The following is a 237,583-nucleotide window of genomic DNA, read 5'->3' on the forward strand; positions in this document are numbered from 1 at the left end:
TTGTTTACTACATAAAAGAGAAACCACACTTTTCTTTTTTGAAGTTGTACTGTTAATTAAGTGGTTGCAAATGACACGTGGTTGCTGTAGCCTCTCTGGTGTAGCTGCTGCTGCCTGGTTAGTGCTTGAATGGATGTGGCTATGATAGCTGCTCAGGGTTTAGATATCTGAACTATACGTATGTCATAGTTTAGGGGCCTAATATTGAGTGGAAGAAATACTAAATGCATGTAGATTTTCCAGAGCCCCTGAGGAGCACTGCAAAATATAGTCTGGTGGTTGCAGGGCAGAGATGAGCCTCACCCACAGCCTGAGCTTAGTTCTTGTGAGGACATCAAAGAAGTCTAGTCTACAACTCATGTGCTGCAGTTTTGAAAATGTCCCTTGAGCGGAATGTTAACAAGGAAGTTCAGCGTGTCCCCTTTTACCCTTCAGCCTCATTTTTCTAATCTGAAAAGTTTTTAGTGGCATTATAAATCTAAATTTCTACCCTTTGGCATCGACCTTTTGCTTTGTCTGCTAACTTTATATAATTAGTCTGCTTTGTTGAACAGAAGCTCCTGCTTGGGTACCTCATCACCACCAAATCTGGAACTACCTCAAGCTACACTTAAATTACATTATGTCTTCAGCCCAAAAGGAATCTTTTATATATTTTTTTTTTCCCCAAGCGACATTTCCCTCCTCAACACAAGATTATTCACGAGAAACATAATTTAGAGGACAAGCGTAAGTAGACTTTCTTTAAAGCTATTTGGGATTTTGCTTGGTTATACAAAATGAGAATGGACTGGTATTAGGCATTGAGATAGAGATTAATTTTTGTATTTTTATAGAAATAAAGGCTAGATGTTCTCATTGTGAAGAGTGTACGAATTTGATTTTATACACTTCATATGTTATTTATAGTATATATATTTATACACACTAATATGTTTCATATATTTCTAGGGTAATTAAATATATTTCTTTAAATACAAAATGTGCAAATTCTTCCAGAAGGAAGCAAGTAGTATCTTAAAATTTTACTATTATTTCATAGCAACTATCAGATACACAGTCTTCCCAGATTTTCAAAAGGTATTTTGGCTGTTTAGAGTTGAGAATCTTTGAAAATCGAAAAGAATTATGCAGTGAGAGGGACTGTACAAAATTCTTTCGCTGAACTATTATATATTCGAAGCATTTTGATAATGATTTTCTAATTATCTTTAGAAGTATTTTGAGACAGAGAGCAAGAAGAAGTGATGATTTAGAAGTACCTCTTGGGTGTGAATGGTTGTTATTAAACAATGCTTTTGTCTTTCCTATTTGGTGAAACAAATGTCCAAACTTCTTGACAGCTGCAGAGAGGCTTAGAGATCATTATCCCCCTGTGCTGGATAGCACTGTTTTCATTGTAGGATGGTGGGGTGCTTTAGAGGTTTGTCCTAGTTCTGCTGGATTGCTAGAAGCGAGTCTATCTTCCAGAAACTTTCTGAAGGTACGTAGTCCCATTTAAAATCTGTGATAGAATGGCCCTCAGTATGTCAGTACTATGATTTCTTTAATCTTTGCAGATAGAGTATAGCCAAAATGTGCTGTTAAATACTGAATGCACATATTCGTTGTGAAAAGCTCATCTCCTCTGGTGACTTGTAACGTGACGTTATGGAATTGACTCTTAGTGATTCAGGTCCAAATCTGTCAGTGTGCAAGTACAAAAGATGTGGAGGTTCTGCTTTCTGTTAAGTACAAGTATTAGCAATAATACAAAAGCCCAAAAGTACCAGCTTCTGTTGCTTTGCCTGTTGAGTGCAGATATTTTTGTGTGTTAATGAGGCAGTTGGAAATGAGCTTAAGAGACAGAAAGCTTAACTTGATAAGTAAAGATTTATCATGTAACATCTAATAGGAAAATATTCAGTTCTATATTATGCGAGGCTCACACTGGTTTATATCTTCACAGAATGCTTTCTTCCATCTCCCTCCATCCTCCCCTTTTTTTTTACCTTTTAGTGGCTTCTGTCAGGATAGCCAGGTGATTGTAACAGCCTGCAGAGACCTGCAGAGTAAACGCCCGAATGTAAATGTTTTGTTAAAGTACTATTTGGATGAGAAGTGATAATATCTCTGCTTGAATGTATTTACTATGTTAATACAAACACTTGCATCAGGTAAAACTGAGCATCTCTTACCTGCACTCCCTCTGGATCCATACGTGCCACACTCCTGGCCCAACAGTGCCCCAGGTTTGAGAAGAGGAGACAATGTTCTGCTCCCACTGCAGCTCAGCAGCTCTCCTTGGAGGTTGCAGAAGCTTAATCTCTCTGTTTTCAGCAAGGTCTCTCTCTAACGGCCAGACTATGGTACATTTGGCAAATACTGTCTTTACTGGCTGTGTTTCCGAGTCAAGGCAAATGATAGGCTCTGAGTGTGCTCAGTAAATCGGGCAATGCAGGAATACCTAGTCTCCACCTGCCAACCCTCCATAGTCAGTGGGAAGGTGTCTCGGCAAAAATGAAGGCCGGTGGGGAGTATGTGATGGCACAGCCTTAGGCACTTAGAGAAAGTACTGCCTTAAAAATCAGCTGGTGGTGGATGTGGGATTTTTTCAGACTGTTGTCCTAAACTTTGGCACCTAAATTCCACATAAATGGAAATCTAAGCATTTTAATGCCTTCTAGGTTACAGATGTATTTACTCAAGTAATGCCTGTACGTGTTGCAAATGAATCCAGATCCCAGCTGGACAGTCTTTGGAACGCAACAGAAAAGTGTATAAGTTTAATGACTTTGCAAGTTTAGATTAAGGAGGGTTGCCCCTTCTCACATGTGACCATCACCTGTTTCAGCACTATGAGCTGAAGCGAAGCACTGGCCCCTGCGTACTACTGCACCCGTTCATGTACAGGGACTATTAAACCATACAGGGGTAGGGTTTTGTAGCGCTGTGACCAATGGATGTAAAATGAGGACCATCCTATGTGATGTGCCCCACAACTCAGACTGGCCAGACAACAGGTACTACATCTGTGCCTCTTTACATGTTCAGACAGCTGCAGGGAGGCTGAAAGAAGCCCTTCACATTTCTCGGCTGAGAGCTTTATTTTGTGGCTCAAAGTGGCACAGACAACTTTTAGTTGCTTTTTTAAAAGACAGTATGATTCAGTGCCTTGTGCGTAAAAGCAAATGTGATGAATTCAGTGATGGCAGCAATATAAACTTTATAACTTTAATCTACTAGGACAGATAATTCAGTGGTGAAGGTTTAAGAGAAATGACTTTGCTATTCTAAAATGGTCATTTTTTTGTTGTCTCCCCTCCACTGCTTAGTTTCCTAGCATATTAGCAGGAGTGCTAGAGAAAATTGTTTGGTACAGGAAGAAAAGTTATTTTTTTATTTGGTTAGATAAAATAAGTTGTCCTAAAATGTGTCTGATGGTAGTCTCCCTGGGGAGCTGCTAGTCAGTAGCTGGAGGAAACCTACTTTCCAGATCCTTCCGCTAGGCAAGACCTCAACTTTCTGGGCTCCCCTTCTTCCAAGATGACTACTTCTTTTTGGGAATCCTGCTTTTCTGCACTGTTTCTGCTTTACAGGACCCCAAGTGCTGCGCACTCTGTGTGCAGAAGCTCATTGTGTGATCAGCCTCCTGATTGGTGACTGTCTCGTTGCTTTCTATTACTGGAGTATTCAGGATGTGCCATTTTAGTTCAGTTCTAAGTTCTTTCACCTACAGCAGCTAGGAAGGATTACATTCTAGAATTTATCCCCCTCAGACTCTCTTTTCTATTTTTTCTTCATGAAGGAATACTCCAGAGAAGACACATTTCTGCATGTATCATTCTGGGCACAAGCCAATGGCTTGCAGGTCACGTGAAAATAACTCTGTGGCTCTGTGATTCTCCCTCGTTGGCAAACTGTGATGGTCTGAGGCCAGAGGACAACTGGGCTTTTGGCTTTTTTGCAACTGATCTGTGATTGAGGTGAGGATGGACCATTCGAGGTCTCTAATTTTGTTCTAGAATTGGAGCTAGACTCTCTCACTTTAATAATCTGTTCTCCTTGGAGGAGAGAGATTTCCATTTTCCGGAGTCCTTATATTTGTTCTTGGAGGTCTCATTTGTTGCTTCTGTCTGGTTATGAAGTTCCTGCTGGTACTAACTGCTCAGTTAAGCCTCTGACTCTTGGCAATGGTATCTGCACCAGCTTGGCCGCCAGCAGTTTGAATTGACATTACAGCTACTGAGGCTTTGAACAGTGGGACTGTAGTCCTCCCATGCTCCTTCTTCTTGCCCACTCTAAAAGATGACCTACATATTATGACCAGTCCCTGTCTTTAGGAGTTATAATGTCTATACTCAAGAAGATAATATAGGAAAGAAGGAGAAGGATGAAATACAAGGAAAGGTGCATAGCTACATAAAGACTTCTAGTTTGTGGTCCCAGTATCCCATGCACGGCTGGCTCTTCATGAGCCGCCTACACCTGTGTATCTCCTTCCTCTGGCAAGGACAGATTTGGAGGCATCTCATGCCCAGTCTCTCATTGTCAGAATTTCTCAGTCCAGTTCTCCTCTCCTAGTGGGCAGAGCTCAGAGGGTCTGATCCTAGTGTAAATAATGTGACTTGAAAACTTAGCATGGGTATGGTTCCCATCTGTTCAAAGGCTCAGGCCAGACCAGAAGTAAAATAGAATTAGTTGGCTGGTATTCCCATCACATAGCTTCCACTCATTTTGGATTTTCCAAAACTGAGATCTGAAAGGGAGTTGGAAATGCTTTTCTACTGTCTTGGCTTTTGTACTGTGTAGCCCATGTCGTACCATACCACTGGCTTAATTTGCTCCCCACTGGTAAACCTCTGAACTTGATTAGAAGGAAAGATGAGATGTCCAGCCTGACAAACCTATGCTTAAAAAGTTAAAGAAAAAAAGCAACAGAAATCTTTCTAGGTAATTGTATTGCTTTGTGGCTTCATTTCAGCCTCATTTGCTTCCTCCTGCATCCACCTGTTAACAAATATTTGATACAGCAGCAGAAGATACCTAGAAGGTAGATTATACAAAACATCTCTGTATTTGGCTTCTGGTTGGGATCCAGACCTGGTTAGTAATTATAGAATCAATGGAGTCCATGGAGTGACCTATGCAAGAAAAACTGTCATACTCCCTGTGATGGTTTTGGCTGGGATAGAGTTAGTTTTCTTCATGGCAGCTCGTATGTGGCTATGTTTTGGATCTCTGCTGAAAACAGACTTGATCGTACAGGGAAGTTTTTGTTACTGCTGAGCAGTACTTACACAGAGTCGAGGCCTTTTCTGCTTCTCACGCTGCCCCGCCAGTGAGAAGCTGAGGGTACAAGAGAAGCTGGGAGGAGATACAAGTGAGACAGCTGACTCCATCTGATCCAGGGGATATTATATACGATGTGTGGTCATGCTGAACATGAAGAACGTGAAGAAGAAGGAAGGGGGGACATTCAGAGCGATAGTGTTTGTCTTCCCACATATCTGTTACACACGACAGAACCCTGCTTTCCTGGGGACAGCAGAACACCTGTCTGATGATGGGAAGTAGTGAGTGAATTCCTTGTTTTGCTTTGCTTGCATGCATGGCTTTTGCTTTACCTATTCAACTGTCTTCATCTCTTCCCACGAGTTTTCATCCTTCTACCCTTCTGACTCTCTCCTCGAACCTGCTGGGGAGGAGTGAACGAGCGGCAGTGTGGTGCCCAGTTGCCAGGTAAACCACGACACATCCACAGCATTACATTCTTCTTATAGGAAGAAGTGGAGGAAGTGCAATGAAAAATGTTTTAAATGTTTCTTGTCAAACTTATTATAATTCCTAATGTGGGAGTGGCAAAGTGTTAGATTTAACTTCTTCTGCAATTAAGAAAGTTTATATCCTATTTTCCGGTCTAGTATTGAAGGTATTTGAAAATGAGCAAATAACTCTCCTGGAAAGAAAGGTTGCAGAAGTATTCAGGAAGATCTTGCACTGAAATCCCAGAAGAAAGGAACTGTCACACCTGGTAAGCTACGTGTATGGTTTGTCTAACTCTTTTGAATATGACAGCTCAAAATGAAGGCGTTTCTTTTTTCTGTAGCTGTTGATTGTTAAAATGTGCATAAAATACTGGTGTCTGAGCTACGTTTTATACCCCACCCCTGATTTTTATTGTCATTGACTATTATAAATCCCAAGAAAGCTATAATATCTTATATTGAACTTATACAATAAACGGTTAAACTTTTGGGAACAAAAGCCCTTCTTAAGGTCTGAAGTATTTTGCCTCTATATTTGATGAAGTGAAGTGCATGTACTTGAAAGTCTCTGTGTTTGTCAGAGTATAATAAAACATATTACTACTTGATGTCCCTGTAGCCTTGATGAGCAATGATTCATCTGCAATTTTAACTAACATTAGATATTACTGAAGATTGTAAATATCCAGGTTGGTCTTTGAAGTTCACTACAGTTTCATTTTCAAGTCTGAGGATGTCCAACAGTATTTGACAAATTGGTTCCTGTGATCAGCTTTTGATTAGCTGCCTCTCTGTTTTATGCAATACCTCCTAATTTCTTGTGTCACATGGCATAGAGAACAAAAACTCCCAGTCTAGTTTATTTGTGAGCTTATATGATTTTAGGGTAAATGATTCCACACATTTCAGTTACACTTTCTGGGGAGGTTTTTATGACCCTTGTAGCTCTCATGTGAAATCTCTGCCTTCCTAAACCTCTTAGTTTATGTAAAGTGTCCTGTAACCACTATAGGCTGGACTCAGAACTGAATTATAGCACATTTACATAATCTTAATTCATCCTATCAATAAGACCATAAGTGTAAATTTGCAGTAGATTGGTAGGAATTGTTATTTGATAACAAAGCAGCAGGAAGAAAAGCAAGATCAAAAGAAAGCAAAGCAAAGAACATGGTTTGTACAAAGATTTTTACTCAGTGATGCGACTCAAAGAGATGTTTCACAGAGAATCGCCGTTTTCTTCCATGTATTTTCAATCTTACAGAGAATATAGTTAATCTAACTATATTGCCCTACGCAGCTCGGGGAAAACATTTAAGTTATGTTTTAAGTGATACATCTAAGGAGTGGCAGGGCTGATAAAAGAAAATGACTCAAGTTTTACTTAACATTCCCATGCATCATTAACCATTTGAGTCAGTGCTGTGCAGATAACATGGCATTAAAAAATCTTCAGCTCATGTTTTTGCCTTGCCTGGAGGATTATAGCTATTTTCATATGCAGGGTTTAGTAGGAGAAAAAAAAAGTATTAGGCTGAGGAAGAAAATCAAATGATTTGAAGTGACAGAACGTGCTGTAGACAGTGTTATATGGGAGCCCCAGCCCTATATTTGTGGGTGTGTGAGTGGCAGTAGTGGCAGGAGCCATATGTGTATGGCAGGAGTGAAGAAGTGGGTCTGCATGCAAAGGCCAACTGCTGTTTTCCTTCCTGCAACTGAAATGTGGAAGCTTGTTATTTCAGTGTTAAAATTTGGAGGTGACTACAACAACAAAAGAATAACTGCAGCATCCTGCACTAGTAGGAGTAACTGAGTAGTTTTGTAACTGAATCAGTTTGTAATTTTTATATCCCTCTTAGGACAAATCTAATTCTATAGCTGGTGGCGTATAATGAGAGCAGACTTGTCATGCATCAACAGCCTTTGAGGTACAGCTGGCAGTCCAAGATCTGATGATTCTAGAAGTTCATTAAGCTTGGTTCTCCTCTTTCTCAACCTAAAGCATAATTCAGACTCCAAACAAGAAATTGAAATGTGAGGATTCAAGTCAAAATAATTCACTCAGGTGCATTTAAAGTAATTTGTATTTACCCAACTGATTGCCAAATTGATAGGAAATTCTACCAGCAATATTTCATTTCCCCTAGCTCTTTTCCTCCCCCATGAAAAAAATGCAAGTTAAAGACAAGACTGCAGGGTGTAATTTGAGAGAAGTATCATTACATCCTTTGTGTAAAGCAAACAAGCCCACATCAATATTAAAACTCTGCAGCTTGCGCTATATAAACAGGTCTGACGTCAAATTTAGTATTGTGTTCGTAAGATTTGCAGTGGTCAGCTCACCCAACTACATTAAATCTACCTTTGAAAATGTAGAGTTTTGAGAACTAGAGCAAAAATATGGTCAGCTTCTGGCTGCGAATTCTTTATTGAGAATGCAACTATTTACAATCAAAGCTGTATATCTTAGCCACAAATCAGTACTGGCTCTGGTTGGGATGGAGTTAATTTTTGTCACAGCAACCCTTATGGTCCTGTGCTTTAGCACTGTGAGCAGAACAGTGCTGATAGCACACCAGTGTTTTAGCTTTTGCTGAAGAGAGTTTGCTTAGCATCAAGCCTATCTCTGCTTCTCACTCTGCCCCGATGAATAGACTGGGCAGGTACAAGAGGCTGGGAGGGAAAGCAACCAGGCAAATAACCTGAACTAACCATGCTGCGTAATGTTATACTCAGCAATAAAACAGAGAGGAGCAATGTTAGGTAGGTTAATCATCTTTTGGTCAGGAAGATGGCTGGACATCAGTCTGCACAGGGGAGGTGGTGAGTGATTGCCTTTGCATCACTTGTTGTGTTTTTGATTCCTTCCATCATTTGCTTATTAAACTAAACTATTTTTATCTTGACACAGGAGTTTTCTCACTGTTACTCTTCCTTTTCTTTTTCCCCATCCCGCTGGGGAATAGTTTTCTTTCTCCTTCTAGATTGTCTTGTGACCTGTTAGTGTAAAATCATCCCAGTGTCTCATCCACTTCGGTGTAAGCTCACCAAAAGCAACACCACGTTCATGGAACTTATTATTTCACTCTGCTAGCCAGCATAACCTTTGTGCTGTGGGTGCTGTTAAATGCAAGAGAGGAATTACCCTAGCAGAGAGAAAGATGAAGTTCCTTTTAGAAAACTGAGAAAAAGTTACAATGAAAGGCAATTACAACATGTCTTTGCTGAAAAATAAATAAGAGAGCCAAGAGAAAACTGATTAGGCCTGGATTGGAGTTGCAATTGCAGCTGGGTGAGATGGTCTCAAGCCCAGGGAGCTCTGTCGTATCTGTGGGGCTTGCAGGACCCCTTCTGCCCCAATCCCTGGGCACAAGCAGCTGGAGCAGGGGCAGGCAGGGCACAGGGTTCTTAACATGAGATGCTGGAACTTCCCTGCCAGTTCTTAGGGGGCAATAATGGCCCCAACCACTTTCCTGCTTATACCACAGTGTATCTAACACTAACCGAGGGACCTGCCATACCTGGAAACTAGTCTTAGAAAGGGGGGAAACATTAGATAGTGAAGAGCTGATTACTGCATGGTGCCTTCTGTAGGTGGAAGATGAAGGTAGACTGATTTGAAGTATTTGTGTTTGGATGGATGATCTGATGAAATTCAAATTTTTGAATATGCCCCAAATTTATAGATGATGCAGACATTTGTCTGTTTGAGTATTACCTTCAATCATGCATTGAGAGATACTTATGTCAGTGGAAATACCATTACTGTTATAAAAAGAAATCTTTTCTCTTCTTTCTTCCAACTACTTGACTCATTACTCTATTAAGCTACATTTGTTCTTACTTAGAACCTATTTTTCAAATACCCATTTTCAATCCAAGCCTAAAGTTCTTTTCACAATTTTCTTTCTAATTCAGCCAAAAATGACACAAGCTGACAAAAACAGATGACTTTCTAGGTAATGTTGTCTTTCTACTTCCACTGGTCTCCTGATGATGCCCTTGTTGTTCCACTACCTGTTGGTCACAATGTAGCCTTTTTCTGGCCTGAACTTCTGAAAACTGGAAGGGTATGCAGGATGTCACCCTAAAGTTGAGATTTGCAAATGCTCCCGAGCACTGGTCGTTCTACACAAATGCTTGTTGCACCGACCTTGGTCCTGTGGCTGCTGTTTGGGGCAGCAAAGGACTGTCTGTGTTTTGGGGGATCAGTAAGTAGGGTTCTTCTCCCCTAATGTATCTTCAATGCAAATTAGTGGTATATCCATGGACTGTGAGTGTTGGCAATGCAGAGTCAGAAGCAGGAGGGAGGAGTGGGAGAGGGACAGAGTGTGGCTCTTAATTGAAGGACTTGCTGTTGCATTGACATTGAGAGAGGACTCACTTGCGGGTAAAGAAGAGTACGGAGGAAGAAAGAGGGGTATCTGTAGAGGATGTTTAGGTAACAGAAGTAAGAAACTAAAAAAGAAACTAATAAAGAAATAGTGCTTTTTTACTTTGAAGAGAAAAAAGTAAACTCTCCCTCTGTGCCATTGGCAAGGCAGTATGTTAACCGTTATCACAGCTATGTGTGAAAAGGAGGTGAAGTAGAAAGCTACAAGTGATGGAATTTGACTTCTTTTTTCCCCTTCCTCCTGGCTCCTCCTACACTAGAAGTTGATTTCTCTGTCTCATAACTATTGGGTTTGAGTCATGATCTGTACTGCGGTGCCAGCACCATGACAATTCCTGGAGACAGACAGGCTTTTCTTCAATTTGAATAAGTAGAGATCACAAAGACAACTGTGACATATCTCCAGCAGCCTAAGCAATGTTTTAGAAGGGCTTAGCTGCTTTGTCTAAAATTCATTTTGGGAAGTTAGATTTTGAACATTCCATCTCAGATAAAATAAAGCAATAAATCCAGCTCTGTTGATTGCTATGCTTTAGCCACCAGGCTACTGTATGTCAGGTGAGCAATAAAGAAAGGAAAGAGCTCAGTGAAGCTCTTTAAAACTTTCCCAGCAGATCTCAGAATCTGGACCCCAAGGGTTGAAAGCTCGTCTCTCCGTCTCACAGCCCTGAGTGGAGGCCTAAGCTCAGCTCCAAGATCTGGTGTTTGACACTAGCTCTCTACAGTGTGCTGGCAGCTTTAGCTTTTTGAGGAGTACTTGCACATTATGGAAACTGGACACCTGCCTGTGACTTTTTTCTCCAGCCTGGAGTACAGGCTGTGCCCCCTCACCTGACAGCACTGATGTCCTTCAGTGACCTTAGACCACAGTAGCTTGGATGTGACTCTCCTGCCTGGGTGCTCACTTCTGACTATCCTGGATATTTTATAGTCAGGTGCTGACTGTGAGGACTGTATTTCAATGACAGAGAGAGTTGGAGTTGTTCAGCCTGGAGAACAGAAGGCTCCAAGGAGACCTTATAGCGACCTTCCAGTACCTGAAGGGGTTACAGGAAAGCTGGAGAGGGGCTGTTTACAAAGGCTTGTACTGATTGGATGAGGGGGGATGGGTATAAACTGGAGAGGGGAAGATTTAGACTAGGTATAAGGAAGAATTTCTTCACTATGAGAGTGGTGAGACACTGGCACAGGTTGCCCAGGGAGGTTGTGGCTGCCCCATCCCTGGAGGTGTTCAAGGCCAGGTTGGATGGGGCCTTGGGCAGCCTGATCCAGTGATCCCCCATGACAGGGGGGTTGGAACTGGATGATCTTTAAGGTCCCTTCCAACTCAAACTATTCTACAATTCTATGAAGGCACTTTATAGAGAGTATTGGCAACACAATGTGAAGTTTTTGTGCTGTGTTTGAGATATTCGATCCTCAGAAGGAAGCAAACCATGGCTGAGAGGTGTAGGATATGCTGTTAAGGTGCAGTCAGCATCGCTTGGATAGAGCACAGAGGGTGAAAGGAACCTCCTTCCTTTATGCTCCCAAGTGCCCTTGGTCAAACCTCCTATGTTTTCTTGTAGGACAGGATGGGCGGTTGCAGACTGCTCTACTAAGGCTGGGGAAAACATAGGTCTGTGAATGCGGCAGTGGGGGCATGGATTCCAAATGTGGTACAAATGAAAGTTTATTGAGTGAAAGTACAGCTTATATACCCTTGTCTGCCCTGTTAACATCTACCCCAGTAACATTCCGCTACTGAAGTTTCCATGACTACAGTGATAAAGAGCAATGACTAATGCCAGAGAAGTACCCCTTCTCTTCTTATTTCTCTTTGCTACAAGCCCCCACATTCCCACAAGCACTGCTAATGATTCCAAGGTCTTTTAAGCTTGTTAGCAAACTTCAGAACAATGGCCGCTTGCTCTGCGTTTGCTACTGATATCATAGGCATGCCAAGACATAGGCCACCTGCATTGGCACATGCACGACAAAGGAATCGAATATGCTCGTGGTAATTCAGGAGCACAGTATCCTCTGATCGAGCTCAAATCCATACATGTTTTCTCCCATATGTGAACACCTTACCAGCTCCATAACAGGCAATCAGCTGGAAGGATGTAGCCCATCTATTCTGGGAGGATAGCAGGCCTCCTTTCTCCACCTTGTTTTGCAAAAGACCGCTTGGCTGTGTACAAATGAATGAGTTCCCATCTAAGGACTGTGGCAAAAGCTAAAAAAAGAGCTCACTGGATTCCTGTCTGTGCATGTTTTGTTGGTCTTCCCTCTTTCACAGAGTTTTGATGGTATTAGGGAAAAAAAAATCTATGTATCTATCTAGCTGTCATCACACCATTCATCCATTTGCTCTCGAGCTGTTCTCATTCATGCAAAATTTTCATTAGCTTTAATGAAGTACTGTGCAAATTCTCTGGCTGTGGCCTCTTATACACTGCTATGGCTCCAGCAGGAAAGAAATTCCCTCAGCTTGACTTTGCTTGCATGGACAGCCATCCTTAATCTGCAGTGAACAAACCTTCCTGAGATGCTTCCTCTCATTTAAAATGAAATAAAAATACATTAGTTCAAAATATCGTCAACTCATCAGCTTAAAGCTTGAACTTCTGCAATAGTAGTGCATTACTAATGACCTTTGGGAAAGAAATTATTTTTTAAAGCTACTCACTTTAAAAGACACGATGGTTCTTTGAAAGCTGCTGATGTATTTGAAATATTAGTAATGATCCCATTGGAAGACAGATTAATAAGAGAAGATGAAAATGTCCAGAGAGCAAATAAGCTATATTTGTTATGTAATTCTAGTTACAACTTTCCACCTGCATATTGTTTGCTCCTTTTAAGGCATTACAGATAACCTCCCTAAATTCTTCCACGTATTGTTTGTTTGAGCTTCTTGTGGTACAGACAGCACGCCTGCTGTATGCAGCTAAGCTGAATGCTGCCGTGTTTAATTTTTGTTCTGAAGCAGTGGTTGCTTCTGTCCAAAATGTGGCCACTTTTCTTTTTACTACACCCTAGCAGTATTGCAGCACCACTCTCCCAGACAGTGCAAACTGACTGACTGTTGATTTTTCCTTACAAAGATTTTGAAATTAAATTGCCAAATGTGCTGAGGAGTGTGATGAGTCCCTGCCATGGCCTTCAGAAATACATGAATGCAATAATTTCATTAAGAGTTTGAGCATACACTGAATCTCAGAAGCTACGGAAAATTTATTATCACAAGGCAGTGTCTTTAATTGGTGATAGGTTACTTAGAAATCTGTTTTCTCTGATCGTCTTTGCCAGGGTTTTAACTGGTTACTCTGTGTTGTTCTCAGCAAGGTGGGTGCCTGGCTGAGAGATGAATCATCTCCTTTTGCTTTTAGGCTTTTAATTTCTGCCCCACTGGAGATTCTCCGGAGGATGGGAACAGCTTTATTCTTGCAACCTGAATTGTGTACTTGTGAAATCCCCTGGCAACTTCTTTAATAATATCGTAGTTGCTTTAGTGGTTTGTTTCCTTGTACAGGTTCTCTAAGGGTCTTCAAGATTCCTCCTGGAGGTCTGCATGCTTTTTTTAGTAATTATATTCACCTCTCTGTTATTCTAGTTAAAAGCAAAGCGCCCATCAGGGTTTTTGAGATTTATGTCAGAACGATTTCTTTTCTTCTGGAAAGGTAAACGCAGTGTCAGTATTCTCTGTTTTACTCTGCATTGTGAATCTCACCGACCTGGTCTGTGCTTTGCAGCATCTGAGCTAAGCAGAGTGGCAGTTCAAGGTCTAGTGAAGAGCTCTTTCCACTCATGCTTGTCAAATTGGAACTCATTTTTAGAGTGCTGAACTTGGGAACTTTGGCATTTTCTTTCTCTCTTGTTTTTTTGCTGATTCAAAATGAGTCACCTCCTGCCACTTGACGATCATAAAGAATTAAGGCAGCCGTTTTCCTTTAGGGAGCTCTAGTACAATATGAAAAACATGGTGAGCTGAAGGTTTGCTCTCCTCTGCCTAAAAGTGCAGCACTGTGCTTGGATGAATGGCTTTGCCCTGTGTGCTGATGCCTGGGGCATTGGCTGTTACTTTGGAAGGTACATGGAAATGTTGCTGTCAAGTGGCTTTGCCTCATACAGGAATCTGTGTAGCCAGTGGAAACATTTAGGGGCCAGCAAATTGGAAAATATTGACAAATATGAACCTGGAAACCTTTTTTTTTCTGTTTTTCCTGCTCCATATTTGAAAAAAACCCATATGCAGCAAGTTTTGCATAACATTTTACTGAAATATAGTGATGATACATGCAAACATTTTCTCCAAAAAGTGGGGAAATTGAACCTGTTACCGAGATGCATGAACTCATAACAGTGCTCTTCAGTAAGAAGTAACAGAGAAATGAGAAACTGCTCAGGAACAATCTTTGGGTTGTCCCAACTCCCAGACTCTGCCTAGAAAGTTTTCTGGAGACTGACAGTCAGCATGGGCCAAAACTTAGCCAGGAACCTCTATAGCGATTTAACACTATAGACAACTGTCAGGTTAGATTGGCCTTTTGATTTCCAGGATCAGGATTAACCATCAGAGATCATAAGGAATACTATTAGTTTTCAGCCTATTGTTTTGAATCGGACTGTCACCTAGAGGGGTGCCATCCCTTTGTGCACCTCTGTTGCCAACTCTGGCCTCCTGATCCATATGGGATTTGCAAGGGGAGCATCTCTGAAAGTGGCACATGGCTATTTGCCCTGGAATGTGTGCATGGGGGCTGTGCAGCCACGAGGCTTCCCCATTACTGACCAGGAGCACGGGCGGCAGTGGCAGAGGGAGAAGCTCCCTTGGTCTGACCAGCAGCTATGCTGTGAAACCATATGGAGGAGCAGTCACTTTGCTGTGATGTATGGCAGGAGGTTTCTACTGCAGAGTGGGCAGCTAATATAAACATAATGTATTAGAATTTCAATCGAGACACAGATTTTGGCTCTGCAATAAGAGTGCAAATCACATTTATACATGTCCTGTGTGCACAGCTACATGAGTGTCAGGCTTTGGCTGAGAGCCTAATTTAGTGGCTAAAATCTTTACCAACAAGAGGGACAAGGCGATGGTGTGCTCTAGAGTTTAGATGTAGCTTGCAACACTGCTGGATTGGAAAGGGAGATAGACAGTAAGGGAGACATTTATCTCCTTTGCTAGTACAACAGATTCATATCCTCTCTGGAGTAATCGGAAAGACAGATTCCGATACACAACAAATTTTGCTTTGATTTATTATTGTAATATTGATCTTGGGCCAAACTGCACCATTCACCATCTTTTACATGGTTTTTGTTTTGAAGTATGTGGGGAATGTACTAACGTTGAATCCTAAAGGACAGGAGAGTGATTCCAGAAATGTCTTGTTCCACATTGTATAGTAATAGAGTACACTTTAGGAGTTGAATTCAAGCCTTTGTAAGTGAGAAATTGTGGAACTTAATGCACGTTGATTGCATGCTATAAAATGTCCTATGAACTGACAGAAAAATATGTTTTTCTCTGGCAATTTTACTATTACAATTAAATCAGTTGCAGATACCTGGCTGTTACATCTAAAGTCTCTTGGAAGTTGAAGGATGTCAGTTTATTCCAGGTGGTTCGGAGTCTGCATGTACATTTATCCAATGCACGCCTTATTTTTTAAAGAACCTCTAGCTCTGAAATTCTTGAACACTGTCTTTCCAGAAGTTTCGGACTACTGTTCAAGAGCGGGGTCCCAGGGTTGTGGTGCTGTGTGGATGTAAACATGAGGTAGGATTTAGGTTGACTTACTCCCAGGAATACCAGCAAAACAAGTAGCCCATGTCACTCCTGTCCTCTCAGATAAACTATTTACAAATAGTGCACCCAATCCTCTGCATCTAGAGCCCAAGACACAATCAACGGCTTAAAGCACTTGCAAGTAAGAAAGTTTTGCAATTGTTAAATTAATCTTCTGCAACAAAATTTTATCTTTTTTTCCTGGTCTTAGAATCTAACAATAGAGTAAAGATATGAGATTTTTTCAACTTTGAAGAGATTATTATGAAAACCTTACAAGTAATTTTCTATAGAGTTAGAAAAGGAAAGTAAATGGGGTCGATCAAACACAGTTTTATAGGGCTTGATCCCACAGATTTCAATTCTGTTAGCTAGATGTGCCCATATAGTTGAACATACTACACTCAAATATTTTACTTGTTTTATTCTTGCTTATTTATTAATGCCCACTGAAAATCACAGAGATAGTACAAAGTGGATTTTGCTAGCTGTGAAAACAATACTAATTACTCCATTGCCAAATTGTTTTAAAAGCACATTTTGTTAAATGTCATAAGTAGGAGTGATTTTTTTCTAAAAAGCACAAACCGTGCATTAAATAGTTTGATTGTCTGTGCTTGTAATAGCAATAATTGCCATTGCACTTTAGTGTCTGCCTTTGACAAAATCAACCGAAAGATCCAGGAAGAAAAAATTTGGAGTCTAGAGAAAGTCTCACTTATTTGAAGAAAACATCATGTGGAAAAATAATTTATATTTATACCATCTTTTCTGACTGGAAGGATCTGCAAACATTGTACAAATTAAATCAAGTGATTTTCAAGACATGAGACATGCTATTTGTACATTACCGTCAGAAGAAACCGTATACACAGATTGATCGTGTGCTATGAATAGCAGTAATAACATTTATATAGCATCTCTAGCCATGAAGCAAGCACTAATTAAAGTAAATTGCAAAGGGGTAAAATTAAGTAACGGACTTTTTTTTTTTGTCATAGCCTTTCACATTGTTAGTTAAGCTTAAAAATAGAACCTTGGTTAGCTGCCCCTAGAGTAGCATAAGGCGGTGCACTGAAGGTACAGTGTCTGGATTCTTCATGTGTGTAGTGTGAAATAGTAGAGAAATATTTATGAAAGGCAATTCTGATAATCTGCACTGCTGACAGTTTGTGACAGCTAAAATCTTTTGCTGTGCTCTGTGCAGCTCTTGTGCCTTCACCTCCATCCTCTGCTTACTCCTGTCTGGGAGCTGCCTGATCCTGCCTGGAGGCTGCCGGAGTATGGGAGGCTGGAGCTTGACATCTCACCCAGCTCATCCAGTAGTGGCTGTGCTGGAGCTGTCAGGTCACAGGGAAAGCGGGAAGGGCGTGAATTGGTGTGGTATAGAGCTCCTATAGATGTGCCCATATATTTGAACTTGGGGGCCTGTTCAAGCACAGCGATGGCTGTAGCTTACTTGAGATCTAGTGAGCAATAATCAGGTGGTCTGTGTTGTAGGTTTGGTCCTTTGATACAAAGATGCTTTTCAATGCAAGTCCCTGGAGAGGAGCTGTGCCTTTTCAGGTGTATGCTTACCTACACTTACTACACAATGAGTACCCACCTGCAAGGCAGAATTAAGAAAAAAAGTCTCCCTTTTGCCTAGTGTGGCTCATCTTCTTGGCTGCCCTATGGTCAAGGGACTGAAGGGCATCCCGAGATAGTCCGGGTAGCAGGTGGTAGGCAGGCAGCCCCGGGACTAAGGGCAGCCTTCGTGGATATCTCTCAGTGTCTCGGCAAGCCTGCAAGTCTTGTCCTCCTACGAGCATCCTTTATCATCAGAAAAGTTTCAATATTTCATATCTCATATTAACATAAAATTCACTTTTCTTCTTGGGATTGTGAAGAACCAGGATTTTATCACCATTGCAGTGACATAAGCCCAGGACCAATGTATGCGAATGTAAATAGGCACAATAGCAGTCAGAATCTCGCCAGAATCCAAAGGTTATTTTTACTTTAGGAAAATACTGATTTTTAGCTCGTTGATCTGAAATTTAATTATATGACAATGGAAACAAAGCCCTGCATCCAGCTCTGCTTACAGCTGGTACAATACTTTTGGTGGGGAATCACTTGAAAATCACTTGATTTAATTTGTACAATGTTTGCAGATCCTTCCAGTCAGAAAAGATGGTATAAATATAAACACTGTAGTGCTAGCATTCACTTACCACCATGGTGTCCAGGTAGTACTTATTTTTCTCAGTCTTCCTGCAAGCTCCACACATTTCTCAGCCATGAGAATATACCTGGCAAGAAGTGATTAAAGGTGTGACTCAAACAACCTTGTGTCTCACAAAATATAAAATGTCAAGATAGACCGGGAAAGAGTAATTTAGATAATTCATAGGTTCATTTCTCCCCCTCTCTGTCATGTCTTTCTATTTAAAATTAATTTGTGTAACCTGTAAAATAGGAAGGTGATCATTAGATTACTGAGCAGTCGGACAGGAATTTGTCTGAGGCAGATTTGATCTCTGCACGAACCTTGTTGAAAAAAGCTGGTACTTAGTTCACTTCCTTAAAGATCAGTTCAAATCATAACATTTTAAAATTATTTTTAATAATTTGAAAGAGAGAGATTTCAAATTATCTCTGCTTGCAGCACCGGGGCCAGACCTTTGCCCAGTGCTCGGGTGCTGACAGAAGAGTCCTTTTTCAAGAATGCTCATGGCCCAACTTGCCATACTCATTGCACATTAAAATCTAGGCACTTAAATTATTGCTTAGATACATTGCAAGGTCTCTTGAAAAACCTGTATTTTATCACTAGTATTTAAAAAAAGAAAAATCCAACAAATTAAGCACTGCCCGTCAGTAGTGTCGGTCTGTGAGCAGTGGGTGAAGTGAGCACAAGAAGTGTGTGTTCAACAGTGGGACTAGGGCTCTAGGTGGGAAGGAACAATTTTAAAGCTTGAAGGTCCGTCCCATCCCCAGGGTCACTGGTACTGAAGTGTGTTCAGGTTTTGGCTCTGAATGTCATTTCAATAACAATTGAGCATGTAGTAATATAACTTAGCTAGCTGTTTCTAGATCCTTTGGGCAGATTATTGTAGGATTTGCTTGGCAAAAAGTAGACTGTGGATTCCAAAGGTCTCTTCTCTCTCTGTGTGTTCGGGTGAGGTGTTATGCTCCAGTTAAGACTGAGAGCAGAACCATGCGTAGCCTCAAGCCGCTTCAGCCACAGAGCTGACTGTTTTGCACTTGGTTTTATCCTGCTGCTCAGAAACACTTTGATTTACTTTGGCTGTGATAGGCATGGCCAGATTCCCTGCCTCCTCTCAGCTTCATCTGACAATCTTTGTAAGAGAAAGAGTCATCAGATCCCCTTGTGCCTCCAAATGCCTTCTCTGGCCAGAGAAAGAGATCTCAATGATAAGCAGAGATGAGAGTAGCTCCTCAGGAGTCCCTCTGTTCTGCTCTCAGGGGAGGATGAATATGCAGATGTGTCCCTAGTTTTCCCAGCCTCCCTGCAGGCATATTTCACCATTTCCTCTCATGGTAAACCTCATACCAGCACAATTCCACTGCTGGTCATATGGTGTTAGCCTGCACCACAGTGATACCTGAGAGGCCAAGAGAGGTCATAGCTCACTCTGAATACAGACATTATAACTGCTACTAAACATACTGTTGAAAGGTGATCTTTAGAACATACATCACAGGGTCCCTCTCTCCCAAAAGATAGCTATTTAGGGTAAAATATTATGTCACTATCAGAAGTAGATAGTCACCTAGTCAAAGTTGATTAGCTCTGCTAATGAAAGGACTAATATTCTGCAACTTTGAAGCATATGCTTATTGTGGAACAGATGCTGGAATTTGTAGTTGAGCAGACTACATCTTCTGTTTATTTTCAGCATGTTGTTGCTTGAGTCCATATTATTGTGACTCATTTGGGAAAACTACAAGTGTGTCTATCAAGTTACTAGCACTCAACAAGGTGCCTTAGAAGTTCTCGGATGGTAGAGGTTGCCCCATCATTTAGCCACACTGCCTTGATGAGGAGTGCATTTACAGCAGCCATTGGTCACAGACTGGAGTCTCCCACCCCAGAATATCAACACAAATCACTTCTGTCACTAAAGTTGAACTAAGAATAAAATCATTCGGCAGCAATTTTTTTTTTTTTTTGCCACATGACTATAAAACACAGTGCAGTTGAGTGTTGTGGCTTTTCTATGTTGTAAGGTTCAGCTGTAATTACTAGAGACTTTCCAGATCAATACATTCAGCATTTCAAATTTTAGATGCTAATTAAAACGTTTTTCCTATTCCCATTGATTTTCTGTCTTTATCTTTTTCCATTACAGTCAAGAGGAACATTGTTAAAGCCTGTCTCTGTGAATAATATTCAGGTGACCGCAGCTAGCCATGTCTGAAGTAGGGTTAGCTAGAAGTGGTACAATCGGTATGGCTGTGGCTGCCGTTCCTCTGCTGCACTGTAAAACAATTTCAGGGTGAAATAAGTCCTGAGCAACTGAAAAAATTATCATCACTACAGCCTGCTCCTGCTGGAGACAGAAAGATATGGATTAACAGGAGAAAGGCTTTTCTGGGTGAAGTCATTAAAATATTTGACAATTATTTCTTGTATTCTCTCAGTTAAGGTAATTGTGCTGAAAGACTTTGATTAGAGTGTAGAAAAGGATAAGAGAATGAGAGATTAAAGGTTATTCCACATGGAGTTAGAAACATCTGTATCTGATCTGTGGCTTGAGTGTTTCCTGCTTTGCAGCTCACTCCCAGCCAGGGCTGTGGGGATTTGGGGCACTTCAGAGAATAAAAGGAAGTGTCATTACATTCCTGCTTTCTGTGTGATTTCTTGGTGTTCATAGTCTTGTTGTGATACTGGTGGCTTCATCCTGCCTTGTACCATATTGCTGGTGATTTAGTTATGAAGTTTGAACCTGTGAGCCCCAGAAGATGTTGCACAAGGCCATGGGACACCCATGGCAGTCACCTAGTGCCTCATCAGAGAGAGATTATTTGCATCTAAACCACCTTTGTGCAATTCATGCTTTAGCATAACCCAGAGAAAATCTTTCCTCAGGTCCCACAGCCATCTAATCTAGTGTCATGCTATTTTTACTGCTAGAAAAGATTTCAAAGTGCCATTGAACCCCACTAATTCTTGTTGCATCCAGCAACAGCACAGCTAATGCCCTCCCTTTCTGCAGCAGCCTCACATATATGAGTTTCTCGGTGTGGTGGTTTTCTTTATGCTAAGCCTTGGTTCTCTCATTCTTTCCTCAGAGGCTGATGTTGGTCGGTACCATAAAGCCTTGTTCTCAAAACCTTTGCGTCGGGTTTGTTTCATGCCAAACCGTTGTTTTGTGATTTGCTTCAACATTGAACTTACCTCATCATGAACCCCAGGTAGTGGCTCAGCTTGAAGTCTGAGTGAGTAAGTGTAAATCACAACTATCTTTCAGGACTCCAGTTCTGAATAACTTTCTGCACCAACAATGCGTGTGCTGACAGAGAAAACAATGCCGTAGATGGACAGTATGAGGAGAGGGCTGGAATCGTGTGAGGAGTGAAGGAGCCATGGGAACTGTGCTTAAAAGAAGATGCTGAATCTAAAGGAAATTGGGTTTTCAACAAGTTGGTGTCATTTTGGAAAGTACTTGACCAGTAAGCTGAATAATGTGGGGTTTTTTTGTCTCCATATCTTTAATGGTTCCCCTAAAAACATCCATCAGAAGCATCCATCCATTCTGACTTGTTCAGGCAGGTGTGAGCATTCACTGAGGTGCAGTAATGGTATTTGGCTGGTTCAAACACAGAGAACAGTTCCGTTTCATGTAAAAAAACAGCTTTGGAGGATGAAATTACAAATTGTTTTACTCTACCTAAGCCATCTAGTCATGTGTAAACTAAAGTTTAGCTGTCAAACTCCAAAGAGTCTGAACCTATGTTATCACAAACAATTCTTTTTTTCTATAAACATTGTGCTAGAGTATATAAAAAGAAGCAGGCATCAACAGATTAATATAACTCCCCGTTCTACTGCCAATACAAACTAAGCGATAAAGAAAGAACTTCACTATTGCAGCGTTAACAAGATCATAAAAAATTCATGAGGCGTTCAAGCTGGCAGTTCAGCTGTGTTAGAATTTCTGAATATGCTTTATATAGGACTAGACTGAAAATAACTCTTGAAAACTTATTTTCAGTGGCTTTTTAAGCTTCCCTAAGTTCAGCAAGAGTTATGATTTAAAACCTGTTATTATTTGGCCTTAGATCTGCACAAACGGCTTGCATGCAAGTACACTGGTAGTAATTACAAATTTTGCATCAATAACTGGGAATGAATGTAGAAAAATCCAAACCAGCAGTGAACTACAATCCCCTTTTGCTAGTCATGCGCAGCTGTATTTCTGTTTAAAGTACTAAAACTACTCCAGTATGATTTATAGATCTTTTCCTCTCTAATTAAAGAAAGCAAATCACAAAACTCCTGACAGGTACACAAATAATTTATTCTAAAAATCTGTGAACTGGTCTGGAGAAGTGCTTCATTTGTGCAATTTCATAAAGTCATATTTAATGCAACATGTGCAAGGAGATGAAATGTACTGGATTTTATGAATTACTGCTATTAGAATATGGAAATAGGGCACAAAGTTGTACATATATTTATATTTTTTTCTACTGCAGAATTAGTGTGTATATATATATATATATATAAAAATATATATTAGTATAAAGAACTCTATAAATGAAAATACACATATAATTTTAACCCTAGTGTGCACATGATTTCCATTATTCTGATAATGGATGTGGCAACTGAATGCAATTATTAAAATGACAGGCCATTTTTGTACACATTTTCTGTTTTGAATAAAGAGATCTTGTAATTTTGCAAATTAGTCACATAGCTGCACTGTTAACCCGACAGCTAAACTTTTCTTGAGTCTGAGGTGCATGTTTCTCTTTGCATAAGCATTATTTGAATATATTGTAGAAGAAACATCAGAAAATAGCAATCATCTGAAAATTATCTGAAAATAACTATTAAACCCTCAAAACACTTTCACTACCATCATACCGACAGAATGTATTTAAAATTCATGAGCGTTTTTCAGTCTCTACTGAATGTATTCAAGGAAAAACTGACTAATAGCCAGCTGTTTAATGAATGTTTTGCCTCCTGTGTTGCATTGGGATACATGTGATGCAGAGCTGTTAGTCACTACCATGGCAGAACTGCATTTGATCCACCAAACTGAAGTTCTAACCATAGTGGTGTAGGATGGCAGTGTCATTGTCAGTGGACTATTAGCCCTGAAGACAAGCAAACTTTTGACTCTTACACATAACTCTTTTTCACGTAGCGATTTTCCCTTGAGCTAGGAACGTTTGTAGGTGTTTAAGCTATGTGTTAAGTCTAATGTGCTAAGGATGCACCTTAGGTTAGAGGGTTAGCTAGCTGAGCCTGGCTGGTCAAAGCTTGGCATTTAGCTGCTGTTTCTACTTCTCACATCCTCTTCACAGTTTGGTTTTCAGCTAAGAAGCTGTTGGAAACATAAGCAAAATGCAATGCAGCTGCTCCTACTCCCAACGTGTGGTAGGGACTTTGCAGTCCCTCAAAGCTGTTCTGCGGGTGAGAGGTGAGCTGGCTCCTTCCAGGACAGAAGCAGCTGGAGGAAGAGGGACTCTTCTCACCTCAACAGCTTAGTGGACCTTTGTAACATTTGTTCTTGTGCCACTTTCTCGTTGTTCTCTTACAGCCCCCGGGTAAACCCAGCTGACAAAAATACTGGCTTTGAAAGGTGATGTGATGATGCTGTTTGGTGAGGTATTAAGTAAATACAATTCAAGGTTATATTTTTGTTTTATAATGCTCTTCCAGCTGTATTCATCTTAAAAAGAGGTGAGGGCTGGAGCTCTTTTGCTGTAACAGACACATGTACAAATGAAGATGGAAAAAGACAGAATGAAGCAACTCTGAAATTCATAAATATGAAGCACAAAGGTCATAGAGCAGCTTAATAATTTCTTGTGTATCTTCTCAGTAAGTTGGAAGGGTTTGTGCTGAAAGTAACTGTCAAAGGACTAAACCAAGCACTTCTGCTAGGCAGAGGGAGAGGGATCTCAGATCTGCTGCCAGCAGTGACAGTATGTAGGAACTTGGTCCAACTCAATCAGGGATAAGGATGGCACGTTGCGTGCTGGTTGATTTGTGTACGTAGGGCAGATGAAATATTACAGATAAATGCACAGGGAAATCTGTTCATTGTACTAATTCCTACGCAGAAGTTTCTCAAAGTACAAATTGTAGATGTGGTTTTAATTTTGGTAATAGTATTCTGGTTAGCTCCATAATCAATCTATAGGACCACTGATGTGTGAGATACCTGCTGTATGGGCTGCTTGAGGAGCAAGGAGCCAGTCCTGCAAATTTTTCACCTTCTTACTTTACCTCGTTTATGTTGGCAATCAACCACTTTAACATTGCTGCAAGCACTTAGATGAGCATCCAACGCTATGTAGAATTTTTGAGTGAAATCCTGACCTGCAATGGAAGGGAAGGGTAAAATGCCACTTGGCTGCCTTCAGGATAATGCCCACCTTACCTACCTCAGATCCCATCTACAACATTTAAGGTAAAACCTCTCGAGGAACCATAGCCTGGAATTCCAGAGTTGTATGGCTTTTATACTTGGCTATTTTGCTGTTATTGTTTTGAAGATGAAGTAGAACCAATTTAAAAGATGTCATCACGTTGAACTAGAAGGAATTTTCTACTATTGGTCTGGTGGAGCTATTCATGGTATAATTGATGAAAAGTGGCAAACAAATGGGCGTCCATGATATAATACTGCATACAGAAGAAAGTATTCTCAACATCTTTCATTTGAAAGAAAATGTCTTTGCTTTCAAAATCATATTTTTCAAGTAGTCTTGAGTAGCTTAATGACAGTGAAAGCATGTATGATGTGTTACAATTTTCTGTCATTTCTAAGCTTGAAAAAAAGATTGTCTTAGATCTGTGAACAATTTTGTGTTTCAGAGTGATCATCTCTTCAGCACCACATACATCTGATGTGCCAAAATCACCCACTGCATTTGGACTCCATTTATTTAACCTGTTAGTTTGGACTAACTAGTATAATTTTAGAAATATAGGTTGATAATAGCCTACTTATTAGGCTTTTAAGTTATAAATAATGGAAGACAGTTGTCCCAGTTCACAGAAAATACACAAGCTTGCCAGACATGCTCATTCTTCTCCTATTACTGAATTGTTTCCATTTTTAACTTTCTTACTAACACTCATTTCTAATGCTTATTAGCCAAGGCTGTGAGCAATCAGAAAAGGCTGAAATTGAGTTAATAAAATGTAGCAAAGATCTTAAGATAAAGAACGCTGTCTTGTATGGTGAAAATCTAGTTTTGTTATTTTGTTGGGGTTTTTTTTTTGAAACAATTGTAAGACTTAGAGTCTGATTTATTTATTGATTGGGTAGTGCTGGGATTTCCCTACTTTTATTGTATTCTGGGTTAGCCCACAGTGCTCACTACAGCCTACAAAAATGACTATCTAATGGCCCATTATGGGCTACTCAGCTCCTTAGAGAAATTTCTTGTCTCCTATTAGCTGTAGCTTTTCCCTTTACTCCTCTTGCCTTATTTAAATTTAAATGATATCATAAATTTAAATATCTAATCCTATAAAAATTCATTTGTTCTTACTTGTGCCAATGAATTCTGCAGTTTCAGTTATGCAATTTAAAATTTCTGTATTTATTTTAAATTTATTTTTAATTGCTCATTGAATAGGTCCTGAATCATGTACTATAAAAACAAGCCATCCACCTGTCTTGCACCGTTTCCTTCAGCCATCTTTCTTCCTAACTTTTTTAACTCTCATTTCACTCAGAAATCTTAAAATCATTATCATCTGCCTCCTCCTATGCTCCTTCTCAGAGAGTGGGGACCAAACTTGTGATAGTACCTTTTTCTTGTGATATCCATTGCTGTGGAATGGAAGCTTGGCCAGCAGATTGAGGGAGGTGAATTCGCCCCTCTGTTCCTCTCTTGTGAGACCCCCACCTGGATTATTGTGTCCAGTTCTGGAATCCTTGACATAAGAAGGATATGGAGCTGTTGGAACGGGTCCAGAGGAAGGCTACAAAGATGATCAGAGGGCTGAAGCACCTTCCATATCAGTACAGGCTGAGAGAGTTGGGGTTGTTCAGTCTGGAGAAGGGTCAGAGGAGACCTTATGGCGACCTTCCAGTAATGAAAGAGGCTACAGGAAAGCTGGGGAGGGACTTTTTACAAAGGCTTGTAGTGATAGGACTAGGGGCAATGGGTATAAACTGGAGAGGGGAAGATTTAGACTAGATAGAAGGAGGAATTTCTTCACCGTGAGAGCGGTGAGGCACTGGCACAGGTTGCCCAGGGAAGCTGTGGCTGCCCCATCCCTGGAGGTGTTCAAGGCCAGGCTGGATGGGGCCTTGGGCAGCCTGGTCTAGTGGGAGGTGTCCTGCCCATCGCAGGGAGGTTGGAATTAGATAATCTTTAAGGTCCCTTCTAACCCAAACTATTCTATAATTCTATGATTCCTTTGGCCCTTTGTTTTCTTTGATTACCATTGCGAAGCAAGCAGCGCTTTCATCATTAGCTCACAGTGATACTTGTGTTGCCTTCTTACATACTAATAGTATTAATACAGTATTATAGTAGTATTAATACTAGTTTTATACTAATAAATAAACTCCAGCAAAGTTGAAACCACTTGGATGACTTCTCAAACATGGATTTCCTCTGTCTGCAGCTGCTTGGTCACAAACTCTCATTTTCTTCCATCTTCCTCTGTTGCTGTGTTCTTGCCCTTTTTAAAAGTCTACAAAAAAGAGTTTAATAGTGAAGCCATCCTGTCTGCAGAGGGCCATGGGCTGCACAGCATCATGTTTTCATTCTGCTGAGAACTGTCCCCCCTTTCTGCGTCTTTATACTCTTTCAGTTCTCGGTGAAAATGTTGTTTATAATGACGTGCTGGTGCACCTCATCCTGGAGCACACCAGCACGAGAGGCAAGCACCTCCCCACAAAAAGGCTGAGAGCTTCTGGTATACAAAATACATCTGAATTTCACTAGATACTGGAAGAGTATATTTGGCTTAGCCCAGACTAAGCATTATGCTAACACATTCTGCTTCTTCAGGGTACTTCAATACAAATTTGATCTCTACTTGGATGAAGAGTTTTAATATTTTCCTTTGATGTCTCAAAAGAAAATCCAAAAAATACCACTAAGGATAACTCTTCTATTCATAAATTCCTTCTGAAGCCTCTTTGACAAAAGGAAATCAGTTCTCTTACTACATGTCTGCAATTATTTTAGCATCAATGTTTGGATCAGGAGATACCCTGAGAAGGATTTCTCCCAGCCTTGTGTCAATGTGATTCTTGTGCTGTGCAACAAGCACTTGAAAAGCTCTTGTTGACTATTAGTTATCCAGATGATCAGTCTACCATATCTCAGTGACTGTATTGATTATTATGATAAGGATTCAGCTAGTCTGTGACAGAATATAAATCATCTAAACTTGATTTATTGTGGTGTTGCATTAAAGCAATATATGATTTCTTATATTAGCTATTTACTTCACATTTGTTTAGCAAAATATAGTTCCATACAACTTAGAAAAACCCTATTCTTTTTCAATTAAAGAAAGTAAATTGTATATTTAAATAAAGGTAACGGTATCTATATATAGGAGTTACCTATTTTAATATAATACCTACAAACTTATAAATATATTGTATATATAAAATCTAAGTTTTCTATATTTATATCTATTAGCATAGCAGTCCCCACCAAGCATTTTAGAAAAGTGTAAAACATAAATATCTAGGGCTGGTCAAAAGGAGACAGCCTTGCTGGACAACTTTTCCAAACTTAAGATCATGCTTTAGCTAAGCTTGTTAATGCGAGCAGCTGAGCACCATCAGAGTCTAGTTCACAACTTGATATAATATGCAAATGGCCCAATTTCTTTTATGTATGAGAATTAAAGCAGTTGAATTTTTTCCATGGGTTAACATAGAAGTCTCTCTCTATGTACACATGCACATATATAATCGGTAGAGTTTAATTCAAAGGGACAAATCCGTGGAAGTCCATGGATAAATCCATTTTTTAAAATATCAGCCTCCAGTGGAAACTGTATTTATAATTTTTATAATCTTGGGCATGTTTGCTTTTCCTAACTATTGCTTTTCTGTTTTCAAATCTGAACTGTAAAAATATTTATATAAGTGAGTGGAACAAGCCAGAAACAAAAGGTAGAACATATGCAAAGACGTGAGCATTGCATTTGGCTTGACTGATTTTTTTAACCGAGAGAAACAAGAGAAAATGAAACAAAAATCAATGTCTCTGCATGACAGCTTATATAACAGCAGACAAATTATCTCCTACACTTACAAGATCATGCTCTTAATGTATTGTGTTTCAGGGGTCTGTCAGGGTTATAGTTTGCTTTTTACCTATGGGAATTATACTAAAACAAGGAGTAACTCCAGCAGTTTCGTGCTTGGTACTCTTCTCTAGCATGTGAACCAGACTACTACTGCTCCCATTTAAATAAAAAACCACCAGAAACCACCAGCCAATCAACCTACCACCCCCACCTCCAAACTCATAAGAAAAGCATCAGATCAGTGCTTTTTGCAGCATCTGAATAATTATATCGTTTTCCCAGATTGAGAAAACAAACCACTGGTTTATGACCTACAGAGGGTAAAAATGTGCAGGGTTTCCTAAGATTAGAACTCCTTCAAGCATACAACGGCTTTCTTCGGTGCATTTGTTCAGTTGAAGCAATTGAAGGAGACTTCTGTTGACTTCACCAATCACTGGATGGAAGTCTCCTGAAGGCTTTATTCTATACTTTTTAATAATTGAAATCTGATGTTTAAAAGAACTTGACTGTAGTGCAGTTTTAGCAGGAATATCTCAAGAAGGAACCTGACCATCCAGTGCCTGTGTTTTCCTTGGGACACAGGAAAAGCTTAGCTTGCAAGGAAGATGGCTTCAGTGACTCAGGCCATGCTGAAGTGGTAATAATTTGTGATGATTTGATTTGAGTCCAAGTACCAATCTTTTGCCATGAAATTTTCCTGATCATAGGGCTCACTCCCAAACAAGATAACTTGCAGAGAGAATTAAGTAAGAACCTAAATCTGATTTTTTTAACAGACTGAATATTTGCATTAACAAACTGGCTTCATAGTTTGTGTCTATATACAATCATAGAATCACTAGGTTGGAAAGGACCCACTGGATCATCGAGTCCAACCATGAACATATGGTTCAGCTCTTTCAATTTTATCTGAACTTTTTTCCCTGGAGTCAGTTTGAAAAGAAGACTGCAAGCATCTCCTAAGAATGCTTTACTCAGATTTGTTCTTCCTGCTGTGTGACGTGATGGGAGCTCTAATGGTTTATATGGTGATTTCTGTATGGAAAAGCACATAAAATTAGTCAAAAGGAGGAAAGCAAATTTCAGAGTTGAGTTTAGTGGTTTTGGGTTTTTTTCTACTTTATCTTACTCTGAAGATGAAAATTGTCCCATATGGCTGAACTACTCACATCTTCCCCCACTAGAAAGCAGATCCTTGTGGAATGAAAATTGGCTTCAGAATCTGAAGTACGAAATTCACTTTTTTATACATATTTCAGATCTCAGATTTTGCATATCTTTGCAGCAGAATCAGTCATTTGACTGAATTTCTCATCAAAAAGTAGAGCTTTAACAACTCAGTCATCCACAGCAAATGACAAATTTCCGCAAAATAGCCTCACCAGATTCAACATCTTATACACAGTTATTACTACTACTAGCCAGTTTTAACAACTTACCTTTCACTGATACTGTATTTTTATTTCTAAAGCCCAATAAACTTATGAAAGAAAGAAGGGTGGAACCTGATTTAAGAAGCAAATGTAAATAATGCACAAAAAATACAGAGTTTCAGGGATGACTTTCTTCCCCATAACTCCCAAACACTCAACTGTAGAGTCACCCAGACGTGGGACTGTACAGTCTTGTACTGGAACATAGAAAAAGCCAGGAATTGTACAATGAAACTAGTAAAGCCGTAAAGATTTACCTAGAACAAAATCAATCTGCATAATCTTAGTTTAATCTCAAATGTTTATTTTGCAGTCACTGTGCATGGATATAATTGATCACACACACAAAACCCACTTGCAGTACAAACACCATCCAGCACTATCTCACCCCAATGTCACAGACAGGGAAAGAGACTGCAGCACCACACCACACTCACTGACAAACACATGGGCTGTAGACAATTTCATATATTCAACAAGAAAAACCAAATTATAAATTGCTGTTATTTTCCATTTTGTCCTCTCATTGCCAGAGAAACTATAGCAGCGTAACAATGGAGAAAACCTCATAGAACAACTTGAAGAACAATACAGAACTCTTGGTAGGGTCAGAGATGAGAAAGTTAATGCAGTACCGGCACATCTGAAGTTTCCTCAGAAACTCTCACAATCCGAGGCAGAGGAGATTGCAGCTACCTTCCCTGCCATTAAGCAGGGAACCAGCACGCATACACGTTTGGAGACTGGAATTGCTTTTAATCTGTACCATGGTGCAAAACGCTGGCGAGACGTGCAGCTGCTGTCCCATGGAGCACTTGGTCTGAGGCAGCTCTCTTTGGAGCCTCAGGGAGCGTGTAGCTGGAGCGTGCCTGTCTCAGGCAGGGAAAGACATGGGTAAACGGTACTGCAGAAGAGAAAGACACAACCCCCTGTTGTTAAATCTGCACAAACCCCTGAGCTGCGACAGAAAATTCTATCGATCCATTTCTTTACCAACACATTCAGAGCTGGGCTCCAAATGCAACTGTAAGCAACTCTAAGATGATTTTATCTTGTTGCAGAAGTCCAATACAAGTGCCGTATGAGGCCAACATGATATTTGATTGAAGTTATCCAATAGCAACATTATCAACATGCCTGTAATGTACATTATTGAACAGCACTAAGTGCTAAATTCTCATAATAATAATAATGGATTGCAATTCTGCCACCTTGACTCAAATCAGATCACATCACAGCATATTAATAGCCCTACCTGCAAAGTAACATTAATTCTCCATCTGAATGAGGTGGTCTGAACTAGCCAGTCTCATCCTGAGGGCAGAATAGGAAGATTCTTTTCGTGAAATTGTCTGGAAGGGTGGCATTCAAGCTCATTTTTTTTGCAGTCATTCACTTATCAAGAATAGGCAACTAATGCCACTGAAAGATGACACGCTTCTTTGCTACATATATAATTTTACAAGTGGTTACTAGAAAACATTTTTCTTCAGTTCTCCATAGTATTTCACTAGCTACTTAATATGATTATCAGTTGGTATAATCCTGATTCACTCTGTTTCATAACAGTAGCACCAATATCATAAATCTGATTTTTTATTATTTCTCTTGCTCATATATTTTTTCGGTTTTCTACTTGCCACCGTACCTCTGTCCCAGTAAAATAGCATACATTCTGGCATAAAGGCTCAGATCAATTTTTCTTCTATTAGCCACCATTGAAATTGCCCTATTAGGTCAGCTTACAATGCACGCTCTAAATAGGCCACATATAAATAAATAAATCACAGTATAAAAACATATACATAATTTAGTAGTAATAGTTGAAGATTAGGAGCTCTGATTTTAATTTACAGTGTAATTTACAGTGTAATTTAAAGTGCAAAACAAAAAAATAAACAGTTTATCACTCGGGGAAATCTGAAAAAAACCCAAGTATTGGAAAGCAATTATCCATTGTGTATATATATGACTATACATAATCATATACATTTCTATATTTGGAATATATATATGAAAAAATATATATGAACATATATATTTTTTTCCCAAATAGCCCCAAATTTATTAACTTCTGGATTAGTAAATATAACTTGTGGAAGCAGCTGGCTCTTCCTAAATGCTTCAATTGCTTCTTATGCCTTACGCCTAACTGAAAGCAACTCTAAGACTTAGTAACTTTTCATATAAAACATCTAACTGTTTAATTTAAAAGTGCTTATTACACACCCCCAGCATTCAGGCACCTAGAAGAGTCAAGAAGAACCATTACTAAAATTACAAACTAGAAAGATGAGTTCATTACAAAAAATCCCGCATGGAAGGGAATGGATCACCTAACGCCCAACAGCCTGCTGAGTCTTCTATCACTAAGTTAAGCAGACTCTGAGGTCAGTTTTATGAAACATTAAATAGCTTAGGACTTATTAATGTGAACTAGCTCTGAAGCTTCAGAATCTAATGCCCAAATGAAAATTAGTGTTTAAGTAAGAAATAGGCACCCAAATTCCTTTGAGGTCTGAGTGTTAAGAAATGTAACTTATTGGATCTCAGGTAAAATTTGGCTACTAAGACTTGACTTAAAAGGAGCTTGAAAAGAAAAGCAAAAACACAACTGAAAAATCCCAACTCTTGGGAAATTTGGTGCTTGATTTTTTTTAATGCTACACCCTATACGTACCATCAGAATTTTCTCACTTCACCATGAGGTTTAGTTTCCTTTTCACATTACAGCTATTCTTAAAAAATCAAATTAAGAACACATATATCCACAGAAATGCAGCGCCAGCAAACCCAGAAACTAAAGGCAACTCTGTTACTAGTTGATCAGGATTTGGGAGAGACAAGGAAATCCATTAGGACCCAGAGCTCCCCATTTGTGAGAAGGTTCGAGATGTTCAGACAAAGCAACTGAAAGTCAAAATAGCTGGAAAAGGAATGGCAGGTTGAGGGAGTGTCACAAGTCTTTCAAGTCCTTAATTCTCATGTGCAACTTGAATGACATATTGGGAAATGTGGAGAACGTGAGCCAATACCATGTCAGGTTTGCTTGCATCAATTCTTAGCAGACCCCTGCTGGGATCTCTTCCCTTTCCCTCCTCCTCCTCCTCCACAGAGATGGTATGCACACCCAGCCCTGAGCACACAGGGGTTCTCAGCCAGCTGCTAAAGGCAACCTCTGCTCCCCACCACCGCTTTACTTCTCCGAGTCTATATTCCCTACCCTACATACTGCAGTACCTATTTCACAGGTGTCTAAAAATATTCCAGCTCTTATTTCTTTAATCAGTTACTGCTAGTCCTCCCTCTCATTTCCTCAACCATCATCCTAGATGCTAAGGAATTCACCTGTACTCACTTACAGTGTATTCAAGAGAGAAGCAGTTCATGCTGTCACATAAAAAATAAAAGTTGTGCATTGCTAGAAATGTACTGAATGAAAAAAAGCATGTTTTCCCCTGTCCCCTAAAAGAGCATCCTGGGTTTACACAATCTCTTTTTTGGTTTCCCCATTGTCCACTGAAGATGTGAAGTTTGATTCTTGTTCTGCACTTGATTTCCTCTCCTCCGGGTAGTGGTTCATTTCTTGCATTTCTAGAGATACTTTATTCCTCTTGGCGAATGCCTGGCTGATCTCATTAAATGTCTTATTTTTCGTTTCAGGCAGGACAAAAAACAGGTAGGTAGCTCCTGCAAAGCAGATGGCAGCAAACACTAGGAAGCAGTAGGTCTGTAAACCACTCTGCAAATAGAAAACAAAGGAGAAGGTCATTATAAAAGGAACTAAAGTCAGAAGAAAAGCAACATCAGGAATAGTTTGAAAGAAAAAACAAGTGGTATGGAGCAGTTTTTAACCAAGTACAGTAAGTGCTGGCATCCAGTGCAAGTCAGAATGCTTAGAAGTTCATAAAAATGCATGAATCGTTAGTTCATCCAACACTGCCTATGGCCCTTCGATGGAAAAGCAGGCTCCTGGCAGAGGCGCACAGATCTGCAATCTGGGCAACGCTGGGAGACACCAGAGCGATACAGGCACTGCGGGTGTGAGGAGAGCAGCTGGCAGCAGGGCTCCTGCTATGTGCACGGCTTACTGCGCCCTGCGCTGCCATGGTAGTTCTGGAAATGAGGGGGATGCTTGTCTGGGTTGTTCTGCAGACTACCTCGCAATTGCGAGGTACAGAAACTGAGGCGTGCCTTTGCAATACTGTGCACCTGTAAACAACACATGGGAAAGCCTACCAGAGCCAGGGGCATCCGCATCACCCGAGTTACAAGCTTCGAGATTTGCAAATAAACAGGAAAAAAACCCCAAATGGCAGATATTTGTATCATTTCTAAAATTCTGGGAGGTTACAGGAGGAAAAATTCCATAAAATGCACTTCTTTCATACTAGAGACTAGAGTAAAACTCTAGTAAGACTTAACTGAAAATGAAGTACAGGCCATATTTGAATGTTTTGGATTTTACTTCACTGCAAAAAAAAAAAGAGTATAGACACAAAGAAGTTATTTTATAAATTGATTATAGGAACTCCAAACAAGTATTAGGAGTTGCTTTTCACTGCAATGTAAATATTTCTTGTCTGATGATTTTTAGATCATTAAATAGCTTTCAGTTACGTTTCATTGGAACAGTTTTGAAAAACGTTTGACAGTTACAATATTGCCAGCTGCATTCTGTTGAACTAGGAAGAGATTTGGCATAATGGCCCCAGAGAAACCTCATCCTCTTCTCTATTGATTTACCTCACTCTGCATCCCAAAACAAAATCTCCAATGAATACGTATTTTTAACTTTATAAAGCCAAATTAAATCAGAAATGGTATCTCCAGCTCCAAAAATAAGGCAGCCTTTCTGTAGTGCCTTGTGAGGTCATGAACAGTGACTACAAGGAGAGCCAGATGCCTCACACAACCACCTCAGGAAGGCAGAAGTTACCCGAGGGAAAAGCTCTCAGGATGGAGAAAGCAGACATGGCTTCCTATTTGTACATACCTACAGTTGCCACTAAATGTAAGTATCTGAAACTATTAAGACAGCGCTAGATAATTATGTAACCCTGACTTTCCGCATTTTTCTGATACACTTCCACCATTGTTAGTTATCCCAGTCCTAAACTGCCGGCTCGTTAAATTCCCTGCTTTAGGGGCTCAGGGTATATGCAATTTCGGGGACCATCTTTACATTTAATTTGCTTATCATTCATTTATATCATCTATAGTGTGGAAGAACAACATGAATTTATGTGTGGAACAATAAAGAAAAGAAAAAACCCTTTCCTGCACCTGCATTTTAATACCATGGCTGATTGCCAGCCTGCCTAGTCACAATATTTTCCATGGATAATTTGTTACCTACTTCTGCCCTTCAACTCCTGCCTGTAATAGGAAAAGCTGGAAAGTGCATCCTCTGAGTTACTGACTATGGACTCTTGAGATGACCAATGTTTTTTTTGTTAATTTCTAGATGCATGAACTCGTGAGCAACCTGATAACTAGAAGCCAAAGAGCACAGGTGATGAGGAGGGAAAATATTCTGGCATGGGAACAGATATGACTTCCAAGCTTATACAGAGACAGAAGCGAATGGATTTAGTAGACAGGAAAATATAACTTCACAGCCTATCATAAATCATCCTGTCATGTTAAGAATTCAAATTTTGCATCTGGATCTTCTGCATTTAAAACTGCTCTTCAGCCAAATAGCAGAGCTCAAATCTGGAATCATGTTTTTCTCTTTTAAAAATCTTAACTGAACTAAATCTTGCTCATGATGAAAACAAATCATTAAGACCTTGTATGAATAAGCTGGGTAATCAGATGCCACAGGTTACCTATGTCTCTTGGTGGTGTGGCCACAACTTTGTCCCAGCTTTCTTATCTCTGTTTATTTCTTTGTTGTCCATGATCTAAATCAGTGTTTATTATTTAGTTAAACCTTTTCTAACTGAACACTTTCATGAGTGTGTATTTTGTTTGCAATTATTTTACATAATGTATTTACATTTATTGGTAATAAACCTAACCTCCTTAATAGCTGCAGATCCCTTTAGAAGTAGCCCTCAAGGACCTCAAACTGGCTAAAAATTAAATAGTGTTATAAATCCTACAAATGGGATTGTGGGAAGAGACCAAGACTTTGCACTCTTTGTGTTCATCAGAATTAATAAAACAGATTCCTAATTCCTGGACAGAAACACTGCTGGGTGATCACAACATGCCCTTTTCTCACCAGTTTGTCTTCAATCATAATATTTACTTAAAGACGGCTATTATTTTACACACACAGGAAAGACAAATACTCATATTCATAAGCCTTTCACAACCCATTCAGAGTACAACTCATATCACCCAAAACTGCATTTGGCACAGAAGAATGTCACATATGAAATGAATTACTTGTAACAAGCATGAAACGTTCTATCTGCACTACACACCAATAAAGGATGTAGGTGAGAAATACGGGGATAATGCTGTATCTCAAATCCTTACTCCCTTGAAAAATACAGCTCAGCCTAGATTTTTAAATTATTTTTCTCCATTTCTGATGTATTTTGAATTTCCTGGTGCTGGAGAGAAGATCTGAGGTGTTGAATGAGTAGTAGATTGGCCACAGCATATCTGATGTGCTCATCAAGGGGTCCAGAAGGTGGGATATTGTGCTGGGAAAAGGGTAAATGCTGAGTTATTGAATGGTGGTTACTACAGAAGAGGTAGACAGATCTGACAGGAAAATGGATCCATGTCTTTGTTCCTTGATATTACTGTACTTTCTTTGTATTGCATTGTATTGTATTGCATTGCATTGTGTTGTGTTGTATTGTATTGCATTGCATTGCATCGTATTGCATCATGTCCAGGAAGCTTGGATCTCTCATTTACTCTTTGACATCTGTAATCTCCAAATGCATAGTCTCTCTTTGTTGCTTTACTCCTTCTAACTTGCTAGAGACAAGACAGCCATAAAGCTTGTGCAGCTGCCACTCTAGAACTAAAATCTCAGAGTTTTGCTTATCTTGGGCTGGAGCGGTGTCATGGATGGAGACTGATTTAGCAGCAATTTAGAATTTATTGAGATAAACCAAAACTGAAATATATAATTTCTATTAACACTTAATCATCAGTTGATTAACAACATGATTCAATGTGACTCAATAAGATGTGCTCTAATAAAATCAGAGACACATTTACAGATTTGAAAATGGCAAAGTTCCCGCTATAATACAAGGTTAAACCAAATCACACACACACAGATATGCACATACCCATACAGAAGCTCACAGATCCAAAATTTCCCTGTTCTTGAATTAATGAATTACTCACTTTTGATGCACTGGGATTTGTCAGCTGAGGGTCTTTTAAGTCTTGAGAAATCTACCCTGAGAGGCATCTCAAGTCAGGTGGAGATGCTGGGCACCGCTCATCGCGGTCCCGGACTGCTCTGAAGGTCTCACTTAGGATGGCTATTTATAGGGTTGCAGATGACTGACTTTAGTCAGTATTTGTTGTCACAACTCATGTTAGGTAACCATGGTACTTCCTAAAACTGTACAATTCCAGCACTTTCCACATAGTTTAGTTTTGGTATTGCTGCTGTGATCCAAGAGGCAGGTGTAGTGATCGTAATGCTGTCAGGAGGTGAGTGATCATAAGTCCCTTTTCCAAACAGCGGGGACCCTTTCCCAAGCACAGCAATCTCAGATACATTAAGGGAGTGCCTTAACACTCCAACTCACTGCATTTTCACAACAGAAATCCTTTCCCTCAACATGCCTGACTTACCTTGCATCAGCAAGTGGCCCGAGGAGGAGGTCACAGGTGGAAGAAAAAATTGAGGAAGAATTTCAATTAAAGTCTTTGGTGGCAAAGTACAAGATACTATCCAGCTCTGTGTATTTGGCCCAATAGGTATTCTTTCAAGATCGTCAACTGACACGCGCGTTCTCAATGATATGAGAATAATGACAATGTATATGATAAAATCTCAAAAGGTATTTTTTTTTTTATACCTTGTGTTATTGTTTCACTAACTACACAGGATAGAAACCTCAGTGTTCAAAAACTGAATACTTGTACACACCTGAGGAGTCATTTAAGTCTTAATAAAAAACACCATATCCAAACAGCTGGAGGGGAAGGTTAAACAAGGAAGGGAAGGGTAAAGCAACAAGCAAAAGCAAGCCAATTCTGAATGGAAATTCCAGCTAAATACAGAATAAATTCAAGGAAAGCATGCAGTTGCTGTTACTTTTCAGTTTTCCCATGTAAGGACAGTTGGTGCAGCAGCAGCACCAACTTTGGCCACGCAGGAGGCACCGAACCAGACCCATCCAAATTCCCCTGCCACATCTGCTCAGGTAAGTCACCTTGGACTGCCTGCACACACTGCTCAGGTTCAGATAAAGATGCCACCTTCACCAAAGTGATTCTCCTTCTTCAACACCAGGCAGACTTGCCAGAGCTAGGAACACATTGTTTTAACAATAATCAAAGCCAGGTTTTTACGTACAAGTTTATAAACTAAAAGGTTAGAAGGAAGACAGAAGAAAGCACTACACTAGTCCATGCTTTGTAGCTGTTTCCCCCCAAGATTTTTTCAATACACCCTCCTGCATGAATGTCCAAGGTTCAAAGTTGCCCAAAGTTTCAGGTGGTTTCCTAAATAACAACTGCCCTATCTCTTGATAGGCTCACAGATACTCATTCAGAGTCAAGATCAGACACACAGGTCCTTGGAAGGCCAGGCTGGCTGCAGCCTACTCGCCGTCACCTGCCCTCCCAGGTGCACATGGGAGGGTAAGAGAACAGTCAACACACTTAATGATGCAATCTCCTGAGGAAAGCACCTTGGATACCTACAGCTTGTTCCTAGTCAGTCAACAAGATAATAAAACCTCTCCAAAGCAGGATTTTTACTGGATTGTTCAAGGCTGGTGAGGACTATTGCTACACATGATATTTAAAAGTTAAGTGTAAGCTTTTAAACTCATCACCTTCTATTTTCATACCAGCTTCCTACAGAGGCTATTTAAAACACAACATTTCTGGAAATGCCCTGCCAGCTGAATCTTGAATTGCTCATCTTTATGTTCCCTTCATTTTTATGTCCTCTTCATTTTTCTGCAGCTGATCAAGGCTTTGTATTTGTAAAAAAAAGGAAAACCGGAAATGATTCACTGAAGACACGCATGCAACTACCAAAAAAAAAAGAATAAAAGTCAAGGGACTCAGGTAATTCCCTCAAATCAGATCTCAGTCACAGCATGCAATCAAACCTGACTTTGATGATGAGATGTAGCTGCATCGGTGAGGTTTCTTAATTATGTATGTGCAGCCCAGCCACAAGCAAAGAGGTTAACAAACATATTATCAGCTCCTTTTAGGGCTGCTATAAGCATTAGGCAGAATGTATAGGGATTTCCTCCATCTCCCTTTAAATAAAATGGTAAGGAACACTTAACTCTTACCATTATGAAGAGATTTAAAGTGCACATAAAAATAGGCAAAAGAGCTCATTTTTTCAAGCTAAAAAGTAAACTGAAACCAATAGAAAACCTGGCATTGAAGCAATCAGATTTCTGCTCCTTAAAGAAAAAAAAAATTAACAGTTTGCCTCTTCTGAAGTCTGCTAGCTGAGAACAGTCTTCCTGCTAATAGCTTACATGCTGTGAACACCGCAGTCTGGAAAAAAAGAAAAGCATTTGAATAGAACATCATCATGTGCTATTTAACGACGGCTGCTCACTGACTTTCTGTAGCAAAGGGTGAATTCTAAGGAAGACTGTGATACTGAAAAGAGGTAAAAAGATATTCTAGGGCAGATAGAGCAAAATAAATGAGCAAAGAAACAAATTCTGAGTCAGATTTAGCAAGCTAACAAATCAATATATTTAAAACAGAACTTCTGGCTATTGCCAGCAAATGCCAAGATGTGATTTTAAATTCTCAGCTTGCAATGTCACAGCCCTTTAGGCTCTGGCAATGGGTGCTTGGATTTGGAAGTCCCTATGAACTTCCAAATCCAAGTTCATGAAGATTAAAGGCATGAGATGAGGGCCAAATGATTTTGAAGTGATGAGGTCAAATGATTATGGTTAGATGTCTTACTAAAATGATCAGCAGCAAAACAGTTATTTGTGTAGACATTTGACTTCATTTACTTTGCTTCAAATTAGTATAATTCACTGAAGCAAATGGATGAGAGACCTTATGTTCTTTACCCCTTGCCCTTCTTCAGTTTCAGACATAATATAAGGTTCTGCTGAAGGTACAGGACAATCAAGGACAGAGCACTAAAATATAATGTATGAAACATATTCCAAATATGAAATAGAAATATGAAATAGAGAAATAGACATGAAAAATAGACATGAACTGAAATTTCAACCCCAACCTGCACACATTCACTACCACCTCATAAAAAAGTTAACAGATCCTTGTATTTTATAGTAGAACTGGGTTGTTTCTAATTAAGAGCACTTCTCATATCTAAGCATTTGATAGCCTACATTTTATTTTCTCATCTTTGAAAGGAACTTTAGCCAGTCCTCTTAATACAGGTGCTCTGTAGTTACTTTAAACATCAGATGTATATGCAAAAGCTTAAAATAGCTTGGCCTCTATGGGAATCTATGTATAGGCTTCTGTGCACACCTCTGTTATTGAAATTCTTGTACCGCATAATAGAAAAAGTCAAGCGGTATGATTACATGGTAAGGAAATAATACGGAAAACCAAGAGGCAATCTTGAGGCGTAAATTAATCTTGATGCATGAGAAGGAAAATCTTGAATGTAAAAATAAGGAAGAAACAGAGCAGAAGTGCAGGAGAGCCTCCAGTAACAAGTATAATGAGTCAGAAGTATTACTTCACAGGCAGAAATAAATTAGTTTCTGAAATGGGAAAAATAAAGACACATAGGTCTTTGCATTGTACTAGTAGGCAATCTGAACTAAGGGTACAGGCCTTGTAGCACCTCTATCCCATGTGATACTGAGCTCCATCTGGATCACACATCTAAGCAGGCTATTTTTCCAAGACATTATAACTAGTCCAAAAAGAGAAGAAAATCAAAGTCCACCTAGTTTATAGCTAGTAACCATTTGTACCTTTCTTCTTTTAGATGTCTTCTACCTTAATGTAAGTAAAAGGTTTATATGAACAAGTCACATGAAAATTCAGAGTACTGTCTTTGAGTTCCTCACTATAAAAGTCAGCTAGTAAAAGCACTCATTATTTGGGGGACATGATGCATATCCAGACATTTCTTCACCCTTCTTGTCATCTCAGCATCTGCCTCTGCCTCTCAGAATCAGCATGCAGCAACTGAAGTGCCACCCTGACCTCTTACACCAGGGCACAAGAACTAGATCTCCACCCATGAGCTCAGAAACTGGGCACAAACTGACTATGATGGGCTGCAATGAGCTGCACATCTACAGCTACGCACTCATTTTATCACCCTTGTGCAGACAATCAGCACAAGGCAAACATCAGCACTCAATGTGAGGATTTCTTCAGTTAAGTGTCCATCTCTGGAATCTATAGCACAATATATATCTGCTTTATCAACACACCCCAATTTCCAATTACAGGAACACAATGCTAAAAAATAGATGATGGAGGATAGACGTAACTATTATGACTTCATAATATCAAAGTAGTTTTCTGTAACTGTACAAAACACTGAAACTGCAGCGACATTCATTATGCCCTGCAAAAATAGGGTGTTCTATGCTATTGCTGCCAGAAAGCTGTAAAATATCTTGCGTTTTACAACCATTATTGCCTCAATCTTGCCGCAAAAACATTACAAGAGAATTATGCCTTTGTATCTCACTTTGGGACAACACAAGTTTCTCCTGTGGCAGAAATAAAAGATGAGAAAAATCTATGCAGGCCTCGGGGATTGTACGTTGGCCTGTCAAGATGGAAGAGGTTCCTCACATTTCTAAATTAGCCTCATTTGAGTCCGTTCTTTTTCATAGGAAACCATAGCAGCAATTCAGTTATTTGTCATTTTGACAGGGATCTACATAATTTTCTAATGCAACCATGCAGAGAGATTCAAAGACCTCCATAGATCACCTCCCCAATGCTTCCAATGATTTCAAAACTCTGTTTCATTGCTGTAGATACGTAGCCTCACAGTGCCAAGGGTAAAAGTCAAACCTCACCCGGGAGTAAAATCAATTTTCCACTTAGCGGATCTGTAATCATAACTGAGTATTACTCTGCGATCCCTGGTTATTGGAAACATTTGGTTTAGAAGGAGAGTCCAAAGATATTGGAAAATTACTGGTGGGCTAGAGAGGGAGCCAGAGGAGCAGCTGGACTCTGTTGGGCAGAAAGGTGGAAAATGAGGGCTCTGGGTGGTCAGTTCTGGATGCTGAGGAGGAAGAGCCAGGCAGTGATATTCCCCCAGCTAAACCACATTCAACAGACCAACGCCACTTGGATGAGGACAGCATGGGGCTAGTGAAGAGGGTACAAAGAGGAGGCAAATAGCAGCTCAGCCAGCTGCTATCACTATAACCCAAGGAGAGTGGGGATGCACATGGGGCAATAGGGTGAGCAGCATGGGGATAGTGGGAAAAGGCTCATGTTGTGAGGACATGTTCGGCAGCTGAATGCTTCAATAACCCCTCTTCTTCCCTCTCCTTATCTTTATTCCTTAAAATATGCTTACTATGAAGCAGATGTATTACTTAACATGCTTAGAGAACATGAAAGAAACCCTAAGAATATTCATGATGGATAAAACCAAATGATTTCCTTTATTTCTTCTCTGGTTTACATCTGCTTCCAGTGTGTTACTGGGAATGGAAAGCACATTATTCTACAATGTACTTTAGTATATACACACCACAATTCCAATTTCAATAAAATACATAGCAATTTAAGTATTTCTTCAATATGCACTGAGTTTACAGCATGACAAAAACATCTCTGCACAGTCTTCTAGAAACAGAAATTATGACAGAAAACTTATGGAGAAATACGCTATGCTGTCCTGCAGTGTAATACTAATTTACCACATAGTCTTCAAGCACCTCAAAACAGTCTATGGCAACAAAGTGAAATATGAGTTAAGAATGCATCAGCATGTAATGAAAATAACAGCATGAAATGAATTGCTATATAAAAATGCTTAGTAATTTTTTGTTTTTACACAATGCACTACAAAAAATAAACACTATGTTTATTTCCAATTTAAGGTCCTGCTACACTATCAGCTTACAGAAGTTTGTCCCTGAAAATGTACTGTTACTGAAGAGGAAAAGCTTAACAAGTGCTTATCATATTGAACCAGGGGTTTTCAAGCCTTTTACACTGTGTTTTTCTGCTGCTGACATTTGTTGTCCATTCTGCTCACTTCATCTCACTGCACCTTTTCCCACAAATACATACACTCTGATTTACCAAGGGTCCCCGTTCTCCACCCTCCAGCACCTCCTCAGCACAATTTCTACCAGCTATCACTTACTCTTTAAGACAGATGTTTGAACTGCAAGCTCCAGCAATGTCAAGCAAGGCCTCAGATTTTGGTTCCAGCAACATAAAATAAAACAGAAAATCTAGGCAGGTGATGCCAAACAATATCCAGGAGTAACAATGTTGAGTCTGTCTAAATTAACAAGGGCGAGCTTGTATCCAGTTGTGTATGTACACATTACAAGATTTGGGGTTTGTTCATCTGAGTGCTTTGGAAAGAGTTTCTGTTTATACATGTGACTGTGAGAATGAGAAAGCAGGAGGCTTATAGACAACTGGCCTACTTATTATGGCTTATATATTATTTAGCTATTTGTTATTCTTCTATTTAAGAAATTCTTCATTAAATTAAGGACTGGAATAAATATCCTGTACATTGATGAACCTCATGATTTGCAGATGTCTTAAAGAAACTCTTATATTTGGAGTATCAGCCCCTCCAGGTCTGTTCTGTTCAACAGAAGATTAGACAAAGAAAAATTTGCAAGAAACAAAATATCTGATGGCTGAAAGAGGAAGCTAGTTACATTTAAAATGGAAATACATGTGATTTTGAATCCATCAATAATTTATTAAGAAGTATGAAATCCACTGGAAATCTTCACTGGTAAACAAGTATTGTACATGTGAGAGGGGCTCTAGAGCAATTAGGAAATACTAATGTAGAAGTAAGTGATATTTGATGGCCTGTACCATAAACAAGAATACATAGGTTCCTCTGGTCAGATCTGGGTTTCTATTTTGTAGTGAGTCACTACTGCCAAAGGGAAAATGATCTGTTTCCTTTCATTATCCACAAAAGAAGGAATATATGAAATAGTAATAAGCTTACAGAAGGATGACTAATATATAACCTTGAAGGCCTTCAGGTCAGAGATTCCTCAAATTTCTCTGGATGCTTGATTCTTACCCAAGCTATTCCGAAAATCACAAGGTCTTCTCTGATGTGTCAGAGAAGTTTAACACTTCCTGATCCTTTTGAAATGAAGAAAATAAGTGATCTTTTCTCCTTTCTCAGTTGTTCACAGTCAGCCTTTCCTTTCTCAATTTTTTTCAGCAGACAGAATATTTTTAGGTTTCCTTTCTTTCACTCCAAGTTCATCGTAATTTTTGGTGTTCCTTCCTCTGATTTCTTTCTGCATATTTCAAGATTATTTAGCCCAAAGCATCATTATAGTACTACCACTATGTTGTCATAATTTTCAAGGAAAGAAGTAATTGCAACTGTCTTCTATTTTTAACTTGGGGTATGGATTCTCCTGCCACTACAACCTGCAGCAGTTCTTGCAGTGACACTGATGTATCACAGTAACAAACAAAAAAAGCTTAAAGGAACCACATGCTGTGTGTACACTTAATGAGAGACACTGCCTGCTCTGAAGGCTTCAAAATGTCAATAAAATCATAGAAAACCAGGAACACAGATACCAGCCAGTCCATCCCCATTAGTAAAGCAGCCTCATTCTTCACAAACTTCTGCCTGCCTATTTTTTATAGATCTCCAGTAATGGACAAGCTACAATTTATCCACACATCATTACATAGTCACACTATTTTCATGATTAATATACAACCTAATATCCTTCTTGATACAGTTATCTGAAAATATAACCTGTGTTCTCTCTGCTTCATCACCCTTCTTGCCAGGGAAATCACTGAACAGAACGGGCCTGGACCCAAGATAAACAGAGAATGGGAAAGAACTAACTCCTTTGTGATACTCCGTTAGTGCAGAGGACCTTGTGTTGGACTTCGTCAAATGCGAACATCACATTCAACTGTAGCAATCGGTAAAAGAATAAATTCCTGCCAACAGAATTTGATAAAAAGGTTTTATTGTGCTTCAGGAGGGTTGCAGAAGCCTGAAAAGCAAGGCTCTGCTCATACCTGACAGGCAGCAAAAGCCACCTGAGTGGGGACAAGTGCAGCTGAGGAGCTGGAGCCTCTTAATTGTTACCACTATTCAGCTTTGAGCTTGCTACTATTCAAATGGGCAGGATGCTGGACATGTTGCAGACAGCAATAACATAGCATTCCTCTTTTAAAAATACACACTATGGTCTCTTAAGTGCTTTATACTTTCTATATAACCACAATTAAAAGGAGTATTCCACCACTATTGCCATCATCTGACTTTTTGAACATGTGGTCTCATCTACCATTGAGTACTTTGTGCTTGTTCTGGCAGATTAAGGCAAGATATCAACATCTGCCTTTGATTATACAAGTACGATTCCTAAGGACACACTATTAGATCAGAAAAAACCTGTGAAACTGAATGCAAGTGCCCTGTTGAAAGAGAAACACACTTAGATTTGCAAAGGTACAAATCTAAGTTTCTCACATTTCAAGATTCTCTTCTGAGAAGATGCTTAGGTGCAAATGGCTTGTAGTCTGCTTTGGGGTATAGATAAGTAGGGAGAGAAAAAGCATCATTGATGGAGATTGTACAGGGCTAATATGAAAAAGAAACTACAGGCATTAATATTGTTCCTAATATATCCCTGAAGAATCATAGAATGTCCTGAGTTGGAAGGGACCCACAAGTATCATTGAGTCCAACTCCTGTCCCTGCATAGGACAACCCCAAAACTCACAGCATGTGTCTGAGGGCATTGTTCAAACGCTTATCCATATTATCCAATGCAAATATTTATATTGTCAGGTTTGGCGTCATGACTACTTCCCAGGGAGCTGTTCCATTGTTCCACCATCCTCTGGGGGAAGAACCTTTTCCTAATATCCAACCTAAACATCCTCTGGCACATCTTTCTGCCATTCCCTTGGGTCTTATCGTTGGTCGCCAGAGACAAAGGATCTGCACCTTCTTCTCCTCCTCTGCTTGTGAGGAAGCTGTAGACTGTGATGAGGACTCCCCTCATTTCCTCTTTTCCAGGCTGAACAGACGAAGTGACTTTAGCCACTCCTCATACAATTTCCCTTCTAAACCCTTCACCCACTTTGTGAAGCCCTCTTCTGGACACATTCCAGTAGCTTTATATACTTTTTATACTACAGTATCCAAAACTGCACATGGTACTACTCAAGATGGGGCTGCATCAGTGCAGAATGGAGTGGGTCAATCACCTCCCCTGGACTGGCTACCAATGCTGCGCTTGATGCACCCCAGGACACGGTTGTTCCTCTTGGTTGCCAGGACACGCTCTTGGCTCATGTTCAACTTGCCATCGACCAGAACCCCCAGATCCTTATCCACAGGGCTTATTCTCCAGCCTCTTGATATTACATTTAGCAATCAAGAAGCTCTGTGCAGGAAAAACACTTTGCATATTTTCCAGAGTAACATTGTTCCCACTGATAGTGACAAGGATGCTCTTCAGTGACTTTGACTTCACGGAATACTTATTCTCATATCTGTAATAATGACATTCATGATTCCATAGCATGGAGTCACTTTTGAGCAAAGAAAGTTAAGATTTGACGTCTGACAGGCGCTAAATGTTGGAAAACCAGTCACCTAAGCCACATAATCTGCTAAATTAGGAAAAACAGAAGCCACATAACCACTGCTCTAATTAGTCTAATTAAAAAGTCTGCCAAGTGCAAGTCTAGATTAGAAGTGCACATTGCTGTGAAGAAAGAATACAAAACACGAAGTTCCCCTTATGCTACAAACATGCACGCTTTTGCTCCCTGCGTGAAAGGCTCACTTCTTTTTTTAAATCTCTGTGGATTTTAGTCAAAGACTAATTGATGTCATGCATTAAGCTTCTTAGCAACCTGAAGGGTTTACAAAATACCTACAATGTAACTATTGAAAAGAATGCTTCAGTCTAACCATGCAGATGAACATAGATACTGAAATACCTGGAATTGCTCACTAAAATTTACATAACTCACCAAAATAACAACAAAAAAATTAAAAAAACATATGTTCTTCTTCCCTCTATAAGTTCCATTGGCTAAAATAAATTACGGAACAAAGTAATATTATTCTGCTAGTGCTATCCATTCTAGTCAGTGGATTTAACCTGAAAATAGGACATATTCAGGTTTCTTATCCTGAGCTGTGATAAGTTATATATCACCATTAATGAGACTAGAACAGAGACAGAACTGAGGCATTTAAAGAGGAAGCCCCAGTGACAAGGAAGATATCTGTGTAAAGTACACCCAGTATTTGTTGTTCAATTCATGTCTGTTTTCTGTTTTGTTACATTTTTCATTGTTTCAGTATGTAGAGGGGAAAATAATAGCATTTTTCCTTGTGCCTACTAAATTTTTTCATTTTGCTAAGAGGTTTATAAACATTTTTTAAATAAAAAAGTTTATGTAAATGACTCAGATTTAAAAAAGAAAATAATTAAAAGAAAACAGGATGTGCTGTTGTGCCATGTCTTCCCCATAAATGAAAACTGCTACACTATCTGGCCAAAATTTTTAAAGATGGATAACTTTAAGTTCTTAATTCAAATTACAAAATTTATCTGATTTTCAGCTGTGTTGCTGAAATTTCAGCAGAAATGCTCCAAGTCAGCATTTCATAGAAAGCATTTAGTAACTAGCTGGGTGAAAATCTTTCAAAGGTATATGAATGCACATCAATAACTTTATGAATGCAAGCCGCCTTTAAATCAAATGCTGGAATTTAATGTTTGCCTAAGTATCTAAGAATGAGGACACAACATACCTATTCAGGAATGACAATATATTCAATAAGCTTTTTATCAACTCACACAAATTCTGAACCTTTCTAAACAGCTATTTTGATTAGCTTGGAAAAAATGGAGATTCAAATCCCATTACAATACATTAAAAGTATAAAGTATAGTATATAAGGTAAAGCGTTGAAGTTGTAATTATTTCAGATGAAGTATTTCAATTCCTTCAGGCTTACACAAGCATTACTATAACTTGAGGCACTTTTCCCTAAGCAAATTACTTTCTTACTATTACACAGTTGATTCAGTGAATGTAGTCACACCCTGTGGCTCCATTCTGAAGGGAACCTTCCTATGCCACAGTTAACATGGTTTCAAACAGGAGGCCGTTGATGGACAGCTGTTATCTTCTGGCATGCAGGCGCCAAGCAAAAACATGAGATATGCAAGTCAGAAGAGAAAGTAGAGGGCTGAAGTACCTTTCTGCTTAATCCAAATACTCATTGATGGATATTTTGCAGGAATGAAAATGTGCCATCCAAATAACAGAGCATTACAAACCAGTTCTAGCACCTGTAGGAATACTGAAATAGTTTGAAAGGAGGGACCACCGTGTCTTTATGAACTGTTTCAGGCATCTCTGGTATACTGACTTATCAAACCTGTCTTTGTCTCTTCAGCTCATTGTTCAGAAAAGCCTCATGCCTTCATTCTTAGCTGACAGCAACAGGAAAAAGATACTGCTGAGCATCACTCAAGTTGACATATTTGACATTTCACAAGATCAAGCACTATGTTAAGCACAAGTCTGAAATGCCTTCAGACATAAAATCAGATCTTTTATAATTCCTCTGTATGTTCCAAGATCCCATGCAGTAATGTTTCTTCAATGACTGTATTTTGGACAAAGAAAATATTTTGAAAAATCTAGATTTATCAGACATCTACGACTAATCACACAATATCAAATGTACTTGTGAATTCAGTATAGTACCTTTTGTCATTTTAACCTCAGTTCATCTCCTTTGCACAGATTTCTCAAATAGGCAGTGATGAGGGCAGGAACAGTAGCTACATTTTTTTTTTTTTTAATATTGTTTCTATAATTCATTTGCATACTAGCTGTTCAAGCACATCCATACATTTTAATGTATAACTCAAGCCACTGTTTTATTCTATCTACTGGGGAGGGGAAAAAAATATAGGCATTTAATCCAGTTGATTTTTTGAGTCACTAAATCTAAAGTTAATAGATTTGTTTCGCAAACATTTGGGATAATTTTGTAGAAGCACATCAATGATCAAAAAAGTGGCTCATATTTCTCAAGCACTCAGGCAGGTATTTAAATACATAGAAGGGATTAGGCATTTTAAAGTTTTTTTTCCTGTTTCGGACATAAAAAAAATGAGCTAAGAAGAGGTTATTGCTTTTCTGTAAAGAAACAGGTAAATTTTGAGAATAAGGGTGATTGAAATAGGAAAGAAATGAACGTAAAGGAGTGAAGAGATGTTATAGTTTGAGCTTGTGAAAAAGCCTTAAAAAATCTAAGTCTTTAAAAAATCACTGCTTTCAAGTACAAAATCTAAGATTTTTCTCTTTATTATTTTTTAAAGAAGAGAAAAAAATGCTGCAAGGTGGAAATCTAATTTACCTTCATTAAAGCTGAACTGTAATTTTGTAATCACACAATGGGAAATTTTTATGACACAAAATGATGAATTCCCCAAGGCTACTGCAAACTTCATATAGATGCATACTCAATCAGTCAAAAAACTCTAATATGCATACAAAAAGTTACAGAATGTAGTTTAACTTTTTATTTAAATTTACTGAGGATTTTTTAAACAGTTCTCACCAGGTGATCTGTCAGGTGGGATTAGCAGGACAAGAAAGGAGAGCCCTAAGTTGCATTAATTCATATACAACTGATGGCCAGAGCTCAGGTAACTTCCCAGTTGTGTGCAGGAGGTAAACGTCACAATTTTGGAGAAACATGGTTATTCCCTACATGTCTCTGGGTAATTTAAAAACATAAGAAATAAAAGCATTCTGATTATGTGCCTCTTGATTTGAGACTTCGTTCCAGTGGCCCAGCAGCCACAGAGGCAGGTGGTGGGATGGTTAATGCCTGGCCAGGCAGAGTGGAAGGCAATCCCCAATGCTGCTTAAACAGTCAGACCTGACAGACTAGTTTGGGTTGGAAGTGATCTTAAAGATCATCTAGTTCTGACCCCGCTGCCATAGGTAGCAACACCTTCCACCAGATCAGGTTGCTCCAAGGCCCGTCCAACCTGACCTTGAACACTTTCAAGGATGGGGCATCCACAACTTCTCTGGGCACAATCCTCTTGAAGGAATAGCTATTAGAGCACACAGAAACATCGGCTTGCTGGATGAGCTTGTGGCTGCCTCCCGGACCATACTGATGCCGATGACTAAGGTTAAGTTTTCAAAAACACAAGAGAATTGTCTAAAATTCTTTCTCTGCTGCATTTGGTAGATGTTCTAATGACCTTGGTGGGAAAAGAATTATCCCTCTACCTGCTTTTGAAAATCTCACCTTAAATGCCTAAGTTGACAAGTCGTTACTCTGCAATGTGAAACCGGTGAAAAACACTCATTGATTTCACTAAGCATTACAACAAGCTCCTAAGACTTACAGCTCTGAGCAGTCTAATTGAAGTTAATGTTGGTAGGAGCACAGAGTTCAGAAGGACAACAGCCTTTATAGTCATACAGACTTTTGAAGGTGATTCAAGTAATCAAAATTACTAGAGACTTTTTCCTCTTACAAGAAATTTAAAATAAGTGTCACAAGGGTCAGACTTTATATTACAGGCTTCTAAAGTTGTCCCATAAACTCATCTCATACAGGGGATTTTCAACCATAGTACTTAGTAAAAACAGTTTTACTTGTCACATGAAAATGAATATATGGTCTTACAACATGATAAAATTTTACCGTATCTGCAAATACTGTTATACAGTATTGCATATGATAAAGTATCATATAATATTCAGTTCTAAGAAGGCACAAACAGCACTATTACCTCCTTATCTGTTACTCAAAGCTCTTACTCTGAGATGATTTGAAGGGCAATCCAAAATCTCTTTCCTGGTTGTGAGGACCTGCAAGCAGACTGGAGGGCTTGCTCCCCCTCTGCACTTTCCTTGCCTCTAGTATTTCCTCTGGGCACTTAAAAAACCCAACAATTAGGAAAGGAGCAGAGGAGGAGAGGATCTATTACCCAGTGAGAGTAATAAGGACCCTCAAAGCCTAGGGTAAACCAGAAGATGACTAGCCTAAAGGCTGAAGTAAAAAGGAGTGACAATCACCATCAGTGACTGTGAACTCTTGACACAGACATCAAACCGCATTGCTAAAGCACCCTTGTGGGGAATTTGCTATCTAGGTTTGCCCATGTTTACGATAATTTGTCTTTGTGTGACAATTTTCTCCAAAACATTCAAACAAGGACATAATGTGGGTAGTACAATTGAACTGTATAAAAAACATGGTAGGAATTTCATCCACTTCAATAAAAAGACATTTATTATTAGCTGAAAATTACTATTCAAAGGTCGTGTGCTACACTACACCAGCTATATTACAGTATATAAAATATCAAAGCTGCTAAGTACCTGAATGAAAGGGAAGAGCAGTCCAACTGCGAAATTGGAGAGCCAGTTGACTGTCCCAGCTATCATGAAGGCGGCCGGCCTCTGAGACTGCTGGAAAAACTCTCCGGTGAGGACAAATGGAATCCCACCTGAAACAGAGTCCAACATGTCGGTGGTTTTAGTGAACTTCCTTTGCCAACAGCTGTTTCACTTACCAAGAAGAATGTGCTCCATATTATACATCTCAGTCACTAGCACGGCTCTACAGTTCTCTGGTTCAAGGTCTACACAGGAACTTCTGAGCCAGGAAAATGCCATTTGTCAAAACCATACTTTAGTGAAGTGTAACACTTCCCTCTTTCACACCATGGCATCTCCTGTTATACATTCTTTCAGTGATAGCAAAAGTGATTAACAAAGCAATGAATCTACACAACAGCTTCTTGAGTATAATGTGATGAGCTGTTTATTACAAATAAGAACAATTGTTTCTACTAAAATGCTTGAAACTCTGAAAACTCGGAAATACTTCAAAATAGACTTTCACAGCTGGAAAGATGGCTCCAAAGAGATCAAACAGTATTTTTAGATAATTACTGCCCACTTTATTTTAGCAATAAAAAAGGCAAAACATTTGCTTCTCTATAAGCATATTTTTCACTGATGCTTATTTAATACGTTCCTTTACTGAATATACTGTTGGGCAGTTCTGGCAAGGCCTATTAACCCCACCAGTCAAGGACTCCGACCGCTACAATAACAAGCTCACTTAAATATCACATTTGTCACTTGTGTTTCCTTCTACTTAGTCTGTGGACTACTTTGTACAGCACTGGTATATTGCTGTCCTGACAATACCCCCAGGGAATAGCTGTCTAGTAGATGAAAGTCTCCATTTATGGTCTTTGGCTTCCTTCATTCCAATATGGTATTTGGATAGAAATACTTCTATTTTTATAGAATTAAACATAGATTGCATTTGCTCACTGGCTACATATTTCAGTTAATGTTGCACACCAGACATGCATCTACTTGCAGAATTATTTCACCACAATTTGGAAAACAGTAAACCTAGTAACACCAGACAGATTTTCAGTATTCTGGTGCTACCAATTTTACCTCTAGGTCCTCATATCTGCCAGTATTATCTGCCTCACCACTTAGCTCTACAGGCAGGATCCATGTAAGTCCTTTCTTGGTTTTAAGCATTTTAACAAATCAGTCTGAACGATCAAAAACATATTAATAGCCACACTCCCTCTCAAAAACCTCTATAACAATTCTGACTTCCAAAATACATACACATTAAGATAAAAACAACACCAAAGACTTATCCATCCACTGGATCTTCTGCTTGCATGTTTTTCCTTGATCTATATGCTTATCTTTTGCACTATCCTTACTGTTGGACAGCTGTGACTACATCTGTAAGAGCTTTTTAGCAAAGTATTGTCATGTAGCCCCTTCTGTTGAATGTTTCTACACTTAAACACATGCACTAGAAGCTGTCCTGAGACCAATATGACACAGGAACCTGTAAATGCGTAACAAGGCTTGCAGATGACACACAGCATCAGATATTCCTTCACTCCAGATCTTTCATATACGTAGACTATGAATACATGCAAAAAAGACAAAGTGATGCAGCAAAATCCTATACACGTTAACAGACACCACTTCCCAACGTCAGCTAATGTGACTGTCTACAAGAACCTATCTGCAATGGCAGCAAAGGCTTCAACCGAACTTTCTGTTTCAACAACTGCCAGTACAAAATACACACAAAAAGGCATAGAGCAAATACATTTATTTACCTCTACTTTTTCCATAGGAATATGGGAATTTCAGGCAATGAAAGCCCTAGCTAAGTGACCCTCTATAAGCCGTAAGTAGTATTCAAATCCTGTGACTAAAAAATGTGCCCTCTCCCAGTAGCACTTTGAACATGTAGAATAAACAGCTGAACAGGCATAACTTAAAAAAATTAAAGCAACATGTGGTCTGTGAGTCCTCGGTGGCTTTTAGTGCTTATTTTATCGTACACTTGGAATTTGGGTTTAAATCCTAAGATCTGGCAGGAAAAACAACAATCACATATGTTCTCTCAGCATCTGTTTTAGGTCTTGAATGCCATATGAGGTAGTGGTTTGCCAAGGCACTTGACCCTTGGAGAGAGGAACTGAAGGACTTGAAACACAGAAATCATGTAAGATGATGTATTTATGATCATTTATTCTGTCATGCCTTTGCTGTAGGACAATCTACAGAGGTGTTGCTGTTCTTGTCAGTATAATGAAAAATGTTGTTTGAGATCCATTTGGGAAAATACACATTGTACAAGAGAGGAAAAAGCCAGAGGCAAAAAAAAGTATAAAAGGACAGAAACATATCACAAAGCATAAATGTTATGGGGAAAAAAAAATGCATGGGCACTATCATGGAAAAGGTTCCTTGAAATTCAAATGCAATTTCTAGATACATATTAATAATCACTAAAACTGATGATTAGTCACACTCGCACAAAAGCTCTTCAATCTAATTTGAAAAATAATCAATTAATCTAGTGATAGTAAAAACAGTATTTTGCCAAGTCTAAGAAATAAAATTAGCAGCTGCTCTGAGCTCTTTCAAATGTTCTGTGGAGGAATGGGAAAGGTGCTATAGACAGACCTCCAGTCTTTCTTGTGGCACAGAGAGACATCTCTATAGTGTCACAAAGCAGAGAAAGTCAGTTTCTGTATAGGGATAACTTAAGAGAAATCACATGGAAGAACCAAGGAGCCTGAAAAGCAATAGGTGAGTTATGTGAATGACAGGCTAGGTCTGGAAACATGAAAACATGAATGAAGCCAGGTCATTGCTGTACACTGTTATATACCTAGAAAAGCAGATTTGACCTTTCTAAGATCCAAAGCGGGGGATGTAAACACTTGCCAAGAGCCATACCCCTGCAAAGAACACACTCTACAACCAAGAGAAGTGAAAAGGAAATTTGGGCAAGCTGAAGGAAAAATCTAAAGCCTTAAGACACAAACAGCGAAGGCACTTGGGATCAGCTGAACCTATAGCCCCAGTAGTCCACTCTCAAACATTTTGAGGTGTTAGAGGTGTGCTCATGGACCCATTTTCTCCTAGAACTTGATTTCTTTGAGAGAGAAATCTGGGTGCATGGGGCTGAAGGAAGATGCCTTGACTAGGTCAATTGTATCTGGGCTGCAGAGATCACAACGTTATGGCATCTCACTAACTATTCTTTACAGAGACAATCTCCCTTCAAGGTCTCCTATATAATCACTATGCTAGATGGCTCCATATTGGACTGTGCTCAAACAAAAATGCTTGGAAACAACTAAAAGCAATCCAAGCAAACCACTGTATTTTCTTAAACAGTCTTCAAACATTTTTCATGGGGTTTTGCAACTTCAATATGTGTTTGAACGTGGGTGAAATCATTCACCAAAATGCTAGCTTATGTTCCATCTCACGGGGAATGAACCTGGCATTAGCATTTGCCCTGGAAGGCTTTTCACACAATTTTCAGTGAAATAGCTTTATTTTAGCTTTGATCATAATACCAAAATGTATATTAGGATTTCCTGTAGGAGTTTTTCAGCAAGGTAGCTTCTGAACAGGAATTTAAAGAGGTAATGCATTGATCACAATAATTACAGTGATTCATTTCTAATACTTCGTTCTTTTCAGCACTGCAGTGAACATAATGGAAGAAGCTCTTAACATACTGCAGTGCCATTAAAGAAAGATTGTTATGCCTGTTAGCATGCTACCTCTATTGGAAACTACAGATCTCTTATTACAGGACTTGTATATCAACGTGCTGTTTAACAAAACAACATTAAGCCTGCATAACACAATTAGACACGCAACAATACTTCTATATCTGTGCATTTTACTAACTTCCCTCTGTAATTAGTCCAGTTACACTTCGAATCAATGTCATGTGCTGGTAAACATTCAGAATCTCAGCCCAGTAGTCTTCTATGCATGAAACTAGAATGCTATAAGAGAAGTAATATTCTTGGTATATATACTACAGATTTTCAAATATATAGCTAAATTTGCACAAGTATCAACGTTTTCTTATGAAAAATTACCTACACTTATTTACTGTTTTGTTCAGTGAGCAGTTACAAATAAATACTGCTTAGCAGAAGTTAATTGATTCAGTGCAAAAATCTGAATACAGAAAACATGAAAAAAGAAGGATAATAAAGAGATAGAATCATAGAATCATTAAGGTTGGAAAAGACCTTTAAGATCAAATCCAACCACCAGCCCAACACCACCAAGCCTACTAAACCATGTCCTGAAGTGCCACATCTACTCATCTTGTGCAGACCTCCAGGGACGGTGACTCCACTACTTCCCTGGGCAGTCTGTTCCAATGCTTCACCACACTTTCAGTGAAGAAACTTTTTCTAATATCCAATCTAAACCTTTCCTGATGCAACTTGAGGCCATTTCCTCCCTTCCTATCACTTGGGAGAAGAGCCCAACGTCCATCTTACCACAACATCCTTTCAAGTAGTTGCAGACAGGGACAAGGTCTCCTCTCAGCCTCCTCTTCTCCAGATTAAACAACCCCAGTTCCCTCAACTGCTCCTCCTAAAACTTGTTCCTCAGACCTTTCACCATCTTTGTTGCCCTCCCCTGGATGCACTCTAGCACCTCAACATCTTTCTGGTGCTGAGGGGGCCAAAACTGAGCACACTATTTGAGGTGTAGCCCCACCAGTGCTGAGTACAGGGGAAAGATCATTTCCCTGGTCCTGCTGGCCACACCATTTCCGACAGAAACTAGGAAGCTATTGGCCTTGTTGGCCACCTGGGCACACTGCTGGCTCATGTTCATTCGGCTGTCAACCTGACTGAGATCCTCATTCTGCTTTTATCCAGTACCTAACTGGGAGTTGGAGTCATGGCTATATATATATGTGTATATATATTTATCATATACATATATATATGATTTATGAAATGGGACTGTTAAATGCCTAACATAAATAGAATAAATGCCTAATACAAATCAGGGAGATTTATTACATTGGCAAATCACCTCTTAACGTGGTGGAAAGTTTGTGCCTTAAGAACTAGTAAAGAGAACTCACTCCCTAAACCAGCAGCTCATCTTTCAATATGCACTCAAGGCAAAACTGTGTTCATGCAGTGGCTACACAGGCAGATGTTGGGTTTCCAGCCCCAATAGGAGACCTGCACGACTCAGCACTCCAAATTCCTCCTGTACAGGAGAGAGACTGGAAATCTTGAGAGCTCTAACTTGGGCAAGAGGTCCCAGACTTCTGAGAGAAGGAGTCTTCAAAGTGAGCTGTTCTGGAAAAACAGACAAGTACTTTGCAACAATATCCTGGTTTTGAATAAAAAAAAAAAAAAAGGTCTGTGCAGCTCTAGACAAGATCAAGTAAAACAGCTTTGGACTGCAAGGAAAGGCTTGTAGAGAAGACTGATATATCCTAATAGGGTTGGGACATAAAGTACTGTCTCAATGAAAGGCTTCAGTATTCGCACTTCCTGAAAACTGCTGGAAAAACAGCCCAATATTCTTCAGTGAGAGACCAAAAGGCTGTTAGTTTCTACACAGACCTTAGCTATAAAAAACAAAAAAAAAACCCAACCTCAAGCAATCAACTAAAACACAAAATAATCCCCACCAAACCCCATGGAAAAATATACTGCACAAGTACAGCCAGTGAGGGATGTAATGCAACTACTGAGTTTCTTCCACCTCTATGGGTCTATAGGCAGAATAAGAATTTTAGAACATACATAACTCAATATTTAAAGAGGTTTTCTGTAACCTGTCAGATTATTTTAACTTGTACATCATACTGGATAGAATAATATCCCAAGATGACATTACATAGTTAGATATGATGGCTGTACTGCCCAGCTATTCCTGGAAGAGATTTGGGAGCAGAACATGTGAAATGGGTGTACTGAGTCATAGCTTCAAGATACAAGCTGTTATCTGTCTTCAGCCCTTCTCCACGGGAGAACGGTTGATCTTGTCTACATCAAAACTAAACAAAACAGGCACTTCACTTGTATAAAACATAAATTATGTGGCTCATTAACCACATTAATCTGTACCATTTGAAGAGCATGGTCTTTTGTGCCTTATATTAAAGACCACTTGAATAAAGAACATTTAAAGCTAAGTCAGTCTATGGCAAGTGTAAATTATAAGATCAAAATAGACAACATAACTAATACAAAACCTGTCAAAACCCAATAATATAATAATTAGTGTCTATAGTTACTAACAGTCTAGTTTTTAATACAGTATTTTGTGGAAAGACTTTTTGCATTGATTAGTTGGCCTTTGCTTTACCAACTACAGAACCTGTTACTCTAACAGCATACAGAAAGCCGGTTCTGCAGGTGTTTGTGGAGGTATCTGAACTTCGTTGGTGCAAGGTAACCCACACCATTAAGGGTAAATAAATAAACTAGGCAATGGCGCAAAACAATAATATTAATGTACTCAGTTGAAACACTGTTAGTTAAAATGTTAATTCTTGGCTTTCAGATAACTTACACTATAATTGCTGATAAAGCAACAAAGCTATTGGCTAATAAGGAAACCACACAATATTCTTTCTATGTTCATTTAGGTAACTATTTCTAAATTCCGCGTAAATTTTGTAATGCAAAAGGCCTAAGAATACCCTTATCTGAACCACCTGATAATTTCTTCTTCGGTGAAGTTCTCCTCTTAAATAATAATTAGTGCGTTTTCCTATAATTTTTAGCTCCATATGGCAGTGCTCTCAAACAGAATTTTAGGAGCATTTACTGACTGAATCATTTTTCTCTGAAAATTTATTTAATGAAGGCAAAATACTTACTACATAACTGGTGAGCCTCTATAATTTCAGTACTCTTAAGATACCATTCTTTACAAGAGTTATAATAACTTCTTTTAAATCCAGCTCTTTCCTGTAAGCCTCAGTAATATCTTTAACTTTTAATTGCTTTTCCCTTTTTGGCTTTTCTGTTGCAACACAAACCAACAATACAGACACAGGCCATTCTGCCAACTGCTATACAAATCCAATACATCTTTTTTTGGTGTTTCGGTAACACTTTCAAGCTGGTGGGATATTTTGTGGTTTTTTTTGGTTTGGTTTGGTTTTTTTGTTATTGTGGTTGTAATCTTTTTTTGTAAAAATTGAACATAAAAATTGAATTTCTACAGTGGTATTTACCAATATCGCTTTTTGCTTCACCATTGTAATTCTGCATAGCTACTGAAGAATAAAATACAATTAAAAAATATACTAAACTTTTAACTACGCGTAAATAGTCTTTTAAACAGTTCTGCTATATTTTCAGACTCACTGTATCATATCAGAATGCTAATTATAGCCTGACTTTCTGCTCTTCTATTTGAATGGGAAGAAAAAATTTCTTTACTGAGCTATAACTAAAAGTCTTCATGATAATTAATTTTATAGTTATTCACAGTAACAATGATTACCAGACATTGGTTAGCATCACTTAATATTACATCATTAAAAACAGTTACCTAAATTATGGGATCAATGATGAGGAAATTTTACTTTAATAAAAGCACAGAAGTGTCCCTTACATTTTCATCCACTATACAGATGGCGGTATCATGGAAATACTGAAATTAAAGATTCAAAATGTGATCAGTCCTAGGTAAGTGAAATATTCATACAGTCACCTCACTATGACAGGACTGAAAACAGAAAAAGTCCCCAACCTTTATGGCACCTAGGCTTACTGCTGCTACAATAATGTACTGAAAGAAATATAAAATTATCAGACATGATTTCCCTGTCAGGAATTCAGGTTGACAGTCCATTAGCACAAAATGCTGCTGGTTGTAAACCTATGTGAGCTAAAAGTCTTGAAAACTCAGTGTGGCGTGTCAGGCTTTCCTCATGAAATATTTTAACAAATGAATTAATCACAGTGGCAGTGCACAATTAAGTAATTGTATAGCTGCATTCATCCTGAAGGACCCCAAGAGTAAAAAGAGTGAACCAAATTTTCCGAGAAGCTGGATAAGAAGAGTCTCTCCCTGTCCTCCTTTTCCTGTTTAAGATGCCTAACAGACCATGTCTTCACTGTTTATGATTTCTGGAAACTGCTGAAATCTTTAGGACACAGCACCCCAAATGTCAGTGTATTTGGCTGCTGCTCCAGAATGGTAGACAGGTACGTACAGCAGCAGATGTAGAACTAATGAATGTAGGACAATAAAAATAATTTATTTTCCTTACTGTGACTGATAACCAGAATAGTTATAACAAATAGCAGTATTTGTTTGCTACCAAAAGAAAGGAAGAGTGCCAGAAGGTGCCTTTTGACTAGAAGGACCAGCTTGAAGAAAGATCTTAACAATCTTACTGTGATGAAAGATATAAATCTGCTTTCTGATGAAATTCAGAAAGCAGTCACCAAAGCCATGTGTGATCCCAGAAAGGTGATGTTTCCAGAGTAGGATAGACAACAACTGGAGATTCAAAGGAAATGTCATGATTTTAAGTCCCACAGTGGGCAATGAAGAAGCACACAGATGCTTGCTCACTTCTCTCCCTTCTGAGGAGAACAGAAAGAAACAAAGGCAAAACTCATGGGTCAGCGTAAGGACAGGATCATTCACCAGTTATCATCAGGGGAAAACCAGACTCGATTTGGGGAAAAATCAATTCATTTTATTACCAACCAAACTAGAGCAAGATACTGAGAAACAAAACCAAGTCTCCAGAACACCTTCCTCCCCTCCCCCTTTCTGGACTTTACTTCACTCCTGAATTTTCTACCTCCTCCCTCTCCACAGTGGCACAGAGGGATGTGGAATGGTGGTTGCACTCAGTTCATCATGCATTGTCTCTCCCATCCCCTCCGCCTCGGGGAAAGGACTCTTCCCCTTCTCCAGCATGGGGTCCCTCCCACGTGAGACAGTCCTCCATGAACTTCTCCAACACACGCCCTTCTCCTGGGCTAGCAGTCCTCCACAACCTGTTCCAGTGTGGGTTTCCATGGAGAAAACCTCCTTCAGGCACCACCTCCTGCTCCATCGTAGGGCTGCAGGTTGATATCTGCTCCCACATTAACCTCCATGGGCTGCAGGTGGACATTTACTCCTCATGGGCTGTAGTGTGACAACCTTATTGAAAATAGTCTCCTCCACGGGCTACAGGAGCATCTCTGCTCAGTCATCTGGAGTACCTTCTACCCCTTCTCCACCATCCTCAGTGTTCTCTGCAGCGCTGTTTCTCTCACATCTCATGTTTGCACAGTTATTTCTCTTGCATCTTCTATCTGCAGAGCAGTTTCTCGCTTCTCTCTCCCTGCTGCTATGCCCGGCCAGGCTGGCCTGACTGGTCCACCAGGCTCTGGCAGCCCAGTTGGAGATGTATGTGTGAGGCCAGTGCCTCCCCTCTGTTTCTGCTGCTGCCCACTTGCTGTTTCCCCCTCTTCTTAAATATGTTATCACAGAAGTGTTACCACCATTGCTGCTCAGTTTGGCCTTGGCTGGAGATGGGTCCATAACAACCCCAGCCTCCAGCAGCCACAGTCGCTACCAAAACCCTTGCCATGCAAACCCAACACAGGAAACAACTGCATACTCAGTCAAACTGACACCATTGCACTACCCTTGTTAATGCAATTGCCTTTTTCCCCTGAAAGTCTCTTACTGCTGTTTATTTAGCTTCCTATGTAGTAGGCTGGCTACCAAGAAACACTGTCTAGACTCTAGACCAACTTTCATTGCCCATAAATCTAGCAAACATTTGCATTTAAATGGAGCTTAGCCAAAAATAGATGAGCTGAGCTTAGAATTGTTCTTTGCTGTGCATTGTGCCTGGGCACACGGAAAATAAAATATTTTATTGTCTTACATTCATTAGTTTTACATCTACTGTTCTACATATTTATTAGTTTGCACTTTTCTAGGTATAAATATTTTAGGCTAACACAGAAGAATCTGTATTTTTTTAAGTAGGCTTTCTATATACTGTTCCCATTAATTTGAATAATGTACATAAGCAATTTACACAGCTTTTGAATAAACCAATTTTTCATGGTTACATGAAGGTCTAAAACACATGAGTGCATTTTTCCAGCAGTAAATTTCTTAAGTGTTGGAGTTGTGAGCCATCAGCAAGCAGTTAACAATCATTCAGGAAAACATGCCAATTAGGGTAAGAGGAGTGCTCTCAAGTGTCAAAGCATTCACATTTTGAAGACTTCAATTAAGATAATTTGTAAAATCTATTGTTCAAGGAATAAAGTTCTTTAGTCTTCCTGCTGCTAAGAACTCAATGTGTCATCTCCAGCAATTCTGTTAGCCAAGAGTTATCTTTCACATACTGGGGGTTCGTTCACTTTTCTTTAGAACTTCCACTAATTATAAAGAATCGAAATAATTTCTGTAACAGAACTGTTAAAAGCTACACATTTACTCTAATGCTGCTCTTTAAAGAGAGAAGTATTAAAAAAAAACCCCATGAAACAGGCATTTATCCCCAAATAGATGTTGAATGACACTGTATTTAATATTTTCAGAGGGCAACGAAAAAAAATACAATTCCTCCTAAAAAATTCAATGAATAGGCAGCCAGATTGAAAACAATTCTAGTTTCATGTCTTAACAGCCCCTAAACTCCTTTTGTTTACTGAAAGGTAACCAAAAGAGAAATTCTCACTTAAAGCCCTTAAACTTCCCATCTTTTCACCTCCTTGACTTAGCAGAAGTACTTGAAAATACTTCTGCCTCCAAGAGCAAGCAGAAGCTTTTTCTGTTGCTAGAGAAAATTAAGGAAGGAAAGGTAAATCACATCTCCTGCTGCTGTGCTTCACAAATTAAAGCAATGGTATTAGTACGGCAGCCTGCGATGAGTGGCTTCTGGGAGGCTAAAATGCCAACCCTAAGGCTACTCTTGTTGGATGGATGGTGGCCTGAAGCAATAGAGTGGCACAACGGGACAGGGAATAGGGCCAAGAGATAGATCCCTCAGCACATCTTGAACTCAGACTGGTAGGTATTGCATAATAATTGTGTATCTCCGGGTTATTACGAGTCCTTGAACTGAACTGTAACTCATGTATGGAATATTTAAATGCTTCATTGCAGCTTGTATTACACCTCCTGTTGTGCCCACAGAAACCTTACAACCATCAACAAACCAAACCTTTCCTTAAATACCCAGGAAAACTAAAGGTCATTTCTGCACAAATAACTTTCTTATCTGATGTGTGAACTATTCCACATTATCCAAGGATGCTTTTCTGCTGGAAAGACTGTAAAGGCTACTAGTTTACAGAATAAGACATTTTGAAAATGGAATATATAGTGACACAGGCTTATTTGTTTCTTTTTAACATGACACACTTCTCTTGTACAAAGAAAAGCTTTTTTTTCCACATAAGCAAACTCCAAACTCTTTCTCAAAGTGTACTAAAAGAAAGTGCACTAAAAGAATGCCTCTGTGGGAGACAAGGAGCATTAGAAATTCTTACATCCCACTGTAAGTGGAGAAGCTAACACAACATCACACAAAGCTTCTGTAAATGCCTATTTCAGGCAATAATACTGATGCTACCTCTCATTTTAGTACTTTTATGTCTACATGTGTGTTATCACACCTTTGTCTTTCACATCCAAGGGAAGACTTTTTTTCTCTTCCCTGATGGCATTTCAGATTGAACAAAACTCATGACTTTAAAAGTGACCCTTTTATCACATCCGCTCTGCTGTCAATACAGCTGCATGTTGGCATTCAGAGTAAGAGCACAGGCTGATTTAAACTTTAAATATCAAAATATCTTCAGTACACCTCAGGGCACAGCAATGACTTCTACTGAGTTTCCTTTTGTTTACTTCATAATGTCAATTTAATACATACCGAATATACCATTATCATGTTTCTATTATGTCGTATTCAGCTATTCTAGGAAAGACTTCACTCAAACTCCATTAGCCATGACAAATATTATAAAACTCAATTACAAGACATAACACTCAAAAAAGATACAAAAAGTAAGTGAAATGTTTCTGAAATAGTCTGTTTTGTTAATGTTTCTTAGCTGTGCCTGAAAATGAAATTGCTATAAAAAGCAACAGTTGAAAACTGAAGATCTCATTACCATAAAACTACTTTCTTTCAAATTCCATCAGAAAGTGAATTTTATCAATTTTTCCCTTTTGCGGAGATAACAGTATGACTGGAAACATACCACTGAGCTGATTTTGTCATGCTTATACATACCGAATAGGAACTTATTTTAAAAGTAGGAACTAAAGCAAAATCACACTGATTCACATTTGATGCTGTTCACACCAAGTTCAACCTTACCCATACTCCAGTGAAGTCATCAGAACTTCTTATGAAGAGAAGTGCCAGTCATCCACAGAAATACCTACAGCATTTAGGACTAGAATAACTACAGCATGTGACAATAAAATCAAATGCCCTAAGGCTAATATGTAAGAACTGGTAACCAGAGAGTCCTGCCACTTTCTCCCTATAGCACTCTTGATTTAAAAACAGCACCCGTTGATGTAGATCGAGTCAGGAGCTGCATGCTCTATGTAATGACCAGTTGGAAGATCCTCTCTCAGAACACTTTCATCTTTGCAGACACATGGGCTTTTTGACAAATGGAAACAAATAAAGACTTTATATAGAAGATCAAGCATCTCACTTAGAGATGAAGGAAGAACATGGGACTTGGAGATAAAGGAAGACAGGATCAGATTGGATCATCTGATTCAAATCCAATCCTTAGCTGTTTCAGGCAGAATTTCATGCAGTCCTTTTAGAAATTATAAGACGTGTTTAGTTTCTCTTTTTGCTGTTTCCACTAAGAAGCTGACAAAGAACGCAACTCCTCTAGTGGATAGGAGTTTTCTTCCAATTTTTGTTCTAAATTTATTTGTGGCTAGGTAGCACCTAGGTTTGGGTTTTTGTCATGATTTTCTGCAGCAACATTTGCCTTCAGCTTGTTCTCTCTCCTTAGTGTCATTCTCCCTTTTACCCATGTATTTAGAAACAGAAATTATATTCTTGCTTTCTTTGTTAGAATATAAAGTCATTCTGTATCTCTCTATATAAAAACCTATTTTCTTCACCTCCACAGTAGCCCTCTTTGGAGCCTTCCTGGCAAACTGCTGCATGAGCAGTTTTGTGCTTCAACATCCAACTCCAAGTCATCATCTCAAAAATGGTGACATAACTCAGACAACACAATAAGTATTTTTCACATTACCATATAGAGACACAATGCATGACAATATGATGCATTAGGTCTCAAAGAAAATACATAAAAGAATGTGCAGAGTGTTAATATTAAACAATCTTTCAAGCTACTTAGATAAAATATACACAGCTACGGAGAAGTTTTCCATGTGACACAGACATCATTCTTATATTCTTAGCTAACTTGCATTTTCAGACTTCCTTAAAGCCTCAACCTGCTCCCAAGTTTCTAAGCCTACTTTTCCTTCCAACTGCCTGCATGCATTATTATATGCCCTGTTAACTAGAAATGGGTAAACTGTGAAAGACTGAGATTTCATACAAATCACTAATCTCAAACTTGGAAGTTCTACCAAGATGACCCCAATTTCCTGCATGAAAATGGTTTGAATTATGATTATGAAGCCATGGATATAAAAACAACTCCTTAGATTTCTGAAACTTTCACTAGTAATACTGTTTGTTTTAATAAAAGCTGGTATTTTCCTTTATAGAGGATTCTGAGGAGCTCCTGGGGAATATTCCCTGAAAGAGGTAACATTACTGCATGTCTGCCCGGGCCACACGTGTGACTGATCTTCCTCCCAGCAACAGTGGTCATAGGGAGGGCAACACACTAGTGCTACACAAACACCTTTTACGGGTATTCCTGCAACACTAGGGTCTTGGGTTATTTCTACTTCTATCAAAGGTAATATAAGCCCAGTGCTCCAGTTTACTGTTTCCAGAGCCAACACATATACAACAGTTTGATTCAAAAGAGATGATATATTTTCAATTTCTGAAAGAAGGTGATAAAGAAATGATTACTTCAAAGCCAGGTTTATTACGAAACAGTTCACCTCCTCCCAAACTTTCATTTAGTTAAGGACAGGCATCTTACCTAACCTCCCCCACTATGTTTTCCTTTCCTGTCTCTGCAGCATTGCTTCCTCCATTCTTCAAAACTGGGCAGAAGGATGTTATGCTTAGAAAGAATATTCTTCTAAGGGAGAAATATTAAAAATTCTCCTCATACAAAGTTAATGCATGGAAATGCTTCATGTAAAGTTTCCAAAGTTCTCAGGGTCTCACTGTATCTTTGTCATGTTTATTTCCATCGGGAAGGTTATCTGGAAGCCCATGCCACCACTGCTGTACTCCCCAGTTGGGCAGCTGGGGGGATTTTCCCCCACATGTTCCACATGGCAGAAGAGCCATTCTCTGGTTCAGAGAATGAATGCTTAATTGTTTTATAAAAAATTTGAACAGCATGAAAAACAAAGACTGAAAGATTCTCAACCCAGAATACATGACAGCCTCCCTGGCAGGTGAGGTCACATCCCTACAGACAATAAGTGAGATTTCTGAAGGGTATTTTTCTTTCGGATCAAAGATCGACTATCTTGAACATAAGGGGCCCTTCAATTTTTAGTAAATGCATGAAAGCGGTCTTCTGTTTGTCTGTCTTTTGATTAAAATGCTCAAGTCTGAAATCACATGCATACCTGAACTTACCTGTTGTTACCATTAGCATTTCAGTCCCTAGCAATAGGCTTGGAAAACATCTGCAAGCTGAAAAGCTGAGTTCACAAAAATAAAAAACCTCCGCAGTTTATAGTAACAGCTGATCCTAGCTGTAAAGGAGCAGATGGGACTCATGCATATGCTACCAGAAAGTGGGAGACCACACACCATCTAAGCTATCATGAGAGTATCAGATGTTCTAAGAAGACAGAAAAGATTGTATTTTTAAAGGCAATTTTGTGCTCTAGAAAGTTATAGCAGTATTTTTATAAGCTCAGATCCTCAGGGTATTTACTACTTCCAATGGGATAACTCCTCCAAGTACCAATAGCTCAATGAACATAAATGAATTCATCCTAGACAAAGATCTGCAGAATCATTACAAACCATGTGGGATTTACTCTGAAGAATGCTGAAATACTCTAAATTACTACAGAATTAATTAAACAAAACACTAAGTGTTAGTAATACCATGCCAATAGTATCTTTTGAACCAACACAAACAAATGATGCTCAGCCTTCTACTAAAAGCTAAAAACATTAAAGATCTGTAACCTAGTAATAAAGAGTATGCATTAATTTTTCCGGGGAAAAAGCCTTTTACTGACCAGAAAGGTGGTGGAGTTATTCCTAAACTTCAGCCCAGTCTTGTTAAACTACCAGACTGCTGCAGAAGAATACTAGATATTCAAGTGTGAAATTTTCCTGCTAACAGAGTGTCATAAAATATCACTGAGAATAAAGCAAGAAGAAATATCCATCCAGTCTGGAAAACTCCGAGGTGATAAGGTAAAAGTCTATAAGATCGGAAAAGGGAGGAAGGGGATAGTTGTTCAGTTTCTTCCAATGCAAGACATGAAAGGCATCACACAAAGCAAAACAAAGGATGTGTTTATGAGAGATGGTAGACATGCAGTTTTCTTTGTCAAAGGGATGCTGAGGTTTTGCATGGTTTCAGATAGGAATGAACAAATCCATGGAATACTATTGAAAATCTTGGAAACTATGTGTTAGGAAAAACCTAAGCTGAAAAAAAAGATGTGTACTGGTTCTGGAAAAGTGTCTTACCTGCTTGTCCTGTTTATACTTTTCTCTGGACACTGTCTAACTGCACTGGAGCCATGTTAAAAAAAAAATGTTCTTTCCCACTTACTTCCTCTTACATTCCTCTAACATTAGTAGGAAATTAAAGATAAGGTTAATTTCCAGCAATGACTTTCCCATTACAAGTATGTTTCTGTGTACTGTAAGAATGCATCACACTGTGTGATGCACACTTTCCAGAAGAAAAATCCTTAGTTTATTAGTATATGTATGATATCTATATATATGTGCTGTATCTACCACATAAAGTGTATCGCAGTACAATGGTTGCAGTGTTTTGTTGAGCAAAATTAAGCCAATTTTAAATAAATTGATAATTGCTAGTGAGCAGTGAGCAGTATTTGCCCTACCTAGGAATGCAGTTTCTCACTAGATTATAGAGTTCCAAAATAAAGGAGCAGAAGTAAAAAATACACAGTTTTGATATTTGTGTAGTAATTAAGGACTCAAAATTCTTGGCAGCCTGCTTGACTGTCTATAAGCAAAAAGTTTTTCCTTCTAGTCACTCTGTAACTTCCTTGTTTCAACACATGCTTTTGTTTCTCAAGAGTTCGCAAGACACAACACCAACAGATCCTGGCTCTGTCAATGCAACACCCTCCTTAGGTATTGGGGCTGCTCTTAAGTGCCTCCAAAGCTGCCTCTTTTCCAGGATAAACAAGACCAATTCATCCAGCCCCAACGGACTTGCCTCAGCTTATTGACATCTTTCCTGGCACTACTGGGTGAAGGCAAAACTTGACACAGTGGTTGCAATCAAATACTGAACTTGTGCCTTGTGATACAAAAACTAGTGGATGCAAAATGGGTGTCACACTTGTAGGTAATACTTTCTTTGTTCAAAAAATCCCCAAATTTCTGAGAGGGAAATGCTTTCAGCTAAGAGTTAGCAAAGTAGTTCTGACTTCCTAAGCCCCACTAAAAAGAACAAAGAAGTTTCACCAAAGATAAACTGGCCCCATTACAGTCAGCTAAAATATTGCTATTGATTTAGAGGAACCGGAATATGATTCGTTGTAAATTCTTCTGAACAGCTGAAATGTCAATTACCAAAATTTTCATAAAAAGTAAATAAATGTTCATCGGTACTGACATATTCCCACTACTGTCAGGTATTACAAATGCCTGAATATACACAGGAAAGGTGGAGAAGCCAAGGAGGCAGCTACTGGTACAATATTAATGTCTTTTGGCTTTAAAAACAATGAGCATAATGAAAAACACAAAAGAATATTTAATCTGAAAGAATTACAGTAGAAAGCAAGTAAGTAAATCAAACAAAAGATTTTTGTCTTGCATATATCTGCAGATGCTGCTCCAAAAAGAGTGCAAAGTACAACAGAAAATCCTGAATAATACTGGTAAAAGGAAAGAAGCTAAGCAAAAAAAAAAAAACAAAAAACAAAATCCCTTTTGAAGAATGATGAGGTGAAGGAGACATGTAGGAAATTAATCTTAATATGCTGAAAATATGTGTAAGAGCATATTGATCTGCAAGTTCCAAAGTTTGGTGGAACGTGTGTGTAATGTGGAAAATGTTTCAACAGAGTTTTTTCAGAAAAAAACCCACAGGTAGGTCTTGCAAGTAGGTACACTTAAATTGTTTGAACTACTTAAAACACTGAAAAGGAAGTTTTCAAAAAGTTTCAAGTCAATATTTGACTTTCCATAGGTATTCAAAATGCAAGAGCGGTTCTATTCCACAGAATTCTTAAAAAAAAAAAATCTCAGTCTAAAAAACGTGTGCAATACTGGGGCCTGTGCTGAACCAGAGATTTGTCCCTATAGAAGGATAAAAGGATTGCAAGATTGTTTGTACTATTTGTCTTGCAAGAAGAGATGAAGGTGAGGGAGAAGGACAGTCTTCATAGGCCAACTACAGTCCAACACTGGGTGTGTAAATGACACTAGTGGAGCATGTTTGATTTCTTTCCAGTCAGTTACCATATGTAAATGAATAAGCACAGAAGTTAGTGACAAACTGTTCTCCCAGAAGCAAGGTGGAAAGGAATAGCTTCTCACATTTTCCTTTAAAGCAGCATAATCTTCCCTCAGCTTTTCCAAAAGGTGGATCCACAGCATTACAGCCGTGCTCCATTAGTCACAAGAAACTTTAGCAATTATTTCTTTCCCCAAATAAACCACAATCAATTAATTTGATCATTTCAGTTCTGAAGACGTATAAACAGCTGATTAATGTTTGAAGTCAAACTCTTCATAAAGAAAAAGAGGCAATGAATAGTGTATGAAAAAAGGCATGAGAACTTGGGGAAAAAGAAGTCTTGCTTTCAGGCTTGCAGCAGAAAGCCTGTGAAAAAACTCCTAAAAAGTAGTTGATTTTCCCCTTTTTTGTGAAGAACAATTTGTAAGAGAATTTTTGAAAATTTATGCACTATTTTGACATCTTACTCTGTATGTGTGTTGAATTTTGGTTAAATTCCTCTTTATCTATCTGCAAACAATTTTTGGTAACATTTCATTATTTGATAAACTGCAGGATCTGATTCTGACCAAGTACCCAAAGGCTACAGAAACACTGTTTAGAGAAATACTACACTCAGGAAAGTATTTGCATATTATGCCTGTCTATTAAAATATATTTTTCAAAGACATGATGCAATTAGAATCATAAGATAGATCAGCCTGGAAGCGTCTTCTGGAGTTCAGCCTCTAGTCAAAGCAGGGCCAATTGTTCATGAACTTGTCCAGCTGTGTTTCTCCTCTATCCACTCAGAATTGGCCTTGCCCAGACTTGTCCATTGCTCTTGTCCTTTCATTCTACACTTCTGAGGATGGTCTGGCTTTTTTACTTTTTTATACCTTAAATATTTTCATTGTTAAAGCAAATAAATAAAAAAGTACAGCCTGGGAATACTGGATTTTCTATAATGTTTTATCCACCTCTACATAATCAAAACTTAGGTAGGGAAACAGATCTAATAAACTCATTGCAGTCCAGGAAAACAGTTACCTGAGGGCACCAGATTTGAACTGGATGATGTCAGTAAAGAACTGCCAGACAAGAAGCAGCTCCACCATCAGGACACCTACCTTTTCTATCATTTTCCTAAAGACAGTATGCGTAAACCATCTTGCACAGCATTTCTCTATCTTTGGAAAGGAAGAAAAGAAAGGAACCATACCAAATTGACCCCTTCCTCCACCAGCATCCAATTTGTATCCTACCAGCACTGAACTGCTAATGCAAGCATTGGCAAATAAAACAGTCAACTGACAGTCTGAGTGGTTTTTATAGATTTACAAAATCATAGAAATCCTACAATAATACCCAACATTTTAATTTGGTACTGACTGCAACTTAGGCACTCGTTCTCAAGTACACTGAGAGCTAAGCCAGAATGTGTGTCTACATGTTTTTGTATCAAGAATACTGCTATCAATTTGTACTGCTATCAGCTTTTACTGTCTTAGACCCCTTGGGGTCATCAGATAAGGGCAAAGCGAAGTTCTCTGCAAGCAATTTCTTAATTGTGCTGGTGCAAAAATACCTTTCTCTTGATGTAGAAAGAAACATGAAAAATTATAGACATACCTGGTCCAATGCAGAATGATGCAATGATTGCAAGGATGCAAAATATACTGAGGTAGGGAAGCCAATACATGGTATTCTGCGTAGATAAAAACATTCATGATAACTATCTTGTACATACCAATATTAAAAAAAAAATCATAGATAATATACAGTTTTTTCTATGATTATTTCTCTATTTCAGAATTTAGACTAGTGTTACTTTAGAAAATCACAGTATTTCTATAGGACTTTCTTAGATGACATGTATTAAAGGTCTTGGTCTCTGCAGAATCCCTGGAAAGAAACACCAGGCAAGCTCTTGCACCACAGAAGTCAAAACTCTGAAAGTTTACAACTTCTCGTGCTAAAGTTGAAGCGAACCTGGAAAAAAGCATTTCTTTCTGTTGAACAGATTCGGTGCTTTTGTCTTCCACCAGTATTTCAATCACGTTTAACAAGAGCAGCTATGGTGGCCCATAGAGCTTCAAAATTCACCAGTTAAAGGCTGGGCTGAAGTCTAGGCATGACAGGCTGCCTTTCAGTAATACAGCTGTATCTGAACCTTGGAAAAGCATGTGAAAGCCACAGTCCAGGGATTTTTAGCCATAATCTTATTTTGCAGACAAGGAGGGCCATGTGTGCAAATAACAGGTAGAGGGCAAAACAAAACAAACTATAAATGGTTCTTTAAGGGAACTGTAGATGGATTTACCGATTTTCCTCACAAGGCAATTTTTTTTCCATGTCTAAGTAGATTTTTCTTTATTCAGACCTCCTAATGATAGGAGCTTGAAATCAGCAATTTCTACTGAGTTTTCAGGACACTGTTGCTTAATCATGTATGTGAATGCTTCATAATAAAACTAATAGATGGAAAAAACCCAAGAATTCCTGTTCCTTTCCTTACTCATCAATAGGGTTTTTTTTCCATCGAGAAAGTGTGAATGTCATTTCTAGTAGAATTTTATTATTTTTGCAAAGTTAGTTAAGATACACATAACTGTAGTAGCACAAAATATCACCTTGAGTGGCACTGTAAAAATATACCTGCTAAAACAGGTAATAATTTATGTCATTTCCAAATAAAGAGTCTCATTTTCTGATGCATTTTCTCTGGCAGTCTGAGTTATTCCTTTAGTTACGGGGAAAACATGGTCTCCTAGGTATTAACATCTACCAAGAGACCTGAAGATTTATCAAAATTACATATTCTGGGGTTCTTGTGCCAAAACAGATCCAAGGTCTCTAACGGCACTGAGAGAAGGTACAAGTATAGAGTAGGTACCAATTCCTCTGAGATCAAGCCTATTTATATCCTAGACTTTTTTTTCAAAGCAAATTAAATCTCTAATACGTAACAGATTGAGACTCTTCTGAAAGGAAGTAAAACAGAAAGGCATTCAGACTTCAGAGATTTACAGCAGCTGAAGGTCCTCATGTATCGAACTAGTTTTTAGAAGATTTGGAACAGAATTTTTCACTCGGCATACACAACCTGCAATAACTTCTCTCTCTGGAGAGCTGCGCTGTAGCTGTCATGACAGGCATGTGAAAGAAAAGCTTTACTGTCCTGTTCATACAGGTAAGTTAAATAAAACTTCACAGTGGTGTGGCATACACCTGCTAGTCAAACTCACTGATTCTCTTCAACCAAGAAACAAGATTTTAAAGTCAGATTAATGGCAAGACAGAGGAATCAATAACAGCAGGAAAACAATGAAAGACTGCCCAAATCCATGCCATTGCAGCCTGTCAGCTTTACTTCTCAAAAGCCCTCAAGAACAGAAAGAAACCGCATCACTAAGTAAATGGAAGCTAAAGAAGATTTAGGTTGGTTTAATAATCATTTTCTGATCATTAGAAAAAAGCTGCGGAATTGACTGCTAATAACTTCTGAGAACTTAAGTGCAAATGTTCTGCAAAGGCTAAGTCTTCATATTTTTAATTATAATCTCAGAAATGTAACTTGAAAGAAACAGCCAACATGGAAATTTTTCACTACTGGGTAAAAACACCCAAACCTAAGAAAAAGGATGACATATCAAGTACAAGAGAAATCTCAAGATGACTGCATTGCAAACAAAGATAAAAACTTGGAATAGGGATAAACTATTTACCGAACTATGGGTAAAATTGTCTTCATAACAGTTCATAATATGCATAAATCTTTGAGTTAAGGAGAATGAACATCACAAACCCCTATGGCTTTTTAATATAAAAGCTGCTATGGCTAGCTACAGTACTTTGAAACCAACAGACTCTTAAATAGGCAAACAACAATCCTTTGAATCCTTATGTCAAACTGATTAAAAGGAATATCTTATGCATGAATGCTGAGGCAAACCAGTATGAACGACTGGGCATTCAAAATAGGCAAAAGACAGAGTAAACATATGTAGTGACTGTAGTGTTACCTGTAAAGTCAGAGAGACGGTGAGTACTGCAAAGAAGAGAACCATCAAACCAAAACCTCCAATGAGAAGAGGCCTCCGTCCAAGTCGTTCAATAACTAAGCCCTGGAAAAAAAAATAGGCATTTGACTTTCTTAATAAAGCACCGAAGAACTCAGACCATGTAATATACTCTCCTAATAAATATGAACATAAAAAATAAAATCATGAGAATGTATTTTATACTGCTTATCAGCTTCACAACTATGTTTACACAATTTAATGTCTTTGAAAAAACCAAGTCAGCATCCTTATTTGAGATCACTGGAAAAAACTAGGAAACCACAAAAGCAGTACTTGTTGTAAGTTCTATGCCTGCGTTTCCTACTACAGAACAAATATGATCATAGAGATAGGAAAAATGTACAGCTGGTAAATTCAAGTTTAATATCACTAGTGTGATAGATTTCAGAGTTACTACTACATTCAACTTCTTGTGTAACAATTTAATAATAAAACAAACATTGTACTATATAAAATAATACCTATGTGAAGTCTGATTTTTTCAGACCATAAATAATTCTACATTAATTTGACAAATTTGCACCAAATTTCTATATTAATGCTCTTAGAATATGTAATATTTAAATGGCAAAATGCTGAAAGAAATTACAGTCTCTTGAGTCTGCATCTTCGTAATTTCAACGTCTCTGATTTTAAGCTTAAAAGGTTTAAAATTTAGGATGAAAAGATTTTTACATAGATTAATTTTTTATTAACCTAAATTTTACTTTTTAATTTCTTTTTTCTCCAAGCACAGAAGAAACATTTAATTGTGATTTCAGATAGTTAATGTAATTAGAACATCTACGTAAAAGAAATCCACCCAGCAGAAAACTTTGCTTAGATGAGTGATTGTAACACTGATACTTGTGCACTCATACATTTTTTAATTTCTATTTAACATCTGAAGGTAAGTCAGCTCTGTTGAAAGCTTTTGTTTTGTTTTGTTAAAAGCTTTTGTTTTATTAAAGCTTTGTTAAAATGTGAATACTTATCTACTAGAGAAGAACACGATGAAGTTTCTTAAAGCTGTGGCATGCACCTGTCTTTGCTAGTCTGTCTCATTAAAATAGGCTAATATATATATTTTAGATCAGAAGAGTTGATAACTACTAGAATTACTAATTACAGTTGGCTTTCTTATGAGAAGAATAAAACAATTTTACAAAGCTGGAAATGTACCACTTCAAATAAGTTAAAGTCAGAATCACACAACTGCTTGCTACATTGTTATTTACTGGAGACTGAAATCCCTCTTCCACGCAGGCTTTGAGCAGAAGATAAAATGAGAAACTATGATAAAATGAAATCTAGAGTAATACCCTTAATTCTGGGAGACAACGCACACCGTTCCACACTGAGCATCTAGAAAAAATGCATCAAAGGGCAGTACAAAATTACTCAGGGAAGAAAAGCCTTATGTGGCCAGTGCTCCTCCCACAGCATCAAGTTCATTAGCAGATTTTAGGACAGGCTTCAAAGCACGCTGACCCTGTGCCCTGCAGAGCTTGACTTCCACACCAGAGATGCATAACATGACGCTGCAGAACACAGAAAGCAACTCTGGGGTAAGCTACACTGTTCTTTATTTCTTTAAATGAGGAAATATACTCATTCTGACAGCTTCCATAATAGAATTTATTTCAGAGCCATGTTTAAAATAGACCTACACTGATGTTATTAACACTTCACATTGTGCTCACCAAGTCCAAATGCTCCCGAACTGCAACTGTTGCACCACCAAAACCTCTACAAGATGCCAAGTATTTTCCACTATGATTAATGTATCCGTCTTGCAAACACATGTGGCTGCACATACACCTAACCAAGAATCTTTTTTTATGGCTATGTGGGATGAAAAGGTCTTGAATGGGTCTGTAAGAAGAGAGGGACTTCTGCAATATATGTTTCACATATATTTTGATATTAATTACACGTTCATTAATAGACGCTGCACATGTAATTTGCCAGACCAGGGAATTTCCCTTATTTTTATCAATCCTGGACTGGGGGTCATGATTAAATAATCTTGGTATCACTAGCTGACAGGTTCTGCCTTACAATGGGGTAAGGGATGAATATTTTTCTTAAGAGGGAAAAAGGTTCATAGACGGATCATAAAAAGCAAAACACTGGAAAAAAGTGCTAGATGGTTTCTGGTTATAAAGTTTAAAGAAAAGCAAACATGCATTTCAAAGTAGTCTGAACATGTTTGGGCAAATCTAGGTGGACTGGTGAGGAACTCCCAGTTTTAACTGACATAAGCACAGATACAGTTACAACAGTGGGCTCGATATCCGTTTTACAGAAACAAAAATAATAGGGCCTAATACATTTAAATTCTTTTTTCTTCAGAGATGATTCATGAAGAAATAAAGCAAATCCACATGAAGCCATTTATTTTCCCTGAGCTGATGCCAGATTTCCAAGTATTCATCATTGCTCTTTATTTAATTCAGTAGCAATGAGGAACTTGAATGCTTCAGCTTCTGGGCTACTTGCACCTTCTGCACCAAAGAATTTACAAGTAAAATTCTTGCTGACATATCTTGTGATTACGGAAGAAGCCTATGTTGCTTACTGCAAAAATAAGCAGCAAATCTGTCCTTATTCACAGGGATGCCACGATGTACCAGAATTGCTGGCACTTGTATAATAATTTCCAAAGTCACACTATCAAGTTAAGTACACTGACAACACTAACAAACCTAGAAAATACAGACTCAGAAGGCTTTTCATGCAGACTCAATTAACTCGCGCAGTTATGGGGAGAAAAATGTCTACTTCCATTTTAAAGATAAGGACACCTGTAATTTGTTCCAAGTACGTGACCTACATCACCAGTTCCAACTCAATGAAAAACATCTGCTTATGGCACAGATTCAAAAGGGGCACATCAGCCTCTGCTGAAATGTGATACTATACAGGATCAAGCTCATGAAAAGCCAAGCACAATACTCAAAGCCATGGTCCCTAACTGGTTATAAATCACAGCGCTGTTGTCCCATGAAAGACAGCATGTATGTTTGGAAAGACATGGGTGTTTGGCTTTCCTGAACAGCAGGGAATGAAGAAGCATTCCAGCATCCAGTGGCTGGCAGATCAAAGTTGTTCAACTGGATTCCAATCCACAACAGAAAAGCCTCCCAGGAGGCACCATATTTCATCAAGACCAAAAAGGCTTTTTGAATCATTTAAGCACAGAGATGCTTCAACAGCCAGACCATCAAGTTGTTTAGGTCTACAGTATTTCTAACTAAAATTTGATTTATTTTTGAGAATTTCTTACAAAAACCTATTACAATACATCAGCATCTCAAATTTCTCTGCTGAATTGTTCGTTCCCCTTTTCTTGATGGAAAAATAAAATCTCAGATAAACCCTGAAGCTTCACCAAACATTTGAAAAGAAAGGTCTAACATGTCTTCTACGACAACAAGTTTCCTTGGTGAAAAAAAAAGCTAGTTGTGAGGTTATAAACAGATAACAACTTAATTTTTAGTTACAATTATACTAATCCAAAACTTGTTAACTGGCAAAACCCACTAAGATGCTCATGACTCATTACAAGTAGAAGATGATTCACCAGTTTTCAAGTATTTATAGTCCTCAATGCTCCACTGCTATGCACTGGTAATTGTTACCTGTTGAAGACCTGTAACAAGTGAAAATATACTATAAGGTAGAGTAAATAAAATAACAAGAAATTCAGTATACGAAAAAGTACAGTCAAACAATCTTACAAGTCTCTTCTGTCATACATATTTATCTGCCAAATTGCGTAGGATGATACTTGTTTATGTGTGACCATAAACATGTATTTGCAGAAGCCTATACCCAGTCATGGTAATTAACACACTGGAACGACTGAAAATGTGTAAAAAAATATTGCAACCAAAATTCTCTCAACACAAACGTTTGGTGATAATAAGGCAACTGATTTACAAACTAAATTAACAGTTCACACAACTTACTTTTGTCTGGCAGGAAACACTTGTGAATAAAGTTAAAAAAGTAAATGTCAGTCTTTTCACTCGAGTTAGATGCCGATACTGGGACTGACGTAATGAAAGCAGACAGCATTGAAAAAGATCAGACAAGCTTCTCTGGATAAAGTGAATGTGTAAGCAAGCCCAAACAGGAGGTCACTGAATACTACCCCATTCTTATTTCCTGGCCCTAAATTATAGTAAAAAAAAAAAGCCCTATCAGATTTTCTTAATGTCTCATTTCTGTAAGTTTGATCTATGTGCTAACGTCAAGAGTAGCCACACTTTTTTTCTTGTGTATTTTAGATATAGGTCTGACTAAGACTGTATGTCTAGATTCAGGCTTAATGTGACAAGTTACTCTGTGTTATTTCCATTTTAAATATCAGGATTAAAATGGGTAATCACACTTATATCACTGTCAGGTCTATTTATGACACAATGTGTAGTATCTTGCTTCCAGAAGAAGGAGAGGAACAGGAAATTGAGGGTCATACATTGTTTTTTTGATTCATATTTTTATGCATATCCATTTGCTTACGGTATGAACCATACAGTTATAAAACAAAGAAATGGGTTATTTTATTTAAATACCTAAACTGGAACTTAGAGGCCTAGCGCCAAGTTTGATCAGATAAGCAGAAGCCTTAAATAAATCTGTGCCTAGCCTGGCTCTTACATCGGTTTACCTGTATCTGTGTTAATGCAATGAGAGTATGAGATCCTACATATCCATTGGTAATAGGCAAGGGATTATGGTCAGCAAAGGGTGGAACTGATTGCTAAGTTTCTAAGCTCAGTTTGAACTATTTTGCAGTAAAGCATCTTCAATCAGCTTCACTTAGCTGTGAAATTTTCTATTTATTAAAGGTCTCATAATCAATGCCTGCCAGACCAGCACGACCAACATATAGGCCATTCAGGAATTAGCTCTAGACAACCACTTTTTGACTGAGCAGTGCCAGGGAACAGCCCTTAGAACAGCATAAAAAAAGCCCATCACATTATTCCTATTATGTCACTACAGGAAACAGCAGACACTTTTGAAGGAAAGCTCCTCCTGTTGATGATTTTTTAGTTAAAAGCATTAGGTTTTGTCTTGTGTCAGGTTTATGTTATAAAAGCTAAACTAGATCTTGACCTTGACCTATGACAGATTACCACGTCTGGTGGTTTATTTTCCAGTGATGGCAGTTGAATGCCCTGATGCAGATCATCTTGAACAGGCTGGGAAAAAAACCCACTCAACCCCAATTTTTTTAATACTCAAACGTAAGAGATACGTCTTTAAAACTTTCAATTTCTGGATATACCCAGCAAAAGGATTTGTTCTACATAAATGCAGTTTCTAACCCACTATATCTTGGGCTTTAGAAGGGGCATTTTAAGGTAGACCTTCATAAGGAGACTTTTTCTCCCAGAAGGCACTACGTGTCAACTTTAACACATACAATCTTTATCTATTTGAGAGCCCAAGTGTAATAAAATGATTAAGATGGAATAATGCCTTTATCTAAAAACAATTCCGTTGACCCCTTGTGGATTTATGCAGCATGCATTAACAGTCACAATCTATGATTTACCCTGCAGTGAAAATGTGCCCACATGCACTCTGGCCATCAAGAAATACCAAGGTCTGGGAAGCTGCTTGGTCCATGTCTCTTTCTCTGTACTGCCAATTCTTCCTGATTACATTTTGCCCAGTACAGTGATATGAATCCAACTGGTTTTCCACTCACAAATCTGCTCCACAAAGACTGTACACATTTACACTTGAGATCCAAAATGAGGATGAATTTGTGACTAGGGAATAATTAATGACTCCCCACATCTAAAAGAATTCAGTATCTTATATTTCCAAATGAATCACCAAGTATTTTTTTGGATTTCAGTTATTAGACCTACTTAGGAGTGCTTTTGTGGGACTGAGCAAAGCATATGTAAATCATCTACAAATTCATGCAATTGAAATTTCATATTAGCAAAACAAATGAGTGTGGTAAGTAATTCTGGAAGCCAACTGTTTGCTCATATAGGCAACTATTTATGGCTTCTTAAAAGTAGAGATGATGAGCAGCATAAATATTTCTCTTGGATAAAATTAATGGTCTTTGGTGCCAGGTAACTTTTTCCCTCAAATCAATATGCAGTAGCATATTGACTAAAGACTACTTTTCACTTCACAATTTATTAGTTAAAATGAGGCTTTCATAAAGATGATTAATAAAAATCCCAGAAATCTTGTGAGCTCATGGCAATAATTGAAAGTGCTGTACCTGGGCAGATGGAGCACCTATCTTCCATTACACAGGGAGAAAGAAGAGAGGTTCTTGCTTTCTTTCCCATCAGTACATTAGGATGAATTATTAACTGATCAAACAGTCTCACAGCAGCTAGAGGAGACCAAGGTGATAAGAACAGTCAAAACAGATTTGCTTGGTGCAGATCGGTGTGACTTCTTCCACTGTCAGAGTGGAGGCTGAGTTAATAGAAAATGATAAACATGACAGATTGACTTCAGTAAGCTTTCTGCCAGTCCCATATGACATTTTGTATTTTTACACATGATATTTTTTTTTTCCTTCTTCAAGTGCAGTACTGGGTGCCTTTTCTCGCTTAATTTCATCTCACCAATTTCAGGCCACATGTCCAGCTTCTTATGATCTCCCACAGTTCTGGCAAATGTGGTTTTGAGTCTCCCACTTTTGAGCTTTTGAATGACATTGCTGGATCTTTTTTACCTCTTCCATATTATTAATGGACATTTTTATGATTAATTGATCCAGGAAAAACCAGCACTGAATCCCACTCGATATTTCTTTGTACAAAAGTGAAGTGTTGATAGCTACTCTCTAAGAATAGTTTTGCAGCAAGCTGAGCATCCACACTTATAATTTCATCCAGCCCACACCTGCTGTATCTTATACTCTCTAATCTCAACATGATGAACTTTTTCGTAAAATATGTACAAAAAAAAATGTGACCTTCACAACCTTAGGATGCTGTGGGTTCTAAAAACATAGGAAAGTTGACAAGTAACTGTACAAATTCAAAGAATAAATTATATCCAGGCTATTAAAGGTGAAGATATTACCTTGTAATTCTGGTACTCCTTGAGCAACAACATGCCATGGTGAGGGGAATAAAAGGGGAAAATGCTGTGTGTGCCCTATTCATGCACTCTTCTCTACTTACAGCCTACGGGGGACTATGGGTAGGTGAAGGTTGATCCTGGCCTACTGCAAATAATGTCACAGGGGACAGCACTAAAAGTATTACCAAAAATCAGACTATAGAAAGCTTTATAAGAACCCTCAAGCACAAAGTATTTGCTGACGCATTTTTGACCACGTGCTACAACTGGCTATCACTGGAACATATTTCTTCCTGCTCTGACCCCAGCAGAGCCACAGTGTTTCAATGGACATACCTTGCACTACCCTTTGGATACCATGGAGAAAATGTACTAGGGATAAGAACACTTACTGAACTGTCTGGAGTACAGGTGTGTTAAGATGTGCCATGCCCTAAGCAGGGAATTCCTTCTTGTATGTTAAGATTATTAACATTAATAAGAACATAGAACAAGTCAGTCTAAGAGGCCTTTCTCATAACATTCTAAAGCAGATTAATGTCATATGACCTAAGAAAGCTGGCTTCCCTGACTTCTGTGTGATACTGCAATGGATTTCTGATATTCTTTTGTGGTCTACAACCGAATTATACTTCAACTTACTCCAGGCTTTGCATGGCTTGTCTCTGTCGTAGGGTTTGTGAGGCACATTAGTAACACCTTGATGCATCACCTTCTGGGAAGTGCTTACGACATAGTCTTCCTAACATAGTCATAGCTACTTTCTCTCTGTGAATATTATATAAAGAAAATGCGATGCCACAGATGGCAAAATTGGATGCAGGATGCTTAATTTGAATAACATTCCCTTTTATTTTATGCTGATTTCATGGAGGGGGGGAGGAATCTTTTCACACATTTACTTCTGTCTCCCTTTCCATTCAGCCAGTTGCATTTTCAAAGAAAGGCACTAGCAAATTGTTCTTTCTGTCCACTGAGAGTAAGACAACAATTAAATTAAATTAAATTAAATTAATCTAAATTATTACAAATTACAAAAAAAAAGCCACAGTAATCAATCTCACTAAAGATTAACTAAGTTTGTGGAGTCCACTCACCATAGAATTTAAAGAACATACTTCTAACAAACAGTGGCAGTGTTAGATTTATGCTAGGCTTCATGACCTTAAAAGTCTTTTCCAACCTAAACAATTATATGATTCTACATTTTCCAGGGAATTACTTAGGTATATTCCATCCTGCTTCAAAACACAGCATCAGTTCAGATAACTTGCTGCTATGACATGTCTGAGTAGGAAACCTCTTCAGTATTTAATTCCGAAGGATAACAAACCACCTCAGGAGCAAACTGAAATTTATGGGCTCTCTCACTAAAAAGTACTTGTCTAGCCAGTTTCCTAAATTGAACTTATGTTCAGTACAGTGGGTGGAGAAGTCTACAACTGACCAAAAAGCATACAGAAAGTTTATAGTATCTCCCCAGAGAGAAGCCAATGCACCAAGTACACAATGCTACAACACAGGTATGTCATCAAGTAAACTACGAAGTGATGGAGTAAACTGGAGCTGGGTCCAGCTCTGTTCAATGTCTTTATCAATGACCTGGATGAAGGCATTGAGTGCACCCTCAGCAAGTTTGCAGATGACACTAAGCTGGGAGGAAGTGTCGATCTGCTGGAGGGTAGGGAGGCTCTGCAAAGGGATCTGAACAGGCTGGACTGCTGGGCCGAGACCAATGGCATGAGGTTTAACAAGGCCAAATGCCAGGTCCTGCACTTGGGGCACAACAACCCTATGCAGCGCTACAGACTGGGGGAAGAATGGCTGGAGAGCTGCACAGAAGAGAAGGACCTGGGGGTGCTGGTTGACAGCCGACTGAACATGAGCCAGCAGTGTGCCCAGGTGGCCAAGAAGGCCAACGGCATCTTGGCTTGTATCAGAAATGGGGTCACCAGCAGGTCCAGGGAGGTTATTCTCCCTCTGTACTCAGCACTGGTGAGACTGCACCTCGAATACTGTGTTCAGTTCTGGACCCCTCACCACAAGAAGGATGTTGAGGCTCTGGAGCGTGTCCAGAGAAGAGCAACAAAGCTGGTGAGGGGGCTGGAGAACAAGTCTTATGAGGAGCGGCTGAGAGAGCTGGGGTTGTTTAGCCTGGAGAAGAGGAGGCTGAGGGGAGACCTTATTACTCTCTACAACTACCTGAAAGGAGGTTGTGGAAAGGAGGGAGCTGGCCTCTTCTCCCAAGTGACAGGGGACACGACAAGAGGGAATGGCCTGAAGCTCCATCAGGGGAGGTTCAGGTTGGATATCAGAAAAAAATTCTTCACAGTAAGAGTCATTGGGTACTGGAACAGGCTGCCCAGGGAGGTGGTCGAGTCGCCTTCCCTGGAGGTGTTTAAGGAACGGGTGGATGAAGTGCTGAGGGACATGGTTTAGGGAGTGTTAGGAATGGTTGGACTCGATGATCCAATGGGTCCTTTCCAACCTTGTGATTCTGTGATTCTGTGAAAATTATATAAATTACAGGAAAATGATGATGCACACATTTAATTTTTTTAGTGTCTTTCAGTCTCTTTCAGCAGGGCTTTAGATTAAGAGGAAGAGGGAAGGAGCTGTAGGCAAAGCATACTACTAGCAGGCATATCAAGCGATCTGAGTCAATACACAGCTAGGAAAATGATGGGATGTTATTTGCCTTTCTTCAAGGAACATATCAACATTATTACTATTATGCTGCTGCTTCCAGGAGACACTTTAAAGGGAAATGTGCAAATTTTTTACAGTTTGAGTGATATTTTACCTCCTAAATATTACTTTGCTCCTCTGCAAAATTTATCTATTTCAATCTTTTCCTTTAGCATGGGGCTCATCCTTGGATGAACTCCAAGTCTTCTTACTGAGGCACAGAGTCTCCTCACCACCTAACATACAAATAACGATCAGAGATGGTACATGATTTCATTGTGGACATCTCTAATAGCAGTTTCATTTACAACAAATAACATTACATTCCACTCCATTCCATTTCATTCCATTCCATTCCTGACAGGAGTATCTACTGAAATCCTGGAATTAATTGTTAGCAAAATCTGGTTTTTTGCTAGCAAGCACAATATATAAAAAAATAACAACAGGAAAATTAAGTTGTGCCCTCCCTTTGTCCTTATTAAAAAAAAAGGACATAAAGAATAGTTGAGAAGTTGAGAGTGGGAGGAAATGCCTCTTCCTTAGTTCCAGGCATGAAAAAAATGTAGAGGAATTTATTGCAGAAATGAGAAGCTGCAAACCCTTCAATTGAAAAACCAAATTCATGTTGTTGTTCCTCTTAACAGCAGCAATGAAGATTACTGAAATAAAATTAAGGCTACAAAAAAGCATTTCTCTTGAACCGAAAGAGCAAATTTGAAGGGTTTGCAATTGACAGAACATAAACATTTCCAGAGGCACAGCAAGTACCCTAAACAGAAAAAGTATTAAAAAGTATTAAAACCACATACCAGGAACCAAAGCAGACACATCCACCCCATTATGCATGAACAGTGTGCTCGCAATAAGCCCCACAAACAGACAGTACACAAAGAAGTAAAAAGATGACAGGTCCTATTTACAGAATAGCTTTAAATATCATGGAATCATCTCCAAATAATTTTCATCTGTTTCCGCAAGAGAGGTGTATTCGCCACATAAATAGCTAGCATAATTATCATTATTACTTCTACATATATATCTTAAAACAGTTAAACAAGCATTCCTGCAGCATTAAGAAGAAGAAATTCTAAGAGGTACAAATTTCCATACTTTACAATTTCCACCTCTACTTAAAGAAAAAAGAGTTGTTTTACCCAAAAACATATTTATATTTGTGAATTTACATTTGGGAATTTACAAAGACCAGAAGGAGATCTTTGTGACCTTTGAGAGTCCTTATGTCCTAGACTATAAGAAAATACACTTGACAGCTAGATTTAGTTGAACATTTTATGGGTCATAAGCAGTTGCTCTGCCACTAGAAAGGATGATTTTGCCAAAACAATTCTTTCATACATTTAAAAATGCTTGTCTAGTAAGTCCAGTATTGTGCAAATACACTTGGTACAGGATATATGAAGATAAAGAACAATTCTAACAAAGCAAATAAAGAGTATTTAGTTGTTTGCAACTTTCCATTCCAAAGACCTCTCTTCTTGTTTCTTATTGCACTGCAAACAGAAGTGTATCTCCTTTAGCAATTACTGGTGTATTTACTTCCAGTTTCAGTTTGCTCATTTAGTGTGTATTTTTTTTCCCAGTCAACTTTTCCACTTTGAAATAAGAAAGAAAAAAATGTGCATGAATTGTTTTTTCTATTAACATCTTCCTTTCCATTCAATGCATAGCGAAGTTATATGACCTACTCAGGAGCTCAAATATTATGAAAAGATGCCTGCTTGCTCTTGGTGAACAGCACAGCAAAATTTAACACAACATGGGACAACCTTATTCTAGTGTGCTGGCTTATGTTTCCAACAAGCTGGGTTACAAATATTTACCTCCAGATTTTCAAATGGCTGAAGAATTTTCCTCACTTGTTCATAGCTGCTACAGAAAATCTGTCATTAAAATACGCCCAGTGAAACATATGGCTGTTTCTGTGATCCACACTGAACACACCTAGCTGTACTATGCCAGAGTCTCCTCCAGCAACACTGTCTGCCTCCCAGCAGGCACATGAGAAGACTCTGAGATGTGCGTAAATTACTACAAGGTAAAGTCATTCTATCAGGTGAAGTAATTTATGAGTTATCACTTCATATACTTTGGGCCTCTCTGTTCCTGCCTTCTTCATCTTCACCCATTCAAACCATCTGAGGATATATCAACATTTTATGCTCTTTTTCTGCAATTAAAACTAGAGAGCATCTTCTTAAAATATCCTAAACCACAAAACTGGACCTAGGTTTAAGCCTAGAAATAATATTTTCAAGTGTTTTATAAACCATTACACAATATTCAATACACAATTCTGTTTATATTTTAACCTGTATAATGAAATAATATTTTAACCTGTATAATGAAATAAAGTCACTAATTTAAATATCAAGCCTGTTAGTAGATTTTTATAACTATACTTACAGAAAAAACAGCAGCCACAGTCTCAACAGCACCAGTACTTAGAGTAACATAGGGGATTGTTTCACGATTGATCCCAGCTTCACTAAAGATGTTGTTTGTGTAGTACCAGATCTGTATCAGAGAGAAGAAAATGAGTTATTAAACATTACAGATTGAACTACGATATATGGGTATTCAGTTCAAGAACCTAATCTGCCAAAGACCAGTTGAAACAGTGTTTCAGACTTGTGGAAACACTGAGCACTCCTGAATGACCAAGGGCTGAGCAGGACAACAAATGAAGGAAAGGTGCAAATTTCAAGCGGATTACTGAAAACACTGTGATACTTCTGCTTGCACACCCAGGCAGAATTACAAGAAACTCTAACTCAATTTAGCTTAATTCACTTCAGGGATAAATCAAAGACACTCACTTTAAGCTTGAACAAGAGGATACAAATAGATTTCACGTGGTTGAGCCCCTCGGCTTAAAAAGCAGATTTCAATAGCTTTATGGAATAATTCAATGGCATCTAACAACAGAGGAGAGAACAGGAAAGAGATGCTGAAAGGCACAGCAGAAACTGCTCCTTTTCAGACAGAAGATGTGAGATTTATCTCATTTAGCCTCACTGCAGCATGGACATCTGAAGTCAAGCCATCACTCAAATCTCTCTTTGTTATCAACAGAAAGAAAAGATACTTTTAGAGTGAGAGTTGCTTGGTGAAAAGTAAACTGCTTCTTTCAGTATGAAATGAATCAAAAGCTAGAAGGAGCTGTCATGAATGGACAGAAACCCAGAGAGTGTATAGTCACCGGCTTAGAAGATGGTTGTTTGTTTTTTTTTTATTTCAGTAAAACCATACCTAGTGGTGACAATATCCAGACAGAGAATACATAGTGGTAATACATTAAAGTAACAAGTCTGGTAAGTAGAAAACCTCATTCACATCACAAACAAAGTCTGAAAACCATGTGATATTTAGGTGACAACAAAAAACTAGTAAAAGTTGTTGGCTGCCAAAAGCATGCAACAAAGAGAAACTGCCCTTGAGAGAGAAAAGATAATTGAATTACTAGAGAAGATGAAGAACAATTGAAACAATTCACTACCAGAAGACAATAAAGTTCTAAACTACAGCTGATTACCTGTGAGTACAAAACTGAGAGCAGAGATTCTAGTGGCACTAAACATAAAAGTAGCAGTAATATTTTTTGACATATGCTGTCCCTGTGACAAACACTAATAGGGCAAGCACTGCTAAAGAAAAGGCTTAAATGACAAATAGAAGTGTTTTGACCACACGATGAAAACCTTGCTGCCCTCAAACATATTATGCACGTGATACAAAGACAAAAAAGTCACCTATAACACCGTACAGATAAAACAAAGCTGACTTAAGACTTTTATGCCTGCTGCTGGCACGTCAGCTCTGTGCCAATAGTTGTCGCCAGTAGCAAACTTCTCAGTATGAAGTAATATGCTTTTATGTAGCATGAGCTGCTGTTAATTGTGCATTTCATTGGTCTTGCTGATACAGAGCACAGACTGAAGCGAAACCAAGGATCAGCTCCCAATTCCACCTGAAGTGTTTATGACAAACGATACTTTTTTTGGCACCCAGTACTCTGACAACCTTTTCACCTTCCATACCCCTGCCTAGTGATAAGGAAAACAAGGTAACACAAAACTGTAATAAAAGTAACTTTTTTCTCTATACGGCAAGATATAAAATTCATGAAATGAAAGTTAGAAACCATGCATTTTATGAATTTCATTCTTGACAGCAGTTTTGTGTAGCAGGTATAGCTGAAAACGATGGTGATAGTGCAGATATGCAGAACTTGAAAGAGAACAAGAAAAGGCCAAAGGGTCACCTAAACAGACATCTCTCCAATGCAATTTGCCACAATACAGCAACATAAGAACATAAGATGTTTCACATAGAACATAAGATATTTCACAAATGGTTTTAAAGAACAGAAGGACTGAGCCTTGATGGCAAGAGTGGCAGTAACACAGCTACAGACTGGCAGAACAAAGATAGGATGAAGTTTACTGCGTTACCAGAGTCTGTAACAGTAAAAAAATAAATTAGGGTAAAAATTAACAAGATACACACATTTGAAAACAATAAAAGTGAACATTTTTCAGTCTGTGTATCATTAAACAATGAAATAAACTGCTCTAGGATACTACTGAGACAAACTTAGTAGGCTAACGATGATTAAGTGAAGTTATTTTTCTAACATGGTTTTTGTTAGTTAATTTGGGATAAAAGTTTTTGAATTGAGCTGTGGAAAATGGGACCAAGGTCCAAAACCCCAGAAATAACTGCTGTGTAGTCCTAATTAACACAGGGACATCTGAGTTCCTATGCTTATGGTGGGTTTCTGTAACTTCACAGGTTGAAGTGAAGCTTCACCACTTTGGTCAGTTAAACAGCTGCCAGGAGGAACAGCTGTATCTCTGCAATCTGAATTCTGTGAGTTTGGAAACAATATTTTAGCATTCTTGTCTGTAGATTACAGCTAGCTGCAGGAAAGTTTTCTTTGCTTATCATAAGCTTTTACTCCTACAAGCTCTTAGCTTAAACTGGTATGTTATATGTTACCAGTGGTGTACCCAAATTTTTTCACACCAGAGACCACTCTAACATCGACTCAATTTTCCAATCCTTTTATTTCTCATCCAGCTTCCTAAATACAGTTCTTCCTAAGAAGTTCAACTCTTCAACAGGAAAAGAAAGCAACAAAAAAACATGGATGGTTAGCAACACCGACATACATCGTGTTGCATACTAGATGCATACTGCATACTCATCTCTTCCTACACTACCTAATGCCAGATCTTCCGTAGTAAGCATGAAGCTTACTCTGTAAGTCTTTTGCATACTGAAAACATGCATTGCTGCATGGCCTCCCCTACAATGCATGACTTCTTGCATTTGAAGTACAGTCCCTCCCTCAAGGATGGCCCCCACAGAAGCCTTTGGATCCCACCTGGGAATGACTCTCAAAAAGAAATACAAAGCACCCTGTATTTCTTGATATAAAAAGGATAAAGTTCACTGATAAGAACGTCGCTGTAGCTTTGTGTCTTCTTTAGAAGTGAGACATAATGGTGGAAGATAAGTTTACTATAGATGATGTGTATCATGGATAAATTTTATCAGATGAGAAGAGACTAATATGGACTCATTTATTTATGTCAACTTTGGTCAGACTGTCTGGTATTTCATTAAAACTGAATTCATCGATATGATCAGGGCTTCACCATCATTTCTGTTCCATGTAGAAACCAACAAATATACTGTTTTTAAGAAAAACAAAATTTTCTTAAAAAGTAAAAGCCTTAGAAGGAAGCAAGCGTTCTCAGATACAAGCAGGATGATTACAGAAGTCTGACAGTTGGTAATTTTCCTGGAGAGTGACCTGAAGTCCTCACATGGAAGAAGTCCAGCTTTCCCATATGCCCTGCCCAGATGACAGTTGTGGAAAAGACCAGACTGACTAACAAGGAACTACAGACAAAGCAAATGATGGAACCACGAGTTAGAAGGAAACATTTGTGGCCAGTTAATCCTTAGTGATGCTGGCTCATATCCAGCAAGTTATCACAGAATCAAAGATTATCCTGAGCTGGAAGGGGTTAGCTCAGATGCAGCCAGGCAAACCCAGATTCAGCAGTATCTGTCACACCTGTACCTGCTCCCCCGATCTCTGAGCTTCAGGCAACTTGGGCAAGAACAGCCAAGAAAGCCATGCAGAAGAGGCAAAAAATTGAAACCTGGACTCTTAATCAAGTAGTCCAACTATTTCTCTTGACCTCTTTTATCGTTTGCATGTCTTGCCCAGATGAACTACTTTAAAAAACAATTTTAGAATGCAAATTTTGTGTGAACAATTTTCTTTCATGTTAAGTGGCATTATACAGAAGGTGAAACAAAGTAATAACAAAAAAAGGTAAGGCTTAAACCAAACAACCTGATACACGTTTCCTGACGAAAATAGTTTTTCTGAGGCATATTTTCACAAAATGGGCACCTAACTACACTTAAAAACACTTCTGGTATTCATTTTGGACTGGATGAGTCTCACTATCCCTCCACACCCCTACTCAAGCTATGAGAGCGTGGCTTTATTTTGCCATGGGATACCGCACCATTTCTGACATCTGTTAATTATCACCCAAGCCACAAAACTCCTTCCTCTGAAAATTTAGCTTTAGTATTCTTTTTTCTTTTTCTGTAGGAAATGTGCTCCATTATTTTAACAATCTACCTCTTACTGTGGGTGTCATTTTATTTCACTTATGCGTCGATAAATCTTAGAAAGATTGGATGACAAGATAATTCCATTTCTTTTCTTAAAAAGCTATCCACAATGAGAAACAAAATAGCCTGTCATTAGCACTGAAATCCTACAATTAGAAGAAAACACCACCTATACAAATGTTTTTATAGTTCACGCTATGAAAAAAATCTTCTAGCTGCCTCCTTGTACTTAATTAAATTTTTAGATACCAGAGCTCTAATTGCATGAATCTTTCAAATGGTCTTGGATAAGTTACTTTGTATTAGGAGTTTTAAAGTTATATAGATACCCAAGATAAGCCTGAACTAGTTGTTTTCGATATCAGAAGCATTTACACTTATTATTACTGATTAGCCCTTGGGGAAAAATATAGCTGAGGAATGCTGTAATGCACAAAGCCACAGTGAGAGCTGCTTTCAGTAGCAATAATACTGCCTTTCATACATACAAGCAATTAACACCTCTGAACTAGCACAAAACCCCTTTTGCTTTGAGGCACTTCATGAGAACATTCGCGTTGGGCAAGGTAAAGCATCTAACCCAGACATCACAAGCTGCAGCAAGGAAAGTTCTGGCTGATATAAAGAAAACACTTTTCGCACTGTAAGTGGTGAAAACACCTGCCACAGGTTGCCCAGGAAGGTTGTGGAAGGTTTAAATATCTCTCTGGCCTTGGAGATATTTAAAACTCAACTGCACAAAGCCCTCAGCAGTCTGAGTCAAACCCTGAATTCAGATGACCTCTAAATACCCCTTCCAATCTAAATTGTCCTGTAACAATCTCTTAGCTGATGCAATAGATTCAGAGAGACGGAAAAGGAGACTCTGATATCCATTAGTCTCAGATACATTAATGGTCAATAGCACTTCTCGCTGTTGACTCTTTCTTGTCTTTTTTCTTCTTTTGCTTCACTTTTCCAAGAAAGACACACTGAAGCACAGCTTGTTCTTCAAACAGTATGAAACAACAACAAAAATGAAGCATCCAGTGCAACCTCTTAAAATCACCTGCGGGAACTTTTGCTGACTTCTACAAGTACAGAACTGAATTAATCCAGGCAGAAATGTCTACTGAAAAGACCAAGTTTACCTAAACGTGAACAAACATGCGGCATATCATAACAGATGGTAACTAACCAGAAATAGAGAATCTGAGTATCAGAAGCAGAAGCAGCACACTTTCTTTGCTGATCTGTGCTAACTTTTCAGGTATTCCTTCAAAGTTAACACAACGCAGCTTCCTCGGCTTTTTGTTCAAACAAATCCCCCCAAACAGTATAGCTCTTCACGGTCCTTCCCACACAGTGGTGTAACAAAATCATTACTAATAAGAAATAGCCAAAACCATAAAGTCATAGAGGTTGTTGAATGATATAGCACAAACTTAAAAAGAAAGAAGGAAAGAAAGGAGCACCCCAGGAGATGCCACAGCCTGAAGGACACTTACAGCATTTAGCCCACAGAGCTGGTAGCAGCCCATGGTGACGACCACAGTAAAGACCTGCCATCGCACAGCGCGGGTTCTCAGGAGCTGAAGTATCGACACTAACTTGGTGTTTCTTTGGACTCGAGACTCTGCCAAAACTTCTTCTACTTCATGAGACACATCATCTTTCCCAAGGAAGGTCTGAAATGCTACAAAAAGAGGACATGCACTTTAGGCCAGACACTTGGCACTACGTGCATTTATAACAGACTTGTTACATAGAAATGGAAGTGTGTTACACAAACAAGAGACATACATAGGCTACAACTTAATTATTCTTCTGCCAACAATATCACTCTGCTCTGGCTATGACCTGGCTCATCCCTGCAAGTGATCTCAGAAAATGCAACAAGAATATAAATTATCTGTCGCCCTACTAGATATCTATTTATATTGTTTCACATATAATATAGCCTAAGGTCCAGTGCAAAGTCCAAACCCTGCGTAATCTGAAGAAAAGGGGTATTAACCGACATGGTTACTTTTGCAGCCTAACAACATAGCAGACTTCATTTAGTACTATATTACTGCACATCGATGACTTACTGAGATATCCATCCTCTGTGAATAATAAAAAATTTCCATCTCACACCTCCTCCAAGAGGTACTACAAACAGATACTTCCTAATGGAGGTGATTATCTCCACCAACCCTTTTTTACAGATATCATAGATGCTGAAGACACTTTAATCAAAATTTTATGAACATAGCCCAGGGGTTGGCTTTTTAAGAGATGTTTAAAATGCTCATCATCTTGGAATGACTGTAGAGAAACAATTAGAGTACAGATAACCGTGCAACCGGCTTTGTGACCCAGTAGGATGCTAACTCTAAAACGAATCATTTACACAGCAGGTCACATAAAATTACTATTTTTATTAAGTTAATAAGTTGACTTAGTTATCCTAAGAGACAAATCCATTTTTCTCTTATCCACAGCTCTGCACAGTACTTCCTATAAAGAAATGACCTTCACATTTTTCAGTAAGTACACATTCTTTTGGATCACAGAAAGGACTTGGGTCGTTAAGAAAGCCAGAGACACTGACAAGTCATGACTCAAGCACCTGGACTCCATTTAGGTTTTAAAGTTATAAAAAGTAACTTTAATCAGCAGGTGTAAAAATCTCATAGTGGCATTTCAAAGTTGTGTGGGATAGGTCACTCGAACTGGTGGCTTCCATGGAGCATCCTTCTCTGCCCCTCTGTTGAATGCGCAACGCTGCATGCTCTGCCTGGCTCTGAATCTGGCAGCATCGGGAACTAACAAGCTCTGGAGAAGATTTTCAGTTGCAGTTAGCACTTATATTACATTTTAATGGGCTCTATGTGATTCTGCTTAACAAGAAGGGTGATTTTTTTAAGGGATAGACAATGACCGTCGCTGAGTGTTGAGTCAATTCATAACATTCATTTATTCTGATACCAAGTTTCTCTCTTGGGAGAGGAGAGATGAGCATTTTTAAATCCCTCAGAAACAGCATGACATTCATCTTTTTATGTAGGCTTTACAATAAGAAATGAACTAACAAACTCAGACCTCAACACACAGAATTTAAGCTGCTGAGTTTTGTCCTTGTGCTGCTGTCCACTTACTAATAAATGACAAGCTAAATGCATGTTAAAATGAGTGCAATGTATTTAAAGGCCATGGTAAGAAATGCAAAATTAGAACAATGTGTGCCTATAGTATGTTAAAGGCAACATCTCATATTTAAATTACACTTTCCTCAGCACTACTAGAACACTGAAAAAGAAAAGTTCAGATTAAGATGAGAACAACCAGACGTAAATCACCATACTCTTCTTTGAAAAGATCCTCTCAGATTTTTATGCATCTGTTTTATCAGTGTGAATTAGGTCAGCAAACAATTTTTTTTATTTTTCCTGCCCTTAGAATCCTCGGTATTCCTGTAGGGCACACAATACAAAAACACAGGTGTAGTCAAGTAAAAAGAAAGCAATCTGTCTTTTCTGCACAAGGGACTTTGCTGTATTTCTAGAGGGACCGGGAAGTAAAAAAATGTAATTACCAAAATTACCAAATACAAAGCAAACACCCCATAGACATCTGCTTTCTTTTTCTTCTCTCCCTGGTATTAGTACCAGAGATGCACATGCCACCAGGAAACTTCAATGGATGCTTACAATTATAAACAAGTCAAGAAAGGCTGAGAAAATGCTATGCTATATATGCACAGGTTTTTTTTTCCTGCTACTCAGCATATCTTTAATTTTCTCCCATTAACAGTTTTCCAGTACAGAAAGAATCACAATTTTATACATAATCAATGTGAAATTAAATTCAGCATTAGCAGGGAGATGGGAAAACTCAAAGGTCTTTCAATGTGTGATGTTCAATTCTATTCATTTTCCATTTTAAACTCCTGCATTGTTGGCACTGAGAAGCAGAACACTCGTTCCTTTCTCTGATGCAATGACTCATTTCCCTCCATGACTGGCTGCTTCTCTCTATAGGGAAGTCTTATTTTCACGTCACACTGACAACGATCTAAGGAGTTACAGTTCTGGCAACTTTTAGAGCTTTCCCAGATTTCTTTTAAATTCCCTTGGATCAGAAGGCCCTACATGCTTGGCTTTCAGAAGTTGGTACACTGCCTTTATAATTAGCAAAAGAAGGGGATGGTTCCAGTGAAGAGGAAAGGAGGTAGGAAACTTCCATTTATAACACCAGCTTCTATTCATCTCAACTATGTGAAGGTGAAACACTTGAAAAGCGGTTCAAAAGTCTGAATAAAATGAGGTCTGTAATGTCTTTGAAACTAAACAAGCCTTTCCCTATAGGGAGAATTACTCATTCTTTTTCAGTTGTACTCCCGAACTCCTTTTTCCACAGTCCATGACCATGCAAACAAATTAGCTGTTATTGTAAAGACTGAATTAGCATGTAAACTTCGAGAAGACACTTAAAAGGATCAAAATGCTATTGCGTTTTATGGAATAGTGCCAGCTCTGGCAAGAGGAGGCAATAAAAAAGAGGACTGGTGACAGGTAGTAGTTAGGGCAACAGGATCTATGTCTTTAAAAACTAAAAAAAAAAAACCAAACAAAACAAAACAAAAAAACAAAAAAAAGAAGCTCCATGAGTAATATTGTCATCTATTTCCCACAGACACATTTGCTTTTACCTCACTGATGATTAATTACATTAAATCCAAAATCTTTAACACAAAAATTTGTCTAAGCTCTGCTTAAACAGCCCCTTCTTTGGCCACTGTGGGAGACAGAACACTGGGCTGGATGGACCCAGTGGGGCTTCTCCTGTTAATGCTGGCTGCTGTTCTCCGTGGCAGTAGGCACACAGGGTTTCTTGCTGTTTATCTCGGCACTTGTGAAAGGTTTACCCAGCTTCAATGCTTTTGAATCAGATTTGTAATAATTTCCCTTTTGTAACTCCATGTCAACACAAAAATACTTGTCAAAATGAAAAAAAGTATTTTCATATACTACTAATTTTATTAGGGTACTGAATAGCCAGAAGAATAATTCATATGTACCTTGCTAGAAGAGATTTTAACAGCTAGTGAAATCCAGCAAAATATCAATTAACTACAAGCATGTAGCATAGCAGAATTTAAGAATAAATCTCAAATTTGCAATTCCAATTCAGTAACTGTCACTGCAAGCAGAAGGCTTAGGCTTTATGCATGTGTCACCTCCTTCTTGTAAGTAAACACACATAAATGTTCTGTTATTATCCAGTTTGGGATTACATCTTTACTTGCTCTTATACCTGGTTTCACAGACCATCAACACAAAATAGGCCTGTTTATGTTCACTTGAAACCAGTCAAGACATACAAGTAGAACAAAATAGCCACATGCCACCCTAAAGTAACACAAGAAGTGGTAAACTGAGTTGTGTCAAAGGTCCAGTGAACCAAGTACCCTTTGTCAAGGACACAAGGTTTAGGAAAAACAAGTAAGACAGATATACTACGATCACTCCAGCTTCAGGCAGCCAGCAGCCACCTGAGATGGAACCTCTACCGTAAGCCAGCAAGTCTAGTAGTTGTGGCTGTGTCTTCCTTTCCTAAGCACAGATTATAATGCCTAGAGACATACAAAAATTACAGGTATGTAAAAAGAATTTAAATCTACACTTCTCTAGATCTGTTATACCTATTCTTTCATAATCACAGGAGTATTGATGTATGACTGAACACAGTAAATGAATAGATTTTGTATGTCACTAACAAATGTTACTGTGACATTTTATTTAAGTTACTTGATCCTTAAGACATAATAATATTTTTGTTCTCTGATAATCTGGGATGTCAGTTGATTTCCTTCTTCTAACAGTACTGTTCAAAACAGAAACTCTCCAACTGAAAGTGTTGTTAGTCAAAATTGTACTGCTACTACTGTTTTTATTTACTGTTTATTGCCTCTTTGCCACAATCACAGATCAGCGGTCTACCTGGCATGCAACTAATAGTCCAATTCTTGTCTTACTGGCATAGAGCTTAAATGGCAAAATGCCTGATGCAATTCTAGCAGCAGTTTTTTCTTTCTCTTCCTGTTTCTATCCCTGTTACTCTTCACTCCCACTACTCCCAAGCAACTGAATAACGATCTCCAGCATCTTGACTTTCAACCATCTAAATCTCCATTTCTCTTCTGCTGTCTGGTGAGCATTATGCAGAATGATCAGAATCCCTAGCTTGGAAAAGACCTTTGAGATCATCAAGTCCAACTGCACCTGTCCACTACTAAATCATACCCCAAAGCACTTCACCTACCACCTTTTAAATACCTCCAAGGATGGTGACTCAACCACCTTCCTGGGCAGCCTGTTCCAGTGCTTAATAACCCTTTAGCAAAGATGTTTTTCCTAATGTCCAATCTGAACCTCCCCTGGTGCAACCTGAGGCCATTCCCTCTTGTCCTATCACCTATCACTTCGGAGAAGAGACCAACACCCACCTCACTATAATCTCCTTTAGGTAGCTGTAGAGAGCAATAAGGTCTCCCCTCAGCCTCCTCTTCCCTCAGCTAAACAACCCCAGTGCCCTCAGCCGCTCCTCATAAGACTTGTTCTCCAGCCCCTTTACCAGCTTTGTTGCTCTTCTTTGGACAGACTCCAGGACCTCAATGTCTTTCTTGTAGTGAGGGGCCCAAAACTGAACATAGGATTCGAGCTGTGGCCTCACCAGTGCCGAGTACAGCAGCATAATCACTTCCCTGGTCCTGCTGGCCACACCATTTCTGATACAAGCCAAGATGCTCTTGGCCACCTGGGCACACACTGGCTCATGTTCAGTTGGCTGTCAATCAACACCCTGAGGTCTTTCTCCGCCAGGCAGCTTCCAGCCACTCTTCCCCAAGTCTGTAGCACTGCATGGGGTTGTTGTGTCCCAAACGCAGGACTCTGCACTTGCCCTTGTTAAACCTCATCCCACTGGCCTCAGCCCATTGATCCAGCCTGTTCAGATCCCTCTGTAGACCCTCCCTACCCTCCAGCAGATCAACACTTCCTCCCGGTTTAGTGTCATCTGCAAACATGCTAAGGCTGGTTTCCTGCATTTGATCCCCTCATCCCAGTCATTGATAAAGATATTGAACAGGACTGGACCCAGCACTGAGCCCTGGGGACACCACTTGTGACTGGCCACCAGCTGGAGTTAAATCCATTTACTACCACTCTCTGGGCTCAGCCATCCAACCAGTTTTCCACCCAGGAGAGCGTGCGCCTGTCCAGGCCAGAGGCAGCAAGTTTCTCAAGCAGAATACTGTGAGGAACAGTGTCAAAGGCTTTACTAAAGTCCAGGTACACTACATCCACAGCCTTTCCCTTACCCACCAAGTGGGTCCCGTTGTCACAGAAGGTGATCAGGTTAGTTTGGCAGGACATGCCTTTCATAAATCATGCTCAGTGGGCCTGATCACCCAGTTGTCCTGTGTCTGCTGTGAGATAGCACTCAAGATCACCTGCTCCATGACCTTCTCTGGTACCGAGGTCAGACTGACAGGCCTGTAGTTCTCTGGATCCCCTCTCTAACCCTTCTGGTAAATGCGTGTAACATCAGCCAGCCTCCAGTCCAATGGAACTTTCCCAGACAACTAGGACTGCTGGTAGATGATGGAAAGGGATTTGGCAAGCACCTCTGCCAGCTCTCTTAATACCTTTGGGTGTACCCCATCCAGCCTCATAGATTTATGGACGTCCAACTTGCCTAGCAGGTCTCTAACCACTTCCTCTTGGATCAAGGGAACTTTGTTCTGCTCTTCCTCCCCGTCTACTGGCTAGTGAGGTTGAGTACCCATGGAATATCTTATCTTACTATTAAAGACTGAGGCAAAGAAGGCATTAAGTACCTTAGCCTTATCCTCATCCTTTGTCACTATTGTTCCCCCTGCATCTAGTAAAGGATGGAGATTCTCCTTAGCCCTTCTTTTATTGTTGATATATTTGTAGAAGGTTTTATTTATATCTTCCACAGAATGGGCCAATCTAAGTTTAATTGGTCTGTAGCCCTTCTGATTTTATCTCTACATGACTCACTTCATCTCTGTAGTCCTCCCAAGATGCTTGCCCCCTCTTCCAAAGTTCATATATTTTTCTCTTTTTCCTGATTTCCACCCAGAGCGTTCTGTTCAGCCAGGCTGGTTTTCTTCCCTGCCAGCTCATTTTGCAGCACGCAGGATGGCTTCCACTTGTGCTGCCAGGAATTCCTTCTTAAAAAGCATCCAGCCCCTGTGGGCTCCTTTGCTCATAAGGACTGCCTCCCACGGAACTTTATTGATCAGCCTTCCAAACAGACCGAAGTCTGCCCTCTGGAATTCCAAGGTGGCCATTCTACTAACCCTCTCCCGCTTACTTCTCCTAGAAGTGAGAATTGTACCATCTATCAAGAAGGATTACAACCACCAAATGCCAGACATTTTCCTCCCTTCTGTTCTTACCAATAGAGGAGAATGTTAGTTATCATAGAATCATAGAATAGTTGCAGGTTGGAAGGGACCTTAAAGATCACCTATTTTCAACCCCCTGCCATGGGCAGGGACATCCCACTAGATCAGGCCGCCTAGTTATGAGACCTGGCAAATGAGCCGGAATGGTTTTACAGTCTCCCCATTACCAGACTTTTAGCTTCTTGAGCAAAGCAGGTTTACAGATTGCACTGTTGGTCCAGTGAACCATTCTCCCCTTAGAACACATAAATCAGGTCTCCCACATTCAAAAGTAGGGCACGGAGATCACAGAATCATAGAATAGTTTGGGTTGGAAGGGACCTTGAAGATCATCTAGTTCCAACCACCATGCCATGGGCAGGGACATCCCACTAGATCAGGCTGCCCAAGACCCCATCCAACCTGGCCTTGAACGCCTCCAGGGATGGGGCAGCCACAACCTCCCTGGGCAACCTGTGCCAGTGCTTCACCACTCTCATAGTGAAGAAATTCTTCCTAATGTCTAGCCTAAATCTGCCCCTCTCCAGTCTGTAGCCGTTCCCTCTGGTCCTATCACTACAAGCCTTTGTAAACAGTCCCTCCCCAGCTTTCTTGTAGCCCCCTTCAGGTCCTGGAAGGTTGCTATAAGATCTCTGAGCCTCCTCTTCTCCAAGCTGAACAAGCCCGGCTCTCTCAGCCTGTCCTCATAGGGAAGTTGCGCCAGCCCTCCGATCATCTTTCTAACCCTCCTCTGGACCCGTTACCAACAGCTCCATATCCTTCTTACGTTGAGGATTCCAGAACTGGACACAGTATTCCAGATGAGGTCTCACAAGAGAGGAACAGAGGGGCAGAAGCACTTCCCCAGATCTGCTGGCCATGCTTCTTTTGATGCAGCCCAGAACACTGTTTGGCCTTCTAGGCCACGAGCGCACACTGCCGGCTCATGTCAAGCTTCCCATCAACCAGCATCCCCAAATCCTTCTCTGCAGGGCTGCTCTCAATCACATCATCTCCCATTGTGTACTGAAAACGGAGATTGCCCCGACCCAGGTGCAGGACCTTGCATTTGGCCTTGTCGAACCTCATGAGGTTCTCACAGGTTCACTTCTCCGGCCTGTCCAGGTCCCTCTGGATGACATCCCATCCTTCCAGTGTGGCAACTACACCACTCAGCTTGGTGTCATCCGCAGACTTGCTGAGGGTGCACTCAATCTTGATGTAAATATCATTGACAAAGATATTGAACAGCATTGGTCCCAGTACAGACCTCTGAGGGACACCACTTGTACAGATCGCCATCTGGACTTTGAGCCATTGACCACTACTCTTTGAATACAACCATTCAACCAGTTTCAACCTTATTGTCCACCCATCGAATCCATATCTCTCCAATTTAGAGAGGAGGATGTTGTGGGAGACTGTGTCGAAAGCTTTACAGAAGTCTAGAAAGATCACATCCGTCGGTTTACCCGTGTTGACTGCTACAGTTACCCCATCATAGAAAGCCACTAAGTTGGTCATGTATGATTTGCCCCTGGTGAAGCCATGCTGGCTGCCATTAATCACCTCCCTGCCCTCCATGTGCTTTAGCATAGCTTCTAGGAGGATCTGTTCCATGGTATTCCCAGGCACAGAGGTGAGACTGACAGGTCGGTAGTTCTCAGGGTTGCCTTTTCTACCCTTTTTAAAAATGGGCACAACGTTACCCTTCTTCCAGTCACCAGGGACTTCTCCTGACTACCATGACTTTTCAAATACCACAGAGATGATAGCTCACCTCCTGGTATTCTCAGGGAGTCAGATATAGGATGTTGACTTCCAGGAGGACAAGCAAAGATTGGCTCTTAGCACCGCTTTTGGCAGCAGACAACTGCAAGTCAGTAAGTCCAAACATCTGATCAGCCAGACATCGATTCAGCCACTCACAGCCTGCACTGTTTGCACTTTTATAAAGGAGAAAGCAGGGCACCAAGGGGGTCATTATCAGCAGAGCTCAGAATACATCACTCATCTGAGGCCTCTTCTGTGCTCATAGTGTAGCTTTTCTCATGGTGGTGTGGTTTATATTCATAACATGACACTCACCTGCTCTAACCTCATCTCTTCACTTTTTCATCACTTACACAACACATTTTGGTCCTTCCCTCTCTTTCAGTCTCTTATTTGCCACTTAAAGGCATCATATTCTTCTACACCTCTATCAAAATAAAGAAAATCAGGCCACTGGTAGTTACAGTCTGGTTATCTCCTGGAGGCAGAAGAAAATGAGGGAACGAAACCAGAAGCAGAACTCTGTGGAAACTCAGTGACCTACATTATCCCACTGGCTTTTTATTGCTCCAAAACAATTAGGAAGATTAATGTTGTCATCTCCATTTTAAAAGCTTTGACATACACATACATTTTAGAGTATTTTATAAAGACTAATGTAGTCGTCTGCCTTAAGTACAGCAGACTGTTTAGAGATGACAGTTTAATATTTCTGCAACAAGACATAATCCATGGTGAAATGTATCTTAGCATGAATAGCTGTGATCCGTTAGGGGAAAGAAACAGGATTTAGTCAGAAGAAAGACTTGTACATTTCTGATATTAATATGCAGATTTAACCTAAGAGTCAAATAATTCAAAAGCACTTCTATAGTCATCATCAAAATGGAGAATACCGCATGATCATTATGCGGCTTGCAAGCAGTAGCTTTTTTAATAACTCAAACTCCTCTGGTCTCCCTCATACTCAGGCTTTCTTTCCCCATTTCTGCAGATAATGCTAGCATTTATCCAGATGTGGTTTTTTTGATTGTTGATTCACTGTTATTCACTCTCCCATTTCGTGAATTTGCTCCCCCCGCCCCGGCTTTCAGTATTCCACTGCATTACCCCAGATATCCAAGACTTGGGTTGCACCTAATTTGGATTTTGCCATGTGCCCAGGAGTGGGAGGGAAGGCTCCAACCACCCCCATGGGCCTAACATCACTGCCCTGTCATTCCATGCATCAACCAAACCCCTTCCCCAACTATGTCCACACTGAACAGAGATCCAAAGACACTGTTGCTGAAAATCTGCATTAGGAGAGGGGGGATTACAAAGGATGTGTGATGACAAGAAAACTACTGTGTTCCTAACATGGCTTATAATAAGGTATACAGATACTACAGAGCACAAAAGTATAAGATGATACGATCTATGTTGCCTTGCAGGGGGATTTTATGGATTGTGAACTCCAAAGCGATTTTTAGGAATCATCCTTACCTATTTTGCAGCTTATATCGGCCAATTCTGGAAGCACAGCTGCTTGACTGGCAAGGAATGCAAGGGAAAATCAGAGGGATGCATAGAACTCACTGTCCTTCAGTCCTTTGCAAATCTCTGTCTACGATCATGGGTCCATAGCTGTTTTGAAAGCTCTGTAGACTACAGTGAAATTGAGTTTCTGTCTGTACTACAACATATCTCAGTATCAACTTTTTAATTTAGAATTAATCAGGCCCAGAAGCTTTTATTGATAAGCAGTTACTTTAAAAAGCTTTTTTATACCAGACTTTTTTTTCTCAGTGTCTACATTTATAGACTCACAGGCAGTTCATGAAAGCCACCTTCTCGTAATCAGCAAGCCAGTTGCTAAAGGTCATTTCCCTTGAGCCACCAAATATGGTGTAGGTAACTGTGTTCTCCTGATGTCTTCTACTCCAAAATCCACCTCCAATGCTTCTAGATTACCTTTCAAATCCTTTTCATAACACATGTGCTGAAAACATCCCGGACTCCAGTTGGCCCATTACAAGCATCAGTAAACTGTAAATTTCAGGGCAGTTGATGTTATTTTAATGCCAGTTTTTTACAGTTTTTAAATTCTACCTATGAGAGACTCAGCTTTCCTGTCAGTGGTGACGTTTCCAGCTAGCGTGGCAGTATTTCCAACAGATCCCCATAACAAGTGTGACATTATGCAATAGCACTGCAGATGCTGACTCTTTGCTAGCCACAGCTCCGGAAATATATTTACTATTTTATTAGGTAGAAATAAGCCAGCTTAAACTGGGCACCCAAAGGCATTTCTTCCCAGCCCATCTGTGGTGCTGCAGAAGTTACCCAACAGCCAGTCCCAAGCTGCTCATCACTATGTCCCTGCTGGGTAGTCTGATCACAGCTGGCAGGGAAGCCCTTTACTTTGCGGCCCCTGGAAAAGCTGTTCTCTGCCTCACCAAATCTCTGCTGACTCTGTAAAGCTAAAGAGCTCTCTCCAAAGCCTTGTTGGTTTTTTTCTCTCTGTTTTTCTTTTTTTGTTCTTTTTTTTTTTAAACACACTATTGTACCTCTAAACGACTGAGGCTCCAACAATTACAAAATTCTTCATTCAACACCAAACTAAAATAACATGGGACTCTCTTCATCAGTGTGCTATTTCTGTTTCATCAGAACAAAAATATTATTTCATTTCATAATAGAAGAACAGAATAGAGTGAGCTGCATTAATTTCATGCTAAAATGTTATTAAATTTGAGTTTCAGTGGCTAATTCTCACTTTACAGGTAATTTTGCAAGCAACTTATAAATGACTGAAAATGTCAAGAGTTATATTCAAATGAAGTTTTTAAGAAGAATTTTTAAAGCGCAGCTATGTTCTGCAAATATTTTGATATTATAATCAGACTCCTTCCTTATTGATACACTCCTATTCTTAATGTGTCCTTATAATAAGCAAAAACAAATTTTCAACATTTTCTTAGCCTAACATGACAATATCTCTGAAGCTACAACTGACCGTGGTAATTTTACCAGGGTAGAGTATACAGCAGCTGTTATCACACAAGCAAATTCTTTTATAGATAGAACCTGAAGTAAGAAAAAATTATTCTGGTCTGCATCTGTGAAACCGAAGCAAGCTATATGAAGCACTCAGAATAATCAGTTAAATAGTTCTATGAGATTTTCATTAGATCTGTAAAGGTTACTGAATTACAGAAGCACAGAGTCAAGCACAGTGGTTACTAAACAAAACCCAGCAACAAAATCAGTGTTTTGTTACCCAAACTACAGAGACCGTAGGTAAGGGAGAGCCATAAAGACTGAAATAATATCTCACTCCCAAACAAACCCTGCATATAGTGCCTAACACACAACAGCAGGATGATTTTGTTAGGTTTGTATCACCACGTCTAATGCTATATAGGTTAGTTTGTTGAAGAATTTATTGTATAAAAATATTCAAAGCAACAGTTATATTAAAACACAGAGACAAACAAAAAACGGTGAGGGCAAAATAATTGTCAAGAGAATCTCACCTATTGGGACATTCTGCTTTTACCATGATATCATAATTACTTTCTAGCCTGCATTCCTACAATAAACACCCTTTGTTGTAAGATAGGAATCATACCTTTTTCTGCTTTGCTCGTGTTATGTTTTTCAAGTAGGAGGTAACGAGGGCTTTCAGGAAGAAAAGGCAGAACCATGGCTTGTATCAATGAAGGAACAATGATTGCTCCAAATAAGTAAGGCCACCGAGATTCCTGCAAATGGATGCAAACATACGTCAGTAATTCTTTCCCATAGCAATACTAGGAAGAAAAATAACTTTGATTGGAAATGCTTAGCTTTTCATCATTCAACATATTGTGCCAGTGAGCAGAGTGATGTCTTCTGCCTGAGCTCAGTAAGCTGTTTGAACACCTCTCCCTCAGATTACCTTACTCAAGGGCTGAGGAAGGCAGAATTCAAGACAGCTGACTAAGCATGAGAGATGTGGAGAAGCTAGAAGCCAGCAATACATAGCATGTTTTTCTTTTCCTTCAGCATCAAAATATGCGTGTAAAAGAGGATATACTCAAATATATATTCTACAAGTTATCCCCACTCATGGTAGTACCACCGATTAGCTTTAAAAAACAGTACAACACTGTTTTCATCTAGTTACATAAATCTGCATGGTGTCTCTTTGTCTAATATAGTTGATCTAAAAAAGAGAAAACTAAAAACCCAACCCCCAATGTAGATATGGCTCAGTCCTCTAATTTTCCTAGTATGGGTAAAATCCTGGCAACACTTCAGCTAACTTGCAGTTTATCACAGTTTTGTGGCTCTTCGTGTAATGCAGGCAGTGACTGTTCAGCAGTTCACAGCTGCTGGAAATGAACCAAGTTGCACCGAGGTCCCACCAAAAGCCTTTCCCATTTCACAAAACACAGCATTTTCCTTACAAGTACAACTAAAATAGTCAAGCAGTTTTGATTTCCACTGAGAAAAGAAGATATATACAATCAATGCAATTAGAGTGAAAGACAGCTACACAATTTAACAAGAAAAAAGGTATTAGGCTAACTGATTTGAGGTTGTCTTGACGAATGTTTTCTCTTGCAGCCAATAGTTCCACCTCTTAAGCTGGTTTCCATGGTAATTTAATTATAAGAAATGGTTTTTACCTATCCTGTCCAAAGTCACGGGACCTTAAAGAAGTTTTATGGTAGTGTAACTAAAAATAACACCTTATATTGTTTCCCACACCAAATTAGCTAACTTAGATGTTCAAATGAAACACTGACAGCCTTGTTCTCGAGTCCATGAAACAGACAGTACCTTTTGTATTGCTTTGCAAGTAATCCGCTGTAAGTCTCTAGCAAGGACCTGAAACATGAGAGCCATCTGCAGCATCCCCACCAATACAAAGCATGGATGATGACTCCTCTCTGGCAACCCCCTCATATAGAAGCCAGGCAGTCCTAACCTGCCAGAGTCCTACCACAAGGTAGGTGAAGAGCACAAAGTGCTGCACTATCCAACACTATTTATATGAATCTATTCAACTGCTAGCCGATTTCAGATGCAACTTGACTTCAGTAATTTTCTTTGAAATCAACTGAAACAAAGCTGTTAGCATCCTCAAACATTCATTACTTAAAACTGGCTACAGTGGGCAACCTGAGCAAAGCTCTTTCAGGAAAAAGCTGGGAAAGGCAGCCAGAGAGCTCATCTAGCTCACTGAACTTAGTCTCAAGGTAGGATACTTTCGAGTAGTTGAAGAAGAAAGGTGACGACAGTATTATTTTCTCCTGCAAAATGCCCCTTGATCCGTCCATGTTCTTAACATACCGTCTGCTCCAACTGAACGCCAAGATGAAATTTTTTAGTAGTTTCCTCCAAGTTCAGTATTCATCTATTTAATTCAATGCTGTCTAATTTGAGGCTTTGTTCTTAATTGAAAAGCCTGCTGAGACTCCAGTGGGTCTACTGCTCAGGCATCACGTCTAGCACATTTTCAAAAGCTTGGCTAGATCAAAGGAGGTTGTGCTGCATCCCGGCTGACTGAGTTCTGAGAGGCACCAAGGGTTTGGAACCTATCCCTCCACCAGAATGAGTCCTTGTATTCATAGACCAGACAGAGCTGGATAAATTTCATTCCAATATAATTTTCCACAGTCAAATCAAAGGTCAAAAACCCCAAAACTACTTTCTGTTGATAGTTTTTATTTTACATTCTCCAGCTTCAGCAATGCAACTGCTAAAACACAATGTACTGCACAGTACTGGATGTAATCCAAGCACTGAATCTGAAATGGGACCTGGGATAATAACTCACAGGCAGAATATGCAAGGTATATCCTAATGAAACTTTTCACCTGCCCTTTAAATGACAGGTTTGAGTTGTTTTAAATATCCTGGGATGAGAAAACAACTTAAAAGGGAATTTTTCAAACAATTTAAAGCTCAAGGTTAATCAGTCTTCCTAGAGTCTCCATTGCCATGAGGACTTCAACATCCTATTTTTTCATTCTGAATTCTATTGTTTTGAAATGCAGTTGAGTAGAGAATTTTACCTGATATAGGAGAACCAAGACTGTTTAACAATTTTTTTATAAGCAAATGAATCTCAATCTTACTTTAAAAATTAGAAAATTAAACTAATTAAACTAGATTAAGATTTCAAGATCAGTTAATAAATCACACTAAAAACCAGGTACCTGTCTGTAAAGAATAACTTAAGAAAACAGACAGTACAGCTGATTAGTTTTAGTCTATATCTGCCTGGAATCTTTATATAAAGAATTTTAAACCTTTTCATTGTTTTATTTAATCTCTACCCTCATTTCTCATAACAAATACATTTGCTATGTACTATTTAAAAAGTCTGTAGGGCATTAGAACTTTTTCACCATGCTTCCAGATAAAGATCTTACTCTTGATCAGGACATCGTACTTCTCGTAGTTCTTTTCCACAATGCCAAGGACACTTCAAAATAATAAAAAAAGAAGTCTCTCCTGCATATTGCTGTTAATTTACATTCTGCCAACTTATGGACATTTACTTGGAACAAGCATTCACCTGTTTTAAAGTCGTCGTCCCCAGCCCATAGCTTTTCAGTTGGTCACATTTCACTCAAAGAACTCTTCTGGAAGTGTTATTTTGAAAAAGTTATTAAGAGATTGAACTTCTGAACTTACCCTTTGCAATAAATAATAGACCTGACAGTATAATGAAAAGCCCTCTATTTTCACCACGACATCGAGGTTTGTTTATTACCTCTATGAAAGATTTCTATTATGCTAGAGAAAGATTTTTATTATGCTGACTTCTAAAACCTTAAAGTAAAGCAATCATAAATATGCTCTCAATTGCCATTGTTGGCATGAGTTGATCAGCAAGTCACCAAAATCAATGGAAACTTCTCCATCTATTTCAAAAGTTTTTGGATGGTGCCTATTCAATGCTATAGAACTGCATGACACTTGCTTTTCTCTTAATTTACATTATTCAAGTTGAAATTCTTCATCTCGCTACAGAAAAGAAATAGGAGAAGTAAGACGAGTTGAAAAAGTTCATATACTTGCTGGTCTGAAGGTACTGAATATGAATTGCTGAAAATCGAGATGAGTTAGACTATACAAAGAGAATTAAAGGATGCTGGAAAATGAGGAACAGGGCAGGATACAAAGTGAGACAATGCTCAGAAGTAATAATAAGGTAAAGGTAGAAGACAGTGTAGGCATGACTTAGAAGACCTATTAACACTTTACCTCAGTTGTCATCAGGAAGAAGTAGCATACAGGCATTACAGAGAGAAACGAAAACAACCATATTCCATTTTATCTCAGGAAAAACTCAAAAGAGCATTAAATATTTTAATTACAGGGAACTTGACTCATCACCTTCTCAGAATCAGTACAAATAACATGTCAAGACGGGAAGATTTTAATTTTAAACTGTCACATTATGTATATTCACTTAGCCTGTAACATGAAAATCCCTGCTTTGATCTATTTACAAAAGACAGTTAGATAGTACAGCAAGTTTGACAATCACAGACTCAAAGTTTGATATAATGAAGTGGAAAGCTGCAGAAATACAATGAGGGGAGAAGGAAATGGATAAAGCACGACATGGATTTATCAACTGCAAATAAGACAAGATTAAACTGCAGTGGAATAAAGCAAATGTTACCACGTTACAAAATCATCAGCTAAAATGCAGATAATGGAACTCACTGTAACAATTAAAAGGTGGAAAAGAAACTGGTATGAGGAAATGTCAACAGGCACTGCTGACAGCTGAACTATTGGTCTATATGAAGTTGAAGGACCTATTTAAGCATGGTTACATTTCATATTTTCACTAATTAGGAAAGTCTCAATAAAATTTGAAGACATATTCAACACAGAAAAGGCTAAGAATATGCACATATATATCAAGAAATTAAAAAAGAGAACTGAATCATTGACAAGGTCGTACAAGAGAGGTGGGAAGAAGTGCTGTGCTGCCTTGCATGTAGGCACTCATTTTTTTAAAGAGGCAAATTAAGTGTCCCAGTACAAGATGTATGACAGGATCAAAAAGACTGAGTAAGGAAATACAGGACCACTACAGGCTCTACTGTCTCTCTCTCTAAATAACTTTATTTATTTATTTGTTTACAAAGATTAATCTGGACATCCATCCCACTCCCCACTTCCAACTGAGTTTCAACCACTACACTGCAGCTGGCTCCTTGTTTGCTCCCTGCCCTAAGTTTGGTTTTTGCTGCTGTGGAGACTCCCACATCCAGCCGAGCACCTCTCAACCCCAGCTGCCTCAGAGCATGCTTCCTGCGTCCCTGTCTCCTGTCTGTTCTACAGGCATGGGGAAATTACTGCATCTGAAACACAAACCCCAGATACCACCTTCTAGATAGCAGTCTGCACACACGATAGCACAGGGCACTGCCTGGAGGACTCCAGCCCTGGTTTGCATCCCAGTGTAACAGGCATGCTGCCTCTTGGAGCTATCAAGGGCTCATTTAGCTTCACTGCTTGAAACTTGAAGGAGATTGTATCAAGAAAAATAGTTACTCTCCCTTTTTCTCATTCAGTGCACAGGACGAACTGTGACCTCTCAGTGAGCAGGTCTATTTACCGGTCACTATTCCAAACGCTTTAAAATATTAATTCTGGAACTAATTCTTTGAAGGTAAATGGGTTTACTACAGTGCTGAGCACTTGACAAATGCTAATACTTTTTTTGTATAATAAATATACATATAAAATTTCTCATATAAAATGACACATTCTGTCCATTTTACATATGGGGAGACAGACATTTTAAAAGCCTCTTGCATCCAATGCAAGATACTCAAAACATCCGGGAACTAGTGACTTGGCTGGCTCTTCTTCATGTTCCTATAGGAAGCAGGAACACATTTAAAACTTTGGTTTGGCAAAATGTAACCACACAAACACAGAAAAAAATAATTACACCTAGTGTAATTTCTAGATGTTCTGAAGCATCTTGCCTTGCCTAGCCTCCTACTGCAGCCCCAGGAGGATGCAGGTCTCTGGGGTTTTCTGTGTCACATCTGCCAGTACTACACATCCGAGGACCCCTAGGGCATCAAAATCATAGAATGGTTTGAATTGGAAGAGACCTTGAAAATCATCCAGCTCTAACCCCTCTGCCATGGGCAGGGACGCCTCCCACTAGAATACATCCGTTGGTTTTCCCGTGTTGACTGTTGTGGTTACCCCACCATAGAAAGCCACTAGGTTAGTCAGATAGGACTTGCCCTTGGCAAAGCCATGCTGGCCACCTCTAATCACCTCCCTGTCCTCCATGTGCTTTAGCATAGCTTCTAGGAGGATCTGTTCCATGGTCTTCCCAGGCACAGAAGTGAGGCTGATAGGTTGGTAGTTCCGAGGGTCATCTTTTCTATGCTTCTAAAAATGGACACAATGTCGTCCCTCTTCCAGTCACCAGGGACTTCTCCTGACTGCGAAGACTTTTCAAATATCATGGAGAGTGGTTCGGCAATGGCATCACCCAATTCCCTCAGGCCTCTGGGATGCATATCTTCAGGTCCCATAGACTTCTATATGTTCAGGTTCCTCAAGTGGTCACGAACCCAATCCTTCCCCACAGTGGGAGGGAATTGACCCCCCTGGTCTCCTTCTTGTTGTCCACTGACCCAGGAGGGGTGAAGAGAGTGTCTGCCAGTGAAGACTGAGTCAAAAAAGTTGAGCAGCTCTGTTCAAGCAATTGAATCTTACAGCTTTTAGAAGAGACTCAGCACAAAAACTTCATATAAAAACCATTCCATTTGTCACACAGAAATAATCAGACTCCTGCTCAGAACAGAGCGAGCAGATTTACTGGGTTGTACAAAACTGAGAAGACTGCACAAGTCCACATTTTCTCTATTAATCTGCTACTGTGCCACAGAAAACACCCCTAAAGATAAAGGACAACCTCACTGGCTTGAGACCAAGTACTGAAAAAGCACTGAAATGGAACGAATTTCTTAGCATTACAACTGTCTTTTCTTCCCTGAGTCAAGGGTATGGCACAATGGTGATGACCATGAAGCAGCTGAGAAATGAGTTCTTCTGCATCTCAGGCTTCAGACCAGCTACTCACACAATGTGCAGGACATCTACCTTCCTCTTATCTTCTTTGTGCCACTCCAAACACCTCTCTCTACAACCTGCTCTGGCTGCAGAGGTGGGCACTAACCTCACCATCTAAGAGCTGCAGCCCTGCTGAATACCCTTTTCTGTTTGCATGACCACTCCTGCAAAATGCTGCTGTCAAAATGTTTTAATAGCAGTTATTAATTGCTTACCTTACAGAGGCAACCCAGATAGCATGCATATTTCACCTCTTTTCTGCATCCAAGTGTGTTTTTATTTTTATATGTCACTACTACAGAAATAGCTCTGACAAAAAGTTTACTCAAATCTCAGTGCTTTCCCCAGTATTGAACAGTACAGAAACTTGCCAGACCTAAAGCTGTACAATCCTAAGCTAAAATTCACAGAAATCAGTGGGAGGTTTTTGTTACTGAGTAAATCACCTCTGGATTAGGACTTAAAACAGCCTCGAAAGTGGTTGGTGTCCAAATCTCACGACCTTCTGTTCACTAAATTGCAGTTTGGATCATGTTGCATATATTGAGAGGGACAACCAAACTGCCTGTTACAAGTTCCCAAGATGCTTTTTGGTCCAACTTTTTCCTGGAAGCAACAACTGGCTTTTTACTTGACACTTAAATAGAGTAATTTGTCTTCACCGCTTATTCATTTCTGAGAAAAGCAGTGGGAAATGGTGAGCTTTCAAATAGGATTATTATCAGCAGCCAGCATATATACTTGAGCTTCTTTATAGAGAAACATTAGAGGTATGCTGGAGGTACACAACATTTCTGACAAAACTTCCTTTCATCTATGCGTGTAGACTCAGGTTAACTTCCATCAATAATACAAAATAGTAAAGTAAAATAATTGAAGAGGATAAGATTAATTTGTTTGAACATAAGCATATAGTATCATTTTGATGCCCCAGGGTACTTTAGATGTGCCTATGGGACTCGCAGATGCCACACACAAACCTCCTGAGACCTGCATCCTCCTGGGTCTGCAGCAGAAGGTGAAACACAATACTTCAGGGCAGCTAGAAATTACATCAGATCTAATTGTTCTTTAGTCTGATTATATTTTGCCAAACTAAAGTTATAAAGGTTAGACTAACATAAATCCAAGTTAAGAAAAAAGCCCAGCAACCCCAAAATAACTGAAACAGTTCACTGCTTCATTGTGACACTTCAATGGTTACATACCTGTTTTAGATTTTAAAAAATCTCCTTTTAATTTGACATCTGCTTTAAGTTACAAAAATCCTCCAAAATATTAACCAAGATTATACCTCCTGATTTTTCTTTTTATCAGTGGTTTCAAAAGCAACCTAAGAAACAAAAGTCTAAAAACCACACCCTCAATATGATGACTGTATGCTACCCTTTGATGCTTGACCAATTTACCACAGCACTAATTTGTAAAGGAAAAAATTACATATTCGGATGTGAATTTGCAATAATGGATGATTTTACAAAGGACAATGCAAATTAAACTGAAATATTAACCATCCAGAACCTTCAAAAAGGTTTAAATGGTGCTTATCTCTTCTGCATGTGAAGCACAATGGGAAGGAATAATTTTACATTTACTGCTTAATAACAGATTTGCAAATATTAGCAGATACTCAAGAACTAAGGAGACAGAAGAATCTTCATCTAAAAGGTTTCTTGCTTGTAAGCTTCTGAAGCAGATCCAACTAACATGGGATGAAGTTTGTAGACAGATACTGCCTGTTATTAGGTCAACTACAATAAGTGCAACAATCTTTTTTAAAAGTCTGACAAAGAAGCAAAAAGTCAAAACTTACATATATAAACAATATAAACAGCTGTTGATAAACTAGTTATATGTGTTAACTGTGTTGCAGTGGATCGAGAGGAAGCAGTGTGACAAATTGTCAACTGCTCTCAGTTTCCATGGTATTTTGAATTCTTTACTTCAGACCTATTGAAGGATGTTTTTCCATGAAAGCTTGTCTACTGTTTTTTCCAACTAACCTAATTAAACAGAGTACTGCTACAGAGAAACCTTATCTTCTCAAAATGAGCACTGTTTCAACTGTCTATGAGAAAGTAGTCCTCACCGATGATAAATTATCATCCAAACAGTAGATGCTTTGCCATTAAGCCTGTTGTTCAGCAGTAAGCCTAATAAATAACTATACACCTGCATAACTTTTATTCTGTGATGATATTTTTGCTTATATACTCAGACAAATCTTCTCCTGTAGGATGCTGCCCTTCACAAATGCAAAACTATAACGTTTGAATATTACATATGGCCAATCAGCCATGTGTTGTTCCTAAAACTTGAGGAACTGAAGTCTCACAGTACAGCCTTAACGAACTGAAACTCATTTGCAGATACAAAGACTCACAGCTGATTTCCCATGCATTACTTAATGAATTCTGTACAGAAAAGGGATGAACAAATACCTTTGCATCTGTCTGGGAGAACCAATAAAATGCTGATTTATAATCTCCAGTAAATACATAATCTCAGCTGCTCCACAGCAGATATAAACAAAATACCTCATTTAATGTCTCCATTACAAATACATCAACACCCGTCACATCCCACCAACAGGGCTGCTGTAGCAGAGCAGACCTCTTCTTCCCAGGAGTACAATTGAACTATGAATATGCAACAACCCAGAGGGTCCTGGCAATGTTTCTGTGCCCTTGTCAGTGCCACCAAGGCAGTGTATCTCCAGCCTGGTGACTGCACAGTAGCTTTCCTTGGCTGTGTCAACTGTTGGGTGAGGTGACCTCCAAGACCCTGATCAGTAACTTACAGTCTGTAATTAAGCGCAAGTGCCTTGATAAATGACAGGGAAATCGCTTCAGCAAGAAAAAAACTCAAGTGTCTTAAGTTACTGTGAAAAGATGAAGGAAATTTCCCATTGCTAGATAAAAAAGGAACCTAGAGAACATTTGAAAAGGATCACCACCTTCAAAATCACTACCTCAGGCAATATTTGATTGGCATATCTGGTACTAGTTTCCAGGAAGAGCAGGCAGATTTACATCCATAATCAATCCAGGCTCAAAAAAGCATGTAAACACCTGCTGATATCAGTGATTATCCAAATAAGTGCTGAAGCATTTTCTTGTTCTATTTTTCTTTCTTTTTTTATATATAAAAAAGATCATATTTATAAGTTTCTTCCTCAGTAAGGGTGTTTTTCTGAAGAATTCTTAGCAGATAATATCCCCTTAGGGATTTGAGCAGCCATGTACAAGCATCAATGTGTCTCCTATATCCTCCTTATGTCTTAAGCCACTCTTCTGGAAAGGCTCTAGCATTTAACTCAGAATTCTGCATTTTACAAGAATATAAATGAGCTTCGTTTCTGTGCTTTTAAGAAACATTGTACAAGCTCAGCAGTCCAGAGAAATGGCAAGGACCAGGGCTATATGGAGTTACATTTGCAAGTCTATCTCAGTGGCAGAGCATTTACAAGAGTACTTGAAATCCATCCTCAATGCCTTGCTCTAAACTCAGGTGACTCCTGATCAAAGAGAAAAAAAAAAAATTGGAGACCGGGGACCAGAACTGATGAGCCAAACTCCTGGTTTATTTTTCCTATGTCTGACACTAATCTTTTGCTCTTAAGATCCTAGCAATTTATATACTACAACAGGCTCCACAAAGCAACATGTTTCTAGGAACATAAACTGTCCCACTGAAAGTAACAGAACTACTCATGTATTTGGGTATACAGTTTAGCTGAAGTCTTTGAGGTCAGGTTTAAAAGCCTTAGGAAATCACTCTTCAAAAGTTCAACATGAATACACTGAGATCTTTGCACTGTGAATGGTTACACGCAATTCTGTGTTCACTTAGCATTTCAGAGAATCATAGAACAGCAGAGGCTGGAAAGGATCTCTGGAAGTCATCTGCTCAAGCAGAATCACCTAGAATAAGGTGCCCAGGACTAAGTCCAGGCAGCATTTGATTACCTCCAAGGACAGAGACTCCATGACCTCTCTAGTAAACCTGTGCTAGTGTCTGGTCACCCTCATTGTAAAAAAAAAATTAAGTATTCCCTGATGTTCAGAGGGAACCTCCTGTGCTTCATTTTTTGTCCATTGCCTCTGGTTATGTAACTGGGCATCACTGAAAAGAATCCATCTTCTTTGCACCCTCCCTTCAGGTATTTGTATACATTCATAAGACCTCCCCGAGCTGAGACTTCTATAGGCTGAACTGTCCCATCCCTCTCACCCCTTCCTCAGTGCTCCAGTCCCTTCCATCATATTAGTGGTCTCTCTCTGGACTCCATCCAGTCTATCCCTACCTCCCTTGTACTGAGGAGTCCAGAATTAGTCACAGCACCCCAGGCTCGGCCTCACCAGTGCTGAGCAGAGGGGAAGGATCACCTCCCTGCTGGCAGTACTCCTTCTAACGCAGCCCTGGAACCAAATCAACTTCTTTGACAAGTAAAATCAAAGCTTAGTTATCAGAACAGCCTTCAACTGCATAGACTGTATGACTACCTATTCCATCACTACCTATTTTAATGTAAGTGAAGGAGTAGGTTTAAAAGAACTTGGTAAAGCAAAATGAAAAACTCCTATACAAACTTTCCTAAATATGCAACTATCTATAACTTCAAATACGCCATTTTAAGAGGTCTTGTAAAGAAAATTGCAGTCTGACATAGCACCTACAGAAGTTCTTAGTTTCATTTAAAAAAAAATAATAATCAAAACTACTCCTTAGCAAGGTCCACCTGGATAAAGAAGAACTAACTTGAAAGGGACTCATTACAGAGATCTTTCCTTACTGGGCATATAGTATAGTGTCTATGAAGTTCATTAGTCCTTTCCCAAATACGGCTCATTTGGCTGTAGAAATTGGTATTTATACTAACAACAGAATTTCTTTACTAAAATAATCACTTGGCAGAGGAGGACAGTTTGGCCAGTATTACCATGTGTTACAGAGTTATTTCCAGCCAGCTCCTTTTTTAAAATCAGTTAGTCTCTATCCAGATATACATTAAAACTGGTCAAATTCCCCCCAAAAAGTAGAATGCAAAACTATAATTCCTCTTGTTTCAATGACAAAGAAAACATCATAGTATCCACTATGAAACAGTGCAACATAGTTAGACAAGCTTGTGTGTGCATGACCTAGAAACACTTGGAGTGCATTAAATAGGGTTCCCAAAGTAAACAATCTATTTTTTCCATTGGCCTACCTATGGCAAACAGCTGTTCTGATCAGAGAAACAGCCAGACCCAGTCAGCCACTTGGGGCAACTCCAGGGGAAACCACTATAGCTTGGCAAAACCTCACACACCATGAGAAACAGGGCTCAAAGTAGAAGTCCGAGGAAAAGATGGCAACAGGCAACAAATCCAGTTTTACCCGCGCTGAATACATACGCACACTGTGAAACAATTTTTCATCCCTTTATTATATCTGTATAGAGATGAAAGAGATGCTGAGGATCAAGGTATAAAAAAATTATTGATATAGTAACTACAGCAAATGTATTCATAAACTAAATCCTCATCATTTAAGGGAAGATTAAAGTCCACCTACATTAAACAAGCTGAAGCAACAGAAGAGAAAGCCTAGTGGTCTACAACATTTAAAAGATGTTAACATCCTAAGGAAAACCTTTGGAGCAGGACACTACATGCAGGAGGAACTAGATGAGTAGTTAGAAAAAGATACCTGATGATACATGGTCTACGCAAGTATGAGGCCAGATAATATTCCCCCAAGACAGTAAGTGTAAATTCCAACTTTCAAAAGTGAATTTGACAATGCACTGGCCTTTGCTTTGCAGGGAGCAATGTGTCAGAAAAATGGGCTGGGTGATTAAACTGCAGAATCACAGAAATGGAGAGGATGGAAACACCTGAAGGGCAGTGTTTGAAGAAGGCAGAGTCTGAAACAGTTCCCCCTTATCTTAATATCTGTTTTTTTCCTTCAGTCAGATATACGGAAAGCTGCACATGCTATATAATAAAAAATGTCCAAAATTAAATAAGCTTGTAGACAGTAGGAGCAATTCAGTGCCCACATTACAGCTGATAACATGACTGCGTTCCTGTGGGCCAGCCCCAAGTTGTCATGTACAGTTGCCATGGCTTCCTGAAGAATTAGGGCTCTGGCTTACACAAGACTAAAAGAAGATGCTAGCACATGAAAATGAGCACACTGCTCTCAGCAGTCAGTGTGGTGGAGAGAAGGACAGCCCAATAAAGTGGTTGTGCTCTGCAGTGTGACCACCAGCAAATTTTACCATCATGTAATTTCCTAAACCTCAACAGAGATGTGGTTTCCCACAGGTTATGACCTACAAGTATCAGAAGACTTAATAGAAAGCATTTTGAGGATTTGTTGAATGGGGGGAATATAAAGACAGGGGAAAATAAATAAGAATATCAAACCACAGCAGCAGAGGACCAGTACCATGACAGCAGCTTTTCTCCTTTGGAATAATCACTCCTGGTAAGCATCACTCACTAAATGAACACCCTCCTCAGACTTAATACTCTAAAAGTATCCCTGAAGACAAATAGAATAAAAGCCTATATAATGAGAATCCAAAACAATGTCTGTACTTAAGTATTACAATCATTGCTAGATTGTTCTTTTTTTTGCACCTCCTCTTTTATACTATAAATTAAAAATCGGATGTAGTAGTATTTGGCAAATTCACATCAATACAGTATGACACTGATTAAAGAGCTTATTTTACTAGAGGAGATGAAGTCTAACCTCAAATGCAATGATCACAAGTGATGGGAGGAAGTCAAACACACTTTGGAAGGGAAAAGGAATCATATTAAGGGACAAACAACAGTTGACCAAAAGAATAATGAAATAATGAAAATCAGCTGATAGAACCAGCGTGAAAAGGTTATCAGAAGGAAATGAGAAGATTGCCACCATCAGCTCTTCCAATAGAAAGCTTGGGAAGGCAAAGGAATAGCCAACCAGCCTTAAGACAGTAACACAGACAAAGCTGACCACGGCCCCTCAGAACAGAACCTGGGGCTGCCCACACGTCTCCTTCTTGACCTGGGCTGGTCTTCATAAATAAAAGATTGCTAAAAAAATCACTTTGGGGCTGCTTAACCTAAGTGACACAAAAAGCAGTAAAGACTTTCAAAATTGCCTCAAGTAATACTCAGTGCTTCAGAGCTATTTTTATCACACTTCCACACTTAAAGGAACACCACTGCATTTAATAATGGAGGAAGTTATCAATTAGGTTATTAATAAATGCTTGTAAGGCTATGTCTCATGGCCTGTATAAATGCTTTCTTTTTCTGTTGAAAGACTGCTACACAACCACTAGAGGCAACGACCTCGTGCAATCCAAACAAATGCATCCAACTCCAATTTAAAAGTTAAATTTGCTGCTCAAGCTACTTCAGCCGGGAGTGTTTTCCAAACATCACTCTGATGAATTTCAACATGCAATTACTCAAAGACCATTTACAAAAAGTTATTCTTGTAGCAATACTGTCCTTGACATTAAGCCACTGTATTCCCTCTGTAGTTCCTCTTTCTTGCATTAACATGGCGTAGCTCGTTACTCTCCCCTCTGTATATCTACTCAGCCACCTAAGCAATGCTGCTGGTACCTCTTCTTACAAGACAGGACCTCAGCCATGCCTGCAGCACTCACTCCCCACGTCTATTCCCATTCCAGTCTCTTCCAGCAAGATGCCCAACTCTGTCATTGACCCTCCTTTCTTCAAAACCATCACTGCTTATATACTATGGTTAATAACCTCTTAGATATTTGCTTGAGTTACAAGTAATAGAGGCATGACAGAAAATTGTTATGAAACAGTGACAGTAGACAACTATTTCTAACTAGTAGTACTCACAACCAATTTTGACAGAAACAAGCAACCAACCATACAGCAACAAAAATACTCCTGTATGTATACTCATGTTTTACAACATGATCATTAAAAAGCTGGGCATTGTTAGACTGACTTAACAAAGGTGGTTTTCCACATGCTAATGCAAGCAGTTGCACAGAATGGTGGTTACTGCTGACAAACTACTATTGATTTCAACTTTCCTGTCTATTTGCTTTAAACAATTTATGAATTTTACAAAGGTGGAATTATAGTGTAGAATGGTGTATTACAGCCTTGGCCTAAGTATAATGCAAAAGACCTCAGGCTTCTGAGGAAAGGAACAGTTTGCTTTACAATTATAGCTGAAGTTATTAACAGGACACCACAAATGCACAGCTGTCTCTAATATACGGTGGCTCTGGATCTAGCAACCAGCCTTGCTTCAAATACAACAAAGATTTCCCCAACAGAAAAAAAAACCAGGAGAAAAAATTAAATGAGAACAATTTGATAAGAAGCTTTTATATAATCAGTGAACAGAAGTCACGATGAGAACCAATGAGGTGCTGTCAACTGAAAAATAGCTGGCAAATGTCTTGAACCTACTTCTGAACTTGGTTGGTGTTTGCTGGGCATGGGAAAGGGGAAACACTTGCAAGGACTACAGAACTCAGGAGAACGACACAATGTTTGCTGCCTCCCAGCTTCAGCAGAAGTGAACTCGGCACACATACCCACTGCAGCAGTGTCCTCTGGCAATGACTGCTGTTCCTGGTACAAAATCCCCACTGACTTCAACTGGAACCACATGAAGCAAGGGAAAAAAATCTTGGCTTGACTGAAACCAAGGAAATTTTGATAAAGCCTTCAGAGAAGTATAAGACTGCAGTAGGAAATCATACTTCAAACAGCCTGAGGTTTCCTCTCAGTGCTAAATAGTATTAATATAGTAAAAGGAAAATACACCCATGTGCCTAACTAGAAAAAAACAAGCCAGCACCAATAATTTTATGAAATATGCCAATTCTCACCAGCCAAATCTTTGCTCCTTTTACATGCTGATATTACTCATCTTGAAATGAAGTAATACTACAGATAAAGTATATTCCTTCTTATATAAATCAATGGCTACCTTTAATGGTGTAATATTCATTAAATGCATACTAAAGCAGATAGTAGATGCAGAATTGCAACTTCCATAATCTGGGAGTGGAAGGGAAGGAAGGGGAGAAGAGAAATAAAAAGAGGAAGAGTTGAAACTACGGAATAAGTTTTTCCTAATCAAAATACCTCAATGAGAAGTTTCAGGGAAACAAGGATTTTCATGACATTTCACCCTTGAAATCGTATTCATGTTTCAAAAATAAATAAAAAAAAATCCACCTACAGAAGAGCTGACGTATATTCTAACAATCAGCCTCTTGACATTTAATACACTTGTTTGTAACAGACTAGCTTTCACAGTAAAAGAAGACACATCTGTAGAAGCCACACAATGGAGATCAGTGAAAAATATTTTAAGCATTTTCATAAAATGTCTTGCTTTGGCAGCAGAGGGAGTAATTTGTCCTTCAGTAAAGGATAAGCTGAAACAAACCATTTGCCTCCAGGAGAGCTGAACAGGGTAAGTGAGCCCAAGGATAAAGAGACAAAATAGGAGAGCCGGTCAGACAAAAATAAAAGTGTCAGGGAAAATGGTATCATGTATTTACAAAGGAGTTGAATTTGGATGGACGTGGGAGGACAAGGTGTCCTCACTTTTCAACTGTTTAATACTTTTGCTGGCTGTCAGAAGGGATTCTTAGTTCAGGTTTCATTGCGAGAGGATTGATGCTTTCTCCACTTTCAAGATTCATTCCCGGATGAAAAGTATTTCCAAGTGCCAGCCTGAATAAAACTTGACTTCATTTATTCAGAGTAATGACGACATCCAGTGGCAACCAAGTTAATTTCAGCCTACAACAGCATGATAACCTCTTATATGAACACATACTATCTCTTTCAATAAAGGTGTAAATTAACGCTGTACTTTCACCTCCAAATCTAAAAGCATGACTGCATTACAAGAATATTTACAAAACCTGGGCAAGAGACTTCGTTTTCAGGTTCTTGTATGAATTCTAAACAAGCCTTTCTCAGTTCTGTCTCACTTTGAAAAATTATAAATGAAAAAAAACTTTTATGAACTTGATACTCAAAGAAACCAGAAACCAGCAAAAATAAACGTACGTCAAGAAAGGGTGGGGTTTTGTGTAAGAAAACCTGCATATGCACATACACAGGCTGCTGAAGCTGTTAAAATTGTCTGCCACATCTACCAAACTGAGTCAACACATACATGTTTTTAAAAGGCACAAAGAAACCACTCATCAAAGTGCTTCAAAGCAAAAACCACAATGTTGCCATTTTCCCTCTTGCAAGGAACTCAAAGTATTAAAGTATAAAACTTTGTATTCTTTCAAAGAAAAAAATTGTTAAATACTTACTTGACCAAATATTTCTGGCAGCCCCAAAACTTGACCAGTGAAAACACCAATACAGATGAAAATTGCTGTGAACTGACCCAATGAACCACGGATTTCCTTAGGAGATATTTCACTCAAATACATGGGAAGGGCACTCAGAGAAATGCCTATGAAGAAAGGAAAAAAACCCATATATTAAGTCAAATTGTGTTTTCATGATGCTAGGTACAAACCAAACATCTATTGGAAGGAGTCTGAGTGCTAGTCTGCTCACAAGGGTGACATAAAAACATGCAAAGAACAGAATTATATCTATCTACAGATAATATGAATTATCTTCTCTGCATGTTTAATTACTCTTGCATGATTTAATAACCATTGGATGGATTATCTGTTACAGATGTATAGTGATGTGCATATGCTGCTATTTGATGAGAAGCATCAAAGGTTACTCAGAGATGAGAATCACCAGAAGAACGATTTTATGTTTCAATTTTCTTCACTCCAAAGCAAGCAAAATCATGTTAGTACCGGTAGGAAAATAATCAAACGTATCAGGCAGAGAGAGTGGGCACCGTCAGATGAAATACTTTTAATGTAAAGAGTATTAAAAAGTATTAGCAGATGCTCCCTTCAATACAGGCTTACAGCTACAATGAACTGTTAATAGCAGCCATAAAGTAACGTGGAGAATGCTGCTCAGAGCCAGGAGAAAACAGATGCATGACCCTGGTTAGTACAACTGACAATATTTACAAAGCTTCAGTTGCCTGGTGGTCATGTGAGAGAAAAATTAGCAGTCAGCACCAAAATTACCCATGAAATTCACATTGCAAGTGACAGACACACCTACTTTCAAACAACTGTGGTTTGTGCTTGCTAACAACACAAAGATTGTCAGGAAGCGATTTGGTGATGCAAAGGTCAAAGCATTTTCCGTTGTTTAGAGTGGGGTAATAATGCTGAAAGTGTAAATCAAATTAATTTATCAAGTCTGTCTCTACTTAGGCAAATACTTCTCACCATTTACTGATCTGTGAAATAACTGAGAACCTCACCGCTAGCTGGAAGACTATTCTAGTGCATCAGTGCCTCCATGATTTACTTCTAAACTGGGAAAACCATGTTGCTAGCAGCGAATGATGATGTAGCAAACCTTCCACTTAACCCTACTGGTATCACCATGGGATCCAACAACTGCTAAGCACAAAGCGGCAAGCAGCTTTAATAAACTACACCCTCCTAGCCAAAGGATTTTCATAGTACGAAGACAGATATCCTTTGCCAGGGCTAGAGGATGAAATGGGGAGGACAGCAGTGGCTAGTATCCATTCCAGTGTCTTCTCTAATCAAGTCCTCTGACCTTTACTCTGCTTGTTTGCCCCCATGCAATCAGTGTGGCTGGTCCCTGAAATGCATCTTTAATATAAAAAAAGATCTAACTGGGGGATAGGAGAAAGATTATGTATGTCATCAGCATTTTGGGTATGTATAGTGTGCTAAAAGCTTACCTGCATCAACACCCATTATAATGCGGCCCAGTATGAGCATTTCAAATGACCCTGCCACCAAGGAGAGGGACATCAACAATGCAGCTGTTACTGCAAACACATTATTGAGGACCAATGTACATTTCCTAAAAGAAAAAGATATATTATGTAGACACTAGCATCATGACAGTTAAATCTAGTCATATTCACAGCACACTAGGTTCTTATTCTCAAATATCCATTGATAGAAGCAAAAAATGCCTCTTGCATATTGTGCACAGTTCCACAATACAACACTATACCCAAATGTTCCACTTCCAAACCTATGAAACAGCTTTAAAATGAAACACACCATAGGGAACTAAAGAGCAGTACTTCAAAGACATAGCAATTAGGCATCCTACACATCCTAAGAAGCCAAGTACCACGCCCAAGACTCTATATGAATATAACAACCGTACTCTGGGTAGATATATGCATGTAAAAGCCAGAAAATATACACCAGATAGCAATAAGCTGATATAAAGGCATTTTCATGCTATATATGTTTTTTCCATTTTGAGAACTTCCCAACACTGGCATATTTATGTCATTATAATTCATCTTTGAACTCATAATATTAAAAACAAACACTGAGTAGTGTAATTACAATTAGTAAGTAATTACTTACTACTTGTAGAGCTAGGAAAAAAAAAAAAAAACTTGGCCTCGCAGCAGTGACAAAAATCATCCTCTTTCCAAAAAGTATTGAAATTAACCAAAATATTGATTTACCTTCCTCCTTCAATCTAAAGCAGCCAGACAAAAAATGTGAAACAAAAATATTTCTTCCAAAGACAAGAAATGTCCTTCAAGGAAAATCATTATTTTGTTGAAAAAAAATACAAAGGAAACAATGAAAATACATTTTAAAAATTTCAAAACATCTCAATTTCTCATCGACACTATACACCTATTTTTTTTACAGTTTTCATCTTATGGAATTTTCTGCTCAAGTTTGAGAGATTCATTAATTCAACGGTGACTTGTAAGTTTCATAACTTCTGCAGAAGGAAATACTTTACAGAAGATATGATATGTAGGATTTCATAGGCCTTGACAGTCAGATTCAAACACTGACGTTCAAGATCTCATTTCCTGAGCACATGGAAGAAGACTGGTTAAAGGTTTTTAAAGAAATAAAAGTAAAGCCTTCTGGAGAGGTCAAGTGAGAAACTACTTTAGAAACGACAAGGTTTCCAACGTACTTACCGCCCGAAGAATTTCACAATTGGGGTAACAATAATGGCACCCACGAGTCCACCAATGGCAAAAATAGAAACAGTTACAGACCAGAGGAGAGTCAGTGTGCTTTCATCCACCGAGAAGCCGTATCTTCTTTCCCAAGTTTCATTGTAAAATTTCTTGATATACTGAAAGAAAATATGTCATAATAACATATGTAAAAATCACTCTTTAAGAACAAAACTTAGAGAAACAGAATTAAAAAAAAACAGTAGTTAGCTTGCAGGAATCAGTCCTGCTCTTCTATCTTTTCCTCAAAAAAATGGCGTAGAGGCAACTGCGATACAGTCTGAATCAGTCAAAGCACACATTCATTAAAGTACATGTCAGTCATAAACAAGGTGAGGAAAAAAAACAAGAGATAGACATGAATGCAGAAGGTGCTCATAAAAAAGAAACTCCTGTAAAGCAGGGGTGTTACCATTTAGGCTGTCAATACAACATTAACAGCCTAATTGTTTGTTTTAACCTCACTGTGTACACATACCTAAACATTTCAGTCTGAACTGGAGCTTAGTGTTCAGACAGAATCACAGAATACTTGAGGTTGGAGGGACTTCTGGAGGTCAGTTCATCCAGCCTCCGTCCTCAAGCAGGACTGGAGTCAGGCGCCCAGGAACATGCCTGGAAGTTTTGACTATCTCTACGGGGGGAGACTCCACAAAATCATGCCATCCATGCTTGGCAAGGTACTGCATATCAGCTGAGCTCTGCTCACTGTGCATATACATACTTCACTCAGGCAGGTGACATATCACTATCTAGCTAACAGTTTTTTGGACAAGCCAAGGTGTACTGCCTAGCACCTGCTATCATTTTTTAAAAAAGAACACACACAAATTTATTAATGCTAATTACTGTTAGTCAGTGGTAATTCATCATTCTTACTTCGACAGTTTAACTGCTTTTTAATGGATGTATGAGAATAACTTGGTGGGAGGGGGAAAGGGAGAGGGACAGCAAGAAAGGGAGAGGAGGCTCCAGTAGCAGGTAGAGGTGAAAATATCTTGAAGAGGTTGGTGAATTGGCAGAAATGCAAAGGTAATGAAAAGGAAGGGAGTTGCAACCTATTTCTGCCAGATGGCAACATGACTGACATCAAGAGAAGAGTTTGGCTTTTTTTACAGGACAAAGCACCAAAAGCCATACGCTGATAGGTTTGCAGGCATGGGAGTTCACATGTAACTGAAAATTTTCTATGAAATTTCCTAAGATGCTTTAAAAGTTGCAAAAGCACAAATCCTTTTAGCAAAACTCTACACTGTGCTTACCACAAAACAAGATTTATCTCTATTTTGTATTTCAGTCCCAAAACACAAATCTGATTTGCTCAAAATGAAGTGCCTTTCACAAGTCTATGTTTTTCCAAAGGGTCAGTATTGTAAAAGTGAGTGATTCTACCAATTCTTTAGCATAACACTACCAAAAAAAAAAAAAAGTGGATTTAAAACAACTAGCATTCACGGACTGAGCAAAGGAGGGAGGATGCATTCACTTTTGCACTGTATTTATGACATTGCCACATCTGATAGCCATACGAAAATCAAGGAACTACTAAGCCAAGCAATGAAAGATAACATTTTTCTCCCAAAGAATTTACAGCCAAGACAAATAACTGTTAGAGGAGAGGGGCAACAGCTGATGGCTGTCAGTTTGATACTGATGGGGGAAAAAAGCCCACAGTATCAGTCCAAAAGAGCTAGTTGTCTGACACCATTAAAATTAAGAAACACAAATCAATTTTATAAGCATGTTATAGCTTCTCCTCTTCAAATTTACATAAGCTGATTTTTGAAATAAATTCAGGCTGCTTAACAGCATAAGCAATTTCTTTTCAGTAATGAAAGACACATCAAGTACAAAATCAACCACCAAAGATACAAACTTATCTGCGAGATAAGCTGGTTCTTTTAAGAAATGAAAACCTGAGACTTATCTTCTAAGTTTTCAGCTATTCTGAGATCTACACCTTCTCCCACGGCAGCTTAATTTCCATAAGAATCTTCTATAAGGGTCCTTCCAGTGTATATTTTGAAAGTCCAAGTGCTTCTTGAACCTCTGGAGAACTCCTGACAGATGCCTGAGCCAAAGCTCTCCTTTGCAAAAGCCACGCCAGCTCTTCCCTAAATTCTCATTTTCTACTACAGTTTCTGTGAGTTTGTCAAGTAACTAATAACTAATTCTTAGCATGTATGCTTCACAGTTTTTTTAAAGTCACATTAGCCCTCCCAATCTCTCTACTACTGAGGCTATTTAAAAAGAAGCTGAACTGTGACATGAAGTCTGTATTTCAAGGTATTTTTCAGTCTTACACAAATGTTACGGTATTTTGTCAACCTGATACAAAATTCACACTAATTTTATTCCATGACTCCACCAACTTTTCAGCTTCTCCACTACACTCCCTATAAAGAAGGCTCCAGCATGGGACCTCCCCAGACTTTTTCAGTCTATAATATTAATTCACGTTTCTTGCTCTGCCCTTGCATTTTCCGAACAAAGTTTCCCAACTTTGCCTATTGGTCTTGTATTGCTCCCTCTGTCTCGATGAGTTTTTTGCCTGCTGAAAGCACCCAAACTCCATTTCTCACAGTATTCTGCTTGAAAAACTGGCTACCACTGGCCTGGACAGGTGCAGCCTCTGCTGGGTTAAAAATTGGCTGAGTAGCCACGTCCAGAGTTGTGGTAAATGAAGCTAAATCCAGCTAGAGGCTGGTCACAAGTGGTGTTTCCCAAGGCTCAGTCCCTAACCAAAGTCTACAAGGAGTAGTAGTTGACTGATACCTCAGTTCATTAAGCTAGTAGTGCTATGGTGGGAAGTAAGGGGAATAAGTTATATATATATTTATACATATGTATAAAAGGGATGTATTTTTAGTAAAGTAAATATTTTCCTTATCTCTTTAACTGTAAATAACTTACACCAAGGAAGGGATGAGCTGATCATTAAAGAAGAAAAATGACCTTATGAATAGTGACAAAGGTAACTCACAAACGGTGATAACCATTGAAGTGGATGACACAGCAGGCTATACAATTTTGCAATAGTCTTAATTTCCCTGTATCAGCTCTAAAAGGAATACAGAGCTGCAGCTGCCTGCAGGAAGGGGGCACGGGCTGCACAGCAGTAAACAGCAGAGACTTCACTTCCCACACAGAGCACAAAGCACAGCATTGTTCTATAAATCTTGGCCACAACTGTTTCATGGAATGAATTGTAGAAATGCAGCTCAAAAAAAGACAGCTTCAACTTGTATTCAATTAATGCACTTGTCTTCTTACTGCCAAATGCTCCCATATGTTCTTAATAGGTTCTGGTAACTCTTTGAACAAGCCATTGGAGACTTCTGATTCTGGGTTTCTTGTGTGGTCAAGCACTGTGTGCGGAGGGAAGCACACCTAAAATGGGCTACTGCTTTTTCCCACAGAAAGGTAGGGAATGAGTGGGAAGTAACCTCTGCTCTAAGCAGAGCTGGTGCAGGGGTATTCCATGCAGTGTGATGAGCTGGCACAACTTTCAGGACCGAAAAGAAATGTACACAAGAATTTACAAAGAGTTCTTCAACGCTTCAGTCTTAAATGAACTTTCCCTTCACCCCCAGCTCCCAGTTCAGTCATCATGCTGATGTGTTCAGTCCCAAGACACTGGAAATATCCCATGTTTTAGTCAGCAGTCATTATCAAGCATTTTTTCGACGCCTCTCAAAGCATCACACAGTCCTTCTCTACAGCTGGAGGACTTCAGATATCAAAAGAAATTATGCTGAAGTAAATAAAAGTAGAAGATATCCAACAGCCTATGGAGAGATGGTCATACAATCCAGGTGGTAAGCTACATGTCACTAGAACAAGTTATTTGTCCTGACAAGCTTATAAATGAAACCCAGTTTACAGATTTTAGGAATTACTGCAGTCTCAATATTACCTCTTATAACTGTGGTGTTTATTTACAGCTAAAAGCTGCTCCCCTTCAGTTATCCTCAGTCATCTCACATCAGTATTCCCAAAGGGTCACCTTGCAGCAGGCTAATTTGGTGACGTACAGGGGGAAAACAGATGGGGCAAAAGTTCCTTTTCTTGTGCTGCAAGAAGCATAGCTTTGCTATGGCTTGCTCTTCTCCACCATGGCTACAAGCAGGACTCAGGCTCTCCCCTTCAACCTGCTGACCATGGCTCTGGGGACAGGAACAGGCAGATTAAACCTGGGGCTAGAGAGAGGACCAAAGGCCACACTGGTATTTTGCTCTTGAGCTACAGAGCTACGTATTCCTCATCAGTAGGATGCATAAGAGCTCCTTAGCCCAAGTTAACGTATGGCTTAACATCAATATAAAGGACACAAAGTTCTCTACCAAATACCACAACACTATGCTGGCAAAGGGCAGACGTCATGCATACATATCAACGGTATGACCAAAGCCATTAACATGGTGCCCTATTTCAGTCCCAAGAACAACTGTAAAGATTTCAAGCAAAAATGGACAATTCTGGAAGTAATACTAACCACAAAGTCTGAATTTAGCATTTGTCATGGTACGGTTGCACCTTCAACCTCCCCACCCACACTCTGGTCACTCCTATAATCTATTGCAGGGTTCAAGTCGAAGCTCCTGAGTGCTGCCAAGCAGTGTGCCCTATCATTCTTTCTTTCCATTATTCCTGCAGAAAGCATCAGGAGAACTCTGATTACCAGGACAGTCCATTTTTTTAAACAGCACTTAAAACTTGAAAAATCACATCATTTTCACTGCACTGTTGACAGTACTGAGGCAGTACAGGAAGGATGTCTACCAAAAGGACAATCAGTGTCATTGCTCAGAATTTCAGCTTCATGTTGATTTCTTCTAAGCCATGTTTATCTTCTGATGACTGCAAGGTGAAGTGATGCCTAGATGTGTCATGCTAGAATAAACACCCCATCTGTCTAACATGTGTTACTGGTAGAAAAAATACCAGGAGCTTCAAGAAAATTCCCAGAGGGCATGGTAAGACTTCCTAGTCCTTTGGGTCACCAGTTTACCAAACAAAATACAAATACGAAGCATAAGTTTTTTTAAAAAAATCTTCTTTCATTATTTGCATAAATATTGCACCTTTCTTTAAAGTGACAAGCCTGTTTACATGGAAACATGGCCACACATTTTTGTAAGAGATTTCCATAGGAGAAGAAGCTTAGGTTTGGAAGGGAACTAATTTGAAATGGAATTTCCACAGTTAGTTCGCAAAATTTGCTAGCAACTTTTTCAAAACAGTGTTGCTTGCAATTCCACTACATTGCTGTATTGAATTTGCATGGCCAGGCTTTGGTAGCAGAGGGCTACGGGGTGGCTTCTTTGAGAAGAAGCTTCCCCCATGTCCAGTAGAGCCAGGACTGGCTGGGTCTAAGACAGACCCATCACTGGCCAAGGCCAAACCCATCAGCAATGGTGGTAGCACCTTTGCAGTAACATAGTTAAAAAGAGGGAAAACAAAACTCGCACAACAGAAAACTGCAGCTGAAGAGGGGAGTGAGAATACGTGAAACAATTCTGCAGACACCGAGATCAGTGAATAACAAGGGTGAGGAGGTGCTCCAGGCACCAGAGCAGAAATTCCCCTGCAGCCTATGGTGAAGACCATAGTGAGGCAGGCTGCCCCCCTTCAGCCCATGGAGGGCTCCACGCCGGAGCAGGTGGATGCACTCGAAGGAGACTGTGCCATGCGGGAAGCCCATGCTGAAGCAGGACCTGTGAACCCATGAAGAGAGAAGCCCACGCTGGAGCAGGCTTGCTGGCAGGGCTTGTGACTCCATGGGGGATCAGCAATGGAGCAGTCTGTTCCCAAAGGACTGCACCCCATGGAATGTACTCATGCTGGAGCAGCTCATGAAGAACAGTAGCCTGTGGTAAGGACTCGCGTTGCAGACATTTGTGAAGAACTGCATCCTATGAGGAGGACTCACATTGGAGAAGTTCATGGGGAACTGGGAGTTCGTGGTGAACTGGGAGTTCATGGGAGGGACCCCATGCTGGAGCAGAGGAAGAGGGTGAGGAGCCTAACCCTGTGGAGGAAGGAGTCGCAGGCAGAAACATGTGACGAACTGACTGCAATGCCCATTCCCCATCACCCTGTGCTGCTCAGGGGGAGGACGCAGAGAGTTTTAGAGTGAAGTTAAGCCTGGGAAAAAGAGGTGGAGGGAAAGTGTTTTAAGACTGACTTTTATTTCTCATTACCCTACTCTGATCTGATTGGTAATAAACAAAACTAATTTCCCCGAGTTGAGTCTGTTTTGCCTGTGATGGCAATTGGTGAATGATCTCTCCCTGTCCTTATGTCAACCCATGAGGCTTCTGCTATATTTTCTCTCTCTGTCCAGCTGAGGGGAGTGACAGAGCAGCTTTGGTGAGCTGCTTTGGTGGGCACCTTGTGTCCAGGCAGGATCAACCACCACAACTGCTTGCTGCTGTGCTTGACTGAATGAAGCAGATCTCTAGACAGCCAGCGTAAAAAGAAAATGTTCAGACTTACATTTGTGATAACTAATATTTTAATGAAATACTGTACACTGATTCCACAGTGCTCTATTCCATATGTTGCAGACAATAAATGGTCAATATAACAGTATCGAATTCAGAACCAAACAAGGCACCACCACAAATCACAGAAGCTGCCCATTATCTGACAGGAAGCAAGAGGCATTATTTATAACATTGGTACAGTGGGAATGAAATGCTGCGCAACACTCCTGAACTGAATGATGTAAACAGAAGTTGCTGAACATGTGTGCAGAGCTACTCGTTAGGAAGATAAACTATTAAGAACACTTTATCACACAAAAGCGTGCAAGAAGATTTAGTATTATTCTGGGCTTGGAGAGAATGAAAACCAAACCACATGCACCTGCTCACCTCAACAGCAGTATTTAGTTTCCTGACAGCTACTGAATTTGTGAAAACCTCATGGACAGCAGAAAAACTTTCAGGCAAAGATAAGTTCCTTTACAAGATTTAACCTCTTCTGCTATATCAGGAGGATTATAAAAGCAGGATATTAAGAAGCACACTAGCTGGACAAGGCTGCCCTCTACTGATATTAAATTCCAGTTTTGTCAGTCACTTACCACCGCAGGAGCGTTCACCACTGAGAGATTGTACCCATAAAGAAAGGATGATCCAAAAGCACCAGTTAAAGAGGCTATTATTAGACTCCCAGACCAATTCTGAAAAACAAAGAAAACATGTAACCATTGTTAGTACACTTTAAACTAACATACCTCAGGTTTTAAATACTCCTTACACTATCCTGCGTAGTTTCTGCAGGCAGATCTCCTTGCTGCAGAACAGTGACCTGAAACACTTCAACTTTCTGCAACCCAAGGAACAGTAAATTTGAAGTGACAGCATCTCAGTTAACATTAACTGAGACATAAGTAAACATCTGAACTTCTTTCAACCTTGCAGATTTTCGCTGCAAGCATCTCATCAGCGCCCACACCAAGAAGTAAAATGATGGAGAAACATACTATCAAAGGAAACTGTTGGCAACATGCCATTTACAACAAATCAAGTAGTAGCCTATATTTGATACAATGGGTCTGTGGGTGAACCTGACTTAGGTGAAAGCCTGGGAGACTGTGTGCCCCCAGTCCCAGGACTGGATCACAACAGTGAGGATTACTGGAACTGTGACCCCCAAAACTAAAATTCTGTCTACAAACTAGGTTTTGTAACCCCAGTGCAAGTCTCCATCAGTAACATGCTGCCATGCACACTCTGTTGGAGATGCCATTTGTCCTTTCCCCCCAGTTACACACCCGTAATCCCCTTTCTCAGCTCTTCTACATTCCCCTCATGCTGTTTTCAGTCCACCTCTGCTAACAGTTTCTTCTCCTACATCAGCTGTTGAATAAAAGGTTGGACTGCTTATATACTGAAGTTTGCCAGATGATTTGAGAGATTTTGCATTTTAGGGTCTTTTCCACCTTCACCAGTATTACTTTTTGCCACTCAGTTCTGCTCCATTACAGAAAGCAGCAGAAGCGAACATTGCGATACCTAAGAGACATTAGTGTTCTGGTGGCTAGTCAGTTGTGAATATCATTCTGTAGATTATGTAAGACAACTCGCCTTTATTGACTATTGAATAAATTCAAGTGGATGGCTACTTAACATGTTTTGAATTTTAAAAAGAAACAAAACAATTTTGCTAAGAACCTAGAATTTCAGGCTCAGCCCTCTGTCACTTTATGTCCAGCCTCACCACTCACTGAGCCCTCAATTCTTCCAAAGGGAGAAAAACTTGCTTAAGCAGGCCTAACAAACTCACTTTCGGTTATATCACTTACAGCAGTCGCAGCAGGTTAACAGTCAATACATTCTGTCAACTGCACAAAGCTGTACATTTGCTTTGAAAATGAAGACTTGGACCATAAACTAGGTTTGTGTAGCTAGCACGTAGCATAGCAGCAGCAACAATGCACTGGAACAACCTCTACCAGCCTCACAGGGCAACTGAATGCACCGTTGTTGTTAGCATGTGCCAGAGTTAACTTTCCACACTGTTGTGATCCATAAAGAAGGGATGAGATACTCCGGTGCCGGGTCAGGGACCACAGCACACAGCCCTGTGCGCAGGGTCTGCCACGCTCTGTAGCAGCCATTCCTGAGGGCTCAAAACACACCCTGTGGGACAGACGAGCATTCTTAACTTCTTCAGGATGTGTGGGAACTTCTAAAAAGATTACACAGTTCATTAACCAGCTTGTTTTCAGTCGGGTCAGGAGGAAGTGTACGGGGGCGGGGGGAAAGCCTCATGCAAGAAATGTATCCCGTGGAGTTTATTACATAAGGCAAATGCTATTTCTTATTATTAGCCAGCTTCTTAAAATGAACCTGCCACACACACAAAGCTTTGCACCGCTACTTTGGCAGAAAAAGCAGAAATTTTGACACAAGGCTTTACTTAGATTCTAGTGAGAACACCTCATACTATGTAGCTTTTATTTCTCTACCACACACAAGCATTCTTACACGTGGGAGGAACTGCTACCACTCTGAACTAATGACTCTGATGACAATATTCCTGGAGGTCTACCAGGCTGCTCCCAAAGGGTTTAGAAATGATAAGTACAAGTTCAGAAGTGCTATGCGGTAATCTTAATGCAATATTGCTAAAGGGCTTTGCTCCAACAGCATTACATCGATCAGAAATATCCTGCAAACAAAATGAGTCAGACCATACAGCCTAATGTTTATTAAAAAGTGCAGTGAATGCTTAAACCTTTCAGGACAATCACATTAGACGCACATGAGGCTCAATGGAAGATAATGCAGGGCAACTCTCAAAAAAAAGCACTGCTGAATTACAAAATCCCATATCCACTTTATATTTTCAAGCTTTGTAAATAGTGGGTTTAGAGCCTACTTCAATACTAAGAATCTTTCAAGTATACAGCTTGCTTCAGAAAACCTCAGAGTTTCTCCATTCGGAGTTTTACAGTTCTTGGAACACCAACTTCTCTACGACCTGTCTCCTCACACACTATTTTAAATATTTGCTCAGGCTTCAGCAACACCAGATAAGAGATGAAAGCACAATGAAGCAAGAATGCAAAAAAAAACCAAAACCGCCAACCTGTTGTTCAGAAAAACATTAACCCTGTGGCAACATTAACAAAAGGAAAAGCAACACCCTATGTATTTTATAGTGACCAGGAAACAAGAAGGTGACCACACCTTCCTTATAGGTGTTCCTTAACTTCACTGCCATCCGTGTGCTCACGTGTCGCTGCCGTCAGCACACGGACAGGTAGGTGTGACCGCCACCACAGCAATTAAGTGTTCAGTCAGGAAAGTTGCATGCCAGTTCACAGCAAAGCCCTGAGAGCTGCCCACCTGTTTTGGTCTTACTACAGGTCCCAAGGCACCGTGCTCTCAAAGATGCTTTTCACAACTCCTGCTCTTGTTCAGCGCAGAGCCTTTGGGTCAACTACTGTGAGCCTTAAATTGCTTTTTTTTAAAAAAAAATGTACGCCAGTTCGCATTTCAGTTTTCAAAACACAGTTTAGAATGTTGTACGTCGGTTAGTTAGTTACAAACCCCTTCTCAGATCAAAACACAACTGCAAGTGCACGTAAGGAAGTTTTACCACTCTTAAAGGGATATTGGCAAGACTTCCTACCGATCGTTTGGATTCTGGAGCACCTTATCGGATACCTCAAAGTGTTCCAGCTTTAGGGAATCGGGGAGCAAGCACTTTGAGGGTGGTTTTTCACTGAACAGGGAAGTGGTCATGGCATCAGGTCAAGGAGAGCCTGGATGATGCTTTTTTAGTCCTACGGTCCAGTTTTAGGCAGTGCTGTCAGGAGCAGGGAGTCGGACTCGATGATCCTTACGGGCCGCTTCCAACTTGTGATATTCCACGATTGTAAGCGATCGCGGCCGCTCCCGTTCGGCACCCGCTCCCTCGGGTCGTCCTGTCCCTCGGGGCCGCGGGAGAGCGGGGAAGACCTCCAAGCCTCCCCCCTGCAGGTCTTACCCTCGCACCAGGGCTCGCCGACACAGCTGTGCGGGGGAGAAGCGGCTCAGCTCCGCCTGCGCCCGCCGCTCTCCCCGCGCTGCCCTCCGCCCGTCCTCTGCAGCCCCGCGGTATTTTTAGCTCTGCCTCTCCCGCAACGACAACTTTCCGAGGGGAGAAGGGCTCGGCGGCGCCGCGCGGGCAATGAACTGGAATTCGGGGATGAGATGATATTTGGGAAAGAACTGATATTTGGGAAAGAACTGATATTCAGGGAAGAATTGCTACCACCCCCCGGCTCTCGGGGGAGCCAGCAGGGAGCTACTCCAGCTCCCGCAGCCGCCGCGCACCAGCCTCGCTCTTTCCTCCCTTCCCACCACGCTGGAAAAACGAGTGCAATCGCCCCCCTGTCCGGTTTGCTGCGCCCGAGGCTCAGCGCAGGCCGGGCTCCCCGCCTGGCTCCCGCCCCACCGCTCAAAAGGGTCATTTTGAACCCAGAAACGCCGCGGGGGTGCGTGTGGGGGGCGCCCCGCGCTACTTACGCCGCCGCCGCCCCGCGGTCCCCGCGCCACCAGCGCCGCCGCCTCGCGCCGCGCCGCGCGCTCCATTCCGCCCCCCCCCCCCGCGCGGCGGCCCCGGCGGAGGGAGGCGGGAGAGCCCCGGGGCGGCTGTTTGCCGCCCGGCACGTAACTTAAAGCGAATGCTCGTGCCCTCCGCTCCCGAGTGTGGTTTCCCTGCACGCCTCTTCCCTCAGTGGGGGGGATTTAAACGCGGCGATGCAGGGAAATGCCAGGAGCGGGTGTTCCTCACGGCTTGCGGGGGTGCCCCACGCCACAGGTCTGCAAACCCGAGCTGCCTTTCTGGGAGCGAGACGCTGGAGGAAGAAGAAAGGTTTTCTCCTTCATTAAACAGTGCCATTTAGTATCTTTTTCAATGATATTGACAGTGAGATCGAGTGCACCTGCAGCAAGTTTGCAGGTGACACCAAGGTGAGTGGTGCAGTTGTCACACCAGGAAGACAGGATGTCATCCAGAGGGACCTGGACAGGCTGGAGAAGTGGGGCTGTGAGAACATCCTGAGGTTCAACAAGGCCAAGTGCAAGGTTCTACACCTGGATCGGGGCAATCCCCAATTTCAATACAGGATGGGAGATGATGTTAATGAGAGCAGTCCTGTGGAGAAGGACTTGGGGGTGCAGATTGACAAGAAGATGCTTGACATGAGCCGGCAATGTGCACTCGCAGGCCAGAAGGCCAACCATATCCTGGGCTGCATCAAAAGAAGTGTGGCCAGCAGGTCAAGGGAGGTGATTCTGCCCCTCTATTCCTTTCCTGGGAGACCTCATCTGGACCACTGTGTCCAGTTCTGGAATCCTGAACGTAAGGATATTGAACTGTCGGAACAGGTCCAGAGGAGGGTTACAAAGATGATCAGAGGTCTGGAGCACCTCCCATGTGAGGACTGGCTGAGAGAGCTGGACTCTTGCAGCCTGGAGAAGAGGATGCTCCAAGGACATCTTATAGTGACCTTCCTGTACCTGAAAGGGGCTACAAGAAAGTGGGGAGGGACTGTTCACAAAGGCTTGTAGTGATAGGACTAGGGGAAATGGGTATAAACTGGAGAGGGACAGATTTGGGCTAGACATCAGGAAGAATTTCTTCACCATGAGGGTGGTGAGGCACTGGAACAGGTTGCCTAAGAGAAGTTGTGGCTGCCCCATCCCTGGAGGTGTTCAAGGCCAGGTTGGATGGGGCCTTGGGCAGCCTGATCTAGTGAGAAGTGTCCCTGCCCATGGCATGGGGGTTGGAACTGAATGATCTTTAAGGTCTCTTCCAACCCAAACTGTTCTCTGATTCTATGGTCTTGTCAAGACTGAAAAGATAGCACAAGACTTGTAACCATTTTAAGATGCTAACCACACAGCATATGGATGTTTCCACAGCCTGAGAAGGTTTAAATCTGACACAGCGCGGTACTGCTGTGTAACTGATGGCAATTAGATATGCTACCTGGGAAGATAAAAGCTTTTAGCTATTATTTTTGAAGGTACCTATTTGCAAACATTGGGATTTTGAACTGCTAAGAGTTAAACTACACCATCTAGTTGGCAGTGGATGAGTATAAAGTGCTTCTGGGAACTATTCCCAGATGGCTGCAGTTAATATTGGTGTAAATCTGTGCTGTTTCCACATCTGACATGCTACATACCGCACAACTAGCTTAGTTAGATTTCTCAGACACAGTGAGTAACGCCATAAAGCACTGCAGGTTTGAAAGCGGCTTATGATGCAGCAACTCGGAAGTGTCAAGTTGAGCAGTGTTTGAATAGAAAGCCAGATGCTACTCATTAACATCTAAAATGATCATACACATGGAGAAATGTCAGTATATATAGATACTCCAGACATCATTTATGATATCTGAATAGAAAGCTGCCTGGCAGAAAAGGGCTTGGGGGTGGTGGTTGACAACCAGCTGAACATGAGCCGAAGTGTGCCCAGGTGGCCAGGAAGGCCAACTGCATCCTGGCTTGTGTCAGAAATGGTGTGGCCAGCAGGAGTAGGAAAATTATTGTGCCCCTGTACGTGGTCCTGGTGGGCACACACATCAGATACTGTGTTCAGCTTTGGGCCTCTTACTACAACAAAGATATTGAGGCACTGGAGTGTGTCCAGAGAAGGTCAATGAAGCTGGTGAAGGGGCTAGAGAGCAAGTATTATGAGGAGCAGCTGAGGGAACTGGGCCTATTTAGTCCAGAGAAAAAGAGGCTGAATGGAGACATTATCGCTGTATACAATTACCTGAAAGGAGGTTGTAGTGAGATAGGTGTTTGTCTCCTCTCTCAAGTAAATAGCAACAAGACAAGAGAAAGTGGCCTCAGGTTGCATCAGAGGAGGTTTAGATTGGATATTAGCAAATATTTCTTTACTGAAAGAGTGGAAGCATTGAAACAGGGTGCCCGTGGAAATGGTGGAGTCACTAGTCCCTGGAGGTGTTAAAAAACATGTAGACGTGGCGCTTAGGAATGTGGTTTAGTAGGCATGGCGGTGTTCAGTTGATGATTGGACTTTATGATCTTAGAGGTCTTTTCAAACCTTAATGATTCTATGATTTCATAGGCAGTAAAAGAGTCAAGTTAGAATCAAGCCTCTAAAATGTATGTGAGATGAATCAGACACCTATATTTTATTTAGTTTTATTTTACATAGCGTACTGCAAATATGGCTGCACATGATTAATAGGTACGTAATCCCTCACCTTAACACACTCACAGTTTTTGAGCTTTTACAGTTGTCATTCGTAAGTTAGAGAAACTAAACACATGCTACTATCTACACACCTCTAATTTCCATCCTGTCAGTTTCCCCTTGCTCAAATATCCGTGTTCCCATCGAAAGAAACATACATTGCTCTTTTGTTACATGTTAGAGTAGATGGAGAGAAAGGAGAATATATAGGTTTGCAGATTCTTTTAGAATACAGGTGTTGCAGATAAAAATCAAAAAGCTTTTTCCTGTATCCTACTGGAGTTTCAGAAGTTTGAAAGCACAGAAAGTGTTCTCTGACATCTTACTCTTGCCCTCGGTGAGGGAGTCTCTCCCATAAAAAAAGTCTTTAACCTACCCTAAAGTTACTTAATCCCAATATGGTTTGCCCAAACCATTATTTTTTTTGTCTTGTTCAAAAACAGACATTACATGAGAAAAGAGAAACAGGAAAAATGAGAGGCCTCACGGTAAGCCCATTGCCACTCCAGGTACCAAAGGGAGAGAGGAAACAACCACATTCCTGTGTTTAGGACACTAAGCCAATGCCTGCAAGTATTCATATAGGTTCCAAATAGTTATTTTTTCACCTCCTGTCCCCAGACAGCAAACAAATGTGGTGATAGAGGATTTGGGGAATTAACTCACCTTTTTCTTCACCAGCTTATTTTCTTTCACCTCACCATTGCTTTGTTGTTTGTTCTCCATTCTGTTACCCTTTTAGGTAATAGCTGTAGAAGAAAAGAGGGAAAGGTGTACTCTTCAGCTGCAACAGTTGTTTTCAAGGTGGGGGGTGTGTGTGGTGAGTGTGTGTGTGTTTCGTTTATGTAAAAAAAAAAATCACAACAAAATTGCCATAAATTTGACCCAGCAAGGACTTGAAAACCTGTAATACATCTAGGTATTTCCTTCAAAAGTCAGACTGTCATTTAAGAAGGTGTAGTAACAAACTGAATCTAGTTTTGAGAGCAACCAAAACACACATGTTAACTATGCTTAAGCTTAAGGGCTGCATGCTCTTTAGAGCGGGCACAGTACTTCCTAGCACAGGTAAAGCACAAAGAAAAGAGCTACTGTATCAGGCCCTTTGGTAAACATGCTGTCTGTGACAGAAAAGGAACATCAGTCCCACTGCAACAGTAAAAGGAGTTTAGATAGTCAGGTGGAACTACAAATGTTTGAGTTGCAGCCATGACATTTGGATTAATTGGTAGTATGATTCTAGTTATTATTAGAGCTTGTATTAGCTAGGACATTGCTTGGATGGATTTGCAAAGGAGGGGTCCATTTATTTACTGATCTGTCAAGAAGATTCTTGCCTGACCATCACCATATTTGCTTTAATAATATTAAAGGACAATTTAATCATCATTTATTAAGAAACTAAACTGGTTTCTAGGGTTTCAGGGAGGATGGGTAATCTGTTATTAACACTGTTTCATTGTATTATCTTGGGCAGTGTATCAGTCTCTTCAGTTCATTTGGAGTATGGATTACTGGGTTCTAGCTCAGTATCTTCAAATGACAGCACATTTCAAGATCTTCGCTCACTTGAACATTATGATAACATTAGGTCCACTTTCAAATGCAAGTCACCTTGTAGATAAGACAAGAATCTACAAGGCAGTGAGATATAATACGTGGAGAGTAACAGTTTATTGAAACAGCAGCTTACAGTGGAAACTGTGTTGAGGCCATCACATAAGAGGTTTTTTAAGAAATTGTGCCCTATGGAAGTACTGGCAATACTGAGGCAAGTACTTCAGATTGTTCCAAGAAATCAGGGTGAGCTTTTAAGCAAGAGAAGTTATACATGACAGCACCCTGTAAGTGCTAAAGCCAGAAAAATCGCCTTCTTCCCTCTCTGCTTTCCAGTGCAGACAATACCAAAATCCTGCAAACAACTTCTTTCCCTCTGCTGCCAAGGACCTTAGTCAATTCCTGCTAAGTTACTCTTCCAAAAGATCTTGAAAGCTTTTCTTGAAAGGCAACTGTATTTCAATTTATAAGAGAGTTGCTCAATCTCAAAGAGTTCACTTGGCCCATGCCACATTTAAAAAGCTTACCAAAAATGCTTGCTCACTGCAGCACCCTCATGCTCTACAGTATTTCATGTATGGATAGCGTCAATAATTGAATTAATGAAAGTTCTGACAGAACATGAACAAAGCATCAAATTGGAATTAAGAGCTTACAAGAGGGTATATGGGGTATATATATTCTGTTTCAGTAAACAGAAACAGCACAGGCTCAATCAGAAACAATCTGCCAAGCATCTAAAGAGATCTAACTCCACCTTACAGCTAAGACAGTAGCAAGGATAACTTATGCCTGCCTTCCCTTGTCACATTTTTCATATGGCTGAATCTTCCTCTTGTTCTTTGAGCAGACTTAAACACTTAAGACAGGTCTGTTGTGTGAATGAAGAATTAATGAATATTTCTGGATCCATATCTCAAGCAGCTGGCACTAGCAATATGAACTTAAGTAGTCCTTTCCCTTATTTGTTAAAACATTTCAGCGAATGACCACCACCAACAGGGCAAAATTCAGATTCTTTCAGCTAAGGGGAATGTCACTTCTTTAGATTTTTGTCAGACACTGCAATCTGAAGACCAAGTTTCTGCTTGCAGTAATCATGTGTCTTCCCTGCGCTCAAGTCAGTGAGACTGCAAAAGCAACACTGACAAATCCATGCAGGATTTCAGTGATTTCTACTCCCAGTCTAGACTTCATTTTTGTGTCATATTGAATGCCTGTTCTGGATACGGTAATATTCCTTTTTCTACAGTCAAGTAGATAGCTTTAAAAAAGTTGTGAAAGTGGGGTTACCTAAAATACAGGAGGGACAGTTTAGTCTGAAACCTTCTGCAGATGGTACACTGTTAGCAATTGACTTCCATTTTCTCCTCAAATAGTTTTGTTTAGCTAAATATATTCTGGTAAAAAGGAGACTGTACAAATCAATGCTTCTTATACTGTTTATGGAAAATATCGAACAGTTCCAATATTAAGGTACCATTGCTGGAGTCAGGCGTAGCATAACTTTAATTTGGCACAGAACGTTCCTATGGTACTGAACCATTTAGCAACTGTTGCTGTCAAATAGTGTAGACATCCCAGCTTCCAGAAATACCTTTTCTCTTAAGTAATCACTCGACAGTGTTAAAAAGCATGTATGAATTTTTCCTGTATCTGTAGTATGAGTCCTAAAGCATCTTTACAAGATGAATTGTTGTGTCTGGATGTTAGCAATTCATACAAGTCACAATCTGATCTCTTCCAGTGAGAAGGAGAAAGATTTAATTTCTATTTCAAAAGGAAGGTGGTTTTTTTTAATGTAAAGTGGGAAGAAAATTAAGCTATTTTCTGTAGAAATCTATTAACCATCAGAGGAAAAGAGGTATTTCAGAGTTAAGAACTGCTTATATAGAAGGCGAGTACTTGACTAACACAGGAAACTATTTGTTCACAATTTTCACATAATCTCAGTCTATACCAAGATAAATCTGTCCTTCCGTCCCCAAGTGAAACCCTTGAGAACATTACTAAATTTGAGAACTTACTCCCAAATATCAAGTCTAATTTCTAGGTGGTACTCACCCACTTATCCAAAATACTCTTCACTTCCAGTGATTTCTGAAGTTCCGTGCAGTTCTGAAGCAGCCCTCTTCAGGATTGCTACAGCAGCCTTCTTCCCTGAAACAGGGACAGTTAAATCACTGAATTAGACTCAGAGCCAGCTTTAACTCTTTTATACCTTTTCAGAAGTAATAAATAATTAACAGTAAAAGCAATGAATAGTATGACACTTAAGCTGGAATTCATGCAATAAATCTTTCCTACCCAACAGAAAATAAACTGCTTTGTATGACTGCCATACAATACAAGAGGTCTTTGTTTCAGTCACCACAGAACGTGAAAAAACTTTACTTCCCACACTCAAACCAAAAGACATTTGCAATGCAAGTGCCTGAGGCTAAGACTTGCATTCATATACTCTTACCCAATTACAAGTGACCAGGTGGAGGGACACCCACAGAATACTACATCCTGTGAATGTTTTTTAACAGTGATGTGTTGGGCCAGTACTTGTGCATGTGAGACTGTATGTAACTTATCAGGAGTCATCCCTTTGAAAGGCTAGGACAAGATATTCTGTAAAGTAGCAGAAACCACAGTAGTTTGTAAAAAGATTGACCTTGCCTGCTCTCTGGCTTTGTGCCATAGAGAGGAACTCCATATCTGTGTTAGTTTAACTACCAACAACACGCAAGTCGGGACAAGGGTGTAGGAGTTCCAACTTTGATTTTCACAGAATCACAGAATCACAGAATCACACAAGGTTGGAAAGGACCCATTGGATCATCGAGTCCAACCGTTCCTAACACTCCCTAAACCATGTCCCTAAGTACTTCATCCACCCGTTCCTTAAACACCTCCAGGGAAGGCGACTCGACCACCTCCCTGGGCAGCCTGTTCCAGTACCCAATGACTCTTACTGTGAAGAATTTTTTTCTGATATCCAACCTGAACCTCCCCTGACGGAGCTTCAGGCCATTCCCTCTAGTCCTGTCCCCTGTCACTTGGGAGAAGAGGCCAGCTCCCTCCTCTCCACAACCTCCTTTCAGGTAGTTGTAGAGAGTAATAAGGTCTCCCCTCAGCCTCCTCTTCTCAAGGCTAAACAACCCCAGCTCTCTCAGCCGCTCCTCATAAGACTTGTTCTCCAGCCCCCTCACCAGCTTTGTTGCTCTTCTCTGGACACGCTCCAGAGCCTCAACATCCTTCTTGTGGTGAGGGGCCCAGAACTGAACACAGTATTCGAGGTGCGGTCTCACCAGTGCCGAGTACAGAGGGAGAATAACCTCCCTGGACCTGCTGGTGACCCCATTTCTGATACAAGCCAAGATGCCATTGGCCTTCTTGGCCACCTGGGCACACTGCTGGCTCATGTTCAGTCGGCTGTCAACCAGCACCCCCAGGTCCTTCTCTTCTGTGCAGCTCTCCAGCCATTCTTCCCCCAGTCTGTAGCGCTGCATAGGGTTGTTGTGCCCCAAGTGCAGGACCCGGCATTTGGTCTTGTTAAACCTCATCCCATTGGTCTCGGCCCAGCAGTCCAGCCTGTTCAGATCCCTTTGCAGAGCCTCCCTACCCTCCAGCAGGTCGACACTTCCTCCCAGCTTAGTGTCATCTGCAAACTTGCTGAGGGTGCACTCAATGCCTTCATCCAGGTCATTGATAAAGACATTGAACAGAGCTGGACCCAGTACTGAGCCCTGAGGAACTCCACTTGTGACTGGCCTCCAGCTGGAGTTAACTCCATTGACCACCACTCTCTGGGCCCGGCCATCCAACCAGTTTTCAACCCAGGAGAGTGTGCGCCTGTCCAGGCCAGAGGCTGACAGTTTCTGAAGCAGAATGCTGTGAGAAACTGTGTCAAAGGCTTTACTGAAGTCCAAATTTTGCTATCAGTTCCTCGCATCCCAAAGCTAAGCAGACATAACACTCTTCAGTCTGAAAAGGGTCTCTCTGTTTTGGATTTTCCCTGCTAATACACATATTGCTTTCTTTGAAAATCCAATGTATGTTCGATTAGGCTCATCAGCATTTTCTCGAGTACCTGCATAGTAATTTAGTTGGGTAGACTTAGAAATGCTAACCTATCCAAGATGCTTTAGGTAGAGAAGTAGCTGTGCAGATGCAAGATGGCTGAAACCATAAATTCTGGCTGGGATTTGAAGTAACTTTGTTCTTTTAGGGAAGGTGCATGTGGTTCTTTGTATTTTGAGTTATGATTGTTCTGGCAGCTCCTACGGATCACTTTTGACCCTGTTATATAAATCTTAGTGAACTTCTCAAAAGATATTATAATCAAATTCACTTCAGCTAAACATAAGCATCATTCTCCAGTGAAAAGTTGCTAATCAATGAAAACACCACTTTAAGAGACAGGAAAGAAGCTCTTCATAAGATCCTCTAGCATATTTTATCTAAACTTGTCTTCAGACTTGGCACTTACAATTAACAGGAGAAAAATAAAGTCTTGTACATTAACTGTAACATGGTGGTTATAATGAAATAGAAGATTCTTCCTCATTTTCTGGAATGAGTGAAGAAGCAGACAGGTGAGTTTCAAACAAATCTTGTATCTCAGGTACAAGTGACAGATGATACTTTCTAGACCTATATACATTTAACTTGCATTTTATATAATCTACATTTTAACTGAAATTTTAGCTTCTAAATTAATTCAAAGGGATTAAGTTTGAGACATTAAAAAGCAAGATGCACAACTTCTTAGTAGCGTCTGTTATTTGTGGAAAGGTAGTGTTGCTCAGCACGTCCCATGATTAGCATAAGGACAGGAAAATAAGCAAGATAAGGTTATATATTTGGCACTGCTACATTATAAAGCCAGCTTTGGTAAGACATGCCTGTTCAAAAAGCATGAATTCAATAATTGTTGAAGAGCAGCCTACTCTGTGCTAGAACTAATCCTTTCAGGGTAAACAAAGATACTTCTTTGATCCAAGTTTTCTCAGATTTTAGACTTGGGTTTCTAAATATGGCCTGTATCAACTTGAGCAAGAACACAAAGAAACAATCTCAAGGAGAACTTAAGCAGTAATGACCAAGTAAAACGACAAGCAAGAATTGCTTTGGTAAGTATCACACAAGAAAGGAAAGATGCTTTTAATTGAAACAACAGCAAAAATCTTTACAAGCAGGCCTAAGTTGAAAGTGCATCAACTGATTATTCAGAAAGAAACCTTCAAAATGTTAATATCAGGTTAGAGATAAATTTTTTCATTGTTTGGAAGTTCGAAACAAGTACTGGAGTACATGTGATAACCACAAAGCCTGCAGTGTCTTTAACTAGGTGTGTCAATGTTCATTCACACAAAGATATAGCTGGTTTCTATGCCAGTAGACCCCTTTGGAAGTTCAGTCTCAGCATGGTAAGCCTGACAAGCTTTTTAGTTCTATAAAAGAGCCCTGATATGGCAAAGCAGCAGCATAAAATTTAGTTTTAAACCTAATTCCATAGGAAAATTAAGCAGGTATATAAACATTTTGCTAGTGAAAATGAGAACATCTAGCTTTTTACTTAACGAGATCTCCAAAACTGGAATTCAGTGGCTTTCATAGCTGCATGTCCTTGAAAAAAAAATGTGTTCCTGCACTGCTAAAACTGTAGTTTTGAGGACAAAAAAGCCAGGACACTGACCATTTTTATTTGGTATTTTTTTCAGCTTAAAATTAGCAAAGTTCCCAATACATAGACATCAGTACAAGCAGTTGTAGTAGATTGGGGAGGGAAACAAGAACATTGAATATTTGAAAATAGTTTTTACTGATTATTACATAATCTGGGATCAGCTACAGCTGATTGTTTCCCAGTTCTCTGGAAGAAAAAGAGGTTAATAATTACCCTTCGCTGTGTTGGCCATTAGTGTTGTTTTAACCATTTTCTCTCATCTACACATGCAAGCATGGTATGTCATCATTCAGGAAAAATCTTATGAGCCATGGGTTTAATGTTATCAGCATGTTACGGTTATTTCCAACATTACCTTACATGTAGGTTAAAGCTAATTAAGTCTTTGCAAAGTTATTTCCAGTGAAGTCAGCCTAGCATCCACCTACCGTTTAGTAAATGCTGAATTAAACAGTGACAAGTAAAAGCTTTTATATTGTAAGGTCATGCCCTCAGTTAAGACCAGAGCTGCTCCTGGCTACAGGTTCATTCCAGTGGAAAGGAAACCCTCGCAAAAATAACTTTTTTTTAAAAGAAGGCTTATGCCCTCAAATGAAGCCCTTGTAGAATGTTTTGGATGCAGTCCTGAAGAAGGCAGAGTACCCAACATCTAAGTGGGTTTTGGTTGAACACTGGAGAATTCCCAAGTTAGAATTCTCAAATTTTAAACACTTCGAAATTCAAGACTGATGTTTAAATCAGCTACCATTGTCTTTATTAATGCTGTAAGCAAGGAAACTTTATGTAGTAGCAAAACCTGCTTCCAGGTTTTCCCTGGTAGATTTATTCTTTACACATCTCCTCCTAAAGTCTCATTACAAGCAGCAAAACCAGGCAGCTAATTTATCAAGAAATTTTTTTCCTATCAGCATGCCTGTTGCACTTTACTAATCCTCTTGAAATCTTCAGAGGCGTCATCATTCTGGAAGATCACTTAAACTGCTAGCAGATCAGGCCCTCCCAGGTGAAGCTCCATGTTCCAACTCACACAGGGATCATCCTCATCAATATGATGACTCCTAGCCTTAGTCAACACTTGACCTCTGTAGTGGAGGAAATGAAGGAAAATGCCTTTGTATGCATTACACTCTCAGCCACTCTAGTATGGTCAAAACTAGAGTTGCAGAGTTTGCCTTCCAGCCCCCTGGGAGCAGCAGGCACTGCTTGAGCCTGGAGTCCACACATTCCTCGCAGTGCTGAATGTGCCTAAAAAGGAGGCAGAGCAAGCCCAGAGTAGAAATATATACCAATGTTGCTTTCTTGTGAAAGTTGGTCCTGGAAATCAAGCTAGGAAAATAAGCCTTGCCAAACTTTGCCCGTCCAACCTGCCCAGTTATTTTAAACAGCCAGAATCCAAGATTTGCTTCAAGCTGCCAGGCCCTTTTAGCTTGTGTAGCTGTAGTTTAAGGTCTGATACGTCCTTTTGCTTCATCTAGGGACTCAAAATAACGGAGGTATTTGGGTAACAAATTCTCTCCACAGACACAGAATTACAAAAATATTCTCTCTAAAATGTTTGAAAGATAGTGCAATAAGAAATGGATTTGAAGTGTCACTACCTTCACTTGTGCAAGTAAAGCTTCATATGTAAATCTGGTAAAATTTGGCATAGGTTTTTTTTTCTCCCACTTCAATTAACTGGAGAATGGAAGAAAAATATGCTGCGAAATCGTCTGTCTTTCCACCCCCCCCACCCCCCCGCCCCAATATTTAGCTTTCCAGGGGCATTTAAGTGTCTTTTGTTGTAGCTTTAAGAACATTACAAAACCCATTTTGTCTCACTCAGTAGATTTCAGTTAAATCTACATAAAGAAGCAGAATTCCCTTACATTTCCAGGGGTTATGAAATACTGGAAAGGGTGATGGCTGAGGTGCCTGCTTTGCATTTCAAATATATTGGGTCAAAGTCTGTTAGTTATTGCCATTTTCAGCAGTTCTTGGTGTCAGCACCCTGAGCACGCAACCCGTCCTCAGATCAGGGTCAGATTAGAGGGTGGATGTAGGGAACCAGCAGTGAGGAGAGCCTCTTTGAACAGCAGGGCCTCCCCTGCAACCTCACTCCAGAGGGCACAGTAAGGGCATGTTCTCAGCCGTTGTCCTCAGTCTAGGTTAACCTGGTCCAAATCTTTACCCTGACCACCAGGCCTGACATTGCAGTCGAGAGTATATTTTTAGGAAAAACTGCCCACCAGTTCAAATCCTTTACGTCATATTAAGTAATAGCATCATAAATATTTTTTGTGCTCTCCTGGTGGTGTTGATTGTAATATAATAGACAGAACACACCTCCTGCCCTTAATAACAAAGTCAAAAGTGGCCTATCCTGTAACTGTTGAAGCGTTTCCTACTGCACTGTTGCAGGCACTGATTAGTGATTTTGAAGAACGCACCCTGAGCCTTCAGAGAAGTTCCCTAAAACCCGCAAAAATGTATTGTACATTTGGTGAATGGCTCTTAGCAAGACAGAGAGCTCCTCCAGTGAGAGGGTAGCCTACCCTGCAGCTGCACAAGCTTCCCAACAGATGCATGCACAGCTTCTCAGGTAACATAAAAGCACCATGTTACAAATATGCATACCACCTTATGATTGCTCAATATCGTCTGTTCCAATTGCTACTGGCAGCTACCATATAACATTTCTTTCCACCTTTTCTGCTTCACTTGTGCTCAGACATTTCTCATTGTAAAAATCTTTGTCTGCTGAGTCTTAAGTACTGGGTTTTCAGTTTAGTTGGAGTTAACCTCTGCCCACTCTTACTGATGAAAGTTTGCAAGTTGAGCAAGCTATTGTAATTTCATGGTGTAAGCTAGTATATGGAAGGAAGAACACTGGTACGATATAAGGCAAGTCATTAACAGTAAGATTATCACTAGATTATTGGAAGAACCTAAGACTTTGTGAGACTCAGATTTTATTGCCAGTTATATGCGATAGTGACTGAATTGTATCCAAATGCATGACTCATGCCATTTACTTCAAAATGCATTCCACTGCTATTGGTTCAAGGGGCATTACTTTCATGTTAAGACTTATGTTGTTAATTAATAAAACATTAACCTAAGAACCAAGACAGGATTTTATAGGTAGTACACACTAAGCCATTGGAAGAATTTACAAAGACATGAGCTTATTCCCCAGGTAAATATTGAAATAATTGGTAATTGCGTAAGAGAGTATAGGGTATAGATCCCCTTACCTCTCATTTATGGTTGTAATGAAAAAAACCAAGATTTTAAATACTTTGTCTGCAAAAGGTAATTCACTATTCCAGACCGATATGGGGTGCAAAAACATGCTATCTAAGCACACGAGCAAGTTATATATGCACTACAATGCCATGCTAGAGTAGATATTGGTCATGCTGCTAAATTTAGCTAGTTCTGCATAAAATTAATTCCATTGAACATTAGAGTAATGAACAATACTATCATTATCTGGGGATTGTATTCCTCAACCTATACTTGAGTTATTTTGAAAAGGAGGGCAGATGCAAGGAGAATGTTTGCATAACACTGTACCGGGGAGAGTCTGACCGCAGAGAGTTGTGGAACTTTAGATGGCAGTTAAAATTCATTGTTCATACATGCATATTAATGAACCTAGGAAACCACACTTAATACATATCCAGTAATGAACTCACAGCTATCTAATTTGGGAAGCTCTTGAAACCATTGTGGATAGTTCTAGGAAGCCGTTAGTTCAGTTCTGAGGCAGACAGCACAAGCAATGCATTAGAATAAATCTTAATAAGAGTTCTTATGTTGCTACTGATCCTGACTGCAGCCAACATTACATTCTGTTCTAGATCTATCCTCTCACAGAAATACTGGGGAGCTAAAAATATTGCAGAGAAGGACGGAAATGATGAAAGCTACTGTGTGAGATTAAGTATGCTGAGGACTTAGTTTAGGAGGGAGATATGCCCTTTGCCTCAAGTTGTCCTTTCCTTGCAAAGCCTTTGCAAGTTATGGGTAGCTACAAATGGTTTCACTTCAGTAAAACTAGCTAGCGCTCTATTTGATCCAGCCCCATAGTCATGTCTTATAACTCCTAGTAACAGATATTAAAGGATGCAACAAGAAATGAAGCAAGCACAGGAAAAGCGTTCCCCAATTCACTTTGTCCAGCTTCTGGTTATTGGTTTCTTAGGAACTTCCCAACTTACTGTATGAGTTTCCATCCACTTTCCATGCTCCTGTTTCACTTCTCCAATTTACTTAATATTTCATTCCAGCATCCTACGGAAATGGGTCCCACAGAATTAATACTAGGTTGTCATTTTTAGCTTCTCTTCTGGTGACTTCTCTGCAAGCTCCCCTGTTCTTGTTCTGAGACTTATTCTCCGTACCCTTTCTAAGTAAGGTTGTGCTGGGTTATGTGCACATTTGTGCATCAACTCTTTGGCTCCCTGGCCAGAATCCTGTTGTACCACATTAAGCAAGTATGCCTCACAGGCTGTAAATTAGTCACTAAAACAGTTCTCATTTTCCTAAACTTTACAAGACATCCAGTTCACACGATCCAAGACTTCTCTTCCTCATAAGCCAGAACACATTTTGGTTTACCGCAACTCAAAAAAAATACTACTGTGATTGCACCATAATCTGCTCAATGTGCCCAAGGAATCTCCTCTCATCTAAAGCTGTAACACACAGCTTTAGGTTTCTCCTGTACGCATAGTGATTTGGTGTATTTATTTTAAAAAGGATTTGCTGTTGGTAGAAAATATCTGGTTTTGGTAAGATTTTTTACTTTTCCTAAAGTGCAACAGTACTGTTGGGAAGTGATGCAAAAGATCCCTCAGATCAGATGCAAAACCAAGCTGGAGCCAGATCCTCTTGGGCAGAGAAGCAGGGCACCATAGCCATCATTTCTTCCTGGGGAATGAATAAAGGGAGTTAACAGAATGGAGCACTCCAGCCTAGAAGCAGCAGCCTGTGCTAGTACAGTCCTACAATCTAGATACTCTGTTACAGCAAGAGGCTGAGAGTGGGAAGTGAAGAGCAGAGAAATCAATGGCATCCTGAGGAAGGTTAGTCTACTATCAGACTGCTCTAAATTATTAGTCTGCCTTTGGGGCAATATTTAATTTTTTTTCCTCCAACCTCTCAAGCTCCCTGCAACAAAATTTCCTGTTCTTCAGTTGCTTACTTCCATTTCAGAATGGATTAAAGTTCTCTACCCTTCACTCGTCTTATTTGATAATTTCTTATGCTGTTTCTACTTCAGTTGTGATACAGCAGGTCTTTACTCTGAGGAGAGGGGGCTGAGATCCTGCCACCTATATCTAAAGGCGTGGAACAGGAAATACTGTAATTATGTGAATAGATTCTTGTACTTGCCTGTTTCTTGCGGCTGAGGAATACAACCCATCAGTGTTAAATATCATGTGTCTGTCATGCCTGCTCCCTTTTCCTCCCCAGCCAAGCCCCTCTGAGACAACTGCATGTACACGAGGCTTTAGAGTGTTCTTTATTCACTGACATTGTGCAACAAAGGTTTGTTGACATCAGATGTGTAGGGTTTGAACCTGAGCCCCAGAAACCTCTGCAATCACATTACTCTTGAGTCTCACTATGGAGGATTACAGGGAGAATAGTCTTACTGGCAAACTAACTAACCTTTTTCCTTTCTTTTATAAGATGGAGCAGATTCTCAGTGAGACCAGTTCTGGTTTACAAATAAGAGCTGAGCCAGGCATGTAATTGTAGCAGCTGAAACAGACATGTCTTATAGCAAATTCTGAGAGCTTCTAGCAATACATACAGAAAAGTACTTTCTGTGCACATTTTCTCTTCTGCTCTCCACCTCCCTGAGAATTAAATTCTGAACATGAAACTCACAAGTCTGATATACAGCTTTAAGAGGTCTGCTCAATAGATTGTTAAGTCTAAAACTGCTCATTAACCTTCCATAAATACATCACGTATAAATTAGTGATATGAAAGGAACATTACAGATGTCCCTGAAAGAATCTTCTGCCTGGCATTTAAGCCTCAGAGTCATCACTGTGAAAAGCATAACTTGTGTTTTGAAGAGACACAGAGAGCAAATATCCACCCCGCAATTTAATAACTATTTATCAAATGATATGGCATTAATAAAACCAGGTACTTTTTAATCAGCTGCACCAGAACAAGCTGACATTATCATGCTTGCTTGCAGACTAATGACACTGCACTCAGTTATTCCAACTTTGTACTCAAGATCTTAACAGATGTTAAAAAACCCATATCTCTTAACATCTTCCCAAAGAGGGAAACGCCATGAATTTGTCTAAACTGAAAATCATGATCTTCCCCTAGTTAGTACAGACTGTTTGCTATTTCCCCTCCTTCCCTAACAGGGAACAGACTAATTCTCAGTAACAGTTAATGACAGCTGGAAACTTGCCTGATTGATTGTTTCATTAGGCTGCAAAAGCATAACCCATGGAGGCAGGAAGAGTAAAAAAATAACTTGTGTAATTACTGTTGCAAAAGAGACATGCAGCTTCTAGCTGGCTGGTAAGAAACAGCTATCTAGTGTGGCAGAATAAGACAGATAAAACTTTAACGTAGCCGCTGTTACTCCTGTATGAATTCTTACTATCTCAAACGGAGCAAAACAATGACATACTGTACAGACGTAACCTTTCTCACTACAGTATTTGCCATCATAACATGCTATTATATATATATGCTATTTTCATGGAATACCCTGCATACATGTAACTGAATGAAATAGTTCAGTGCTGGCATCAGCTGTACTTTGATACACTCCCAAAAATCCTCAAGGCAGCAAGGTAGTGTAAATGCTATATTCTGCGATCCAAGAGACTTCACACTTCTTGCAAAACGGAAATTTGGAATATTGTGGTGATCTCCTTCATTTAATCTTCTGTGGCTGTTGTTACCATTGTTTACTGTTCCACTCCTCACAAAATTTGGTCAGGACAAGAAATTAATTCCTGAAGCTCCTTAAACTGCTATCACTCTTCTGCTTTTCCCCATATTTTCAAAAGACCAGAATACAATGTTAGGTGAGGCTCAGTTCTGCCCCATGATGCCTGCATTGTCTTGGCTTGGTTTGTCACTTAATCATTTTGGTTAATGTTTGTTTCCCTCTAGGTGCAAAAGACTACCGCAGCATCCTGCTCTCTGCACTTATCCCAGCTGCAATTTTACTGGAAACCCTAGCTTTAACTCTTCAACTCCTTTCTGTGTGTATAAGTAATTTAGATCTAATTACAGTCAGAATGAATGTGTTATTCCTCATCTATTTGAGGACACCACCTCATGCTCACACTTCACCCCAAAATCCACCACAGCAGATACTAAAGTCAAAGACTGTTTACTACACCAGACCCTAAGGCATTCAGACCTCATTAAGTGACCTCTGTCCTGACCTACATTGATTGATTAAAGCCTAGTATTCTTTGTGGGGTAGGATATACCAAGGACAAGATAACCTCTCAGATTTGAGGTTAGATTGCTGTACATTTACATGCACACATCTTTGCTGTGACTCATGCCTGAATATATAGTTCCACAGAAGCCACAGCCCTCTCCAGCCAAATCAAGACTTGTGTTATGCAACTCTGACTGACCGCAGATTTTTGAGATAGCAGATTATAGACAATGTCATTCTACAATTCACTCCTGTGGTGCGCTGTATGTGAAAGTCAACACGGAGGAGAAGACTGACTGCTCGTGGACACGGACCATCCAAATCTATCGTAATTCATCATTACCTCTCAAGTGATCTTGACTACTGATGTGAACTGTTGTTCTATGCAGATCACCAAGGAAGTGCTTGGAGATCAAAGTGAGGAAGGCTTGAAGATATGAGGAGTGAAAGGGATAATGGGACAGCTTCAATTAACTGCAGAGATTGAGAACAAGACCTCACAATTCTTGGTTATGTGCTGCTTAACTTTTTTTCTAAAGCCCAAGGAGGGAGGAATCTGGCTGTGACATTCTTTTAAGCTGTCTTCTCTACAACATGTTCTTTCCTGTTTGCAGGGATTGCCTTGAAACACTGACAGCTCAGCAGGCAAAAGACTTTCTAAACTATAGTTTCTCCTCTTCAAGGCTACTGTTAGGCATTTTCATGTGAAATGGAACCATTCAGTTTCTGTAGAAGTGTAGGATGACTCCAAACACTTTTGAGTGTAAGAGTTGATAGCAGTCTTCAGTGTTCTGGCAATATACGCTTTGTATTATAATCTCATTCTACCTGCTTCACTTGATCAAGAGCTTCAATAACTTATTTTTCAGTCCTTTTGAAAAACAGCTTGCAATCCAAAAAAATTGTTCTATGATAGCTTCCTATTATAGAACCTGAAGTTCCTTTTCAGCTGGAAATACAGATGTCTTGCAATATTATTTTTAAACTAATTAAAAATGTATAGTTATATAACCACAAAAAGCATTCTCAATTTGTAAACCAAGAAGCAGTAATAAGGTAATGGAGCAGTAAAACGTTTAGTCTCCAAACTCTGTGGCGCAACACTAAATACTTCTGCAATTAGAGCATGTTGATTTGACAACTCCCTAGTTAAAAAGAGCTCTGTTTTTCCTTCTACCCATTGTCTGTTGTGTTTGTTTATAAAATTTCTTCCTAGTAAAAGTCCAGGATGAGTTAAAAGCTTCATTGCCCCCTCCACCAGGGTTAGGAATGAGGAACAACTTCTCTCTGCTAAAACAAAGCCATGAGAGCACTGCATCCGTTGGTAGACTACTTCTGTTTCAGTGCAGTGATGAAGAGAAAGAAAACCCCTTGCTTCATTACTTGTCCAATTTCTTCTCTCATACATGAACCAGTTCTCTCCAATTTGAAAGACAGAAGTACAGACAGACTACTTTTCTAGCAGTTTGGATTGTAGCCTAGCACCAGAAATAAGGATTTCTATTTAATTTCTATTTCTTACCTGCCACTGGTTTTGCTATGAAAGACTGAAGATTAATCTTCAGTGATCTGTTGCACATTCTTAGAACCTGTAATTCTATGTATTGTTATTATAACATGAGGCTCACTGGGAAACAAACCCCTTTGGTACAGAGAGATAACCAGGTGGTTTGCATCTGGCATTGGATGAGGGAGACTACACTGATTCAGTACAGTGCTGTTTGGGAGATTCTATTTTGGAAAAAAAACCAGCCCCTCAAAACACTCAGATTACTAGAACTGAGAAGCATATTTTCCTGTTCTTTGGTTTTCTCTGCACTCTTCTGCCTTTGCCCACTCACCGTTATGGCTGAACAGCACAGAGAAAAAAATCTCACCCTCAGGCCAAAGCCCTTCCTCAGGAAGAGGAAGGAAATGGGGTATATGAGGATGGCAAGAGTAGACAGCAGCTTATAGGGAAAGAGCGAAAACTGTCCAAATTGGAAGACTGAGGGGGTGTCAGGTCTTGTTGCTTCAGGAGCAAGCAGGGCTGCATGCAGAAGCTAGCATTAGTTGGCTCTCCTGTTCCCTGCCAGTGGTACTGAGTGATTCAGGCCAACCACTACAGATATCCAAGACTACTGGAAGCATTTGGATTTCACACATTTTGACTCATCTTCTTATATTACGGTTAAATACATTCACTAGGATAGTCTACCAATATGAGAGATCATAGAATCCCTAGGTTGGAAAAGACCTTTGAGATCATCAAGTCCAACTGTACCTGTCCACTACTTAATCATATCGCTAAAGACTTCATCCACCCACTTTTTAAATGCCTCCAAGGATGGTGACTCAACCACCTCCCTGGGCAGCCTGTTCCAGTGCTTGATAACCCTTTCAGTAAAGACATTTTTCCTGATGTCCAATCTGAACCTCCCCTGACACAGCTGAGGCCATTCCCTCTCATCCTATCACCTATCACTTGGGAGAAGATACCAACACCCACCTCTACAACCTCCTTTCAGGTAGCTGTAAATAGTGACAAGGTCTCCCCTCAGCCTCCTCTTCTCTCAGCTAAACAACCCCAGTTCCCTCAGCTGCTCCTCATAAGACTTGTCCTCCAGCACCTTCACCAGCTTTGTTGCTCTTCTCTGGACATGCACCAGGACTTCATTGTCTGTCTTGTAGTGAGGGGCCCAAAACTGAGCACAGTATTAAAGGTGGGGCCTCACCAGTGCTGAGTACAGTGACACAATCATTTCCCCAGCCCTGCTGGTCACACCATTTCTTATTCAAGTCAAGATGCTATTGGCCTTCTTGGCCACCTGAGCACACTGCTGGCTCATGTTCAGTCACTGTCAACCAACACCCCGAGGTCTTTCTCTGCCAGGCAACTTGCCAGCCACTCTTCCCCAAGTTTGTAGCACTGCATGGGGTTGTTGTGTCCCAAATGCAAGACTCTGCACTTGGCCTTGTTAAACCTCATCCCATTGATCCAGCCTGTTCAGATCCCTCTGCAGAGCCTTCCTGCCCTCAAGCAGATTGACACTTCCTCCCAGCATAGTGTCATCTGCAAACTTACTAGGGGTGCATTTGATCCCCTCATCCAGATCAATGGTAAAGCTATTGAACAGAACTGGACCCAACACTGAGCCCTGGGGAACACCATTGACAACAGGCCTCCAACTGGGTTTAGCTCCATTTACCACGACTCTTTGGGCCTGGCCATCCAGCCTGTTTTTTATACAGCAGAGGGTGTGTCTGTCCAGGGCAGTGGCAGCCAGTTTCTCAAGCAGGATACTTGAGGAATGGAATTGAAGGCTTTACTGAAGTCCAAGTACACTACATGCACAGCCTTTCCCTCATCCATAAAGCAGGTTATCTTGTCATAGAAGATGATCAGGTTAGATATGTGCTTACTGCCCAACTACTGTTCTCAGCAAGCCTAACTTCCAACTTTACAGCCTTAGAACTTTGAACTCTGACTTGGTGCAAGTGGATTTTTTAACTCCTTCAAATGAAGTATTCTGGGGATCGAGCTATTGTGTGGCAGCAAAACACTGAAGACAACCAATGAGACCATTTCTGAAAAAGCACACGACATGAAAGTTCAAAGCAAGCCTGTAAGGAAGCCTATAGGCTCCACCTCTGGTTTTGTCAGTTATTGCTTCCTGCCTCTGAGGACAGATGCCCCAAAAAGCACTTGCAGAAGGAAGGTATTTTGAGCCTTGGTGTATTGTTCCTCTTAGAAATCTTGAAGTGAAAATTTACTCCAAATCAATTAACACCAAAGGTTATTAAGAAGAGGCGGGTTTGTTTTTCTGATCTGCTTGGCAGACTTCAGGCAGTCTTGATCTTGGCTTGGCTTTCACACTGTGTGCCTAAGCGAAGGGTGCTCTCTGTGATTTGCTTTCTTCTGTGTTGGTACTCAAAATGATAATGCATAAGAGGAAATCAGAACCTCAACTTAAACCTACGATACTTTTCAATGTTTAAGGAGAACATTGCAAATCTCTCCTCCATAAATTGCCTCACCATAAGTAACATGTAAAACAGAATTAGGCCCCTTGACTACAGAAAGTCTTATTTTATTAAGAAGGATATTGTGCAAAGATCTTCCAAACCCACTTTCCTGCCTTCCAGTTAAGAAAATATTCTTCAGAGTTTTAGAAGTGTATTTAGACCTAAACCAGACCCCATGAGATCAAGTCAAGAGATTCCTATTAACTTACACAAGTATTTGATCAGTCATCTTAAATACAAACAAGCAAGGATACAGGAACCACCCATGTATCTGTTGCAATTTTCCACATACATTACTACACACTAAGAAAACACCTTACCTACCCCCTTTTTTCTTTAGATCTTACTAGAATGTTTATGCCAGACCCAAAGCTTACAACTCTGAATTTGTGCCAAGGAGCTGAAAGTCCCCATGATTTTTTTCCTTATAATGAGCGTTTTACTGTGCTTGAAGATAGAAGCAGTTTGCAATAAAGCCACTTGCCAAGTTAGCATATGATTAATCTACACTTACATCAATTAAGGAAACGATTAAAGAATTTGTTGCCTCTCAGGATTGCTGTGGTTACAGAACGGTGCCTTCAGAAGATAAAAGATGTGGCATTACCTGTACAGACTCAATCAGAAGATTTCCCTTCAAAAAAGCTTTTTCTGAATCGGTAAACAGATGAACAATTGGTGGGTATCTTCTGCTGTGCTAGCACTCGAGAGACACCATGAGAATGTGAAGAGCCTCTTCCTTTCCTCTCAGTCAGCAGAAAAGACTCAGAACAGCATTAGGAGAGACAGCTAATCATTATGTTTGCAAGTTGGGCTCAGACAGCGCAGGCTGATGGAGGTGGGGGGAGGCGTGCCTGCCATCTCAATTGGCTAGAAGCTGCTAAGGTCTCACTCTATCCCTCTTCAATAGAGCAACGAAATGCATCCTAAAACATACCTCTCCATTTACAAGGAGAACTCTTCAAGTCCTGCACATTCGCTCTTTGCGCTGGGCTGATAAGTACTTAGCCTTAAGTTTCTCAGGAGAGAAGGAGCTGAATGGTACATAAGGAACTAAGTCAGCTAGCAGGTGAAGTGTACAGCAACTAAGCTAATTGCTTAATATTAAACCAACAGATTAAGTGTCCTAGAATAAAGATGAAAGAACAAAGATCAGCATGCATTTATTTGCTTTGTTTCATTAATTTTTCTGTCAATCAATCTATTTCACCAAAACAAAAGCCTTAAAAAGATGATAGCACCTATCTTAGAATGTCTTTAGGCTAAGAAATAAAGAATAGTTTTCTATATTGGACATTAAAAAACTAACACGGAGCTGGTATTCCATACTTGCTTTTTTTTTTTTTGTATCATACCTTGGAGAGTTCTGAGGAAGATACAAGATAAGTACGTAAAAAATAAGCACATCTAAGAAATCCTGCGTTTCACAGCTCCAGTCACATGAATGCTAATAAGTTAATTACATTTGAAGTTGACTCCACAATCTAGTTGGTTCTTTCAGAATTCGTTTCAAATCAGTATCTTTCCCTGCCTGACCTTTGCTGTAACTCAACCCTGAGCTCACAAGTATCAGAGATTAGCAGCTTCCACAGACTCAGCTCTATCCAGCCAAAGTGACCACGTGCTTCTTGAATAGGCACAGAGAGAACACACTGATGTATTTGCATTGGTGCCTCACTTAAGGTTCCAAGTGTGCATTCTCTAATATCTGCCAGATATTTTGGCTTGGATCCAGAAGACTGTAACAGCAGTGCCAGTAAGAGTTACGGGTGATACACCCTTTCCCCCCCACACCCTGCCAAAGAGCCATTATTGTGGGTATTAAATATTTACATGGTAGTGACTACAAGCCCCAGGATTGGCATTCTACTTCACTATCCTCAAGACAGCTTCTTGGTAGAGAGTTCACAGTACTTTGGATGAACAAAATGAGTACAACAAACAAAAAAAGAACAAACAAGTCCCAATTAGCCATGTGATAACATTTGTACATCATCCTGCTGGAACCTCCTGACCATCACACTTAAGGGTGAGGTTTTTCAAGAAGTGCTGAACAGTTATACTAGTTTTCAAGACTGTCACTGAGCTATGAAGAGCTGGCAGAGGAGTTTGTGTCTTAGGACTATGCAAATCCTTCAAAGAAATCCATGTACCGTGGACAGTGAGTCAGAGTGTGCTGCCAAGTGTCTCTTACAATCACGTCATTCTTACTGCTTTCCTTGTGGGAAGAGATTAATACCTACTGCCTGTTTGTTTTCCCCTAAAAACCCAGGACACATGATTCTAGCAATACCACTACCATCAACCATGACAGTCTAGGAACTGGGAAACTGGGATTTAGTCTGTTCCTCAGCTTAAGAAAATTTGATCCTATTCCTCTAGTTTCTGTATAGGTCAGGCTCAGACTATGGGGACACTTGGAAAGGCACTGCTCCAACCTGTCCCGGTTGCTGTGCACTGGGTGCTACTTAATGAAGATAATGTTCACTAGGGAAAAGAACATAGCCAAGGGAAAGCTTGAGGCTGTGGAATGAGTGGGTATGGCACTCTAGTACAGAACCAGGTTCACAGCCTGTCGTACATTCTCACCAAACAGGCGCAAGACAGACTGTCATTGGTGTGATCTTTTGCAGAATGACACAATCCTACTCCCTTCAGCCATTCAAGAGCAGTCACCAGCCTGTGACTTGGTGTGAGCAAGCCTTTGAAAGTCACTGGAGGGAAGGAGACATTTAAGCTGTCCTTCAGCTACATGTCCACAGCTGCCTCTTTTTGTCAGGTCTTGTCCAAGTTCCTGCTCTAGGGCGTTCAGTAAGTATATCTGTTCAGAGGAGATTCCTGGTGGAGACCATTTCTCTCACCTTAGCCCAAACCAAGCTCTGTGACTACTACAGTACAGTACAGCACAGCAGACACCTAGAGAGTTACCTACTGTGCTTAGGTACATCAGCTTCACACAACTGAGCTGGCTAGGCTTTTATAAAGTCAGTTTTGAACGTTCCAATTCCATCTAAATCCTCTGTTGAACTAAACCTAATATGCCATATAATTCTGTTAATCTGCAGTCATTAACCGATCATTTTTCCAGCCTGGAGCCAAATTGACAGGAGATTAGAGTGGAGAGGCTCCAAACTGGCTCAGAGGCAAGAGGCAGTACTAGGAACATCAGCCCAGTGGCCACAGAGCTGCATGCGGTGGGCACAGTGCAGAACCAGACTCCAAGACTTCACCTTTCACATTGGTGTCGGGGTTTATACCAGCTTACTGAACCACTGTAGGAGCCTCAGCGCTAAGCTCTTGAAGTCATTGTAGAAGTAGCTGCAGACAGGAAAAAAGAGGCTGAGCATAGATTAGACTAAAATAACTCCTAAAGAGTTTTCCTATGGGCTCACGTACTTTAACAAGAGATAATACTGAAAATATTGAGCTAGCAGGGAAAGTATCAAAGGCTATTAATGCCCCATTGGTCAAGTCATACTGATTTTAGATACATCCCGGGAGGACACGGGCCATAGCTGAAAATGATACACAAATATTCAACCCAGTGATTAATCGCTGACCTCAAGAGACAGCTTGCTGATGGTCATGATGTCTCCTGTACCAGAATGACTTCTCTGTGGAACTGCACGAGAACTTAATCCAGAAACTACAACTTTGACAAAATAATTGAAGAAAATAATTGAAATAATGGGGAAAAAAAAGTCATGCACTTCATTACTCACTCAAGTATGTATATGCAGTCCAGCCATATATCCCTTATTTTCCACAGAGGATCGTTGCTTATATTTATCTAACCTTATGCTGAACCAGAACAAGGAGTGCCATTTACAATGTTGATTAATTTATATAATGCTTTATGTTAGCACAGACTCAGAAAAAAAGACAACCCAAACCTATATATATATACCAATTCATTCGATATTCATCCATGGAAAGAGAAATTCTAGAATTAAAAGACAAACCTATTTTCATTATATAGTATTTGCATTTTGACCTCTCCTTTAACTTGTTTTCCTTCTTAAGGAGTATGTTAATCATGCACAAATGCTTACTTGAATTTTTAATAAGCACAAACTATATTTATTATTTCATAATGCAACATTTATTTAACGTATTTCTGCTCTTTTCTGTCAGTATTTGCATTGATCATGAAGATTATCTGTACCTAAAACAGATTTCAATCTTGTGTGAGAACTTCATGTTCCAACACCCATCTGTGATCCTACTAAGCACATGTTAACCTGAGAGGTGGCTTTACTAAACTAGATTGTGTTAATAAACATGCTCCATAATGCATGATGTGATGAACTAAGATTTTGTGGAGTAAAAAAAATATCCCTATAGGATTTTATAGTAAATGCTAAGTTTTACTGAAGGATAAATTCCAGTTAATCTGTTGCAAATGGTGGAACTTCTGGGGTTTGTATTGCTAATGCAAACAACCACAGTGTAAGTTATTGAGCAGCAGTAGCAACTAGAAATTTATCCAAGGGAAGCTGTGCAAGTGCTGTACGTAGGTCAGGGAACATAAACATTTCATAGTTTTAAGGTTTGTTGCAAATAAAATCTTAAGAAGAGTTTACCATCACTTAGAGATGTTTCTTTATTTTGATGTAGAAGCAATCTCATGAGAAGATTGAGCAGATATGAAGGTGGACATACAAATGCAAGAAAGACTTGGAATCTGATGTGAGCTAAGACAATTGTAGTTGATATGTTTTTAAAAACATGTGCACACCCCATATATTAAACCCTCACCTGAAACACAAGATAAAAAAATGTGTGGAGACATCTAAGCGATTGTAAGGAGTCTGGTGATATAAGCTTCAAATAGGTCACAGCCTATGAATCACAGAATCACTAGGTTGGAAAAGACCTCCAAGATCATAGAGTCCAACAATTCTGCTGTATTTATACACAACTAAAAAGGACACAAACCAACCACCCATCTCCCACTGCACTTTTATCCTAACAGTACTCCCCAATTCAACATCCCAGCTTGAAAGGAACTACATAAATATATGGAAGGGAAGAAGCACCTATGTTATTATATATAAACTTTTACTTACTATATTCTTCATTCTTTTACATATTCTCCTCACAAGTCTCCAGCTTTTCCTCTTCAGTACTGCCAGCCCTCTTTTATACTATTTGTCCTGGGAGTGTTACTCCATCCTTAATTCAGATAAACTGACTAATTAAGCAAGGCAGTTCAGCTGCATTCCCTCTGCTGAAGTGTTCCTGGAAGGGGAGGAACTTGTAACCCTACTCTGAGAGGGAGATTCACACCTAGTGGCTGTAGGGAAAAAATGGACTAATGTCTTTAAGCATTCTGCTAGATTCTGTTTAAGAATTTACATTTACATATATTCTTACATTTAAGCATTAGTTTGTGGTAGGGTAGCTGCTCTGAGATATGAATATAGATCTTTAAACTCATACAACCTAAAGAAAATCCCAAATTAGATTCACAAATAAAAATTATACCTCTGAGATTTTTTCAATAATTTGTTAGTTCAATTCCTTAGTATGCCAAGAGATTTCTGTATGAGCAAGTGCTGGCCTTAAGATGTGCTTACAGGAGGAAGACTAATAGCACACTGGGCTGTAAGTCAACGGAAGTGATAATGGATGATGATTCGGCATTTGCAATGCTGCCTCTGCAATACCCTGTCAAGCGCTGGGTCCTCTGGGACAAGAGAGACATGTGCAGATGGGTGGAAGCTTAGCTGAGGGTTATGAAGCTGCCTAGGAGCTTGGAGCATCCAACAGGGGCTGAGGGAGCTCCAGGCTTCTTCAGTCTGGAGAAAAGGAGGCTTAGGGGTGAATTTAATTGCTATCTTCCACTTCCTGAAGTAGGGAGAGGCTAAGAAAGGACATAGCTAGACTCTCATCAGAGGCAGTGATCACAGGGTGCAGAAGAGGAAATTCTGGTTGTATACCTGAAAAGACAATGTTCACAATGTTTTGTGAAGCATTGGAAGAGGTACTTGGAGAAGCACTGGCTTCTGAGTAACCTGATTTAACATTGAAGTTAGCCACACACTGTTTGTCCAGAAGTTCCTTTCTACCACTGAAATTATTTCATGGTTGTATGACAAAAAACTTTTAATAGGTATAGCTTTTGACAACAGGAATTATACCAATTCTGCTAATGAAATAAATTGTACTACCAAAAGCACTTTCTAATTGGCATGCTTCAAATTATTTTAGGGATTTTACTGAATAAAAAAACCACAAAACAAATCAAACTAATAAAACCATTGAAGACATTGCCATACTGACAACTGCCCAGTGCAGCTCCACTTTAAATCTCTAGTCAGCATGAGGAATGTACACATACAAATCCTAAATCTTTCAGATTAAATCTAAAACTAAAATCAAGTCTTGAGGAAAACACGTTACCAGCCACAGAATATTTGAGGCTATTCGTCATTCTCCACTGGGCTTCAAAGAGCTGGGCCTTTAACTAATACAAAGGAAAAGCTCATTTAATAGGCACTTCCCAAATCTTGAAGACATGGTTAATTTGTTGCCTATCCCCAGATTTCATTCTTCCCAAAATTATTCCCCCATCATACTTCGTTGGTTTTGGTTTTAATTCTCTGATACGTGATCTACCTAAAACAAGTGGTCTGTCAGTTGTATTTTATTTACATGAAGTTTGCTAAAACCAAGTGAAAACCTGAAAACCCTTTCTTAGCAGCTCCATAACCATGGCTAAGTTTGCAGTTTGAGTAGTTAGTTCCAGGCCAAAAAACAGTTCACAAGATCTTCCTGGGCATAATTGATTCTTTGATAGGATTAAACTAGAAACCTCTCTAAAGTGCAGGAGTTGAAGCATCAGGATGTAAGTTGGTATTTAGATTATTCTGTACATCATTTGCTTATCTAAAAGGTGGAACTATCTGTACATCATATTGCTTAAAAACTGTAATTCTCTGTCAACGGACTTCGGCTTGATTAGGCTTATGCAGAAGAGAACTGAAGATTAGAGTTAACGGCTCATATAGATTTTACTGTGTTTGAGATCTCTGTGCCAAATTAAAAACATAACATGGATTCCATGACCTTCAGTAATGTTTTGTTTCTCCTTTGTTTTGTAGCCTGGCTGCACTGCAGATAAAGCCAGTTATTGGTACAGCGATAAGTGTGTGGCCAGTGATAAGGATTTAGAAACAGTCTGAATGTTGGAGTTGGATAATAATTCAGAATTGTTCTCGTGTTAGAGATTATTTTGACTACATAGCTGATGAGCTGGAGCAGTTCACAGAAAGAAAGTCAAGATCTGTTCCCACCCTAACATTAACCTATTTCTGGTTTGTGCTCTTGTGACTGTATAGCTTGCTTAATTAGATAGTTATTTGTCATTACCTCTTCTGTCCTGCTGTTGGTGGGTTTTGTCTTCTCTCTTTTAGTGCAGCTACAGTTAGCCCTACATTCATATCCTTTTCTCCTTCTTTTCCACTAACAGATGACACGTGTTAAGGAAAAGCTCTAATCCACTGAAGTCTTGACGTTTCTTACAATGTCACCAAGCTGTCCCTGACTCTGATGATATTAAGTGTCTTTTCCATTCTAAACGATTCTATGACAAATAAGAAACTGTGATGATGGCCCTCATGGCCACCCAATGTCCTCTACTCATCATGAGACTCCCAGCTCTATAATCTTTATTGTTTGGTTCTTAATTACCTGTCTTCTCTTTCCTTCCTCTTTGGCGCTCTGGGAATCTTGTTCTGCCCATAAGCAGCTTGTTCTCCTTATCATAGAATCATAGAATCACCAGGTTGGAAAAGACCTCTTGGATCATGGAGTACAACTATTCCTATCTGCCACTAAACCATGTCCCTCAGCACCTCGTCTACCCGTCTTTTAAATACCTCCAGGGATGGGGACTTGCTCTTACAGATCCATATGCTTCTTGTGCTGAGGACTCCAGAACTGAAAGCAGGACTCCAGGTGAGGTCTCACAAGAGTGGAGTGGAGATGGAGAACCACTTCCCTCACTCCACTGGTTGCACTTCTTTTGATGCAGTCCAGGTATAGTTGACTTTCTGGGCTGCAAGTGCACATTGCCAGGTCATGCTGAGCTTCTCATTTGCCAACACATCGAAGTCCTTCTCTTCAGGGCTGCTCTGAATCCATTCTCTACCCAGCCTGTAATTGTGCTCGGTATTGCCTCAGCCTAGGTGCAGAATCTGTGGTGGATTTTAATACGTTTTAAATTCAAGAAATCTCCAGATTGAGAGGTATGTATGTTTTAGACACTTGATCTACACATCATTTAAGGACAGGAATAATTTTACCTTTATCATCAGCCTTTGTTTAGAGATGAGGAAACTGAGGCATGGAAATTGTGAAGTCCACAATACTGATATTCACTGTCATGTCATGCTACACAAAGACCTAATTAGAAAGAGGTTTTAAAGCTATGAGCACTTGTTCAATCCTGACTTCTCCTGCCTGACTAGCTTAAAGTGGATACATACGGGAAACATATTTAGGTGTGAACTCAAAATCAGAATGTCTCAAAGAAGTAAATGTAAAATGCAATATATTAACAAAATCAAAGTGAAAATCAAGGGTGGAAATACGACTCTTAGAAGAAGAAATAACTTCTTGCTCAAACTGGAAATACAGGCCAGAATAAACCCTTACTCTTTATTAAAGACCACCCTGATATCTATCTCTTGGGAAGGTTCACCTGGCACTGTAACAGTGCATCCTGAGCTTTTAAATTCCATTGAATAAAGAACAAAGATTCTGAGTCCACATCTGGGATCCTTTCAAATACTGCTCCTCTGGTTTGTGTATATTGGATTTCTCCTGTTCATTTGAAAATGATACCTTGGTAGGTTCACTTGAAGGCTTCAAGCCTTAGTGTCTGTACAAACCAGGGCTTCTAGAGAAATCCTTGGCATTCTTCCTCAGGCTCTTGTGAACCAACATTATTTTCCTTTAGTGCTGTCAGTGTCCATATGCTAATTTCTTCCTTTGTTTTTCTAGTAGAAAGGGGTGTCTCTACTTAAGTTCATGAATTACTATTTTCTGCTCTAGGGAGAGATCTCCAGGATATCTTTCCTTCCCACAGGGCATGCAGAGGAACACATTATCCCTTAAGGGCAGAGGAGGAGGAAGAAAACTGTGGAAAATGGTGCCAGGAAACCTTGCCTAGGTTCCACTCACTTCTGTCTTCAGGCTATGCAGGCTGCTTTTGTCACTGTGTAAATCATGTCCTTCCATTTCAACTTCCTTCTTATATACGGAGTTTGCTCATCCATACAGTCCAGGTGGTCTATTTTTTTGTACTTCATGGACACAATTGAGAGGTGATTATTTCCTTTGCTTTATCTGTAAATATGACTCATTGGAAATTACGGACTTTTGTGAGCGACTTGGTCATGGTATTCACTTCCAATTAAAACTGGGACTGGGTTAGTCAGACTCGACAATTGTAAAGACGTAAGGAAACATTTAGAACCATTTCAAAACATTTAGAAATGCAATGGTTCTTAGTTATTGGTAACTGTATTGCAGATAATTGCAAATAATTCTCAGATTTGGCTGAGAAAATGTAATCACAAGTTAATGTGGTTATGAAACTGTGAATACCTGCTATTTCCCGTTGCCATGGGCTTGCTGGGCTACTTGCTTGGCTGATCTCAGAGTGTTAGCAGTGTATTCACTCACTTTAATGTCCAACATGCACGGAAGGGCATGGTTCCCAAGGGAACCCATTGTCTATTTTCCCATCACTGGACAGTAAAGGTGAGGATCTGGAAGAGCCATTGATCGCAAGAGTAAGGAATGATCACCTTTTCCCTCACCTCATCTGTACCTTATCACGGCATGGTAAAACAACTACTCAGACTCTGGAATTAATGTTGAATGTACCACTTAAATTCCTGGGAGATTTTTTTGTGTATGTGCCATGGTGTAGTCTTTAACTATAAATCTTATATCCTTCTACAATTCTGCAAAACAGAGACTCCGTCTCCCACCAGCCTTGACCTGGTATTAGTGGTCTTAATATGTCTTAGTTTATAATGCCTTATGAGTCCCTGTTCTTTTTAGTGTGTTACACTTTGTGGATGACAAATTTGAAAATAAAAATACTTGTAGATATATATTATTCAGTCATATTGCCAAGGAACTTCCAAACATATTGTAAAGTGAAGTTATTCAACACCAGGAGTTTTTGTTTAAAAAGATCATTTTGGGGAATGATAGAACAACCCAGATTGGAAGGGACCTCAGAAGACCATCTGGTTCAACATTTAATGAGAAAGGGAGCCCAGAGGAAATTATCTAGCACTCTGTCCAACGACACCTTGAAAACCTCCAGCAATGCAAACTCTGCCACATTCCCAGGGAAGTTGTTTCAGTGATTAATTGTTCTTACTGTAAAAAATTTCTTTCTTATATCAAAATGTAACCTCTCCTGGTGCAACTGGTATCCATTGCCCCCTGTCATGTGGCTCCTTGTGAAGAGAGAGCCTCTGCCCTCTTTGTAGCCATCCTTTAAACACTGAAATACTGTGGTGAGGTTCCCCCCAGGAGAAAAGACCTAATTCCGTTAGTCTGTCCTCACAGGGTGAGTTCTTCAGACTTCTGATCATCAGATGAATGACTTCAGAATTATAGTCACCATGTAAGTGAAACACAACCCATTTTGAGCGAAGTCTTGGTTACTATCATCAGATACTAAGAAAAATATTAATTAATTTTGTATAAAGCTGAATTCTAATCCTATTCATTGTTTTCCTAGCATGCTGGTAACAGCTTTCCAAACACAGCTATTAGAAGACTGAAAATTGTAGATTGCGAGTTAAGATACTACATGTATAGTTAATTGTTTCTTGTTGTGGGATAAACAGAGTTTTCCAAAGATTTTACTGTAATGTAAAAAATATTTTACGTTACCTATTGCCCAATAAAAGATTCATGTAACAGAATTCACAGAGAAAAGACAGAAAAAAAGGCATTTATGTATTGAAATACATACAAAAGAGGTTTTTAAAAAAAACTAGGCTAGCTAGATCACAATTCATAGACAGTAAAACTGTAAACTTTGCTCTTGGTATCATGACTTTCTTTTACATGCAGTTCTTCACTTTGATGTGAACAACCGCGCACTCAAATTACACTTGAGCTTCTACTTCATAAAAATGATTCCTCATTTACATTAGATTGCAGCCAACATTATGCATTTTCAGTGTCACTGTTTTCACCCTACAGTGATGAAATCTAAGCAGTTTCCACCCATACTCTGGTTGGTTTTATGCCACAGTTATCATCAGATTCATGTTGAATGGTGGATACTAAACTTTCCATCTATGTTCTACAAAATACTGATTAATTCAGTCTCTTTGAGTTCTTACCAGTTAGGGTCTGAAAAGATCACTTTGTGGAATAGCTTGCAGTACATGGAAGCCGGATACTGCATTTAGCATGTCAGAGTCTTTGGCCTTATAGTTTTCTATGGCGTGCATTTGTGTATGAAAATCAATTCTATGCATTATATATTTTGATATATATAGTTGCAATCATGTATTGCAAGCTCAATTGATATTAAAGAATATAAGTAACTTCTACACTACATTACAAAATACTTTTTTAATATATTGCATTATATAAATCTTACCATTTATTCCAGGAACTACAACTGCAGTTTTTATCTGCAGAATTCAAACTTCTGGTTGAGTTTTACAATTTCCTGCCTGTTGCCTCAAGTTCACTCTATTCCACAGATCAAGACAGAAATGAACTGGATTTAGGAGCAAAGTTAACTGTACTTTTCAGCGTTGGGCTGCCATTTCAGTATTCTGGATGAGCTCACCTGCCAAACACTCCTTAAGGAGATAATACCACCCACTCCTCAGAAAGTTTGAGGCCCCCAGACTGAGAGTGCCTGTTTTGCCAAACAGCTCTCCTGCCTCAAGCTGTCACCTGTGAGACAAGAGTCCTTGTTCTGATTGCCCATCCCTGGGCCCCTCAGACTAACGATCCCCTCTAAAGTTTGAATCTTCTGATTTATTGATGATCTCGGGTTTATAGATGACCGATGTCAACAAGCAAATGCACAGCAATAGTCTTCATGTGGAGTTTTTAACATTCTGTTGTGTGTTATTCTCAGAATAGGAACAAGAAAGTAAAGATTATTTAGAAATTGTCCCATCTCCAAGGTGCAATGATTTCCTTTCTTTTCACCTCTCATATTTGATTCCTTCCTTGAAGCCCAGAAAATCTAGGTCCTCTTTCTTTCATCAGGCTGCTGTAAGCGCAGATTTGTTCTTTCACTGAACTTTTGTCTGGCTGAGGATCCAGCCCTCTTTGTTATTTCTCTCTCCTGCCAATGTCTTCCTGTGTAAGTTTAAGAATTTTTCTTCTAATATCTAGTTCCTTTGTTCAGATCCTGATAATGTCCTATTGCTCCAAAACCTCTTCTGAGGGGAAAAATAATTTATGTTCTGATGTATACTAATTCCTGACAATTCAGGTACTCTGCTAATCACAGTGCAATTAAGTCTGCTTTTTCCTGTAGTAGAAGTACTGCCCCACTATGACTGAGGCAGCATCCCTCAAAAAGGCTGTTGTGGGGTTTGTAACTGAAGGAGGACTCGGGGAGATGAGGGAAAATACAAATGTAAACAGATCCTACTCTAAATCAAGTGGCAACAGTAGACTTCTTTAAACAAAGAGGTAATCTCTGATAGTCTTTGCCTGGTTCTATATTCTGGCTTCAGGGTGGGAATCTCCTTCCTGAGAGGTCCTGGTTTTTTTCCCCAACTTCAACTTCTGGGCAAGGCAATGTAAAGAGGCTTTGCTAGTGCAGTCAGTTCTCAGCTAGCGGAACAGGCCATGGATTTCATCAAGAGCCAGCATAAACCAGAGCAGCCATTTCTATCACTTGAGTAAGAGCTGTCATCAACTCACATCACAGTCTTTTAAAAGCAGATTCAGAAATACAATACTTCAACACTGTGCAAAGAATGTATTTGATGTCGATTTGCACAGTCCACCTTAAAGGAATACATGTAAAACTATTTGCTGCTCAACTGTAGAATAACTCCTTGTAAATGACAAGGGTTGGTCGCAGTTCCCAGGGCAGAAACTACACTGTAAATAGGGAACAACTCACTTTGCTACTTGTTGAGCTTTTAATAGGTTTCAATGTTCAAATAAGGAGAGTGAGTTCCGGAAGGTATGTAGCAATAAACTACCAAATAAATTATTTAGAAATAAAGGAGTACCGCATTTTGCTCTCTGCATGCCTTTGACATGCACTTTCAGAGACACTGTGGTCAGCGAAGGGCCTGTAGGTGCATGCCTGACACTGAACAGAATAGGATCAAGATGTGAGAGTCTAGCTGCAGAAATAACAGGATTCTTCATTCCCTATTTCACCTGCTGAGTCTATTACTTGTAGTGATAATGTCAAGACCGCTTTACTGCAATGTTCTTGGAAGAAAGCCCAGGTTAACAAGATTAGAGTTTTGTACAAGATTTAGCCACAGGATTTCTCCCTGAAATTAAACTCTCTCCATTAATATACTTTCTTATCTCCTGCCTTTCTTATACTAACAAGAAACCTCTTTAGTTAGTTTCCTGTATCTTAGAGAGTGCTCCAGTCACTGTGCTGCACTCTGTCTTCTGGGAGTGAGGCAGAAAGAACTGCCATCATTGCTTTCTTCTGGTTCTCAAAGAAAGTTTAGTCCAAATGAACATATTTTCATCAATCTTCAATTTAAAGACAAACTAACAGAGTGTTCCCGATGAATCCTACTAAGCAGATGAAGTAATCTAGAAAGTTAAAATATGCTGTGTTTTAAGATACATATGACAGTGGTTTTCTTGAGCTTATAGAAGAGTAACAGACCTGTGATGAACAGGTAGAGCATGTCTCAAGTCTACACCCATATCCGCTACTTTCCATGGGGCATTTCCACCACAGTACATATCTTCAACTTCCTTCTTCTTATACAGAACAAATGACACAAAGAGAAAATGCAAATATCAAAGAAACAAAAAGTAATGACTGCCTTTTCCCCAGGATTACTATAAAGACTACATGTTAGTTTCAGGAAACAACCACCTGGGGAAAACGTTTTTTCTACCTTGTGCAATTCTGAACCTCTCATATCTGTACATGATGATGTCAAGACACTCTGACTAGCTTTGACCTATGAATCCTAATCCTACCTGCAAGCAGATTTCATTTTGTTCCTCTTCCTTTTCTTTCAAACATTTGTTAATTAGTTAATACTTCCTGAATGGTTAACAATATATAGTTATTCCTGTTTCTAGACGTTTGCTTCAAAAGATAAACTATGAGTCAGGAAGTGCAAACTCCCTCTTGGAAAGGAAATGGGGAGAAGAATAAGCAAAGATGAGAAGGACAAGAAACAGGAGAGTTTATGCAAAGCACATTAATAAGTAGTGCTGCTTTGGAATAGTTTCTCTCTTGGTTCATTTACCTGTCCTTTTTTAGACACCAAAATAGTTATTGCATAGTGAAAGTTAATGAAAAAAATGTGGGACTGTTTTCATCATTTTTAATAACTGAAACTTCTTTTGGTATAGGGTTTACCTTTTCTAAGTGTCTTTTAGAATTTATGTGAAATAAAGAACTCCCAGGGAAAGCAAATTTCAATAAAAATAAACATTATTAACATTGCTGGTAAGGATTCAATCTTTGTGCTATGATCTTTTTTTCTAACATCCCAAAAGACACTCTTAGCTGTATTAATTTTTCCTGTTTAAAAGTGTGTCTTATTAAGTTGAGATGTTCATGTAAAGAAAAGTGTTCTAAAGATGTTTTGAAATGACACCTGAAGGAAGCCAAGGTTTGGAGATTTGGGGATCATGTATTGCATCTCTCTCTTGGACAATTCCTTCTTTTTTCTGGGACAGTCAGAGAATAGTTACCTCTTTCCATGCACTGACCTAAGCTGTTGAAAATGAGATGGATATCAGTTGCATTTGAACTGGTATAACAGCAAAAGTGAGTTCTCATACATTCTGTGATAGCAGATGTGAAAACAGCCTGTTGAAACCAGGAACGATTAAAGGTATTTTGTTAGCTGGGAATCTTTTTGTTAGTTATTAAGTTTTTAACCTGAATGTCTCAGCACATTTATCCTTGTGGGACAGACCTAGCAGTGAAGGAACAGCCATTATTTGAAGAGCCCTTTCATAAATGGCCCCAAAGGATCAGGAGAGAGTGTAACAAACTTTTCTTTCTAGAAGCAGAGAATGCGAAAAATATGTTCAAAAGTTTTCTGAAAAGCCGGAGGCGATAAACAAACACAGAATCTGTAAGCAATCAGATCAGTAGTCACCTCTACATTGATTCATGTCTGCAGTGACTCATCTCTCTGGTGTATATGAAAAGGATTTCAGCATTGTGAAGGAGAAATTTGCCGATGCCAAAATGGATATGACAGCCAAGAGGCAGAGGTGGCAAGTGACTTCCTACCTAAATTATATTTTGTCTGTTTGCTGATTGAGATCTATGAGATATGCACATACTTGTTAGATATCTGATATATCTATCAATCATCTAATGAAATTTGCATAACCTTGAGCTTTCAGTATGGATTCTCTTCTTTTTTTTAACATCAGAATACCTCAAATATTCAAGAAAATTCTGGAAAGTTTTGCAAGCAAAATAAGTCAGTGACATTCTTTTAATCTGGTGTGAGTTAAGTTTTCTTAGCAGCTGATTGGAGTATATCAAACTTAAAGTCTACTACAAGCAATCCTATAAATATAAATATTTTGAATGAAAGAGATGAACACATAATTAAAAAAGAGACTAAAAAAAGCATAAAATTAGATTTTGGATTTTTTTAATATGAACACAAAACACAATTCTTCTGTTTTACTTAAAGGGTGCTGCTCAACAAGAAGAAATTTCTGTGAGTTCACATTTTATTGAAGTTTGCATACTTCACTAGGTTTTAGTTGTCATTAGACAAAAATTTCACTTTAAATATTAGAAGAAACGTTAAAAGAGGATGAATGTTAACATATTAACACGTTAGTATAGCGCTGTCCTTATCTTCTGTCAAGGAGATGAGGAATATTTTCTCTCTAACTGCACCAAATAGCCGTTGTGAGAGAGACCACACCAAAGTGGTAATTTCCATAGAATCAGCAGGTCAGATTTAATCAAACTTGAGTGATGTTGGCCAGGAAGCATGGATAGTGAAGCTGGGGATATGTTAATTCAATATACAGTCCTCTAGTGAAACCCCTGTTGAATCATCAGTAAAGATTAAATCTACTCTCATATGAAATACTGAATGACAGGGATTCCTTATTGTTCTCAAAATTATGTGCCCTAAGTCTCAGCTCTACAAGGCAGTGCTCTTGTCACAGGATACAGCAGTTCAAAGGCTGAATTTGGCCTTATATCTGTTGTTAATGAATTTGAGCAATTTTCTAGAAAAGAGGACTTTTAACCTGTTTTAAATTTCAAATTTACCTTTTAGAACAGGTCAAAAGCCTGTGGAGTATCCTAACACAGCTTTGCTTCCATGAGAGAGAACATGGTTGGACAAAACTGTTGCATTCTCTGTGTCACGCTGATGTCTCTCTGGGTATTTGTGTGCAGCACAAAGCACACCAGGCACCCTGCTCCCATGCTTCTCCACCTTAGGGGGGCACTGAGCCAACACAGTCTCTCTCCTTTTTGTGCTCGAGGCATCTCTCTCATCCACATTTGGCACTGCAGTGCTCTGTGCAGATCTGCGGTGAGATGGAAGTACAGCATTTTTCTTCTGTTACACACAGGCCCAAAAATAACAGGAACCAGACCCCAGTTTTTGCCTTGAATGCACTTGTGGAATTTGTTAAATATTACATAAGTTTCCTAATAGCAAAAAATTTACCTGGATGTAAACATGAGGCCGGCTGTCACTTACATGCCTGAGTCATGCAACATTGAGTTCTCTTTTTAGTACATTCTGTATCTTACGTATAATTATAGAGTACACTTCTGGAGAAAGAAAGACAGAAAGTGATCTTTTGCATGTGTACAGCATCTAAAGCAACAAGACCTTACGTTTGTGATTCCATGATTTGCAATAGATAATGAAATACAAATGAATGAAATTCTGATTGCTTCATAAGAATCCCGGGCCTCTTGATACCAATGGACATTTAGATACCGACATCAATTACACAGTGACTTCTGCGTCTCTTCTTACGTTTCAGATAAAATGCAATCTTTCTGCTCTTTGAAAAGTAGTGGGAAAGGAACTCAATGAACTGCGAGTTGGGAGTTTTCTTTATCTGCTTCTTTTGTCTTTATTAAATTCAGTTAAGTGGAACCTTCAAAACTCAGTTTGGTATTAACAAGGATGAAGACATAACAAAATTATGAGCTAAACAATTAATTTGATACAAATTATTCATTGAGTTTTACAGCTCTCTAGCTGTTGTCAGAGCACACATATTTATGCATTTTCAAATGCTTCAAAGTACAGGGTTATTTCTGCAGACACTCGGCTTTCTCTATGAGCTTCCAGAAACACTCCTCTCTCTCACTAAAGAGCTTACCAGCTCAGGTGTGAAGGAAGACGATAAGTTTCAGAAGATCCTTTCCCCACCTTTACAGGGGTTTGCTGGAGGAAAAGTATCATTTCAGGTGCTTGTATTAAAAGATTCCTCTAAACATAAAAGAACACTTCTTTGTCCAGAGAGGATATTTCTTTTGGTTCGGAGTCCCTTTGTAGAGGCATCAGCCATTTCAGTCTCAGTCAGAAGTAAAGGGCCGTCTGAATCCAAATGCTTTGGTGAAGAACCTGTGCTGGGAAAATGCAGAGAATCTCTGCAACTCATCGGTTTTCCAATGCTCTCCCACATATTAGCTCCAAGTAAGAGCACAGGTGTGGATTCAGTGAATTGCAGAGGGTGAAGTTTCTATGATAAAAAGGCGTGACCTTATATGTGCTAATTAGCTCCATTCTAACAGATTGTAGGAACAATAAAGTATTATTAATGCATAGACAAATGGTAGATGGAGCTGTATGTAATCTCTGAAGATGCTGCTGGCATTCCTGGCTTAAGATTTGGTACAGAACTTCAAAATCCTGATGATGTTTTCTTTTCTACCTGAAAAGGTTCAAAATTTGTGCTGATTTTTCTTTAAAAAGGGAAACATAAAGTGGAGTAGGTATCTCTTAGTTGTACCTAGGAAAAGATCTCAGCAGAATTGCACAAGCAATTTCATCTTGTCATGTAACTTCCTAGGACAGTCTTAGGCTGATCATGGCAATAAGGAAAAATGTTATAGCACATCAATATACTAAAAAATGTACAAGAGTAATAATTACTTTTTACCAATAATTTTTTTACCAGTAAAAAAGTTTTAAAAACTGTAGTTCTTACTCTCACGGTTTTTATTTAACAGCTTATTACTATTATGAATCCTTTGGAGTTGAGGGCCATGGTACTGGAATTGGGATGGGTCAAGGTTAACAAGTACTCTTATAACCTACTTGCAAAGGACACCTCTGTTGCAAAATTAATGACCCTTTTTAACCTATAACCTTGCTTGGCATTGCCAGCACATATTTCACCTCAGTACTTGTCTTAATCTTGCTGTGCTGCTGTTGCTTAAAGATGACATAGTTTTTCCTCACTTGAGGTTTCTGTTGCTGCTTGTTCACGGGTAAGAATTCAAAGTTTGTACTCAGCTGTTATGTCTTCAAGACAGGCAAAAACCAAACCACGTACATAGACAAGGAGCCTTGTTTTTCTCTAAAGAAGCTCTTTTTGGTATTATTTCTTGTTCTGTATAAATAATTATTTTCATTACAGGCTGTATGAGGTGTGTTCATAATAGTGACGATGGGACTCCATGCAGCTATATTAAAATGTGTTAAACTACAAGACTCATGAAGAGGACAGGCTGATCCCTTCTGGAGTGAGCGGGGCATGAGGAATAAGCAAACGGCCCTGGTTGGTTGCCAGGTTGCATGCAGAAGGGAAACAGTGCTCTGATAGTGTTTCTCATAGAAAGGATTCTCATATTTAACCCCTTTCTCATGTTGTCGGTATTTAAGGCCCATGATGAGAAACATTTCACAGTATAAGACACGGTAAACTGGATTGAAATCTACAGCAGAACCCTTGAGTATGATTAAGCCAGGAAGGCTGTAGTACACGATAGCATGACTTTCATAAGGAAGAATCTCTCCCTTTTTAATGACTGTGGTCACAGGCAGTATCCCAGTTAGTTACTTAAAGATTAAATTCTATTGACTTTGCTGCTAGTTCACAGTTTTGTTTGGTCAGAGAGATTGTTTGCTGCGTGGCTGCTATGAATCAAACCAGAGGTGAATATGAATTGGGAAATTTAGGACACACGGCAAAGTAGGTCTTCAAAAATTATCAGAAAAGAAAGACCTAACTGTATGGTAGGCGGTATTGCCAGAAATACAAAAAGGAAATTCCCAGTTTGTGAACAGTTTTTTCAAGGAACTGACAGATTCAGGAAGACCAATCTAAAAGCACGATAGACTTAGTCCGTATTTCCAAAATTGTTTTCCCACACAAATGATTGGGAAATATTTTTATGAACGTAATATAAAAAAATCAAACAACACTCTACAAATAATAAAATATTCTGTTTGGAGTCCCTAACCTGGAATCAAGTAGTACACAGACTCCGGCACTGCTGGAGTTATTAGTCATATAAAGAGCTTGGCTAGGAACAATGAATAGGACAGGTTTGCTTTTACAAAGAGACAATGATGAAATTATAAATGAATTCATGTATGATTATCAGCAGGAGATATTTTTGCTACTGTTATGATGCCTAGATGTGATCCAGGCATGGTCTTGGGCAACTGGCTCCAGATGGCCCTGCTTGAGCAAGGAGGCTGGACAAGAAGACCTTCAGAGGTCCTTTCCCAACTTAACCACTCTATGGCTCTAATACTATACATATTAAAAAAAGATTTTTGATAAAAGTCAAGCAGTTTTAATGGCTGTGGCAAACTCACAGTGAACAAAGCATGAGGAAACAGAAACAAATAAAATGTTGCCTCTATGTTTTTCCTTGATCAATGACTGTGTTCTTCGGTTTTCATGTCAGTATAACTTAACTGAAATCAGCTTTTTCTGGTACCCTAGGGTATTCTACATCCAGCTGGTTCTTTGTCTAGAAGTTTATTACTGGCTCAAGGAATCTCCTGTGATGTTTAAGCAGTTTAGTCCTCCATTCGGTGTTGGTGCTTTTAAGGGAAAAACAATTATTTAAGCATTATCCATTTTTTCCTTTATTCAAAGAACTTAGTATTGAAAGAAACTCCATCTTTAATAAACAAAAAGCTTGCATGTGTGTCTTCCAGGAAGGCATGCAACTTCTTCATGTGTCTGTGAATCTAGGGTGAAAAAATAAACCAGATCTTCTTACAGGGTTTGGAACTCCGTGTCCCACTTATGTACTGGTTCTTAGTCTGAGTTGTAATCACTTTCTCTCCAAATTAGTTCTGACCCTTGACACGGTTACAAACTATGGGTATGCTACTAAATAAAAGGGAGAGGAAGCGACCTAAAGCACTGTGGTAACTGTCAGTATGTGGCCTGGTTTTACTCTGTCCCAGTTAGCCCACTATGAGACAACAACTGGGCCCAGTCTGGGAGACAGCAGGTTCTAAGGACCATTCCCAATAGTCATTATGGACAAAACTGTGTCAGGTTTGGCTTCTTATTCTACACAGTCCTCCAAAATTATCCCAGCAGACTTTGCACCCTCAGGTGACTCCTGAAAGCATGCAATACACTCGGGTCATGTCATGTTATCAAACTATGCCCCTGATAGTTTGCAACACAGCACTTATATTATTTCAGATACTTTGAACTTAGAATTGTGTCTTAGGAGCCCAGAAACAGTAATGCTCAGGAGAGGTGCAAATCCAAACACTACATGGTGTGAATATTGATGAGCTGTTCCACTTTGATGCTGCTTTATCTTGCAGTATGTAGTTGGCTTTGCTTTATTTTGCAGTATGCATGCAGCCACATGGTCTTTGACCTCCAAATTTGTGTCTGGTGAGAGCAAAAAATATTATTTGTGCTGGAGGCAGAGGGAAGGGTCAACGCTGTTATGTACCAGAAGATAGTGTTGTCTTATCACCAGAGAACTTAATATATAACAAGTGAGACATTCCTGGGTGGAACTTAAATGCCTTTGATATGCATCAGGCAAAATTTGATGATCTAATAGGTCCTTTTGACCCCAACTTTGGTGAGATATAACACGCAGGGGGCTGTCTCTTCAGGGGTCACTGGGAAACAAACTACAACCCATAGAAGAGTGACCTGAATTGTTTCCCTTAGCAATTGTTTTAGCATGACACATCACCATCTTCATGGGTAATAAATGACAGGGGGAGACTTTTCTTGCCTAAGAAAAGAAATGATTCAGTTTGGTGGGGAAAAAAATACTAAGACAGCAATGTGTTAAATAAGGTAACAGCAATGTAACAACAAGTACACTCTCCTGTAAAATCTACTGGCATATAGGAATGATTATAATGTAGGCGTTATCTTAGGTGTTACGAGATGCTGCAGATTGCGAAAGAGATGTGGAAACCGTGTGATCATGTTGAACAGCAAACAGGAAACCTTTCCACTTGCAGCAAACAAAGAAAAAAACTCTCTTCTATAGTTAAACAAACCTGACTAAATAATCAGGATATCATCAACTGCACTTCATGAATGGCCACTTTTCTTGTGAAGGACACAATTTTGGCAGAGTTTTGTGCTGGCAGAGTGCCAATCCTGCCATGCTCATGAGGCAAGCGTATGTGTTTCAGCAGAGGAACATACTGGTGTTGAGTGACTCTAGGCTCCTCTTCTACCAAATCCATTTGAAGTAAGACCATTCGTGCTACAAATTGGAAGTGGGCACACTGTCAGCACATCTCTAAAGGGCAGTCCTCCTCCCAGGTACTCGTAATGTGGTGGCTGGTGGACATTTGAACTGTCTTCCCACTGAAAGGGCAGGTACTAATAACAAATGAGACGGACAACAGAGCAAAACGAGGAGTCAAATGGATAAATTAATAGTGGAAACCAGTTCTATGTCCTTTCAGTAAAACATACTGCTGATCATGAAAACACATCACCTAGGTATTTGAGATGTCATGCATTAGCCAATAGCGGACAAATCCATGTAAAATACAGGAAGAAGATTTTTGGTATAGATTTCACATTTTTTAAAGTTCTGTTACTGTACACATACCAGTAAGTGCATCGCTGGTGTTACGGAGCTTTCCCAGGTCATGGTGAAGAAAGATTTTACAGCTGAAGAATTTTGAACTGTTGACTTCCACCTAGAAAAGCAACAGAAATACAAAATAGTTTATCTCTTAAGAGACTATTTCTGTAAGATCCTAGTTTCTACAGAGACATCAAACCACTGTGTGTTGAAGTAAGACAATCATGATTTATATATTAATCCCTCTTACAAGCACAGCATTTTTATGCTGCCATGATAATTTATTAATCTAAAGTTTAATGACTTAATGTGAACTTCACAACCTAATCCCAGAACAGATACATTAATATTCAAAAAAAGTTGTCTATAATATTTATCAGAATCTGGCACCATTTAGAAAACCACTCCTAGAAGATGTTGTCTTTGACACTGATTCCTATTATATGAACTTTCTTTTCTTTTCCTTGAAAATATCCAAAACCTTAAAAATACTTGGGAGAACATAATAGTTCAGTAAGTGATTTGCACGCTCTATTCTAAACCTCAGCATTGCAGCATCGTTGCTTAATGTATAATGCAGGCGGGCCAGAGGTTAGTGTTTATATTAGTTTAATGCCAAGATGATGCAAGCAATGATACCTGGGAAAGGAAACTCACCGTTCTGTAAATAACCACTCAAAGCGACATTTACATAAGGAAGAAGGAAAAGATGTCAAAAAAGTGATTAGTCCATAAATGTGATAACCATAAACTGCCCAGTAGTTCTAGGTGGATGTTGCATTCCACAAAACTCTCCATGGATCTGGGAAAAATCATCAGCAAGAGCACATGCTGTACTTTATTTCAAATAGTAGTAGTTTCTTACCTTTGGAACAGAAATAGGGTGATCTGTGCTTCTGTTTTCTACGGAAGAAAGTGCACTGTTCAGGTCATTCAGATACTGCGCCAGGGGAACAGGAAGAGATGCTATGGACTAAGGAGTTTAAATTAATTATCTTCTGTCTCCACTCAGCACTTCCTAAGGTCTAGCAGGACCTCTTGATGACAGCCTAGGACACTCTCAGAACCAAATCAGTCACACTGGAGCTAGCGAGTGCTGGTTGTCGAGATCTTGTTTCTCTTGGTGGAGCATGCAGAATGGGAGAGCAGCCGCAGGGACACCCAGACATATATCTGGCCTGCATAAAGGATGAAACAGGTGTCTAGAAGGAATACTTTAGAAGCAGAGGCCTGATGTTTCGGTCTGGAAGGCTTATCTTAGGTATTTCCTCTTCAAAGAAACACTAAACAAAAGAGATGATCTGGCTAAGGCCTAGCAAAAAGTAGCAGATTCTTGTAAGTATCAGCATTGGAAACCTCATCAAATAAATTCCAAAGACTTCTTGGGGAAGACAGAGCAGTCTGCCTTGCTGAACCGAAGGCTTTCTGCTACTTACCATTAAAAACTTCTCTCTACCAACTGTTTGTCCATATGGGTGCATCACGACATATGTTCTCTGCTGATGGGTAACTGCTGAGAAGAAATGGTAAAAAAACTCTTGAACTTGTTAACAGCTGAAATAGTTGGAATTGACACCTGTTGGTCATATAGGTGTTTTTCAAGTTCCTAGTGATGTTTTCTGCAAAAACAGAAGTGTCAGGTAAGATACACAAAACTCAGATCACACAAAACACGCACCCCGATCCCAGTTGCTGTGGCGGGAACTTGACTTAAAAATGCAACTGGCAGTGCTTCTTCCTTAGAATGCACACTGATGGCACATGGAAAGAACTTTGACTCTAGATTATAACACAAAAATTCATACTACAGGCTTTCAGATAAAGAAACTTTTATCTTCTGGAAAAGTTAGATAACAAAGATTTGTAAACAAATCCAGCCAACTCTACATAGTCCCCTCTGGATACATAGGAAAATTGTCCCCTTCTGTCCCCAGGGGAACACCCTGCACCTATCCCATGTGGTTCTCTGTCTCAATTTCCTTTTTGGTATCCTGTAACCATGTACAGAGGAGTCCCCCTGAACAGGAGTGAACAGGGATGAACAAACAGAAGATTTCCCAGAGTCATAAGATTTTGTGAGAAGAGTCCTTGAAAAAATGATTAGATTTGGAGAGCAGACTTGGAGGCTACAGTTAAGAGGGATGACATCCTGCCCAAGATGATCTGTAGGACATATTGTTGGAGTAGAAGGCACTGTTCTGGGAGGATACTTGGATGGTGGCTGGAATCACTGGTGGTAGGCAGCCTTTCTCCACTGCCCTGCCAGAAATACTGCATGTGAAAGGATGAACTAACAATATTATCAAAGGAGAGTTCTGTGTGTGTTCTCTTCCATGGTGGCTCTGACCATCTGTGAGAAAGTGAACAAGAATGGTTAAACAGTACATGCACTGGGCAAGCCTCAACTTTCTCAGTCATCTGTGTAGAAGAACTGTTTTGCTTCAGATATTTTTCAGGCATACCTGCATCACCAAAAAGCCTGGAGACAGCCATGCTGCCAGGAGACCTTAGTCAGGATGGCTGTTGTCTTCTGGGTTAGGTGCTATCGCTGTGCCCCTTGAGCAATCTGCTCATGGCACATTCCTTTTTGTCCTTGGATGCCTGCCCACATCGCCACCTCATGACTGGCTTTGCAGTATAATCAAACCAGTCAGCTGCAGCAGGCTGCCCACAAAACCCAATGGCTCTCCTCTGCCAAGGAGTCTAATCTAACTACCTTGAAAAACCTTTCCTTCGTATCAATCCTTTGTTGGCTCAGCTGGTCATTGACTCTTGCCCAGTCCAGCTGTTATGTTCTCTGTGCATTCATGGTTATCAGGGTACAGTCAGCAACCCTCTCTGGTCCCAGCTCTTCTTGCAATTGATTTTGTTGCCTTGTTACACACTACAGATTTTACTACTTCTTTCACTGATTCCATTAGCCTAGACATTAGTAAATCAAGTTATGCTGACCACAATAACTAAGGAATTGATTTAACTTCTTTCTTTGGTCATATATGATCTGGTCCTCTGATAAATAAAGGCTCATTTGTTCATGTTCTGTTTCAATATCCAAGCCACTGTATTCAGCTTTGTGTTTGTCTTAACTGATCAAGCACTTCAATGAGTCTGTTCACTCACTGTTCAACTCCTACAGTGACCTCAAGTGCTGAAGCTCCAGTGCATCAATCCTCATCCAACAGCTCCAGCCTTTCTCCTGCCTTGCAAACTGAAGACCCATTGTCCAGTCTTTGATTCAAGTTTGATCCGGCGTCACTTTCTCTGCTCTTGTAAGGAAAGTTTGTTTGAAAGACTTGTCCTTAAACATAGGCAGGAAAATATAGCAAAAACTTATGAATACGTATTTCTGACACTGCTTTACCTTTTAATCTCTGATGTACTGACTATTAACTCCTTGTAAAGTGGTTGTCTTCCCTACTAGACACACTGTGCTGTTCTGTGGACCTCATTCACTGGCAGCACTGGGTAAATAAAGAGCACACCACAAGAGAGCTGAGTAGCATATATGGACCTAACAGAGATGTGAGTGATGTTTGGCCTGGGCTGTGAACTACCCTTGTTCCTGTGTGTGCTGCAGGCTGCAATCACATAGGAGAACAGGCAAATAATTTCCGAAACAGAAAGGCTTTCAAAGTGTTAGTCTGGACAGGGAAATCAGCTTGAAAACAGTGAGAAAAACTTCTCCCTAGTGGGAGAAGCACTTGGCGGTGCTGCTCTGCCACCTGGTGCTGGAGCCCTGTGCTGGCAGAGCACCACAGCTGCCCTTACCCAGACAGGTCTCCCATTCCTGGGTCAAACCTGGCACCCAGTGCCTCTCCCACCAACACTGAAGGCATTGCACCCAGCGCTCTAAGAAATACAAGCACCAGGTTACTAATTGTAACAATAAAACTGTTTGTTTGTGGGTTTTTTTAACTCTTTATGACCTCTAATACTAATAGATACCATTCCCCTTTGCACAGGACAGTGCTGGTGACTAAACGCTGTCCTAGAAAGTGGTAAGTACTGGTTGCAAAAACGTAACTGCTAGGTAGTCATTTTTTTTACATTTATAGGTATTATTTTAAATTTTGATGCCTAAGTCTAAACATTTTCAAATACATACACATGTGATCTGATTAGGTGTGTTCTTAACCTCTTCCTTATGATGACATCCCTATTTTACATTTTTATATCATGCAGGTGATTCTCTAGTTGTAAACTGAGGCACAGCTTGTCTGCTGCACACACTAAAGCTTTGGTTTTCAGCTGCTTGGAAGTGAATTCTCCATGAAGGTTATAAAAAATACTGACCAGAAGGGACCTTTTCCCATCTCCAAAGAGATGCTGTTGAGAAATCTATAGAATGTCTGTGTTTTAAGTATCTCACACTTTAACTTATTTGGCTGCAGCCACTTCACCACACGATTCCACCATCATGAAACCACTACGCCTGCCTTGTGGGGTTGTACCTGGGTGCAATTGCCACCTCCACAGTTCCTGCACTAATAGTGATGTTGAGACCCTAGCAGAGCCGCAGCAAGGCAGTCCTGCCCCTCCGCAGGTCAGTGGACATGCAATGGACCTTCAGAGGCAGCTTATGCACCAAGGCACTAAGTTGCTGTACAGGCCATGCACAGGTTGCAGGTTGCATATAGGCAACAGAGTACAGGAAACAAAAGTTTAATATGCCGACCCAGAAAGCTGTGTCATTTCTGGCCTGCCTTCAGAGCATGTGGATCACAGCATAGACACCTGGTAATATTTGTTTGGCCTAAATATTCATCCCTGTCTACCCAGAAAGGAATCCTCCCTTCCCAGCGTAAAGCAAAATCGCAGGGTAAAGCAAATCAACAGGCAAACACTGAGAGCTGGCTGACACATTAAACAACTCTCAGGTGGTCAGATTATCTGACAACCCGGCTTGAAGAACGTCAGTAAGCTATGGTTTCAAGAGTTGCTAAATACAGATGACTTACTTGTTCCTGTGGAATGGACTTGCTGGCAATGATGCAGACCAAGTGATTGGGAATGACAAGCATTTCTGGGTATCCAAGAAGAAATCCGTTTTGGTACCAAAAATAAACTGCACTTCAATCTTTTATCTTTCTCTAAGGGAAATCAGAACTGAGTGGTCTAACTCACAGGCATGTAAAGGCTGACTGTCCACAGCGCAGCCTGGCTGGCCTGAACCAACAGTAATAACCTCACTGCAGTTGCTCACGATTACACAGGCTGTATATTTAGCTGCCAACTAACCTGCAGAATGAAAAAAGAAACCAGCTTAGCCTGGCTTGTATTTTGTACATCTCTGTCTCTCAGGTTGGCTTATAGAGAGCTAGTGTGAACCATGAACAGTAGAACTTCATGAACCTACAACCAACTACCACTCTCCTCTCATTGGGATGTAAATCTTATCACAGCTACATGACTGAATATTTCAGAAATAAAGACCATCAGTTGAGAATGGGTTTGAAAGCGAAGCATGTTCTTTTAAACTCCATATACTTCCTGCAAGTCCCAGGAAACATACAAAATACACAAAGTTTCATCTACTGCCTTTGCTTTATTAGTGAAACTGCAGCACTGACTCAGATATTTATAACAGTGCACATTGCGGTATTATCTCTTGAATTTTTCAAGGAGAAATTGAGGCCTGTTGTTAAATGAGGGCACGAGATGATAGAAAAACTCAACGCTTTTTGGACTTGTTTTTCATGCACAGGCTTGGTCCTAGACCTCTACATGTGCCAGTATGCTATGAAGAGGAAAGAGGTGGCCATCAGGAGGTAGCAACGGTGGGGACTACCTAAACACTGGATGCATTTAAGTCTATAGGGCTGTGATGGGACCCACCCAGAGCTGTTGAAATAGGTGGCCAACGTGATTAAAAATAGTCACCTATCATCCATGAAAAACACCATGTTTGTCATGGAAAGGCCCTGGTGACTAGAAAAAAAAAGCTGATGTACCCTACTCACCGCTGCAGCTTCGAATAAAAGAAAGATGCAGGGAACAGGGACTAGTTCACTTCCAATGCAGACACTCAAAGGATGAAGGAACACTTCCCATTGGAATTCAATCCTAAATACTTGCAGGACAAAGGAAAAGCTGACAAAACTTGTCACAGACAAATCACACTTGGCCACTTGATACCTATGCCTTTTACCAGTGACTGACAGCAATGCAGATGAGAGGTGTCTGGACTTCAGACACCTCCTCTCACAGCAGTCTCCCTCTGAGGCTGAGGTATGTGGGCTGGACCAATGGACCACTGGGATGAGACAGCAGCAATCAACAACTTAACCTCTGTTGTTATGCTCACAGGTAACAGAGAAAGCATTGCTGGGTGACAATACAGAAATCACAGTGTTCAACTTGCTCCTGCTAGTAACAGAAAATGCAAACAAGGGGCAGTGGGCCCACAATGCAGCTTGCGAGTCTCAGGATTCCAAGTTAGGAAAAACTTGGTTGGAACAGATTACTCAAAGAGGCTAATGTCCATCCTTTTAAGTTTTCTAAGACTTAGCTAGAAAACAAACAGAACCAAGCAGGTCTGGTATTGCTCATAGCCCCACTCCATGCATGAGTTGAGACTAGTTGGAGGTATAATGGGGATCTTCAGAGTTCCTTCCATCAACACGTCTATGAATTGGTGGAACTGATTTTGATCCTGCCCATAAAAATGTTTATATCTGAAAGGAACGGCCTTTAGTATGCAAAAGACATGCAGTTCTTCACTGCAGTCTATAACCTTCTCAAGCGGGCAGGAGGTACTGAACACCTCTCTCTGGTGATTGGTGATAGGACAGAAGGAAATGGAAAGAAGCAGCATCAGGGGAAGTTTGGACTGGACATTAGGAAAAAGTTCTTCACTGGGATGGTGGTTGGTCACTGGAACAGGCTCCCCAGGGAAGTGGTCACAGCACCAAGCCTGTCAAATTTTGAGTGTCTTGATGATGCTTAGTCATATTGTTTAGTTTTAGGTAGTTCTCTGAGGAGCAGGGAGTTGGACTTCATCCTTGTAAGTCTGTTTCAACTTGAGATATTCTATGATTCTACCACAGATAAGCTTCATTCACAAGCATATCCAGGGAGCTCTGCACTCATAACACAAGCATCTGCTGTGTATACGAGAACTTGTGACTTGTTCTCAGCCCAGCCAGTTAACTGCATCATTCTGCTCCTGGGCACAAGGAAGGCATCTTTTTGTCCTCAGTCTACTTTCACCATAGAGGTAGCCATGGCTAAGTTTATCACAGGGAAAAGGTTTATCAGCCAATCCTTCCTTGACCCACAACCATGAAGCAGAATCTGCAATGACATACTAACATGTGCAGCAGGAGAAATTCTTGGATTCTGTGCTTAAAAATCTAGCTTCAAAAAATTCAGTTCTAGTTTGAAGGATGCCACAGCTTTGACGTTTTGTTTTAGAAAAATATTCATGCAAGTAAGATTCTTAGGCACTCACCTTCGCTCTGAGAAGTTCTAATGGTTAAGAGCAAAAGCATTTAGCAGAGGAACAGCTGTTGTTCTATCATGTGTTCAACTTCCTACAAAACAACTTCCATCTCCAAAAGGATTTGTAGTGTCCTTTACTTTTCCATTCACCTATTGCCAATTAAAGATCTCATTTAAGATTTGCTGTTGATATTCCACAGAACAGCTGCTGCTAGTTTCTGGCTGACAGCATAGACCAGCTTCTTGGAAGGCCAATGTTCTGTATAAGTGTGGCAGAAATGGAACAGGCAACTGGGATTGAATCACGCTGTTAAAAAAGGGGGAAGAAGAACTCCTGGAATACAGCCTTGTGAGGAACTGCTGGTTACGTTAGCTCTCCAAATCTATCCCTGGCCTAATTAAGCTGCGTTTTCACTGTAAAGCAGGCAAGCTGCCAGTCAGGGTGAAGTGAATCCTGCTTTCCAGTCACTGCCAGCTAAGGCTCAAAAGCATGCTCATGCTTTCAACAGAAACCTTTACGAGTAATAGGGCTTGACGAGCTGTAGTTGGGCAGGGCTTGAACTGGCATTAAAGTTCTCACTACTCTTAATATTACAATACCTAAGGGGTTGGTGGTTTTTGTTTTGTTTCCATTTTTTTTGTTTTGTTCTTTAATTTGCATTCCCAGTTACAGTCTCATTTCCTATTCATGTCCAGTACCTCATATTATTTCCTTTCCTGAAGTAATACAACCTGTATAGTCCTGCTGAAGGACAGAATTTGGGGGATTACGGAAAAGTTAGGACCTCATGACAGTCCATCGTAGAATAAATTCTGTCTCCTCCTGCTGTTTTACTGTTCCAGAGCAGACCAAGGAGCCAACAGCAGGGAGAAGAGACTGCCAGAAGAGCAGTCTAGCATCAGCTGCCATCTCCACTCTCTCATTACAGGGCTTATAGAGAATAGGAAACAAATGACTGTTAAAACAATCACAATTTGTGCTACAGAGCGAAAGGCTTCCATTCCATTCCTACACATACGTTTTATAGTCACTCTGACAGTAGATGGTTATCACTATTGTTCCGCAGAAACTGAGTCTACAGTTTTCAGACCTAAAACTCAGCCATGCTCTACTTCGATGTAGCTATCTCCAGAAAGGTCTGCATTCTCTGTGTAAAACGTCTTGGCTATACAAAGCAGAAGAGTTTGGCATTCGTTCCCCCTTTAGGAAAAAAAAAAAACCACCTTAAAATGCCAGGTATATCATGTTGGGCTATCAGTAGAAAGCTCTGTGAAAAAAACCCCTAACTTTAAGGTTGTTCATACTATTGAGGTTAGAAAGCAAGAGGAGTCATACTGTAGTCATGGGGCAGGAGCACCTAGCTATTTCTTAAGATGTTTGAGTTTAGTACAAGACTTTTTTAGTTTGGAGCAAATACAAGTGCTGTTCTGAATTGGTTACCTCCATTACAACTGGGTTCCTTCGATCCAGTTTTTGAAGTGCCTGTGCTGGATCAACAAGCAGTCTGTGCTATGACATTTAGTCCAACACAAGAATATCTTTTCACTTTTGTAGTCAGGATTTGCTATTGAACTACAAAGACCATATTAATCCTCAAGGAATTAGAATCTCAAGCCATCTATCAATAAACAAATCCAATGGAAGCTGAAGCATGAGCAAACACCTCCACAGCAAGCATCCAAACACAAGTCTTAACGCATGGTTTCTAGCCAATAGGCATTCCACAGGGAGTATTACAAGGTCTTCCAGGAATTGAAAGATAACTCATCCTACAAATCACCTTTCAGACATGGCACACAATCTCTGACATGCCAGAAAGAATAAACTTGTAGTGGTAGGAGGCTCCAGAATATTGTCATTTCCCTCAAAAAACACATCGATGAAGCACAGGGACTGGCACAAGAGCAGAACAAGTTTTACAAGCTAGACACTGAGAAATTGTGTTCATTTGGAACTTTTGCCTAATTTCAAACATGCTCTTTTCCAAAACTTCTCTTGTCTTTGTATTGTTAATAAACACACAAAATTATCAATGGAGAAATGCAGTAGGCACAAAGAAACCATGATGCAAAATATTCTAATGCATAAATTGGTTTGCATGCCAGAGGACATCTGATCACCCCTCCTAAAAATGCATCAACATTTTACCTTTTAGAAAGAGTAATTTTTGACAGGCGATTTCTTTTCCCAGCAATTGAGCAATGGTCCACAGTGTGAGAAGCAGCAAAAGCATTTTATTTGCTGTATAATTAGTGTCATTAGAAGTATGATTTATAGAAAAACAACACACAAGTCCACACAGAAAGGAAAGCTTAATAAAAAGAGCACAGGAGGGGCAGTGGTGGTGAAGACTTAGCAAAGTTTTCTAAAAGTCTCCCAAAGTTCTGCAGAGCAACAACTTATTTTGGCCACTAGAGATGGTAACAAATCTTCCTATTACTTTGCATCAGTGTCCTCCCTCACCCTTGTTGGATGGCTAGCTTCAAATCACTTCAATGTACTGTAGAGTGCAAGAAGGACATTAAACACAAGATCATGATCTGCTCGCATTAGGTAATGGCTTCCATGCAACTGTTCTGCACATGCACAGGTATGAGGCTTACTCAAACACTATCTTCTCAAAAATCACTTCAAGTCATAACAATGCTTCACTTTGTTTAATTCCTGTATTTTTAAAAAGGTGGTAGTACTGCATTTTTTCAACAATAACATGCTTCTCCTCCTTCAAACAGAAAATTTCTTTAATCTCTGGAACAGTATGTTTTTTTTCTCTGACATTGAAATGACCAGACATTCTTAATTCACCAAAGTAACAAACGTGTTTCTGGAGCGAGAAATTGCCACAAAGATCATTTGTAAACATTATACTCACAACAGTAAAAACATCAAAACCTCACACTTCCACCTTAAAATAAACCACAAAGCTTTGACATGAAATACATAAAGTTTATTATGCATGTACCCCATTTTGTTATCTGGAGGAGAAAATGTGAGGCAACAGTTTGGTGCAGTACAGAGAAGCAAAGCAATATACAGTAGCTGCACACGGCTTGATTGGTTTCAGATCACAACTAAAATACTCTTACTATGACCGTTAGTACAGAAATGTTCTGTAATTAGAAAAAATGAGAAGTATTACTCTCATGCTGTACAGTCTCATGTTTCTTGGTTAGAAAAGAACAACTGACCGAGTTTGAATCTTTCACGCCTGAATCTTTCACACCAACTTGCTTGGCTGTTGCCTCTGGAATGTTCAGCACAAAGGTTAAGCTCCAGACATAATTTAAGTGCTTTTCATGTGCAAACTGTTACTGGCTAAAGCTTTCAAAGTACATTTAATTACAGATATGAACACCCTGTAAAGATATGAAGATATGACAGCAGACCCAGAGGCCCATACAGATTCTTTAAGAGAAATGCTATGTTCCACTGCAGTAGTTCTAGTCCCTGATTCGGTCCTTCCAAAGAGAGGGCTTATTTCAATTGTAGGAGATAGACCACTCTTTGACAGAAGCATCATGGGATGTTGTTACCAGAGTGTGTTCATCCAACCATGCCAAGCCGCTTACATGGTGCAACCTGTGAGCATCTGTATGGGAGTGGGAAATAACAGAAAATAATTAGGCAGGCTAAACCGACAAAGTAACTTCAGCATATATTCCAAATGTGATTTTCAACTGCATTAAATATTAGCAGCACATTTTAAAAGTTCCTACAAAAGCAACATAACAGAAGAGTTCTGGCCATTGTAACTAGATCAAGATTAAGCAAAAGGCTAAATTAGTTTGGGAACATTCAAGGTCTCCTTAACATTAATTCCAGAAAACAGGTACTGTGTTGGATTTCAAGAACTACTAGCAACTTTCAAAATTTCCCTCAAAATCAAAAACAGGATTTTGAGGGAACATACCTGGTATCTTGACTCTTGTCTCTGGATCACTTACGGTCCAAACATACACCATCATGTCCATGCCTCCAGAAGCAAAGTGTTCATTGTCTGGTGACCAGGCAATACAAACAATTTTTGCATGGTGTCCATAAAAGACGTTATGTTCCTATTTGGAAGTTAGGGACACAGTATTATTTTGTTAGTTTAAGCTACTTCAGCAAATCACTGGCTTTTAATGTGTAGCATCACAATAAGCTACTGTAAACCTCCAGACAATGTACATCCTAGGTGCAGATAGATGCCTTCAAGCAAGCAGTGGTTCCATCTTATGCCATTTACTTAAGACTTAGCAGGCCAATAAAGTCCAAACCTTTTGTAAAAAATGCTGACTTTTCCATGAAAGCTGGATCTGTAAAGTGCACATGGAACAAATCACTTCTTGCTTACAGGCTTTTAAAACTGCCCCAGATTTTTTAAAAATTTCTTCAATTTTTACTTAGAAGTGAAACGCTGTCAAAGGCCATCTTGCACTTTTCCAGCAGAATTTTTTTGCCAACTCTGTTTATTTAATTCATTAGATTTTACTGTACCGCATGATTCTTAACAAACTGAGCCTGCACTTTTGTCCATTTTACAAACATGCACACAAATTCTTTAACAAAGCATGCATTCTGTTGACTTCTTTTCCTTTAAAAAAAAACTATACTACTGATTTGTCTGATCCATACTTTGTAATCTTTTTGTATTTAACTAGTGCTACCATGTGGAAAACCAACCCCCTCTGCATTTAACTATATGTTTGTCATAGATGGGTTTGAGTAGTTTCTCAGTAACCAACCTATGCTGCAAGTTTCCTCACCTATTCTTATGATCTGGAAGCTTCACACAGGCTGCTGTGAAAAGCAACACTAACACCACACCAGGTAAACAGACAGTCACAGAAACACCAAACAGACATCAATGATTTAACAACTGAAGTGTCACCAGCAACACTATCTCACCATAACAGATTTGGACATGACAAGGGAGTCAATTTGTTTTGATACCTCCTGATAAAACAATTCTTACCGCATAGCCATCAGCCACACTAAAGACAGTAACAACTTTGTTTGCATCACAGACCGCAAGAAAGGCACCATTGTGAGAATACGCCAGGTCAGTAACAGGACCTTTAGCTTCCAAAGTCTTATCATCATTTTTCAGTGAGGTTCCTTGGATTGAATACAAATGGACGTTCCCATCCTGTAAATTAACAGTGCATAAGGAGGTAAGGTATAAAAATAACTTTACAATAGAAAGCAGAAGGCTTACTGAGTTTCCAGAACTTTATGCATCAATTCTATCTGGTAGTACTTGTTTAAAGAATCAGTGCATTGTAGCCAGCGTAAACGACAAAGTCTAGAACATAGACCTCATTTCTAAAATTTGCTGCCTTTCAGCACACACTGGGTAAAAAACATCTGACAATTTAAAAACAGCAAATACAAGATAAAAAAAAGAAACAGACGTGAGGTCATAATGGTGGGAGAACCTGGGGAAAGAAAGCCCAGGAATACAAATTACATATTATTTACCTGCTACAACACTGTTGCTTTTAGCAACTACCATCTACTACTTTTCAACACAACACAGGGTTACTAAATGCTTACGGTTACTAGTTTCAGTGTTCAAAGTATTACAGTTTTCAGAAGTGCAACCTTACCGCTCCTCCCACTGCTGCAGTACCTCCTCCAGGATGAATGGCTATAGCTTCTGGCTCATAGCCAAGGTCATCAATAGCAAAACATTTTTTCTTATCTTTCATCAAGACGATCTGTAAATAGAAACGCAGAAACTAAGACCCTTCATCATAGTGCCCAATACAAATAAGCATTGTGGCTTAGTCATAAATACAAATCCACTCTCATTGCTCAGAAGTTCACTATATTCTGATCTTACCAGAATGGTTTCATTCTCTTAAAAAAAAAAAAAAAGAAAGAAATACCTATACACAGTGACTAACTAATGTGCTGTACTCAAGTACTTGTGTGCTCTAAATTAGGTAGTGCAGGGCATGCTCCACTGCCTGCAGCTTTGCCTCATTTGGTTTGAGCATGAGAGAAACACAGACGAAAGTATTTTTAGCAATGCTTACTCCCTTCCTGGTTCACTGTTAAAGGAAAGGATGCAGGATCAAATTAGTAGCAAGTTAACATTGTAACACTAAATTTTAAGTCTTATTTCCTATCCAGTTCTATACTATGGACAAATAAAATTAAAATTCAAATGGAAAACAGGTGTAAAATTTAAATCTATACACAAGACCTTAAATTGGTACAGGATGCAAAGACACAAGCCTATCAAGTATCCCACTTAATTATGTTTCCCATAACTCTTATTAGGAAATTCTGCAGATGTGCAAGGCGATCCCACACTAAATAGGTTTGTTGGAAAACATTACATTACCATACACTGTGCTATTATCAGAGGAACTGTCTTGATAACTTAGAAGATAACACTTACTTGTCCAATGCACAGAACTATAGTATAGCCACCAGGACCCACAGCTAAACATTTTGGTTGAACATCCATTTTCACAGCATCCTGGCCACTGGAGAAGGGCATGCCAAGGTGGAGAAGCAGGAAGAACAAAGCAGAAAAAAATCATTCCATTCCTACAGTTATTTAAAATTGCCTATTTAAATAATTATGCAGTAGTGATCAATGACATGCTTTTTTTTTTTTTTAAGTAACCTGCAAACATTCCTTCTGTTTAATGTTCAAAACGTTAACATCTTGGTCAGGTACTATACTTCAGGTGAAAGTCAGTTACTACACTGAAGTCTACTTTTTTAAGCCTGACTAGGAGATCTTAACAGGGTTCCTTTAAAGTTTTTTGCTTCAATTATGGTTTCCATGAAGAAACAGCAGTGTTCCACCCCACTAACCACATTTATGACCAATATTCCTGGGTATTTATTAATCATGAAACAATCCCCTCACTAAGCCACCTGAAACAAGGCAGATCTCTTATCTAACCTGTGGAAGGGATGACACAAATTGGAAAGTCTGGGATGCATTTCTTGTCAAAGAAAAAAGCAAGGTTGTTACAGCAATCATTTCTACAGTTTCCATGGTAACCGAGAACCTGAATAAACTGCAACACAGAATTCTTTACAGAACAACAAAACTCTTGCTGTAAAATAAATTAAGGCTACAATACTACAAAAAAAAAAGCAATCTTTTTAACTAACCTGTAGTCCCTCTTGCTAAGGTTGGTATAGCGCACAGTGTCATCCATACTGCAGGTGACCAGCTGATCCATTTCATCCACTGCCATTCTAGAAACCTGGTTTGTATGGCCTTTCCCAGAAAAGCCATCATTCTCTCCAGTTTCAGAATCCCAATAATGTGCATAATGGAATTAAGGAACATTTGAAGACATTGATGCAGTCAGATACAACATCATAGAAAGTTAAATAATTGACAGAATATCTAAAGTTAGAAAGGACCTCTTGAAATGTTGGCCAATTTGCTGTTCAAATCAGCATCAGCTACAACAGGCTGCCCATTCCACTGTGTTTTGAGTATCTCTAGGGATGAGGACTCTACAAGCTCCCTGGGTAACCCACACCAGAATTCAACCAACTTCACACCCTCAAAATACTTATTAAATGAACCTCTGGTGCTCTGCAATGAGCGAAGTAACCTACCACACACAACCAGTAGCAAATACTGTAACAATTAGCATTAGGTCTGAGAACAGGCAATGCTTTTTCAAAGAATTACAGTTAGACGCTCTGCAACATTGGCTTTCTCTTGATATTACATATTAACATCAGTTTGAATTATTAACACTATACTACAGCTCTGCAAAGAAGCAAGTCTTAACTCTAATGGTTTATGCCAATGTGACACCATTTTAACTCATCACGTCAAGCAAGATGAGTGACTGCAATTTTATTCGCAAGCTTCAGAGCACTGAAGAAAAGCCAACAGACTTCTAGCTGAACACATCCCAACCCCACCCTTTAACATACCCTTTGGGAACCAGGCTGCATTCCCAGTGTTTTGTGCCAGAAAGCAACAGGACTGAAATAGAGTCTCAAAAGAAGTACAAGTTCAGTAGTGACAAAGCCTGATGACATTTGGGAGACAAAATAAAGAACACGACACGTCACAGAACCAGAAAATCCACACCTTAATACAAGCAGAAAACACACAACTGTGAACAGAAATGCATGTTAAGAGACAGATCCACAAGCATTTGTTTCTTGTCCTGAACATCTGAAAAACAAGATAAAGGACCCTTCAGCACATGCTAAGATCTATCCACCACGTGTAAGAGAGAGACAGTAACACATATTTTGCCTATATAACAGAATACATGGAAAGTGACAAGAGGCTAAATATATTTACTTGCTCCTCCATACTAACAGTCTACCAGAAAGTGACAATTGGTAATAAAGAAGTGACTTATAATTAGCAGGCAAGTTAGAGGAAAGCTGAAGTATCTTCTTCAGACATAAAATGTTCATTCGTGATCAATAAGCATAAGTTTTTGAAAGGATATTAATATGACCATCATTACTTCCAGAGTAAATATAGGACTTTCCACTGTTTTTATGCACTGTAAGACACTGGATTGATTTACTATGACCCTGTGAATGGGACAAAAATAAGAGTTATTAATGTGCAATTTTTCATCTTGACATCTACATAAATCAAGCCTATTTGAGTAGAATTATAGATTATTCAGAAAATAATATACTTTATTCACAAACAGTCACCCAGAATACAAATCACTAATTAAAAGTTAAGAACATTTAACTGTTAACAGAATGGTTTTGGTTGGAAGGGACCTTAGAAGGTCACCTACTTCCAACACCCCCAACTAGGTCAGGTTGCTCAAAGCCTCATCCAACGTGGTCTTGAACAACTTCAGGGACAGGGTACCCACAACTTCTCCAGTGCCTCACCACCCTCACCGTAAAAAATTTCTTCCCAGTATCTAATCTAAATATAAGTTCTTTCACCTTAAAACCATTACCCTGTATCCTATCCCTATAATCCCTGTAAAAGAGCCCCTCCCCAGCTTTCCTGTAGGCCCTGTTTAAATACTGGAAGGCTGCTATAACGTCTCCCCACAGCCTTCTTTTCTCTAGGCTAAACAAGCCCAACTCTTTCAGCCTGTTCTTGTACGAGAGGTGCTCCAGCCCTATGACCATCTTCATGGTTCTCCTCTGGACTTGTTCTAACAGATTCAGGTTCTTCCTGTGCTGAGGACTCCAAAACTGAACACAGTACTCTGGGTGAGGCCTTACCACCATGGAGTACAGGGGGAGAATCATCTCCTTCAACCTGCTGGTCACACTTTAGATACAGCCCAGGTACAGTTGGCTTTCTGGGCTGCAAGCGCACACTGTCAGCACGTGTTGAGCTTCTCATCTGCCAACACACCCAAGTCCTTCTCTTCAGGGCTACTCTCAATCCATTCTCTGTTGAGCCTGTAATTATGCTTGGGATTGCCTTGACTCAGGTGCTGGACCGTGCACTTGGCCTTATCGAACTTCATGAGGTTAGCACAGGCCCACCTCTCAAGCCTGCTAAGGTCCCTCTGGATGGCATCCATTCCCTCCAGCACGTCAACTGCATCACACAGTATAGCACTGTCAGCAAACTTCAGTTTGGCAACATTGGCAAATTTGCTGAGGGTGCACTCAATCCCACTCTTTTATGTCTGTGACAAAGATGTTAACACCAGCCCTAACACCAACTCCGGAGGAATGCCACTCATCACTAGTCTCCACCTGGGTACTGAGCCATGGACCACAGCTCTGAGTGCAACCATCCAGCCAGTTCCTTACCCACTGAGTGGTCCATTTGTCAAATCCGTGTCTCTCCAATTTAGAGACAAGAATGTCATCTCTAAATTGTACAGACATAGATTTGACAGACTGCCATTTCCATGTACTGCTCCTTGAAGAGAGGAAATGGGCACCATGAATATCCTTGGCCTGCTGGGCCAAAAAACTTTTAAGTGTTTATTATTTTTCATCAATAAAATTTGCTTTTCAGGCACTTTATGAGTGAGGAAAGAGGACTAAATACGGTCATATACCCAAATCAACTGCTAGAATTATGGCAGCAAAAGCAAGAATCTGGGACATCTGTTTCTAGTTCATGTAAAAATGTAAGTTCCCGTGAGAGTGCTGTGTCAGTGAACTCTTTAATTATTAAAACTGAAGTTCAATTGCACTGCAATCCTAATCACCTTGTTCAACACACACTTGCTCTGGTAATATGAGACATCACTGGTAATTTTCTATATATGCTGTATTTCTTTTCTCATCTCAAGAATGCTGAAAATCTGCTATGAAATATAAAGATGAGAGCCTTAATTGAAATAAAAAAAAAATCCTTCTGTATATTTGTATGAACCACAATATAACATGCAGCATTTTAACTTCTTGATTGATGTGACTTGCAAGAGTCAGTTGTACATATATCATTTTAGCCTGGAGAAGAGGAGGCTGAGGAGAGACCTTATTGCTCTCTACAACTACCTGAAAAGAGGTTGTAGAGAGGAGGGAGCTGGCCTTTTCTCCCAGGTGACAGGACAAGGGGGAATGGCCTCAAGCTCGACCAGGGGAGGTTCAGGCTGGACATCAGGAAAAAATTTTTCACGGAAAGGGTCATTAGGCACTGGAACAGGCTGCCCAGGGAGGTGGTTGAGTCACCTTCCCTGGAGGTGTTTAAGGGACGGGTGGATGAGGTGCTGAGGGGCATGGTTTAGGGAGTGTTAGGAATGGTTGGACTCAATGACCCAGTGGGTCCCTTCCAACCTAGTGGTTCTATGGTTCTATGATCTGGTAATGCTCCTTTAACAAAACCATTTTTCAAGCCATTATCCCATCTAGACAACTCCAACCACTGAGTCATTTATCACAGAAACTAGTGCAACAACAGAGGTTTAACCTACCTTTATGACACGTAAAGGCTTATTTGGATTGTTCTTGTCCAAATAGTTGATATAGCCAGACAGTGAGATAGTCAGCAAGTGGTCTTTTTGCCACAAACAACCCAGCTGTTGATCCAACACATTTGATCCCATATTAAAGGTACTGACAACAGAATTAGCACCAACATCCCAGATTTTAGCAGTTTTATCTCCAGAAGCAGAAAGCAACTGACTACTGTCAGGGCTCCAACTGATCTGTAAAAACAAATGCCACCACAAGATAATAAATGCATTTATTATCACAAGACTTCATTACCCAGTTCATGGACTGTGAAATGGCACAGACCATTTGCACAAATGAAGCAATACTTACAGCATAAATACCTCCATCATGAGCTTTGCCTCCACCAAGAGCACATACTTTCTCTCCAGTCTTCCCATCATAGACAAAAATCTTAAGAAAGCACACAGACATGTAACTTAAAAGGGAAAAGCAATAACGAAAAAGACCAAGAACTGGAACACTGTTACTTGCACTGCACAGATTGTTCTTCTGTTAATGGCACACTTGCAAGTTTATTGAATACTAGATTTGTGAAGAAGAGGCACAAGTATTCCCGCATTTAGTTATAAAGATTAAACAAATGAAATTATAATTGTAAATAATCACACTAAGCCACTTTGTACACTGCATCCTGACATTTGAAATTCTGGAAGATGGTACATTTTATTACTCCTGTTATGACAGCAGCTACTTAGCACTGCAGTCACTGTGATCTGCCTTCTTAGGAGAGGCTGGCTTCTTAGGAGAGGCTACCTACGTAACAGTGTCAATGTCAAACCTGCCTTTGTCAGGGCAGAGTCCACATGGAGTTTCTATCTACAAGTTCAGTATTTCAGCCAGACTTCTCAGGATCATAACAAGGACACATATTCCAAAAGTCTAATATGATCCTTAATAATGAATATTAAAAATAATCTGGAAAAGAAGTAATATGCTAGGGAGATGGAGTGGGGAAAAATGCTGAGCGAGAACAGTATGATTAACATCAGTTGTTACAGCTTTATAAGAAGACAGAAGTTTAAGCTAGTCATTTCTTGGCATGAAAAAAGCAGCAACATGAATTTTACAATACTAATTCTACTCCCAAACGCACAAGAATCTTCTGTTAAAATCACTACAAAAAGAGTTCCTTGTTTTTTACCTGTCCATCTGCACTAGCAGTAGCAAATCTGTTCCCATCATGAGAAAACCTCACACAGTTCACGAACCGTGTATGGTCCTGTAGGAACAAGAGTAAGAATCAGCACAAAAAAATAAGAACAGGTCTTTCTACATAGAAAAAAAATCCAGTAACAATGAAGTTCTCTTACACATGAGCCATAAACCAGCTGTGTAGGAGATGTCTGCTGTAGAGAATTGCTATAGAGCCTCTACCTGAAGAGAAGCATGGTATCAAGAACAATCCATGGAAGAAACTGTGACATCAATACTAAGTTAGACCAAACAACTTCGCACAATAACAAGTGAACAAATACCCACGTTCGGGGACAGGCAGGAATAAATCCTTAGCTTCAAACACAGGATTCGTCCCCTCTGGTCATTAAATTCTTCTGCAACATTCTCCAGATTTTCACTAGTCTTGCTTCATTGCACAAGCAAGTTACATACACAAAAAGAGTACTTCATCATTCTTATTGTAAAAAACACAGGCATGAAGAGTAAATTATTTTACTGGAACTCCATTTCTGGAAGATAGAGACCAGGCAAGACTGATGTATTGTCCCCAAATAGATTATTTACGAATAGGAGACTATTCAAACCATGTTATCTAGAAAACACGAGTTAAATAGGGAAGCATCACAACGAGGCCAAAGCTCCCATGCAAAGAGATTTGGGAGACTATTTTTAGCAATATGAAAGGCAAGTTCTAACCTACTTTCTTTAACTATAGATTTTTTTTTTCCCCCCCCGACGATAACGATACCTCAAGCTCTAATCTAAAACCATGTAAAAGCCTACACCAGAATCCCATAACATCAACTCAAATATCACTTTAAAAGGAAGATTGCATCACATACCAGTCTAAGCAGCACTGGTAAGCAACTCGGACTTCAGAGTTCCAAAAGAACCAGCTTAGCAAAACACGAGTATCAACTTAAGTTCAGAAATATATTAGGCAACTACATCATTTCATTGGATTGCAGAGTTCAAAACAATTCCTTTACAGAACAAGAACAGAATCCATCATAAAGTCAGTCTGTGAAGATTGACTCAAGGCACATACTTAACAGGAAAGGCCTACTACTGTTTTCACAGAAAAAATAAGAACTAAACACTTCAAATTTACTACCAGAGTAACACCCAATATCGCTGCAATACTTTTTGGGGGGCAAAAGATGTGTCTTTACCATCAGAAACGGCTACAGAAGCTGTTGGATTTTATTTTCTTTGGCCTTAAGTAACAAGGAATATTTTAAACATGTTAGTTCCAGCCTTTGTTTCATTTACAAGAGATTTTAACTAACAGAATAAGAAACAAAGTGAAAAGGAAAATAGAAACATAAAACTGACCACAGAAGTTACATATCCATTTCTTATTGTAGAAATCATATACGTTTTCAAACACCTAAACTCCACCTTTCCAAGCTACCCAGGGATTTCAGATCTGAGTGCTCTTAAGCAGATTGGAAAATTCCATTCCTACCACCACATTTCTTGAATCAAACACCTTCAAGAGTACCGAGAGACTCTACACAGACACAAAGAAACATCCTACTAAAGTTACAGAATAAGAGTCATAGAAAAGGAAAAAACAAATAAATTGAAAAAACCACTTCAGGTATTCTTATTTATCTCAGTTTTCTTGGACTGAGACAAGCCTTCAGTTATACATTGATTTAAGAAAGCCACTTAACAACTACACCTCAAAAGGTGGAGCTAAAAGCTTCTGTTGTAACAGCTAGTTGTGACAAAAACTGCAAGCCTGTTGGAAATCTTTTAGTCAACTTGATGCACATTTTACCAGAACCACAATTAAACTCACACTTATTGTAAACTTGAACTTGAACGGTGGTCCCTCAAAGAAAGCAGCACAGTTGTCATCACTGCCAGTTGCCAGACGATACGGTCTCGTTTGTTTAATGTCCACACTATTGATCACTTTGTTGTGCCCAGTAATCTCGCCAACAGAAGAACCGCTATCCCACAGGAATACTGCTCCAAATCTAGTTAGAAAAACACACAGTAATTACAACTCATAGAAGTTACACATAGATTAACTCCTTAAGCATCTGCAAACAGCAGATTTGAATGCACTCAAATAAAAGAAATTAGGTCATCTTGTTAATCTCATGGAAGCGCATCATAGTTCCTGCAAGGATATTTGCGATCTTACTGGAGAGAGACTCTAATCTTCAACAGAGGACATTTGCTGAAGGGGACAGACAAAGGAAGTTTTATGTATGAAGCTTCCAAAACTCAGAGATCCAAAAGATATTATTCAGCAAGTCTGTCAGTTTATCAATAAAGCAGTAAGTTATCTCATCTGCCTAGTCACTACACGGGATGCAGAAAGCTAGAACAACAATGACATCAGATCACTTATTTGATTATTTAGCCTAGATTAGGTATCATCACTTTTACAACTTTTATTACTTAAGGGTTTAAGGAAGAAGAGGTCTATCAGCATTTGTCAGTTCTTACTTTAATTCACCTTAAAATATAAATAAGTATAATCAATACAGTGGCATTAAACTGTCAGAGCACTATTAAAAAAGGGTTCTATAGAATCACTTCAGGAAAGCTCTAGAGTTCAAGTGCATCCACATAACTGGAAACTGGCAGTTTTTGAAGTAGGACAAATGTATATAGTGTCTACTCAGGGCAGGTGGGGGTGGAGGGAGGGATGGAGGACGAAGAACCTCCATCTAATATTAGGACACAGTACATGACTGTGATGAACATAATGGTGCAGGGAGTCAGAGAACAGGGCCACGTTATGTTTTTCAGACTTTTAGGCACAAGACAACCGGGCCTGGACTCTGCTTTAAAGATCTGTCAGTCTTTAAACATTAAAGAAAAGACATAAGTCTGACCATAACAGGTGCCTCATCAGATAGACAAGTGGTTGTGATTTTCTTTTAGCTGCCATAATAATGCCTAAAAATATAGGTGCATTGCTTAGAGAGAAAATTAAGATAAACTTTTTCCCTTTTTTTTTTTAACTCTTATTCAATCATGCTCTCTCAATTTGGCAGAAGAACTGCCCTGAATTTCTCCCTTCTTACTCTTATCAGAATTAGACAAAATCAGTCAACAGCTAGCACTGAATGCAATACCCACATCTAAAAATACCACCCTTACAATTTTGAGGTGAATAACTCTAATAAAACTGTATTTTCCAAGTAGTTTTACAGCTGTCAAATATTGCGCAAAGAATCCTGCTGCAGAACAGCAGCAACTTGAAGTCTAAACAGGGAATAGGCCATGATTTTCATCCCTTGAAGAAATAAGATTTCTGCAAAGAACCCGCTTTGTTAGGATACAGATGTTTACAGTATATGTGTGTTTATACATACACGTGCGCACGCACACATGCTCAAAAGAATTACTCACTTTTCCCTTCCTTCTCCAACCACAGCAATTCTCTTGCTGTCTTCAGTCCAAGCAAGGTCCTTTATTTTTCCTGCAAATGGCTGATACTCATACTTCAGTATATGTTCCTTCTGTGTAGTATCCCAGATTCTCAGCTTTCCAGAGACATCTGCCATAATAAAATAGAATATAACCATTGTTGTTCCAGCATGGCTCAGTCACATGACTCTGGAATCTGCCAGGACACAGATTTTCAGCTACACTAAACACTTGGACTACGGACCTATTATCGCACCCTATTACAATAACTACAAATCACTTGATTTAGGAATGCTGAAGACTACATCTGTTTCACTGAATTATGTTTTTTTAAACCATATATTAAGGTTTGAGACATGCAGCAATGAATACACCACTTGGAGGAAACTTCTGTGAACAGGCATGAAAAAAAATCAGAGGGTAGGAACTGTAACGTCATCAGCTGGTAGGTGTTAAATATCTGTGTTACAAAAATCCCAAACCAGCCCTCCACCTCCCCAGAAGCTACAAGATAACTTATCCACACTTCATTGGCAAGAAAGCCACCCTGCATCTACAGTAGGAAAGCAAGCTGATGCACAGCAGCTGATGAACTAAAATTCATACCTCAGCCTTTTTGTACCTTCAACGCAAATCCATTTTGCGTATAAATACCAGGTATACGTAAACATACAAAGACATTTCTACCCATAGAACAGAGTTCCTATGCGCTCATCAGCATGCTTTTTCTATACAGAAGCATATATACACAAACATTGTGCGTGGATACCCACAATTTTTAGATTACAACAAAGGAATCCAACAGAATATTCAAAAATGATAATGTCGCAAGCAGTAGACATTGCACAGGTCATAAGAATTTAAGACAACAAAAGGAAAGTGTCCTTTGTCACTGTTTCCCTTCACTATTACACATCCCTAGAGCTTGCTTCTATTCAGAGAAAGTACTGTAGTGCAGCATTGTAACCAGACAAACTGTTCTATACACAGATGGGTTCACACATCTCTAATGAAATGCACAGAGCAAATTCTGTGTGTACTGCACCTTTCATAAAAGCCACTGTTTCAGAGTAAGCCATGTGCTAAAATATATACCTTTCAACTCAGCAGAAAGTTTTTGAGTTCTGTTCACCATTTATTGGTGCACTTTTACAGTTCAATTTAAACATACACCAACTCTGTATCTTTAAGACCTGATCATGGACTCATCTTCTCCACTTCCGCAGAAAGGACAGATGCAGTCTTTCATTTTATACTGAGAATTTTTTATTGAAGCAGAATTTTAACGTGGACTTCAAGACCTAATTGTTTGCTCCATCTATTAATAGATAAGACACATATAGCTTTAACTTTGTGGCACCTCCCATTACAACATCTGTTATGACTGCAGTAAGAGAAATTACCATAAAAGCCATAAAGCATATTGCCAAAAGTCTGTCTCATCAAGCAGATGAAGTATTAATGCAGGTTGCATGGCTAATGCAGATTTATAGACAGAGAAATGAATCTTGCATGTTATACTTAGAAACAGCTTAAACAGCCTGATGCTATCTTCAAACCCCATGCTCAGCAGTATCACAAAACTATTTATAAATGACATACAGAAGGCACTTTTTGAGGGAAATACTGCAGCGAAACTCATTTACTCTGTTATGACAGACAACTTCTGAAAAAAGTCAAGTGAATACTCTCCTAGGAGCAAGAAGCTTCCTTAAGCTGATCATTAATGAAAAAAATTTTTCAGAGATCAGGCTATGTACATATTACCACTCTTTTACTGAGGACTGAAAATCTACAAGGCTACAAGTACAAAATATTTAGTTATTCTGAGGGTTAAATACAGATCAAACACACAGCATCAAGTCTGTAGAATAAAGAATGCAAACTGGATTTTAAGAAGGTACTCAATTTGACATATGGTCCAGACACAAGACTGAGCCAGGAAAACCCTGGCTCTGGTTCCTTTCAGATGGGGAGGGGGCAAAAAGGGCACAAAAAAAAAAAAAAAAAAAGCTGTGCTGTCAGTGTTCTTAAAGCTTCCCCAGTACTTAAAAGATACATATTCTAACACAACTATAATACACAGGGAACCAATAGGGATAGAATATTTTACATTTTAAAAAATTGTTCCCTTAAAATCGTGAGAAACTCCCATTCTACTAAGATCTGTGCCTGAGTCTGGACTCCCTTTCTAAAGGCCTCATGTTCAGAATGCTTTATTTTGAGATATATTAAAATATTTTTGTATTTGGGCACATTACTTGCATCTTAAGTCTTTTTAATTAGCAATGGCAAGCAGATTTCAAAAATACCCCACAGATTAACTGCAACTATTTTTAAGAAGTGAAAGTTATTAATATTGTATTTATCAATATTTGGCAATTGCATACCAGTCCTCCTGAAAAAAGGATAATTTGAAACAAAATTCTATTAAAAAGCATTTTAGTTCTTTGTAGTCACGGAAAACTGCAATTATGTTCACTAACAATTTAGGAAATTCATGTTACCCATTCTCAGACTATTGATTCACATACATCACATGAAAACTGAGATTCAACCTCTTTCCGTGCTAACTTAAAGAAAGCTTTCTTTAGTTGAGGTTACGCGTATAAGAAAAAGCATGCGAAGTCTTGCCAAGTTTAGTCAGGAAGAAAGGGGAAGGGAAAAGAAAGGAATATGCATACTTCTAGAACCTCCGCTGCTCCCAAAGTATGAAAGCTTATCAACAAACAGAAACAATACTCCTATATTTCAGAAATAACTTTTCATTCTACTGCATGTACACAAATCATTCATTACACTAAGATTTGTTCCCTTTAATGCCTCACACTAAGTATTAAATTTCATTTTCAGGTTTTTTTGATTTAAATAATAAATTTTACGACCACCAAGCACATCATTAATCTCAATGCTTCAGAAAAAGATCAGAGGAACAACTGTAGAAATCATTCCTCTCTCAGGCACGTATATGTAATTCCACTGAACAACGCCACATTGGCTATGCATACTCTGCATGTGAAAGTGAAGTGCTACTACTCTGTTTTGCAGCAAGCTTTGCATCAAGCACTTAAACAGTTACAGCCACACGTTTCATGCAACATGCGTGCTAATACTTTACCTCCAGATGCTATGTAGAATCCACTGGGAGCATACTTGGCAACTACAACCTGATGGGCATGTTCAGTGTAGATGTCAGCAATTGCAGGATTCTAGTTTAAAGAAAGAAAAAGTTACTAAGTTGTATTTCCTGGTTTTCAAAGGAATGAAATCAGACATTCTAACACAAAATTCAGAATTTCTCCTTGCACTCTCTGCATCATACCCTTCCTTCCAGCTTAAACTGAGCTGCTGTCTAAAACAGACAGCGCAGTACACATTGCAGAAAGCTGCTGTCCAGTAGCCCTAAAACAAAACACTAATTTCTAATAACCAACATGAAGTATTTCCTCTGACAGGGAGGCCCTGCTGGGACTCTTATCTCAAATAGCTGCTGAAAATTAGAAAAACACTCTCCAAAATAACAGGCCAGGCATTGGGCTTTATTTTTATGGGGCTGACCCAGGTCAGGCAGTTACCCAAGAAGAATACTAAACACAAGCTGTGCATTGCAGCAAACATCCAGAAGTTCTACTATAACAAATTATGAAAATTAAGGATACAGTTAACTACACTGCACAGCTGTTAATCACCACCACACACTCAAAATCACTGAATGACGTGTGCAAGGCTTGCTCTTCCTTGCTGACTGCAAACTGGTTAACAAGTTAGTAAACTAGCAGAGGAAAAGATATTTTCCCTAGTGTCAAGAGTTGTACTGGAATGCTGAAAGAAATTCACTGCCATTCCCTCATAATGTTATCTCTTCAGTCTTCAACACATTTTCAGATGCTTCAAGCTGGACAATAAAACTGAATCAGGATCTCAGCAAGATCAGTACTGCTACACTACTGAGGTGCCACACAAATCAAACCAGGATAATATCAAGGCAAAATCTGGTCTCAAATCAACTGTATAAAAAAAGCCAATTTGCATATCTTCCAAATACAGTGCATATATGCTACAGCAATAATACACTACTGAGAAAATTTTTTCTACCAGCTGGCAGGTATCTTCCACCTCCAGAAACCTGACTCATATGGTTAAAACAAAAGCCCATTTTGACTGCTATAATACACATTTACTCAACCCATCCATAAAAACCACCTGATGTTATGGTATGACTCAACCATCCAATCAGGGAAAACTAAAACACCCGCTCTGTGTTAGAAAGCAGTCTCCCGCTTGCTATAGTTCTTGCTATAGCAGTACTGTTACATCCCAAGAGACAGAATACAGCTTACTCACACAAGAAACATCTTTCATTCCTGCTTTTATACATTGCTTAAGCATATTATAGTCCTACTAGTCACAGTCATCTGCATTTACAACATGCATGTCACTCTCCATTTTGTGTGCAGCTGGATTTTATCTAAGAAAGATGATACTTTTCCCATGCTATAGCTGCATCACCTACAAGTTCAGGGACCTCAACCCCTCTTCACCCTGCCTCCCCAGCGCCCCCCAGTCTCATTAGTGGTGGCATACATTAATAGCTTCAGTTTTACAACAAGAATCTCCAAGGGTCCAGGAAACTAAGACAAGAGATCAGACTTAAAAGACTGGCTTAAGGGGTTAAATGAAAGACAGTCCCAAATTTAAGATATAGTGAACAGATTCATGAAACCGGGTAGTAAGCTACAGCCACCAATTCAAATACTGTTCAATTGATAAAATAAATGACTTTACAAGCAGAAATGTTAACTTCTATGCCTTTCATATCAAACTGCAAAAAAACCCCACTTTTAAAGAAGTTTTAGAATAAGATTACATTGTTAAACTGGGACAAATGCACTACCTAGCACTAGATTCAACACTGAAACCAGAGCCACATATGAAAGTGAGCAGTTGAAACTCCAAGCTTCAAAGTAGGTTTAGGCCCATGAAGATGATAAATATTAATGAGGTATGAAACCTTACAAATATCACTAGTCCTTCTGACTCACAGTGCTTTTCCGGCACTGTTCCAGGACTTTTTCTTCATTAAACTAAGTGTCTAGCTTATGTTCAAAGATCAAGCTTTCACCCTGAACACTATATTCATTGCTACTGATAAACTAATACTAGATAGCTTCAGACTCCAGAGGAAAGCGATCACTGCATTTTGATGGCATTTTCCTAATTAGACTACAACCATTCCATTGCAGAACTGTTCATGGAGGGATTACACATGGACCTCCCAGTATTTCATTTTGCTTGCTTTAAACTGTTATACAGGCTTCTTTGGCATTGAAATTAAAAAATCTCTAGAGGACCTTTTCAATCTCAACCATTCTGTGATTCTATATTATCCAGATAAAGCATGGCTCTCAACTGAAAGGGGCCACACTTCTAAGTCATGTTACAGACAAAACACAACATTCTCCAACACAAAGGCCACAACAGATGCTTTGCTCAGTTTTTGTGTCACTGCTACAACATATTTTGTAGTTGTCTGCAGAGCATCACCTGTCAATTATTAACAGTAGCAGACTCTCCCTACCAGTTCGGTAAGTTTGCATATCAGCATGAATTACACCATAAAACTGAAGAATTCATGACCTCCATCCTCAACTTCCCTTGAGAGTTTAAACAGTTTAAATTTGAATTCCCTTAATCCCACCTTGCCTATTCTGACTCATGCCGGGACTAACATTTCCACTGGGCAAATCTTCGCTGAGCTGATGCAGGAAGATAAAAGCAAATTGTTTTCTTCCAATTTAACCACCAAAACAGGGTCAGATGAGCACTAATGACAGTGCAATCCATAACTTGGGCAAAAACTGTAACGTAAGTATAGTGGCTTTTCTCTCTTCTCTCATCACACTGTGTGCCATTACAGTGTTTAATTTGAGCTTCTGGTTTCAGAAAGTTGAACCTTTCTTCATACCAAGAATGAAACACTATTACAACATTATACAGAGATACTCAAACCACAGGGCAAGTTCATTTTTCATTTTAAGTAGATGAATTTAAACTGTTATCAAACAAGAAATTTGCAAAAAATGAAGTTATTAGCAGCACTTCTATATTACTGCATAACAAGGAAGAAATGTCAGAATACAGTGGGGGGTGATGAGACTAGTCAGGAAAATAGCTCATAAAAATTCAGTTTACTAAGATTATTTACAGAGGCAACCATAAACAAATCTATTGGGGAGACCTAAAAATTCCAGAGAGACGACCTGCTTCCCCAGCAGCCCTCCTCACTGCAGGTCAAATATGCAGCAAGAGCAAAATGTAAATCTAGAGGAGAATTTGATTTTCTAAACAAATATCTACTTCAAAGAAAAGTATTTTTTGAAAGCCAGCAGCTAGACAATATCCTAGACATGTACTGCATCCTCCATACTTTTCGAAAGGATGCCATCTTTGAAAAAAAAAAATAAAAAAATAAATAATTCGCTTAACAATTCTCTAGTTACCATCAGAGAAGGAAAACAACAACCCCAAACCTCCACACCACTGAAAACACTCATTGGGGCTTTCTAATAGTAAATCGATGAGCAAAGTTGCTTGCGACCAGAGCTGAGAACTCAACATGCAGACAGCTTGCCCCGGAGCCAAGCAACTGGCAACTGTTTAAGATTCCTGGAGTGCGGGAGTGAGAGGGAGGAAAGGAGGAGCTGCAGAGCAATGCATTTGAAGTATAGGTGTTTGCAAATGTTTGCATGCTTCTCTTAAGGCCCAACAGACCAAATAGCGAAGGACTCATTTATTAGGCAAACACAAAATTCAACTTCGTAACAGCGATACTTCAGAAGATAAACAGGGCCAACCAGAACATATCAGTCTCTCCTCTACAAATCCTACGCAAAGAGAGGGAGAGATCTGCATATCTCACGGGCATTTTCTACAGGTTTCTACAGTCTCTGCCCACGGTTTGTGCCTGAGTCATGCCCCCAGCTCGCTCCTCTCCTGCTGACCACAAATCTGTGGCCCCAGCTGAAACGGCCGAGTGTGAACGAAGCGCAGACTTAGAGGAGAGGGGCTGGGAAGCAAAATGAAACTTAACAAAAGCTCCGTACTACGAAACGAAAATAGACGAAGATACATTACATCAACGTTTCTGATGACGACACACTTTCCATTGGTATAAAGAAAATTGTTGCCCTTAGGATCACCTCCGATAATTTTGGAAACGCCTCGTTCGACCTGCGGGAGGCTGGCGAACACTTTTTCTATGGGAAGAGAAGAGGGGGAGGGTGGAATCAAGACGTTTTCCTTCTTCTCCCCGTTCCCGGACTCAGCCCCACGCCCCGGCGCCGTCACTTGTTGCTGTGAGGCCCCGCATCGCTCCCTTCGCCGTCCCCCGGTTCCCCCCACAGCCACCAGCCTCGCCCCACGGTCTTACTGATCTCGTACGGCATCTTCGCCCACTTGTTACAGCAGCGGCGGGAAGGAAGGGATGCGGGAGCGCCGCCGCTCCGCACCGGCCTCTGGCTGCTGGCGCCGCCGCCTCAGCCCCGCGGCGGCTCCGAACCAGGAAGCGCGCGCGCGGCCCGCCGCTCTTCCCTGCCTTTGACCATATATAGTCAACTCTGCTCGCGCGCCTCTCCCCGCCGGCCCGCACCCCGCTCCCGCCCCCGGAAATGCCGTCGGGTCCGGCGGGGGCGGCAGCGCGAGCCGGCTCCGCCCCGTCGGGGAGGGAGGGGAAGCTGCGCGCGGGCGGCGGGGGGCGGGCGCGGCGTGGAGTCGTAGTAGGCGCCGCCGGGTTGCGTGTGCGCATGAGCACATTTAAACCCACCCCTCCCGCCCACCCCCCATCCCCCGCGCAGGGGGGCTGCGAGCAGGGTCAGCGGCGCTGGGGTGGCGGAACAGACTGATCCTAAGGGAGGGCGGGGAGGTTTGGGGATGCTGAGCTGAGGCTGGAGGTGTTCAGGGCCAGGTTGGATGGGGCTTTGGGCAGCCTGATGTAGTGGGACGTGCTGATCCCCAGTTGGGACTGGATGCACTTGGGGCACAACTGCCCTGTGCAGTGCTACAGATTAGGGGAAGAGTGGCTGAAAGCTGCCTGGAGGAGAAGGACCTGGGGGTGTTGATTGACAGCGACTGAACACGAGCCAGCAGTGTGCCCAGGTGGCCAAGAAGACCAATGGCATCTTAGCTTGTATCAGAAACGGCGTGACCAGCAGGTCGAGGGGGGTTATTCTCCCTCTGTACTCGGCACTGGCGAGGCCGCACCTCAAATCCTGTGTTCAGTTCTGGCCCCTCGGTACAAGAATGATGTTGAGGTTCTGGAGCGTGTCCAGAGAAGAGCAACGAAGGTGGTGAGGGGGCTGGAGAACAAGTCTTATGAGGAATGGCTGAGGGAGCTGGGGTTGTTTAGCCTGGAGAAGAGGAGGCTGAGGGGAGACCTTATTGCTCTCTACAACTACCTGAAAGGAGATTGTAGAGAGGAGGGAGCTGGGCTCTTCTCCCAAGTGACAGGGGACAGGACAAGGAGGAATGGCCTCAAGCTGTGCCAGGGGAGGTTCAGACTGGACATCAGGGAAGAATTTTGTCAGTGCCCAGGGTCATTGGGCACTGGCAGAGGCTGCCCGGGGAGGTGGTGGAGTCCCCATCCCTGGAGGTATTTAAAAGACAGATAGACAAGGTGCTCAGGGACATGGTTTAGTGGTAGAAAGGAATGGTTGGACTCAGTGATCTAAGAGGTCATTTCCAGCCTACTGATTCTATGATTCGATGATCTTTAAGGTCCCTTCCAACCCAAACTACTCTATGAGTCTATGATTCTGTGACCAGGGAAGTGTTTCTGCTCCTGTACTTGGCATCGGAGAGGCAGAACCTCAAATACTGTGTTCAGTTTTGTGCCTCTCATTATGAGAAAGACATTGAGGTTCTGGAGCGCATCCAGAGAATGGCAATGGAGCTGGTGAAGGGGCTAGAGAACAAGCTTTATGAGAGGAGACTGAGGGAACTGAGGTTGTGTAGCCTAGAGAAGGGGAAGCTGAGGGGAGGCCTTATCACTGTCTACAACTGCCTGAAAAGAGGTCGTAGAGGTGGGTGTTGGTCTCTTCTCCCAAGTGACAGGCAATAAGATGAGAGGGGATGGCCACAAGCTGCACCAGGGCAGGTTCAGATAGGACACCAGGAAGGATCTCTTCACCGAAAGGGTTATTGGACGCTGGAACAGGCTGCCCAGGGAGGTGGTTGAGTCACCATCCCTGGAGGTGTTTAAAAGGTGAAGTGCTTAGGGATATGATTTAGTAGTGGATAGATGTGGTTGGACTTGATCTGAAAGGTCTTTTCCAACCTAGTGATTAGATGATTCTATGAAACAGGCTGAAGGCAGCCCCTGACTTGGGCTGTCACTGGGCTCTCTTCACCTTGTGTCAGCAGCCTCTGACTCCTGCGGCATCACTAAACGTGACAGCTTCAGGAAATTTGTCCTAGCTGTTGGGATGCTGGGTGTGTGCCTTGAGTTATTGAGGGGAAAGACTTTTATAGTTTTGGTTAGCAACTACTGTCTTTATAAGTAGGGATTGAGTCAGTGTTGTGGTTTGAGTTAAAGTAGAATCAGCTTCTGACCCTTAACTCAGTCACTCTAAGTAACTTCATTCTCCGAAAGCCAACTGAATGTTTTTTAGACCATGTTCTCCCAAAGTGATAATGCAGGTCATTGGTATGCAAAAAGGCCAATGTTTATATTAACCAAAGGCATCCTCCAGCTGGCAGAAAAGGGCGGCACCTGCTAGGGGAGGCAGGCAGGACAGGTAACCCTAAACTGACCAGCAGAGTATTCCATCTCCTATATGTCATACTCAGTATAAAATTGAGAGATCACGAGGGTCTTGCTCTTTTCTGCAATGGCCAATGTCCGTTGAGGACCTTGTCTGTCTGATTGTTCCTGGTCCAAGATCTGTGTGCTTCTGAATCCCTCCTAGCTGTGGACCCATTCCCTTGTGTCTGCTTTACAGTATTTGTGGTGACATACAGTCACTGAGGGGTGGGGAGTGCAATCTTATATATTTGTATATATTTTATTACTTCTTTTACTATTACTATTACTACTATTATTATTATTTCATTAAAACTGTAATTTTAGTTTCCAGCCTGCAAGTCTTTTTCCTTCCATTTCCCTCTCCCTTTTCCCTAAGGGTGGGGGAGAAGAGATTTGGAAGCCCAATTGCACAGTTTTAGCTGCCAAAATTTAGCCAGGCTGAGGCTAAAACCATGACAGTCAGCCATGGTAACCTGCAACAGAGGCTATGTTGCTCTTCTGGTCCTGATTTCCCCCATTTACAGAGGTGTTGGGAAGTTGCTTCCACAGTCAGTATTTCCTTGAAGGTCAGTCTTAACCTCGTCCCTTAAACATTTATGATTATAATCTCTTCTCTCTTCTGATCTCATCTCTCTGATGACAAATGATAGGACCCGAGGAAATGACAGGAATATGTGCCAGGGAGATTTGCGTTGGATATTAGGAAAACATTCTTCCCCCAGAGGGTGGTGGAACACTGTAACAGGCTCCCCAGGGATGCAGTAATGGCACCAAGCCTGACAATATTCAAGAAGCATTTGGACAACCCCCTCAGACACATGGTATGAATTTGGGGGTTGTCCTATGCAGGGACAGGAGTTGGAGTCTATCCTAGTGGTCCCTTCTAACTTGGGACATTCCATGTTTTTATGATTCTTTGATAATTATTAAAGTCTGGGTCATTTTCCTATAGTTTTATGCCATTCAACTCCAGATATTGCTGAGGTGCTTTACGAAATGCAGTTTTATCTCAAGAGTTGTCCCCTAAGGCCAAGTTGGATATCAGCTTAAATTAATGTGGACAACAAGCTGAAAGGAGAACCACATACTGCCCTTCACATTTCCTGAATAACTTTGCATGGTTTGTATTTTTCTCTCCTTCCAATGCTATTAATATAAGTCAGGAGTGTACCATCAGTTATGCATAATACAGCAAGGCAAAGCATTTATATCCAATTGGCAGAAATTCCTGGAATGGGTGCAGGTTTGTGCTTTTGTCACTTGCCTCATTCGTAAAGTGAGTGAGTTAGTTTTTTCATATCAAATGGGAAAGAAGCATCAGGATAAATGACTATGATAGGAGTTCCTATGTGTGAATACAGTGTGTGTAATAATAGCAGTGCTTTTGGTGTGTTTTTGGCTGACTGACCTGTAAAACGTGCATGGAGAACCCTGTGGGATACTCTTTTGGGGGTTGGGAGAATGGGTGGAGGGGGAAGGAAAAAAGAAAGCGATAGATTCTCAAATGCAGAAAGAATCATTATTGCAGTACAGGCATCTAGAGGCTTTCATGCAGACAGGCGTAGGCAGTTTAGGATGAGAAGAGTCTGAAATTTCGCAAATCCCTCTCTTCAGTTGGCTTGTGTGGCCACTCTGCTTCAGGAACACTGAGGGCAGTGCACAACTCTGCTGGGATTACTCTAAGAGGTTTCTGTATTTTTCATTTCTGCACTAAACAGATTTGGGTTTTTCTCTTGCCTGGAGTCTGGCTTCATTGTGTTTCATTTTCATCAAGTGATTACAATGCCCAGTAAAAAGCAAATTATCCATATGGAAATGGATAAATATTTGTTTCCTTCCCCTGGTTGGATTTTTCAGAAATACATTATATCTATTTATTATGTCAATATTTCATGCTGAAGACAAAGATTCTACATTTGCCATGTTTTTGTGCACTGAAGCTGTATTATCTCTTATGTACATGAAGAAAATCTCATGTGCCTAGAATCATCTTTATGGGTTTTTTTACTACATTAGTTCTTAGAAGGTATTCTTTCTCTGCAAGGGTTGCCTTTGTAGTTTCTTAGAACACCGACCTCTGCTCACATTCTAAGATTTTTGGTGTAGGTTTGATATATTATATATATCTTATTCAATAACATCTCATAAATATCCAAATAATGGCCTAGGCTTGAAGTAGCAAGTATGCCTGCAGAAACTCCAGTGGAAAATGTGGAGTCAAGAGTTTCAAAAGGAATTTTTCTTCTTTTTTTTTTTAAGTGCCTCAAGTATTTAAGAAGCTAGAAATCCATATCTGCAGTAGACTGATAAGACTCAGCACAGTGCCTGTGGAGCTTCTGTTTTTCAGCTCATAGTGGAGGATGGAATTGATGAATTGTTACTTTTCCCTCTGCAAAGACTTAGTTTTTATCAATTTGGTTAGCAAGTCTTAGCAATTTTTTCATGTTTCCACAACCATCCTCATTCTTTAACAGAATCTTGGCGGTTTTTTTGAGCAGAGATTTCCAGCCAGCTTAAGCTGCAAATACTTCGGGGATCACAACTGACTCATATTAGGTGGCAGATTTATTTGAAATAATTCAAGAAGTTACTGCTTCTGGGTGTTGTGCAGCTCTTCTCTTGAATGGCTGCGTGGGGATCTGCGAAAGCCAGTTTACATCGGCATACCTGTGGAGAGGGTATCCTTTAACAGAGGGTGGGCAGCAAGTGCGAAATGCTTCATTCCACCATACTAAATCTACCAGTAAAGCCTGCCACCACTGGGCTCACACTTAGCACACATTAAAACATTTTTGAGTGTTCTGGGAAGCTACTTTTGCTATGTCTTTTTCAAGAGTGTGAACATGCCACCTACTAGAGTATCCGTCATCTTCGAAGTATTAATTATATAGTGAAGACATGCACATCGTACTAGATCGCTTTAGAGAATGCTCAAATGTTATTATTTACTTAGTTAATTGTAGATACATATAGTGGCTTGTAAAATATGTAACGATCAGTTTCTATTCCAGAAGGCTCATAACCTGCAGCCTCAGTTCTCCAGGCATGTAGATGTTTATTTTACCGTTAGGCATGTGATAGCAAAGGAGTTGTTCAGGTGTTTGGAGCTGAATACTAATGTTATGCTTAAGGCTCTGAGCCGTTATTAAGATAATAATAGGCATGTGTGAAGAAGATAGGTGGAATTCACGCTGGACTTCAGACCATTAGTTAAGTAAGTAATGAAAAATCAAAGATTATGCTGTTGCATGGCTCAGCACGTGGAATTTCTAAAATTCTTTGCACTTTTTCTTGTTTTTTTTTTTTTAGTTTTATTTATTATTCCTTTTTGCTCACTAACAAATATGACTTGAATACAGATGAAAACACACCCCTTAAATTTGCAACTCAGCAGTATAGCCTTAGGCACATGTTAACAACTCCTTAGAAAGTTATTTCACAGTCTTTTGGTGTTTCCACCTCACTTAGCATAGCATTGCATTTATACACAAGTTTTGTCTGATGCTGAGTAGCCATCAGCTTTTCTAAAAAGGACTGTTAAGATATTTCTTTGTGCTTCAGTGGATTTTTTTTCTCCCAAGCTGTAGCAGGTTTATCTCTATTTCTTGAGGCCTAAATGGTGAAAACTGCTCCCGAATAGTCAAACAGAAACGGAACAAGAAGTTTGAAATGAGAATTACTGTTACACATCATATCTGCTTCTATTATAATAAGACTTTAGAATGCCAGATGCAGATTGCAGAAAGCAATGTAGGTGCTTTAAATATTATATATTATTAATAAAATATTTATTACAAACACCAACAAAATAAATACTCTGGTTTGTGCTCTAAGAAAGACTGAATTTTGATTCTAGCCAGACTCATATGTGGTCACTGTCAGAATGCTGATCATCGAACAATGAAAAAAGACAGACTGAAATTAATATTTTCTGACCCTGATACCCTGAAATACACTGTAAACTAAAAAATACGATAGTTTGAGTTGCTATCCTAATAGAAATACTATAGCAACACGATCATTCAATATTTGAAAAAGCAAACATACTAAGAATTAGGGTGAAATTCTGTTTTCACTGTCAGGTCAGGACTTGTTCCAAATGGGTAAAGATCAAGTTCCCAGCAGCTTAAGAGAATTTCATTCAGTGTTGCTGCAGTCCTGCGCTTGTAGTTTCCCCTGGCCATTCCTTATTCCGTCATCCTCGATTCAGAGACTGGCAGTGCTGTGTTCCCCTTCCTAAATCAGAGACCTGAACTGGGCCAAAGCAAATGAAATATTTACCTGGTGGTTTTCAGGTAAATGAATGTGGCCTGTTTCATGGGGCTGTTAAATGATCTCAGGGTTTGGTGCAAAGGGTTGGAAATGTGTAAGAGGAAGGCTGCAAAATCAGCAATACATGTTTAGTTTAGCTTCAGCTGTTACAGAACTAAACCTTGGTTATTTCTCTCTTTTACAGGTTCTTAGCTCTGTCAAGGAGCCAAGGCAAAATCTGAGGGAAAGCTCAAGTGTCATGAGACAATTGGAATAGTAACTGACACAAAAAATGCCGGCAAATAAACTCTCTAAGACTTGTTTTGAAGTTTTGGAAAGCAAACATCTTTTATTACAGCGCTGGACGCATGGGGGAATAATTCCATCGATAATGCATAACAAGATAAGAGCTGGTTACACAATATATTTCCCATCTATGTGTTATATATGTATATATATGTATGTATATGTATAACATTTCCTGGAAATCTCAGGCATGTCCTATTACTTTCCAAGGACTAATTTTAATGTTATTATGAACTTCAAAACAGCCAAAGCTCCACTAATTTGTATGGTACCAATTCCAGTTTATTTGCCCTGAAAAGCCAATTAAAAGTAAAAGCTACTGACAGCTCAGGCTGAATATCATATATGGACCTTTCTAGAAAGGCCAGAATCCTGTGCTCTTTTCCAAGACACACAATGTTAATCTCAGCTGCTCTGAAATACAAGGTCATCTGTTAAAATACTGTTGTTGGTCCCCCTTCTCCAGAAGCTACATTCCTCTTTATGTTTGAATCAATACAGCTTTACCTGGAGCTATTAGTAATATAAGGATAGGACCTTGTTATGCTAAATTCTTCCTCAGCAAAGTAGTTTTTGTCTGTAACATTGACAAAAAATATAAAGTGAGTGTAAATGTAAAAAATGTAAAATGTGGGTCATTAGTACCCACAGCTATATAAAGGAAAACAAAAGGATATGGAAAATTTAGAAAAAAAAAGAAAAAAGTAAACCTGTTGTATCACCCCCATCTGTGTTTCAACAGTAATATAGCACTCTGTTTTGGACATCTTGCTAGGAATGTATCAGAAATAATCTGAAGAAATGACAAAATAATTAACAACTAGGGGAAAGGAAGGCATTTTGATACCTGATAAAGTTAAATTGCACAGAAATTCAGCACAGGAGTGCAAAAGTGAATTTCAGAGGATAGGCAGTTAGGAGGGCTCCACAGGGAGGCAATTAGATCCTTTTCAGCCTTGTAAGGGGACAGTCATTGAAATTAAAAGGCAAATGATTCAGAAGTGATAGAAGGAGTATTGTGTAATTAACCCATGGAATTCTTTGCCACAGGCTAACTGCCAGACAAATTCCTTCCTTGAAATTTCTCATTATATGAAGAGTTTTAGGTATTTCAAAAAAGAATTGAGAGCATTAGGACTAAACGTAGCCTTTTAAAAAATGTGTTGGCTTCTGGCTGTCACTCAAGTACCTGGGATATCTCTGAAGGTTAGACAGTGTCCTCCATTTACTGATGTTCTTGATGCCGTATATGGGATTCAGATTTGGCATCAGCATTTTGCTTTGAGTTGTAACGCTCTTTCCCACTCGCTGGCTTTGTAGCTGATATTGGACACTCCTTTTATAGTTTTCATGTTTCACTGGTTGTCTAGTCTCTGCTCCCTGTATGTGACTGATACGTGACGTTGCATACTGTAAGATACCACTCTCCGGGATGCAGTAGCTCTCCTTTGCCATTTAGCGTACTTGCTTGGATTCGGTGTGCCCTGATTTTTAACAGCTTGAGTCCAAGCTAAAATTGTCCAAACGGAGCATGTTAAGGAGTGCCATTTAGGCCTCTAAATAGAGTTGCCTCATTTTTGGGTGTACTGAATAAATGTATGTACCTTCAGCTTCATTAAGAGAGAGGAGTGAGTGGGTATGTATGTGGGTATCACCGTAAGAATTAGACCTATAATGGAAACACCTTAAAGTAATTACCTCGAGGCACCAATTTTGAAAGTTCAGATTTCTGATGATCATGTGTATATAGTTAAGGTTTCTGTCGTTTAGTGTATAGACTCCACAGTTTCATACACTACAGATGGTAGATAAATATGCATAGAATCCTCAGAAAAGCAATGCATATTCATAACTAATCATACTATCTTCATCTTTTACTGTGTGTGCATCCCAAAATCCTAAATGTATTATACTACAGTCTTTACATAACCTCTAGTGGATGTTCCACAGTCCTTCATGGATGAGCTTTCGCTGATTTCTTTCTGGTATTAAATCATTAGGCCTTGCATTTCTCAGTTATCGCATCCTTGTTAGGTTCATCCTGTTTACCAGACTATTTTTGATCTTAAATTTGCCCCATGGCACCCATTCAAGGTCAGTTTTGCTAAAAAGACAGTGCATTTAGTCAAGCATTTACTTTTTTCTAAGCAAATTTGGGAAAGTGTCTCCTTTTTGCAGTTCTATAATTTCATGATTTTGTAAGTTCTTTCAACAATAGCAGAGTTAATAACATAAGGAATATGTCTTACAACTTGAGGCATAAGAAAGTTCTTCCTCCTAATATTAATATTAATCTTGCACTGGAGATTAGATTGCTTTCCAAGAATTAGAATCAGAACACAATTTCTCCATTCTACATTAACAAGCTCTTTAGGAGTTGGGGTTTTTTCTCATTAGTAGAGCAGAACTGTTTTTTTAATTAAGCAAATGAGGCAGACAAAGACTGACATATGCAAATTAGGAAGAAGCCTGCTAGGCAAGAGGAACAAAAAGAGGCAAAAGACTTCAGAAAAGCAGTAGTATCACAGAATAATTCATCTGACTACGGGGAACTACTGAAATGAGTATAGTGAAGATGGATTCACATCAGAAGATGTGACAATGTATTCAGAAAAAGATGGGATCCAAAAAGATTTACTTAGTGCTCTGGAAGAGGACTGTCTCAACTCCAGTATATAAACCACCACAATGTTCATTTACATGGGGGATTACTCAATCTAGCAAAGGCAATTCTTAATTTTGCAACATTTATGAGGACAGAATTGAAATAATCTACAGCCAGGTTGGTATCATTTTCGACGTAGTGAAAATCTGAATCTGAACTATATAAGTAGCCTTCAGAGACCTTTGTTTTCCCTGCTTCTCTGAGCTTGATTTTTAAGTAGAGCCTGCCAAGATGACCCCACTGAAAGGGTAATCAGAAAAGAAGCTCCTTAAGTGAGATTAGATTAACTCCATTTGTAATCAGTTTCTTAACAGACTATACTCGAGGGATTCGATGTGTTAAATGTCAAGAAACTCTTCCTATTGCATAGGAAGTAGTTCTAATGTGACACTAATCTAAAGCCTAAAGTTCTAATATTCATTAAGAATCTTTCTGAGTACTTTTGGTTTATGAGGTTCAAAGATCCACAAATTTAGCAGTTGATAAGACAAAAAGAAAATTTCTTTTCTATATCAGAGGGCTTTAATGTACATGCAAAAAATGCAATGCTAGGTGGCAGAACAAAATTAAATACAGCCATGAAGTTTCACATGGGCTGCTGAGTTCTATTTGTTTGTGTTCAGACATTATGATAGGGTTGCTCTTTTAATGGTGGATTTACTCATGCTTTAAAATTGGTTTGCTAAATATAATTGATAATGATCAAAATTTATATATATTTATATTTTTATAATGATCAAAATCTATAATGCCTAACTTGCACAGAGCCTAAAGAGCCAAAAGCCAAAATAATCAACACTGAACTGTCTGGGATGCGATCGTGATCTATGTATATAGAAAGACAAAGGCTTACATCCTTAAGGGAATTAAAAATCTAAATCCTCTTTAAATTTTCTTCTTTCCACTGAAACCACTGAGAATTAGGTCTTTAAATAGAAGTTAAAACCTAAATCTCTCTGTGGTGTTACACAAAAGTCATCACCTACAGTATCTGTGTATATAATGGAAACACCCTAAGGAGATATTAAACTGTTCTATCAAGTCATCTGTTGATTGTTGTATAATCTATGGGCATCACTGGGCTATGTAATAATTGCAAATGGAGGAAAATAGCTTTTGGAACAGTTTACATGTGAGATAACATCTGTGAATTACTGTAGGCACACACATCTTTTGGATCACCTTGTGTTACCCAAGTGTTATCATATAAGGAAGAATTCTGAATTTTTAGAAAGAGAACTGTTTGATGTTGCGGAGGCTTTCTGAGTGATTGTTAATGATGGTATTTTGTCAAGGCTGTCCTTAGATAGAAAGCTGTATAGCATTTAAAGGGACATTAGATTGTCTTGTGAGCCTGTTTGTTAGATGACATCTCATTAAAAAGCAAAAAACCTAGAAATGATTGAGTTGTGACACAAAGAACTTCTTATAGATGGTCACATCTTCACTCCTATGACAGCAAAACCGCTCAGAATTACCAGCTTACTGAGAGGAACCCACTATAGTATTGGTAACAATTATTTTAAGCTGGAATTAGTAAAAAATTGATCTGCTCTTTTCAAGAGCCAGCTCAATTAAAATAAACATATCGAAAAAGAAGATATGTGTGCCAGTAATGCCTTCTTATGTGTTTATCCTTAAGTATCCTCTAAAAATACAGTAGACTGAGCTGTAGTTGCTTATACAGGTTTTTCGGGTTTTGTTTGGTTTTATTTTTTTCTTCCTGCAGGTTAAACTAATTCCTCTTCAGAGAAAGAGAGCCTTTGTTTTTTACCCTTTGGTTCTCACCTGATCCCTGCTTTAGAAAATTTAGATAGTGGCAGTCCCGTGCTGTTATTTGGCACATATGAACGTCCTTCACTCTGCTCCTGACGTCTTCCTCTAGAGCACAGGTAGAGTGCAGACAGAAATTCAGGCAATCCTGGTGATGAGAGGCAGTTAAATGAGACACCATGCCAGTAAATAAATGTTTCCTAATGTCCAGTCAAAATCATTTCCACATGTCCTGTTCTTGGATACCAGGGAGAAGAGATCTGCACCTCCCTCTCCACGTCCCCTCTTCAGGAAGCTATGGAGAGCAGTGAGGTTGCCCCTCACCCTCCTTTTCACCTATTAAGTTTCATCCTATGAATTGTATTCCAGTGGTCCAATCGACCTAAATCTCTCTGCAAAGCATCTTGTCCCTTAAGAGCCTCAACAGCACCTCCCAGTTTAGAATCATCAAGAAACTTGCTAATAGTGCATTCAGCTCCTGCATCCAGATCATTGATAGATATATTGAGTGGAACTGGCCCTAGAATTGAACCCTGATGCACACTGCTGGTGACTGCCCTCAGCCAGTTCTTCACTAAGCACATCATGAACCTTCTCATCCCACACATCCTACATTTTGACAAATCGTCCAAAAGGATACTTCTTGCAGCTACCAACTCCTTCTTTTTCAGGATGTTTTCCCCCTTTTCCAGACTATTTTTCACATTTTCAGATGTTAGGTTGTTCTTACAGTTCTTTGGTTTTGTGCTTATCAATGGTAGCTCAGGACATCTCTGGTTTCTAGGTACCCAGCTGTACTTTAAGATGCCAGCTGCACCAGCAAGAACGTTCTGGTTGACAGGTCTAGTTCCCAGGCCAGCAAACATTTTCTTTAGTCAGGGTTTTTCCCATCCAACCAGGTCACCTTTCTGGCTGCTGACACCTGCTTGCATGACTCTTTAGGTACCGAAGGACAGTGGGACAAGATCTCTGATGGAATGAGAAAAGCCCTAAATGGGCCCACATTAATTACAAGGCAACACTACTGTTGTGTTCCCCTATGTGAATTGCTTATGAACTGGAATTCAAACGGCACCAGGTAGCTGTGGATATGCATAGATATTTAAATAGACAAGGGATGGTGATACTTAGAACACACAGATGAAGAACCAAATAATGAGAGATGCAGGTGGACAAAACTGAAAAAACGTGCCATGTGTCTTGAAATGGGAATGCTACTTTAATGTATATTTGCATTGTATCTCAGTTAATCTACTTCCAAGAGTTTAATGATATCCTAAATACCAAATGGCTGATAGCAAGTATGTTTCATTCTGTACACAATACTTGAATATCACAGAATAGCAGAATAGTTAAGGTTAGAAGGGACTTCTGGGTATGGTCTAGTCCCATCCTCCGATCTCAGTGCAGGATCTGCTAGTATAACTCTAAATAACAAATGATAGATATCAAATTTCTTTACAGCAACACATTATTTACCCTTCAGCAAACCATATATTACTTGCATGCAGAGACACAAAGGCATGCGTGTACACACACCTGGCCATTTCATTCAAAAAGGTATTATAAATAACACCATGTGTTCTTACAAAGTTGATGACCACACATGAGTTATGAGGAAATGTTTATTAATACCTATGTAACATTGCATCTAGCCTATGTTTTAATACAACTTAGATTTGAACAGTCAAAGCCTAGTTTCAGTGAACTCTCTTAAAAGGAGGAAGGGCAGAGGGCACCTGCCTCAGAACTTTGTGACAGAGGATCACACAACAAGCATTTGAGGAACTGGAGTAAATTCATTCTTATTGTTTTAACACTAAGACTAAATCATTCAAAGGATGGACTTTCATCTGGCTTTGCATCAACAGTTAGTTTCGCCTGGAAACGTCCATTCCTACATCATTTTACCATACCCAGCTGTAACACACAAATAGGAAAGCAACTCGGAGCACATTCTCCCCACTCAGCTTCAATACAAATTACATTCAAATTTAATGTAACATCTACAATCTAGGGCATCCAGAACTGATTTTAAACAACTTTTAAAATGGGCCAGTTTATAAGTCCCAATCAATCCATGGTAAATTATGTGCTAAAAGCTTTGATTTTTTTTTTTTTTTTTTTAAATCTTAGGCTGTTGCGATTTCAGGAGCACTGAGGTTTTATGTATTATATATTAAAAATATTTTTGGCAGATGGAATTGTTAAATCATTCAGATGTTCATTCTCTTGATGTAGAACAGTGAGTTTGTAGGTATGATGTATTCCCAGCCATAAACTTTGGTGCCTAAATGTCGGAGTGGGAGGCGGACCCGGAGTAACGATGGAGTCTCAATATGAGTATGATTGTTCTCCTTTATTCATGCACCTTACACTTCTTATATACTTATCCCAATAATGCATGCGCCAACAAAACAAATCCTAATTGGTTATGTCCCGCTGTTCATGCACCTTATGCTGTCACGCAATTGGCCAGACGCTCTTGAGCACGCGAAAGGGGCAGATACAAAGTTCTCATCACAACTCTTCGGGACTTTCCCGCGCTGGATTCCACATTCTCCTGTTCTACTCCCTTTTATCTTATCTCAAGGTCAGGCCTAGCTACAGACAGCAAACCCTGGATTGTTCACTGCTATTAAATCATGAGCCATTCTTCCACACCTAAAAGCCATTATTTACCACATGAGGCTTTGCAGGACTCAGCACTGGGAAGACAGTGACAATTCTGACACGGCCAATTATACTGCAGTATTGAGTATGAGGAGAAGCAGGTATGAGGGTAGAAGTATGCTTAAGAGATGGAGTTTTACTAGTCCTAGTTTTTACACATTCTGTGAACTCCTAGAATCTAATGACTAGTATTTTTTAGTCTCTTATTATAATTTGTGAAGAGTGGAGTGGTAGAACATATGGCTTTCGAGAAAACAGTTGCATGAGCCACCATATGTCCCCTTCAGGACATTCAGCTCCTTAATGTTTCATGAATATTTTCACAGGATTTCACTAGCCAGTAGATTTCCTGTCCCTTTTCTCATACATATTGTTTACCTGAACAATATGGATGAAAATAACCATGTCAGGCAGGGAGTACCAAGGATCTTCTGCAGTTAGTGGTTGTACAGTTCCAGCGGAGTGATTGAACTGTGCCAAAGAAGGCTTTCTGGTGATAATGGGCCTTCCAGACAGGGTCTGTGCTAAAACTGGCATAGTATCATTTGAGCTGTTGAGAAATTTATTGACAGATGACTAAGTGCTGTCCAGAGGCAGATTTAGAGTTGAGTCAACAGAAGATTACTACTCATCTGCATCAAGGAGACTAGTAGATTTTGGAAGCTCTAGGAAGGCAGCAGATGTTATTCTCATTTCTGACTGAGGTTTGTGTCCTAGTGACTGCCTACTACCGACAAATGCCTGCCAGCCATCTTTGTCATGACTCGTTCTTGAAAGCAGAAAAAAGGGCTCTGGGCACCATTTTTTTTGCCTGCTTTTCTTCTAAGGTGTCTGATCCAGCTTCTAGTGAGTCTTTTCCATTGATTTTGGGATGAATTGACCCTAGGACTCTTTTTTCCACCTTATTTCTTCATACTGCATAGGAATATAGGAGTGGAAATGACCCTGTGTGCATCAATTATCATCCTTTACTATCATAGACATGGTATAATTAATGACTTTCAAACCCCAATTTAATAACAGCTAGGTAGTGCCTTTTTTTGTTGTGGCCCTGAGGGCATGACAAGCCTGATAGTCCCTTCCCAGCCCCTCCTGGGGCCTCCTACCACTCTACCCATGGCTCAGGACCCCATTTCAGCCTCCACCTGGGGCCAACAGCCCCCGTGATGCTGTAGGATCTTGGTCTCCAGCTTTCTTGGCCAGTCATGGTCCCCTTGAGCCCTCATGGGCTTATGTGCTGCCCTGGCCTTGTGCTATCCCCATCCCCAGGGCGGTGCCTGGGGTTGGGGCTGTCCTGGTACCCCCTGCTGTCCTGCTCCCAGGCTGGCAAGATCCTCCCCTGATGGCAGTGAAGTTGCCAGAGTTCAGTATTTGTGAATACTGAAGAAATACTGAGATTTCTTCAGTAGAGACACTTCCTACCCTAAAGTCTTGGAAGAACAACTTATTACATTAATGATCAAACTAATAATGCCTGCTTTCTAAGGCTTTGTGTACTCTACCTACACTTCTTTCACTACATTCTATTTCCTGCTTTGTCTCCTGTGATATTTTTTTGTACCTGTAATGCCTCCAGTAATGCTCACTTAATAGCTGACCATAATTTCCAGACAAAGCCTCTCTTATACATTACCTAAGTACAGCTGTGTCCAGAATGGAGCTGTATTGATGCTGTTTGGCTTTTGGCAAGGCAAACAGAAGACCATTGGCTTTATACTGGGGCCTTTCTTTGGGGGACATTAATTTAGGTTGCTTTCCTCTCCTTCAAAGAAAATTATGTTCCTACAGGTTTAATGAAAACAGGTGTAACTTGTAGGAATCTAATTATCTCTGAGACTACAATTCTGTGTCAAACCTGGCTGATATTAGATAACAGCTCGCCAATTATGAAAGGGACAGATAGATGGACAGATGGACGGATATATGGACACTGCAGTCACAAAAGCCGTATTTTTGAGGAAACCAGAATGACTTGCTGCAGGCATATGTTCAAAATCTAAAAATGCAGCATGACTTGTCTCTTCCAAACCCTGAAAACAGGGAAATGCTTTACTTATCAGTTGTTTACATTTAAATAGTAGAAAACAAGTCTGCCCCAAATTAATAAAACTAACTTGCGAAGTAGCATTAAGCATTTTAACAAAAAAAGAAGTAGTAAAATTTAACAACTCCTTTTGACATTTTGTGAGAACGGGCATTGCAGTTTCTCTGTTTTTTAGGAAAAGAAATAGGTGATCAAGTTCTGCACAAACGTTTGGGTTGTGAAAATTACCAGTGCTGGTGTTTGCCAGTGGAGAAAGAACCTTAAGAGAAGAGGGCAAGTGTCTTGAAAAGAAAGGGGAAAGAAGGCAGATTTCCTGTGGGTTCTCAGTGTTCGTGTGAGTGCTCTGTTTATCTGTGATCTGTGTGTCTGGTCATGTGTATATATATAGGTATATATGTCCTATATATGTGCTCTGTGTGCATGTGCCTGCTAGGAATACACCTTCAGCCTCACTGCTGGTTGGACCCAGGGATGTGGAGCTGCTGCAGCCTCACCTCTCGGGTTATTTGATCCAGCATAATATATTATTTTCTAACAGTGATACTTAGCCTACAGACACTAATAATTTAAATTATAGAGCTGGTTTGTGCCCGGTGAAATATATTGAAGACTGGGTATGTTGCAGCACCCTTAGCACTCTGAAAGACATCTACGCATAAACAACCTCAATTTAGATAGATATTTAATTTCCTAAGTGAAGGAAAACAGTGGGGTGGTTATGGTTTCCCAAAGAAAGACTAGCCATTATTAAAGGAGCATTTATAAAGTCATATTCTGACTATGAAGGCATATTTTCTAGGAAGAGTTATTGGAAAGGACCAAAACACAACACTTCTGTGTAATAGCATTATTTGGTCTTTGATATAGACAGACACCATCTGATATACCTCCAACATTCCAGAAAGCCTGACTGCTCTGGGGCAGTGGGCAGAGGCTATGCTCACAGGCAAGCAAACACTAGGAAGAAAAGAGCTCTTGCTTCTGACTTAGGCTTCAGCTTACTCCCAGGGCTTTCTACTAGAGTTACAGCATTTAAACATTTTTTTTTAGTACTGTTTTCTTTACAGATCCATGAGATTAATGGCAAGTATCAGTCGATGTAAAAGTGAGTCCAGGATCATCTAAAACTGTGCCATAGTCTAAAAATAAAAGGAGCATTTACTTTTTTTTTCCTTTTTGTTCAGAAAGCAGTCATACAATATTAACTTCAGCCTAGCAGGGCTGTGTATGCAAGTGAGGGGACTGAGGAGTGTGGATGATGCAATAACCATAAAGCGTGTCTGATCCAGGCAGGTGCCAAGAACACAGAACTGTGTGAGTGTGTTTGGGAAGCAGCAGCTCTGCCACGAGGTCAGTGTGAATCTGAGAGAACTGGTTTCCCCTCTGTGTACTGGGCTGGGGCTTTTCTGCAGGAACCATGACTTCTGTAGACACGCCTGAGTAAGTGTAAAACTATCTTGCTGTGGTACTTCTGGCAGCAAAGCACAGTAAGCTGAAAACACAAGATTTCTTCCTTGTGTTAAAGTCAGGTCCATCATGCTCCTCACAGTCATGCTGCAGCATTGCACAGGCTGATGTCTTATGCTCTCAGGAACCACACAAGAAAATACAACCTTTCAGGTTGCATTGAAGATTCATTCTTTGGCCTCTCTGGGTGAAACAGAAGACAGCTTCACAATGACACCCACTGGTTCTTGTTTAGGGATGAAGGAAATATGAATGTTTGTTTAACTGTGTCACCATGACATCTTGTTCTGGTAAATCAGAACCCCTACAGCAAATTAGTTAGAGTTTACTGAAACATATCCTGTTAGTTAAGCTGATTCATTCCTGCAAAGAAAGAAGTCCTCATGCTGAGTTCTCATATATTTCTGGAGACAGCTGAGTTGCAGAGCGGATGGCTGGAGAGGAGATGTTTACTATAATAAACCCCTCCCCTCAGCTGCCGAAATGAGTGAAGAAAAATGCCAGTGCTTCAGATATGTCAAAGTTAAAGTACTGCATCCTTATATGGATCAGCATGAAACCCAGCAGAATCATAGAACGAAAAGGAAAAAAATCCTTTTTAGGAACCATTTAATGTACACTATGGCATAAGGATTATTTTAAGAATAAAAATAAACATCATGAAACTAAAGATATGGTTTGAGATACTGCCAAAATTCTGTTCTGCTAGTGCTGCCTGTAGATCAAGGAGCATTAATAAATAAATGAAAGAAATAGTCTTTATGAAAAATTAACAAGAGCATAATGGGATTGTCACAGTTTTAGGAAAAAACTATCCAAAGGCGGAATTAAGAAATTCACTGTTACAGCCGAAGAATGCCTGCTTTATGTTTCAATATGCTTTCTTTGAAAATGGAGATGTCTGACAGATTATGCCTGTTAGGCAGATAATAAATAACTCGGAATTTTTCTTACAAGTGGTGCAGCAATCTCTGAGAACAATAGCTTGTGGTAACACCAGATTTATGTAAATTCTAATCCTTGAAAACATGGCTTAAAACTGCAGATGGCAGCTTTCAGCCTCTGAAACTCTTGGAGATTTGTCTGGGTACTCCAATGATGTTGACTATGTATTTGTGTCATCGTTGTGATGAGAAACCCTAATGGAGATCATCTGCTTTAGATACTGTACAGATTGAGAGGCAAAGAATTTGCAGCTCAGACAGACAGAGAGAAAGGTGGAAAAAAGGAGTTATGTTATTCCTGTTTCACAGGGGCACAGGGGAAGTAAGGAATTGTGGCACTCTGTGCTAGCAAAAGCAAGCTTGCTCCCTCTCCTGTGCCAGGCTATCTAGAAGCTAAGGCAGCTGCACTAACACGGAGCTGAATTTAGATTCTCTAAATTCAGAAGTGCACCACTAAATAAATCACTTCTACTGAAGCATTCTTCAAAAGGTGGGTGAGAACTACAGTATGAAACTGTGAGTTTCAATGCTTTACAGGGTACAAATTCTAGTTAATAAAATCTTGTAGTTACTTGATATTAGGAATTATTAAATATCTCAAGAGAGTTTTATGGTTTGTAAGACCAGAGTTTCTAAAGATATGAATTCTCTGAACTGGAGCAAACTCCAGCCTCTAATTCTTGAGGATTCGATGGTATTATTTCCTAGAGATCAGTAACTTTCTAATCATCAAAAGCACCACTTCTTCTACCTTCATAGAAAACTTTGTTAGTGAACAGATACTGGGCTAGTTGGATGCTCCACTAATTTAATATGGCATTTTTTCACTCCTAAAGATAACACTCCACCTCCCAACCTTAATAGGATTACTTCCTATTTTTAATTCACTTGCATTTTTCATGGCTTGGCCTTAATACGCTATTTCCTGCACCCCCTCCCCCACTACAACTGGGTCAGTATGAGAGAGAACGGGAATTTTCTTTGCACCAGGCTGAAGGACAATAAATCTTTAACCCTGTGTCTAAATGAAGCAAGGGCCAATGAAATGCTCATGTTATTGAAGAAGGTCCTTCATCACTGTCACAGAAAAATTCATGTTGAGCGTGAAGAGGACGCTGCCCTGTGGCTCCCTTCTACAGCGTATGTGAAACTGGAACAACAGGAGACCCTTCCAGCCTTCCTGCCAGCGATGTGCGCAGAGATATGTATACACTTATATCTTTATATAGACAGACATAACACAGGGGAAGAATTATAGGTGAGTGACATCCCTGCTGGGTGTTGGGGACTTTCCCAAGGAATTGAGTCTTTTTCATAGCCTCTCTGCGACCAGCCCTCTCTGTTCAGGCATCAGTCTGTGTCTGCAATGATAGTACTAAAAACAGGTTGAAGGAAAGGGCAAGCATATTTACAGCAACAAGAACAAACGGTTTATATTCCTAAATATTGCAAATGACAGGCCTCTGCCGGCAAGGCACTAAAGTACCCTGCAGCAGGAGCCAGCTGTCCTCCCAGGAGGCACAGTGGCAACGACATCTAGTGCCAAGAGCTCAAATAAACAGCAAGTTTCAGACTAGGATCTGCTCCACCTGGTCCTTCTGCATGAAACCTATTTTGTCTAGTCTCGTTTTCTTCCCAGTATCACACTTCCCCTGCCCCAACCCTTATAATCTTTTTGAAACGCATTCTTCTAGCAGATATTGGATTTGAGGTTGCAACCTCCATAGTACCTGGCAAAGGCCTAACTTTTGATTCACTTATATTGTACTAATAGTTTGCACAGGTGTGCTTGGTATATGGATGGGATGTGCAGTGCATCCCCAACAGAAACTGAAGTTACAATGACATAGTTAGCCAGGATACGTATCCATTTGCTTGATGACACACTTTGTCTTTCACTTGGTTCTAGTAATTATGAGCAGCTGCCAATCTTGCTAGTCTCTGCCAACTGTTTTATTGTTAGTGGTCTTAAGAATTTTTAATCTGTTGCAAACTAGGGAGACAAAACTAAAAATATTTCCTCTCAGAATTGTTCCTCATGTTACCAAACATATCATAGAACCATCATAGAATCTTAGGGTAGTTTGGGTTGGAAGGGACCTTAAAGATTATCTAGTTCCAACCCTCCTGCCATGGTCAGGGACACCTCCCACTGGATCAGGCTGCCCAAGGCCCCATTGAACCTGGTCTTGAACACCTCCAGGGACGGGGCATCCACAACTTCCCTGGGCAACCTGTGCCAGTGCCTCACTACTCTCATGGTGAAAAAATTCTTCCTTATTTCTAGCCTAAATCTGCCTCTCTCCAGTTTATACCCATCCATTTATACCCATATACAGTGTCAAGGCTGACTTCATCCAGGATGAGGAGGGAGAACTTTGTCTTTAGAAGTGCAGAAAGTAATTTTTCAGTGGCAGAACTACCACACAAGTTGAGAGTGTGCCAGGAAGCTATAACCTCTGTAACCTGATACACCTGCCTTCTAATGTCTACACAATAATGTCTTTTTACTGCGTGCTCAGCGGAAACGTAGTTTTTTTCCTATGGCATTCTAAGGTTTTATCAACTATTTCTCTTGCACACTGGGAAAGAAATGTCTCTGGCACAAGATTTTCTGCTTGCAATACCATACCTCTTCTTCCTCCAGTCATAGAGACTGGCAGACAATCCAGACAGGTTGACTTGATCTAGTGATATAAAAGTATGTGGATTTCCTAGGAGTTTTACTTTTTAGGGATTATACCTACAAAAGTGAAAATGAAACTCTAATTTAAAATGTGAAAACAGCTTTTAGACTTCCACTTATATTTACTTGCCACAAATTTAAAGGAAGTGTAAGCTTGGACATTGGCTTAAGCATTATCTGGGGCTTTTCGCCAGAGACCCTAGTTTCCAGTGCTTATCCCAGGCAGTGTCCTTGAAGGATTTTTTCAGTGATCAGGATTCCAGGACTCACCACCATCTGCCCTTTGGATCTTGTTAAGTAAGTGAAGATGTAGAAGGAATTCTTCAAGCACTTATAAATGTTCCTAGACAATGAAGATGCTCCAGGTGTGAGAATATCTCTCTAAAAGAAGTCAAAAGCTGGCTTACCCTCTTGATGAGAATATATTTGAGTCTCATTACTGGAGTGCCACTGTGATACACAGATAAGGAGATCACATAAAAAATGTGAACTGCAAATAGCTTGGAAGCATAAACAGAAATAGCAAAGGCATACAGTTCTGCAGCACACATGGATTTTTATTTATATACGATCAGAGTGACCACTGTCTGTTATATCAATGTGCATTGAAAGAACATGAAAAAAATCAGCCAGTTATGGTCTAGAGTCTTCTCTTGCAAGCAAATGTGGCTCAATGAAACAGTCAGTTCAGTGAACTGGGAAGGACACATAAATTCAGTTTCAAATGTTCTTGAAGTCTGAAGGACTCTGTGGCTTAGATTTCACAGAATGGCATCATTAATCAGTGTCTGTCTTCAGGGAGAGTCCTTGTTCAGAATGACAAATTCAGAATTTATTCTTCCCCACTGCAATCACTGTTAAATGTAGAGCCAATTATATATAAAATATTTATAGTCTCTGCCTGCATCCCATTTTACTGAGACATGGAGATATTCCACTAGGTTTGATGTTTTTGAACTGGTGCTCATTTCCTTGCCAATCTCATCGCTGCTTTTATTGTCTCCTGGGATCTTAGGCTGAGTTTTAGGAATCTCTGCCCTTTCTACCGAGCAAAACTGGAGAGTTCGTACGTTCTGTGACACTGTTCCCAGGGGTATTCCTGGTACTTCCAGGAGTGTATCTGACTTCCTGGAGGCAAACGGTAGCAGATATGTCCTTCCTGAAACAATTGCTCAATAAAGCCTGTTAACTGATATTCCTTATGGACCATACCAACAATACAGGTAATTTTTGATTTGTCTGTAAGCAGTTAGCCTCTACTAAGCTGGCTGTACTTTTTCCACTTCTATTATTAGATTGGCATTATATGCTGTTATTGGTTAGTGGGCTTTCTGTACCCTTTGCAGAAATGGCAGCTTCAGGTTTGCTTGATGTGCTTTTTGTTGCAGCTGCTAATCTAAATGCAAAGTGTGAGGCTGCCTGCTCTGTGTTGAGTAGGGAACACTTCCTCGTAGATGGTGTTCCATTTTTTGTAGCAGCAGAAAAAACATGGATATTCTTTTGACCCTTGTCTGGCATTGATTGCCCTCACTTTCAGCCTATCTCTCTTCCTAGTGCAGGAATTAAAATCTCCTGCACTTTTGTATAAATTACCAACATGAACTTTTTTATTCCTACTGTGATCAGAAGGCGATGAGAACTCTTGTGTTGGCTGCTATTTGTAGGTACGTATGAGAATTCTCCCCTAAACTGTGCTACAGCTGTTGCTGGCAGCCATACACTTCTGGGTGATTGATACTCGGATGGTTCAAAGAAAGAAATGTCTATTTAGCCTTGGTCCGTAGCGAAGAGATCAACGACAGCTTTGTCAAATTTAATTCCCCTACATAATATTACTTGTTAATTTTGAATTAATTCAATTTTCCAAGTTATCCTGGAAAGAATTGGACTGTGGTATCTTTTAAATTTTATTTTAGGGACAAATGTCAGGATTAGATTCACTAATGACTATTTATATGCTGTGCATCTTTAAAGCACCCCTCCAGAAGGCAGATTAAGACATGGAAATATTACTAATCACATTTCACTGTATGAAGAACAAATTTGCTTAATTCTCTTTTTGAGTATTTTCTTCCGTTCTTTTATTTTTTTTTTACAATTTTTTTAATCTTAAAAAATTAGGCAGCAATAGTTATTAGCTAAAAAAAAACTCTATTAGGAGTATCCTAAAATACAGTTTCCTATTATGCGTACATGCATTCACATTTTTTAGAAAGTTCATGAATTTTCTTGTAACTGACACTTCCTTACTATTTCATGTATAGTATGTGGTATAGGTAACTTGTTTTCCTATGTTTCTGTTGAGTGCCTGATACATTTTCAATTATAAAGCAAAATAAAACACTCATGTTAGGAAAGAGAATCAATCTTGGTTATATAAGGCACCTAAGTGAAAATAAACCAGAAATATTTGGAGGTGGATCACAACAGAATTATTGACATGATTCTTCATATAATATTTGAGGAAAAGCTTTTACAGTTTTTAAACTGAAATTCCAGGAATACAAATCTCAGTTCAGAAAAGTAAAGGCTTAAGATAAAAAGATTCCTGCTAATTTTGCAAAATAAATAGAGGAAACTGGTAGATCAAAAATAGTGAAGTTCTAAGAAATTACAAAGTTTAAAAGACTTCAAGAAACTGAGGTACAGGAGTCTAACGTGAAGCAAGCACCATCTTCCCAGTCAGTAGCGAAGACCTTGCAGAGGTATTACTGTTTGAAATATAAACTGCAGAAACTGTTTTACCCTGTAGAAAAGGATGCTTGCAAGAGGCGATGGAAAACAGAAGGTACTTTGGAAGCATGCAGGCAGTCCATAGAGCTAGTACACGGCTTAGGCCAAAGAGAGCAAATCTTCCGGAGGAAAGAGAGGAGGTATGGTGCTTAGATCACTGGTTTATGTGTTAACCTTGAACATTTTCTTGGACTATTTTAGTTATTAGTCTTTCACCATTGAGTCATGAATCCACACCTGTTCCTGTGTTGTGTTTCCAGTGCTGTGCTGCAGACCATCCCTGGCATGGCAGTGCACCACTCCCCAGCAGCACCAGCTCGACACTAGTGACACCGAGCTTCTTATGCCTTGTCCTTAGTCCTCTCACTGCTGCCTTTCCTGATTGCTGCAGACAAGAGCTCCATCCTGTGACGCAAGCTCATAATGTGAAGTAAGGAATCCTCCCTCCTCTACTTGGCTGTGAATGTCTTTTTGCTCCTTCCCTCCATTCAGTTAAAGACAGGTTAAGCATACCTGCTGTCCTTCAGGTATCTTTCCTCCCTTGCTATAACTTCTTTCCTTGCAACCTCACTCTAAACTGTCTCTCCACTCCCCATCACTCAAAGCAAAACAACCTGCTACACCTGCCACAGTTTCTCCTTTTTGGTTGTTTCCACCACCTGGTTTAAATGTTTCATCTTTGTCTTGAAGGTTTGTGTAGCTCCATCTCATTCAGCAGTCTGATCCCTTCTCTCACCTTGCTTCCCTTGCTCCAGTAATGGCTCGAGTCTTTTCTCTGGGTTGTTTTCTTCCTTTATTCCTCTCTGCAGGACTTCTTCCACATCGAATTTTTAAAGATAGATCTGCGATCAGAGGTTCAAAGCTTTCATAAAGAGTATTATACTTTCACAGAGTATTTCTGCAAAGCTGAAGTATTATACTTCACACACTACTGGTTCTTTAAGAAGGTGCTAGTGTTAACACTTGAATCTCTGATTGGTGTCTTGCTGTCTTAACCTATGTTCATCTGTAGGACTCTGAGCTTTTCAGACAAGGTCTGGTTCTGGCTGTTGTCTCTTTCATGTGTCTAACTGCCATTCCTCACAAGTAACTTTGTGAGAAATCTGGTAACATATTGCTATAGAAGATACAGCCTGTAATTTTTATTATATCACATATATGAGCAACTGTTTTGTAATATTGGGTGATGCATCTTGCTGTCTTGAGATGGCAGTTGGGAAGGCAAATACAGATATTGGGAATGAATTTCAGAATAAATATCTTACTGCCCAGTTTTGCTTTGGCAATGTCTTTAAATTCCAGGGCCTTTTTTCCCTTTTTTTCCCCCCTGTGTTCCAGAAAAGGACTTGGGAGCTCTCTCTCTCCTGTATCTTTTAATCTGGGTGAAGTCCTCTGACATTTGTTTTCCATTGATTCCATTGCATATGCATTTCATAGGTGATGATACTTGCTCATTGAGGAAGATGATGCTCCTCATTTGCAGCATGAATGACATAATTTTAACTTATTAAAATATTACCTTTCAGTAGTTTGCCTATCAGCTGAATGTGAGATGATACATACATGGTGGAGCCTAGTGACAAAGTACAATATCCAGTTGTGTTCTGCAGTCTAGGAAAACATTGTTTTCCCCATCTGTTCTCACTTCCATGGTAGCATTTTGCCAGCCACAAAATATTAAAATGCTGACAATCTCAAGAAAAACATAGGCTGGATGTTTGTTTGTTCCTGTTCTTATCATGCTCAAACAGACTTGTGTGCAATTCTTATTTCACCCACAAATTGAATTAATACACACAGTTTAGCAGCAACATTCCTGTGTTACTATGCGTGTACCTGTAATGTACTTGGTAAACCAGCATGTAATGAAAAATAAACTGAATGAAAAGTATTGCGTTTATATACTGACCTTCCAGTACCTGAAGGGGGCTACAAGAAAGCTGGAGAGGGACTGTTTAAAAAGGCTTGTGGTGATAGGACTAGGGGCAATGGGTATAAACTGGAGAGGGAAAGATTTAGACTAGACGTAAGGAGGAATTTCTTCACTATGAGAATAGTGAGGCACTGGCACAGGTTGCCCAGGGAAGTCGTGGCTGCCCCATCCCTGGAGGTGTTCAAGGCCAGGTTGGATGGGGCCTTGGGCAGCCTGATCCAGTGGGAGGTGTCCCTGCCTATGGCAGGGGGGTTTGGAATTTCATAGAAGAACTAAACAACCTTTGCTACTGCAGAGTTAAAGCTGGCACGAAATTCAGAGCACAAAATGGAACTGCAAGGTCTTGTATTCAGGGCCTGATAAATACAATTCCTCCCAGAAGCTCAGGGCTCCATTAGAACGCAAAGAGAAAGAAGGACCTGAGGAATGTCTCCGGTTCTGAAATCCTCAACATAAGAAGGATATAGAAGTGTTGGAACAGGTCTAGAGAAGGGCTGAGAAGATGATCAGAGGGCTGGAGCACCTCTGTTATGAGGAAAGGCTGAGAGAGCTGGGGTTGTTCAACCTGGAGAAGAGAAGGCTCTAGGGAGACCTCATAGTGGCCTCTCATCTTATTATTACATTCCCTGGTAAAGAGTCTCTTACCATCTTTCCTATAGGCCTCCCTTTAAGTACTGGAAGGCTGCTATAAGGTCTCTTCAGAGCAGTCTTTTCTCTAGGCTAAACAAGCCCAACTCTCTCAGACTGTCCTCATATGGGAAGTGTTCCAGCTCTCTGCTCATCTTTGTGGCCCTCCTCTGGACTCATTTTAACAGACTCACGTTCTTCCTGTGCTGAGGACTCCAGAACAGAATGCAGGACTCCAGGTAAGGTCTGCAGGGGGAGAATCACCTCCCTTGACCTGCTGGTCACACTTCTTTTGACGCAGCCCAGAATACAGATGGCTTTCTGGCATTGCTGGCTCATGTTGAGCTTGTCATCCACCAACACTCCCAAACTTCACAGGTAAAGAGAAGAGTTATTTAAGATAAGAATAAAGTTGGCACAAAAGCAGAGATATATACCCTTGTCCTGAAGATACTTAGAAAAAAGTCTCTTTAGCTTCTGTGCTGGGTCCCTCTATGCCTCACCTGCAAGGAGGCCCAGAGGAAGCAGGTTCTCAACTGTTTGACAGGATGCTTCAGCCAGGGCAGTCTACCCAGAACCAATAGCAGCATTTGAGGGAACGCTTATTATCACCCTAGTCCCTTTAGCTGTTATTAAGTGGTTAGTGTAGAAAAGAAGATTTAACCATTAGACTTTTGAAGAGTCTTAAAATAATTCTGATTTTTGAAAATGCTGTCAATAATAGAAAGACAGCTGGATAGAAAAGAAAAAAACCTCTTTGTATTGAATATAGATTTCCAATGACAATAATATAATTTCTTTTAGAGATATGACTGCTATATTTAATCACTGGACATACAGTTTTAATTGTTTCTTTCCTTAGAGTAATATAATAGCATTAAAAGAATAATTTGTTTTGGCTATTTATATGAGAATAAATGGAATGAAGTGCCTGTAACATATGTTAACAGATCTTCAGATGTACCCTCATTCTTGTGGCAGATTGTTGTCCTTTGCTGCCAGTTAATTTACAAGTTCTCAAAACCATGTAAACTGTCATTGACAATTTGGAAGAAGAAAAATGTTTTGCCAAAAGAACAGACAAATGGTCTCCCAGTGCCAAATCCTGCCAGAAATAAGCAAGAAAGAAAACCATGGTCTTCTCTTCTGTATCCTTTCCAACCATTTTTCTTTATTGACTTTGAAGATTTGACTTAAAATAAAAAAATGTATGTTTTGTGAAATTAAAAATAGTCTGTCTTTGTAGCTTTGAAACTATAATTTGTACCTTGCTTATAGGTGAGGACAAATTGTGGAGAAGGTGCAAAAAAACTGTCCACAAAATTTTCAGGTAATAGAGCTTTCTTTGAACATGATTGCAATTGCCCTAGCTCATTAGTCATGGTATTTGTAGATAGGCTTGCACTGAAAAAACAGCATTCTGCAATCACTTGACAGAAATATTTCTGGCAGAGATGTCTTTGCTCTGTGGAAAAATCAAACCTGACTTCTGCCACACAGTAGATTTTGAAGCCCTGTACTACTGGGGGAAAAAAATCCACCTCTGAATTCCAGTCACTGGAAGTTCTTATACACTCATCTGCTGACCTCATGAATGAATAAGTGCCTTCTCATCCTGTGTAGATCGAGAAAAAGCTAAAATTTTAAAATAAAATAAAGAATGGTAGGCTTAGTAACAATTGGGGGCTGCATTAGATTCTTTCTTCATTACACATTTTTTTCTTAAAATTAACAAGTTTGCAAGACACATACCTTGAAAAAAAAAGAAATATCATCATTATGATTATATCTCATGTCCTTATCACTCCCCTTACAGATCTCTTCTACCAGTTTATAATGTTCCCAGTGATGCTTCTCCACAGACACATGCTGCCTTTCTGCAGACCTGTGAAGGCTGTGCCCTCACCAATGGGGTGCAATCCCTTGGAGGATGAATGCAGGGGGTAGAGCCAGGAATGAGTAACAGGGTACATCAACAGTCCCAAAACCTGGGAAACTGTGCTGGGCTGGGTCCAGGACAGGAGCCTGGTGAGCAGCAAAAGGAAATGGGACCATAGGCAGGCACACCTAGCAAGGTAGCTTGGGGTACCCAGGTCTGAGCTGAACTGGAGATCCTGGGTGCACGGTCTGGGGTCCCTGGTGATGTTGGTCTGGGCAATTTAAAGGCTGTTAGTGCCCTCAGGGGTCTCTCAGTTTTCTGGCTTTGCTTTTTTTTTTATTCACCCTTTATCTCTTCAATTATTGCAAACCCTCTCCTTGATGCCTTAAAGTTCATTTTGCTCTCATCCAGTTTGTTTTTAAGCCTCCTAAATACCAGTCTACTGGACATTGGAGAGAAATTAGCCACACAGAGACCATTGCTTTAGCGGACAAGTGACTGACAACCGAAAGGCCTGAAATCCTGCAAGCTGATGGATTACAGTGATAATTTCCATGTACGTCTTAAGGTTAGTCACAGCCCCAAGGGTCTTTTATTTTCTGCAGACCAGCAACGCACCACTGACAAGCAGAAACCTCACATCTCAATCTCGCCATGCTTCATGGAAATCTTGATGCTCTGGCCTGCCTGCCAGAGGAGGAAGGGTGTGGATGAGAGTAATTCCTTCCTGATCCTGACAATAATAAACCAGTTGGGCCTGATGCGTAGCCACAGAGCAGATGGCTAGTCACTATTTTTAGTTTGTGCACTACTTTGGTGTTTGCCCAGAAACCCACCAGTGGGGCTGACATAATTTATTCACTACAAAATCTGTGATTAACACTGTCAGAAACACTTCTGTTTTACACAGGGAAAAATGTTAATGTGACAAGAATCCTGCATC

General features: G+C 39.8%; 2 protein-coding genes and 1 long non-coding RNA gene across 5 annotated transcripts; all 3 read right to left on the reverse strand.

The window, feature by feature from the left end:
- Positions 1-30,130: 30,130 nt before the first annotated feature.
- SLC2A9 (solute carrier family 2 member 9) lies at positions 30,131-160,845 on the reverse strand. Of its 3 annotated transcripts, none has more exons than XM_009559516.2 (14): positions 160,784-160,845; positions 140,665-140,760; positions 137,710-137,792; positions 130,400-130,498; positions 123,268-123,428; positions 122,038-122,162; positions 120,548-120,693; positions 103,727-103,859; positions 91,388-91,575; positions 85,644-85,754; positions 73,407-73,508; positions 71,014-71,089; positions 51,599-51,726; positions 30,131-33,581 (listed from the first exon to the last, which is right to left on the reverse strand). In XM_009559516.2, the coding sequence occupies exons 3-14, from the start codon at positions 137,767-137,769 to the stop codon at positions 33,324-33,326; spliced, it is 1,587 nt and encodes a 528-aa protein (XP_009557811.2). In that variant the 5' UTR covers positions 137,770-137,792; positions 140,665-140,760; positions 160,784-160,845; the 3' UTR covers positions 30,131-33,323. The 3 variants fall into 3 exon arrangements, with proteins under 3 accessions (XP_009557811.2, XP_053922079.1, XP_053922078.1); XM_054066104.1 differs by lacking the exon at positions 160,784-160,845 and adding an exon at positions 156,322-156,432; XM_054066103.1 differs by lacking the exons at positions 137,710-137,792; positions 140,665-140,760; positions 160,784-160,845 and adding an exon at positions 134,337-134,523.
- Positions 160,846-173,050: 12,205 nt separating this feature from the next.
- LOC128852126 (uncharacterized) lies at positions 173,051-179,045 on the reverse strand. The gene is made up of 3 exons (XR_008449774.1): positions 178,820-179,045; positions 177,979-178,069; positions 173,051-173,532 (listed from the first exon to the last, which is right to left on the reverse strand). It is a non-coding gene; the product is annotated as an uncharacterized LOC128852126 (long non-coding RNA).
- Positions 179,046-188,037: 8,992 nt separating this feature from the next.
- Positions 188,038-208,509, reverse strand: WDR1 (WD repeat domain 1). Its single transcript, XM_054065792.1, has 15 exons — positions 208,290-208,509; positions 207,995-208,116; positions 203,979-204,069; positions 200,843-200,990; positions 199,272-199,452; positions 197,430-197,507; positions 196,598-196,678; positions 196,246-196,479; positions 193,835-193,924; positions 192,518-192,672; positions 191,787-191,874; positions 190,987-191,097; positions 190,353-190,526; positions 189,306-189,450; positions 188,038-188,984 (listed from the first exon to the last, which is right to left on the reverse strand). Exons 1-15 carry the CDS (start codon positions 208,303-208,305, stop codon positions 188,875-188,877), a joined length of 1,824 nt encoding a protein of 607 aa, XP_053921767.1. The 5' UTR covers positions 208,306-208,509; the 3' UTR covers positions 188,038-188,874.
- Between the last annotated feature and the right edge of the window lie 29,074 nt (positions 208,510-237,583).

This window comes from Cuculus canorus, chromosome 4, assembly GCF_017976375.1.
Source record: "Cuculus canorus isolate bCucCan1 chromosome 4, bCucCan1.pri, whole genome shotgun sequence".
NCBI classification, from domain to species: domain Eukaryota; kingdom Metazoa; phylum Chordata; class Aves; order Cuculiformes; family Cuculidae; genus Cuculus; species Cuculus canorus.

Excerpts from the sequence above, each read along its gene's own strand:
- WDR1 (XM_054065792.1), bottom strand. Across the intron at positions 197,508-199,271 it reads AGTTCAAGTTTACAATAAGT|GACCATACACGGTTCGTGAA; the intron begins GTGAGTTTAATT and ends TTGTTCCTACAG. Across the intron at positions 190,527-190,986 it reads CTGCAGCAGTGGGAGGAGCG|GATGGGAACGTCCATTTGTA; the intron begins GTAAGGTTGCAC and ends GTTAATTTACAG.
- SLC2A9 (XM_054066103.1), bottom strand. The coding sequence starts at position 134,402 with ATGGAGCGCGCGGCGCGGCGCGAGGCGGCGGCGCTGGTGGCGCGGGGA. Across the intron at positions 91,576-103,726 it reads CACGAGCAAAGCAGAAAAAG|CATTTCAGACCTTCCTTGGG; the intron begins GTATGATTCCTA and ends CTCTTTTTGTAG. Across the intron at positions 85,755-91,387 it reads AGCTCTGTGGGCTAAATGCT|ATCTGGTACTACACAAACAA; the intron begins GTAAGTGTCCTT and ends TCTCTGATACAG.